This window comes from Mustela erminea, chromosome 5 (genome assembly GCF_009829155.1).
Source record: "Mustela erminea isolate mMusErm1 chromosome 5, mMusErm1.Pri, whole genome shotgun sequence".
NCBI lineage: Eukaryota > Metazoa > Chordata > Mammalia > Carnivora > Mustelidae > Mustela > Mustela erminea.
Genome location: NC_045618.1, coordinates 31,348,199 through 31,626,330, shown reverse-complemented (window position 1 = coordinate 31,626,330; position 278,132 = coordinate 31,348,199). Strand labels below are relative to the sequence as shown.

General features: G+C 54.2%; 7 protein-coding genes across 15 annotated transcripts; 2 read left to right on the top strand and 5 right to left on the bottom strand.

Annotated features, from left to right (window-relative positions):
• Positions 1-30,417: 30,417 nt before the first annotated feature.
• ISLR (immunoglobulin superfamily containing leucine rich repeat) lies at positions 30,418-33,349 on the top strand. 4 transcript variants are annotated; one of them, XM_032342470.1, is made up of 2 exons: positions 30,418-30,526; positions 31,331-33,349. In XM_032342470.1, exon 2 carries the CDS (start codon positions 31,339-31,341, stop codon positions 32,623-32,625), a length of 1,287 nt encoding a protein of 428 aa, XP_032198361.1. In that variant the 5' UTR covers positions 30,418-30,526; positions 31,331-31,338; the 3' UTR covers positions 32,626-33,349. The 4 variants fall into 4 exon arrangements, with proteins under 4 accessions (XP_032198361.1, XP_032198363.1, XP_032198362.1 ...); XM_032342472.1 differs by lacking the exon at positions 30,418-30,526 and adding an exon at positions 30,724-30,825; XM_032342471.1 differs by lacking the exon at positions 30,418-30,526 and adding an exon at positions 30,724-30,835.
• Positions 33,350-35,753: 2,404 nt separating this feature from the next.
• On the bottom strand, positions 35,754-65,829 carry STRA6 (signaling receptor and transporter of retinol STRA6). 2 transcript variants are annotated; one of them, XM_032342466.1, is made up of 19 exons: positions 56,680-57,216; positions 56,290-56,468; positions 52,862-52,928; positions 52,364-52,527; positions 51,113-51,252; positions 50,502-50,525; positions 50,205-50,371; positions 48,764-48,886; positions 45,947-46,014; positions 45,709-45,785; positions 45,373-45,434; positions 44,419-44,581; positions 41,245-41,320; positions 40,047-40,180; positions 38,787-38,904; positions 38,602-38,703; positions 37,698-37,861; positions 37,279-37,428; positions 35,754-36,691 (listed from the first exon to the last, which is right to left on the bottom strand). In XM_032342466.1, the coding sequence occupies exons 1-19, from the start codon at positions 56,830-56,832 to the stop codon at positions 36,543-36,545; spliced, it is 2,280 nt and encodes a 759-aa protein (XP_032198357.1). In that variant the 5' UTR covers positions 56,833-57,216; the 3' UTR covers positions 35,754-36,542. The 2 variants fall into 2 exon arrangements, with proteins under 2 accessions (XP_032198357.1, XP_032198358.1); XM_032342467.1 differs by lacking the exons at positions 56,290-56,468; positions 56,680-57,216 and adding an exon at positions 65,660-65,829.
• Positions 65,830-70,612: 4,783 nt separating this feature from the next.
• On the top strand, positions 70,613-172,112 carry CCDC33 (coiled-coil domain containing 33). Of its 3 annotated transcripts, XM_032342463.1 has the most exons (21): positions 70,613-71,009; positions 72,146-72,510; positions 72,855-72,974; positions 92,298-92,461; positions 103,797-103,930; positions 108,094-108,203; positions 110,291-110,407; positions 113,539-113,630; positions 114,809-114,929; positions 120,799-120,928; positions 121,547-121,680; positions 122,732-122,803; positions 134,369-134,563; positions 167,339-167,510; positions 167,770-167,858; positions 168,035-168,166; positions 168,258-168,348; positions 169,262-169,428; positions 170,393-170,479; positions 170,794-170,895; positions 171,782-172,112. In XM_032342463.1, the coding sequence occupies exons 1-21, from the start codon at positions 70,700-70,702 to the stop codon at positions 171,887-171,889; spliced, it is 3,012 nt and encodes a 1,003-aa protein (XP_032198354.1). In that variant the 5' UTR covers positions 70,613-70,699; the 3' UTR covers positions 171,890-172,112. The 3 variants fall into 3 exon arrangements, with proteins under 3 accessions (XP_032198354.1, XP_032198353.1, XP_032198352.1); XM_032342462.1 differs by lacking the exons at positions 70,613-71,009; positions 72,146-72,510; positions 72,855-72,974 and adding an exon at positions 86,899-87,309; XM_032342461.1 differs by lacking the exons at positions 70,613-71,009; positions 72,146-72,510; positions 72,855-72,974; positions 171,782-172,112 and adding exons at positions 86,899-87,309; positions 169,774-169,875 and having other exon boundaries at positions 170,794-171,772.
• A 1,520-nt stretch (positions 172,113-173,632) lies between these two features.
• Positions 173,633-185,377, bottom strand: LOC116590559 (cholesterol side-chain cleavage enzyme, mitochondrial). Of its 2 annotated transcripts, none has more exons than XM_032342464.1 (9): positions 185,063-185,377; positions 182,046-182,201; positions 180,312-180,511; positions 179,297-179,500; positions 178,477-178,634; positions 175,513-175,679; positions 175,182-175,290; positions 174,493-174,690; positions 173,633-174,019 (listed from the first exon to the last, which is right to left on the bottom strand). In XM_032342464.1, the coding sequence occupies exons 1-9, from the start codon at positions 185,329-185,331 to the stop codon at positions 173,888-173,890; spliced, it is 1,593 nt and encodes a 530-aa protein (XP_032198355.1). In that variant the 5' UTR covers positions 185,332-185,377; the 3' UTR covers positions 173,633-173,887. The 2 variants fall into 2 exon arrangements, with proteins under 2 accessions (XP_032198355.1, XP_032198356.1); XM_032342465.1 differs by having other exon boundaries at positions 175,182-175,260.
• Positions 185,378-227,275: 41,898 nt separating this feature from the next.
• On the bottom strand, positions 227,276-230,461 carry LOC116590557. Its single transcript, XM_032342460.1, has 2 exons — positions 229,511-230,461; positions 227,276-229,470 (listed from the first exon to the last, which is right to left on the bottom strand). Exons 1-2 carry the CDS (start codon positions 230,249-230,251, stop codon positions 229,282-229,284), a joined length of 930 nt encoding a protein of 309 aa, XP_032198351.1. The 5' UTR covers positions 230,252-230,461; the 3' UTR covers positions 227,276-229,281.
• Positions 230,462-230,567: 106 nt separating this feature from the next.
• On the bottom strand, positions 230,568-253,514 carry SEMA7A (semaphorin 7A (John Milton Hagen blood group)). The gene is made up of 14 exons (XM_032342459.1): positions 253,263-253,514; positions 240,457-240,608; positions 239,905-239,946; positions 239,458-239,550; positions 239,158-239,242; positions 238,929-239,039; positions 238,133-238,272; positions 237,331-237,515; positions 236,305-236,413; positions 236,022-236,220; positions 233,116-233,243; positions 232,765-232,919; positions 232,496-232,557; positions 230,568-232,266 (listed from the first exon to the last, which is right to left on the bottom strand). Exons 1-14 carry the CDS (start codon positions 253,432-253,434, stop codon positions 231,905-231,907), a joined length of 1,995 nt encoding a protein of 664 aa, XP_032198350.1. The 5' UTR covers positions 253,435-253,514; the 3' UTR covers positions 230,568-231,904.
• Positions 253,515-260,331: 6,817 nt separating this feature from the next.
• Positions 260,332-276,823, bottom strand: UBL7 (ubiquitin like 7). 2 transcript variants are annotated; one of them, XM_032342457.1, is made up of 11 exons: positions 276,722-276,823; positions 275,012-275,224; positions 274,188-274,307; positions 269,840-269,922; positions 268,983-269,067; positions 268,194-268,251; positions 267,339-267,472; positions 267,036-267,085; positions 266,636-266,803; positions 265,967-266,089; positions 260,332-263,454 (listed from the first exon to the last, which is right to left on the bottom strand). In XM_032342457.1, exons 2-11 carry the CDS (start codon positions 275,193-275,195, stop codon positions 263,317-263,319), a joined length of 1,143 nt encoding a protein of 380 aa, XP_032198348.1. In that variant the 5' UTR covers positions 275,196-275,224; positions 276,722-276,823; the 3' UTR covers positions 260,332-263,316. The 2 variants fall into 2 exon arrangements, with proteins under 2 accessions (XP_032198348.1, XP_032198347.1); XM_032342456.1 differs by lacking the exon at positions 276,722-276,823 and adding an exon at positions 275,381-275,431.
• Positions 276,824-278,132: the final 1,309 nt, after the last annotated feature.

Sequence of the window (278,132 nt, the reverse complement as noted above, 5' to 3'; positions counted from 1 at the left end):
CAGACCAGCAAACCTGTGTCCAAGAAAAAGTCCCTTCTGAGAGTCACAGTTCCATTTTGCCCCTGCAGCTCACCTCACTGTTGGGGACACAGCTCAGAAATATCATCTTGTATTATAAAAGCTTTGTTTTGCTTGAAAATGCTGCCTTTGAGCAGGGGGCAGGGACTGGCTCAATTTTTGTAACTGGTTCAGGAATCCACCCACATGACTGCATTGGGCAGAGGCCTGGCTGGGCTTGTGAGTGTTTAGCAGTTCGGGCCTAACCCAGTTCTCTGGTCATGGGTATAGAGGGAGAGGGGAATGAAGGGATCCTTCCTGTCCTCCCTAAGGATTAGGGGTTTTGCTGGAGACCCCCTAGAACCCTGAGTGCCCCAGGTGGATAGGCAGAGTTCTGAGAGTTCTTCCCCTCCTTTGTCCTGGGCCAGTCTTCCTAATGGACGGACACCCACAGCTGAGCTAGCCTAGTGCTGTCAGGGCAAAGCCAGGCCCAAAGGCTCAGGTCCCGGGACGGGACTAGGCGGGTGCTGGAGGTGGAGGACCAGGGTGCCATGACACACTGTTGACTGTCCACTGGGATACCAGTCCCCTCTGGCTCTTACCAGCTTCTGTGCAAATGGAGGATTGGCACGTACCCAGAATGTTCTCCAGCCTCTGGCCTTCCTTCCTATCTCTTTTTTAATTTTATTCTTTCATTTCCTCCCCTTCTCTTCTCTCTCTTTTCTTTTTCTTTCTGCATCTGCCTTATTTCTTCGTTGAAGACTCTCTTAAAGGCCCAGGGTTGGAAGGAACCCTGAAGCCTTGCCCAGCAGAGACGTCATTCCTTCCTCAGGTGTTTTAGGAGCTCCATCGTGCTTACCCAGTGCTGGGTGTGGTGTCTAGATGGGGTGTTTGTTCAGATCAGATGAGGGTCCTCAAACATGCGGTAAGGATTGGGTGGAAGCCAGTGCCAGGACGGGAGGGAAAGAATTCACCTGAGGCAGAACAAAGGAGACAGAAGCTTATTGAATCCACCCAAGGGAGCGGAGAGCAGACCCCAGAGGAGCAGCTATCTGCAACTTAGGCAGTGGGCAGGGGCTGTCTTTAAGAGGGGGAAGGTGAGCAGGTATGGTAACTATGGAATTTGCCTTTTTTGGTATCTGGGCCTGGTTGTAAGCAGCCCATTGTTCAGGGAGGGCCTCTGGATATTTTGAGTTGGGTCCCCTGTATTCAGCCAGGGGGTCTCTGTGGGCCCTTTCTATATTCCATTGTTCAAGGCTATTTTCCTGCACAATGGGGAGCTCACTCTTGCTCTCTCCCCCCAAGTAACAGACTGTTGAGCAATATAAAGGTCACATCTCCGGGAGATCCCGCAGAGGTCTGCTGGTGAGTACCACCTCCATCCCTCACTCCAGGGCTGTAAAGCTTTCCATTCAATGCAGATTTTTTTTCACGTCTCCAGGTCCTGTGCCAGCTTAGCTCTCTCTCTTGTGTATTTTGTCGTGAATCCAGTGGGTTAGGAGTTCGTGTGTGTGTGTGTGTGTGTGTGTGTGTGTGTTGTATGCGCGTATCGAGGGGACCTGGAAAATGCTCAGAGAATGCAATATGACAGCGGTAACCTTGGAACTCAGAGCAATTTATCAGGAGCAGTAATTCTCTGAGCTACAGAAACCAGATGCCCAGGATGTGGCCTTGAATCAGATTGGAAACCTGTCTGCAGGAAGGTGATTTGAAAGGAGTGCCCTCCTGCCGCACCCCCCCACCAAGTGTCTCCTAAAGATCAGCAGGAATGAGAACCATCATGAAGATCATTAGGGAAAGTCCATTATACAAAATGACAAAGGGACACAGGGCTTCTTTGAGAAAGAAGCATCTGGAACAGACACCCCCCCACCCCCCCAAGCTCCCCACCCCCGCCAGCCGCCCCATGCTTCCTGATCTTGTGTTTGGAATGCAGCCCCCCACCCATGACACTGGAATAACAACCACAAGTAAAGCTAACATTTCTAAAGATTACTCAAATCAGTAAATGTTTGGACAGCTAATCCCTGGAGTTGAGGCTAATCTTGATTTTCCCTCCTTGATCGCAGGGCAGAACATTTTGGTAGGGAAAGGAAAGGGGATGGCATCTTGCTACAAGGTTCTTGCCCCAGATTCATTCATATCAGAGCCCCAGTTATGGTATACTCCACGGGGAAAGAAGGAGTCTCTGCCCAACAAAGAGACATCATCCGCAGAGAAAGAATGATGATGTCTGAGAAACTGAGAGAAACTGGAGGGCCTTTACCTTTCAGGCATGAGGTGCATTTTCTACCGAAAAACCCAACCTCAGGGACTAGGACCTAAGAAAGGCCCCAAGTAGAGACCCTAAATTGTGAAATCTGACCTAACAAATACCTTTACCTTGTAAATTGCCCACATGAAGATATTGACAAGAGCAATTCTGTTGGAAGATAGGGGATGGGGCAAGCAGAGCCATTTCAGCTGTGATGTGTCAATTAATTGATTGCATTTGTAACACACCCACCTACACATATGTGTTCAATGACAAGATTTTGCCTTAGGACTTGGTAGAGAATTATGCACTGAAAATGGAAGGTCTGCTGTGACTGGCATATAAAAGAGATTGAATTAGAAAATGTCTTGCAGTATTAGCATTTAATTCTAAATATGGCCAGTTTTCCTAATGAGACTTGATATGGATTTTTTAAAAAACCATCCAGAGACCCCATGATGAGCAGAAAATAAAACCAACTCGTGGGGTTAAATCAGTTGGAAAGACTTTGTACCATTCCTTGGTTGAGCAAGTAATTTAGGTAATTTGAGGATGATATGATTTTTTAAATTGTGCTAATTGCTCATGCTTTGTCTGGACATGTGAACGTAAATTTAATAATTAAGTTTTGGTCCACATGGAATAAGGAAAATAAATGTTTATATTTTTATCAACTGTTTATGGCTTAAACATGTCCCCCTGTGTATTAAGAGTTAATTTGGTTTTGGTAAATTAGATGCACTTTCTCTTAGCAACACTCTAGCAAACTGGTCCTTAAATTGAGTCTAAAAGCCATTCGAGGCGTCCAGCCATTTGAGAGAAAAACTGCCACAATCATAAACATCAGAGAGGAACTTGGTAAGAATTGATCAGTGTTTAAATAGGGAAAGAATGGGAGTGGATAATTAATTATCAATGCTTTTTTTTAGTAAAAGTGACTTTTGTGTATTTAGACAGGCTAAAAATGTTAATGGTCACCTAGTAAATATTAACAATGAGTAATTAAAATTAATTAAATTAAGTTAAAATGACTTATTAATAACATTTATTGAACTCCTACCATATTTCAGGGACACACATACTATGGAATTTATAATCATTACTTTATTCATCTTTTTGATAATCTTGTGTGGTGATAATATTATTTATTATCCCAACTTAGGCAAAGAAAATCAAAAGCAGAAAGGTTAGTCATTTGCCAAAGGTCATATAGCTGGTGATTTGCAGGATTGAGATTTGTACTTTGCAACAGAGCTCTTAGCCATAAAACCAAACATCCTTCTGATACCTCTATAAATCAGATTAAGTGAAGGATAATATATTTTATATATTGCTAATTTTGTTACTGATTATCAAGTTTGTCTAGAAAAAGAGTTTCTCTTGCAGTATCTCTTATTTCTCAAAATAGCCATTTTATCCCCAATTATAAAAGTTATGCATGAGGCGCCTGGATGGCTCAGTGGGTTAAAAGCTCTGCCTTTGGCTCAGGTCATGCTCCCAGGGTCCTGGGATTGAGCCCCACATCAGGCTCTCTGCTCAGCCGGTAGCCTGCTTCCCCTCCTCTCTCTCTGCCTGCCTCTCTGCCTGCTTGTGATCTCTGTCAAGTAAATATATAAAATCTTAAAAAAAAAAAAAAAAAAAGCTAAAAAATGTTATGCGAGATTAAATGTAAATGGGTAGAGCCACTTAGGAAAAATATTTGGCAGTATACAAAGGTGAAAGATACATTATAGCTTATGACTCAGCAATTTCACTCCTGGCATCTCCCTGATAGAAGTGAGCACGTAAGCCTATCGAAAGACAAACAGGTCTTTTGGTGGACACAAGTGAGAGAACCTTTGTCATGGCTTTATATGTAATACCCCAGATTGAAAATAACCCATATAGCACCAAGGGTAGAATGGGGAAAAAAAACTGTGGTATATTCATATAATAGAATAGGACACAGCAGTGAAAAACAAACAAGCAAACAAGTTTCAACTTGTTTCAACAAGTTTCAACACACAGCAGCATGCACGCCATAATGTTGAGGGGAGAAAAGCCAGGCACAAAAGAATGCATAACGTGTTATTTCATTCATATGAAGTTCAAGGCAGGCAAAACTAATTTGGGGAGAAAGAAGTCAGAATAGTGTTGGAAAGTACTGACCAAGACTGAGAGGGTATTTGAAAGAATGTTTTGAGGTGCTGGAAATGTTCTCCATCTTATTCTGGGGGGTGATTTCAAGAGTGTTTATGCATGTAAAAATTCACCAAGCCGTATATTTAAGAGTTTTACGTTTTATTGTATTTGTTATACCTCGATTTTTAAAAATGGAAAAATAACCCTTGGAAATATGGCCACCACGTAATATGTACTCAGTACAGAACTGCACTGTCCGATACAGTAGCTATTGGCCAATGTGGTTATTTAAATTTAAAATTTAATTAATTAACGTTAAATAAGATTCAAAATTCAGTTCCCGGTCACATTAGCCTCATTTCAGTTGCTCAATAACCCCACGTGGTTAGTGGCTACTATATATTGATTGGGCAGCAGAGATGACAGAACATTTTTATCATCACAGAAAGTTCTATCGGTGGTGTTGTTACAGAAAAATGAAAAGTCCAGAAGTGTATAGAAAAAATAAGTTATTATTGGAGCGCTCAGATGGCTGGCTGTTGAGCGTCCAGCTCTTGGTTGTGGCTCATGGCATCATCTCAGGGTCATGAGATCGAGCCCTGCCTCGAGCTTTGTGCTCAGCTCAGATTCTCTCCCTCTCCCTCTGCCCCTCTGCCGGCTTGCACATGCGCTCGCTCTCTCTCTCTCTCTCTCTCTCAAATAAAATAAATAAATAAACTCTTTTTAAAAAAGAAAAAAGAATTTATTATCTATATAAACCCCACCCCATGGAGAACAGAGTTAACCTTTTAACATTCTTTCCAGTCTCTTTCTGCAGAATTGTTCTTAAATTACATAAGTATCACATTCTTGTCCTAAGGTCATTGAATAACGGACTCACTGAAACTTCCCTCCACCTGCAATCCCAGAGCTCTCCCCACGGGTCATCACTCTTACGAGGGGTGAGGGGTAACCGGGATCTTTTCGGACCATTTTTGCAGGTGTTTCTAACAACGCACATATCTGTATGGAAATATAAGCAGTGTCATTAACACCACCCCCATTCAGGGAGCTTTCCCATCTGGTTCAGTTCAGTGTCCCCAAGGGGATGTGTAGGCTGTTATCTCCACCATCCACACCCCACCGGGATCTAGGGCTCTACTCCCCTTCTTCTTGAGCAATGGTGGTCCTGGGATAGTATGAGAACAATGTCAATAAAAGATTATGAAAACTGCAAAAAAAAAAAAAAAAAGAAAGAAAGAACTGATGTCACCTGGGGTAAGTCAGACAAGGGACACCTGCTGGGTGTTCCTGGAGCTCGGTGCTGACCGGGACTTAAGTGGAGCGTTTACTCCATACTGCCGGAATGGAGAACTAGCCTGTGGCCCAGGGCCAGCCGGCTGGTGATACTTGCTACGGGGAAGCCTGGGAGGTCTGCATGCATGACTCAGCTCCCACTGGAAACTCTCACAAAGGTCTTGCGTTGCCTTCACACCACAATGGAGCCCATAACTCTTCTGCAAGGTTGCCCAGAATCCTGCTGGTCCGAACATGATAATTTTCTCTCTGGGTAACACCGCAACGGCTTCTGGCACGGGCTCCCTCTGACTCAGACCGACACAACTCTCCGTGTTTACTTTTGGAGTTCAGTTCTTAATTCATTAATTTTTAAACTTTATTCATTTTAATGTATGCCTTTAGAGCTATTAATGTCCCTCTAAGTGCCATTTTAACAGCAGGCCCCAAGTTTTGATAGGTAGTGTTTGCATTGTCATTTAGTTTTAAATATTTTATTTCATGAGATTTGTTCTTTGATTCATAAATTATTTAGAAACATGCTTTTAAATATCCAAATGTGTGTGTGTGGTTTTTTCCTGCCACTTTTGTTTTTTGATACTGATTCATTTGTATTGTCGGAGAATTTGGACTGTATGATATTGGTTATGAGTTATTAAATCTTGCTCTGAGGAATAGTATGTAGTGAATTTTTGTGTAGGTTTATGTATGTTTGAAAAAAATGTTCATTCTTGGATTGGGTTTGTGATTATGTGGTCATTAGGTCAAGTCTGCTAATTTTATTGTTTTTATCGTCTGTTTCCTCACCAATGTTTTTTTCCACTTGCTCTATTAATTTCTGAGGAACGTGTGTCCAAATCTCCTTCCCATGATTATGGATTTGTCTCTTTTTCCGTCATGTTGTTCACTTCGCTCTGCATATGTTTTTTAAAAAATTTTTTTTATTTATTTGACAGCGCAAGAGACAGTAAGAGAAGGAACACAAGCAGGGAGAGTGAGAGAAGGAGAAGCAGGCCTCCTGCTGAGCAGGGAGCCCAATGCGGGGCTCAATCCCAGGACTCTGGGATCATGACCTGAGCCGAAGGCAGAGGCCTTAACCCACTGAGCCACCAAGGGGTCCCTGCTCTGTATATTTTTGAGGCAATGTCCTAAGGTGTATTCTTTTCCCACTAAATTTTTATTGGAATTAACATGCATACAGGGAAGTATTTTCACAAAGAGAAAACATGTACAACCGGCCCTCAGATCAACAAAAGGAGAATGATGAGCACCTAGCAGCCTCCCTGTGTTCTCTCCCCTCACTCCTCTGCCTCCACTCTCCTGCCTTCTAACAGCATGGATTCGTTTTGCCTGCACTAACATTCTGCTTGTGAGATGCAGTTGTGTGATTGTACATGGCCCATTGCATTGTGTTCTTGCCTCTGTTGTTCCTTCTCACTATTGTATAATGTTCCACTGTGGGAATACACAGATTTCATTTATTCATACTACTGTTTTTGGACATTTATGCTGTTTCCCGTTTGGGGCTATCAGCAATCTTGCTGTTGGGGCACCTGGGTGGCTCAGCTGGTTAAGCATCTGCCTTCGGTTCAGGTCATGATCCCAGGGTCCTGGGACCGAGCCCCAAGTCGGGCTCCCTATTCAGAGGGAGTCTGCTCCTCCCTCTCCCTCTACCCCTCCCTACCTGTGCTTACACATGCCCTCTCTCATGCTCTCTCAAATAAGTGAATAAAATCTTTTTTAAAAAAATAAATAATGCTGTTGTAAATGTTTCTGTATTTGTCTTTTGGGGAACTGATACATTTTTGAGGGACTAGAACCACAAGGTGTACAGTACACATGGTTAGCTTTGACAGATACTGCCAAACAGTCTTGCAGTGTGTACCATGTGACCCTTGCACCAGCAGTAAGAATCCTCATCAACACTCAGCCGTTGTCTGCTTTGGGTTGTAGACATTCTGTTGGGTGTGGAACAGTGTTGCACTATGATTATAATTGACATTTTGCTGATTAATACATCGAATACTATTGTTTACTGTCCATCTGGATAGCCTCTCATGTAGGGTATTTTACTCATTCTTCCATTGGAAATAAGAATCTTTTTCTTTTTCTTTTTTTTTTAAGATTTTTATTTATTTGACACAGAGAGAGACATCACAAGTAGGCAGAGAGGCAGGCAGAGAGAGAGAGGGAAGCAGGCTCCTGCCAAGCAGAGAGCCCGATGCGGGGCTCGATCCTAGGACCCTGAGATCATGACCTGAGCCGAAGGCAGCGGCTTTAACCCACTGAGCCACCCAGGCACCCAAGAATCCTTTTCTTATTGATTCATAAGTGTTCTTTATATTTCTGGAATATGAGTCCTTTGTAAATAAAATGTCTTTTCCCTTGCTATGGCTTGCTTCTATTTTCACTCTTTTTTTTTTTTAAGATTTTATTTATTTATTTGACAGAGAGAGACAAAGCAAGAGAGGGAACACAAGCAGGGGGAATGGGAGAGGGAGAAGCAGGTCTCCCATGGAGCAGGGAGCCTGATGCGGGGATTGATCCCAGGACCCGGGGATCATGACCCTAGCTGAAGGCAGATGCCTAATGACTGAGCCACCCAGGCGCCCCTATTTTTACTCTTTCAAAAAAAAAGATCTATTTATTTGAGAGAGAGAGAGAGAGAGCCTGTTCACAAACAGGGGAAGGTGCAGAGAGAGGAGAGAGAGAATCTTAAGCAGATTCCCGGCTGTGCACGGAGCCCGATGACCCCTGGGCTCTCTCTCACTACTCTGAGATCATGACCTGAGCTGAAATAATAAGTCTGATGCTCAACCTACTGAACCACTCAGGTGCCCCTATTTTCACACTTTTTTTTTTAAATTAAATTAATTTTTTATTTTTTATAAACATATATTTTTATCCCCAGGGGTACAGGTCTGTGAATCACCAGGTTTACACACTTCACAGCACTCACCAAAGCACATACCCTCCCCAATGTCCATAATCCCACCCCCTTCTCCCAAACCCCCTCCCCCCAGCAACCCTCAGTTTGTTTTGTGAGATTAAGAGTCACTTATGGTTTGTCTCCCTCCCAATCCCATCTTGTTTCATTTATTCTTCTCCTACCCACTTAAGCCCCCATGTTGCATCACCACTTCCTCATATCAGGGAGATCATATGATAGTTGTCTTTCTCTGCTTGACTTATTTCACTAAACATGATACGCTCTAGTTCCATCCATGTTGTCGCAAATGGCAAGATTTCATTTCTTTTGATGGCTGCATAGTATTCCATTGTGTATATATACCACATCTTCTTGATCCATTCATCTGTTGATGCACATCTAGGTTCTTTCCATAGTTTGGCTATTGTGGACATTGCTGTTATAAACATTTGGTGTGTGTGTGTGTATGTGTGTGTGTGCGTGTGTGTGTGTTTAAATAAAAAGCTGTTCCTAATTTTAACACATTTCAATTTATTGATTTTTTTTTTCCCTATGGTTAGAACCTTTTTGAACCATGTTTAAGAAATTTTTGCCTAGGGGCGCCTCCATGGCTCAGTGAATTAAGCATCTGCCTTCCGCTCAGGTCATGATCTCAGGGTCTTAGGATCAAGCCCTGCATCAGGCTCTCTCTGCTCGGCAGGGAGCCTGCTTCCTCCTCTCTCTCTCTCTCTCTCCCTGCCTCTCTGCCTACTTGTGATCTCTGTCTGTCAAATAAATAAATAAAAATCTTAAAAAAAAAAAAAAAAAGAAAGAAAGAAAAAGAAATTTTGGCCTATCCCAAGACTATGAGAATATTATCTTATGTTTTCTTTTAGAAACATTATTATTTTACCTTTTACACTTAGTCTGCAAGCCATCTGGACATTATTTTTGTGTATGGAGTAAGGTGGGATCAAGATTCAATTTTTTTCATGTGACTATCCAGTTGACCCTACACCTTTCCTTGAAAAGATGATCCTGTCCCCTGCTATAAAGCCTTGGCCCATTTGTCATTAGTTAGATGACCATATATGTGTGGGTTTTTTTTTTTTTTTTCCTGAACTCTCTGGCACTGCTTCTGTCATCATGATTCCTTCTGTGACTTTTCTGTATCCCTATTCTACTTTTAAATATCCTTGCAATCACACTGAGGCCACCCAGATAATCTCCCCATTTTAAAGTCAACCATTTAACAATTTGAATCCTGTCTGTAACTTTAATCCCCCTCTGCCATGCAACCTAACATTGTTACAGGGTCTGGGGATAAGGGCATATATATTTTTGGAAGGCTATTAATCTTCCTGCCACAATGACTGATCCAGTTTTTAAGAATCCTCACTAGCATTTGGCGGCATTACTATTTTTTATTTTAGTCGTTCTGAGAGTGCATGGTAATATCTCACTGATTTTCCTTTGCATTTCCCTGGTGGCTAATGACATCAAGCATCTTTTCATGTTTATAGCCCACCTGAATATCCTTTTCAGCAAAATGGTTCTTCATGTCGTTTGCCCGTTTTCTCATTGGATTTTTTCCTTACTGTTGAGTTTTTAAGTTCTTTATATATCCTAGATACTAGTCCTTTGCTGGATACAGGGTTTGTGAGTATTTTCTCCCACTCTGTGGCTTGTCTTTTCAACCTCTCAACAGGTCTGCCACAGAGCAGGTTTCACGTTTGATGAAGTCCAGTTTTCAGATTTCCCTTTTATGGATCATTCTTTTGGTGTCAGGTTGAAGAACTCTTTGTTTAGCCCTTGATCCTGAAGATTTTCTTCTATGTTTGTCTAGAAGTTTTATAGTTAAAGGTTTTACACTTGCATCTGTGATCACTTTGGTGTTCATGTTTGTGAAAGGCTTGAAGTTTAGGTTGAAAGCACATTGCCTACAGATGTTCAGTTGCTCTGACACTTTTTAAAAAAATTTCAATTAGCCAACATATAATACATCATTAGTTTTTGATGTAGTGTTCAACGATTCATTGTGGCAAAGGCTATTCTTATTCCATTGAATTGCTTTGCACTTTTGTTGAAAATCAGCTGGGCATATTGGTGTGGGTCTATTTCTGGGTTGTCTATTCTCTATTGATCTATGTATCTATCTCTCCACCAATACCACACTGTATGGATTATTGTGACTGCCTTAGCCTCACCCAACAGAATGTAGCAGAAGGGCCATGGGACTGTAGAGACTGGATCTTAGGAGGCCTGTAGCTCCGTCTTTCTCCCTCTCACCCTGATTACCATGCTTTAAAGAAACCCTAACTAATTTCCTGCAGGAGGAGCCGCCACATTGAAGTGAACAGAGGAGTCCCAGCCAACAGCCATCATCAGCTGCCGTACACACACTGAGGACATCCTGGATTCTCTAGCCCCAGTCCAGCCGCCAGCTGACAGCAGCCACATGAGTGATCCCAGGGAGGACTAACAGAAGAACTGGTCAGATCACCAGCCCACAAGACTGTGAAAAATGAGAAATCATTTTTGTCTTTAACCACTAAGCTTTGGGGTGCATTGTCATGGTGCAGTAAATACTTACACTTGTAAATCACATATAACTGGATTTTCAGAAACCCAGTCCAAACACCTTTCTTTCCACGGATAACAATGTATTCACAATTTATTGTACTGAATGATATGTTTGGATCTCTTCCTATCACCTTATTTTGAGTTTCTTATCTGCCAGGCTTTTGGGTTTCTTTTTTTCCTCCTGTGTCTTGCCTTTTGTTAGATAGATCAAGTTTTGTTTATTGTGGTTTTCCTCTCAGGGTCTGGAAGGTACAAATTCTATTTCTATTCTCCTGGCTTTTCCATTGAGGAAACAAAAGAATATATCTGAACCTGTCTATTCATTTTTCGTTGACTATAGGGTGTGCTCTGGGTGTAATTACATTGAATTTTACCCAATAGAAAGGAAGCTACTGTTTGTGGCCTGGAAAAATATAAAATATAGAGTAAAGCAATCAGAATCACCACAGGATAGGAACCCTATGGTCTGTGTGTGCGTGGGTGTGTGTGTGGCTGGGAAATAGTTGAGGGATGCCATTCACCAGCAGTGGCCTCCTGCTTACCACTCTGACACTTATCAAAAGTGTCAGTTTCGAGAGCTTGACAAACTGTCTGCAAATGCCCATTGCTTACTGTCTGGTTGGTCTCAACCACATTTTAGGCAGACTTCCCCCTTTCTTACAGACCTGAACTCTGCTTTACCCCAAGCCTGAGCAAACACAAGAAAAAGGGAACGTACCCCCTTACTAGCCTCTCCTGGGAACTGGCTGACTACAGTGGGACACTTTTCTGGTCAGATCTCACTGGCATTTACCCTTGCTGTTCAGCTTCCCCTCTAAAGTTTCTGCTTCTCTTTGCTTGTCTTCCCTCTACCCTATGAAAGAAAAACACTTCTTTCCGTTTGCTTTGTTTATTTATTTTTAAAGATTTATTAATTTATTTATTTGAGAGAGAGAGAGAGACAGAGAGGATGAGCAAAGGGAAGGGCAGAGGCAGAAAGAGAGAGAAAGAGAATCCACAAGCAGACTCCCTGCCGAACACGGAGCCTGATACGGGGATGGACACCAGGACCTTGAGATCATGATCTGGGTGGAAACCAAGGCCCCTTAGCCTACTGAGCCACCCAGGCATGCCCCTCCCTCCGTTTGATTTTAAAATGCTTGCATGGTTCTGAGACGGGAGTATTCTTTCTCCCTATTGCAAAAGTCTTTGTTTCTAATAAAAATCTATCTCTGTCTAAGCCAGGATTTGCGTTTATTTTACATAATCCTCATTTGCTGGGATTGAAAACTTGGATAACAGCAGAAACAGTAGACTCCTTACAGGCAAGAGGGTCTTACTCAGCTCTTTGCTGGAACACAGGCTGCACTCGAAACATAACCGCTACTAACTGTGTGTTTCAGGAATGAATGAATGAATGAATGAATGAATGAGTGGGTGAACAGAAAGTCGTTCGACTCAGGAGATGGAGAAGGAAGCTGGGAGACTTGATGCCTGGCCCCTCTTTGCCCCAGCATCTAGGTTCTTCCCATTTATAGTCCCAGTTACCAAGGATTCTGGAAACACATCCTTCTGCCTTGGAAATATGTTCAGTCGAAAGCAGGAAGCTTTGTGCTACTTCTCTAAAAGAGCTACCTCATTTAGAACCTGATTACTAGACGGCCTTGCTCCTGCAGGAGTCCGTGACCCGGTGGCAATAATGGAGTTCACATAGTTACCTGTGACAGCCTCACGTGCAGCTCTAACAGCTGGTCGGAAAGACAAAACGTTTTGCAGTGACTCGAGCTCCCTGCCAACCCTTGCCTTACCTTACCCCAGGTTTCCTTCTCCAGCTTTCTGCAACTGGATATCTACACGTGTCTCAGCAGCAGCCTCACCCCCCGCCCCCGCGTGACTGAAGCAGGAAGTCGATCTGTTCAGCTCAGCTGCTCCTGCAAAGCCGAGTGACTAACATCTGTTCACCCTTCCCCTGAAGGTGTTGCTAAGGCCCATCCCCGTCCCCTGGTGGCTTTGTCAGCCTTGTTTAGATTTTCATCACTCTTGACCAGCTCTGGATTATTTCTGGATCCTCTGTCTGTCCTCTGACAAATCCCACATCTCTGCCAGCTTCCTGGTGTCTTTAACTCTGAGAGGCATGGAAAAACGACATTGTCCAACAGAACCAGCATCCCACTGTGGCAAAAATAGACTTGTCAAAAGCGATTTGGGCACACATGAATGTCCCCAGTCGCTGAACAGCCCTGGTTTTCCCCATGGCAAGAGGTCCCTCTTTAAGCATTTTTATGGTCTGATTTTAATTTCGATGGCTTCATTTCTTTCTTCCCTTTACTTAAAAAAAAAAAAAAATCACTTAAGTCCATTTTTAGCTGATGACTCCTTCTCTGAGCCCCAAGCTCAGAAACAATGTAATTATTGGACAGTGAGAGACATTCCACCTGGACCTGGTGGTGTGTGCTCTCTGGGGCTCCAGTCTGCAGGCCGAGTCTTACTTATCTCCTCCCTCCCGCCTTGCCTGTAGCTACCCTGCAGTCTGGTGGCCTGGCCCTGACTTCCCCAGGAATCTTTTCCAACCAGCTGACCTCTGCCTGGTCCCTCCCAGAGTGACAGAGCACCAGCTTCTTCCCGGGGAGGGGGTTGCTGAATGGAGCAGGTCCCACCCCGTGGGGGAACTGATGACAAAGCTTTGGCTGATCCATGCCCCCAGCATGCTCCCTCTGCCATGATTCAGCTGCATCCCTGAAACTGGCATCTGCTCACTCTCCCCACCCCACCCCAGTGCAGAGAAGGGAGGATATTATGTTAGTGAAATCCTCCCTGGCTCACAGTGCCCAACGCTTGCCCCTCCCCCACATCTCTCAGTCCCTAGAAGGCCTAGAAGGAGGCGTGAGGATTCCAGCATCACCTCCAGCCTCTCCAGCTACAGTAGAAGAGCTGTGTGCTGGTCTAGAAGAGTCACCCTGAAAACCAGCTCTGGTGTGGAGAGATGACACACTCTTTTTTTGTTCCAAGAGATGTTCTTCTGCTCTCTTTGCAATGGGGGGAAGGGGGCGCAGGCCTCCTGGGTTGTGTGCAGCAGCCTGGCTCGAGATCTGGTTACCACTGATGGAGGCTGAATCTCTCACAAATCCAGGTGAGACAGTTGTCTCTAAATCAATCGAGATTTTTCATCTCCTGCCCCAAAACACAAATGCTCTGCGGAACCATGAATTAACCCCGGGGCATATCACCCAGACTCTACTGCGTTGTGTCCTTGATTGCTTTATGGAACATAAGTAAAGGTATGTCTCCTGATTCGGGTGTTGCAAATAAAATGTCCTATAGGGAAACAGGACGTTAATTTTTTTTTTATTGATTTATTTATTTGAGAGAGAGAGAATGTGTGAGAGTTGGGGGAAGGGCAGAAGGGGAGAATATTCAAGCAGACTCCCGGCTGACCAGATTCCCAACGCAGGGCTCGATCTCACAACCCATGAGATCACGACCTGAGCCCCAACCAACGAGGCAGACACTTAACCGATGGAGCCTCCAGGCGCCCCAGAAGGGGCAGTTCTGCGAACGGCTGCTCTAGCCCTTCACAACTCAGAGCTGATTCTGTGAGCTGCTCCAGCAAGCAGACATTCTCAAGCATTGCAAGCAATGCGTTGAACATGGCAACAAAAACATGTTCCTCCTAGCTCTTGGGTATTTTGATCTGAAAAATGGAGCTTCAAATTGTTTTCCTGACTTTTAGGAAGATCTTAAGGAAATCACAGCATATATGAAATCAAAGATTGTTGCTATCTTTTCCAAATGCAAACTAGACTTTGCTCATCTATCGGCATATGCGGCAAACGGTGCAAAAATAAGTTCTAGAGAATTCTATTCAGTCTGTGAACTTATCAAAAACATTTTTTTACAAATCTTACAGCTGAAGGTCCTGCTTACCTTTTATAGAACATGGGGGGGAAAAGCTGTGATTTGTTTACCTGTGATATTGAGACTTTCATAACATAATTTTTGGTCATTTTTCAGCTTCTTCAAAGCTTGCAGAAGCACTTAATGAGATTTCTTATTATAGAAGTGGAAGGAGATAGCCTCCTTAGACATATGCCTACAAGATGTCTTGTAGAAAAGACGTGAAAACGTTGGCCTGCTGTAAATGGTATTTTCAAAGTGTGGAAATTTCTCTAATTTGGAAATACACTGGCGATGAGACTGGAGAAGGGGGTTACTGTAAAAATGGAAATTTACATGCTATTTCTCCAAAACTGTTTGATGACCTTTGGAGAGGCCCGGCAAAAGGGTGAACCGAGTGCACCTGACTAATTCCATTTTGTTTTAGGTGTGACAACACCCCACCCAGTGAGGGGGAAAAAAATATGAGTCATTTCTTGGAAATAAGACTGCTTCAGAACTCAAAAAATTATCACCAGTAAAGGACAGCCAAGTTAACGGAACTTTCTGTTTCTTTACTGAAACTATAATCTACCTGAAATCCAACTTCAATTTCACAAGTTCGAATTACCTCTGTGTTTTAAAACCATTTTTCCTGAGAAAAGATGTTAAGCCTCGGAAGACATTTGACGTGCTTCGAATTCAAAATGAGGACCATTTTAGACATGGGAAGCTTCTCTGAAGAATTTATGGATCCAAGGACCTGATGCACAAACTGTTGGTCTATCAAAACAAGCCCATTGGCGCAGAGAGAGGACGGACATTCTTGGCGAGGTGGAATTTAATCCCGACAGGTCTAAAAGGCTGTTACTGCTGAAGCAAAATCTTAAGCATCCCACGATCAAAGCCCTCGGTTGAGAGCATACTTAGCCTGGTGTCGTCACATTGAACTGACACGAGGAGCACGTGTGGTGTGGGCTCCAGAAAAGCAGCGTGAATTTTCCATTTGTCTCTATTTGGGTTTACCACGACACGAAAGACGAGGATATTCTAAAGGCTGCAGGAGATTCAAGGAAGTGTTACTGAATGAGGAAGCTGAGAGAGTAAAAATACCCACCTCATTGGAAGAAAACACGTCATTGTCATTTTTTTTTTTTTTTAGATTTATTTACTTGAGAGAGAGTGCACAAGTGAGCAGGGGGAGGGGCAGAGGGAGGGAGAAATTTTTTTTCTTTAAGATTTTATTTATTTATTTGAGAGAGAGAGTGAGAGAGACAGCATGAGAGGGGAGAGAGTTAGTGGGAGAAGCAGACTCACCGCATGGGGAGCCCGATGTAGGACTCAATCCTAGGACTCCGGGATCATGACATGAGCCAAAGGCAGTTGTTTAACCGGTGGAGCCACCCAGGTGCCATGGAGGGAGAGAATCTTAAGCAGGTTCCACATCCAGGGCCGAGCCTGACATGGGGCTGGATCTCACAACACCGAGATCATGACCTGAGCCACAGTCAAGAGTCAATGCTTAGACAACTGAGGCACCCAGGAACCCTCTCCATTGTTATTTCTTTCTTTCTTTCTTTTTTTTTAAGATTTTATTTATTTATTTGACAGAGATCACAAGTAGGCAGAGAAGTCGGCAGAGACAGAGAGAGAGGAGGAGGAAGCAGGCTCCCCGCAGACCAGAGAGCCCTTTGTGGGGCTCGATCCCCGGACCCTGGGATCATGACCTGAGCCGAAGGCGGAGGCTTTAACCCACTGAGCCACCCAGGCACCCCTCCATTGTTATTTCTTATTAAATATAGGTAATGACTCTATAATTAATACTACAACATTTACATTTTCCTTTTTAGAAGTCTTATATATACATATCTTAAGAATATACATTATTAGTCTGTAAAATATAAATATCCAACACAGCGTTGAAAGTTAAAATACATTACAGTATTGGAGGATAGAAATAGTATATAAGTATTGTTATATTATTCTCGCACATATTACTTGTTAATTAGTTCTGCTACTAATTGGCATCAATTGCCACTATTAATTGTTGTTTTGTTTAACTAATAGCATTTATGCAGCAGAAAGCAAAAATACAGAATAATATGTAATTTCAAAGAAATACCTGTTTTCATATCTGTTTAAAATATATATTAAAACAGTAGCACATAAATGTATAACTATTTATTATATATTATAGTAGGGGTTTTTGTGGTCTGGCATGGCATGGCTGTGTCTTGGGTTATCTTTTTTTTTTTTACTTTCCTTTTTTTATTTTTATTTTTTATTTTTTTTTAAAGATTTTATTTATTCATTTGACAGACAGATCACAAGTAGGCAGAGAGGCAGGCAGAGAGAGAGAGAGAGAGGAGGAAACAGGCTCCCCGCCGAGCAAAGAGCCCGATGTGGGGCTCGATCCCAGGACCCTGAGATCATGACCTGAGCCAAAGGCAGCAGCTTTAACCCACTGAGCCACCCAGGAGCCCCTACTTTACTTTTTTTAGAAGATTTATTTATTTATTTGAGATAGATAGAAAGGGCAGGGGGAGGGGCAGAGAAAGAGGGAGACAAGCAGAGTCCGAGATCACATGACCCAAGCCAAAATCAAGGGTGGGTCACTTTAACCAACTGAGCTACACAGGTGCCCCTTGCGTTGTCTTTCTTTCTTTCCTTTTTTAAGATTTTATTTATCTATCTGACAGAGGGAGACAGAGCAAGAGAGGGAATACAAGCAGAGGAAGCGGGAGAGGGAGAAGCAGGCTTCCCGTGGAGCAGGGAGCCCGATGCAGACTCAATCCCAGGACCCTGGGATCATGACCTGAGCCGAAGACAGACGCCTAACAGCTAAGCCACCCAGGCGCCTCTTGGGTTGTCTTTCTAAAAGCCGGTCATCCTGTTTGTCACTCAGTATTATGCTGAGAGTCATTTGAGTTGTGCTTCTCAATAGATCTATTTTTTTTATTACCCTAAGGAGTATTTTGTAGGATGGATCTACCGCTGTTATTTTTTTCTTAAACCCATTCACTAGCTGATGGACATTCTTGCTACGTTCATTTTTCGGTGATTATGTGCATGTAGAGTTCTGTATGAACATATGTTTTTTCTTTTTTCCCGAGTAACTACCTAGGCAGAAATTGGTATGTTGGATGGTAAAGGTATGCTTCATTCCGTGCGAAACTCTCAAATTGTTTCCCAAGGTGGCTGTGCCATTTTGCGTTCCTTGCACCAGCGAGATGAGTTATAGCATTGGATAATTCGAGTTTAAATGTTTTTCCTTTTTCAGCCATTCTAATAGATGCTCAGGGGTATTTCGTTATTTAAAAATTCCACTGCAGCTGCTTTGATGGACAGTCACAACTGTCTCAAATGGAATGGAGCCTGAAAGAAAACAGAAAGCGAATTCTTCCTGTGGAGCTGGAGAATAGGACAGGTGGAGTGAGGGGCCTGGGAATGTGTGTGACACTGAGCATATTCAGGGTAAGGAATCTGGTTCTGGCTGAGTGTAAGAGTAGGGGGGGTCACCCAGACTCTCCCCTCCCCCAGAAGCCTCCATCACAGCCCTGAAAGTTCCCAAGAGGAAGGAAGGAATGGAGGAGGGGAGGGGGGATGCTCGCTCAAAAGTTTATTCTCAGAGTGAGGGGGCATCCACGAGCTGCCCATCCATCTGCTGTCAATCTTGTCCCCTCCTCTGTCCCCAGAACCTGGCTCTCTGCCTGCCTCCTGACAGGAGCCCAAGAGAAAGAGCAGAATGAATGAAGGAGAGTCCCTAGACCGCCAGGCTTGCCACCCCGCCCCCCCCCCCCCCCCGCCCTTTGCAGACACGGTCCTGGAGCCTTGACTAGGCTTCCTGCCAGCCTGGGGGGAAGTGCCCTCTGCTCACCCTAGGCCCAGTTTGTGGCCCATCTGGTCACTCCCTCACCCCTTCACACCTATCCGCCCCATTGCTCATCCTCTGGCGCCACCACCAAGCTGCCTAACAACCCCCCCCAGCCCCCCCTACTTTCTATCCTTTCTTATCAGCACCAGGGTGGAATTCATCATTCCCAGCCCTCCCCAGTGGCCTCCCATCCATGCAGCCCCACTGGCTCCTCAGTGCCCACAGGAGAAAATCTTGGCTCCCTTCCTGTGTCCCAGCTCTCACTGGCCCTCTGTAGCACTGGGGATTTTGGTCAGATGTCACCTTCATGTCTTCCATCCTGCCTTCTTCTGCTGGAGCCACTTCCTATCCAGCCTGTGAGGCCTCTCAGTGGAACAAAAGAACTCAAGCTGGAGAATCAGACAGACGTTGCTGTGCACTCGCTCCCCTGATGTCCTAACCAGGGGGACGTTCACAGATTCCTTAGCCTGAGCCTCAGGGTTCTCTTCTCTGGAATGGGCAAGGAAAATACCTACCTTTTTCGTGGTTGTAAGGAGATACGATGTATCAAGGGTCTGGCACATAGTAGGTATTTACAGAATGGTAGATAATATTTTGGGGAATTTCTGCCTCAAGTAAGAAAAAAGGGCTAAAACCAGGGATAATTAGTTTTTCTTATTTTCCCCCATAATCCTCTTCCAGGGTTTTGGCTGGAAAAACAAGAGAGGAACTACCTGGAAGAGATGGGGTTTTCGTTTGGTGTGGCTGCTGCGGACGTTCAGAAAAGTGCCCTCACCCTGGCATTTGAGGTCCCCCACACCCAGCCTAACCACACCCAGCTACCATATCTCAGAAGCTAGCCGGTCAAGATGCTCCGCACTACTCCCTTCTACTCCCTTCCTACCCACTGGCCAGCCTTCCTCCGTGAGAAAGAGGTGGGTGAGCTCAGAGTCCAAGTGCACAATGGAAAGAACAGGAAGACCAGCCAGGGAGGAGAACTCTCATTCTCCAATGTGGGCAATAGGCATCATCTCAGGTGTGAGCCTCGCCAAGAAGGAAGATAAAGACAAGCAACACGGGACGCCTGGGTGGCTCAGTCGGTCAAGCGTCTGCCTTTGGCTCAGGTCAGGGTTCTGGGATCAAGTCCCCACATCGGGGCTCCTTTCTTCTCCCTCTGCCTGCCGCTCCCCTGCTCTCTCTCTTCTTTTCTCCCTCTCCCTCCTTCTCTCTATCCCCCCCCCCCCCCGACAAATAAAATCTTAAAAAAAAAAAAGTAAGTCAACAGAACGTGGTCCTGATTAGGAGCTCCCTGAGGGCGGTTGCTGAGCCAGGAATGGTCAGACCGGGGACCAGAAAAGACAAATGACGGTTGTAGATCTTCCAAGAAGGGGACCTCAAAACATTTCCAAAACAATGGGCCTCCTTGGAGTAGAAGGTCCCCAGCATTGATAGTATTCTAGAAGGAATATTGTGATCAGCTACTGGGGGGAACATGAAGCTTCAAATGGGCTCTTTGATTAGATGCCCTTGCGAACCCAGCTTCATTTTGAGTCCTACAACTAAGAAAGCTTTGGGGTTTCAAAGCCTTTTAGCTGCTTGAAAAGCAAAGTAAACAGAAGGTCTCACACGTCAATAACAAATAATTAAGGAAAGCAGGGGCTATAAATCCCAGACAATGTGGGTGTAAGGAGATGTGTTCAAAGCTGGGTCATTTTTAGTATTTGGTGAAAGCATATTATTCTTTTGATAATAACAATAAAGAAAGCAATTAGAAACTCCAGGAAAATCAAAAGCTGCAGAAAAAGCCATGGCATGCGAACAATATGCAGTATGCCTTTGAGTTATTGAAGGAGCATACATTTGACCTTGATGTGTTCTTAGTCACCCTTCAAGTAGCCTGAGCAGCACCACATCAGAAGGAGGAGGAAATGTAATGATCAGAAGGACAGGAAATGTAATGCTGAGGTACATACTCCTTGGCTCAGTACTCACACGGGCATAAGAGTGTAATATCGACTTATTGTTGTTGTTGTTTACTTTTAAAATCAATATATGGACAAAACACAGCTGTTGTGATTTTGACTTCAAAACTTGCTTAAACATTATCATCTTTTAAAATGTAAAGGTAAAGGTAAGACTCTTACAGACAGGCTGAGAGGTAGAAGAGTTGGGGGAAGAGGAAAGAGGGGAGGGGAAGGTTTTTCAAGTTCTACGGTGGGAAATCACTAGAAAGCATCTACACACCACAGAGCAGGAAGTAAGAGGCATTGTTTAAGGCATAGATCTTGCCAATAGACGAACGAAGAATATATTTTTTTAAAGATTTTATTTATTTATTTGACAGAGAGAGATTACATGTAGGCAGAGAGGCAGGCAGAGTGAGGGGGGGAAGCAGGCTCCCAGCTGAGCAGAGAGCCTGATGTGGGGCTCGATCCCAGGACCCTGGGATCATGACCCGAGCCGAAGGCAGAGGCCTTAACCCACTGAGCCACCCAGGCGCCCCCCAAGAATATTTTAACTAGCAAAAACCAGATTGACAAAGGGAGGGGAGAATATGAGCATGTAAGTGAGCTAAAAACTTAGCTTATAGATGTATGTATTGGTTTCCTAGGTCTGCCAAAACACTGTACCCAAAACTGGGTGACTTAACAAAAACTGATTCCTCTTTTAAAGACCCTGTTTCCAAGTAAGGTCACATTCGGAGGGACTGGGGTTTAGACTTCAACGTACTTTTACCTTTCTGAAAGGAATGCAATTCAACGTATAACGGGGATCACTAGATATTGCTTAAGGTTTCTATACTGAAACCTGGTAGTCTGTGCTTGTCATTTAGACTTACGTAGGTCAGTGTCAGTCTATGCAGGGAGCCCCGTAATTCAGAGGGCTCTGCTCTGGCCCTCCTTTGGCATAGAGTTACCAGATGTAGTAGAATTTTAGATAAATGATGAATAGGGTTTTCTGTTAATTTGTTTGTTTTTAGCATGAATATGTCCCATGTAATATTTGGGACATACTTATACTAAAAATTTATTTTTCCTTATCTGAATTTCAAATTTAACTGGGTGTTCTGACTTTTTCTCTGGCAAGCCTACCCCGGTCATGCTTTTCCAAGGGGACTTTTCCGCCTAGAGCTTACATCCTTCCTTCCATACCAGTCTTGGAGGATCTGGGGGACCCTAGAATTCTCTCCCTAAATGAAATGGCCTGAGCCTGCTTCCAGGACCTTTGTAAGCCTTTCACCCTGACCCCGCGTTCCCAGGGAGGAATTTACCAAGGTGTGTGTCAGTCTGAGGGAGGCTGGGGATGTGGACAGAGCTCCGGCGTGGAGGACGGGTGTCTACCTACCCACCTTCCTTCCTTGCATGCTTAGGGCCCTGCATGGTATAGGATGGAGCCAGGTGTGGGAAGAGAAACGGGACAGCTGCAGGTTGGGGGCTGGGGCTTCGGGCTGCCTGCCTAGCTCTGCTGAGGGCCTCTGAGAAATCCAAGAACTCTTAGTTGAACTTGGCCTTCAAGTGGTGATGAAGAACATTTCTCAAGGTAAGAGAATAAAATGTATTACGCAGTTTGTAAGATTTATAACTTTTAACTAGACATATGGTATGTGTGCCTCCAAATGTCCTTTGCCCCAGGCCCTGCAAATGTTATGGGCTGGGCTGGTGTGTAACCACAGCAGAACTAAAAACAGAAACCATCCCAAATTGTTGCCTCTGGGGGATGGATGAGGGGGAGAGGTGGAAAGGAGAGAGGGGGCGTTTGATTTCCTGTGTTAACATTTGCATTCTTTACTTTGTTTTGAAAATTATTCAAGTTCCAAACCCCTCCCTGAGTCTTCTTGACCCCAAGGCTCACCTCTCTTCTAGGAGCTTCTAAAACCTTCATTGACTTGCGCCGCCTGGACCCAGAGGCCTCAGCAGCCGATGTCACCTCCCCGGCAGACTGGCCGCCTGTCTCCTTCTTGTCTCCCCTGAGAGGTGGTCTTGGACTGAGGTCAGCAATGTCCTGTTGCCTGCCCTCCCTGTGGTCAGCAGCTCCAGGTTGGGGCTCTTCCCCTCCCTCTGTCTCTAGATGCACCTCCCACTTGCACCCCTGAGTGAGACCCTCAGGGCTGGGAGAAGCCCGGGGCCCTGTCTGCAGCCTCTTTCTGGTTTGTGGCAGCGGGGGAGCGTGGCAGGGAAACCTCACCGCAGCCTGACCTGTTGATGAGAAACAGTGACCGGTGGACCAAATGACTCTGCTGTCGGCCAGAAGCTCAGCCTTGCTCCTGGCTGTCCACGGCCTCTCCCAGCCCTGTTCTCTTCATGGCTCAGTCTCTGCCTGCTGCTCTCTCCCTGTCCTGTCTCCCCGCTTCTCCGCTCAGCTCTCTTCACAGTCACCCTCTCATCCTCTGCCTACTGCCTCATTTCCACTTCTGCTACAAGACACAGGGGCTACTCTCCCATCCCACACCCCAGAACCCTGCTTCACCCACAGGGTTGCACTACCCCCCCCCCCCCCCCACATCTTGGTTCACCTGCACCGACATCGAGTCCTGTTCTTTCCAGCCAGCAAGTGGACCTTGGCTCAAGCGGAGCGCCCCACAGCTACCTAGGGACTGGAATCCTAAGCCGGCATCTCTGGCCCCGTCTGAATAGAACCTGAATTCCAACACTCTCATTCATAACACTCCCCATCCTGGCCCTAGCCTTTGGGAGGGGCGGGGGTGGAAAAAGGGAATCTGCTATGTGCCCTGGGCTGTGGCCAAGGTCTGGATTCCTGGAAATTGTGGGATCGGCCTAGGGAAGAACAAAAAGAATTCTCGTGAAATAGGCCCCAGTTAGCGCTGCTGCTAAAAATGGCCCGGCAGACTAAGGGGAAGGTCGGGAGAGGGCAGGCGGGATGGCACCGGGAGGCTGATCAGAAATACAGACTGGAGGGTGGCCAGTGAGAGGGGGGCAGGGGGGCAGGGGGAGGAGGTTTGGGGACAGAGGCTTCCTGCTGGACCGCAAAGGTCATTCTTCACTCTGTTCAACAACTTACTGAGCCCTCCCTCAGAACCAACCACCCGCCGCCCGGAGCTCACTTTCAGATTGCAAAGATGGACGAGAGACACTCCCAGATATGGCAGGGCTGGGTCTAGGGACAGCTAGAGCCGTGTGAGCAGACAGTGACCGGCCTTTTTTTTTTTTTTTTTTTTTTTTAATATATAAGCTGGTCTGGGAAAGCCCTTCTGGGGAGCTGGCCTTTGAACAAAGTCTCCAAAGACAAGAGGGAGTGAGCCTCACAAATACTAGGGGACAGAGCCCTATTTGAGAAAAGAGCGATAGGGGTGGCCCCGAGGAGCAAGCAGCTGAAGGGGGGGGGGGGGACTGGGCGCCGTAAGCCAGGTGGAGATGAGGCCCGAGACAGAGCCAAGGGCAGATCCCTGAAACACATCCTAGTTTTCAAGTGGGAGGAATTGAGACCCTCACACCTGTGTGTCCCGGAGGGTGTGTGGAGAAGGTGGAGAGTGAGAAAGGGAATAAAGAGTGAGGCGTGTGCTGGGGCTCAGCCTGGGGCCAGGCCACCTCTGTCTGCGCTGGGCCTCTGGATGGCAGCTGACACAGGGGAGGGGACCTGCCCTGCCTTGTCACCCACACCTCAGGTGCACCCGTGAGCTTATGCACGCACTGCCCCTGGGCCCACCCGTGTGCCCGCACCCATGGTCACACACCCAAACCCAGCAAGGCTCTCCTGCATACGGATAGAACTGACGGCACGTCAACAAACGCATGCACGTGGACCCCTCGCTCATCGGAATATCAGGGCTCTGGGACATTAGGTCCTTCCACACAGGACAGAGAAACTGAGGCCCAGAAAAAGAAGAGACTTTCTCGAATCCCATAATCGGTGGTGTGGGCAGATCTCCATCCCTTCCACAAGCACCTACACAGAGTTCCCTCCAAGGTGTTGTCTTCTCAAGGGCCCAGGCGGGCCTCTCCCTCCCAGAAAACCCCCAGGAAACTTCTAGGAGCTGCTGAGCTTCCTCACAATTAACCCCTCGAGCTTAGGAGGAAGACAGGGTGGGATGGAGACACCCCTGCCGGGGCAGCCTGACAGCCACAACATTAGGGCCCATCAGACCCTCTTTGCCTCTCCCCCTGCCTATGTCTTGCATCCTTTCTCTACCTGGGGTCTAGCCCTGGTTGTTGGGGTAGCTCTGCTTTCTCTCACTCCCGTGTCTGTCCCAGTTTCTCTCCAGGCCTCTCTCTGGGAGCCTCTGTCCCTCTCCTTCTATTTTCTCCCTCTCTTTGGGATCTGTTTTAGCCTTCCAGGAAAAGCTGACAGGGCCTTGCTAGGCCTCTTGGGGGGCCAAAGAGGGGGGTACAGGAGTCACAGCTGAGAGCAGCCTCTGTCAGGGAGAGTTGGCAGACCCCTGGGGGTGGGTGGAGGAATGGGAGGAGAAAGGGGTTGGCCTCTGCCAGGGGCAGGGGTGCAGAAGGGGGAACAGGAAAGAAAATCTCTGTGGGAAGAAGTGAGCACCTCCCCTGCTGGGATGCCCAGTCACGCCTGGGACTGTCAGGATTTTAGTGGCAAAAAAACGTGTCTTTCCAGAACACCCCTCCATCCTAGATGAGCTGGGACAGTGGGTCACTCTAGGGTGAACTACTGTGGCCCACAGGAGCCAGGGCTGGGACAGGAAGGAAAGACTCTCAAACCTGGCCCCTTTTCTCCCCCTCCTCACCCCTCCAATTCTACTTTCCACTGTTAGGGGGCTGCTGAGGACAAGGGGATGGTGGGGGAATTTGAAGGTCTGAGAAGGGCTCTCCAGTCCTGGGACCTTGAACCCAGCTCAGAGGAGGCCAGGACAGGGAAGATGGTGGCCCAGGAGCCCCCAGAGAGCTCCAGAGCAGGGAGGAGGTAGGGAGGCACACCTCAGGCTTGTCTCCTGCCTGATCACATGATCTCTTGTGGGATGAGCTTTTCAGGAAGAACTTTCAGCCTCTGACAGCTGTGGGGAGATCAAAGGGGCTGCCTAGGAAGTAATAAGCTCACAAACTTGAAAGTGTATGAACATCTGGGAGCTGTGCACAATCACTCCTCGGGTCTACAGGGGTGTCTTGTGTGGCCCACTGTGAAGCACCTTGGAGGACCAGATGGGTTTTGGCTGAGACCTTGGCCATGGTGGCCCTTGTTCTATAGTCCTATTGTCCTTTCTGGTGCAGGTGGGGCATGGCCACCCCTTGAAGAGTGGGTAAGGATTGTCAGTGACCAATGTGTGTACACTCAGTTATGCCTGGGTGGCCTGGTCCCTGTCACTTTTTCTGCCCTCTGCCCCCCATGGTCATGCCACAGTGGGGTTCCGAGGGCAGACAGTCGTTCAGGTTCAGCTGTCGTTAAGGCCTTTGATGATGGGGAATGGGGATAAAAGGACTCCCCTCCTTCAGGAAGGCTGAGAACACACTCAACCACCTAACAGAATGTGGCTCTCCCACATTGTGTGAAATACTCTAGGAATGTCCTCTCCTAAGGCACCGAATGGCTCTGGACACATTGCTGTCCCAGTCTGGACCCTGGGTACCTATCTGTAAAATGAAGGGGCAGAGAAAGTAACCTCCACAGTATTTTATTTCTGGCATATGATGGCCCCCAGTTTGCCCATTTATCAAGTAAAGGAATATTTATTGAACATCTTTTCTGTGCCGGGGCTTAACAGCAAATGGGAGGGCAAGACGTCTGCCTTCAGTGGGCTTCCTCTCTAGCGAAAGGATCTCCCATTAAACATGGAGGAATAGATTTCTTTTTTTTTTTTTTTTAAGATTTTATTTATTTAATAGACAGACAGAGATCACAAGTAGGCAGAGAGGCAGACAGAAAGAGAGAGGGGGGAAGCAGGCTCACTGCTGAGCAGAGAGCCTGATACGGGGCTCGATCCCAGAACCTTGGGATAACGACCTGAGCCGAAGGCAGAGGCTTTAACCCACTGAGCCACCCAGGTGCCCCGGAATAGATTTCTTTCAAGGGAATTAACTAAGGAAAGCGCTAACAGGAAAGACAGAGTCCCAAACATGCCAGCCAGCAAGGGAACAGGCCATGCAGACAGAAGAAAGCCTAAAGAGATAAACGGGAGAGCTATTACTATCTTCACAGAAATCAAATATAGTATCCCTGAAGCAAGAGCGGGGTACAGCATGTTTTAAAGAAAACTTTCAGCAAATAAAAAAGAATCCTTGAAATTTAGCATGTATGCACCAAACGCTCTATGAGAAGCGTAGAATGGTAACAGAGAGCAGACCTCCTTGAAACAGGCACAGGTAGGCACGGAGATGTGACAAAGGAGGGGAAGGACCAGGAAGTGAGGGGTCCCTCCGGGAAGCACCACATCGGGTTAACTGGGGCTCCAAGAAAGAGAACAGAGAAAATGGAGGTCAGGAAATCGTAAAGGAGTCCATCAAAAACTTGTCCAGAGCTGGAGAACATAAATTCCCAATTCGAAAGGGCAGGCCCTCAGCAAGGCACAGCACCATGGATTATCAGCACAAGGGGACAGAGCAGGTCCTACAGGCTTCCAGAAGGACATGTCCCAACTGGCGGGCACAGGATCGATGTCCCACCGGCCAGGGAGCCCCCCCACACCAGCCCTGGAAGCAACAGCAAAGCAACGGCTTCAAAGGGAGGGCCCCCGTTAACGTTGTGGGGACGAGATCTCCCTCTGGAGTTCTATACCCAGCCCGACTGTCACAGGGAGGGTCGGCACCAGAGTCTTCAGACAGGCAGGTCTCCGGATACCCCTCCCACGAACCTTCTCTGGAAGGTGTTGGAGGGCTGGTTCTGCCAAAGGAAAAGTGGAAACTAAGAAGGGGAAGATGTGGGATCCAGGAAGCAAGAGGTCCCAGCCCTGAGAGCTCAGTAACGGAACCCCAGGCAATGGAGGTAGGCCATCCTCTATGCCCGCGGCCTGGCCGCTGTCCAAATAAACCAGATGGGAGCAGGTGCGAAGGCTCAGGGAGAGATTCTCCAAGATAAGACTGACACAGTACTTCATGTGTTTACTTACATTGAGAGGACATTTACCCAACTTAGGGAGTGGGGAACTGAATTGATAATAAGCATAAAACACAAAAAAACAAGCCCCCTCTCCCATACCCAGATAAAGACAATTAACTCCAGAGAAAATAAGAATTGTCAAAAAAGACAGTAAGAGCTCTGCAAAAAAAACAAGGAGGTCTATGAGGACAATTAATGGGTGAAACTTCTCTAGCTTTAGTGGTCTTAGAAGGGGCTGCTCCAATGAAGTGATGTTTAATGGAAGCCTGAAATGCTAGAAGGTTCCAACCACAGCAGGAGGGTCTGAGGGTGAAGGTAGAAAAGATCTTCACACACTAGGCCAGGTGGAGACTGTGAGCTCCCTGGAGCATCTCAGAAGTGGCGCTGCCCTTGTGTGAGTGAGGTGGTGCAAGGGCTCTACAGAAGCACAATGAAGCCTCTTCCACCAGGAAGCCTTCTGTGACTGACACTGAGGGCGCTGATTCTCTCCTCTGGTGTACTGAACTCTGAATGTGTGTGCGTCCAGCCTCTCTAGTGGACCTACCACATTCAGGATCTTCCCTCAGATTCTCCAGCACAATGACAGTGCCAGACAAGGCTTTGCCTGCAATGGGACAGAACTCAGACTTCGAGAACATTCTCTGAGGTGGGTATCAGACTGGGGTGTTTTGCAGGGGGCACACTATGCTCACCAGGACTTTTTCTTCTTCTTTTTTTTTTTTAAAGATTTTTTTTTTATTTTATTTATTTGACAGACAGAGATCACAAGTAGGCAGAGAAGCAGGCAGAGAGAGAGGAGGAAGCAGGCTCCCTGCTGAGCATAGAGCCCGATGCGGGTCTCCATCCTAGGACCCTGAGATCATGACCTGAGCCAAAGGTAGAGGCCCTAACCCACTGAGCCACACAAGTGCCCCTCACCAGGACTTCTGCAGCCTCCCTTGGTGACCGGGGAAACGGGGTGTGATGAGCTGTAATGAGGGCTCCCCAGGGATGTTTTCAGCCAAAGACGGTACTGTTTGTCTTGGTCCGGTCAGGAGTGTAAGTTGTGTCCTGAGCAGAATTCAGCCAGGTACACAGACGGGAGAAGAAGGAAGGTTGCAGGAGAGGGACTGAGGGATTATAAATAGGCTTATGGTGTGGAGGGCAAAATTTTCGTCTATGAAGTGCTTTTCGGGGGGTCTCCTATCTTTTGGTTTTCCCTTGTTTTGACTCTCTGATTTTGGGCCTCTTTCTCCTCCCCATCCCCACTCCTCTGGGCCCTCCTTTGTGGGAAGAAAGGTCAGATACCCTCACTCTGGAGGCATATGTCCCTTCCACACAGTTAGCATGGGGACAGTGGAGCCCAGAGGGAAGTGTCTCACCTACCCACCCCAGACATGCAGCACCAGTGCTGGGATTTCAGGAACTGTGGGAGGACACAGAATATTCTGGAAGGAGTGGGGCCCTCAACCTCATCCCCTGCCTGTCGGGTGGGCAGTCTTGGGTAATGGAACTATCTCTGTGAGCCTGGTTATTTCAGAATCCCAGCCAGGGGAACTGAAGCCCGACCCGGTTCCTGTCCTGATCTTTCTGCTATGGGGTTCAGAGCCTTGTCCCCCCTCTGCCTGCTTCCCTGACCCCACCCCACCTGGCACGGCAGGGAGCCAAGTCTGGCGCCTGAGAGCCTTGGGACCTCTCTGGACATGTGTTTAGAGCAGCCTGGCCTCAGAGCCAGCAGGCAGGCCTGACACAGACGAAGAAGATGTGTTTTCTTACAAAAACAAGACAAACATCTTGGCTTCTTTCTGAGGGGTTGGAGCCTGGCAGGCTTTTCACACACTTTGGCCTTGTCAGCTTTTCACTGAAACACACCATCACCCACACAGACACATGGACACAAAGACACACACTTCTACACAGAGACACACCTCCTCCCCAAATACACACACAGTCTCATACCCGGACAAATGCAGAGATAACACACAAAGACACAGTCTCACGCCTACACAAACATAACTCAAACTTCCACAAACACAGAAATTCACACACACGGTCTCACATCTACATCCACACAAACACACAAACTTACCCACACACAGAAAAGTCACACACATGTGCATACATGAGCACTCACATGGCCCCAGCTTGGAGAAGATTCCCCCTCCCTTTTTCTTTTGTTTGAGGTGCTGTCAGAAGTTTCCCACCTTCCATGAGATCCGATTCTTAGTCTTTGCTCCATAAAAATCCTTCTAGCCCCATCTTCTGTTGGGTCCTGTCCAGCTAGTGCTGTGTCTTTAAGGAAGTTGAAGCTGCTAAAAGTGAGTGAGAGAGAGGGAAAAAAAAAAAGAAAAAAAATTGGCATCTTTTCCCCCTCAAGTTTCTGGTGTCACTTATGAAACACGGGTCCTTGCTGCAGAGAAGTAGTTGTTTTGCTAAAAGGAGGGAGTGTCCAGGCTGCCTGGGCTCCCTTCCTAAGCCTCCTCTCAGCAAGGCCCCAGGCATCCTGTCCAGGGAACAGCGGGCAAGGGCAAGCAGCTTCAAAGTGGGGCAGGAACCAGGCTGCCCCTTCCTCCAGCCTCCTCGTCCTCCCTTGGGCACCCTTGGCCCTGCAGCCTGCCCTGGGCTGACTCTGTCCTTTGTTGCTCTCTAGTTCCATCTCAGAAGAGGATCCACTTGGCTAAGAAAGAGTAGTTTGAAGGTAAGCCAGCGGGAAAGCAGGGGGAGGCCTGCTGGGCACAGGGACTGGACTGCCTGGTACTTTCCTATCTGTTCAGGGTGCTTGGGACAATCCCTTGTTTGGATCTGTGCACAGGGAGTCTGCCCCGCCAGCAACCACATCCCCGGAAATCCCAGCAGCATTTGGGCTGAGCCACTGGCCTCGCCCAAGCCAGCTGAGAGGTCTGGGTGGCGGGGGTTTATTTAGGCAGCTGCCTGGCTCAGTTTGAACAGAACAGGCCACGAGTGTGATCCTGTAGAAAGAGTTCAGAATCCGCTGTGGTCAGAGCCTGTAGGAGCAGCAGGGGGGCGGTTGGGGTGGATGCGTGGTGTGCACTGCACAAGGGGCCTTGTCTGGGCTGGGGCAAAGCATGCCTATGGGGGGCTCCAGTGGGAGGGACTGTGGCCAGGATGTGGGAGGGCAGGAGGGAGGTTCTGCGGAGTGCTGGGGGAGGGGGTGGCTGAAAACGGATTTCAAGTCTTAAAGTCAGCTCGGAGCTGGCCGAGGCAGGGAGAGCTCTCTGCTTGGAGGAGGAGCTGGGGGCCTCTTCCATCCCGACTTCGCCTCTTCTGGCTGCATGAGCTCGGGCAAGTCCTGGCCCTTCGTTGGGCCTCAGTTTCCCTTTCTGTAGAATGGGCTGCGGGCTAGGTGGTGCTGGGTATTAGCTGGATTCTGTGGGGCAGGACCTTCTGATAGGGAAGAGCCCTGTCTGGCTGAGGACCTAAGAGGGACGAGTGCCTTGCGTGGGTCCTCAGAGTCACTCTGGCGGCATGCCCTTCTCTGCAGGAGGTAGGATGCGGGAGCTACATCTGCTGTGCTGGGCGGTCCTCCTGGGCCTAGCACATGCCTGTCCTGAGCCCTGCGACTGCGGGGAGAAGTACGGCTTCCAGATCGCCGACTGCGCCTACCGTGACCTGGAGGCCGTGCCACCGGGTTTCCCGGCCAACGTGACCACGCTGAGCCTGTCCGCCAACCGGCTGCCGAGCTTGCCAGAGGGGGCCTTCCGGGAGGTGCCCCTGCTGCAGTCGCTGTGGCTGGCGCACAATGAGATCCGGGCGGTGGCCGCCGGGGCTCTGGCCTCTCTGGGCCACCTCAAGAGCCTAGACCTCAGCCACAACCTCATCTCTGACTTTGCCTGGAGCGACCTACACAACCTCAGCGCCCTCCAGTTGCTCAAGATGGACAGCAACGAGCTGACCTTCATCCCCCGAGACGCCTTCCGCAGTCTCCGCGCCCTGCGCTCACTGCAGCTCAACCACAACCGCCTGCACACGCTGGCCGAGGGCACCTTCACCCCGCTCACCGCGCTGTCCCACCTGCAGATCAATGACAACCCGTTCGACTGCACCTGCAGCATCATGTGGTTCAAGACGTGGGCCCTGAGCACAGCCGTGTCCATCCCAGAGCAGGACAATATAACGTGCATGTCGCCCCGCGTGCTCAAGGGCACCCCGCTGAGCCGCCTGCTGCCACTGCCCTGCTCAGCACCTTCCGTGCAGCTCACCTACCAGCCCAGCCAGGATGGCGCCGAGCTTCGGCCGGGCTTCGTGCTGGCCCTCCACTGCGACGTGGACGGCCAGCCGGCACCCCAGCTTCACTGGCACATCCAGACGCCCGGCGGCACCGTGGAGATCGCCAGCCCCAACGTGGCTGCTGATGGGCGTTCCCCGCCGAGCGCCCTGGTTCCCGGCAGCCGGCCGCGCTTCCAGGCCTTCGCCAACGGCAGCCTGCTCATCCCCGACTTTGGCAAGCTGGAGGAAGGCACCTACAGCTGCCTGGCCACCAACGAGCTGGGCAGTGCCGAGAGCTCAGTGAACGTGGCGCTGGCCACGCCCGGCGAGGGCGGCGAGGACGCGCTGGGGCGCAGGTTCCATGGCAAAGCGGCTGAAGGGAAGGGGTGCTACACAGTGGATAATGAGGTGCAGCCCTCAGGTCCAGAGGACAACGTGGTCATCATCTACCTCAGCCGTGCTGGAGGTCCCGAGGCTGCAGCAGCAGGGGAAGGGGTCTCCGGGCAGCAGTCCCCCGGCCTGCTCCTGCTGGGCCAGAGCTTCCTCCTGGCCTTCCTCACCTCCTTCTAGGCTTCCCCCATGTCCCCTCCCTGGGCAGGGCTGGAGCACCGCCAGGGCTTCCCTGACTCCGCCCCCACGCCCCGGCAGATTTCCCCTGGCACAGGGGGCTTGAGGGGGGCAACTCCCAAGGTCTGCATGGGGGATTTCACATCCTCCTACCTCCCTTCTCATCTCTTCTGGAACACTCACCACCCCAGCTTCTAAACTCGCTGGAAGCTAGTGACTAGAACAGAATCCGATTCCATACTCACCAACTTTGGTGCTAAATGCTGCTAACCACACTGCCCACGCTCCCCTACAGGGCGATGCCCTAACCACCCGAGGAAGCCTCAGCGATGGCATTCCAGGCACTGGGACCAACGAGCTGGCAAAGGCTGGGGCACGCTGTTGGGGCTGGGAGCTCGGCAGGGAGATACCCTGAAGCAGACAGGGCGCAGGAGAAAGGAAGAAGGTCTTGGGGTAGTGGCTGGCATGGCTCTGGGCTCTTAGTGTCCTGCTTGAGCTCTTGCTGCCTTTTGGCATTCTCTCATGTTTTGGGGGCTCAGGAATCTGTGCCCTCATCTCAGACAGGGCTAGAGGATCCAGGATGGCCTTCCTCTTTTCCCGCCCTGTACCCCTCCACCCTGGACACCCATCCTGCCTTTCTCTCCAAGTATGCGTCTGTAGCCTGTCCCTCCAGAGAGACTAGCCATCCCAGGGGGTGACTGAGAAATAAACAGCATTTCTGATGCTCTCTTGTGTCTGCCTGGCATTTTGTCTGCATCTAGGACCCCTCCCTACCAGCCCGTTGGGGAGAGGATAGAGAGCTGGAAAGTCAGGATGCCCAGGCTGCCGGTCCACCAGTGACGGGGCCCACGAGACACACACAGACTGGGTAACAGGCAACACAAGAGGGGTGGGCCCGTGGGCCAGGGGCTGGGCTGAATGGCAGTTGTACCCTCTCTTCAGGACAAATGGGGGTGTGGGCCTGATAACCATTACAGAAGCTTCCCTAGGGTCCTGGTGGCCCTGAGCCGTGCTTCCTGCCAGCAGTGGCCTGAGGAGGCATTGTGAAAGGGAATAGGGAATGGGAATACCCATACTGTGGCCCCTCTTCTACGTCCCGCTCCTGGAAAAGATGGTAGGAAATGGAGAGGAAATGGGGGGGCTGATAAGGCAAGATGGAGAGGGAAGAGAGAGGAGGAGACAGGGGCACAGGGCAAGGGAGAGAGAAAGACACAGAGATAGAGAATAAGAGAGCGTCTTCAAGGGGGAAGCCAGAGGAGATGAACAAAGCTTTCTAGGAAGAGGAAATGGTATTCCTGGAGGAAAGTCTGCACTTGGGTCTTCCCCACATAGCAGGTGGACCAGTGGCTGACTTGGGGGGATAGGGGGGTGAGGTCTTGGCAGCAACCTGCGGGTCTCTTAGTGTGGGGAGCAAGTACATGGAGTCAGAACCTGGAGACTGATCCCCGTATCTGTGCCCAGCCAGAGATGTGTCTCCGTCCCTACCCCTTTCCAGACTGAAGGGTGCCACCCACAGGGACAAGAACCGCCCCCGCCCACTCCCATCCACTGGACAGGTTCTGTGGCCTCCCATGCTCTGTGCTCAGGAGTGTTGAGCCCACCAAAATGGACTGGGGTTGCAGCTGTGAGCCTTGGAGGCTGGCCGGCTCCCCCTTCCCCCTCCTCCTTGTCCCCAGGCAGCACCTCCCCCAACCCCCTCAGCAACTCCAGACTCTGGCTGAGCTGATGTCACCAGCAGCACATGTCAAGGGTATCTGTGCATCTGGTGGAAAGAGCAGGATGGAGCCAAGTCTCCTGTGCTGGGCTGCCTTGGGCAAATCACTGTCCATCTCTGAACTTGGGTTTCCTCAGAAAACAAGGGATGGGTAGGATGCTTAAGGATCCCATCCACTCTGATTATCTAAGGCTGGGTATTCAAACTCAGCTTGGACCCCTGACTTCTCTGGCTCCATTCAGAGCAGAGCAGGCTTATCTTCTGGAAGTGGGACCTGAGTCAGAGGCAGCTGGGGAACAGCTGTGCTCTGAATGAACTAGCAACTCCCCAGCTTGAAAGTCATCCATGGCTCCCCCAGCCCTCAGGGTGAAGCTCAAGTTCCCCAGCGAGCCATGCATCACCCCTCTGCATGATTCTTCCGTGCCTCTCTTGGACCTGTTAACTAATTTTCCTTCAATCATCTGTGATGTGTTACCCTCCACACCTTTATGTATGTCATTCCTTTGGTCTGGACACCCTTCCCCTCTTTTTCACTTGGCTAAGTCAGCTCAAGCGCCACCTCCTCCAGAAAGCCTTCCTGGATGCTATATCCTCTACCTCCCAATGTGGATGAGGTCCCCTCCTCTGACTCACATAGCCCTGTGTGTCCAGGGTCACAGCCTTATCATACTTTACTGTGTCTGCTTCCTTGTTAAGGGCAGAGACCTGGTCTACCTTCTCATCCCTGTGACCCTGCCAGTCACCAACATGGGGCCAGGAAGATATTTTTCAATGGACTGCAGTAGAATCAGAGCCTGCCCTCTTTGCCATCGTTGTGGGCAGCCTCAAAGGTGGGTGTGAGCTCCCCGGCCCCACCCCTCACTTTATGTGTGTCTGAGGCTGGAGTGGTGATGCAGGAGGAGGAGCAAGGAGAAAGGCTGGTCTCCACTAATTGTGTAGACATCAAGGCCCCATGGACCCAGATCTGTGAGGTGGCCACGTTTTACCCACCTGCTCCCAGGCCCACAGCGGAGCCCACACCTTCAGTCATGCGTCCCCCACCTCCGCGAGTCCCCAGCAAGAGAAGGGACCCCACACACACACAGCTGTCTTTCCCCACGACATGACTGGTCTATTCCCTTTAGGATAACTCTGCCCTATGCCTCCCTACTGCCTCCACACCTTTATTCAGAATGCTCCCCATTTTCCTAAAAGTTCTCCTCCTCAAGTCCTGCCCATTCTTGTCAACCCAGAAGAAGTTCTACCTCCAAAACCAAAGTCCACATAGCTCAGGGGTGAAGTCATAGGGTCCCCAGTCCCTCTATGCCCCAAAGGGATTCGGCTACTGGTCCCCTTCTGCCCCGCACTGTGTAGCCAGCCCCCCATGGGACCAGAATACCCCCCCCAAGCCCCATGAATGCAGTGATTTACCAGTAGTTGGGGCAGTTTTCCCCCACGTACCCCACCCCCCGAGGAGGACTGCTTCTCAGGGACAAGTTTATTACAGAGAGCACACTAACCTCTTTCATAATATCTAAAGGCACAGGAATAGCAAAAATACCAGGCTCTCAAGTGTGGCCAGCTCTGTGTGGGGTCTGGCTGGAGCTATGACGTTGCTGCCCGGCAGGAGCCCATGGCTTCCTCCTTGGCTGCCTGGCAGGAGGCACAAGCCCCTCCACCCCCAGAGGAGAGGGGGAAACTGGTGGAGAGAGGAGGCTCTGTGTCCAGTTCCATGGTGGTGACTCCAAGGCTTAGGTGGGGCTGAGCCGGATCATGAGGCTGGACTGGCCTGACTCACCCATCCCAGTGAGGAGACGGTTCCATGAGCAAAGGTCGGTGGCAGAGCCAGCACGGAGAGGGGACAGGAGGTGGCCGCTCCAGTTCTAATGACACCCTAGACCAAGGGCCTAAACCTCAGATTACTTCCCCCAGAGCCCTCACCAGCTTCCCAAGACCAAGGGGCCCTACTAGAGTCCTCCTGAGGGTTAGGTCAGAGCTCAGGCTGGGAACAGAACTGCACTCAACCACAGCGCCCCCGGCGTCTGGGGCTGGTGGCCGATGATGAGCCCGGGGACTCGTCGTGGGGAGCCACAGTGACAGAGAGAGGCCAGGGAGGCTGGCAGGATGCTGGGGAAGCTGGGAGGGAGTGGGCTGGGAGGAGGGGGAGCACTTGAGCCCTGACAAGGACACAGCGGCTTCCCCACTCTCCGGGCTGGACTCCATTGACCTAGGCCCCTGACAGGGCCCTCTTCCGGAAGGCCTGCAGGGCAGGATTGTGCAGAAGTGTGTAGGCCAGCCCCCAGCGGGCTCTGCCTTGGCGGGCCCTGGGCCCTGCTCCCCTGGCCATGGCGTCCTTGGTCTGCAGCAGCTGCATCCCTGAAAGAGAGAGACTTTCTGTAAGTCACTCAGCAAACACGAGGCCACGCCCCGTGAGCAGTCTGAGGGAGGCTGGGGAGGCTGGGGAGCCTGGGGCCCCAGGGGCCTGCTCACTGAGCAGGAGGTGGAGAGACATGTGGGCTGTAGAGGGGTGTTTGTGAAGGCGCAAGATGTCATCCTGCAGGTAGGGACAGAAGGAGGGGACAGCTCTGGGGAGAGGGCCAGAGGAAGGGCTGGGACAGCCAGCTCAGTGCCCCCCTCCCTGCTGCACACTTTCCTGGCAGTGAGGAAGGGGTAAGACCTCTCATTCTGTGTGTGAGAAGGCGGGGTGTGTGCTCACTTGTGGAATGGGGAAAGGGAGACAGAGTATGTACGTGTGTATCGTGGACAAAAATTACCCTGAGAAGGACCAGGAAACTTCTCAGTTCCTTTCTCCCACAGGTGGAGGGAGAGGGGAAGTAAGCATTTTCCTGGCCCTCACACCACAGTAGGTCGGACAGGCGTCCTGTGTGCTGGGAAGAGGTGCACCTCGTCCCTCAGAGAAGAGGGTGGTCTACGTTCCTGCCCTCCCCCGTGGGAAGGTGCACCTTCTTCTTCCTGCCCCTGTCTGAGGCCATCCTGGGGGGCCCGGGGAAGCTGAGGCCGCTGGGTCTGCAGAAGCAGGGCACAGAAAGCCGTGGTAGCCGGGTGCGACTGGCTGGCCTCGATCTTCAGGAAGCCACAGTATGTGTGATAGCCTGGGTGGGGAAGAGGGGTGGAGGACAGCAGAGCTGGGGGGAGGAGGGCCTGCCCCACCAGCCGCTAACACGTGCACAGGGGTGCCTCCTGGCACCAGAGCAGGCGGCACATGCAAGACACATGGGCCTGCTGCCCATGCCCGCCCTGTGTGGTCACAGACAGGCTCCGGGGCACAGTCCCACTTGGCCAAGGTCAGGGCCAGACCCTCCCTCACTCTTTGTACAGCCCAAGCCGTTGTGACTCCCCGGCCCCTGCCCAGCAACCTTACCGGGGTCGAGAGTGGCTGCCCGAGGTGGCAGCAGGCTGAGATCCATCTGACCAAGGTGGACAGCATTGTAGACAGCAGAGAGAAGCACACGCCAGGCAGCCACCATGGCGCCCACCAGCACGTTGACGAGAAAGAGAAAGAAGGTGGCTGCGTAGAGCACTCGCCTGGGGGTGAGGAGAGGAAAGGCTGAGGCTGGCCCCCTCCCCCTGCCACATGCAGACGCACTTCCTCAAGTTAGGGTCAGACCTGGATGAGCAGAGCTGCTGTGTGCTTATCGACTACCTACCATTTGTCGAGGGCACCTTCTAAGCACCCTGCCCTGTGCTGGGCCTGCTCTCTCAAGCCAGCTTCCCCGAACCACCCTGGAACATGGGTGTGGTGCTCCCTCTATAGTAGGGAAACCAGGGCCCAGAGAGGTCAGGTGGCTTAGCTAAGGCCATCCAGCTAGTCAACGGCAGAGCTGGGGCTTATGGTCTGGATCTTTCTGTCTCCCACCTCCCTCCTCTAGGTCCCTTGTCCACTGACTCTGAGTCCCTCCTGGCACTGGGGTCCTCCCACTACCCTTCCACCTAATATGGAAATAATGTTTCTATTGACCTCCTTCCTGCAAAGGGGGAGGCACATGGTTTTGGGGGGCACAGATGATCCAGAGGAGAGCAGGGCTGACCCCCAAAGCAGGAAAGGCTCGTAGAGTATTTCTGGCACTGTGACAGGTGAAGAGAGAGATTCTGGAGTAAGCTGGGCCACTGTTCCCTTTCCGTTTGGGTAAGGCAAACTCTCCCACTCCCCACTAGGCTTCCCAAGAGAGAAAAGGGACAGATGACAGTGGAGGGAGAAGGACACAAGAAAGACACCAAAGGAAGAGGCTGAAGTCCTAAGGGGACCACAAACCCAGGATCCTCACCGGTTAGTAAGCTCTGGGTATCCATGGTGAGTCTCCAGGAAGACCCAGTGGGCTGCCATTTTCTGTAGGACCACAGCCAGGGCCAAGGTCAGCCAGAAGGGCCTGCAGGTGGGGCGGGGAGGTTGTCACTCTTAGTAGCTCTCTGGGAAGTGGTCCCAGAGCCCTCAGCTCCTTGCCTCTCTCACCACGAGGACTCCAGGGATCGGAGGAGCAAGAGGTTCCTGCCGTGGAGCACAGGCATGAACACCAGGAAGGCAAGGGTCGTGGTCCCCAGGAAGAAGATGATCTGCTGCACCAAGAGTCCTGCAGGTTGGGAAGGAAAAGAGGGATGGACATCAGGCTCCACGGGACCCAGCCGCCCCTGGCACTCAGGAACCCAAGGGCTTAGGAATGATGCAAACCTGGTAGAGGTCCCTGCTCTGCCACTGCCTAGCTGTGCCAGCTGGAGCAAGTTACTCTACCTCCCTGAACTCCCATTCTTCTTCTACCTCAGAAGGCTTTTTGGGACAATCCAATACAGGATTTCTGGGATGATCCCCAATTCTGGGACCAGTTTCTGTCTGCAGCAATTCTTTGAAAACAAAGTGATCTGTACATGTGATTTCCCCCCAGTTGCCCCTGAATCCTTGGAGACAAGATTGCATTTTAAATTAATGTTTGCCTTCCTACTGGCCAGAGCCTGGCACACAGTTATCACTAGAAAGCCATCTATTGAAACAACTGGCTAGTTGTTTACATGGTGTAATGCGTACAAAAGAGCTTGGGAGGTATAAAATCTACCAAGGTGAAGAATTACAACTTTTGGGGCTGGTCATTCCTCTTCTCCGTTATCATTCTTCTCCTCCTCGCCCAGGGAGTGAGGACTGAAGGAACCATGAGGAAGGGGAACCTCACCCCAGCTCCCTCACATCTCAGAAGGCTTTATTCACTGTACCACCCCTGGGAAGGCTCAGAAACTTGGAGGTAGGAGGGGTTGTGGAAATTAATCTAACCTAACTCCCTCAGGGCAGGACCCCCTTTGCAGCCCCAACAATGACCACAGATGTACCCCTGGTGAAAGAGATCTCACTGATTTAAAGGCAGTCCATTGGCTTTAAATATAAGGCTCTCTTATATAAGCAGGAATATGCCTCCTTAAACTTTCCACCTTGCAACCCTGGGTCCACCCTCTGTGTAAATGGCTGGTGGCCCTTAGGGGCTATCCTCATTGGAGGGGTATCCTTTCCCCAGGGGCTTCTGCACTACCCCTCCTCCCTGAACCTGAGCAAGCTTCCTGAAGGCAGAGAAGGCAAGGTGGGTCCCTCTTCTTACTCCCACCCCAGAGTTTGCCCCAGCACAGGCGGACACCCAGGGGCAGCCACGACCTGCTGAGTGCTCTCTCCTCCCCGACTGGGGCCAGTTTCTGGGGCCAGCTGAAGCCAGGTGGGGTGACAAGGGGGGCTCACCAAGGCAGGTAAAGGCAGTCTGGTAGGCGCTGAAGCTCATCCAACAGAATATGGCCTGGCGGGAGAGGTGGGGACCCTGGGGTAGGGGGCCCAGGTCCAGGGCAGCCCCTCGGTGCAGAGCTTGCAGGTTGGCCCTGGTTGGGCATTTGGGGGTGGGGTGGGGAGGAAGGCAGAGATCTCAGGGACCACACATACTCCGCAGGTTCCTCCTCTGCTGGAACCCCCTGTCTGCTCACAACATGTAGCCATGGACAGGAAAGCCAAGGGCTGTGGGGGCCCTGCAGAGGTTACTAACCCAGACTGGGAAGTCAGGTAGGGCTTCCTGGAGGAGGTGGGATCTGTGTAGCATCTTAAGGGATGAATAAGAGGAAGTTTCAGAGCAAAGCAAGGGGCAAGGCCGAGATCAAGGGAGACAAGTTCAGGCAGAAGGCTCTGACCTGAGCCAAGTTAGAAAAGCAAGGAAATAACCGTAGGAATGGAAAGGACTCACAGAGCAGGAAGCAAGGTTCCAGGCAGGCAGAGGCCTGGGGGCCTGAGTGCCAGCCAAAGAAGGACCAACCCTGTGGGAAGAGATCCCTGCGCAAAAACCCTGAGGCCCGCCCTGACATCGCTCCTCTTCCCACGCACCCTGCGCACAACTAGAACCTTCTCTCCCTCTTCACTTCCAACTCAGCTCTGTCTCGCTCCCCACAAAAGGGCAAACGAGGCTGTTTGGCCTTCAGTGGCCCCTTCAACGCCCCAGCCCCGGCCGGGTCACCTCCACAGCCACCCTGGCTTGTGGCAGCCTCGCCCCTCGCTGCTGCTCCTTACACGGTCCCTCCCTCCCACCCATAGCACCCTCCCCCACCCTCAGCTCTTCTTGCCTCTTCTTCCGACCCCAGGTGGAGGGCTGGCTTTCCAGGCTGCCTTCCCCATTAAATCAGTCCACCCAGGTAGTCCCTTCTCAGAGGTCCAAGTCCACACCCCCGCCCTGGTCAGCCAAGCCCTGAATCACTCCCACCAGACAGGAAGGCCCCACCTTCTCCACCCACCACAGGGCCACTGTGGGCGAGGGGCCGGAGGGGGGCATAGGGACAATCTGGGCCCGCAGTGACTCTCCCTCAGTCCAGCCCCAGGCCCGGCCTCCACAGGCCTCCTGGCTCCGGGCCCCCGCACCTCTCCCCCACACCTGCACCGGGCATCAGACCCTGCCACTGACCTGTGCGTCACCAGCGAGCGGATCAGCATGAGGGAGGTGAGTGAGAAGGACAGGACCAAGGCCAAGATGTAGCAAACTGGAGGGGGGAGAGGGAGCAAAGTGGGAGGTGGGAGCCCCTGAACTAGCCCCCAGGACGGGTGCCCAGCTGGGAGTTACCCCTGCCACCTCCTCCTGCCTGCCTCGTTCTCAGCTGCCCTATAACTCAACCATCTCAACCCTCCCCTCCTGCCCAGTGACATGGTGGCCGGGACAGGGAGAGGACAACTGAGATCTGCAGACCTGGTCTCCTCCCTTGTCTGCTGCTCCCATGGCTGTGTGATCCCCAGAGAGAGACGCAATCCAACCTGGCAACCGCCTCTGTCTCCTCGCCTTCCTGGCCATAAGGCCTTTCAGGAGCCCCCTTGGTTTTCCAGTCTCAACTTGCTCACGCGGGCTGCCCATCCCCCAGCATGACATGGGCCATAAAACCCCATGGGTTGTGAGTGCACATCAGTGTGCCCTGTGTCCATCAGAAGGAGGGAGGTGACCACTGCTGCCCATCTCCTCTGGCTGGGCCCCTCCTGCCCAACTCCCTCCTGCCCCCATCCTCCCAGCCATGCCCACACTTAAGAATTTGCTCACAATGCACAGGGAGTGGTGAGCAGCCAAGGCAGAAAGGCCCAGCAGGGATTTGAGGCTGCAGCTCGCCTGCCCTCCATGCCTGCCCTCCATCCACATCCCCCCTCAGTCCATTCACTTACAACAACCTCATTAAAGAAGAGGCACTAGGCCCACCAGGAAGCCGAGGCTCAGCGAGAGAGCCTAACCCGCCAGTCACATTGCTGGCACGTGAAGGGCTGAGACCTGTGACTATTTCCAAACCGACCCAGACTCAGCCTCGGGTGCCTGCCTCCTGATCTCATCGGTCATGCCAGGGGGATGCTGCCAGGGCCGGCGTCCCATGCAGAGATTCAGGAGTGGGTGCAAATCCCCATGGAGTCCCACGTAGCCTCGGTGCCGGAGAGACCCCAGGAGCATCCTAGGCCAATTCAATCAGATTTTCTGTGTGTAGAACCCAGTCCCTGGCTTTTGTAGTTTTGTGTGCAGCCTTAGGGTTAAAGGCCATTGTTGGGGTGTGGGAGGGGCGGCTTTCCAAAGGCGGAGCCTTCATGATTCATTTCAATCAGCAAATGACTGAAATCAACCAACCCACCCGCAGGTCTGGAGCGCCTGCTACAGCGGTTCTCAGAGCTAGGCTCGCATGAGGATCCCCAGGCTGGCTTGTTCCATCATAGGGACAGGGCCCCACCCTCGGCATTTCTGGAGTCCAGCGCAGCTCGAGGCTCTGGATTTTAAAGAGGTTACCAGGGCTTTCTCAGGTGCAGCCAGGGTGGAGAACAATGCTACAGAAGAGAGCACTGGACGTGTGCAGCTCTGCTCAGCCCCGCCTGCCCTTTGGGAGCCCCCCCTCAGCGCGGGGAGGAGGGTGTTCTGGTCATTTCCTGCCAGGCGAGGTGCCCGCCTGCTGAGCCTGCACAGGTGAGAGAACGGGTTAACACAGCGTGGAGGGAGAGCAAGCCCCCTCAGGCCAGCCAGGCTTTTGATCTTCATCCGTCTACCTCCTGCTCCTCTCCCTAATTGATCCCAGAATTGGGTCTCTCCAAACATTTTATGGGTCTCTGGTACCCATAAAATCTTCCTGCTCTTTGCTTCCTCTGGAACCCTGCCTGGTAGACAGATTTGCCTTCCCACAGGGGATGGAGGGCCTCAGGGACAAGGCTGCCTTTGCAACTTCGACACCTGTTTTGCGGTAGAGACACTGAAGTCCAGAGAAGTGAGTGACTTGCCCAAGGTCACACAGCTTATAAGTGATGGAGCAGGAGTTTTCATCTAGTTCTAACCTAGTCTCCCCTCTATGAGTGATGCCAGGCTTGTGGTCCAGGTGCCCAGCGGGCAACCTGAAACAGGCTCTCGGAGTTCAGAAGACATTACTCCTTAAGCCAAGGACTCACCAAGGGCCCCTGGGCCCAGATGTAATCTCAGTTCCAACCGTGGTTTGCTGAGCAGCTTTGGGTATAGCTCTAACCCTCCTGGGCCTCAGTTTTCCTCATCTGTGGACTAGGAGAGTAAACACTGCTCTGTTTGCCACCCCCCACCCCCCGGCCCAAACCGAGAAGATCCGAAGCAGAGGCCTTGAGGCTGGGAAACCAGCCTGCGGTGTTAAATGTCGGGGTAAGGGATAGAAGCAAAGCCCAGCATCCCAGACAGGTCGTTTCCTGCCTCTAAGCCTCCATTTCCTGTTCTGGAAGATGAGGTCTGATGATGAGATGAGGCAGACCTAACAGGGCCGGCTGCTGTGAACAGCCAGCCCACCCTGGATTCGGGCTAAGGTGAGCCATGTGGGCTCCTGCCTGTGGTCCGTCTTGTGGCCAACTTCAAGAAATCTCCCGGGGGCTCCCAAGTCAGCAGAGGCCGCTGGCCCCAGGAATCCTGGCTTTGTCTGAAGGTGGTAGAGAGAGACTCAGCAAGGTGGTCAGGAGGCCGCGTTCCTCCCTTTGCTCCACTCTGCCCTGCTCAATGACCCCAAGCCAATCCTTTCCCCATGGGTCAGGTGTGGACACTTCTCAGCCTCTTCCACAGGGGCCATTGGGAAGGCCTGGGAGGTGGTGTAGGCTTAGCCAGACTAAGAGACATCAGACCCCGGAAGGGAAGGCTGGTATGGTCCCCTGGCCAGGGGACAGAGGGCTCATTGTCAAGGGAGGGAAGGAGAATGGACAGGGATTGGAGGAAGAGGAAGCATCACCACACTCAACCCCACCCACCGGCCATGGCAATTAGCTCAGAATCTGGCCCAGTGTCCCACATCACTGCCTCCTTCCTCCTTCTCTCCCCTCAGCGAGATTCAAGGGGCCGTCCCCTCAGCTCTCGAAGCTTTGCCCGTCTCCCAGCTGGGAGAGCAGAGCAAAGACACTGGAGCTGGGGGGGTAGGGGGGAGACACCTCATGGGCTGCGGGGCTGCTCAGAGGAATCCTTCAGGTCTCAGAGACCCGGAACCGGAAGCCACAACCACCCCCCTTTGGAAGGGAGGCAGCTGAGACCCAGAGAGAAAGGAAGGGATCTACCCATATCCAGGACGCATGTCCCTGGAAGGCTGGTTCCCAATGGGCACCATCCAAGACTCCTGGGAGACCTCACCTTCCAGAGCCCACAGGTGATGCTTCACGAGCCCCACCACCTCCTGCCTGTCCTCTGAGAGCACGAGCCCGAAGCCGGCCAGTAGGTAGGAGACGTCCGTGTCGATCCCCGCCCTCACCTTCTGGATGGTGGGTACCACGCCCACCAGCAGCAGCAAGACCACCTGGAAGAGCCCCACAAGGAAGGTGCCAGGGCCTGGCTGTGCTCACGCAGGGCCCACATCCCAGATGAAGTGTTTCCTCAGCTCACAGGCAGACTTCAGGGCAGAAACTCCAGCCCCACATGGGCCGTACCCCCATGCCCTGCACCCATCAGTGTTCTTGGCCCCGAAGCTGTGTCTCACCAGCACGTTGCCTAACAGTCCTAACAGACCACAGCTGCGCTTCCAAATGGTACAAGTCTCAATCTACACCTCTACCTACCTATCAGTCCTGTCTTTATTGAAGCTGCAGAATATAAAATTTCCAATTTCCCACATTGGCAAAAGCCAAGTATCCTATAGATGATCTCTATAGCTAGACAGCTAGCTGGGCTGAAGCTAGACAGACCTGGGCTCATATCTTGGCTACCTTGAGACCTTAGCTGGAGGAACTTGGCTGAGTCAAAGTCACCACTCTGAGCCTCAGTTTCCCCTATGTGCAAAGTGGAGAAAAATCACACCCGCCTCCCAGGATTTGGGCTTTCCGGTTTTCTGGGGGCGGCAACGGAGGGGAGGATTTCTCAAACGCATATTATTTACAAACTACCCAAATCTGCCCAAATCTTCTCCAACTGCTCAGAGAGGAAAGCAATTCTATTTCTTCTATTTCACAGCTGAGCTAATGGGTTCAGAGATGTTGAGTAACTTGCCCAGGGTCACACAGGAGGTAAATAACGGAGCAAGGGTTTAGACCCAGGCTTGGCAGTTGGGGGCAGGGATCCAGAGACAAATGGCATGACAGGGCCAGGACCTACCTGGTAGATGGCTGTCCCTGTCAAGGTGGCTGAAAGCACCAGCTTCAGAGGGAGTCGGAATCCTGCAGTCCCCAGAAGGAGGGATGTGGTAAGCCCCAGCCTCCCCTGCCCCCAGGCCTGGGGGCCTCTTCCCTCCCAAAGGGCCCAGGTAACGGGTTAGGTCTTGCAGGACCCCAGACCACCAAAGCCAGTCCAGGGGCTTCCCTTTGTCCCCAGTTGGGGCTGTTCCTCCCGATCAGGTTCTGGGGACGGGAGCTGGACTTCTGCAGCAGCTGTTCCATGCAAGGCATGGGCAAGGTCACCTGCCATTCTTAACCTCAGCTCCCCACTCCGTACCTCGCTGTGGAGTATAGATGTAGTTTCTGTAACAGATCCAGGCCCAGGATCGGAAGCCCTGCTTAGAGGTGTGGGAGCTGCAGAAAGACAGAGGCAGCCAGGCGCCCTCAGGAGAAACCCCAGCCCTGAGCCCGAGCCCCAGAGTTTGGTTTCTTCCTCACTGTGCCCCACCTGCTCCCCAAACTAGCCTGCCAGCCAGCCCTGCTCACTGGCCCAAAGTGGGTGCCTGGGACCTCACCTGCTTCGCAGCTTCTTCCGGCAAAGGAGGGCCCTCAGATATTCCTCACAGTAGCGGCTTGGCAGCCCCTGTGGAGACAGACGGACGAGCAGATGAGACCTGCATGGAACCATCCAGGGGACCCTGGCTCAGGGTGCCACAGTGGGCACATGGGGCTTGAGAAAAACCTCTTGGCTGTGGCGGGGTGCAGAGAAGGGCCAGCCTGTGGGGATGAGGTCCATGCCCCACAAAAGCTGCCCTTTCTCCTCCACAACTAGGAGACAAACCATTCTCTTAAGAACACTCCACACTGAGCAGTTCGTCCTAAAGGCTATCTCCCAACTCTCTCCTACTTTACTCAGTCCCATCCGCTCACTGCTTCCCCCCTGGCCTCTGCTGGCTGAGACTGGGGCAAAAGGGAGCCTAGGTTCCATGCACACATCCCCAAGCAGGACACACAGGATGGGGTCCTTCCAGGTCACACACCCCAGGCCTCTCCTGCTACTCCGGGGAAATTACAAGCGCAACAGGTTTTGTCTAAATCATATCACAAGGGTGATGGGATTTGTTTAAACCACCTTCCATGGGGCATCTGGGTGGCTCAGTCATTGAGCATCTGTCTTCAGCTTAGGTCATGATCCCAGCGTCCTAGGATCGAGCCCCGCATCTGGCTGCTTGCTCAGCAGGGAGTCTGCTTCTCCCTCTCCCACTCCCCCTGCTCGTGTTCCCTCTCTCACTGTCTCTCTGTCAAATAAATAAATAAAATCTAAAAAACAAACAAAAAAACCCAAACACACATTCCAGGCCATTAATCCCCTGTCAAGTGCAGAGGCCCATGGTAAGATGGGGTGAGCCCCTGCCCCCCTCGGTTGGAGAACACAAGCCTATCACTTGTTTTCATGGTAACTCAACACACACACACACACACACACACACACACACACACACACCCCACCAGGGTAGGTGTGGGTCAGCTCAAAGCTTGACTGGGACCTCTGAGGCTTAAACCTCTCTGCTGCAGGGCGGAAGAGGATTTTATCTCCTAGGACTTCTCAGGAGGACAGGCATGCCTGGAGGGAGAGGTGAGGCATCAAAGATCCCTGGAGGAGAGGGAGAGGGCCCCAGCGGGGAGAGATGTGACAGGCACCCTGGGTACCCTAGGGGAGCCGCCCCTCTTCTGAGCCAGCTATAAAAGTGAGGGGACATCAGGCTCCCCCGGAAGAGTGTGACCGTCAGGAGGGCAGCTGCAACTGTCCTTGAGGTCCCTGCTGCTCCCCACCCCAGAGTTGGTGGGTCCATGGAGGAGCCAGGGTGGCCACTGGAGGACCTGAGCTGGCAGGCCTCTCTCCCCCCATCTCCTTCCCTCCTCGGGGTCCTCTTTGACTTCCGTGCCAGCCCCTCTCCCAAGCTCCAGACCTGCGGTCTAGCTGCCCACCCCAACCCCATGCCCGTGCGTCAGTCCCCATGCACCTGCCCACACCCAGCGCTCATCCCTCAGCAGCTGGACCCCCGGCGGCTCGCTGCTCTGTCCTCTCTGCCACCCTGCGAGCTTGCCTTCACCTTTCCCGACTGAAGAGTGACTGAGACCCTTGGCATCTGTGTCCTCAGCCTCTTCTGAGGCTGTCCCCTTCCCTTTGAGGGTCTCTGTGGAGTGGTTTTCTTCTTTCTCTCCTACTGAGAAGAGCACTTGACCCTGTCTCTGCCCACACCCATGGCCTTGGGCGGAGCCCTGGTGCACTTGTCACGTGGCACAGTGACCAGTGACCCGACCATCTGTTGCTGCCGTATCTCCCCAGCCCCTGGGAGCCTCTGGGGGTCAAACACAGGTCTGCAGTCTAAGTTCGCAGTCCCTCGCTCAGGGCCTGACACTTGGTGGGGACTTAGAAGGCTTCTTAGTAAGATCGCCTTGTCTTGTAAGAATTCTCTCTCATGGGACTCCTGAGTGGCTCAGTGGGTTAATGCCTCTGCCTTCAGCTCAGGTCATGATCCCGGGGTCTTGGGATCGAGCCACATCGCATCGGGATTTCTGCTCAGTGGGGAGCCTGCTTCCCTTCCTCTCTCTCTGCCTGCCTCTCTGCCTACTTATGATCTCACTCTCTGGCAAATAAATAAATAAAATCTAAAAAAAAAAAAGTATTCTCTCTCACTATGATTTACCCACTGATCCATCTAAAACTTCTGAAATAGCTGCTGAGTATCTACCATGCACCAAGACATGCCCAGTGCTACAAATTACACGTGCACAAAACAGACACAATCCGTCTCTACCCCTTTACCCCCCCTCCCTACATCTGCAAGGCCTTCTCCTTATTCTCTTCCTGCTCCATATCCTCCCTGTCCCTCAGGACACCTACTGAAGTTTACCTCCTCCAGGAAGCCCCCCAGCCTGCCTCAGTTCTCCCTGCCCACCCCTTTATCTGACTTTATCCAACCATACCCAGCCTAGAACTGATTCATAATGCGACTGTACCCCGGGAGCTTCCTGGAGCTCGTGGGCATCTGCAGAGCTCCTTGGAGGCACAAGTCTCCTGGCCTATCCCATTTCTCCAACTAGAGCCTCTGTGTTTTGGAAGCAGAGCTCAGACTGCCCTGTCCTCTGATCCATGCCTCCTCTGTTGACTCCCCACTGTGTCTGCTGCTGGGTGCCCCCAGGGATCCCAGGTGCCAGCTAAGGGCCTGGTCCAAAGTTCGGTCCAGGAGGAAGGACTAACCCATCACTTGGTGACTCAGCAAATATTTTCTGAGCACCTGGGCCCACTCACAGGGACCCAACAGTGGTGCAGGGGGTCAGGGTGTCTTGAGTGCTAATAGGAGCCTAGCCCAGCCCTCCCCCTTTACCTCAGAGCCTGCTCCTGCCATGTTCCGGAAACTTCTCACCAGCTGTACCGGGTACCAAAGGCTCAGGAATCCGAGGCCCAGAAGCAGAGGCAAGGAAGCCAGCAGGGCATAGTACTTGTAGATCTAGACAGACGGACAGAGCCCCCAGACATACCTACCTTCTACCTTCCTCCCTCAACAGAAGACCAGAATCCATTTCCCTTTCCACTTCACTCCCACCCGGCTGACGGCTGGCGGAGGTCTTCTCATGCCCGCCCCCACTCGAGTTACTCAGCACAAACACTCCCACTCCCCTTCTGAGGCCCTGTGGACGTGTTCCCCCCTCTCCCGGGCTCCTGGACTCCTACAGCCCTTAGAGGAACTTATGTAATTCCCTCCTCCCTGTCCCAGGGGGCTGCCGTGGGACCTGAGACCAGGGATACCCATTTGCTATGTTCCTTTGTTCCTGGGCTTTGGGCACAGGCCCCTGAAAACTAAACAAAGGCCTAATTTTGACTGGGTACAGTTGCGACCTGGGCATCAGGGAAGTCCAAGCCTTACCCCCCGGGGCACTGAGTCCTTCCTAGGGCTGGGCCCCTTCTGTGTTCACTCAGTTATTTGTTAACTCAATCTTTTTTTACTGACAGCTCAGTATGTGCCCAGTTCTGGGTGGCGAAAAAGACCAACCCAGTCCCCCCTCTCAAGAAAACCAACCAATCCTCATCTCTACCCTGGAGGATGGTGTTATCCACTCCATTTACAAGGAGGGAAACTGAGTCTCAGAATGGTGACACGGTTTCCTCAAAGCACTTAGCATCACCTGGCGCCATTTGTTTTATTTATTTATTTTTTGTATCTGCCCTTCTAGAATGGCCACTCTTGGGACGCTAGGGACTTCATCTGTCCTGTTCACAGCTATATTCCACTGCTGGGATGTGTCCCTGGTACAGAATACGCGCTTCCAGAATACGCGCTTCCAATATGTTTGTGGAAGGAAGGGAGGGAGGGAGAAGATGGTTCAAACTCAGGTTGTCTGGCCTGAGGCCTGTGCCTCCACCCTTCAGGTGCTCCCAGCCAGCAGCCAGTGAGGTTCTAGAATTCTCTTTTCAGCCCTCCAAGACCATCCCCCAACTCAGAGCTCGGCTTCCTCCATCTCCTCCCTCACACGCCAGCCTGGCCAAGGAAGGCTGGCGAATCAACAATGGAGGGATTGCAGGCTCCCTCTTCCTCCCCCTCGGCCCTTCCCCCCTCCCCGCTCCCTCCCGGGCTGGAAGCTCCTGCAGGCAGTCCCAGCGCCCTTGTCCCCTGCTCTTCCACAGAGGGCCTGTGTTCACAGGAGTGGAATTCGGTGCACAGAAGGCAGCGGAGAAGTCTAGCATGTAAATAAGAGGACAGGAGCCACACTGGTTTACGCAGGTCCTTCATGCCCCTCTGCCTCAGGCTGTCGTGAGTCAGCGGTTACCTTGGGTGTCTGAGGACACTCTGCCCTCTGCCAGATCTGGACCCCGAAGTGAGCCCAGGACAGCATGCTGCCGAGCAGGTGTGCGGCTCCGTGCCTGACTGTGGCACAGGCGGCCAGAGGGTAGTAGAGGGCAGGGTAATAGAGCAGGGCGAGAGTCTTCCAAGGCCCTGGAAGGCAAGATGGGCCGAGGGAGACGCGTGGTGGAGAGGCAGGTCCCTTCCCTCCTCCCCCTTCTGAGCCCTGCATTCAGATTCAGGTTCTGACCGTCACCAGCATTGGCAATCTCCAGCAAGTTACCTCTTGGAGTCTCCATTTTTCCATCTGTAAAATGGAAATAATAGCGGCATATTACCCAAGACAAAACAAGAAAGTAGATGCACAGTGCTTAGCACAGCGCTTAGTCAGTTGTCAACAGACTAAGCTACGACTTCCTTATTGTTCCTTCCCCTGACCCCCAGCAGCCTCCTGCGTGAAACGAGCTGTCATCCTCACTGAGCAGAGTCACTGTGAGCACTGGCTGATCACAAGAGGTCATGTTGAGGACAGTGGCCCCTCTTGGTGGCAGCTGTCCTTGTGCGGTCACTTCCTCAAGTCCAGCCCAATTGTCCCTAACCCCTCCTACTTCCTTCCCACCCTCCTTCATTCTCGGAGGCCTGCGCTGTTCTGGGCAGCGGTTGGCACAAGAACAGAAGGTAGAGAGGGCAGTAGCGACCCAGCAGCTGGGACCAACGAAGGGCTGGTTTCGTGCACTGCGGCTGGGAGGTCCACACGATAGCATCTTCTCGGCAGTGGCTCAAGTTGGGGATGGGAGCTCCCTGACTCACTACAGAAGAGCCCGCCCCATGCTCCTGATCCCCAGTCAGCCTATCCCACCAACCCAGCCCCAGGGCCTCAGCTGTGCTGGGTACCTTGGCTGGGGGGTGAAGCCAAGGTCAGGAAGGGCAGCGGGTCCTCTGCAGGGAACAGCAAACACAAGGAGCTGAAGAGGACCATGAAGACAGCTGCAGGCACTGTCCAGGTCGTGTCCCCCGCCAGGAAATCCACGGGGCTGGTGCAGAGACAGGGACAGGACAGGAGGAAGCCGCTTGGGCCCTGCACCCCCATTCCCCCATGCCATGTTCCATATGTCAGGGGAGTAGAGATGGAAACTTTCCAGATGGAAACTGGAGGTCCCATCATCCATTTATTCCTCATGTATCAGTGGGGGGCCTCCTGTGCACCAAGCTCTGGGCCCTGTGGTCAAGTGACTCAAGAACTACCCTGTCCCCCACCCCCATACACAGGCACACAGCGGGAACAAGCCCGAGCAGCTCCCTCCGCCCACCCTGGAAGCTCCAGGAAACAGCTGCCTCCACACAAATCAGTCTGTCTGGGCTGGCAAACCTTCAGAGAGCTCGGAGAGTCACAACATCCTTAGGCAACAGCCCCCACCCTGGCCTGGGTGTGGTCTGGGGCAGAGGGCACACAGCGGGCACAGCTGTCCCAGGCATCAGCCCTCTGGGCTCAGGGCAAGCCACTCAGACTTGCTTCTGTCCAGCTTGACCTCATGCCCCGAGGCCAACCGCCTCCTTCTCCACCCTAGGCAAGGCAAACTCTTACCTGGGCCCACCTGTGACAGATGCCCAGGTGAGTTCTCCACCAGACCATCATGGCAGAACTCACTTTGGTGTGTGGCCTGGGCCTGAGGGTCAAGGCTGTCTACACTGGGGCTCCAACTGCCACCTCCCCCAACCCTTTGGTCTCTCCCATATGAGCCTGCCCAGTTCCACCTCAAGGTCATCCCTGTCCCAGGCTCCGGGGTTGTAGGACTGAAGGAGACAGGGAAAGAAAGTCCCAGCCATGGGACTGGGCTGGGATCTGTACCTCATAATCTACCAATAACATCAGGGTCTGGGTGAGGCCCTCAAGGGAAACAAAGGTCAAGATGGCATGGGATGGCCATCGCCTGTCCAGACCATGGGCCACCGCAGGAAATGCATCTAGGAGTCAGGCCCTGTTGGGCTGGTGTCTCCTTGGGTCTGGGACCGGAGCAGGTGGGCCTAAGTGGGGCCCTCCCCTTCCCTCTGGGGCTTCTGCCTAAACCTGGAGGTCCAGGTCAGGGTAGTAAGAGCCCCTCAGGGCTGAAAGCAGCACTGAGGCCAGAGCAGACTTCTAGGTACCTAACAAACCCCCACTGGCCCAGAGTGGTCCTATCAGCTGGGCCACCCAAGTGGGGGTGCCCAGGCCTTGGCACCAACTGGAACATTCCAGATCTGCCGAGCCCGCAGCAGGGCCGGGGCCGGCGCACCCTCGTGAGCACAGCCAGCAGCAGCAGCACAAGGATCTGAAAGAAGAGCACAGAGCAGGCCATGGGTGCCCAGGCCTTCCCTAAGGGGCTGAAACTGAGGGCTTGGCCTCCACGCCCAGACATCCCTACCCCTCAGGGCACAATCACAGGGCATATTGGGGACTGGCCAAGAGAACGGTGACAGAGAGGTTGGACTTTGGGCCGCATCTTGGTTTGGGTCCCCACCCTGGGAAAACTCCCAGAGCTGGGGCTCCTGGGGTCCCCCTTGGCCAGCCGCAGCAGGGAACACAAGCCCCTTCCAACCTCTGCCCCACCGCCCCACCCGGTCTGGCAATGGGTGGTGAACAGGTCAGCCTCCGGGTAGACTCACCGACAGCACAGCCAGGCAGGCGTGGAGGAGCCCCAACAGCACACTGGGGTGGCAAACAGGCACCACTCTGCAGAGCAAGGCAAGGCTGGATCAGGCTTGTATTGGGACACCCCTGGGTGTGCAGCCCCTTTGGGCTTCCAAGCTGTTGACCCTGGGGCTCCGCCCACCACCTCCCTCAGCCTCTGATCTCTCCTCTGCAAGCTGGCCCAGCTCAGCCTTCTCAGGCTCATTCCAGGGTTGCAGGCCCCTCGTGTTGCCCCAGCCCCAGGCCAAGCTCTGAGGTTACAGGGTTGAAGGAGACAGGGCCTCCCAGGGGAAGGCATGGGAGAAACAGAGCAAGGCAGCTCAACCCCAACCTGGGGCCCTCTTCTTTCTCACCCATTCTTCCTGGCCTTCAAGGCCACTTCATCCCCCCTCCTCCAGGAAGCCTCTGACTGCTTCAGGCCTCCCAGACCTCTCCTTCTCAGAATTGTGGCTGAGCCTCTCATCTAGGTGGAGCAATCAAGTGTTTGGTCCTAGGCTTTGCCTTGTGGCATTTGATTTAAGTTTAAAAGATGGTTGGCATCTTTGAGGCAAAGAAGCAGAAAGGGAGCTCCGTGTAGAGGGAGGAACATGAGGACAGGAAGCGACAGGGAGCAGATGGTGCGGGGAGGTCAGGCAAGGCTTTCCGTTTGCCTGCAGGCTCTAGGGCTGTGGGCAGGCCGGGAGCAGGTCACAGCCGGCATGGGAGGCACTAGGGAGCCATGAAGGATGTTGGAGCAGGCTGGTGCTCTGAATTTGGGGAGATTTCTGTGCCCCACTTTGAATAATAACAACAGCAGTAACTAGCATTCACTAAGAACTGACTATGTGCTCTTTATTCCATGTGTTAATTCGGGTATTACTGGCCGGGTCAGTGTTACTATTATCCCCCTTGCGTAGACAAGGAGACCAAAGCTCAGAGAGGCTAAGTATCTTGCCTAAGTCACACAGGTAGGAAAATATCAGAGTAAGGATTCAAACTGAGGTCCTCTGGCTGCAGCACCCACATCTGACCGGGAGGGGAGAGGTAAGAAGTATGGAAGGAAGTTTTAAGTTGAACCATATGAAAGCCTCATTTCTACATGTCAAAAACAGTTGAAAATCCACATCGTCAAGGAGTTGAGCATCAGCAGCAACTAGGGAAGGGAGACAACAGGCTGCCCCTCAGAGATGTGTAGGAGGAAGAAGGTACATGCCTGAGATGGAAGAGCAGGGAGAAGGGGGCTTTCCAGAATGATCGCAGACTTCTAGGCCTTATTCCAAGAGGAGAAGTGAGGACCAGAATCACAGGCAGCCCAGGAAGCGAGGCTTGGTCTCAGACACTCAGAGACAGAGGCCAGACTGCAGAGTAGTGAGGACACTGAGATAAGGAGCAAGATAGCTGTTTCCAGAAGTCAGTCTCTGAAAGGGAACCTACAACGGGCCCTCAGAGGGGAAGGCAGAGCCCTGATACCCATGCCCCTACCCCTCACCCCACAGCAGAAGGGCCTGCAGATCTCCCTGGTGTTGGCCTCCTGCCAGGAGGGCAGGCCAGGAGAGAAGCCTCCAATTCCCCAGGCAGCCCTTTGAAGTGGTGGGGAGGTAAGTGTCATCCTGGACAGCTGCCACAGGCATTCAAGTCCCCAGGCTCTGGCTGAGAAACTTAGTATTAGTGGTAAGTGGATAACATGTGGGCAGATGTCAGGCTGGGTACATGACCCGGTCGGGGGTGGGGGAGCTCCAGGGGGCTCCAGGGGTAGGAAAGGGCTGGCTAGGCTGCCACGGATCAGTCCCGTGCCCACAGAAGAGCCCGGAGGACACATCCCACCCCGTCAAACTCACTCCCCTCCCAATCTTTTCAACCAGGACTTTCCACCAGGAGGGCACCTGGACAAGTGTGACCAGGAGACTGAGTCCGGCCAGCCACTGTCACCAGCGCCTACCAGCCCGAACCCCAGCCTGCGAGGGCACCCTGAGGTACAGAGGGGCCCACCATCAGGAGCTCCTCGAAGCCTCGGTGCATCATCTCCCTGGGTGTCTGACTCACTCAGGGAGAAGTGGGCCCAAGTTCATCTCCTTGGGATTCCCCTTGAGCTTCCACTTTTGGGAGTGGAGCTTGGGGGACAAGCAGCACCACTGGGATTATAGTAAGTAGAGTCAAAAACAAACCTCATCCTTCCCTGAGGTGGGAGAAGGTGGCTACAGGTCCCAGACGCCTCACACATCAGAGCCAGTGCTCCCCATCACCCAGGCCCTGCTAGGTACCCCACTTCATTCTGAGGCCAGAGCTGAAGAGCCTGGCCCCAGCCAATGCCCAGGCCCTGAGGCTCGCAAGGACACAGCAGCAGCTTCAGTCTTACCCCAGATCAGGAGCCATATCCTCTTGGCTTCCGGGGCCCCTCCCCATTCTGCTGCTTCTCCCACTCCAAAAATGTGCAGCAGGGACAAGAGGAGCCCGCAGGCTGTCCAGATCAGCCAGGGACGGGCGAAGGAAACACCCCTGTTGACACAGAGCTACTGACCAGGTGGCCAGTACCCTGAGTCTTCCCAGCCTGAGGCCTAGATGAGGCCTCTGACCCTGCCGGGTGACTCAAGACCGGCCAGTCCGCAGCCCCAGCCCCCTGGGAAGCACGCCAGCCTTTCTCCTTCTCTAGTTTCCGTAGTTGATGGAAAGCAGGTGTGTGCACATCTGGCTCAGCCAACCCCCCTCCCTCCCCAGCCTCACCTTTCCAGTTCCCCCAAACCCTCAGACAGAGCAGGGAGGTGGGGGATGGGGCGAGGGCCAGGAACAATAAGGGGAGAACTGGGCTCTGGGGCCCACACAGACCAGGCATCCTTGGCAGCCTGTGGGGCCCAGGGAGGCCCAGCCCCTCTGCCAGGGGGCTGCCCAGACTAAACAAAGATAGGGCCTGGCAAAGGGAGCCGCGTGTCCTCTGCCCACACAGGACTGGGCTGAGGCTGCCTCCCTCCCCTGGGCTCGCCTGAGCACTCCTGCTAAAGAGAAAGGCTCTCCTGATTTTCATGGAGACTCAGAGCCCGCCAAAGGCACGGGGGCGCCATCTTTCCTTAAGGACCCTCCCCCCAGGCTTTCTTCCTCAGGTGTTCCCCTGCCCTGGGCTGGGCAGAGAGCCTGACAGCTGGCAAACAAGGCACCCCTAATGATAATGGTCACCCTAGGGACAAGCAACCCCTTGAAGGCAAGAGGAGCTTCTCTCATCCACTCAGCCAGCACTCTGCCTCCCAGCCACTGGCCAAAGCCGCCCCAAACCGGCTAGATCTGAATTTGCAAGGAGAAGGCCCAGGAGGTTGTATTTTAACAAACCACACAGGTGCTTTTTAAGTGACAGCCTGGCCCAGGGCCTTGCCCAGAGGGCTTCCCTGTCCCCCCATCATCTGCCACACCCCACTCTGCAGGCAGACAGACTCACCCCTCCGGCTGGAGCTCCTGGTCCCCTTGGGGCTCGTCGATGTACCAGCTGGAGTAGTCCTCTGTGACCCCGGAGGAGGTCTGGTTCCCCACGGCCTGGGACGACATTCTCTGGCCTTTCTTCTCTGCCCCCCCTCCCCTGGACAAGTGGGGGAAAACCACTACAGATGTGAAAAGAGGCTTAGGGAGGAAAAAAAAAAAAAAAAAAAAACAGAAAGAAAGAAAGAAAGAAACCAAACAAAGAAGTGTTTCTCTTTAATCCTAAAGGTTACTTTCTTGCTTTTAGCTCTCTGGGAAAAGCCCGTCTGGGAGAGAGGGCTTGGGCCGGCTAGCACGGGAAAAGGGGAAGGGCTTCTCCAGTCCCTTCCCGTCCCTTCCCGCCCCGTCTTGCCTGCTCCTGCAGGAGATAGTTATCCCCTTGGGACGAGTGTGCCCCTCGGGGTCCTTGGGCTCTTGCTGGAACGCCTGACTGTTCGTCTGTCCACCAGCCTCTGTGCAAAGGACCATTTTCAAAGAAAGTTTGTCCAATCCAAGCTGCCTGCATAGACACCCCCCTTCCTTCCCCCTCCCCAAAGCCACCCAAACGACCCACAGACACACACTCAAGGAAGGGCAGGGAGGAAGGAGCTACAGAGATGAAAGGGTGGGCGGGCAGCAGGCGGGTCCAACCCAGCTGGACCCTCCCAGCTGGGCTCCAGGTCCCTCCTGCCCTCAGGGGTCAGCCCCATCCCCCTCTTTGTTTAGCTCCCCCGCTCAGACCACCTCCCCACCCCCACCCCCACCCCCCAGCCTTAGCCTGCCCCTGTCTGGCTCCTTTGGCCCTCAGTGATGGAATCATATCATGGTCCTGACAAAGTGTCCCTCCCAGGTAGGAGGCCTCAGCTCCACCCGTAGCTGGAGCCCTGGAGGGATGTGTCCAGGAGGGTCCCAGGCAGCTGGCCCAGCTCACATACCTGCCTCCTGCGCCTACCCAAAGCACCTACTCCTCCAGCCTCTGCATCTGCAGGGTCCTACGCACACACAGTCCAGCATGCAGCAACCCAAGGAGACAGCTGGGGCTGGAGGCAGGGAGAGAGGCAGGGAGGGAGAGCCTTTCCACCCCTTCCCCTGGGTTTCCACGAAGGAGGCAACATGTGTCTCATTGGTAAAACCTTCTAGTTTCTCCACTTGATTTCAAAAGGAGATAACTCACCCTTTTGAGGCAGAGATTAGGCCTTTAAACACAAACCAGACTTGCGAGTAAGCAAGAAGAACCCCTCCTGCCTTGGGCTCCTCCCACGCTGTGGGGTGAGGGTGAGGGTGAGGGTGAGGGAGGCTGGGCCCAGGCAGAAGCCGGGGCTTCCTCCTTCCTCTCCATCTGCCACCCCCCAACCCCGGCCCAAGAAGCTGTACCTCTGACTGGCTCCCCTTCCCCAACTGGCCCCAGAAGGGAGACAAGATGCAGATAAAGACAGTAAACTGTTCTCAGGCCCTGTCCCCGGGCGGGGGTCGGGCCCCCTAAACAGGTCGCTGTCTTTGAGATTGCCCTGGGCCTCCCCAGCTAAGGCACTCATTCCACAAGTTTTTGGTTTTTTTTTTTTTCCTAAAGGAATTCATCCATTTATTCTTCTAGCATAAATTCATTGAACAACTACTAAGTGCAGGCATTATTCTGGACCCTGGGATGTGAAAGTTGACATTTCCGGGGGGACACAGAAAAGTAGGTAAATAACCACCAGTCTGAGCCTTCCTGTCTACAAAGGGAAGGCACAGAATGCCTGAGGTATACCACAGGAAGCTGAATTTGGTCCGAAAAAAATGGGGGATTCCCGAAAAAAGAAACCTGATTCACGGAGATCTGAGAACAAGGAAAAGTCAGATGTGTAGAGGGTGTGGGGAAAGGGAAGCGTGTTCCTGGAAGAGGGAACAGCCCCCTGAGGGGTGTGGGCTCAGCAGAGACAAAGTTTGAAATCCTAAAATCTTCCCATTCAGACCTAGCAGCCAGGCCCATGAAACCTTCCAGGACTAGGACCTGAATGCTCTATTGGCCTTGGCTGTTCTCCACTCCTTTCCCAGTGACCCTCTTCCAGGAAGTGGGTTCAGACACCCCTCCCCCACCCCACAGAGTTGTCCGAGGCAGACTCAGAACTGAGCCTAAACTTTCTGTGATGCAATGCAGGAGCCCACACTGCCCATCTGTTCCCGGGAACTTGGGGTGAATCCAGCCTCCGAAGCCTGGCTCTGAGGACCTGGGGGCAGAACGCTGCCTCTTCTCTTCCTCCTCCCTTATTCTGCCAGCGCACATACAGTACAGGCTCTCAGGCAACGAGGACTTTACAAGTTGCGTTTTGCCCAGCCATTGTTCATTCTAGTGACTGTCACTCCTCCATGGACCTGCACTAGGCAGGCCAGTATGTAGCCTCTGCTCCAACTCAGAGCCTGCATTCCCTTCTCTGCTCAGGAGTTTTGGACCCTCAGCCTAGAGGGCAACTAACTTCTATCTGCTTAGATCTGCCTGGTGGTAACTCCAGCAGTTGGGATCTGGTCTGTGACGGGGAGCTCTCTCCCTCTATACAAGGCAGAGATGGTCATTACTGGGCAACTCTGTCAGAAGCTGCTTCCTTGCCTGGAGGAAGCCTCCCCCATGTGGGTTGTTCATTCATTCCTTCATGCATCCATTCATGCAACAAAGGTTCATCACATCCCGATGGCACCCCAGGGAAGGTTCTACAAGCGGAGAATGTCGCAATGAGCAAGAGAGCGACTCTTAACAGGCACTGAGGCATAGTGGGAAGACAAAGGTGTCAGAGCGACAAGAGGGAAAATAGAGACAGACAGAAAGGAGGTGGCTGCTTTAGGCTGGATGGTCAGGGAAGGCCCCTCAGAAGAGGTGACATTTGAGCAGAGACCTGGAGGAAGAGAGGGGTACCCAGCTGGGCACTGAGGAAAGACATTCAGGCTGCCTGAAGGAGCCTCCCTCCTCCTCAGGGGCTGCAGCCAGCTTGGCAGGGAGGGGTGCAGCTGAGCTCAAACCCAGTCCCAGACCCAGTCCCTTCCCCACGCACCTCTCCCCAACCAAACCCCACTCCTCACCGAAAGGGACTTCCAGTGGTTACCTTCCAGCGGCTTCCCCCGAGGGATACCACAGTGCCCAAGATATCACCTCCCCCCTCACTGGGGAGATGCAGGGGCTGCCTTCAGGGAGGCCCTAACCAGATGTGAGGAAACTGTGAGCTTTGTTCCTCTGCTGGGGGGTGGGCACAGTGAACAGAAGGCAGCACCTTGATGGGGCCCCTTCTGGCAATGGGCAGGAGCTGGCCCAGGAGGAAGGAACACTGTTCCTATAAGGCAATGGGAAAGGCCCTGTCGCAGATGCAGCCTTACCTAGGTTTGAATCCTGGCGCTGGCTGTGTGACTGTGAGGGATTCCCTAGGCCTCTTGGGGTCTCAACCCCTCCTCTGTCCCAGCAGGGGTGGGACTTCCAGCCTGGAGATTCTTTAGCTGTGGGCTCTGCTCTCTCTCTCTCTGCTCTCTCTCGAGGCCCCTACTCCCTGCCCTCAATGACTTCATGGCCCAAGAATGCAGAGCCAGCACACCAGGCACTAGCTTTAGTAAGAAGGTCAAAGCCACAGAGGCTGTGACTACCCAGGTGTCCCCTTTTGTCTTCTACCCACCCCCACTCCCCAATCCACCCTGGTAGGGGCAGGGAGGGAGGGAAGCCTGGTCAGAGATCCATGATCCACGGATATTGGGTGGCTGTATGGCTCAGGCTGGGAGAGGGACCCCACTTCTTGACCCCAAAACACCTCCTCAGCTTGGAGCTGGAATGGCTCTGTGCTTGCATCTGTGAAATGGGAGAGCTGGTGCCAAAGTGTCAGGAAAGGTGTCATCTGGCCAGACGACAGGTAGGCCGGGAAACGTACTGGCAAGAGAAGAATGGTAATGAGTTGCTCCTGAAGAATTCCTCTGCCTGGCAGCAGAGTTCACAACCGACCCATGGGAGTTGGCTTTAAAGGTTGACTCATGCCCAGAAGAGTCAGAGACTGGTACCTGCCATCGGGGAAGGAGGGGCTGGAGAGGGGAGGGACTTCAGAGACAGACTCCAGAAGCTCCCAGCAGAGAGGTGGCAGGGGGAATAAGGAGATGTCTCGGACAGTCTTGGAGGCTTCCTGGAGGAGGTGTCTTGGAGCAGAGCCCCAAAGTCAGACAGGGTCAGCGATGGTAGCAAGAATGAGGTGCCTTAGGAGAGCTAAGAAGAGGAGTCTGGAAGGCAAGAAGTTGGGGCAGGGGTCCGGGCCACCTAGCTGTAGCCTGCATAAGCCCACATGGGTACATTCAGAAGAGGCTGGTGCCAATACCTGAGGGGCAGGCCAGGACACAAGGGATACAGATTGGGGGGTGCCTAAGCCCTGCTCACTATAAGACAGGGGTCACAAAAAGCTTCTGGGTTCCAAGAAGACAAAGGCCATCTGCTACCTGGGCCTGGCACCAAGCTGCTCTGCTCTGACCCTAGGGCTGGGAGCTGGTCCATAAAGTCCTTGGGACAGGGCTTCCTTCCTCCCCATGTTTTTGTTCAAGTTGATTAAATCTGAGGAATGTCTGCGTCCAGGAACAGAGGCCCACGTGTGTGCCTTCAGCAGCCTGTGGTTATCAAAATCCTCAAAGAGCCAAGTGCTAGGCTTAAAAGGAGCTAACAGTGGGCCAGAGGCAATGGGGAAGACCAGCAGCATCCCCCAAATCTCAGAAACATCCCAAGGAGTTCCCTGATCCTCCAGAGCACCACCAGAATCCCAGCACTATCCCCAGAATTACAGTAACACCACGAAAACTCCTGGAACCTCGGTGTCGCCCCCAGAACGTCAGTATTGTACCAGGACCTTGATCAAACTTTGGTCACATTCCAAGGACCATCAGACACAGACAAATCAAGCACAAGTTGGGGCCTGATGGTCAGAACTACAGTGAGAAGTTGTAGAAGGTCCAGAGACCCCATTGCCCACCACCCTCCCATCCCAGCCCCAGGGCTCTCTGCTTTGAGCTGGATCCCCGCAAAAGTTGCACAGCACCTGAACTTCAGTGACCCCTCAGGGAGCCTCGGTACCATCCCTGATCCCCGATTTTGCAGCAGGAAATGCCCAAGGGATGTTTGGTCCAGGAGAAGGGGTATGGTCTCCTGTGCAATTTGGTCCTGCCCATGAGGTCCCATGTGGAGAGGCAGCCAAGTCATGTTCAACCCCATGCAGGCCAATGAGCTCCGGGTCTGCCTCTATTGACACAGCATCCAAGTATCAAACTGACACCCATGCATAACCTGTCCCCAGACACAGATTGGCCCCGCTCAGTGGCTGGAAGGCATGTCGCTGGCCACTAAGCTCATGACAGAAGTGGATGGCTCTCTACCCCTTCACTCTCTACCTCTTGCCTCCCTTGCCATGAGGGTAGATCAGAAGCATCACCCGAGGGGAGCCTGGGTGGCTCAGTGGGTTAAAGGTTCTGCCTTCGGCTCAGGTTATAATCCCAGAGTCCTGGGATTGAGCCCCACATCAGGCTCGCTGCTCGGCAGGGAGTCTGCTTCCGCGTCTCTCTCTCTCTCTCTCCCTGCCTCTCTGCCTGCTTGTGATCTCTGTCTGTCAAATAAATAAATAAAATCTTAAAACAAAAAAAAGAAGAAGAAGAAGAAGAAGAAGCATCACCCAACACACCCTTCCTGGAATTCTCCTGCCCCCCTCACCACCAACACCATCAACCATGAGGGATCTCAGCCAGATTGCTCTGGTGTGAGTGTAGACACTAGTGAGGAGTAGGAGGAGGTAGCTGCCTGGACCCGGGAGCAGCATGTCCCTCCCCTCCCAGAGAGCTAGGCTAGAACTGACTCAGAGAAGGGAAGTTAGGGAGGCCAATTTCAGCCCAGGACAAAAGTAGCTTTCTTGCTCACGCAGAGGAGTGAGCCCCCAATCAGGGGAGGTAATCAAGAAGAGGGTGGTAGCATCAAGATGCTATAGAGGGTTTCCGGCCTTCAAAGAAGGACTGGCCAGAAGGCCATGAAGATTTCCCCAGTTATAGGAGCCCCTGATTCTCCTTCCTGGCACGGCCTTCCTGGCATTTTATCACCATGGTCTGGCCTTGAGATGTAGACTTCGTGCTGCCCTCCCTCCTCACTGAGGAACTGACTGTTAGACAGATCCCCTGGATTCTCTCTCTCTCTGAGTTCTCTCTTCTTGTTCCCTGCTGGCTGCAGGCTAGGGGTCTCCAACCACCTCTCCCAGAAAACCATACTCAGACACAATACTTCTGACATCTCCCTGTCTTTGGAGTCGACATTGGCCCCCAGAATCCCCCCAGCACAGCCATCTCCAGGTCTCCAACTTCATCCCTCAGAATTGCTTCCCCCTACCAATCCAGCCACCTTCCTGCCTCCAAGGCCCTTGTTGGGGCTCTGTGCCCACTGAAGTGCCTTGTCTCTCTTCCCCCACCTCTTCTGGTCCTACCTGGCCCACGAGGCTTGGCTCCAGCCACAGAGTACTCCCCAACAACTGAGGCCTCCTCCTCTGAGTGCCAGCCCCAGCTCTGGCTAGGATCCCGGAGGGCTGGCTGCTTGCTCCGTCTCAGCAGAAGGCCCCCAAGCAGGGTCCCCAGCACCTGCTTTGGAAGGTGTTTGAGCTCCTCTTCCCAGAAAGCTCCCTCCTTCCCACTGGCTCTGGCCCTGCCCCTCCTCCCACCCCTCAGGCCTCCTTCCCCCACCCCAGGCCTCCACCGGTGCAGAATCAGAGAAGCCCACCCCACCCCCATCTCTCCAGCTCCGGCCCACGGCCAGGCTGGGCCCCACACAGTACACAGGATGGCTTGTCTCCAGAGGAGTCTCTCCACCTCCAGAAACCATTTGCCCGAAACTTGATCTCCCTGGCCCTCAGAGTCACCTCTAGTGAAGAAGCCTGCATAGGGCTTTGATGGCTGAGTTTCCCCAGCTGTGGCCCTGGATGGGCTCAGGAACCCCCCACCTCCTCTCATTTGTCACCATCCATCACCCCCGGAAGGCCGTGGCCTGATGAATTGCTCCAAGCCAGAGGGGAACCACCGGCTAAGCTTTTAATAACCCGATCAGCCTCCCGCTGCTGCCCAGCTGGGCTGAGGGCCCTGACCACCAGAAGGGAGAACTTTGTCACACTTTCATGGGGCTTTGGGGCTTGAGTTTCAGGAACAATCCATTAAGGGGGGAGAGCCTTCTCCTCAATTCCTCATGGCCCAGTCTCTCTCCGGAAGAAGGCTGGGGTTCTGGGGCCTGCTGTTCATCCCAAGCCCATGCCTTCGACCCCCTGAGGATGCAGGGACAGTGGGCCGATCTCCATCCATCCATCTGTCCATCCGGTGGAGGCGATCTCCATCCCTCCGTCAGCTGGAAGCAGGCTCAGGCTCACCATGCTCTCCCCTCCTCCTCCTTCTAGAGGAGGTTCCCCAGAGGAGTAAACAGCACTAGGGAAGGGAAGGAAGCACTAGGGAAGAAGATGGGAAGCCATAAAGAAGGCAGAGCCCTAAATCCCCAAGCCATCGATGCCTGGGGAGGCCCCTTCCTCCACCTCCAAAAAGGGAGGTACAGTTAACAAAAGGGTGGGCAGCCTAAGGAACACAAGTTTCAGGCTGTGAGATTGGTTCCCCGTGATGGTGAAGACCCCAGACAGAGGGCCCAGTGTGAGAAGAGATTTTTACACAGAAAGGGGTAAACTCACAACTCAAAGAGAGAATTCACCTTCGGCCCATTTTCAAGAACTCTCCCATCAAAGAACACTTGCATGTATACGAAGGGAAGTGGGCATCTCCCAAGGCCATTGGTAATGCAAAACTTGGCAATGAGCCCAATATCCATGGCTCAGCTTTGCTAAGTCTATACGGTAAGGTACTTGCTCATGGCCTGGCATGGTGAAACCGCCAAGACAGTGCCAGGTACAATAACCACAAATGCTAATTTCTAAGCAGTTCGTAAATCACAGTCCCACTCCATGTTGCTTTAAACTAGGTGTGCACACGCACGTGTGCTCATACACACATGCGTGCATGTGTGTGTGTGTGTGTGTGTGTGTGTAAATAAGGTTAAAAAATGAATCGAGAAGACACACAGCAGATTGTTCATAGTGGTCACATTTGGGGGAGAAATGACTTTGTGCAAATGAAGGGGGACTTTCATTTGTTTGAAATGTATATTTAAAACCTATCTATCTGTCTGTCTGTTTATTTATTCAACTAGTAAATCAAAGGTAAACATGTTAAGGTTGTATTGAAAGCCTGTTGTGTACAGGCATCACTGAGCTGTGTGAAACAGATTCAGTCCCCAGCCTAGTACTGCACCATCCCCCTGGCCTCTCCTGAAGCTTACATACAGCCCTGAGACTAGGTATTGGCCAATGAGGTGGAAAAAGAAGTGTTGACTATAGCTTCTGAAAAGAGATGTTCTTTAAAAGAGCGATGTTTTCTTTACTCCTTCCGCCTTCCAGATGTCTGAAATGAAGTTGCGATGGCAGGATATCAGGCAGCCATCTTGGATTATGAGGTAGAGATCACGAGTTAAATAGGACAGAGCAGTAAATTAGCTGCAAAGAAAAAGCCTGAGTTGAGGTCAGATCTTAGGCCAGAAGGAGATCTCAGAGACCCCTGCTCTACCCATATTCACCAACACATCTAGAGGAAACTGAGGCTCAGAGAAACGACATGATATGCCAGGACAGTGACTGAGCTAGAAGTCTTGCCAGAGATCCTCCCTCTTCCTACCCTCTTTGTACACACAGAGCTCACAGGTCCTTGCCCAGAAATCACCCTTTCCAGGGTTTGGACTCTGCTCCCTTCTGTGGTTAGGGACCCTGTCTCGGACCCAGTCCCTGGAGTTCGGCAAAGACCCCCAGAGTTGGTTAAGACGCACACCTGAGACATACCTCTCAGCATTCTGTCTGATAAGAATACAGAAGAAGCTCTGCCCACTGGTGCCTACCGGTGGATGTGTCTGCCACTATCTCCCATCTGGCTCCTTTCTCTCTTTCTTTGTCCTGTCCTTCTGCTGCCAGTCTGTCCCAGTCCATCAGTCTCTCCTGCCATCCTTGTTACTGTCTCTCTCTATCCCACCCTCACCCTGTCTGGCTCAGTCTGCCTGTCTCCCACCTTTCTGTCCCTCCTTCTACCTCTCTGTCTCTCTCTCACTCTCAGTCCATCTCTGTGTCTCTCCCTCTCTCTACTCTGTCTTTCCCTTTCTGTTCCTCTCTCCTGCTCTTGGTTTTGTTTTTCTCTCTGTCTCTCTGAGCCTGACGGTGAAGCTGGTCTCTCCGCCTAAACGGCACGTTTTCTCGGGCTTTCTTGGGTGCTTAAGTAGTGCTTCCCCTGCCCGCTCCTGTCTCTCCCTCCCCGCTTACCTGCCCCGTCTGGCTCCAGTGCAGAGAAGGACTGGTGCTGGTCTCTGCACCCCCCCCAGAGTCTGCAGGGCCCCCAAGCAGGCCGGACGCTGGCTTGGGAGTTTGAGCCCTTGGAACTGGTAGCACAGCTGAGCGACCATAGGAAGCAAAGGTCGGTGCTGCTGATGCTGTCAGAGACACTAGTGCCCTTTGCTTTCTGCTACCTCAGGAAATGTATCCCTTCTGAACCAGGCAGAGGGGCTGTCAGGCAAGCCCAGGGTTCATGGGTGCAGCCCCAGCTCCTGCCAGCTAGAGGACTGCAGCATGACCTGAGACTTGCAGGACAGTGCTCTGTGCCAAAGCCTGGAGCGGGAGGCCAGGAAGGGGAGGCTAAGCAGCCCAACGGTGCCAGAGACATGGAGATGGGATCCAAGTTACCACTCAGAAGGGAGAGTCTCAAGGTAGCCAGACCCCGGCCCTAACCCCCACTATCAGTGGGGGGAAGAAACCGGACTTCTCATTTTGCCTTTACCGTTACTGAGTGACCACAAAGAGGCTCTTTCCTGCTCTCGGCCTGTCTTCCTATCTGTGCAATGGAGAGGGGCTGCCATGGCTCGCTTTACCAGTGCTGAGTCCAAGATTCCATCACCCCGTAGGCTTCTGGTGCTGTGACTCGCAGGGAGTGGGCCTGGGACTGTTCCATTGTGGGGGGGGCGGGGCAGCGGCAGGAGGAGAGAGGCTGCTGGAGGGCGGAGGCTGGCTACTGAAATCACAACACTGGCCTGCGAATCAGGAGGCCTGAGGTCCAGGTCCATCCCTTCTGTAGAAGGGGATAAATGTGCCAGCACTACTGGGAAGATCCAGGAACTCACAGACGTCCCTGCTGGGAGGATTCAGCTCTGAGCAGAGACCAGGAATTCAACCTGGGAGCTGGAGATGGCTCCCTGGGGATGGGGATGGGCCCACAGGTGTGAACAGAAGAGGCCAAGAGAAGCCACTGTAGGAAGCAGGAAGGGACCCTCTGGGATGGGCTAATTACAGGCCAGGCTCTTCTAGACAAAGCCAGCAGCCTCTGAGTCGCCATTCTCCCCGGGAAGAAAGGAGACTGGAGGGCTCCACTAAGGTTTTTCATGCTGGGGCCCAGGAGGGAGCCCTGGAAGTCAGCGCTCTTGCCTCCCATTCTCACCCACACCCTGGCCTTTCCTGACTCCTGCAGGAGCCAGGCCTCTGTCTGCAGTTTCACTCTTGAAAACCACAGAAGGGGGACTCAGGGAGGCAACTAGGAGTAGAGGGAACGGGTCCTGGTCTGCTACCCCAGGCTCAGTGTTTCCATCTGTAAAATGGGAGCACTATCCAGCCCTGACCTGATAAAATTCACTGAGGTTTCCAGACTTTGTGGAACTAAGGCCAGGCCCAGAGGAGACTAAACATTAGGAACCACTACCTCCTGGGGCACCTGGGTGGCTAGGTTAAGTGTCCAACTCTTGATTTCGACTCAGGTCATGATCTCAGGGTTCATGGGATTGAGCCCCATGTCGGGCTCTGTGCTCAGTAGGAGTCTGCTTCTCTCCCTCTCCCTCTCTGCCCCTTTGCTCTCTCTCTCCCCTCTCTAAAATATATAAATGAATAAATCTTTTTTAACAATCTTGATGAACAGGGCGCCTGGGTGGCTCAGTGGGTTAAGCCGCTGCCTTCGGCTCAGGTCATGATCTCAGGGTTCTGGGATCGAGTCCCGCATCGGGCTCTCTGCTCAGCAGGGAGCCTGCTTCCTCCTCTCTCTCTCTCTGCCTGCCTCTCTGCCTGCTTGTGATCTCTCTCTGTCAGATAAATAAATAAAAAATCTTAAAAAAAAAAATCTTGATGAACAAATAACAAAAAAAGAACCCCTACCTCCTGCTGTGCCACTTACCCGTGTTTTCCCGGCAGGGCACCAGCCTGCCCCGTGAGGCACCAGGATGCATCCCTGAGTCCAAGCATGAGTCAGGAGCCCAAAATCCTCTTCTGTTCTCTCGCATGGAATCTAGTTCAAGTAGTGAAAGCACCATTTCTTATTCTTTTCCATATAAGCAAAAGCTGGGTCGGGTTTGAACATCCACTCATTTAACCTTTCTTTCATTCATTCATTCCTTCAAGCACTCATTTATTTACTCAATAATGCTTTAATAGCCCCCCAGGTACCTATCCCTTGCTTGGCCCTGGCCTGGACACACAAACATGATCCCTGAAGGAATACTCTGCCCAGCATGGCAAGTCATTATCTGAGACAGAAGGAGGAAGGTGCAGAGTGGGGCAGAGGAGGGAGTCCCAGACCTGGTTCCAGCAGGATGCATGGGGTCACAGCAGGTGTGGCTGGACGGTTGGGGCAGAGGGACAAGCACCTACAAAGGCAGGGGAGGGGAGACAAGGCGGGCCTGGCCTGGGACAAAAGTAAGCCTCCCTGGGCATTAGACTAAGTGAAATAAGCCAGTCACCAAAGGTCAAATACTGTGTGACTCCACTTAGATGGGGAGCAATCAAATTCATAGAAACAGAAAGCAGAAGGCGGTTGCCAGGGGCTTGGGGCAGGGAGGAATGGGGAGCCGTTGCTTAATGGGTGTAGAGTTTCAGTTTCATAGGATGAGAAGAGTTCTGGAGACGGGCTGTGCAATAATGTGAATGTACTTCACATTTGCTGAATGGCACACCTAGAGATGATTAGGATGGTAAACTTTACATTATACCTCTTTTGCCATAATTGCAAAAGGTAACTATACACACACATACCCCCAAAATGAGCCTTTCCCAGAGACTGAGTTGGGAAGGGGAGGCCAGACGTGGGAGGGATAGGAGACCCTTAAAACCATCCTGAGACCACCATGGTCACCCCAGACCTTTTATAGAAAGTGGGAGGGAGGGGAAGAAGAGAGGAAAGCAGGAAGAGGGAAGTGTGGCATGGCTCGGGGTAAATCGACTAGGAAGAGAACAGTTGTGTTCGTGGGATCTGCTCCAAGGGACCTGGGGCTGGGTACAATGCAGAGGTTGACCCCAGGGCAGAAGGGAGTGACTCCCATCTTGTGACGTCTCTGGGGGTCACTTCAAACATGAAAGGGAAGAGAGCTGCTTCAGTTGAATCACTGAAACTCCTTTGACCTTGTAGGGGAAAACCATGGCTTCTAGACCTAGATTGGTTGGTCAGGCCAACCATTGAGGCTAAGGTTTCCAGGTGGCCTCTCTTCCCCCAAATGGCCAGACTCTGGGCTTTCTCCCTATGACTTACAGAGTTGCAGACTGCCAGAGCTGTAGGAAGACTTAGCACCCAACTCACACTTATGGTATAAATGGGGCCACTGACATCCAGAGAGGGAAAGGGATCCACCCAAGTTCACGTGCAAGTCAGGAGACTAGAACTCTGGTCTTCTAAACCCTCGTTGCCTCAATTTCTCCTTGGGCAAATCTGAAGGAACTGGATTCTAATCATTGCAGAGAAGCCTACCACATGCATTGGGACTCTTGGTAGGGCTGGCCAATGTCATCTTTAGACTGGTTATCTTTTATTTGATGGAAATGACAGTCTAGAGTGAAATCTATGCTAATGATACCTGTGGTTCTTGGACTCAGAACTGTACTTGTGCAGTTTCAGGATACAGAAGCCCATGAGAGTATGAATTTCCATCTTTGATCCAGTCCCAGGACAAGTTTAGTACAGGAAAATGTAGTGATAGGTACAGATCTCAGCTCAGCTTACTTGCTAGCTGTGTGATCTGAGATTCTCTCAGCCTCAGAGTCTTCATCTGTAAAATGGGAATGATTATATCTACATCACAGAGCCACATAGAGTGCCTGGTGTGCCGTAGCTGCTCAATGAAGAGTATCATAAATGATGATGATGATGATATTGGAGGTGAAGATGGTGGTGATGGTAGTGATGGTGATGATGGTGATGACGATAGTGATGGTGATGGTGGTGGTGATGGTGATGGTCGTAATGATGGTGATAACAGTGGTAATGGTAGTGATGGTGATGATGGTGATGGAAATAGTAATGGTGGTGACGATGGTGATGGTGATGATGGTAGCGATAGTGATGATGTTGATGGTGATGGTGATGATGGTGGTGATAGAGATGGTGGTGATGGTGATGATAATAGTGGTGGTGATGATGGTGATGTTGGTGGTGATGGTGTTGATGATGGTAATAGAGATAGTGATGGTGGTGATGGTAGTGCTGGTGGTAGTGGATGATATTGGTAGTGACAGAAATGGTGGTGATGGTGATGGTGATGGTAGAGATGAAGAGTGAAGAGTGTTCAGAATTTCCCCTCTCCTGTTGGGTATCAGCAGGACCCAGGCTCAGGAAGGATGGATTCCAGTTCGACAACTCTTTAGTGTAAGAAGCTTTGGGCTCTCTATAAAGTGAAGCTGTGCCCGATATTGTGAGTTTTGATTACAAGGTCAGACTGGTTCCAGAGGCAGGTGCTAAGGCCATGCTCCCAGAGAACAAACACTGTCCCTCTTCCCTTGAGACTCCCCCCAATTCACCAATTCTTGGGAATGAATAGGCATATAGAGAAAGGCTCTCCCAGAAATGGAAAGTCCTGAGAACCTCATACCCTATGCTCCCCACACCAGTATTCCTCATCCCTGACCCTGCACGAGTTCTCTCACAGAATCACCATCTTCTAATATATATTATAATTTACTTATTTCCTCTATTTTGTGTCTGTTTCTATCTGTCCCAATCTCCCTCCCCCAATAGAAGAGAAACTTCAGGAGGGCAGGAACCTTCATTTGTTTCACTGCTATATTAGAAATGCCTAAGATGGTGCCTGGCACACATTAGATGCTCAATAAATATTTGTTGAATGAACAAAGGCTAAAAGGGAGGGATCAATGTCAGCCTTTGCTCCCCCACGACCGATCCAGCTTCCTGGCTTGTTACCTGGTTTCTCCTCAAACAAACAGAAAGGGCTGGGGCATAACCCTGAGGAGCACCCAGTGTACAGGCTTTCAGACTGGGCTCAGGCTGGGGCTGTGGGAGGAAGGGGGCAGTGCTCAGCCTGGGGGTCAGTCCCCAGCAAGTTCATGGCCTTCAGGGGGCCTGAACCCTGGGTTCCTGCATCCCTGCAAAGCCAGAGGCTGAAGGCTGAGGAGAAGATACTGGATCTGGAATTTGAAGTCTTAAGTGTGGGGTTTAACGAGGAGGGCAGATATGCCCTGCGGCTGACAGCTGAGAACCCCCTGCAGGCTGGCTCTGGGGCTGGGGTACAGTTGCAGGTAAATGATGGGGATCCCCTCCCTACCTGCTCTGTTGTCACTGACATCATCGAGCAGCAGGATCCTGGCCAGAGCCTCACCCTCACCAGGAACAAGTTTGTCTTTACTTTGCCCAAAGGTACGAAGTACGGTGGTGGTTTCGGGGAGAGAAGGGTCCTATTAACCCTTGCCCCCACCAGTCAGGGACCCCAGGGAGGCTCAGGGAACCTGGGAGGGTCAGGGTCAGAACTTCAGATTGGATCCCAAAGTTCTGTCTGTGTGATCTTGGACAAATGCCGACACTCCATGAGCCCCTGCCTCCTTCAATGTGGCAGGGGGACACTGATGCTGGTCACACAGGTTGGGTGAGGAGGAAATAAAAGGACAGATGAGGAGGAGCCTGGGTGGCTCAGTCATTAGGCGTCTGCCTTCGGCTCAGGTCATGATCCCAGAGTCCTGGGATCGAGTTCCGCATCGGGTTCCCTGCTCAGCGAGAAACCGGCTTCTTCCCCTCCCACTCCTTCTGCTTGTGTTCTAGTTTTAGTATATGTGCTGCTGACGCGAACACTCCTGCTTATGTTCTCTATCTTGCTATGCCTCTGTCAAATAAAATCTTTTAAAAAAATAAAATAAAAGGACAGATGAGGAATGGCTTTGTAAATTTACAAGAGCTGAGTACCCAGCAGGTTTGGGGGCAGTCCTGCTGGATGTCACACTGAGTAACACTGGAGCCAGGGTCCTGAGTGCTCAGCCTCGAACACCACTAGACTGCAGGTATGGGGGTGGACAGAGAGGTGGAGACCCGCATCCGGCCTTCAGTAGTTTCCAGATTAGGTACAGAGGTGGGCATCTCAAACAGAGAGCAGTTAAGTGGTCTGGAAGGAGCAGAAGATCCACACCTAGACTGCGAAGCCATGTAGGCGGGCTTCCTGGAGGAGGAAGGATGTGAGGGAACGGGGAAACCAAGTCCCAGGCCTTCAGGTGGCCCGTGATCAGGGACAGGTTGAACTCTTCCCTCCACGTAGCGGTACTCGGGACCATGTCGGTGGCTAAGAGCCCCGCCATCCCCACATTGGCAGAAAGAGGGGTGAGAGGTAGGGCCCCAAGACGTGTCAAGGCATCATCTGGGATGAGGATGATGGGAAAGCTTAGCCAAGCCCACTCCCACTCAAAGGGCAGGTTTCCCCGAGGGCCCTGCCAGTCATTCCTACCCCCACCCGGGGCAGGCAGGGAGTCCCCAGACCCTGCCGCTGACCCCACACCTCCCCTCTCCAGGGTTCTGCAAGAACGACTGGCAGCACGACGCGCATCTGCGGGTGGAGGCGCTGCGGCTGGGCGGGGTCTCAGGACGCCCTGTCCAGAAGGTGGGCGAGGCCATCTTCCCAGTCTTCCCGCGCCCGGACCAACCCCGCATGAACCTGTGGGCGCGGGAGCACGAGGACCTGTACTGCTACCGCGGCAGCCTGGCCCTGCTGCGTGCCAGTGCTGACACCACAGCCCGCCACTGCGGGGGCCTGGCCTACAGCGTGGCTTTCCGAGAGCACCGGGGCCCTCAGCCTCCAGCCCCCAACTGCCCCATGGGGGCCGTCTCGCCAGAACCCATGTCACCCCTCCCAGAGCCCCAGCTGCCGGGGCTGCAGGTGGGTGTTCATTGGGACCCACCTCAGGTTCTGGCCTCCCCTCCCCCAACCCCCTATTAGAAAACCCAGCGTCTCTGATAAGCCTGACTGTCCCCCAATCTTACTGAGCAGAGCCACAGAACTTCCTAGGATGGCCTCATTCAGTTCTGGGGAAACTGCATCAGCCTTTGAGTGAGGGTGGAGGCAGGAAGTCTTAGTTTGAAGGGGATGACAGAAAAATGGGGCAAAGCCCACACAGAGAAGGGACACCACTGTGAGGGGTTCCTTTTGCCCAGTGGATGAGTGTCCCCTGAGAGCCTTTAGTACCCAAGCTCAGTCTCATGTGTTGTTACTATGTTTTGAAGGAGGCCCGAAGTGACCACAAGACAGAAGTCTGTGTGTGTCCACCTTCAAACCCCTCCAGCTCCCACCATGGCCAGGAGGGACTCAGCCCTGGACCCGGATCCTGGCGGCCTCAGACACAAGTAAGAGAGTCCTGTCCTTGTCCAAGCCAAAGGAGGCTTTCCCAATGTGGTTGTCGTCCTGCAGTCAGGCGGTGTGTCTGGTGAGCCTCTAAGCCAGCAGAGGCGAAACCTAGTAGAGCAAGCAGCAGCCCATTTCATAGGCAGTGAAACTGAGGATATGCCCCACGATGCTTGATTCCAATTAATACCAACGACATTTCCTGGGGGACTCTACACGGGTGCATGGGATCCAAAGCTGGGTCAGTCCCAGAGCTCACGGTGCCACCTAGCTGGAAGACAGTGGACACAGTGTGGCCACTGTATAGTCCTGTGAGGCCTGTGCTGGAAGGGATGCTCTGGTGAGCGAGTGCATAGGCTACACTCCTCAGAAAAGCTGTCATTTGGGAGATGAGTCTTTCATTCATTCATTCACCCATTTAAGTGCTGACTCTGTCAGACCCTCTACTAGTTCCGGGCTCTGGGGAAGGTATTCCAGGAGGAGGGACCAGAATAAGCTGGCTGAGAAGAGGGAAAGGGTCTAGCTGGCAGCAGGAGTTGGAGCTGAGGTTGGAGCCCAAGGCGCCTGGCTTTTCCTGCAGCACCTCTCTCGGGTGGTGGGCAGTGCTGTGGTCTGGGGCTGCCATGGAGCCCAGGGTAGTGGGCTGATGGAGTTTAGGGAGGGCTGATGGGCTGGGGAAAGAGGAGGTGATCACGGTAAGATGGCAAAAGAGCAAGTTGGATATTCGATTCAGGAGGCAAGGGGGGAGAAAGTTCGGGAGAAAGAAACACCATGAGCTGTGGTTTGGACAGAGATCCGGCAGCAAGTGCCTGGAGAACTGGAAGGAACCCAGGGGCCAGTTTCTCTTGCGGGGTGTCAGCCTGTTACAGGGACCACTTTGACCTCTGTTCATTCATTCATTCAATTCAATAGTTAGTCCATTAATAAATACTGGTAAAAAAAAAAAATGAACAAGTACTTCTGACACCTACTGTAGGCTGGGGGCTGAGAACACTGCTTGTGAGGGAGTTGGAGCATCCCTGGGTCCTTACGTGACATTCTCCTCTCTCAGACTCCAAGCTCCCTGACTTCGGGCCCCTGGCCCCTCTGTCCTAGTTTTTCATGGGGCTAGATACATACACCAGAGGCACAGAGCTCAGGGAGAAGTGGTCCCCTGCTCTCTGTGACCAGCCTGAGCCAGCCCCCCACCCCCACCCCACAGCCCGTTTGCTGGGGGTGGTGCAGCGACTGCAGAGAAGGGGGGCCTTGGGGTGGCAGAGCCATCCTCAGCAGCTCTAATTTCTGTTATTTAATGCCATCATCTCCCTGCCATTCTCCCTCTTAAAGTGTCAGATGTCTGCTTCCACCAAGACAAGAAAATGGCTTTCAAGGGAGAGGAAAATAGCTTCCCTCCTGGGGGGTCAGCCGTCACAACCCTGAGGACAGGGCCAGGAAACTGGTGGGGGACAGACAATGCCGCGGGGCCCTTCAGAGGAAAGGGGCTGCCTTCTTTCAGCTCAGGTGAAGGAGGAAAGCAGGCACATTTCTGGAGCTGGGACTTGGAGGCTCAAAGACACAGAAGGACGGCAGCAAGACTGGGGTTGGAGCCACAGGCGGTCCTGCCTTCCTGAGGCCCGCTCCCTGGGGAAGTGGTTGTGGCCTAGAACCACGGGCATCCTTGAAACCCCCCTCCCTCCCTTCTTTGCAGATGGGGAAAATGGAGCCCAGAAGGGAAGGTCTTCACCCAGCTCTCTTGGGCTCTCAACTGAAGAGGCGAGAAAGACAGTTGAAGGTGGGGGTAGGGTGAGTGATGAGAAGAGGCAGTGAGCCGGAAGGATGGAGAGAGGAGACGGCATTCACTGCATTCAGTTCAGGGCCAGGAATGGATTTCTGGGCTCAAGGTCACTTCCTCCAGGAAGCCTTCTCTGCATTGATTTTGTTCCTTCCAGAATATCTTCAGTCTTGTCTGCATCAGGCATTTCAACCATTGAATCTATTCAATTTACAACTTTATTGTAAACTCTCAAGTTGTTCTCCAACTTGTGTGTCAGTTTTTAAACCAGAACTGATCATGGTCATGGGATGAATGTGGAGTAAGGGGCAGAAGGAAGGGAATTAGGAATGAAATGATCAAGAGGGAGCCAGTAGCAGGAGGCGGGTCTCTAAGGGAGCGTTAGTGACTGACTTTGACTCTGAACCACCATGCTCCTCAGCCATGGCCCACAGGGTTCAGAGCCAAAAATGACACACGAAAGCTGGCCACAGCATTTCCACAATCCCGAGACTCTGCCGGGACCATCATTCCCCCCACACTCACATTATGTGGACAGTGAACACCTTCCCTTCTCCAGTCCTCAACTTTGCCCCTGTGTGCTGTGGGGCAAGGGCATAGCCCCTGCAAATATTTCCAGCGGGTACAGCCCAACTCCAGGTTAGAGATCACTCCCCAGGCCCCTGACCCAGGGATGGGAGACTGGGGCGCACAGGCAGGGGCTACAGTGGAGGAGTCTCCTCATGCATGGATCTCGGGGTCCTTAGTGACTCTCTTGGTGGGCAGAGTTCCACCAGACTCATCCTGTCCTCTGACACTCCCTCCTTATCTTCTTGCCAGGTTTAAGACGACATGGCTGTGCCACCCTAGTACCCCCAAGGCCCTTCTTCCCCCAGAGTAAAAGGGAGTTTATCTGACCAGAATGAGGGTGGCCTGACCCGTGCTGGGCAGAGAGGGTCCTGGAAGGTGAGGCAGGCAGCAAGGGGCAGGCCACAGTGTCAGGTCATGACTCCGGCTCAATTTTTTTAATGGGGGCACAAGGCCTCCTGGGGGGTTGGAGGGCAGGGGAGACCACCACAGCCTTGGGCCTGAAGCCGCAGAGCCCTCAGGGGCCGCATCACTCACTGGACCTCTCTAAGAGATCCTGAAGGTTTAAGGACAAATTCCCACAAACAGAGCTGTTCCAGAGAGAAATCTTGGGCTGGAAATTCCGAGTGATGAAATTTCTGGAAACATGAACTTAAAAATGCCTTGCTTATAGCTCTGGGAGCAGTCTTGGGGGCTCCTTCACTCTGCAAGCCAGCGAGCATCCTCCCACTGGAGCGGGAGCTGGGGAGGGGAAGGTGTGGGGGACTCCCTCCCCCCACTCCTGCCCTGCATTTACCTCTTCCAAACAATCACAGTTTTGTTTCATGGAAACGATTCTGTTCCCCAGGAGCCTTTTAAATGACGCTTTCAAGGGTCTTTTTTCGTATTCTTTCCATTTAAAACACCTTTTTTTTTTTTCCCTTTTTGCCCCGGAGGGGGAAAAAAGAGAAGAAAAAGCTAATAAAGCAATCACCAAATGCTGAGCACCTGGCTCCAAGCCTGTGGCTTCTGACTGTGGCTTTGGCTTCAGCAGGCTGGGGCTTTCATTAAGGAGAAGTAGAGGTGAACGGAGCTGGCAGTGGCTGGCCCTGCCGGGTCCCCTCTGCCCTCTGTCCCCACACCTCTGGCTCTGGCTCTCTCCCTTTGTTCCCTCCCTCCCAGTCTGTCTCTCTCCACCTCTCCTTTCCGTTCTCCCCTCCCACACCCTCTCCGATCCCCAGGATCCCCACTGGGGCAGCACTCCCGGCCGGCACCCTCCCCGTCCTCAGCACCGGCTTTCTGCCTCCGGCCAGCGCACTCCATGTCTTCACTCTCCTCCCCTCTTTACTCTTTTAAATTCATCGTGCCTTTTATGGCTCACCATTGCAGACGCAGTTTCTATTGCCCTGGAGACTGGAATGGTTCAAGCCGAGAAAGGCTCACAATGTGGATTTAATTAACTTTACTGCCCCGTTCATCTCACGGGGTGGGGGGGGGGGGGATCTGGCCTGCTGGGGAGACCTGGGCACCTCTTGGCTCCCAGTGTCCCTTCCTTTGCTCAAGCCTCTTCGCCTCAGTGTCAGACCTTTGGTGCCTCCCCCAGTCGGCTTCCCGAACCTCGAGAAAACTCCCCTTCTGCTACTCCCTCCCACTTCTCTGTTGGAGGAGGATGCCCAGGGCCCATTTCACAGGTGGGGAAACAGAGGTTCCAGAAAGCAGTGCTCCGGCTGCGACTAAGAGGTGGGAGGTGGGAAAGGTGAAAACAGGTTAGACCTGCTGGACCCCTCCCAGGCTATTGTCCCTAGTCCCTCCGTGCGGGGATCCCCCTGTCGCCCCTCCTCCCTCCCTCCCTTCCGGAGCTCCATCAAATACAGGGGATTGGAGCAGGTCAGCTCCTCCTTGCAAATGAGGCAGTTTTATAGGCTTTAGAAAAACACTCCGATTGTTCCCTCAATTACCCTGAGCGGATTGAATATATTAATCTCTCTCTTAACTCGAGTGAGACTTGGCTGCTGCCCCTCCCCCAGCCACCAGCGCCCCTCTAGCGGCTCTTGGCTGGAGCGCTGGAGCGACTCCCAGCCTCTGGCCTTCCTGGCCCCGGGCAGGTCAGCCTGGGTCCAGGCAGCATGGTCTTGCTGCACACACGCATGCACACAAACACACACACACACCCAGGCGGACAGCTGCTTTATGTTTCTCTATCAATTTTCATTGATTTCCTCCTCTGTGGCTATTTGGAAGAGCCTTTTCCTTGAGTAAACTTGATGGGGGGCGGGAGGCGGGGGAGGGGGATTGCAGGCAGCTCACCCTTCTGCTCCTGTGACAACTGCCTCCAGCTTAAACACACTGTGCCTCAGGCAGCTGAGCCCCCGTTAAAAGCTACCTGAGGTTTCCCTTTGTAGCTCGATTTTCTTTTATTTCAGGGGAACAAAGGCTCTGTCAAGGCGTTCCCAGAGAGCGCTGTCACCCACACGGGGAGGGGTGCAAACCTCGCCCGCCAGTGATGGAGGGCTGAGGCTGGCAGGAGAGGCAGGGTTGGCTGGAGCTGGCCCAGGGGCAAGGACAGGACCAGCCCCCTCAGGAAGAGAAAGGCCATCAGCTAAATGTACCACAATCACCCTCCAGGCCGCCTGATGGCCCCTCTCCTTCTTCCGTGGCATTGAAAGACTGTGTCCGTATCCGCAGGGACCTTTGAAGGAGAGCTCAGAGCTCCCTGGACACGGGGGATAAGACCTGAAAATGCAGGGGTCCCATATTTATGTCTTTGCCAAGCCTGTCCCTCGGGCCCACCCAGTCTGATTTCCAAGTCCCCTCTGTATGCCTATGGAGTCCTACCCGGGTTCCGGAGCTCAACAGGGTGGGGGTGGAAGAAGTCTGGGGTTCAGGGAGCTGACAGTGAGAGGCAGGTGGGCTGGGGTCAGACAGACCTGGGTTCGGATCAGTCTCCGCCATCTGTTTGGCAGCTGTGTGGCCTTGTGTGGATTACATAACTTCCCTCGGCCTCCGTTTCCACATCTGTAAAATGGAGGAGAGCGCTCCCCATGTCCTCTGTGACTGGGAAGAGAAATGAGCTAGCTTACCGTTGGCCCTGCCTTGCAGGAAGTGTAAAATAAGTGATGTCTAGATCGGGCAAAACCGCTGGTTCGGGCCTCAGGTTCTGCATCTCGAAAATAGGGCTGCTCCTTCTTGCCTGGCTGGGCCTCCCAGGGGAGGGGTGATGGGAACTTGTGAGCCCTCCACCCTGGGACCTGGACACCAAGTTTCGGAGCCGAGAAGGCCAGCCCAGCCCCGGTGCTAGCCTTCCATTAACAGGCTGCCCTCCCCTGTCTCTGTCTTCCCCCATGCCAGCCAGGGGCTACTGATGACTCACACCTCTTGGAGGCTGTGTGTGTGTGTGTGTGTGTGTGTGTGTGTGTGTGTGTGTGTGAGAGAGAGAGAGAGAGAGAGAGAGAGAGATGTGTCTGGTGAGGGGGAGATGAAGCGGAAGGGGGTGCCTGCCTCTGATCTGTCCTTCCAGCTAGCCCAGGGGAGGGAATGGTGGTGGGCTTCTCATTTCCAGAAATTACCCTCCCAGTGAAGTAAGAAGGGAGGAGGGGCGGGAGGGTCTAGTTATCTGGCCTTTGATGGTCATCTTTTGCTTTTCTCCTTCACTCATACCCCTGGAAGGTGGACGTGTCCCCAGCAGACACTCCCGAACACAGACACCCTCACGGATATGTGAATGTACACAGACACGCCCCGCCCCCATCACATCCTGGACGCACAGAGACCCTCCCCATCACAAAGAGAGAGCCACAGCAACTCAGTGACGTTCATGCACTTTCACACCCAGAGCTGCACCTCCTTGGACTTTCCTGGCTTCATCTCTGCACAGAGCCCCCCAAGTGCAGCCTCTACCAGAGAAGAAAGAGTTTTGGGGACATGGCATATGCGATGTATGAGGTGAAATTAGAACTGTGTGTGAAACCAATCTTACAGGACTGATCTTTAATAAAACAGTGGATGGGGGAGGGCTGCGGGGAAGAACACTGACAGGACGCAGCCAGCCTGACCTGGGCCAGGTCAGGGGTTGGCCTGTCAGGCCTGGTCCTCGTTCTGCAGGGGTCCTGGGCTCAGGAGCAGCTGAGGCCAGCAGGGACCAGCCCCTTCCGCAGACAGATGGAGAATGAGTGGGGCCTTCCCTCTTCCATGCGGATCTGACAGCCTGCCCTAGAGTTCCATAGTCCAGCCTCTCTGGGCCGGTGGTGCTCATCCATCCATCCGTCTGTCCATCCATCCGTCTGCCTGTTCATCCATTCCCCCAGCAGCAAACAAGGTAGCTGTATCCCCTCAGGCCTTGGGGGGCCACCAGGCTGGGTAAGGAGAGGCAATAGGAGAAGGACAGTGGCTCTCCAAGATGACCGTGAGGGCTGCTGGGACCTGACGAGGAAATGGTGGCATGACTGCGTGCTACAAGGACTCGGTCTGCCATAGGAAAACCACTTCTGGCCAGGACTCAGAAGACCTTGGTCTAGGACCCTATTTTTTAGTTGCAGTTTCTTAGTTTCTTCGTTGTAACTTGGAGTGAATCAATTGACCTCACTGGGCCTCAAGTTCCTCACCTGTACCATGGGCAGAGCAGTGCCTACTGACGGTGAGGTGGTGAAGTCAGGTGAGGAAGAGGTCGGAAATTGTCTGCTTCATGAAGACCCACTTCACAAATGTCAGGGGGACTCTGATCCCTGCCTCAAAGCATGGGTGGGATTCCGAGAGAGATTGGGCAGAATGGTTTTCGAGTGCAGAGGAAAAGGTGAGCAAAGGTGTGGCAGCAGGAACGGGGAGGACTGTGAGGGAACAGCAAGCAGAGAGAACGGAAGAAATGGGGAGGGCATGTTTGTGGGATGGGGAGTTGCAGGGATACCAAGGGAACGGAGGGCAGGTGCGCCGGCTCCGTGGACCCCGAGCCCTCTGCCGTCACCTATTTGCCTGGGCTGCTCTGAGCCAGGCTGGTGAAGGGGGGACTCGTGACATCCTCTGAAGTATCATAACGGTCTTGGGAGGGGACGGGTAGCTTTCATAATGTCCATTTTCTGGAGCAGGAAACTGAGCCCTTAAAGGAGATGAATGGCCTACCTAAGGCTTCCCATTGCATCAGTAGCAAAGCCAGGCTAGAATTCAGACCCCCACTCCCATATTTGGGTTTCTCAGGCTCAGTAAGCAGCACAGTGGCAGGAATGACTTGCCATGCATTCTTTGCCAGGGAGACTCCTACTTCAATGGGCTTTCTAGATGACATGTCAGGATCGAGGGGAAGCAGTTTGGGGGAACAGGTGTTTTCTGGTGGCCCCCATATGGCACCAAGTCCAGCCAAGATGGATTCCTGAGTCTTAAATTGACCCAAACCAGTCATTGTGCTCATGGTGCTGGGTGGTTTGGGAGCAGGACTGGGGATGGAGTTGGGGCTCTCAGTGGCTCAGAGTCCCCAGGCAACCCTTCCGGACCCACTGGAATTGATAGACGACACTAAGAAAAAAAGTGTTGCATAAACAGTCCCAGGACAGAATCCAGCCCTTTCCCAACCCCAGGGGGGAAAGAAAGTTACAGACAACCGAGAAGGTGCAGGAGATAAACATGGGACTTTGGCCTCAGAGCCCAGTCTCTGCCCCATACTGGGTGTTCCTGATCAAGTCACTTTTCTGACCCTTTGCTTTCTCCTCTGTGAGGGGGTAATAATGCTGACTTTGCAGCGTGATTGTGAGGCTTAAATCGTCTGCTAGCCTGACTGTAATTTGGGAGCCTTTCCTGGAGGAGAGGAGATTCCAAAGACTTCCAGAATGGAGACAGAGGGGAAAGTGGATCCAACCTGGGAGGCAGGGGCATGCGGGATTCACACTCGCAGCCCTTTTGCCACTGCGGGGAGGTACATGCTTCCTCTACACAAGAACTGTGTGTGAAGCTCTGACTCTGTGCCAGGCCTAGCCTCTCAGAGCTCTCCAGGAGACAGGAGAGCATAGCGAGGCCTCTATGGTCATTAGATGTTCGAGGGGAAGCCACTGGGCCCACCCTGGGGGAAAGGCTGAAGACTTGTCCTTAAACCCCTGCTCTGCCGCCTTCCTGCACCAGGACTTCTTTCTTCCTCTGTCATTTGGGAGATGGTAGGGCTCCCCTGACGGGATTGTTGACTTGAATATGCAGTAAATTGAAAGAGTATACTAAATGCCCACAGAACATTAGCTATGATCCTTGAGCCTGGTGAGTGGCGGCTTGCCAGATAAGGGCGGGAGGGCTGCATTCCAAGGGGGAAGGAACAGCTTAGGCAAAGGCCCAGAGGCTTGAGAGAGCCGTGCTTTCCTTTGGGAACTTGGGGGAGATAGAGGGTGGGAACAGGGCCCGTTGAGGGGCCAGCCATGGGGCACACCCAGGAGAGAGAGAGCTGAGTCTGCTCCCACCCCTCCCCCAGCAGGAAGCCTGCCCTTGAATCTGCTGGGAGGCGGTGGGGGCCTCGCAGAGCCGAGCAGAGGCCCTCTGGTGGGCATGGGGGTGGGGGTGGGGAGATATTATTTTAATCTTCCTCTTAAAACATAATTGCTTTTTGTCGGCGGGTGTTCCGGGCGCCGCCTCCCTGAGAGATTGCTTTGCAGGCTCCTGTCCTCCAGGAGACAGGCAGGGCTGGGCCCGCCTGTGCCGCATTAATACGCTGCAAATGCGATTTCATGGCCTCAAATGAGATTAGGGCCAGAGGCTGTGCTCTCTGGTAGAGACGGTGGGCGGTGTGGGGGTGTGGGCGAGGGACCGGGCACTGAGCAGGGAATCAGAGAAGGGGAGGAATCAGGGATCCCAGGCCCACTAGGTCTGCATAAGCAGTTTCCTGTAACCGGAGCTCCTCATGCTGGCTGGCTCATCCCAGCAGCAGGGCAGGCCCCCCAGACTCCCTACAAGCACATCCATAAGGGCCAGGGCTGTGGTTACAAACACACTGTGCAGACAGATGGCCTGGCTCTGAAGTTCGGCCTTTCTGCTCAATGCCCTGCCTCTGTGTTCTCATCTGTGAAATGGGAACTAGAGTAGTACCTACCTCATGAGTAGTTGTGACAACTGAGCGAATGTATGCCAAATGTGTGGAGGAGGGCCGGCCTCGTAACAAGTGCTTGTTAATTATCAGCTTTGAATATGAGGCTCACACACCAACCATTTGTGCCCTAGTAAGGGGAGAAGACCACTGAGAGCTTGGACCCTGGAGGAAGGGGGTTATCTAGGGGGCAGGCACCATTATCCTAGGCTGAAGTGGGGGCTTCTGAGGACCACAGGGAGGAGGAAGGCATCTGATGTTAATGTCATCCCTCATTCATCCAGTGAGCACACACCTGGCACCAGCTTCATGTCAGGAAACAGCCTGGGCCCGGAGGAGGGACCACCAGGCATAATCTCTGTCCTCAGAGGAGAGAGACCCTCTCCCAGAAAAGAATAGCAGGTATGAGCCTGGGCACAGAGAGGCCTATGGGCTATGGATCCAATGCCCCTGAGTGGGGATGGCAGCAGAGGCAGGTTTCAGGGAAGATTCGCTGGATGTTGTTCCATTTGTGTCTTGAAGAAGCTTCATGAATTATTCAGGCTGGCAGAGGGAGGAGGACAGTCCAGGCAGATGGAACCGCATATGTGAGGACCAGGAAGCTGGAGAGCTCAGAGCCCATTCAGGAGACCATAGGCGTACGATATGGTTGGAGCATGGGTGTGAGGCAGGGATCGGCCGCCACAAGACTGGAGAGGCCTGGACGAGCAGACCTGGAGGCCTTCAGGGGTCTTGTGGGAGAATCTGAATCTCTCCTGGGAGCAGTGGGGCCCTCCCGAAGTGTTTACGGAGGCAGAGGTGGGACTCAGTCAGATTTGTGGGTTGGAAGAGCCGGGCTGAGGGGTGAGCCTCCTGCTTCCCAAGCTTGAGTGAACCCTGAGTGGACCCCCCACCCCGTCTTGGCAGATCTGGCTTCTGCGCTCTCTGAAGGAAGGGAACGGCTGGTGGCCTTCATTGCTTACCCCTTTATTTAGTTCTTTGTTAACGAGTTATTGATTTTTTTTCCAAAGAAAAATGCCCCAAAGCCACGTTGCATCTTTAGCAAAGTGATTCATGATGGGAGGATGGGCCCTGGGCGGCCCCCCACGAGAACTCCGGTTACCGATGCTGAGAGGCTTCCTTCAACAAGGCAGTCAATAAACATGCCTGCTGAGCCGGGAAGGAGGACAGCACACCCCTGACAAGCACCCCAAGTCCCCTGTTGTGAAGCTGGGGCCACAGAGGCTCAGGTCAGCACACTCTGGAGTGCTTGTGGAGGAGGCCAGGTTCAGCACCACCTGCCCTGTGCCGGACACCTGCCCCGGCAAGGTGGGTTAGCCTCTGCTTGGCAGGTGGGGAGTTGCAGCCCTGATGGGCCCAGGGACTTGCCCAGACGCCCTCTGCAAGGCAGAGCTGAGCCCAGGGCAAGGCGAGGCAGCCCGTGTGTTTACTGTAAGAAGAGGAGGGGCCGTCCTGAAGTCAGCCCTCCTTCAGCCGACCAGCGAGCCCCTGTTGTATGTACCACTCCGGCTGAGGGGACAGGCCGGGCGCTTGGGGAATAGAGACTCTGGAAGAGAGCTGCCTTACTTCCTCGCTTCCTCAGGCTTACGACCTGTGAAGGGCAAACTGCAAAGAGGACCGTTCAGAGCAGGGGATGAAGGGAGTCAGGAAGGCTTCCTGGAGGAAGTGTATTTTTTTTTTCTTTTTTTTTTTCAAGATTTTATTTGACAGATGGAGATCCCAGGACCCTGGGATCATGATCTGAGCTGAAGGCAGAGGCTTTAACCCACTGAGCCACCCAGGTGCCCCTGGAGGAAGTGTCTTGAGCCGGACCCTAAGGACAAATTGAAATGAGGGAGGAGAGCAGGAGCCGTTTCTGGTGTGGGGGCTGCCTGGAGAAAGGCATGGCTGTGGGAACAGGCCTGGAAGCGGGGCACAGAGTGAGTCTGCAGAAGTGGGAAGACTGGGCCTGGAATACTGGAGGAGCGGGGGAGGTGGGATGGAAAGGCTAGAGCACTGGCAGAGGTGTGCACACAGACAGTGTTTGCTTCTCTGGCCCGGGTGTGCTGGGGAGAAGCTGCCAGGTCCCAGTTTGCTCAGCAAGGAAAAGGAGGAGCATTTTTGGAGCACCCCGCTGAGACTCAGTGCCAGTGCAGTACCCTCATTGCCTCTTTCAGTCCTCATAGCAGCGTCAATTTCCCCACTGTATAAGGAGGGATGCCAGAGCTCAGAGAGGGTTAGTATGTTGAACCAAGGTCACACAGCTATAAGCTGCTGTTTGCTACAAAATCATGCTCTGTTTCCCATCATCCTTTGCCTTTGCCCAAAGCCCAATACATCGGCCTGAACAAAATACAGAGAGTGTGGTGCGGGGTGGGGAGGAGTGGAGGAGGGGAAGAGTAGCAGGATGGAGGTGTCAGGGGTGTGTAGAGCCATTGAGGGGAGCAGGACCCCTCCTTCCCCAAGAGCCAGCCTCAGATCCAGCCCAGCCCTCCACAGCTGTGTGCTCCCTAAATGGCTGTATTTAACCACCCCGGCCAGGCCACGAGGCTGCTCCAAGTGCTCTCTCCCGGGGAGGCAGGGATGGTTACCTATTAGCTATGAGATCACCCATTACTACTCACACTGGAAACTTTCTGAGTCTTCAAAGCGTGGCACTGGCCCCTAGGCATTGGAGGAGCAGGCTCATTGCCCTTGGCTCGGGGAGGCAGGGCTCCCCTTACCAGGGAAGGGCGATGAGGCAAGAGGAGGAGTTGGGCAGACAGGGAGAGAGGTTGGAGGGGCGGTCACAGTGTGGTCAAGTAGCAAAGCCACATGCAGTCCCGGGCTGATGGCTGTCTCACTGGCCAGGAGGAAGCAGTTCTGGGGGGAAGGTTCCTGTGGCACAGGAGTGAGTGTCCCAGGGGTCCCTGGCCCAGGGAACTGGGCAGCCCTCGAGTGAGGTGGTAGGAAGCCCTTCTGGTGGCTGCTGAGTGCACGGGGCTCATAGCACTCGGGAGCCAGACCTCCTGGAACCAGTATCCAGTTGCATTATTCCCTTCCTAGGCAGGAAGGCCAATAGGCTGGGGCTCCAGGGGCATAAAGCTCAGATGCCTTCTAGGGCAGCTGGAGGGGAACCCAGAGCTGAGTCCAGGCCAGGCAGCCTCAGGGGCCACGGTGAGGCAGGGAAGGGGCAGAATTTGAGGAGCCCTCTTGAAGCTCTGAGAGTCACAGCACCTCCTTAAACTTGGCTCCGGAATTTCCCCACTGGCCTCTGAACTGGAGCACGAATGGTTCACATAGGCCCCGGGGCAGCACTGGTCCCCTCCCCAATCTGCTGCTGCAGCCTTGGGAACTAACAGGAAGGAGGAGGCACCCCAGGGTGGCTGGGGAACCATCACCAAGACATTCCCCATATGTGGTGTGCCTGACTACTGGTGACATTACCGGCCCAGGAGACAGGGCACCACCCTCGGCAGGCCTGGGAGGGAGAAAACTGGGAGCGGGACTCCCTGCTTTCATCCCCAGCCATCTGGATGACCTTGGCTGATCTTTACAATTCCAATCATAGGTGAGGCCTCAGTTTTTCTGTCTCTAAATTGGGGAGAGCCACATGCTCCCTGCCTTTCTCTAGACTAGAGGTGGATGGGGAAGGAGCAGGCCTCCACAAAGCCATAAGCTCCTGCCTCTTGCTGCCATGGTAGGCCAGTGCTTGGTCCCCACATCCAGGAAAATGGGAAGAACCTTCAATATGGGGTCCAAAACAGCTGGCAGAAGAATGAGGCAGGCCACAGGAGTCTGACACCTCTCAAGCCCACCCAGTACCCCAAATCTCATATTTGCTAGCCCAGGCTTCCTGACCACCCTTCCAGGCCCAGTTCATACCTAGCCTCTCTTTGGAGCAGACCTCACCCCAGGCCAGGGGCCAATCATTCCTTATTCTGCCCTCTGACTACACAGAAAAGCACTTAGAACCATGTCTGGCACATAGTAAGTGCTCATTAAAAAGAACTGATATCTTTGTAATGATTTCTTATGGAGCCCAGAATTGGATTAGTCATAATATTGGGTCCATACCCCAGAACCATTGGTGGTCCTCTTTAGTCATTTGTAATTTATTTTTGATAATATAATGAACACCCGTTAACCGAGACACATTATAATAGCCTATCTACTTATTCCCCATTCTCTCTGCCCTCTTTCCACCCAGTCTCCAAGGGGAAACCATTGTCTCGAACTTAGCATTTATTATTAATAAACAAATGTGAGACTGCAGGCACCCAGAGAGGCAGGATGGCTGCAGATTCTTCAAGGGAAATAGTTGTTATTAACCAAATTGTAACTTCCTGTGAGTCGCGTCTAGGTCGCCGCAGCGGGGCTGGGCTTACAGAGCCGCTGGGGAATCTTGGTTGATGAGCTGTTCGGGGTACCTAGAGCAGGGACGGTGAGGACTGAGTATGCCAGAGAGCAGGCAGAACCCAGCTCCAGAGACAGGGAGTAGGGCTTCTGAGCCTTCACCCTTTGACTCCTGGACTCTACCTGTGTGACTTCTGCCCTCCCCTATGATGTCACACAGTGTTCCCCAGGTGACCCCGCTGGGCTTTTCCAGGTCTGGACAGAGAGACTCACCCCTGTCTTTACCTTCTTGGGGGTACCAAGGGCCAGTTGTTCAAGCTGTTGACCCCTATGCAGCTGGTCATGGCTCCGAGCCCTGAGGACAAGTCCACGAGAAGAATGTCTTGCTACTGAGAAAACTCCAGGCTGCCTCTACCTGCCCATCCCCCTCCCCACCCATTTCCCCTGTCAAGGTCCCAGCGCTGGTGTGTGGCACCCCAGACACAACACTGACGCTCCACACTGTTTGCCAAGCCCCAAAGGCTCCAACGTGCTCAGGCCAGCTCTCTGGGCAGACCCGATGCCTAAGCGCCCACCAATATCAGGTACTGGTCCCCAAGATTGTTAAACAAGGCCAAACACTCCTGCCCCCGAGAGGATGGGACGGAAAAAGAAAAAGGTGAGGCCTAGGGGCATGGGTCATGCACCTGCACGAGCTCATCTCTCCTTCAAAGTCCCTTGTTTTATTTGTATCTATGTCATGACAAAAGCTCCCCTTCTCTGGGTCCCAGTTTTCCCAGCTGCTAAAAGGAGAGCGAAGTGGTCTCTGGGATGCTTGTAGGTTCCAGACACGCTATACTCTTAGGCCATGTGGGAGCAGAAATTTGGCATGCTTGCTACCCTATCTGGTTCTTTCTGCCTGGGTTAGCCACGACCCAGAGAAAAATGTAGCTTGAACTGCATATAGTACCTCCCCCCACCTCCCCAGAGCCTGGAAAGGAGTTTTTGCCGTTTTCATAAAGGCTCAGAGACCCCACTGAGATGGCTCACCATCCCCCTCCCAGATCTTCTCGGAGACTCCCAGGCCACTGCCCTTGGGACTGCCAAAGCTCCACTGGCCTACGCCCCTCCAGCCCTGGCCCGGCCCTTGTCCGTGGTGATCACTGCTGTATCCCCAGCACTCAGCACAGCCCCGACACATTATAGATGCTTAATAAATAGCTAGGACCCTGCCAGGAGGGGATTACAATCTCAGAGCAGTGAAATGCAAACAGTTCCAAAAATTAAATAAATTAATCTTTGAGAAAAAAGTGCAAACCGTTCACTATGAGGCTTCCCTTACCCTCTGCTAACTGGCAAGCCTGAACCTCTGCTGTCGACTGTGCCAAGTACCAACAGGGACGGTAGAACAACCTAAGACCCAAGCCACCAGACACTTGCTAACTTGGGAACAGCTTCTTTGCAGTTAGACTACGACCAAGTAGCTACCGGCACCCCCTCTGTGGTTTCTACTTTTATCATACTTGACTTTGGTGTCTTTGGTTCCTGGTGTTCTCTGCCCACAGCGGGCTCTTCCCCCTTTCAGCTGCTTTATGGAATGTCACACACTCAGGACCAGGCCCCCCCCTAGCCTGGCCTAGAGTCCCTAAGCCGCCAGCTGGTCCGGAAGCTCATTCCTACCTTCCCACTTGAGATGGATTTGGGGATCCACGGGGCATGCATGGAAGCTCTGAGAAGGAGACACATTTATTTTGTTTCATTCATAACTTTGCAGAACATTTTTAATGACTGAGTAGAATCCCCTAGAATCATAGTTCATAGTGTATATATATATACGGGAGTATGTATCCATATTTCTCCTTTGGTGAATCTTCTGTGCCTCTGTGGTGACACTTGGAGGTTTCAGCGTTCTCTGTGTGTTAAGAATATTCATTCTTCTATATATATGGTGAATGTTTTCTCTTGTTTGTCTTTTCTTTGTATTGTGGTATATTGGGGATTATTATAGAAGTTGGTATGGATATTTAAATGCAATCAAAGTGACCAATTCTTTCCTTTATGAGTTGGGACTTGTGTGTAATCCTTGGGAAAGCCTCTTCTCCTCCAACTACCTCAACTCCTATGGCTAGTCCTGACACATAATGGCTACCCAGCTCGTGAGCCCAAGGGCATGCACCTTGTGGCCTGTAGAAAGCTTGGCACACCCAGTGAACACTACTGATGCAGAGCAGAGACTGCACAAAGTGGAGAGACGGATTGCAGCCCCCTTCCAGCTCTGCCTGCTAGCTAAGCCCAGTGCCCAGATACAAAGGCTTTGGTCTCCCCAAGCCTGTTTCCCCATCTAGGAAAGGGCCCCGCCATAGCCATCGTGACTCCCATGCAAGTTTAGATGCTGACACTAGAAGGAACATGAAGAACCATTTTTTAACTCAAAACCTTTATGATACAGCTGGGAAACTGAAGAGGCGGTTGGGGGCATTAGTTCTGCAGCAGGCGCATCTCTGAGGGAAGCCTGCAGATTCCCATCCAGACGTAGGAAGGCAGAGAGGGGAGGCAGACAGCTTGGCCCACGGCCCCCGCTCCAGGCCTCCCCCTGGCCCTGGGCCCAGTCTGCCCAGCGGGCACAAGCCTGCAGGCCTCACCAGGAGGCTCCAGGCTGGCAGCTGGCCTCATGCCCAGAACTGAAGCATGAGCTTTCTTTGTCAACCCCCCAGGAAGCTTTATTTCCCAGAAGGCTGTCCCACAAGGTGAGGCATGGGGGGTGGGTAGGGGATAGAGAGGGGGCCCAATTCACGGGCCTAGTCTGCAGAATCACTTGGTGGGCTCTGGGGCCAGGGAGTCTGTGAGAGCCTGGGGACAGCTGCCGAAGCTGGGGACAAGCCCTGAACCCCTACAGCAACAAGGGGCACAGGGCTACCATCTTAGGCTGCTCCTGGGAATTGGGTGATTGGGAAGACATGAGTCACCTCTCCTGACCTCCCCCCTTAGGAACCTGAGGCCTGAGACTAGATTACAACCATCCCAGATAGCTCCACTGACCAGGCGAGAAAATGAAGACCCACAGAGAGTTAGGGCAGAGCTCGCCTCATAGCTACATCTCTCAACACCCCAGGCCGCTGGTCTTGCGCCTATACCACTAAACCAGGAGAATAAACCTGCAGGAGAGTGGAGTGGGCTATGGGGGACGAGAAGGGAGCGACTCTGACCTGTGAGGGGAGGAGTGGCTCTGTGCCTGCTTCCCCCTCCTCCCCTCTCCCCCTCCATCCCATGCAGTAGGGGCTCCTTCTGAGCACTGTTCTCCCTCCCCTGCTCCCACCCTGGCCTGGCAGGGGAACAGGGGAGAGGGGGAGGGGTAACTTGCTGCACCTCTGCAGATGGTGACAGGTCCCACTAAGTCCTGGGGAGGGGGCACTCCTCAGTTGGGGTGGGGGGTCTCTCTGTAGGGCTGGCACTTCTGGGGCTGGGAGGTGGGGTTCTCACCTCCTAATTAGTCATCTTGTTAGGCAAGGACCACAGCATGTACTGAGAAGGCCTTTCTGAGAACGTCAGATCTGTGGGAAGTGAGGGAGCAGGCCACGGGGATGGACACGCAGGGGAATAAGGAATGGCCCAGGCAAAGGCTTGATGCCAGAGCCAGCCTGGGGCGTGCAAGAAACTGAAGACGGCCGCATGGCTGGAGCCTGTGGGCAAGGGGCCCAGGGATGAGGTGAGGTCCACTTCCTGGGCCAGAGTGTGTAGGTTCATACAGGCCGTTGTGAAGCTCTGAATGCAATAGGAAGCTACTGTTCTGAGCAGAGGAGAGACCCGGTATGACTGAAATCTGGGAAGGCTCACTCTGGCCGCTGTGTGAGAGGGGCAGGGCGGAAGCAAGGCCAGAAAGGAAGCGAGGAAGCCAGCAGGAGTGCAGAAATCCGGTGTCGTGCACCTGAGTGCTTCAAGTGGGAATGGGGAGAAGGGGTCAGATTCCAGACTCAGTTTGAAGGGGGGCCTGTCAGGACATGCTGCCAGATCGGAGGGGCACAGGGCTCATATAATGTTCATCCCGCCGCCAACATGAGACCTGAGAGAGTGACAGCTGGCAAAGTCTTCAGGTCCTTCCCTCCCCCTCTGCCCAGAGGCTTCCAGGAGCCAGGAGCCAGTGTGCCCAGATCTCCCAGGTTCAAGGTGGGAGCAGACTGTGTGGGGATTCTGAGCCAGCCCTCAGGGAGCAGGCAGGATCCTGACCAGCTGCTCCAAGTCCACAGCATCCCATTGGGGAACTGACTCTCTGGCTTCAGGTCTCATGGTGGTGAGGGGCAGAGCTGGTTTAAACCCAGCTCTCCTGACCCTCAGTTCACATCAGGCCTGAGCCAGGGCATCTAGCCTGCTGGGGTTGCCGCCAGCACCAAAACTTGCCCCCAGAACCAGGACCTTACTTGTCTCCTGGTCTCTGCCTCCTCTCGGTGTCACAGGACATTGTTCTCGGCCTCCATGGACACTTCCCACTTTGAGGACCTGCCCTGGAATTCAGCTTCTGAGAGGATGAACTTTCTAGATAAAAGGGCTCTCAGTCACCCTTCAGGGCCCCTTCTCCAAGCTGAGGATGTCCATTGCTTCCCTCATCGGGCCAGGAGGGCCCCTCTGTGGCCCGTCACATGAGCAGGAGGGACAAAGATGTGAGGAGCCTCCTGCCAGCGGAGACCTAGCAAGGGTAAATCTGGGTCATCTGTGTCAAGTCCAGGCCCTCGGAGTGAGAGTCAGCCGGTCAGTGCAGAAGAAGACCAGCCCCAGACACAGTAGGCACATGCCCACACCCTCCCCAACCACGGCGTTCACTCACAAACTGTGGGTTCTGCCACTCTCCCTGACTCCTCCTGCCTCCAGAATCAAAATGAGCCTGCTCTGAGCTGTGGGAAGCTCCCTTCCCGCTTTGTAGCCTTCCTCCAGGTTCCAGCCTGTCTTTCTAGCCATGCACGCCTTCCCAACACTTTAAAGGCCTCCCCTTCCCAGCTGGTTCCCTGACTTCCCCAGAGCGGCTGCTTCTGTCTCCTCTTGGCAGCTCTCAATAGCATGGTCTTTTGGGCCCTAAATCCCCAAGCTGTTGAGCTGTTGAGCTCCTGCCTGTGTGTCTGCTTGGGGCCAGCAGCCTAGAGGTCCCATGTGCAGGCAGGTGCCTCTCCACCTTCCTGGTCTGCAGGGTTCTCTGGGTGGAAGACAGAGGGGGCATTTGGGACAGCCACCTTCATCTCTTTTCATTAAGGCATTGGGTGACTTCATGGATATGGATAAGCTTTGTCAAGGGCTGTGCATGGGAAGGACCTGAGGGGACAGGTGGACTGGGCTGAGGTTTACAGAGATGGAAGAAAGCAAGCAGGACTTAGGAATGAGATGCAAAAACCTGCAAAAACCTGCAGAAAGCAAAGACTCTGGGGTGAGACTGAACTTGAGAGGTGAGGGCCTGTCTTCCTCTGTAGGAAGTGACACAGGGCTGGGGTGGACATGGGGATGGGACAGAGGCAGGGAGGAAATGGGACCAGAGACGAGTGCCCTGCAATTTTAAACTGGATGGGGGGAGGACAGAGGGAAAGGCACTTGGAGGGAAGCTGTGAGGGACTGAAGTTAATAGGGAGGCAGTAAGGACAGGTGACCTCCCCAGAGGAGGCCACTCAGCCCTGGTTCTCTCCACAGGTCGCCGAGAGCCCAGAGGAGCCCCTGAACACAGTGCAGAGTGTGGAATCTGTCACCAGCCACCTGTCTCCCTCTAATAAGGAGACCATTGTGGTCACTCTCCATGGGGCCACCAACTTGCCCACCTGCAAGGATGGCTCTGAGCCGTGGCCTTATGTCATGGTGTAAGTAGAGCTGGGCACAGGGGCTGGGGCTGCCGTTGGGCTGTGAGCAGATAGCCGTTGGGGTGTGAGCAGCCAATGGCTGTGAGCTGGACTGTGGTACCCAGAGGGGAAAGTCAAGTGTGAATCACACAGGGGCTGTAGGCCATGTACACGGTAGGCCTGACCTCTTCCCTGCTGCGTGGGAAGCCGCTCACCAGAGCTGGGGAAGGAAGGAAGAGCCACTCCTAATCCCACAGCCATCGCGGCAGGGCTTGGCCTCAGTTTGACCTTAGGGAGGTAGGGCCTCCGGATATAGAGGCCAGGGCTGGACTCTGAGCGGGGTGATGGTGTCCTGGGGTAGGTCACTCACGATAATCCTCGTCCTCGGCCCCTACCATTTCCTGGGTCATTTCTATCCCGAGGGATTCCCCAGTTCTGGTCCTTTAATGCACCCCATACCCGCCGCCAGCCAGCTGCAGGCACACACTCAAGGCCTGGTGCTTGAGTGAGGCTGGCCCTGCCATGTCTCGTGTCTGCTGCCCACCTTATGGACATCACTCCTCCCAGAAGGGTATCAAGTAGCAACACAGTGTCCAGCCAGCCAGCCTTCGGTAGGGATGCTGGACGTGCCTTCTGTCTTGACGACAAGGCACTGTGCGGTAAACCCTCCCACAAGCTCACCATCCCTGAGCCCTTCTGTAAACTGGGAGCCACCAGCACCACCTGCGAAGCTACTCTACACCTCCCCTCCTCTATGATTTCCAGCAGTCACTGGCCCACATTTCCTCTGGGGAGAGTGCCTGCCCTTCCCCCAACACCTGCTGAAAATCCCACCTTCAAATTCTTGAAGGCTCTTCCTCCTCCAGGCAGACACCAGAGTTGAGCTCTGGTGACTTAAGTGGCATAAGGTGCGGGGCTGAGACACGGAGACAAAGAGCCGGTCACTAGCCGACAGCCCCGGCACCCCCACATGGTTGAAAGGAGGTTAGGTGGTGGGAGGTTAGGTGGTGTGCTGAAACCAACAGGTGGACCACTTGCTTGTCTCAAAATCCCCATTTCCACCCAGCCAGCTCCTCAGCCCTCCCCTCCCCCAACTCCATTTCCGTGGTGAGGAGGGACAGGTGGCAGAGAGTGGGCTTGGCAGGGAGCTCGCCTTCTCCCCTCAGCTATTTCCATAAACCAATTATCGCCGATCATCTCGGGAGATTGAGGCCCTGCCTATCACCAAGCCAGCCGGGGCGGCAGGGCGGGGAGCGGGGCGCCGTGGGGCTCGGCGGGCAGGCACCGCGACCTGCGCCGGCACCCGGTTGCCATGGGAACACGCGGCGGGAGCCGAGCCGGCCCGAGCCTAGGCGAGGGGTGTGGGGGCGGCGGGGGAGAGCGCATGGCTGCACCCATCTCTCCCCTGGGGGAGGGGGCAGTTTGCAGAGCCCAACCCAGCCCACAGCCCTAGCATGAGCGCGTTCCTGGGCTCCAGGAGGCTGAGCTGCCACCAGCCCCGGGGGTGCTAATGAGATGCAAATGACAGCAGAAGGGAGGGCTTCTGAGAATGCAGGCCCAGCTGTCAGGGACCTGAAAGGGGCTTTCACGGGGAGCCCAGGCCCCAGGCAGGAACCCCAGAGGGAGGACCCAGACCCCGTGAAGCCGGGGGAGAATCTGACTGTCCCCTGGATGTCTGATTCCACAAGCCCCATAACAAAGCAGACCACAGGCTCCATAAACCCGTCCCACCCATGCTTTTTATCATGATGAATATTGCAGTGCATGAAGTCTATCTAATATAGATTAATATTATTAATCTTTCATCCTCTTTCAAAACCTTTTTTCTCATCTTTCTCTTGTGTGTATTTCTGGTTCCCTCACTTGGTGTCCCGCCTGAGCTTCCCCTTCTCTGCCCTCCCTGGGGGTCTCACCTGCAGGGGTTCCTGTCCCAACCTCCGTCCCTTCCCCCTGGGCCTGCTGCACCCCAGCAGGCAGACCTCCAGGGGGCAGTGGGTGGGGTAGGAGTGAAAGCCTCGGCCTGAGAGTACCCCAGAGCCATTTACTCATTCAGCCCATGAGTGGGGGATCTGAAGAGAGTTCGGGTCTAACAATGGGGACTCCCGAGCTGGGGACCGAGTCACTTCCCTCCTGCGCAGGCTCCAGTCTCAAGCCCAGCTAGTAATAGGGTGCACCTCTAGTTGTGACTGTCCCAGACCAAGAAGTCCTTGTGGCTCATCTTGTGGTTCTATCTCTTTCAAGCAGGGCCTTTGCCCTGCTTCCGCTCTGACCCCACTATTCCACTAAAACCTTTTTCTCTAAGGCGACAACCATGCCTCACCCTATGTCCACTGGGCGTCTCATCTTTAGTGATGCTGGCCTCTCCCTGGTTTCAACCCTAGGTCACTCCTCTTCCTCTGTATGCTCTGTGGGATCTCATCCTCCTCCTGGTGTGGGTGATCACATTCTCCCCCCCACCCCCACCCAGCCCCCTCCACTCCATCCCTGTCTAGTCAGTGTATTTCCTATCTCTGAAATCTGGCGGCTCCTCTCTGCCAGCTCCCTGACTTTAGGCTACTGCACTGTTTTCTTCTTAGCACATCCAATCTTGCCCCCCTCTTCAAACTCCAAGTGTTCTCACTGCTCCCAGGGTAAAGAGGATTCCAGGCCCAGCATGGTTGGGTCCTTGCCCGCCCCTCCCTTTCTGGGCTTCAGCCATAACAGGTGTGTCTCTGTTCTCTGAGCAAACCCTGTTCCTTCCCACCCTAGGCCTTCCACTCCCTCCCCCAGAACATTCTCCTTTCCCCTCTCCTCTTTGGATCCCAGCTCAGTCACCTCCTCCAGGAAGCCCTCCCTGTTCTCTCACACCAAGCCAGAGTTTTCTGCATTCCGTGTTTCCCTGGGACTGCCTGCTTCTTCAGGCCGCAGAGGCAGATCCACGTGTTCGATGTGCTTTTATGGGATCTCTGGCATATTCTTTCTTAGTGCCCACCCCCATGGTGCCCATCTAGTTCCACAAGTGACCACCAGGTCTGTTTTGCCCCCCATGATACCCCCACTATTTAATAAAGTACCTGGGGCACAGGAAGCCGTCAGCAAAAAATTGTTGAATGAATCTGGCCCCGTTTCTAGCTTGCTCTGTTACTTTGGGAAAGTTACTTCTCCCCTCAGTGTTCCAGTACCTCACCTGGGAACCCGCCTGGAAGGGCCATGGAGATGGCAGAGTGGGGGTCGGGGCGACGCTGACAGGTGTAAACCATGATGCGGAGTGAGCGTTATCTTCAACACCACAGTGGGCGTGTGAGATCAATCAGAAGAAAACCATGGGGTGCTGGAGAGAAGCCAGGATGGGGTCAGGATAACCCAGAATCCGACCCATCCCCTGATTGCCTGTGTGACCTTGGGCCAGTCCCTGCCTTTCTCTGAGTCTGTGTCTTCCCATGGCCAGCATGTTGGTTCTGGTCTCCATGCTGCCTCCGGCTTGCCAGGCTGGTTTGCGCTCTGGCCTGGGAATCAGTTTCAGTGCCTTAGAGACAACAAGAGCCCCAGCTGTACATGCAAGACAGACTCCACACCCAGGTCTCCTGGGCCAGCGCCCAGGTCCAGGTCACCCCTGGCCAATCTGGGCCTGAGCAGTGCCCAGCACCTGCCTCCCAGCCTGGCACAGAGAGACCTGCCAATCAGAACACAGCAGGGACCAGGAAGGCAGTGGCCCTGACAGACAGGGGGTGCCCCAGCAGGCTGGGTGTGGGGACAGGGCCAGCCAGGAGACAGTCTGTGGGGTTCTGACCCTTGGCCAAAGGATTGGTGACTGGACTGCTCGTTGGCAGCCACTTCTCTGACTGCCTGCTGCTCAGAGCTAAGGAACAGGGCCTGAGCCAGGACCAGGAGGGGAAGTACTGCTTTCTCATGTGCCTGGGGGAGGCTTGGCCCACCGCAGTAGGCAGGGCAGAGCACAGATCAGCCACACTCAAGAGGATCTTTGGTTTTCTTGCATCAGCCTGTCCCTGGCCCCTGATTGAGCCCTGACTCTGGTCTGACTGAGCCCTAATCATGCACTGAGCCCCTACCCTGGTCCCACACTGAGCTCTGCCCCTGACAACTAATTGAATGAAGAAAAGTATTGAAAAGTAGGACCATTGCATAAGGTCTTGGTCCGAGAAGGTTAAAGAAGGACACGTTTACTGAGTGCCTATCATGTACCTGGCAAGTATGCTAGGAGTGCCTGCGTGTGTATATGTGTGTGTGTTTCATAATTTCATCTTAGCCCTTTGAGCTAGGTAAAATATGGTCTCCATTTTACAGAGGAGGTGACTAAGGGCTCAGTGAGTTTCTGTGACCTATCCAACATCACAGAGCTAGAGAGTCCCCAAGACAGGATCCAGGATTCCAAAATCTAAAAGCTTTTTCAACCTCACTCCCTGACTTGATCTTCATGCTGTTGGTCGCCCCTTTTAGAAGGAGACCGTTGGCATTGGGGTCTGAACCCAGACTTCCGAGAAGATCCAGGGGTCCGTCTGAAGACACCACCCCACCCCCTCGCCCTAGGATCTGGATTGCCCACATCTCCCCTGGTCTGGCTGTGGGCCTTGACCAAAGGCTCCAGAGGGCAGGGATTTGGGCCGAGTGAGCAGAGGCCTGGCATGACTCACAAATGCCCTGGGAGCTTGTCTCAGCAGCCAGAGGGTGGAGCTCAGCAAACACAGCACTAATACACAGTGCCAGGGATCACGGGACAGTCCCAGGAATAAAGCAGCCCTCATTTGCTGACGGCAGCCCAGGCCGAGCTCTCACAGAGCTCGGTTCTCCTTACTCTGCCTCCATACAGTCACCCTAGCAGGCAGGTTGCTCAAGCCCATGTGATGGCCAAAGAGGCCAAGACCCAGGGGCGTACAGGGACTTGTCTGAGGTCATGAGGCTGGCCAGTGAGAGTGGAGCAGTTGAAGGAAAGTGCCTCCATTGGGCTGTTGAGAGCTCACGCGGTTGGAGACCAATGTTATTCCCTCCCAGCAGGATGCTTGGGGGAAAAAAACACAGCCTGGGGAGAAGGCCCAGGAGAGGCCTGAGAATCTGATCTCCCCTCCAGGAACCCCGGCCTATGGTGTGGTCTGTCCTGTCCACACCTGCTCTAAATGATGTCAACCCCTGGAGGCTCAGGGTCTCAGAATTTTTGTTCGGTGAGAATGTCCCTGTATCCCAGAGCTGTAAACACAGCTAGTGTCCGTGGTTAAAATGGGGGTTTCCTGAGAAACCCCCAGCCAGACTTCAGCCACAAGGATCCTTCCCGATGTTCCCTTCTCACCACCGTGCAGGGCCCCTGCACACTTGAATCACTTCTACCGACCCCCAAACCCTGAGCTCTTCCCCGGAGGCCCTGGGATCCTGGAGAGCAGCTCAAGGGGGCAGGGCTTACCAAGAGAAGTGAGTTTTAATGGGAAGATTTCAAGCACTGAGGCAGACCGGTGGGGACCCTCCTGGTGTCCTCATGCTTTATGCACAAGCTGTCTCATCTGCTTATTTCTGAGCATGGACACAGCTGCTGACGGGACCCCTCCTTCTGCCTCAGACATCACAAGTGGCCAGGAGGTTGGGTCCTCCCTCTGGGCTCAGTCTGGTTTCTGTCCCCCTCGCCTCCCACACAGGCTCCCAGGTCAGGTGCTACAGAGTCCGGCATCCATCCAAGAGGGTGGCAGGCCACAGGGCGGGGGGCTGGGGCTCGGGTTCTGATTCGGCTCCTCCTGCCCTTGTGCTATTCCCCTTTCTGTCACCTCCCCTCCCTGACACACGCTGATCTTCTGTCAGAGGGAGGGGTGCCAGAGGTGACAAAGTTGGTTCCTTCAGGCCCCAGGAGCCAGCTCCACAGATGCTGAAAGCAGCTGGGTGTGGGAGACACACGGGGGCATAGGGCTCCTTTAGGAAAGCGCCCCCCCCACCCCAGGCTCACTGTCCCTCCAGAATCTGTGAGGTGAGGAACACCATTACAGGGAGGAGCTGAGCTCAGAGATGTTTAAAGGATGAGCCCACAGAGTCAGTAGGCAGTATGGCTGGGATTCGAACTCAGACCTGTGAGCCTGAGCACTAAACCATTCTCTCTGGCCTTCATTGTGATGTTCAGGAGGCTATGGGGTTTTATCCCTGGGGAGGGCAGGTGGGGACAGATCTGCTGCTGGCCCCTGTTGTCCCACATCTCCCTTTCGCATCACTCTGGGGCCTGTGGGAAGGGCCGGGAACAGGCTAGAGTACTCCGGGGGTGTTGGAGAAACAGGGCCTGCGGCCAGCCTGCGACTGCGATTGGGGGCCCTTATGATGGTCAGTGTAAGCAGGGCAACCAGTCCCTGGATCTGGCCCCGGACCCCCAGGGCCTTGGGGGAGCCCAGTCTCTGCAGCTGGGCTGTGCTTCCTTCCCTTTGAGGACATACTCTTGGGCTAGAACTTGAGATCTGAACCCTCCTCCCAGCCCAGAGCTGCTCGTGGGGCCGTGCTGAAGAGCTACCTGGGTATAGAACAGGGTCTCAACAGTTTGGGTGGGGGCTGGCCTCGCAGAGCCGGAGAGGAGGAGCTGCCTCCGTCTCTGTGTGAGTCTCCAGGTTTCTGCCACCCCTTCCTTCATTCAACAAACATTAACTGGGTCCCACTGTTCCCCGAGGGGAACCGGAAACAGCTCCACAGTAACAAGCCCCTGCTCCTAAGCACTCATCATCACAGTCCAGTGTGTGTGCGTCAGGGGTCACTAAACAGATAATACTCACTCGTCCTTTGCCCACATCTCCTGGGCAGAAGACAGCTAAGCAGGCTCCAGACCCCAGCACTTGGGCATCAGGACGCCTTGGGGAAGGCTGGTCTTAGGAAGAGGGCAGGAGGCAGGGCTCTACATCAGAGAGAGACAAGAATCAGGGTGAGTCGGGTCATTTTCCTGAGGCGGGGAAATTCGCCTGTATGTCTGCCCACATTCCTCCTGCTTGAAGACTGCATCCACGAGAATGGTGACACTGGGAAGAGGATGGTGTTCCGAGAGACCCGTCACGAAGGATCTCAAGTCATGGAGAGAAGGGCCTCCCAGGCAGGGCTGTTTCCCCCAGGCCTGTACTCAACCAAGGGACTACCTGTCATTCCAGCTCTTAGGGTCAGGGTAGGGCCTGACAGCTGGACCCTTTCCCCTTTGCCTAAGAAGATGGTTCTCGGAGCCTTTCAGCAAGCTAAGCCACAGCATGGACCACAGCGGGACGCTCCGAAGACTGGCAGATCGAATTTGACCATGCACCACCTCCCTTCTCCGCTGAGAAAAAAAGGCTTCTCTGGAAAACAAGGAAATCCTTTCTAGGAGAAGACCGAGGGTATGACAATACCCAGCAGATCGGGGCATGAGTCTGGCTTCTCACCCATCACAAAATTCTGTGGGCTGATATCTTCCCCTGGGTCGTGTGGAAGGAGTCCACCTGCGCTGCTGCCTCCCTGAGCGGGGGTAGGGGTACATGTTCACCTCAAGGGGCTCCCCTGAGAGCAGGGCGATTATTTCACATGAACTATGGGTAGGGAGGTGGGGGGCAGCGTCCCGGCTTTGTAGGAAAAAGTTTCCCTCTGCCGGGAGTGCTCATCTCAGAGTTCCTAGGAATGCCTTGTTTCTGAGTTTCAGATTGGGGGGGGCAGTCCCCCCTCCCTGCAGGAGGTGCAGTTGGGGCAGCCATGCCCACGTGGATGGGGAGTTGGCTGGCCTCCAGCGCTCCAGGTTCGGTTACTCCTTCCACCAAGGCCCACCTGTAGTGGTGTGGCACCATCAGCAATTAGTGATGGTTCATTAGAGTCCAATTAATAAATGAAACACAGGATGAGAGCCATGGCTTTGCTAAGAAAAACAGCCTTTCTCATGCCTGAAGTGGCAGCCTCCCAAGAGCTCAGAACCCACAGGAACCAGCTGCCCTAGGGGTGGGGGGAGGGGCGCCCTCAGAGTGGGGGCCCCGGATGTTGTTGGGCTGTGGTCCGGTAAAGGGGGAGGACGAGAGAGGGCAGCTTCAGACCCAGCCTTCCTGCCTAGGATCTTAGCTCCTCTTTTGTGGATCCCTGGCTATAACTTCTGGCCCAGCAATCCCCAGGGAGCTTGGCCAAGGCCAGAGGTATGAGGGCAGGGTTTTGCCCTCCTTCCTGTTTGGCCTCAGAGGACAATGCACATAGATGTGGAGAGAAGCGGGCTAGAGAAGGAACGAGGTCAGAGAGGACCACAGACCTCCCCAGGGAAGGCTGGGTGTCTCTACACATGTGTGCATATGTGAGCACACATGCTTGTGCTGGGGGAGGGGAAGCAGAGGAGAGGCAGGGACAGTGGCAACATGGATCCCACTCCTAGATGTGTGTGCTCTAGAGGGCATTTCAGAGGCTGGGTGGTGGCTGGGAGAGTGGCTCAGGAGCTTGCCCTCACCCTCCCTGGCCCTGCCCCTCGCTTCACCCCCTGCTCACCTTCCTGACAGCTACAGCCCCAGGAGCCCATGCCCCTCCCTGTGTTACAGCCTCAGAGAAGGAGAGCAAAATCCATCTTCTTCCTTCCCACTCACAGATGTGCCTGGGCCTCACCCCCAGCCCCTGCTTGAGTGGGAGCCCCGGAGCCTCCTGGTTGCTTTGCCAAACATCCACCGTACCCTTCTAGTGTGCTGCGGGGTGGGCCTGGCAGAGAGGGGTTTCCTTTTCCTGGCAGCTTGGGACCCAGGATGGCTACACGGTGCCTCTGAACCCAACCCCAGCTCCATCCTGGTGTGACTGCTCCCCCCATGGCTGGATTAAGTCTGAACCTCAGGAAAGCAGGCAGCACCCTGGAGCTCCTCTGGGGAGGGGTGGGGGGCGGGGGTAGGAGAGAGGACCCTGCTGTTACAGCTGAGCTTTGTGGGGGCAGGTCCCTAAGATGCCCCATGGACTCCGAAACTGCCCTGGGAGACCTCACCCCATCAGGGGCTGGAGGTCCTAGAACCCAGCCACCCACGTGCCCAGCTGGGAGGGCAGAGTGGGGACTAGGAGCAAGGAGTGAGCTGGCCCCCTTCACCCATCTAGATTTCCAGTTTCTAGAATAGCATCAAGGCCTGAAGGAACCAGCTGTGCCAGGAAAAGCCATTACCCTGACAGCCTCCCTCCACCTGCTAAAAGCCTCCCTCCTTCCCCAGGGGTCTCACCCCTCCTGAGTTATTTCGCTTCCACTCACCTAGCACTGACAGACCTCTCTGGTGCACGCAGAGCGAAGGGAGGAAAGGGAGGACAGAGATGTTTGATGCTTGCTTAACCCCTTCTAGGCCTGAACAGAGTCAGCACCAGCAGGTGCCCTTGGCCTTGTCCATCGCCTGTCCCCATCTCATTCCACCTGGAGTCCCTCCTACCAGGAGCTTGTGAGAAGGGGAGGGGACAAGGGGCTGAAGACCTCTCAGGAGGGTGGAGGACAGGCTGGCAAGTACAGGTCCTGGGTGCCAACCTGTGGTCTTGACACTGCACTGCGTGTGACTCAGGTCCCCTGCTCACCCCTGTGTCTGTCCTTTCTGGGTGCTGGCAAGTCCCCAGGGACACACAGGCTCACATGCCCCCGCAGGATCAGGTTGGGTGTTTGCGGCGTAGAGGACTGACTTCGTCCTGATGCAGAGTGCGAGACCAAGGGTGGCAGGAGGAAGGGGCTCCCATTGCAGCCCTGAGTGAGCAGAGGTCACCACGTCGGAAGGGAGGGAGCTCCAATTACCTTCCAGCCTTAATGGCTTCTTCTCTCCAGCCTGGCAGCCTCCCACACACCCCTCAGCCAGAGGGGGCCCCTTTTGCAGGAGTGGGGAGGCAGTGTGTCTGGGAGGCGCGCCCCTCTGCATCTCAGCCCTCCTTCAGCGCTCACTGGGCCCTGCCAGGCTGCCCTGGGTCAGCGAACTTTGAGAAACACCCAGCTTATCTTCCCCAGGAGGGCATAACATGGACTGAGGCCTCCTGTGTGCTGGCAGCTTAACACGGTTTCTTCCCAGTCCTTAACAACAGCCCTGAGAGGGAGGCCTACCTACAGAGCATGACACTGAGGCTCAGAGAGGGCAGGTGGCCTGGTCACGAGGTAGCTGCGGCCTCAGACCCAGTTGTGTGTGACTCTGAAGCCGGTACTCTCTCCAGGACTCCACACCCTGGTCACAACGGCCAGAGACCACACCCCCTCACCGAGGTGTCTCCAGTTGTGAGACCAGAGTCTCACAAGAATGCTTGTCCAGGGGAGTCCTATAGACAAGTGGGGAGCAAAGATCCAGGCCGGTATGTCACTCAGGTCCAGAGGACAGAGGGAGCCATGAGGACCTGGGGAATGGGGGGAGCCAGAAGCCTTCCTGGAGGAGAGAGAGTAGGATGGGCTGGGAAAACCACGAGCTGGTTTAGCTACCACGTGGGGCACATTGGCTCAGAGCTTCTGGGCCAACTCGCCTGCCCCACACTCCCTTTGGGGGCCTCCGGGGGCGGTTCTGAGGCTGGTGAGGACACCATCTGTGCTTCTGCCTGGAGAACCAGCGGCAGCACCTCCCCCTCCCTAGTACGTGCTGTGGCTCCCCTGCTCCGGGCTCTGGGATGATTCCTCAGCCATGATTGCTGCAGTTAATGTAGCTGCACCATTTACAGCCCCAACATAATAACATCCTCAACAGAAGAAAGATTAACTCTCTCACTGAACTGGTTGATAGCTTGGGAACTGAGGGACATGTAACTCAGACACCTGTGGGATGCACTGGGTGACAGAGGGCCCAAGCTCCCACCTCACCATGGACAACTGGGCCCTGAACCACCCTTCACCGCCCCCTGCCCTGTCCCATGCCCAGCTTCTCGCGTCCAGCCCAGGGCCCTGTGCACAGTGGGTGCTGCCGAAGGCGGTAGCTGGCATGTGCTCCATTGAAAAGGTTCAGAGCCCGGGAAGCTGCGCTGAGCCTCAGGAATCTGGGCCAGCAGCTTAGGGAAATGAAGGTCAAAGGAGAAGCCAGCCAGGCAGGCACCACACAGCTGCCCAGCCCAGAGACTTCCTCCCACCGGACAGAGCCTAGAGAAGAGTCAGGATGGGGAGTCTGCACACAGGCGCCTGCTGGGGAGCCCTGGCCAGGCAGGGGACAGGAAGTCAGACAGGCAAGGCGTCTCTCCTTGCTCCCATCCCCACTCCTGGCCTCTGGTGCCTGAGTCCACAGGAAGGCCTCAGCGGTGGTAAGCAAGACAGTGTGGTCACCCAGGCCATCAGCGCATCTGAAGAGAGAGGCCCGGTGTCCCCTGAGCCTGGGATGACCAGTGTGTGTCTGCCTAGGAGGGAGCTCTTTACTCTTTGTCCTCCCTTTGCTCAGATTTATGGACAGTTGTTCAGCAGGCAGGACACCCTTCCTCTGACTCAGCCTGCTTCTCCCCTCCCCAGGAAAACCACATCAGAGGACATGAAGAACCAGAATGCTAAGGCAGTCACATCTGTGACCTCCAAGCCCACCACAGCCCCCATCTGGGGGGACACAGTCAAAGTGGAGCTCCAAGCTGAGGATGCAGGGCGAGAAGGTGAGGCGGGGGCGGGGGGGGGGGCGGGCTGGTGTGAGGCAGAGGCTGGCCTCTCAGTTCAGCTGGAAGCCACCCAAACACCACCTTGGGCTCAGTTAAAAGCACTTTAAAGAAAAAAAATTATAATACTGTCATGCCTCATCTCCTCAGTCTGCTCGAAAAATGAGTTGTTCCACATAAATGAATTTTCCAGACAATGAAAGCTTATCTTTTTATGGCCACTGTTATCATTTTCATGGTTGTTATTATTGCCGTCTCCCACTGAAACAGCACATTACAGCTTCCTGGAACATCCCCATGCATTGTTCATTGGAATTACACCTCCTGGGAGAAGCGATGCTGCTCCCATTGCTTAGATGGGAGCACTGAGGTTCAAGGAACTGAAATAACCAGCTCAAGCTCATGTGGTCCATAAGTGGAGGACCTAGGATCAGCATACATGTCCCCACTGCAGCTTCAGGGCTCTAACTGCTTCCCTAGACTGGCTCCTTATCCTGCCATCTCCCCCAGCACTGCCCACTGTCAGATAGCAGTGTTCCTGTGCTTCCTGAGAACCATGGTGCGCTCTTGTAGAAACTGCCAACTAGTTCTTGCTCCTCTGGCCCTGGAAGTCTTTCCAGTCCCTGACTTTTAGCAAATTCTAACACTGTAGGTAATTTAAGTTTTTCAAGGCAGGGCTCATACCAGAATCTCCAGGTACAGGCGTTCAAATGTATGGGTGTGCACTCGTGGTTTCTGCTCTTGGGCGAGAGCTCAGGCTGGGCACACAGGAGTATTGACAGGCAGGTGCCAGGACAGCACTGGGGATCGGCATTGGGCTTAGTCTGCACAGACCCACACATGCCCACAATATCTCTGCTCAGGCTCTCCTCTAGCTGGTGGTCCTTCCCTCAGAGGACTGGCTTTACTTCTCCCCTAGAAATCTCACTGGGGCCTTAGAACTCTTGTCTGCCTCAGGAAGAACAGAAAGCAAGCTGCTAAAGATGGGAGAAGAGGAGAGAAGCAAAGTGGGAGGAGGCACATCAATAAAAGGGGAAGAGGCTACTTCTGGGTCAAGCCAGAGAATATTTTTCTGCCTATAAAGGGATAGGTGGGGCTGCTGGGTGAACTAAGAATATGTAGGAGAGGAGGAAAAATTGACCTAGGATTTCATGCACATGTATGTGTGTGCCTGTGTGTGCATGTGTTTGTGAATGCCTGCCTGCTGGCCCGCGTGTATGTGTGAATGTGATATGTGTGACTATGTGCTTGTCACTGTGCCATAGGCTTGCATGTCTGTGTGTCGTGTGTGTCGTGTGTGTGTGTGTGTGTATGTATGTGTGTGTGTGTTGCAACAGTGTGTTGTGTCTGTGCCTAGATTTACCTGGGAGGTGGTGTTTGCCTGGAAGTATGTGTGTGTATAGTCTGTGTATATATGTGTGTTAGGGGTTGTGGTGAGTGGATCTGGGATCCCGTCCCACCTTGAGCTCTGCACATTTGGGGTGACTGTAGGAAAGGACATGATGAGTCAATGGCCTTAGCACCCATCTGTGCAGCAGAGAGGGGACGGGACTCATTGCAGAAAGAACAAGAGGGTAGGGAAGGCCTACTGGATAGACAGGGAACGTTGGCAGGCACCTCTTTGCAGATTGAAGTCGCTGGATGCTCCTTGAAACCTGGTTGGAACCGGTTGCTGTGGTGATGTCTGTGATGGGGGTGGGGAAGATGGGGGCCAAGCCAAGAGGTGGCGGGGAGGGAAAGAGGTAGCTCAAGGAGGTGTTAATGAAAAGCAAAGGAGAGTTGCAGACCCATGTCAGGGCCAAAGCAAGCGGGTGGCAGAAATGGCTTGTTGGCCACACAAAGGGAGCCGTGGGAGGCTGGAGGGGCACAGTGCCCAGAGAAGAAGCTGATGAAACGTGTTTGTAGCATAGAGACAGGAACAGGGAGGGATGGCTGTCCATTCCCCCCAATTATAGCTCGTCTGCTGGCTGCCCACACAGAGCTCCGAAGATTGGGGTAGGGGGAAAACTGCAAGACGTTCACCTCTTCTTTCAGCCTCAGCAAATTCCAACCAGATTTGGGGACTCAGGACCTATAGGTAGTGGCCATGAGGGGTTACAGCTTCCGTAGCTACTGTTGAAGCTCTGGATGGGAGCACTGGAATCCTCCAGCTGAGTTTTTTCAGTTCTGCTCAGGGCTGGGTGAGTACACGGAGCACTACAGATGGTTAATGAGGAGGAAAATAGTGACAGCTACAAGGAGCACTTGCTTAGAATTTCATAGCTTGAAAAACACATTTCCCTCCCTACAACAATAGTAGGAGGGACAAGGCTTTTCCTTTTTAAAATATTGACATTTTGCAGAGCAGGTAAATGAAGCTCAGAGAGGTTAAGTGACTGACTAAAGGTCACCGAGCAAGTTGGTGTGTTAGTACTAGGTTTGCTCACTTCAAATCCTTTGTCTTACTCGACTTCTTTCAAGGCAACCTCAAGTCTTTTGGGTACCCATTTTGCTTTCTTTCCTTTTAACACAGATCCCATATGGCCAGCACTTGAGGGACTTTGGCAAGTGTCTTTCCCTCTCTCTGTATCCAGGGTAGCTGTGTGGAAGAGGAAGAAAGGAAGAGTAATTAGCAAATGCTCTTCCTCCTCCTTCTCTTCCACACATTAATCCATATGACCCACCAAGGGGCATATGGGTGGCTCAGTTGGTTAAGCGAATGCCTTCAGCTGGGGTCATGATCTCAGGGTCCTGGGATCAAGCCCCACATCAGGCTCCCTGCTCAGTGGGGTGCCTGCTATTCCTTCTTCTTCTGCTTGTGCTTTCTCTGTCTCCCAAATGAATAAAATCTTTTTTTTTTTTTTTAAAGGAAATGATCCATCCAGCCCCAAGTGCTGAGCTGTCCTTGGTGCTGATATGTCCTTTTCTCAGGAAAGAGGCAAAGGGCAAGGGTCTGCTCTGGTCTCCATCAGCTACACTTGTCCTTCCCATCCTGCCTTGCCCGTTTTTCTCTAAATCTTTTAGATCCTTCCTTCCTCCATCTCTCTCATTCTCTCTCCCCTGCCTCTTCCTCAAACCTCAGACTTCCAGGGTGGAAAGACGTTTCCAGGATCAAAAACCCAGTCTCCCATCAAACATTTACTATCTCTGTGATGGTGATCAAGTTATTTACCACTCTCCACTCCACTAATCACACTATAAAAACAGAGATGGTGATTCCTTCTTGAGGGGTTGTGGTGGGGATTTGTTGGAATAGTGACTCATGTCATCCCTGTATCTGGTATACAGCAGGTGCTCATTAAGCGGGATTGCATGTTTATTTCCAGGTCATTGGCATTCCCCTCAGAGTTCATCCTGAAGTTCATGCATTTTATAACAAAATGTAGTCTCTTTGGAGGGAGTTTTCTAAGTGGTGCATTGTTCTTAGTGTTAGACTAGTTTTCATTTCCTTGGAGTAGACTTTTGTTGGTATTTTTACTGAGAGATTTCTTGAGCAGATATTGTTTCTTTAATGAGACTCAGTTTCCCCATTTACAACATGTGGGAGGTAAGTCCTCCCCTTCCTGCCTGAGGAGCTGGTGAGAGCGTCTGTGACTAAGGGAAGCAGCTCCTAGGAAAGGGTATGATTCCTGCTTCTGTGCATGTCTCTGCCATCATATGTGTGTCTTTTTTTAATATTTTATTTATTTATTTGACAGAGAGACAGTGAGAGAGGGAATACAAGCAGGGGGAGTGGGAGAGGGAGAAGCAGGTTTCCCACCAAGCAGGGAGCCCAATGTAGGGCTCGATCCCAGGACCCCGGGACCATTACCCAAGCCGAAGGCAGATGCTTAATGACTGAGCCACCCAGATGCCCTCATATGTGTGTCTCTTGATATGGGGGTTCCATGCCAGGTGTGTCCATCTCTGAGTTGGGAGTTTCTGGACCGCAGGACAGAATTGCATCTTCGGTTTCTAACAGCACCTAGGATGGAGACTTGCCCTGGGCCAGGGCTCAAATGGTACTTGTGAATGTGTGTGTGTTTTGTGTGTGTGGGGGTGACTCACATGTGTACATGTGCATGTTCGTTCCTCAGCAGGGCCCCTGCTCCCTGCTCTGGGCAACATCTTACCTCCTCCACACTGGGAGGGATGCTGGTCAGCTAAGCCTTGTTTTGAGCTTGTGCTCCTTTTTCTCTATTAAGATGTGATCCTCAAGGTGATGGACAATAAAAAGAAAGAGGAACTGTTGTCCTACCAAATCCCCATCAAGTACCTGCGTGTCTTCCACCCCTACCATTTTGAGCTGGTGAAGGTAAGTCAGGGCCCTGAGTCCCTGTGGGCCTGGGATAGGTAAGGGGACCCACCTTGATCCCTTTATCCCCCTTGCTGTACCCTCAGAGCCTCCCACGCTCACCCTGCAATATGACAAGTCTTGGAACATATGGAGCTCAGGAAACCCAGCTTCTGGCAGGTAGATAAGAATGGTTTCAATGAGAATTTGGAATTCTCTGAATACATCTCTGTAAAACAGCCCAACAGCTTAGAACATCTACTTCATTAAATGAATATACCAATTAAAGATACATTCTGGTTTCATGTATGTTTAAAGTGGGACTAGATCTGGGACGCTTGGGTGGCTCAGTCATTAAGCGTCTATCTTCGGCTCAGGTCATGATTCTGGGGTCCTGGGATAGAGCCCCGCATGGGGCTCCCTCCTCGGCAGGAAGCCTGCTTCTCCCTCTCCCACCCCTCCCTGCTTGTGTTCCCTCTCTTGCTGTATCTCTCTCTGTCAAATGAATAATTAAAATTTTTTTTTTTTTTAAAGTGGGACTGGGGCACCTGGGTGGCTCAGTGGGTTAAATCCTCTGCCTTCGGCTCAGATCATGATCCCAGGGTCCTGGGATCGAGCCCCATATCGGGCTCTCTGCTCAGCGGGGAGCCTGCTTCCTCCTCTCTCTCTGCCTTCATCTCTGCCTACCTGTGATCTCTGTCTGTCAAATAAATAAACAAAATCTTTAAAAAAAAAAAAAGTGGGGGGTACTAGGGGCCCCTGTGTGGCTCAGTGGGCTAAGCCTCTGCCTTCAGCTCAGGTCCTGGGATCGAGCCCTGCATCGAGCTCTCTGCTCAGCGAGGAGCCTGCTTTCCCCTCTCTCTGTGCCTTCCTCTCTGCCTACTTTACAGAATTCCTACTATGTCCCCAGTCCTGGGCCAGACACCCTCTCTAATCCTCAAGGCGAATTACATTTTGCATACATAGGACTGGGACCCAGAGAGAGGAATCCTGTCAACCTGGGTGACAGAGCAGATGAGTAGCACATTGGAGGGTGAGCCCTGGCCACCTCTCTCCCATGTCATTTCTTTCTGCGCTGCCACATAGTGTGTTGGCTGGAATAAGGTCCAGAAGATTTGGGGCAGGTGGAAGAGAAAGTGCCCCCTGGAGGGCACCCCTTTAGTAGGCAAGTGGGCAGGAGCCTGGAGTGGGGAGCCTCAGGTATCCCAGTCCATGGCTTGAACTTCCCAGGACGGCTCCCCCACCCGTTCCCTCTCCGCAGTGATGACTGGTGGAAGGGAGAACTCACTCACTCATGGCTCAATACTTAGTACCTACTATGTGCCTGGCACTGGACCAAGATGAACAGAGCATTACTTTCCCCTCAGTGTGCACTCCAGGCCCCTCTTGTGGTTTGGAGTAAAGAACAATGTGATGCAAGATTGCCTAGGTTCCTATCCCTGGTCTGCCTCTTGCTAACTGTATATCCATAGGAAGCTGCTTAATCCCCTAGGCCTCCCCATTCCTCACCAGCAAAATAGACACTGAGCATGCACTTGAACAATCAGTAGCAACTATCGGCCTAACCCTGGCAAAGCACCTGCCAGTGTTGGGGGCTGAGTTTGGGTTAGTTCCCCTCCTTTCTTCCCATCAAGCCCTGCACTGCTCTTCTTTCCAAACACCTTCTCGACCATGACCTAGGGATCTTTACCTTCTTAAGCCCCTTCCCTAAGCCTGGAGGAGGTACCTGGGGCAAGCAAGGACAGGAAGGGCCAGAGAGATGAGTGACTCGCCTGGAAGGCTTCACACTTCAGCTATGACTCTGCGATCATCACCCAGGCCTTCTGGCTCTCTGGCCACTTACAACCCAGGCCCTGTTATCACAGCTCCACAAAGAGAGCAGGCAGGCCGTGGTCCTTATGAGGGCGATGAAATATTCAAATAGAAAAGGGAAGATTTATTATATTGATCTTGGAAAGGCTCGCAGGGACCATGAGCTTTAATTATCAGCTCGGAGCCCCGGTGGAGCAATACCAAGTGATTGTCTGCAAAGGGCTGGATTTATGGCTGGGGGCTGCCCCTTAGTCACTCTCCTCCTGGTGTGTCTTCTTCCCTCATCCTGACCCCAGCCGGCCCAGTCTGGAAAAGCTGAGGGAGCCACTGACAAAACCCACCTGTACACCACCATCGTTCGGAAGGGGAGCTTCTTCCCCCGCTACATCGGCAACAACCACACAGCTCTGGAGGTATGGGGACTGGGGTCCCGGTTTGGGAGGGCAAGTTTTGAGCAGTCCCCAGGCCCTGCCCTTCACCACCTCTGACCGGCTTGACTTTGTGATTCATAGAGGGGAGTCTGGGGAAGAAAGCAACAGGGCCTTTCCAGAATATCCCACGTACTTTGCGAAGAACAAGCTCTGGGATCTCAGGGATGATGGGGATAGGGATGGAGATGAAAATGATGTCTAATCTTTCCCAACATTTCCAGGTCCCCAGTCCTACCCTAACCTGGCCACCTCTTGCTCTGCTTCACACACTGCAGGCAGGATGGAGAACAGGAGGCTTCCAAAGCTTGATGTCTGCCTGAATCTCACGGGATTGGTGGGGGGGGCGGGGAGGAAAAGTTGTTCCTCTCCTAGTCTGTCCCTCTTGAAGTAGTGACCCCTGATCTAGGGCTTACAATCCCCCAAATTTTAGGGCCTCTCCCCTCTTCTTCGAGTCCTATCTCTGAAGAGGTTTGGCTGGCCTTCTAATTAGGCATTCATTCACCCATTCAACAGCTATTTACATAGCCTCCTCCAGGCCTGGCCCAGCTTGGACCTAACTTCTACACACACCATCCCCAAACTTCTACCCCAACCTCAGCCTTCTAGCGGTTTCAGAAGGATGGGCCATGCTCCAGAAATATGCCCAGGAACCTGCCCCCTCTCCCTTTCCCCCATGGCCTTCAAACTGCCAGGAATGACAGATTCAAATGCAGCATTGGCCTGAATGGGATGGGGAGGGCGGGGGTCACCAAGAAGGCCCAAACTCTGGGCTTCCCCTGCCCCAGCCCGGCTGATCTGATCCACCCCGCAGCACTATAAGAACTGCTCTGGACTCCTATTTCACAGCTGGGGACACCAGGACCCAAGAAGAAAGAGTCTGGGATGCAAGTCCAGAGGTCCTGACCCTCACCTCTCCTTCCCCATTGGATGCCTCCCTCTGGTCCATTCTCCCTCCCTTTTCCATCACGTCCTTTCCTGAGACCTGCCAGCAATACACACACATACACACACATTCATGTATACACACACACATGCACGTATACACAAACACACAAAGAACTAGGAAGAATGGCCACAGCTTGGCCAGGCCACGCCCCACAGTGAGAAGGTCATACCCTTAAGACCCAGCAGAACCCCAGCCTGCAGGGGTCTCCGACGATCTGCCCCATGCCTACCCCAGCCCCAGACTTACCTGGTAGGGTCTCCAGCAGTGCGCCCACTCCCTGTCCCCAGCACAGATGCCCCCCACTTCTGGTCCAGAGAGCAGACTGGAGAGCACAGTGGGCAGAGAAATTGCTTCCGTCACTTACCAGCTGTCATGAGCTGGTGTGCTGCGGCAGCTGTCTCATTCACACCTGACCATGCAGCACGGACCAGGTGTAAATTAGCCATCACCCCTCAACCTCTCAGAGACCTGCTTTCAGTCCCTAAACCTGTTGGTGTCCCTGTGAGCATGAGGGCCTGACACCTCTGCAGTGCACTCCCTCCGCCCAGACTCTTGCCCCCACCCAAAGTTTGAATCACCTTCACCAGATCCTGTCCTTTGAATCTGGGGCAGGGAGTCAGTCTCCAGGGGCCCCCGTTAGTGCTGAATGGCCCTAAGCACTATTATTTGAAGGCCTTACAGTCCACCAGCTAAGATGGGTCCTGGCAGAGGGGCCCAGGAGGGAGTGCTCAGGGAGGAGGAAAGAGAGAAGAGCCAGAGGAAGCCCCAGCTCCCAGGCACTGTCCTCCCATTGCAGGTCAGAACTAGGAGGACTGGAGACAGTATGGTCCCACCCTTCAGTGTACGAGCTGGGATCCACAGGTCCAGAGTGGATCAGGGACTGGCCACGGTGACAGAGTGACCTAGTTGTTGCGAGGAGCCCTTCAGCTGTGTTCACAGCCCCTTCTCTTTCTATTTTTCCTCCCTGGAGCACTCCATAGTTAGGCTCCCCATCTACCCTCCAAGGACAGCTCAAGCCCAGCCTCTCCCTGAGGCCCCTGCCTGGCCCCTCTTCCCCCACTCCCAGGCATCAGAGGTTCTGTCTCTCTCTCTGGCTCCGAAGCAGACTCAGCATCTCCCTCCCCTGTCCTCCACTCTTCTCCTCCATCAGTGGAGCTCATTTCTCCCCAAAACACAAACTGAGCTCCTACTCTGTACCAGGGACATTTGTTAACAGCTGGGGAAACAGCAGTGAACAAGGCAGACATGGTCCCCACGCCTGTGGAGCCTGGGTTCTACTCAGACGGACAGAACATGAACAAGAAAGAAATGAGAATGAACACAGGCCATGATGAATGCTGTGGAAGAGGCAATCCAGGGGCTAGAGAATGGGGTGGGCTGCTTTTAGGAAGAGTGGTCGCAGAAGGCCTGCCAGAGGTGGTGACATTTAAGTCCTGAAGGAAAAGAAGGAGCCCACCGCCACTGAGTCACTGGGGGTGGGGATGTTGAATCTAGGCAGAGGGATCATCATGTGCAAAGGCCCTGAGGCAGAAACAAATCAGCCTGTTGGAGGGGTGAGACAAAAGAGGCTGGAACAAAGGAGGAGTTGGGGATTGGTAGAAATGTGGGCCTAGGGCAGACAGGTCAAAACATGCAGGCTTTGGCCATGATGGTAAGAATGACAGAATTCACTCTAATGGCAGTGGGAGTATGGTCATTCCTGGTCTCAAGCAGGGGAATGACATAGTTCAATTCATTTTTACAAAAGCAGTTTTTGCCATCATGTATCAAATTGCCTGGGTAAGGGATGGGTTGGATGAAGAATAGAGGCCAGTGATGGGGGTCAAAGAAGTAAAAGGAGCCACAGGAATCACAGCTGGGGGAGTTAGGTGAGGGCAGAGGGGTACATGTGAGCCCATTCTGTGGGTAAGGGGCGAGAGCCAGGAGCCGGATCAGGAGTCTCTTGGGTTGGCAGTGGAGGTGTGTGGGAACAGAATCTTTGTCTTCTCCCCCTGCCTTCCCAATGTCTAGCTCAGAGCCTGAAGGAGGGCAGCAGAGAATGAAACAAGTGAGACAGATGGAGGCAGGGATGAGCTCATTATTGGGGCAAAAGATGGCAGCTGGGTTGGCCTTGTCCCCAAGAGGGCCCCAAATTACCCAAGGTTCACCTGCCTCTTCTCTTCCCCAGGTCTTCCTCCGGGGAGTCAACGAGCCCCTGGTCAACAATCCACACCCCATGGTGGTCATTGCCAGGGTGGTTCCCAACTACAGTGATTTTAAGTGAGTGGGGCCCAGGTGGGTGTGGGCAAGGGGAGGGCAAGGAGGGCAGAGGACAGAGGAGGCAAAAGGCTGTCATTGTCACCACAGACCATGATCCCAAGAGCCCTAGAAACCTATCCTCCACAAGGCCTTTCAAACCTCCCCTTGGGCCTGAGGTCCCAGGAGGTTGCCCATGGTCCATGGAAAGGGGTGCCTCAGAAGTCTCTCGAGAGCAGGCTGCAGAGGAGCCAGCAGCTGGAGGAGGAGAGCAGTCCTCAGCTCCTCCAGACCTGCCTCCCCATCCCATACCCACCACATCCCAGTCCCCCCTCCTGTTCTAGTGCAAGGCCAAGTCTCCAGCCAGTGGTTGTCCCCAAAGAAGGCCGCCTGTGGGTTAGCTCACATGACCTCATGATTGTTAGCCTTGCCCACCAGTCCCCTTCCTTACCCTCCCGAGGGTCTCCGGGGCCCCACGTGAAGCTCATGACCCTCCTCCCCAGATGACCTTTGGGGTTGGGTGGGTTTGCAGTCCTCAGACAGATGCCCTTCCTGAGGGTAGTTTGGTCACTAGAGGTCACACAGCACTGTCCTCTGTGACAGCACCAACTCCTGGGGATCAGCTGTCTGCTCTGTCACTTCCGCTGACTCTGATGGCCCGACGGGACTCCACTACACACCATCTGTTGAGTTCCGATGACCTGGGAACACTCCTTGCTTGTTGAGGGAATGAAGCTGATTGATTCACTCACTCCTGGCCCTCCTAAACGCTCAGCACATGCGCCACATGCTCCTAGCCTCCTGCCCCCCCCGAATCCTGCACTTACAGCTTCTGTGCCCCACCAAGCCTAAACCAGAACTGCCACCGCGGAGTGGGTCATTCTGGCAAGGACTTCCAAAGGCGAGGCTTTTTAAAGATGGGGGTCGCTGGGGCATTCAGGTGTGGCCCAGGCCACAGTGAGTGATGGGAAGGGAGCCTGGGAGCTGCAGCCCATCTCCTGACCTGGTTGAACATTCCCAAGGCTTGGGCCAGCGATCCACCCCCTGTCCCAGTATCCAGGCCCCGGCCCCCTCGTCCTCTCTCACATCAGTCCACAGTCCATCTTCGTGGGAGCCCTTGGCTGCTGAGCTGGGGCACAGAGCCCAGAGCCCTGGGCACCTGTTACACTCGTGGGTTGACCCATGTCTCCTTGCCTCCCCAGGGTCCATCAGGTAAAGCAGGATCCAGCGTTCGTAGGGCTGCCCATCACCCGACTCTCCTTCCCTGTCTCATCTGTGATGTACTTTGATGTTCCTCGGGTCAGCCAGAACGGGTGCCCTCAGGTATGGCTCCTTCCCCCACACACCCTGTCACTGGGCTTGTACCTCTAGTGTCTCACCCACGGGTTGATTCACTCCCTCAGTCCCTGGACTGTTAAGGAATTTACTGAACTGGCTACTACCCAGAGCCAAGCCTCTCTGTGCTATGGAGGAGCTGCCCTCGGGGCGCTCCTGGTCTAGTGAAGATGGATATCCCACACATGAAAAACCCAAACATCAACACAATATAATGTGTAATGTAATAACAAAGCCGGTGGGACGGTCAGAGCTGGAAATATCAGAGGAGACAAGACACAGAAGGACAAATATGGTCTGAAGCCACTTAGATGAGGTTCCTAGAGTAAGCAAATTCATAGAGCCAGAAAGGAGAATGGTGGTTGCCAGGGACTGGGGGAAGGGGACAGCAAGGTGTTCTTGTTTAATAGGTACAGACTTTCCTGTTTAGGTTAATGAGAAAGTTCCAGAAATAGTGGTGATGATTATACAACATAGTGAATGTACTTAATGCCACTGAATTGTGTGTCTAAAGATGGTTAAAATGGGACAGTTCATGTTGCGTATATTTTACCACAATAAAAACATTTTTTTTATTTGAGACAAGAGAGATGTGAAGTCTGGGGAATTAGGGTGGGTATCCACACATAAGACTCTTGGGTTTTTAACAGAGGACAGATGGTGCAGGGCGACAGAAAACAAGATCACAGGAGCAGAGATAGGATGCACAGGACATTGAAGATGTTGGGGTGGGGTGTGCAGACTGTGGCTGGGTGCCAGGGAATGGCCAGATCAGTCCTTTCCCATCGTGTCTACTTCAGCTGGAGCTTGCCGCACATGATGGTCCCAACATTCCTAGAGGCCTTGAAGAAGACAGGGGTGCCTGGGAAGTCCTTCCTGTTGTCTGCCCACCACTGTTCATGTCTGGCATGGCAAATACAGAATGAGGCACCCCTTTGAGTCCCCAGCCTTCATGTAAAGGCAAGGGCATTTGAAGGCTCAGACACAGACAAGAGTGATGGTGGCAAGGAGGGGTGGGACAAGGGGGGGGACCCTGGGGACAGAGGCTTCAAACCCAAACCAATCCTTGGCCTGATTTCCCCAGAGTCATCTCACACATGGCCCTGCATTTGCCCAGAAAATTATGAACCAATCAGCAGGTGGTCCCAAGGGGCAGGAGGCGCTGGCTGCCTTAATGAGGAAGCCCCCTCCCTATCCGGGCTGTCTCTGGCTGTCTTTGCTGCCGAACCAGTCTTGGTAGTGGAGCTGCCGCTAGCTACAGAGACTTGCCTCCAGTGCCTCGTGCATGGGTGAGACTCAAGGCCCACGGTCCAGTGACGGCAGACATTTGTTGACGTTCGCTAGACAACATGGCAATTGGGCCAGGATGAGAACTCCTGGAAGTGAGGGACAGGGGCGGGGTTTCTGTGGTACAAGATAGGAGTGGGCGGAACTCTACCCGAAAGGATACCAGTCACGGGCTGACATTACCCCCTCCCGCCCCTTCCACACTTCGGGGTCCTCACCTGAGTTGAGGGGTGGCGGTGTCTGGAGTCGCCGTGGTTTCCCACTAGCTGCCCACTCCCGGCCCCCCCGCCCCATGGCAAAGCACTGCGGCCGGGGATTTGAGGGCCTGATCCACCTGGGTTTGACCCCTGCTCTGTGACTTAGTAGCTACGTGACCTTTGGCAGCCTTCTCAATTTCTGCAGCTCCAGATTCCTACCTTTACTGGGCTGTTAGGAGGCCCTGAAGGGCTCAGCTGGGTACAGCGTCCAAGCCCAGGGTCGAGGTTCAGGGGGCTCGTCCCTTTCAGAGCTGCCCCTCCCCTACTGTCGGATGCCCCCTGAAGCCAGCCTCACCACTGCCCTTGTTATATTTGGCTACAAGTAACCCCGTGGACTTAAGGGGCATCTAAAGATGCCTTGTTACTTGTTACGCTTGGCGAAAGGTCCCCCGCATAGGATGCTGCCAGAATCGGTTAATGCACCATCTCAACAACGTCCTCAGGACTCAGGATCTCTCCGGCACCACTGAATTGTCATCTTCAGTTGACTAACAGCTCATGGAGGCAAAACGTTCGCGGCACCCTCATCCAGACAGGACCAGGACCCGAGAGAGCGAGCCTCCCCTTCTCACCCCTGGCTTTTCTGAAGCGCTGGAAACCTCCCACCCTGAGCCCCTCCACAGACCTCCCCTCTAGTCTCATTGGCCAGAATTGGATCACATGCCCTGCTCTAAGCCAATCACTGAGGAGGGGCGTGGCATCACCTGTGGTGGCACCCGGACCAAAGCGGGTTCTGTTGGTTAGAGACAGACAGACAGAAATGGTTGAAGGGCATAGTGTCTGCGTCACCCCTCTGGGAACTGCTGATGATGGCAAAACTGGTCAGTGAAGGGATAGTTGGGCCCATGGGCCCGAAATAGGGTGGGACTTAGGAATTACTCGTACCCTGCATCCCGCACATTTGTGGGGCGGCCACTGCCCATCAGGCTGCTCCTGTTGGCCTGCCCTCCTTATAGAACTGAGGCAGAGCTCCCGGCTGATGAAACAGAAGCAGAGAAGTTGTCTGTGCCCACCGTCGTCTCCCCTGTCTCAGCCCCCTCGGCCAGTCGGTCTCCAGGTTGTCGCGGGACCCCTTTCCATCCCGCAGACCTTGCCCTCGTGCTGGCCTCGTCTCTTATGGACCACCGCAGCGCCTCCACTCAGGCATCTCCAGCTCAGCCTGTGAGAAGCAGCCACGGCAAGCCTGGCCCAGCTCTAGACCCCTCCCCTGGATCCTGGACAGGTTGAAGCCCTCCCTGGCAGCCGGGGACACAAGGCCTCATCCCCTCCTCCTGGCTCACGGCCCCAACCCCCACAGGTTTTCTGCAGGTTCTCTGGATGCCCAGCTGTGCTCCACACGCATGCTGTCCTCTCTGGGCCAGCCTTCCCTTCTGCTGCACTCAGCCTGGAATGGCCCTCCTCCCACAGATCCTCCCTTCCCCCTGTCAAGGGTCGTTGCTTTCTTCTCTGACACCCCAACACCCACAACCCACAACTTGCTTAGACCTCCGCATGGATCATAGGAGTGTGTGTGTGTGTCCTATCACCTGGGAAGATGGTGAGCTCGAGAGGGAACAAGGTCTGACTCTAGCTCCCCCAAAGACCCAACAGCACCCCTGAGGTGTAGAGCATGAACAACCCCAGTCAGCATCAGCTGAGTTCAGTTGAACTTTGGTCTTGAAGGCAAGGCATCCATTTTCTCCTTCAGCCTGCACAATAGCCCCCAAGGCATAGAGCAGAAGATATTTCCCAGTGGACAGTGACATCTCAGGTTCCAGCAGGGGAAGGGACTTGCCAGAGGTCATGCAGCAAGTTTGAGGCAAACCTGGGCCCAGGGCCCGTGTATCCTAGCTCCCTTGAGGCCCCCCAGCATCAGCTGCTGGCAGCTACCCTTCCCAGGATGGGTGGAGCAGGTAGTGTTAGGTAGGGGTGTGGGTGTGGGGGGCCCAGGGGAAATGGAAGGAGGGCCCATGGGCCCATGTAATGAAACCTCTGCTCCTAGGGAAGGCAGGGCTGCCTCAGTGGCCAGGGGTTAATGGCTTTGCTGAAGATCACAGCTGAAGGTTAATCACATTCCTTAATTCCACAGCCTGCAGTGGCCTTTCCCATTAGCCTCTGTGGTCAATGGCTTCCCCGCCCCACACCCTGCCCCCAACCCTCCCCCCACACACATGCCACCAACACCTTCACCAGGGCCCTGGCGTCAGACTCCAGAGGTGGTTTAAACTTGATTCCTTCCCCCTCTCCCACCCACAAGAGAGTGTGACCCTCTCTCCCCAGCTGTAGGTCTGAAGGGATCTCTCTTGGAGGACTCATCCTGGGAAACCATTCAGGGAAAGACCTATCCTTCCTGAGCAGTCAGGCACTATTTCTTGTTCTGTAGACTCCATTTAGACACATTAATAGGCCCCAGAGAGGACAGCCAGCATCCATTAAATGCCCTCCCCCCCCCCCCCCGTCCAGGGTGGGAGCAAGGCATGGGGGCAGCAAGGGACTGAGTCACAGGTCCTCCTTGAGTGCCTCAGGGCCTGGCAGTGGTCCAGGCAATGAGAAGCCTCCTCTGGCACTCAGTGGGGTGGCTCTGGGATGGGCATGGTTTGGGGATCAATCCTGAAAGACCATTTGCAAGCCCCACAGAACCTGGAGGCAGCCTCTTTAGCCTGACCTGGGGCCAAGTGGCTGTCCCTGAGCGACCTCCAGAGCCCGTTCTCAGGAACAGTCCCATCATCCCAGTCCCTATCCCTGTGTTCAGGACCCCCTGGCCCGCAAAGTGACTGCACCCCATATCCCCCAGGGGCAGGGGCCGAAGTGGACACAGCTGAACCTGAGGTGGGGCCTCAGAGAACCAGAGCAGACACATTAGTGTGACATGCATCAGAGCCCTGCCACTGCTGGTGGGGGTGGGTAGACCCACACTGATATTTCGAGATCCGGCATCAATAGCTCCTGGAGCCAGCGGAGCATTTGTGCTGACCTTTCTGAGCAATGACTGGTTCCCGCAGGGGAGCGGGAGGTGGGAGCTGATGCTGCTGTTGCTGACAGCTCCTGGCTGGGGACAGAGGCCAGGCTGCCCCTGGAAGAGTCTGCCCCGGTGACCCCAGTCCCTCCCTGTGTTGGGACCAACCGTGCGGGGCTGCTGGCCGACGCCATTATGGTCCATTCCCCACTCCCCACCTTCTTTCCAGCCTTTGCAGCTGCTCGACCTCCTCCACCTGCAGTCCCTCCTTATTCCAGGCATCCGCGACCCTTGCCATGCTTGGAGCCCCCTCCACTGTTGTCCTGGGTGATTTTCCCAGCCAGAAGGCCCCCCTCCTTCCCTTGGCCCTGCCAAATCTTACTTCAGAGCCTTCCTTGGGTCCTGCTTCCTGCGAGACGGCTTCGGTGGCCATGCTTGGGAATGTCTCCTGGAGCCCCTTATTCAAGGACTCTGGTCAATACTGTAGTGCCTTAAAATGTATATCCTTTTTTGTTTTTTTTAAAGAGTTTATTTACTTATTTGTCAAACAGAGAGAGAGTGCACAAGCAGGGGGAGCGGCAGGCAGAGGCAGAGGGAGAAGCAGGCTCCCCATTGACCAAGGAGCCCAATGTGGGACTCAATGCCAGGACTCTGGAATCATAACCTGAGCTGAAGACAGACACTTAACCGACAGAGCCACTTAGGCGCCCCAAAGTGCACGTCCTTTAATTCAGCATTTCCACTTTGGGTCCTTGGGAATTAATCTGAGATTCAGAAATCCACATCAAACAATATTCAATACAGAACTATTCTAGGAAAACATAGGAAGGGAGAAACCAGGGCTCCTGGACATGACAAAAAAAACCCTGCAGCTACAAAGATCACGGATACCGAGCGTTATTTGCGACTCTGGATATACTTAGGTTTTCACAGTAAATGAAAAACATAGGATGTTAGGATCACAATTATCTACAAAGTAGGCTTAGCAAAAAACTAGAAAGAAACATGCTGTCCTAGGATAGTTGTCTTTAGTGTAGGAATTTGGTGTGTTTGGGGGATGTTTGTGTTTGGTTTTGTTTTAAGAAGGCTCCACACCCAGCCCAACTTGGGACTTGAACTTATGACCCTGAGAACAAGACCCAGACAGAGATCAAGAACCAGATGTTTAACTGACTAAGCCACCAGGCACCCCTAGGTTTTTCTTTTTAAGCGTTCTACTTTTCTGTTTTCCACAATTCATTTATTACACGCATGTTGCTTTTTAACAATTGGGACAAACATTTGTGATATGTGTAGACACACAGACGGCCATGTCTTGACATCCCTTCATTGGGGAGAAGCGATGGCCCCACTGTCTACTTCCACTATCTCCTTTCAGCTGTCCAAGCCAGCGGGACCCCCAGAGCTGCCTTTATGGAACCAATCCTTCCTCTTCCAAGGCCGAGACGGAGCCACCAACTTCTCGGAAGACACAGCCCTGGTGCTGGAGTACTACTCCTCTGCTTCCAGTGAGTGTCCCTTGGGTGCGGTGCGAGGGCAGCCGTGCCTCAGGACACAGGTGCCAAGGGTGCTCAGACCACCTGCCTCTGCCCTCTGCGGGGGTGGGTGAAGGGGACCCGGTTCCAGTGCATGTGGGCAGGTGGAGGAGCTCCTGGCTGGCTTCCTTGTCCTTGTTCCTTGGCACGGGCCAGCACACATTGGTCTTATTCCCATATTAGACCCGTGCCTTACCCCATCCCCACGGACCTGTCAGTGAGGAGGGAGGGACAGATTCCCCCAGGGCTCACAGCATAGAGGGGAAACCGGATTCAGAGACCCACTGATCTATGTAGAGTCTGAGTTCCACATGGAGAGAGTAAAGAGCCCCCAAGGCCAGAGACAGGGGAGATCCGTATACACACCCAGAAGCACAGAATATGTGGAGAGTTGGTCTTGAATTCACAGAGCCACGTTCAGAGAAGGAGAGTTGTGCAGGGCAAGGCCAGGAGGCAGGAACGGAGAGGCATGAGATGACTGGATGTTGGGTACCGAAAGACTGGGGTGCCTGCCGGGGCCGCCGACACTGGGATCCTAGGGCTCTCGGGTGGGGGCTTTGGTGGGAGTCCCAGCTGGTCCTACCCCTACAGTGAAAGGCAGTGAGCCATGGACCCTCAGCAAGCCCTTGGGCGTCTCCGTGTTGCCGCTAAAGAGCCGTTTGTACCGCAAGATGCTGGCAGGGAAGGGTGTGAATGGGCTGCGTGTGGAGAAGCTTCCCATCACCGTGAGTGCCCCGCCCTGACCAGAGCCCATGCCAGGTGGCCCACTCCTGCCCCAGCCCACCCTGTTCCATCTTGCCCCTCTGACGCCAGTGACTGGCTTCTCCAGTAGCTTCCACCCCCACCCACAGGGCCCCCACCACGGAAGCCACCCGCAGTCAGGTATAAGGCGCTCCCCTCAGCTCCTGCCCTGAGCAGTGTGAGGAGAAACACAGGGAGTCCCCATGGGACGGTGGCAAGAGCTCTGGCCTTTAACCAGAGAGATTTGGGTTTAAATCCTTACTTGCCCTAGTTCTTACTGTGCAACTAGGCAAGTTTCTTAGACTTTCTGAACCTTGGAGTGCCCATCTTTAATATGGGAACAACATGCCTGTATAGGGTCTGTGTGACAAGAGAGCCAAGAGCCCAGTCTCTCGAGCCTGACTATGTGGGTCCAAATGCTGGTTCCACCCCTTACCAGATTACATGACCATGGGAAAATTAAAGTCCTGGTGCCTCAGTTTCCTTGTCTGATAAATGGGGTCATAGTAATGGAATTTTTCTCATAGGGTTGATGTGAGACCTTTTTTTTTTGAGGAAGTACATGTAAAATACTTAGAAAAGAATATATATTATATATAATAATGTATTATATATTATATGTAATATATAATAATATATTAAATCTTACTGAGACTATATATATGTGTGTATATATATATATGTGTGTGTGTATTATATATATTATATATATATATATTTATGATAAATACATCATTTATTTCTATGCCAACTTTATCTCTGGCCATCATGTTGTAATAGACCTCAGTCAATGGGAGTTCCCCCAGTCCTCCAGGAAGCAGGTCTGGAAATGCCAGTCAGGTCTTCAGTGGAGTTGAGGAGGGAAGTCCAAGGCAGGGAGGGTGAGCAGAGGTGGGGGACCAGCTCCTGCCTCCCTCTCAATCCCCAGGCAGAGGCCCTAGCAGGCCCCTTCTTGGGGAATCTGGAATAGTGGGCAGATCAGAGGCAGAAGCTGCGCTGGCCAGCATAGGCTGACTATTCCTCTCTCCTCCCCAGGACACCAAGCTGAAAACCATCAATGGCGAGGCCCCCACAGTGGATATCTCCTTCCAGCTGCTCTCCTCTGAGGTAAGGCTGCCTGGCAGTCATGTGCCAGGTCCCATAGCCCTGCAGTGGGTTCCACCCTCCTTCACAATTGCTGGCGTCATTCAGGGGCTGGGGCCAGGGGCTTCTGGAAGGAGGGGACTGCTGCTTTGGATAGAAATGTCTGAGGGTGATTTGAGGCTTCAGAAAACGAGACAGAGAGCTGAGATTAGGAAGAGGAGAGTTGAAAGCAGAGGGCCACCCAGACCTGGGAGTCAGCCTCTAACCCAACCCAAGCCAAGCCTGGCTCATTTGGATCAAGGTTCTCCGACGGTGAACTAGGATTTCAGCTTCTGTTGTTGTGAACCAAACTACTACAAACCTAGAAGCTTAAAATGATGCCCATTTATGGGCTTGTACTGCTGAGGGTAGACAGTCTTACATGGCACGGCTCAAATTGAGATGCCGGCAAGGTCACGCTCCTTTCTTGAGGTTCTGGGGAAGAGTGTGCTCCCAGGCTCATTTAGGGGGTTGTCAGAATCCAGTTCCCTGCAGTCATGGGACCAAGGTGTCTGTTTCCTTGCTGACTGCCAGCCAAGGGTCCCCTCAGCTGCTAAAGGTAACCTACATTCCTTCTCACAATGGCCCCCTCCATCTCTCAGCCAGCAGGCAGGTCAAATCTCCCCAACACTTCAAAACTCTCTTTCTCCTTTGTCAGCAGCCAGAGAAAACCCTCTGCATTAAAGGGGCTCATGTGATTAGGAGAGGCCCACTCTGAGAATGTCCCCAACTCAAGGTCAGCCATGCCGTGTAACATAATCACAGGGGTCACAGCTCATCATAGGCATGGGTCCTGGGGATTAGGGTGTGGAATCTTGGGCGCCCATTTTTGGACTCCTGCCTCCTACAGCTGGGTTGATCCAAGTGGAAAGATACCCCTGGCTCTGAGCCCTGCCAGACGGATGGGATCTCTTCCTCTAGCGAGCCCTCCCTGGACTCTGAGTCCCGGTTGAACCCCGGTCATTTGGCTCCAGTGCACCTGGCCTGTGTCTTCTGGAATTCTTCCCTTCTTTGGTCTGTGGTGCTAAGACAGACACAAAGCCGGGATGTGGGCAGTTCAGGACCATGAACGAAGGAACCACAGGCAGGCATTCGACGTCTGGGTCAGTCCTCTCCCACGGGCTTCCCATAACAGGAAAAATTGCCACCAGTGCTGGGGTAATACTTGGCCCTGTGACCTGACCCATGGAGAACACAGAGAATTATATGGTGTGGGGTAAGAAGCATGTATCTGGGAACGTAGCCGCTTGAAACTGTGTCCGTGTCCCCATAAGGGGACCAAGGCCCCATAAGGCCTCCGGTGAGTACCTGGGACCTCCCATCAGCACTTCTGCTTGTGGAATGTTCTGCATTGTCTTCTGATTCCTGGTGAAAGAGAGTTTGTTAGAGACAGCCTGACACCCACCCGCACTCCCACCACCACCACCACCACACCAGGTGTAGGACCAAGAAGGTACCGAGAGGCGAGGACACGGAAGCAGCCCCAAGAAAGAAGCAGGGTCCTTGGAGAAAAAGTCACCCATTTCCCAGACTGGATCTTACACCTCCACAGCTTCTTTTCAGTATCTAGAGTCTGTCAGTGGCCACTGCCTGGCCCTTCCTCACCTCCCCCTGCCTCCTGTCCCTTCACGGGGACACATGTGTCCTGAGGATGGAAAGGAGCATCAAGTGCCCCTGGTCAGGCCACTGGGGGACCCAGCAGGCAACAGGCAGGTGGACAGGACACTTCCCCGGTTGCCCAGGGGCTAGGCACAAAGGTCTCAGTGATGAATTATTCACCGGAGCTGTGCTAAGTGCAGAATTAATCCCTTTCCTTCCAGCTGGCGGCCTCACTAAATTATCCCTCCAAGTCATGCGGGAAAACGCTGCCGAATTCATTTAGCGGCTGAGTGTTTTGATCTGGGCCTTGTGATTTTAGCTTCCCCTTCCCCCAGCCCCCCTTCCCCTGAAGGCGGGTTAAAAAAAAAAAAAAAATCTTTCGTTAATGGATTTCCGAGAAGAAAGGAAAAGAAAGGGATCAAGATTGGGTGTGTACCAGGAAAAATAGTACTAGAGGAAATTCAGATTCTGCAGCCAAGCATTCAACACACAGTTCCACGCACGCACGCTGTCTCACACCAGCGCGTGCGAGTACTGCCACGCAGATGGTCCCGTATGCACAGACATGCACACGCGGACACACACACACACACACACACACAGACACCTTTTCATGGGCACACACACTCAATCCACAGACGCATGCTCACACACACACACACACACACACACGTGCAAACAGACGGTTTCACACCTGCACTGGCATACACAGAAACTCCATCTCTTTGTGGCTAAACCATTCCTTGGTGACACTATTTGTGAATTGGCTGAGAACTGACTCACTTTGATTCCAGGATCTTGAACTCCAGTTTGGGGGCTAATGGGGTGGGCTCGGCATAGGTTCTTGCAACCAGGGCACCCAGCCGTTCGTTCATTCTTTTATGCCACATATATGTGATGAGGACTCGATTTTGGCCACCCTTGTGGATTGCAATGAGGAGAGGGAGGGGCCAGCAGCATGGAGCCCATCTGCCTTGAATTCACCCTCATCAGGCTTGGACAGGGCTCCCGCCTCTCATCTGAGCCCTTTTGGCACCCTCCTTTCTACAGGGTAGTGGGAGCGTGTTGAGGGTGGAAAAACAGGAGAATGCCTGGCAGCCAGAGTGCAGAGGGCCCTTCCCCAGCTCTAGCACTCCCCACCACCCTCACTGTCACAGCGCCGCTGTCCCTCTGTGCCAGTGCAAACATTGGGCACCTGCTATGTAGCAGATACTGTCCCAGTTTTAGGGATCTTACACGTCCTCATAAAGCTTATGTTCTTAGAGGGCAGGGACCGTGGCCCAGGCAGTGAGCAAGTCAATTCATTAGCAGACAGCAGCTCCTGTAAGAGGCCTGACAAAACCCAGTGACAGCAAACACCTGGCAGGGTCTGAATTCCTTTCCTCTTATGGTTCCACCTAAGACATCATCTACAAGTTCACGGTGGAAGGTACCTGGCCTTCGTGTCTGCATTCCAGCCTGGGGGACCAGTGCCATCGCTTCTTCCATTTTTAAATCAAACACGGCTGGAAGCTTGGTGGGCCAGCGCCGGAAACCTGGGATCTTAGAGCCCCATGGACACTCTGGCTGCTGGGGGGTGGGTGGGGAGGGCTTGGATAACGGGTCTCTCGGGGCCCCCCGTCCATGTAACTGACAATCCCTTAAGAGCAATTCCTTGCCCGTGGTCCGATGTGCTACTAAAAGATGATGCTTCAGGAGAAATAAATACTCATGCTCTATTTGGGTACCTCCCTCCTGAGGACACATTCTCTTTCTCCTGAGCCTCCGCAGGACAGACAGATTATCCCAATTCATTGAGGTTTGGGTGAACATCATCTCTCTACACCCTCTGCTTCCACATCACCCATTCCCAGAGTTCTGAGAACAAGAACATCGTGGAATTTCCAAATAGGCTGAGACCACAGAGGTGTCTTTCAACTGCCCAGCCGGGACAGGATTGTCCTTAACAACATCCACCACAGGTGGTCTTACTTGCTGTGCCCTGACAGGAAGCTCACTACCACAAGATGCCCCCTGTCCCGTGGCTCCATGGCCACAACAGATAGAAGTGCCCGCCTCACCCTGAGCCCACCGTCTCTGTGCCCCCAGCCTCCTGGCTCCACCATCTGGGGCTGCAGGGCGACCCTGGCAAGCCTCCTGTGCTGGTTGTGGGGACACTGGCAGGTGGCAGCCATGCAACATGTTGGCAGGCCTACTAGCCAGCAAAGCCTGCAGTTTCTGTGAATGGTGGGATGGAGTGGTCTCCTGGTTTGGGATACAGTGCTTGAAGCAAGTTCTGCTGGTGATGGGTTAAGTTTTATCCCTCTGATGGGACTTCTCGGCAAGCACCTGCTGCTCAGAGTGATCTGCTTTAAGCTAGAGCTGTGTGTGTAGGTGAGCATGTGACTGACTACACATGGATTCACAAAAACTAAAAAAATGGATACCTGCCCATAGGCGGCCAACTTCCCTTTATTGTGCATACAGAGGGCGTTGGCCTTGAGGGGGTCTGTTCAGCTCTAAAAATCCATAAGCCTATGGCTGCTCCACATATACATGTACAAATAACCCTATCTCTCCTCCATTCTCCCTCTGATGTTGGTCTCTGCTCTTTGAAGAGTGTGATCTGGTCCCCCAGGAGTCTATGCTTCTCCAGGCTAAGCAGTCTGCCTCTTTTAATGAACTGGTGTCAAGATCCTGCCGCATCCTGGGTGCCCTCCAGCTTGCAGGCAACCTCTTTGAAGTGAGGCTCACACTGAGCAGGTTTCCCAGGCTGACCCTTGTGGACTGAAGCCCCTCGTTCACATGATAGGTGCTCACAGCGCCAGTCCCTGCCTCCTCGCATGGAAACGTGCCTCTCGCAAGGTGGGACGAGTCTATGCAGTCATCTGGGTGTTTGGCGACAGCGTGCCTTCTCAGGCTGGGATTTGGAATCCAGAGTCTTACCCGGGCCGAGCACCAGGGCACCAGGCAGAGATGGGGGCTGCCTCCTCCTCAGCCCACAACCCTGAGTGATGCTGGCAGGACTTGAAACCTGGGGGTCTCCTTGGATTTTGGCACAGGATGGGTGCCTTTGAGGAGAGAAGGAGGTGGCACCCACTGTCACCCACTGAGGGAAGGGGCGGCTCCCACAGTCCTGTCCGAACCTCCCCCTTCCCTGTTCTCAAAGGAAGAGGCGGGGTGGGTCTGCAATGCTGTGCCAAGGCCTGCCCTAGTGTTTTATTCAAATCAGTTACAAAGCTCTCTGGAGACCAGACCAAAGTGGGGACAAGTGGCTGTTTAACAAATAGGCAGAATCATGCTGGATTTGATGAATTTTTATAAATTTCTTTGAAAGCTACATATGAAGGTCCTGGGCTGGTCCTCAGAGAAGCCCCAGCACAAACCTGTGTCCATTTCCTCACCAAGCACAGCTGCCCGGAACGCCCAGCGTTCAGAACAGCACCAGAGCCTCCTTGGCTGGTCCTGCCCTCCGGAGGGTTCCGTCCCCACCCCCAAGACTCCAGCTCTGAGAATGACCACAAGGACAATGATGGATCCAGGGAAAAAAGACCCTTTCCCCTCCCACAACCTCACAACACCCTGCCTGTCTTCCCTTCCACCCCACGGCCCCTACACGAACAGTGTGCATCCTCAGGTCTGGGTTGAATCCTGGATCTTCCACTGATCTTAGCCTCCCTGAGTCCCCCCTTCATCATCTACAGAAAGGAGCTGTGATCTTTACCAGCCAGGAATGTAGTGAAAATGGAATGAAGGAGTCTGTGTGAGCTCCTTCTACACAGCCCAGTGTAGTTGCTGACAAACGTGCTGAACTCATCAGACATGAGGACAGGGCTCCTGGGGGAGGGGAACAATGGAGACTTGCTAATCCATCACTCAGCACCCGCCCCTCGTGACAGCCGCTCCACCAGACTCACATCCATAAGGACATCAGGAGGCCTTGTCAAGAGCTGAAGACAAACATCACCAGCCCCACATTCGGTCTCATAGCAATTTTTCAGGGAATGAAGAAACGGAAAAGAGACAGACAATCATCTCTCTCGAGGTCAGATTTGCTGAAGTGTCCCCATTGGACCCTGCCTTGAGCTGTGGAGGAGAAATGAAGTGAAGACCTGCTTCCTGCCCTATGAGTGGGCAGGGCTGGACCAAGAGCCATACCGCAGGCTCATTCCAGATGCGTCACCCACTGCAGGCCTCTGCTGCCTTGAGAATGTGAGCCTGTGACTCCCAGCCAGAGATGGAAATGTTTTGAGTCAGGATACAGAGATGGCTAAGGAAGATGGAAGTCTTGGCCCACCCCTGGTCTGCTCTGCTATTCTGTGAGCCCAATGCATGACTGCGGGATTGAAGAAGCAGGACGGGAGAAAACAGGGCAAAACTTCTAGACAAAATTATTCAGAGAGTGGGGGCTGCTCTTGGGTTTTCCCCATCTCAAAGTCACACTACCATAGCCTAGACCTCTCTTTGGCCAAACCAGATGCATCCCAGCTCCACCCAAGGTCATTCAGGCATGAAGTCATTAGCCTTTCTTTGGATCCCTAACCTGTGCCAAACAGTAAAGCACCCTGACAGATCATTACCACCCATCTTGCTAAGTTCTGGCTGAAGTGCATTGAGCATACAAAGGTCAGGGCAAGAGTCACAGAGAAGAATAGCTTAAACTCTGCCTCAAAGAATGGCTTAAAAATTGGCAAAGCAAGAGTGATTCAAGCAGAAGGAATCACAGGTGCAAAGGCATGGAGGCATGATGGTATCTGAAGCATGTGGGACATATGGAGGCTGTTGTGGGCAATGAGACTGGAGACTGAGCCTACACCATGGAGGGCCTGTACGCCAGGATGCAGGGTTTAGACTTTACTGGTGTTTCACGGTGATTCGAAGCTAAGGAAAGTCTTTGGGCAGCAGTAAGATGTGATCTGATCTTTATGCTAGAAAGCTTTCTCAAGAGGTAAATGGGGGGACCCAATAGGAGAGATGAAATGCAGAAAGCCCAGATTCCAAACTAACAATAGTGAGCCCACAGACTGTCCAGTGAGCTGTGGGCAGGGCTCTATTTAATACTCAAGTCCTTGCTAGAATTGTTAAATATCCTTATCACTGGCACCCCTCCCCTGATCCTGCAACTTGCTTTTAGATTAACCCTCTGAAAACCATTTTCTGGAGAATGAATTATGGCCCCAATGAGGATTAACACTCAGACCCTTCTTTGCTGGCAGAGACCCAGAGCTTCAAACCCCACTGCAGCTGCAAGACCGTGCAGGATGCCATAATGAGGCTTGTGATATGCATGGGATGCAGCAAGCCCTCTTGGAGGGCCCCGTTTTCCAAGCCTCGCCTTCAGCTGAAGAGATAAGAACCTACAACTGGGGCCACAGGAAATGACAAAGCAGTAACTGATCAGGGAGCTGCTGCACAGGGCTCATTATGGTGCTTGCCAGCGGGAGAGACACCCTTATCAGGGAGAAAATTGCATCAGGCCTCCTGAATTACTAGCGATTGGAAGCAGATTTCTTGGGACGCACTTTGTTAGATACCTAATGAGCGGGATACAGGCGGGCAGAGCCCAAGGCCGGCGGGGCGGGGGACAAATGTCTTTGTTAAACAGAATTTGTCAGTTTCCGCTTCAGGTTCCCTGGGGAGGGTTCAGGGCCAGCTAATTGAATTAAGAGAATGTGCGCTCCAGCGAGAAGGCTCAGGGCGGGGCGAGAGGCAGGCTGGCCGGAAGGCGGGCGCTTTCAGCACCAAGGACAGCAGCTGCATCCTGGCTTGTCGGTAATTGCCAGGGCAGGCTGGAACTGTTGCATTTTGCATGATCAGGGATCTAGGGGATGGAGTGGGTAGAAGGGAGGCAGAAGACGTTAGGGGAGGAGGAGGAAACAGGTGACCCAAGAAGCCTCGAGCCTGTGATGCTATTGGCCTGGTCTGTCTCAACAGACCCTCCTCTGCTGGCTACAGCCAGGGCTGAGAGGCATGAGGAAGGGGAGTCTTCTCTCCACCATGACACTCACGTGGTATGGGGCAGCTGCAGCAGCACAAGGAGTGGTGGGCTGCACAGCGAGTCTGAGCCAGTACATGGCTGTGCATTGCTTTGAGCTTTCAAAGTAGGTCTCCAATTACAGCCTTAATAAAGCAGGACATGCTGTAGCCATGGAACCAGAATGAGGGGCCACTTATCAGCCCCAAGCTGCCTCAGCCGGCAGGGCGAGGCCTGCCAAATAGAAAAGCAAACAACTAGGCATGTGGGGTGGGCTAGCAGCCTCCAACCCCACCTGGAAGAAGAGGAGAGCTAGGTAAGCCTGGGCTTAAATAGGGAGGAGTTAGTCCCCAAGGCCCTACCCTCTCCTCATCCTCATTTTAGCATTATCCCCCTCTGCCATCCTCCACCCTGACCACCCACCATTTTGAGCAGCCTGGCGCCTTCCTGTAGCCCCAGACAAGCTCCTTTCCCATGAGAAGCAAGGACAAGAGGGACAATTGCCTCCCTACAATGTGAGCAGACTAAAGCTGAGCAGTCTGAGTAGGCAGTGTTAAGGAGAAATGAGGCACTGTGTAGGGTATTGGGAACCTCCTGGTGCCACTTACCTCATATGACAAGAGCCACTGCCTCTGAACACTGTTCTTCCCTTTGGGGCTTCTACCATTTGGGAATCTAAAGATTATTCTATAAAAGTCACCCACTCACTTGCCCCAGCTCCCAGACCAAGATGGATCCTGGCAAAGTTGATTAGAGCAGGAGATTAGAATCGTGGTCAGGAGTCCTGCAAGGATGGGTGTGGGAGGTGGAGGCTACTAGCATGAAGCAGCTGTGGGATAAAATACAGGCCAGGGCCAGCCCTGGAGAGGGCAGAGCAGAGTAGATCCTCTCAGTCTGGCAGGAGCCGCAGGAAGAGCACCTATGGATCAGAAGGGGCAGAAGAGTTGACATCCACAAACACCCTATCTTTCCTTCCCTCCTCCTGAGAACATCCTCCCCCACAGCCTGCCTACCAGAGACTGACAAGGTGAAGTCTCTGGTCTGGACTGAGGGGTCAGTGTCATTTTAATCTTATCTTTGTGATGAAAAATTAATTATAATAAATTTCAGAATCCACATAAAAGTACCTGATGAGTGGATGTGAGGGTGAGCTGGCTGCAACATCTGTCACCCCAGTGATCACCAGGATTGGTTCAGCTGACCTGGCTGGCTAGGCAGGTGTCCCCTTCCTCCCTCATCGCTCCACATGCATCCCTCCCAAAGCTGTGCTCTCTAGATGGAGGAAGACTGTTCTTCTAGCAAGGGTGTATAGTAGCTGCCCTGCCCAGCTAGAACTTCCCAATAAGCTCTCAGGGTTCAGTCATAGAGGAACGTAGGCTAGCCAAGCTTCCAAGACTCCAGACACCTCTAAATGAGGCATCACATGTGACAGTCTGTCTGTCTTTTGGGAAAAAAAAAATTATTTTAAGTAGCTGATAAGTGCCCAGCTCTGATCAGGGGCCCAGTACATGTCAGCTCTGGGTCACTGAGTTTACCAGCTGGTGCTTGGTCCACACAGGGTAGATGTGAGGGAGACAGGCAATGGGGGAAGGGACTCTTTTTGCAGTGTGTCTCTGCTTTCAGAGCTGATGGGGCACCTCTGGAGATCTCTCCCTTGATTTCATTACTTCCACTTCCTCCCCTAACTGGATTAGAAGGCAGTCTATGAAATCCAGGGCAGTGAGATTGGCTTTCTGCCTGGAAATGAGGAGAGATGACACTACAGGTCCTGAATCAGCATCTCACCCCAGTCCCAGGGGCCAGCTGGTCAATGGGGAGATCATCTTTGCCCTGATCTTATTCTGTCCTGTATCCATCTACCCACACATCTGAAAGTGCAGAGACAACAAAACAACCCCAAAGCACCTGATTCAGACGGTGAATATACAGAATATACAGCACCTCTATACAGAGGTGCTGGGGTGTTCAGTGGGGAGACTCACAATGACTCTTGTCCTCCCTAAACCATAGCCACTGGGAGAGGCAGGTGAGAGAGATAGCCAGGCCTAAATCCCAGGGACAAAACAGGCCCAGGAGTTTTGGTTATGAACTATAGTAAGTGCCCAGATCAGCTGCAAGATCACCCAATGCTTCACTCTTCTCATTCCAAAAATCTTCATATATTGCTTTCTCTTTGGAATTATCTGTTCTTGCACCCATCTGACAGGGTAGGTGGGAGGTGAGGCCCAGACTGGACTGGATTCTTCTGTCCTTGCATGACTATTACTCACTCTACTGACACATGTCTGAAAAGACTTAATGTTAATGAATTTCTGCATGCCAAATTTTATTTTTTTTATTTACTTCTTTTATTAGAGAGAGAGCGAGCGAGCAGGGGGATGAGGGAAAGAGGGAAAGGGAGAGAATATCAAGCAGACTCCCTACCTAGCCTGGAGCCCAGCGTGGGGCTCAATCTCACAACCCTGAGATCATGACCTGAGCCAAAACCAAAAGTCCGACGCTTAAATGACTGAGCCTCCTATTACCCCTAAGAACTTCTGCAGACAAAATTTTATCATGAAAAGGGAATAAAGGAATCATTATGGGAAGGAGCCAAGTGGTAAAGTGAAGGGTCCTTATCCTGATTCATCCGGTTCGTATGTGTGGGTTTTTATAGAAAGAGTGTCACTTTAAGGGAGGCCCACCCGTGCGTGTTCTTCCTCTGTTTGTTCAGGGTCAGACATCCAGGCACCTCTAACCCCGAGCATATCCTGTGCTGGTTGGCACTGTGCCCATTGTTCTATTTACTTCTAGCACAGATGGTGGCATGTTTATCCGCTACGTGGCCAAGACAGAATTCCAGCAACTGATGTAGGGGAGAAGCGGGTCATCCTGGAGGTCCCTACAGCCTTTGAATAACATACACGTGTTAGGGCTAACCATGGGTTTCCAAGAGAGTTTTAAACTAATCTGTCCTCTGAGGGAGCATCACACATGTCCCTAAGCCCAGGAAACATAAAGTTTGGGCAGAAAAAAGAAATGGCAAATGAGCTTAGGATTAGAGAACAGTGTGAGAACAGAGAGAGTCAGCTGCTGGGCTGGAAGATCCCAGAAAAGCTTTTGAGCAAGTGTGGGTGGGGGAAATGGAGATTTCCTGGAGATGCCGGTATCTGAGTGAGGTTGAGCTCTGGATCGGCAGAGGTGAGAGCTGCAGTCATGCTAAGGGGAGAATGGAAGAGGAAAAAGAATCTGGAAGGACAGGGAGGAGGCCCAGCAGAGCAGAGAGAGAGGAGACTGTTTAGTAGGTGCTAGGTGGGAGGCTAAGGGCAGATGTGAAACGGAAAAGAAATCTTCCTAGCAAAGAGTGTCAGAGGAGAATGGCGATGTTCGAGGATGATGTTCCTGCACCAAATGTGAGAGTCCTGGATGGCACGGTTGGGTTATTCCTGCGACAAATAGTTACCGAGCACATACAATGAGGCAGACACTGGGGTTAAACAGAGTCTCTGCTGACACGTCACTTACATTCTAGTGTGGGGATGAGAGAGAAGCACACAATAAACAAGCAAAAATCAGTTTTTTCAAGTTTAGCTTTCTGGTAGAGTTAAGTACTATGAACAGTAAAAAGGGATAATGTGATGAGAGCATATATTAGAGGAGAGGTGACTTTAGAGAGGGTGGGCCTCTCTCCTGAAGGCCAGGGCACCTCTGGGAAGAATATATCTGGGCAGAAATCTGAATGATGAGAAGAGGACAGCCATGGAAAGACCCATGAGTCTATCTGGGCAGAGAGCACAGCAGAGGGAAAGGCCCTGAGGCAGGAGAGGTTCATTAGTAGAAGGAATGCCAAGGACAGTGTGGTAAGGCCCCAGGGAGCGAGGGGGCAGGTGGAAGACAGGAGCCAGGCATGTTGGGCCTCCTGAGCTATGAAGAGGAGAGGCTTGGGAGTTGGGGGGACATCTAGAAAGGACATTTGTGGTAGAAAGACACAGAAATTTCTTCGTGCCTTCTCTTCCCAGAAGCCGGAAGACTTCTTGACTCCAAATAGCAGCCAGGTTCTGCCCATCCTGGACCCCAAGATCTTAGATGAGAAGCTGGGTACCATCCGTGAGTCCTGGTCCAAGGCCACGGTGAGCTCTAGTATGGACTCCAACCCATCTACCTCTCAGGAAACGGAGATAGAGCCTCAGGTGCCCAAGATGTCCCATGAAATGGTGAGTGTCTCCACCCAGGGCTGGGAGGGCCAGAGCGGCGAAAAAGGTCACAGGGGAAGGGCTTTGATTGTCACCTGGTTCACTCCTTTAGTGGCAAGGAGACCTCCCTTCAGGAACTCTCTGTATGTGACTTACCCCCAAGCTAACCTGGTGGAAGTTGTGGATTCTTCATTTTACAGAGTTTCTTCACCCTTTGAATGGAACTCCCACACAATTTCCTTCCAAGGAAACCCTTGGGACACTTGTAAGACAGGGGTCCATTGACTTAGGCAGGAATCAGCCCAAAACTTTCTCAGGAGCATGTCCTCCAGGTAAGGGGATGCCCCTCTAAGTCATTAGTTCTAACTTCTCAAAGAGGAGATTAGGGCTCAAAGAAAAGAGGTCACCATCTTTGGTCACAGGGTCTGCGTCCTGGTCATGAAATTTGCAGTTGACCAGATGCTGGGAAAGGGTTGGTGAAGTTGGCCAAGGTGGTGGCTTACTTTGGTGAGGGGTCAGTGCTGAATCCTCGTCCCTTAATGCAGAGAGGTACAGAGCAGGCCACCAAAAGACAGTCCAGTCGAAGTCCTCCCTTGGGCTACCACGGGTCAATTCATGTATGTCTTCCTCCCTTCCTCCGCAGCGGATCCCATGGGGAACGCTGATCAGAAAGATCCTGAGGAAAGGCCCCAGCCAAGGCCACCGTCCCCTGGGGAAGCCCTGGGACTCCTCCTCTCAGGACCTGCCCCTCTCCACCGACAGCCTCCCCATCTTCCCCTGGCACTTCTGCACCTTTCTGGAACATGTCCCCTCTGATGATTAGGAAGGGTTGCTTTTCTGCAGGGCGTGCCCAGATGCTCCCACAGGGACTGCCCCTGCCCACCCTGGCACAGGAGCCAGAACAACCATGGGCCACCTTCTGACACTCCCTTCTCTCACCTCTGCCCCTTGGGAAAGCAGCACTCAGGGCTCACCTGCCAGCTTGGCGCTCAACCGGGTTGAAAATAAATATGGAGACCTTGTCTTTAGAGACTTTGGCAGCATGAATAGTGCCTGCGGTCAGTCTCTGTCTTCTCTTCAGGATTCAAATATGAGATGACACTGGCCTGCTCAGGAGAGCCAAGAGCAGGAACTGTTCTTGAGCAAGAGACCAAGTAACCATTGTGAGTCACAGAAGGGAGAATAAGAAAAAAGTCGCCACAGGGCACTAAGACGAGATTCTGGAAGGTTATGAGTGTGTACAAGGAAGCTTGGGACTCCCCTATACCCACAAGCTATCAGGGCAGCTGTGAGTTGGGCACATGTGTGCAGGGAAACGTGCCCTTCTGGAAACCTCCCAGCACTCCCTCTACCCTCCCCCTTGCTGGACACCTGGCAAGACGGTGGTAAATACTGGGCCATGTGGCTGGACAGCAAGGCCATCAGAAAGAACCTTAGAGGGCGTCTAGTCCAATCTTTTAATTTGATGAAGGATGGCAATGAGGAGGTCTCGAGGTGGGGTGACTCTGCCCAAGGCCTCCTGATGTCACTGTCCCATGTTGCCTTGCTCATAACCAGATGAAAATAGGCAGCTGCAGAGGACTGTATGCCCATCCCTGCACTGTTCAGCCAGCCTGACACCACTGGGTCCCTCAGACGCCCGTGCCGTATTCAGTACACCAGGCCTGCCCTTCTCCCTTGCCCATCACAGCCTGTGTCAGACCCAGCCTGTCCCCTCCTGGTGCCTGACTCTTGGTTCCACTTCATTTTCCCTCCCAACCCTGCCTTCAGTCCTCCAACCCATCATTTGTCCCTTCCTCCCTCCCTCCCTCCCTCTCTCTCTCTCTCTCTGTGTCTCTTTCTCTCTCTCTCTCTCTCTCTCTCTCTCTCTGTGTGTCTCTCTCTCTCTCTCTCTCTCTCTCTCTCTCTCCCTCTGTGTGTGTGTGTGTGTGTCTCTTTCTCTCTCTCTCTCTCTCTCCCCCCCCCACCTTGGCTCAGATTTACCATCTGGCTTTTCCCACTTCTGATCCTGTGCCCTAGTTTGGTCCTGGAGACCCAGCCCCCAGCTCCTACCCTCTTGCCAGAGCCTACAAGGAGCGGGGCAGGACCCAGACACCCACATGGCCAGCAATCCCCGTCCCAAGCAAGAGAACGTGGGTGGGTATCAACAATGGGCAGCTCCGTGAAATCACAGGTAGCTGTGTAGCAATGGGTCACTGTTCCATAGCAACCACACAAAATTACATAGCAATCGACAAGCTCACGCAAACAGGAGACAAAGTGACAAGCACTAGAATGCTGCCAGGGAGCAGCAGACTGTAGTTACAGAACAATAGAGGAGTCCAGCCACACACGCTCTCTCCCAGCACTGGACGATAGGACCATGGGCGTGAGCACACGTATAGTGTGCAAGCCACAGACAGAGTCACAGAACAAGAGAAAAGACTTGAGCAGCCCTGGAACACATCTGGGTGGCAGTGGCTCCAGGCACCATCACAGAGGTGGCTGGAGGGTGGCTGGAGGTGGCTGGGAGGCTGGAGGGAAGTGGCAGTGGACCCCCGGTGACATGACGGTGGTTGAGTGGCGAGCCAGCGATGACCTGCCTCCCTTCTCTCTCTGCCTGTGTGTTCAAGCTGTCAGCCTCTCAGCAGCTCTGGATTCCTGGAGTGTGTCTGTCTAGGAGCATGGTCCCCAGAGCCCAAGAAACAATTTTGCTTCTGAGTCCCTCCAGAGCCTAGTCTGGCTTAAGAGGAAATGGAACAATTTCTGGAGGAAGGAGCACCTTGGGAAGGGAGAAGGGAGTAGAGGGGACGTGGGGTCTGTGCCCTCTCTGCCTAGAGGCCGCAGAGGCTCCCCACTGCCCCAGGGCCTGCCAGTCTCAGCCCCATAGCCCCAACGAGCCCCAGCAGGCTCCCTTCCCCTAGTGTACCCTTGGGTCCACCTTCACACCCAGCAAACCCACGCCTTACCGATGCCACTTTTTTTTTTTTTAAAGATTTTATTTATTTATTTGACAGAGATCACAAGCAGGCAGAGAGGCAGACAGAGAGAGAGGAGGAAGCAGGCTCGCCGCTGAGCAGAGAGCCCGATGCAGGGCTCCATCTCAGGACTCTGGGATCATGACCTGAGCCAAAGGCAGAGGCTTTAACCCACTGAGCCACCCAGGCGCCCCTCCGATGCCACTTTGTCCAAAGCTCCTGTCCTTGAGTGGGTTCCCTGAGACCGGGGTCCCACGCTGCACCGGGGTCAGGTGCAGGGCTTGGCAGGGCTTGGCAGGGCTGGAGGAAGCCTCCACTTCCCTTCCGAACAGGCCAGGAAGGCATTTTTGGAAGACGTGGGCTTTTGAGTGTGAAGAGTGCAACATTAGGAGTCCTCTTGATCTTAGTAACTCCCGAACATTAAACAACTTGTAAGCCTTGCCCTTCACCCCCAGACCCCACCCTTTACCCAAGCCCACCTCACGCTGAGCCAGGCAACTTCTAGAGTAGGGAAGATGAGGGGCTGGTTCCATTCACAGAGAACTTATAAACCACCTGCCCTGGGCCAGGATTCCGTACCACCCCCCACCCCCGCCTCCTCCCTGGCAGCACCCAGCAAGCTTAGCCATTCCCCCAGCCTGCAGAAAACCAGAACCCCACCCCCACCCCGGCCAGGTGCCCAGTGCTGTGTCCAGCTGTGCAGAGGGAAGGGTGGAGGAGGAAGAGGCCAAGGCCCTGAGCCCTGGAGGTTCTCAGCCGGCAGGAGCAAGTCACACTCCAGGAAGCAACAGAGCGACACAGAGCGGCACGCAGGAAATATTTGGCAAGGGATAAATGGCAAAAGGGCATGGCCCAGACCATTTATCTTCTTAAGTGTCACGCTCACCCCGTGTTGCTGGGAACACCTAGTGAGCCGTCAGTAGAGAGAGAGGAGCAAGGCAGGCTTCCTGGAGGAGGCAGAAGTACTGTTCAAGACTTGTGCGTTCAGTGTTGCTTGTAGTGCAGAAATTCTAGAACGGGATCTTCATCCTCTTTTCTCTGGCTCCCTCCCTCCATTCACCACTCCTTGTTTTTCCCATCTCTCTCTCTATCGCCCTCGCTCTCTCCCCCCCCCCCCCTCTCTCTGCCTCTCTCTCTCCCCACCCCGCATGTCTGCCTCTCCCTGCTTCTGCCTTTCTTTGGTTGTCTCAATTTCTTTCTGAGTCTCTGGCTTTCATTCTCTCTCTCTGACTCCCTCCCTCCCTTTTTCCCTCCCATGCTCAGAGGAGATTTGTGGCAGACCAGAGGCCCTCATACCGGCAGATGAATAATTGACAAGGGTTGTTTAAAGATTCAGTGGAGTTTTTCCAACCTCCCCACACTGGAATAACTCATTTCTTTCATTCTCTCTTTGAAAGCCTTTCCCCCCCATCCATCTCTCCCCTTCCTTGCACCCACACGCCCACATGCCCCCCACCCCCACCCCACACAGCTTTCCTCTCTCTCCCTTTCTTATGTCTGCCGGACCCTAGAATGATCCCTTCATCCTCATTCCTTTAACTCCACCTCCCCCTCACACCACCCCATTTAACCTCTCCTAAGGGTGGTGGGTTGAATTCAGCTCCTCCGGACGCCGTTTCCCCAAGAAAGAGGGCCGCATTTCATGGGCAAGGAGAAGGAAGGCCCGAGGAACTGATCCCTCTCAGATCGCACAGCAGCAAGGTGGAGTTGGGACCACCAGAGGGCAGGCCTCGCAGCCCAGGGACCCCCCCCCACCCCCACCCCCCAGGCAGGTGGAGAGGGACTGGCGGGTCTGTTTCACCTTCCCAGGATGGTTCTGAGCACCGTAACACAGGAGAGCTGCTTACCCTGCTCTAACAGCCCCGTAGGGCCAGATGGAACTGAGGAGGGGCCTTCATAAATTCACGGGGGATGGATGGTGTTGCAGAGATTCCTGGGAGCATGGTCATGCTTCCCTGCCTGGAGTGGCCCAAGGGTGCCCAGCCACCCCTGTTTGCCCACGACCGAGGGGTCCCCGAGCCATAGGACTTGCAGTGGTAAACCCCAGACAGACTCAGGAGAACCAGGAGGAGGGTCTCCCTGCGTGGCATGGGCTCTTCCCTCCCCAGCCCTGATCCTTGGTGGTTGCCACACCCTCAGCCACCTGGCACACACCCTTGCACACACCCTCTTCCCACCTAACCCTGCTCCACACTGTCCCCTGCTCTCACAGAGCTCTCACCACCTCCCTGTAGTGACCTTGAACTCCCTTCCCCTTTTTGGGCCCCAGTTCCTTCCTCTGTCAGCCGAGGAAGTTGGAGCAGATATCCTGGAGTCCCACGGGCTTCTGTGCTGTGACCAGAGCCTTGGTCCTGCCCTCAGGCCCCTGCCCACGATGAGGTCCACGGCCAGGGAAGCTGAGCAGCTCCGGGCAGGCCTCGCTCCCCAGGCACCACCTGGTGGCAGGTGACGGGTCCTGCCAGTGGATTCCTGCTTGTGACAATGACCACATCAGTGACTTGCAGGAATGGCTATCTGGGGTGATGGGGTCCCAAAGTCCAGGACCCTGGGGTTGGCCCCCAGGAGCCACAGGGACACTGACTCCAACCTGGGAGAGAGATCCCCACCAGGGGGCCCTGATACTTGGGACCACAAGGAGCAGAGAAAACAGGAAAATCAGAGTGAGACAGGGAGAGAGACTGTATAGCCATCTGGAACTTATCTCAAGAGCCTCCAACCAAAAGCACCTGACTCGGTGTCCTGTCTCAGCCTCCCCATACAAACCACCAGACACATTCCAGAAACATGTCACCTTATTCCTCTCGCTACAGCCCCTCACCATCTGTAGTCCCCAGCTCCACTGCCCAGCGCCCGCAGCCCTCCTGTTTGCCAGGTCTGCCTTCTGTCTTCTGTCTCATCACCTCTGCAAGCCCCCCTGTCCTTCCATCTGGCCAGAGGCCCAAGAAGGGACATATGCTCATCACATAAGCACACACTCACCCACACCAGCCCTCCCCAGCTCATCCCCTGAACTCCTGCAGCCTCCCAGCTCTGAGCCCAGGAGCTGGCACTAGGGGGAGGGGCGATCCTAAACACAGATCTTGGAGTATGTCCCTGTCACAGCTAGCTGCCGGACTCAGCTGAGCCCCTCAACAGCTCCCAACTCTGTCCTTCTCTTATTCCACCAGTTCTTACACATACGGAGAGAGAGAAAGAGGGCAAGCTCACAAGTGTTTGAGGAGGGGAGGGAGGGGAGAAAGGTAGGAAAGAAGCAATAAGGAGACCCTCATCAGGTGCCCTGTTCTCCAAACCCCCCACGACCCTTCCTCCCCTTCTCTCATGAAGCCCTAGCAGACTTCGGTCTCCACCACTCAAGAGGCTGTGTGACCTTGCAAAAGTCACCCCACCTCTCTGGGCCTGTCTCCTCATTGTTAAGTGGAGGGAATGCTCTCCCCTGTGCCCCTCCTAAGGCCACAAGGAGGATTAACAAGAGCAGATGGCCCTGTGCTAGAAACCTAAGGGCTGTCCACTGTGTGCGAGGCTTAGGACTGGTCACAGAGCTCATGGGCCCTTCGAGATGGAGGGGGAAGCAGGGGTGGGGGGAAGCACGAGCCCTACAGACCTCGGCCCTCTGACCCTTTCTCCCGATGGGCGGTTCCCAGACCCCTGGCCCACTCCTCTCCCTCCTTGCCCCCGCCCTCCGAGTCTCTGGTGGGCCATTCTCCTCCCCCATCCATCACCTGGGACTAAAGAGATTAATAAACAAGACTCATAACTCAGCGGCTGGGATGCAGCAGATATTTACGGCTCCGTTTCAATTTGCAGAGAGATTAAGTGTTTGTCGATTTATTGTCTCTTGGTGTGTGTAAGCGCTGAACAAGGCCCCCCACAGGCCAGCCGCCCTCCCCCACTCCACATACTCACACACTTGAGGGTGTACCACCCCCCCGCCTGGTGTCTGGAGCAGGCAGGGAGCCCGGTGCTGCCCAGCTCTGGAAAGCCACTGGCTCTGGAAAGCCACTGGAGTGGACTTGTCTTCCTGATCAACTTGACCAGAGAGGCAAGTGACCTTGGCCCCAGGAGCGGGCTCGCAGGCCCATAGAACAGGGTTATTAGACAAGATAGGGGGGTACCATCCTTAGACGATTCAGAGGGTCCTTCCTGGCCTTCCTCCATACTCATTTCTCCCCATGGGACAAGGGTCCATGGGGCTGGGTAAGTGTGCCCTGGAGCTCACGGTCCACAATTCTAGATCACTTTCCAACACCCCAGAATTCCCTGCTCAGATGGACCTGAACCTGCTCTTGAGAACCATGCAGGCCACCCCAGAGTGAAGTACTTTCAGAAAGAAGCCTGGCTAGGCACAGGGGGTGGGAGGGTTGGTGATGCAGGGGGTGGGAGAGAGGGTGACACATGCTGAGAGCCTCTTCTCTTAAGCCCCTGTCGCAGGCCCCACAGATACTAGGGATCAGATCTGGAAGGGGAGGCACATGTCCGTCTGAAGAGAAAGACTCCCAGCCCAGCTGGGGAGGAGTCTGCAGGGACCAAGGGACTGAGACTGGGGAGACTGGTGGGACTGAGACAGGGCTGCCCCAAGTAGGAGAGTGCTTGAGGAGCCAAGAAGCGGGGCACAGTACCCCCCCACCCCCACAGACCTCGAGCTGCCTCTCTCCTTCCATGTTGACTTTGTAGTCTGGCAGAGGCATTCATTAATTCATTCGCTCAGCCAGCTTTCTGCGCATGGGCCGTGTGCCACACCCTATTACCTCGCCCTGCAGAGCCCTCTCAGCTGTGCAGGTGATAGAGAGTCGAGTCCCGTCTCCACCACTCAAGAATCGTGTGACCTCGAGTAAATCACTCCACCTCTCTGGGCCTGTCTCTTCCACTGAGTGGAGGGAATACTGTCCCTGTACCCGAATGTTGAGGCTTTGGAGAGGATTAACAAGAGAGTGGATGGCAGTGCTGAGGAAACCGAGGGTGCCTCTCCCCTTTGCAAAAGACATATTAATAGTCGGGGTGTTCATGGGCCCTTCGAGCTGGGGAAAGGGCAGGGAAGGGGGGAGCAGCATGGCTCACCCAGGCCTCCCCCTCCGACCCTTCTCCAGAGGCACATCCCCAAGCTCAGTGACAGTGACAAAAAGGTAACTCCCTACAAAAGTCCCTGTCCTGAGGAAGCCCCAGTTCAGGAGGAAAAACACATCGGGGATCCATGCAGGAGGGTGACCAGAACTGGGGTGCAGTCTGCTCAAGGGATTGTGGGGGCACAGGGAAGAGCATCCCTAACCCTAACCCCTATCCCACCCTGCCCCAGATTTCAGCCATCAGTAGTTGTTGCCATGAAAGCCGTGACAGATCTTGGATTTGTTGGTAGAAAAGAAGTATAGGTTAGTGAACTTGTTCCTGTAAGAGGAATCTGTTGAGTTGAGATTACTTGTGTGTGTATGTGTGTGTGTCCTCGTCTGCCTCCATACCTCTCTCCCAGGTGGGACAATGTTGGCCTGGAGTCTCACCAAGAGACATTGTGGGGGGTCCTCAAGCTACCTTCCTTCCAGGCTAGTCCTCAAGATAGGACCTCAGTTTCTTTTTCTGTAAAATGGGTAAAATATATTCCAGCAGTGAGAGATGAGGAAGTCTTAGGGTGTGGAGGTGAGAACTTGAAGGAATAGAGGGACAGACGGTTGGCCAAATCTGGGTCTGCCCCCAAGCACCTAAAGATCGGGCTGAGGGGGAATGTGGGTGAGGGGCCCACTGGAGCAGAGCCCCACCCCCACCCCTGAGAGGAGCAAGAAAATTAACAGCCAAGGGCACATGGGCTGAGAGGGGTACCTAGAGACCTGGGTCTGGTTCTGACTCTGCCTCTGACCTGAGCAGTTGGCCCGCCTGTACCCCTCCACTCTCTGGGCCCCAGCCTCCCCTCTCTGCAATGAGGGGCCTGGTCTTGATGATTTCTTCTTTTATCTGGCAAACAAAGCAGATGTAGGTAGGGTGACCTCTGGCTCAGCTCCATAGGGAGTCAGCTGGCACCGTGCTCTATCACTGCCCCTCTCAGCTCCCAATTAAGCACTGGGTAGGTGGGGCAGGGACACAGCTCTCTCAGTAAATAAAGCCCAGATCCTGAGGCCATAAATTGCTGAGGGCTTAAAGCATCTACTGGTGAGGGTGAGAGGGACTACAGAACCGGGCGACAGCTGGGAAGTGGGGCCCATTCCTTCTGCAGACTGCCAAGCTTAGCCCCCCTTTTGATAATACCAATTATATCCACCCATCCTTGGTGAGCTCTTACTTTGCTCCCAGAACTTACATCATCATCTCATTACCTCCTTGCACTAACCTGATGAAGGACAGACAGTAATCATCCCACTTTATGGTTAGAGAAAGTGCGGGAAACTCCGTAGCCCTTCCAGGACCCTAGGGCAAGACTGAGGGAGAACATTCATTGGTCCAGCACAGGTCTGGGGTCTGAGGGCCCCTGTTCCTGCTCCCGCAGCTGCCTTGGCCGGGCCTTGTGACTCAGAAGTCAACAGCCTACTGAGCTCAACTCACCGCGTTGCCAGTCCATCTGTCTGGGTAGGAGGGCTGCCTCAGTTTGCTGGTAAAACACCAAAACAGAGCTCTGGGGCTGCAGGTCTCCTCCCCAGGCCCACCCCAAACCTTCGAGAGTATAGGCAGAGAGGTCCTAAGCACCATATGTCTGAACTCCACATAACTGAAAAGTCATAAATTAAGCCATAGCTAACAAACTATTAATTACGTTCTATTCTTCCTTCCTTATTAACCACCTCCAAGAATTCCCCAATTCCGCATTGGATCCTGGCAACATGGGGGAGAGCAGCTCCCAGCCCCTGCCCCTAGACCCCCATATCCTAGGAGATGTCCCCTTTACCTCTAACTGGGCTGTTTCCATCCCATATCCTAAGGGCCCAGTGACCATGTGAGACCTTTGACGCAGCCCTCAGGAAGACAGGCCCTGGGATAGGAGGGAACTCCAGAGTCCCAGGTTGCAGGGCTGTGGTCTGGAAGGGTGCTTGGGCTCTGGCTGGGCGCAGCTCCTTGGCCCTACCAAGTCCTCAGCCCGTGGGGAAGGTGGCAGCTCTGGGATGGCAAGAGCAGGACCCTCTAACACGCCGGGCCCAAGACAGGGGCCCTGCTTGTCCAAGGCTAAGGGCAGAACAGCCCCTCCCCCAGAGCAGTGACTCTATTAGGCTCCTGAGCTCTGATTAAATGCTTTTCAGTACAATCCAATTTCCTCCTGACGTGAACTAGAAAAGCCCAGTCTGTGCACGCGCGTGCACGTGCACACACACACACACACACACACACACACTACATTTGGTGTTAAATATCCAATCAGCTCCAAAGATAATAGAGAAGGGCCAGTTCACTCCCAGTTTAATCAGATAAAATGCCCATTCATCGGCTCCTGCCAGCGGCAGCGGAGGTCCCCTCCTCCAGCCCACCAGGACTGAGTGGAGGGGGCCCGCGGGAGGGGCTGCAGGAGAGGGGCCCGGGCCAGAGTGGAGGGGAAACCGTGGGGAGGAGAACCGGGCTGAGTAGGTGGGCTGTGCCTTTAAATCTTCAAGGAGGGGGGACAGCAGTGCCCACGGGGGACTAATTATCCTTCAGCCTTTAGCCAGCTCTTACTCAAACAGACAAAAGGGGGGCTCTGGCAGCCCCAATGGCGTTAGCCTTTGCAGCAGGTTTTTCACTCTCAGATATGCAAATCCACCACAGCAGGGTGGACCCTAGGGATGGCTGAATAGTGGTCTGGGGATCCGGGAGGGCCTGCAAGGGCAATGGCCTGGCGGCTGGACCCCCACTCCCAGAGGATGGTTTTGGAAGACTAGAGGCATCTCACTCTCTCTCCTCTGGCTGCGTGGGGAGCTTCACAGTGGGGGAGAGCCTTATGGAGGCCAAGAAGAAGGTCCTTCCCGCTCCTTGGGTGGGAGGCTCCCTCAGCAAGCTGACTCAGCAACCAGGAGCTAACAGCTCAGATGGGGCCGTCCTGCGCTCTTGGCCCCCTCCAGTCTAGGACATAGCCAGCAGGTAACCTATCCAGAGCAAAAATCTAGGTGTTGCCCTTCCCCAAAACCTGTCTGTTGCTCTCTCACCTGCAGCATGAGTCCCTCAGCCTGGTGGGCCCCCTGACCTCTGAAGCCTGTACCCCCACCCAGAATATTCTACCCACGCCTAACCCTGATGGTATCTGCTCACAGTTTCAAACCTTGGCTCCTCTCCTCTCCCTGCCTTATGTCCCCTCCCGCACCCCCACTCTAGGTTCCTGGCACACATGGATGCTCAGTACACGTGTCCAAGAAATGCATAAAGTGCCCCTTCCCAGGTAACCACATAACCCAGGGAGAGGCCGGGTCTGGATCAGAGATGGGAAGTTTGCTTTCCACTCATCTCCCAGCCAGCAAGGAGCTCAGTTTTTCCACCTGGGAAATGGGATGGTGTAGGCTGGCTGCCAAAATCCTGGTGGTGCCTGGAGAGGGCTCTCTGAGTGGTGAAGGGCCTTCGGTGTCTTATCATTTGCAGCAAGGTGAAAGAGGATAGTATAGGGGAGAGAGCCGTTAACAGAGGCCAGATTCCATCTCTCTCAGTCCCTCCAAGACCATCTACCAGACAACCTCCCTTCCCACTCTGTATGGGTCTCTGTCCTATCTCTCCAAGTCCTCTGCCCAGTTGAGAATTTCACTGCCATCTCGGCAAGAGGGTCCTGGGGCCTTGGCCTTAAAACTGGGAGGGGAGCTTCAAAAGTCTGGGAGGCAGGTCCTGAGACAGGAGTAAGGATGGGCTTTAGTGTGGAAGGTCTGGCTAATCAGGATTAGATCCTGAGGCTGAAGCCTGGGCCTGAAGTGGGCAGGGTGCACAGGCATCCCAGGAGATTGAGTTGGTGGTGGGGGAACCCCCAGGCAATGGGACAGCCCCCTCCCCTCATGGCTGCCTGTGTTGTGAATGTCTGGGCCCGGGAGGATTCATGACCAGCCAGGTGAGAAGTATTTGTGAGGGACCAACAGCCATGAGGCTCCGTCTCCAAAGGCAAAGGGTACACAGGGGTTTCCAGAAGCACTGCGCAAGAGTCTGAAAGCAAAGACACGCTGCGAAGCCTGGCAGAAATGGAGTATAGTTTCTAACAACTCAGGACCCGGGAAAATGTGCTTGTCTAGGCTGGAGGCAGGAGGGACAACAAACCAGCCAGAAAAGGTCCCCAGCCAGTGAGGATGAGGGGTGAGGAGAGGACATAACAGCCCCTAAGAACAATCTAGATGGGATTGGAGAGACAAAGAAAAGTAAGTGTTCCCCCAGGGAAAGGGACCTACACATGTTCAAACCCCAGGCACCTTCAAGGAATGCCCAGCCATGCCCTCCTCCCCTCCAGAACACCTCTGGGAGTCTGCTCCGTCTAGCTCACGAGACAGCACATTTGGAGCAGAAGACCCTCTCTTTCCACTGACTGTCCCAGTGCTGGCTTTCCAGGGACCAAGGTGACCGCTGAGAAAGAGGGAGCTCCAACTCCCCAGTCCCTCGCTCCACGCAAGATTGTCTCAGCCTCCTTGGATCCCTCCCCAGGGATCCCCTTGGATCCCCAGGTGTCCCCAGAGCCTGGGGCTCCTTCCCCCACAGAGACCTGATTGGTGGCCCCCAGAACCTCTCCTCTTCCCTGCCAGAAACCCAGCTCTGGGGCTTGAGGAGGGGACAAAGAATGAGAAGCAGGGGGCACGCCCACCTCCACAGAAACAATGAAAGGGGTGGGGGTTGAAAATAGATTAGAACACCTGGAGAACACAAGAACCTAAAGAAACAGTCCTCTGTCCTGCATTCCTAATCCCCTCCAGCTGAAGACCGCCAAGAACACACCTATAACCAAACGGAGTTGGGTTTATTGCTTCCCTGTGGCCGAGGGGTGGGGGTGGTAGGAGACAGCCGGCAGGGTGTGCTGGGAAGGACAGAAGGGATTCAGCTCAAGTCACGTGGTTTGGGGAAGGTTCGAGGACACAGGGTTTGGCTCTGGTTGGATGCTCTCAGGAGGGGAGCTAATTCTCATCCAGAAGGCCGGAGAGACGGAACAGGACTAAAACCGTCCTTGGTGAAGAAGCAGCAGGCACTCAGTTTGGCCAAGGAAGGCTGCTGTCTGGTCATTTCTGTGGTTTGAACAATGTTCATGTTTTATCTGTGTTCAGACAGGACCAGGGCGGCCTTGTTGTGGTCTTGCTCCCTTCTGGTCAGAAAGTGGCTTTCTGTGAGTTACGCCTGGATGATCTCCATCTGCTGAGCGACTGACTCTTGATCTCAGCTCCAGTCTTGATCTCAGGGTCGTGAGTTCAGGCCCCACATTGGGCTCCATGCTGGGTATAGGACAGACTTAATTTTAAAAAATGAAGAAGAAGAAGAAAGGTGCTTTATCTGATGCTGTGAAATGATGTCCAAGCCAGCTCCTGGCCCCTGGGGCTGCTTTGCTTTCCCTCGGGAGCTGCTGGCAGGGCGAGCGTGGAGAGAGGGAACAGGCGTGTGTTATCCACACACCAGCGTCAGGCATTGTGCTAGACCCTAGACAGACTCTGCCCTCCTAACCTTCACCCCAGCCCTCTCCCCACTGTACAGCTGATGAAACTGAGGCTCAGAGGGGCAAAGCTCTCTCCAGCAACAGCTCTAACAGGGAAAACTGGAAGGTAACTCCATGCTCCCTGGGTCAGAAGTTTTCACACCCTTGGCCTGGAGGCTGAGCTCCGCCAGCTCTGCAGGACACAGGACTCTAACTTGTGCCTCTCCACCAACGCATCCCAGCGGGGCATCTCTTGCTGCCCAGGCTCAGCCCAGCTGTCACAGGCCGGCCACGGTGTCAGCAGCCACCCGGCTGGTCCCCTGCGCCTAGAGGTGTGAGGGGTAATGAGGCCCCGTAATTAAGGTTCCTGGCGACACGGCCTGGAGATTTATAGACAGGCTTTGTCAATAAGCGTGCTCTGGCTGCGGAGCCAGGGAGACATCGATAAGTGCTCGTTACGGCTTCTCCCCCTCCTTGCCCTGCCCCCCCCAACCCTCTCCCAGGCCTGTCAGGCCGCCTGTTCGCAGCGCCTATGTACACAGGCTTCGCTCAATTAATTTGCACTTGTTGGCACCATCTGTTCTTTTCCTGTGTCCTTATCAGGCATGTGTGGGTCCTGCACCCTTCTCAGCTGTGCTCCAGAGCAGGGACAAGGCACCCGCCCTCAGACTGGGGCTCCTCAGGGTGGGGCACTGTCTCCCCCCTCAGGCTAGGACTCCTGAAGTTGCGGCCAAGGCTTCCTCTTCCTTCATTTTCCTTCCACACCCCTTCCTCCTCACCCAGGGGAACTATGCTCGGGCTGAGACCCTGGGAGAATCCCTGCAAGCTTGATCCCACTGGGCAGGACTTTGACCTCCAGAGAAAGCCCCCAGACCCCAGTCAAGCCGTCTCCGGGCAGGCTGGCTGCCCCTCGGGCCTGAGAGCCAAGGGCTCTGGTTCTGGTCCCAGCTTTGGCTCCTAGAGCTTGAGGTTGGGAAGGTGCCTATTCCAAGAACAGTGGCATCACTGAGTCACAGGGTTGGAGGAGGCTCTTGAGTAGGGTGGGTCTGGAGGTCTAGACTTGTGCAGTCCCCAGAGCAGGGTCAGCATGGCCTGGTGGCCCCAGGATGCCAGGCAGATGACCCACCCGGACAACTGAGAAAAGGCAGCATCCTAACAATGCCTGCCCTTGGCCATCTCCCTGTCCCAAGGCTCTTGGCAGCCGGCATCCCAACCCTGCTCCTCTCAGAGCTGCCCTAGCCTCCAGAGGGTCTCAGCACCTTCCAGCTCTGCTGGACTATGCCTCCAGTCCTCGGCACTGATTTTCCAGTTGGCCTGGCTTTCCCAACCCTGGGTGGTTGACTGTCAAGCTGGCTGTGCCATGACCGTGCTGTGGGGTGCTGCACAACCTCTCGCCATCACTGGGCTCTGGGGGCCACACGCTGGGCATGTTCGCAAGGAAACCAAACCTTATCCTGGGAGTTATCTTTGGAAATTTATAGTCAGTGTCTAGCTCCAGCCCAGCCCACCTCCGTTGACCATAACCTGCTCCACGACTGGGCCCTAGCCTGGCATTCAATGCCTCTGCAGCCACACCAGCTTCATCTCCCATTACCCGTCTTTGCTGTCTGTCTACACTTCCCCCCCGGTGCCAGGCTGCTTCTAACCGTTATGACTTTGCCCCTGCCAGAGGCACCATCTGGTACCCAAATGGGGCTATTAGAGAGTGTGTGTGTTGCCTGGAGGGCCCCCAACACCCTTGGCCTGGGTTGGGGGAAAGGCAGCACTCACGGTCCCCCATAAATGGAGGTGCCCCCCATTGCTCTGGCTGCCCACCCATAGAGTCATGGAAGTCTCAGGCAGACAGGAGACCCATTAGGACCACACGCAGCACGCTACTGGGGAGGCACCCAAGGGGGGGATTTACCCAGCTCCCTGCCCACCACCCCCAGTCGGCCCCTGCCCTGGGCCCATCCCAGGAACCCAGGAGGCCTCTGCCACAGATGGCTCCAAGTATCCTTCCCGGGCCCCGGTGGGGGGTGGGGGGGCGGTGGCTGGGATTTGCCAGGGCTGGTGGGAGTGGTGGGGATTGGGCTCAGGCCTGCCAAAGTGTTTCAGGCTCACTGGCAGCATCTCTGCCAGAAAATGGTCTTAGAAATGCGGACTCAGGCTCGCCAGGCACATGCTGGGCCTCCAGGTACCGGCATCTCAGTCCACACACGGCCCACGTGCAGGGACCCAGAACCCTGGGTACCCATCCTTGGCTGGAGCATAGGCTCACAGCTAGGCTGGGTGCAGAGAAATCCAACAGTATCGCAGAAACGTTATGGACCATCTCAGTCCTAGTGTCTTCTCCCCTCCCATGTGCCAGCTCTCTTGCGAGAAAGAACTGTGTTCAGAACAGCCTCGAAATGTAGGCACCAGGCCTAGACTCTCCACGTGTTGAGGGGAGCACTGTGGCCAATGGGGACCGATGGCTGTGTGCCCTGCCCTGAGTTCTCAGCAGCCTTAGTGAGGTAGCAGAAAGGCCAGTTGCAGACAGGAGGGCCAGCCAGGGGCTCTGAGCAGGGAATGAAGAGTGTGGACTCACAAACCAGCTTCTCCTGCTGAGGCAAGTGCCCTGCCCCCTTCCTGCCTCACTCTCCTCCCCTGTAGAATGGGCCCAGTGGCGGCTGCCTCGTTGAATTACAGGAGGCATGAAGTTAGATGGATCTGTGTAACATATCTAGAACAGCACCTGCCCAAGGCCAGCTCTTGTGTCACTAGCTGACTGATGCAGGCTCTAGAAAGTCAGAAAAGGAAGCCCTCATCCCTTCTAGCGGATGAGAGTGAGAAAAGCTTTTGTCTGGAGGTGGCTCTGAAGAAAGATCTGCAGAGACAGGGTGAGGGCGCCCCTGTTCTGTCCATGGCGGAACTGCACCACCTCTGCTCTTCACCCCCACCCGGAGCTGGGAGACTGTAGGAGGGTGGGGCAGGGATCACAATGGACCTTGACCGCCAAGTGGGATGAACAAAACCCTCCTCTAATGCACCACCAGGAGCCTCTGTGCTCCCCTCTTCCTGCTCCCCACCCAATCTAAGGCCTGCCCTGCTTCCTGGACCCCATGGAAGGTGGTCCCCCACCCCACAAAGAGCCCCAATCTTGACATAGCAGCTGTCTGCTGTGTCTCACTATGGGGGGGCCTCCTTAGCACCCATTTTATAGAAGTGTAAATCGGGCAGGTCCCCGTGGGATTTCAAGGGGCAGGCTCAACCCTTCCAGAATGGCATCCCCTCCCTCTCAGCACCCCCAGTCCACTGATAGACCCCCAGAGGGGTCTGGGGGCCCCTTCTGCCTCCCACCAGAGCAGGGCTGGAAGACGCCCATGTCTGGGGCCTGGCTGAGCACGGCCAATGCTTCCACGTGGTACATTATTGATGGTGCTTCTAATTGTGCGTTTCCCAAAGTCCACAGGCTTTTGATGAAAAATTCATGGCACGCCCGAGGATGGGAGCAGATTCAATCGATTGGCAGCTCAGCGGGTGCAGGAGCGCTGGGCCCCTCTCAGTGAGGGGGTAGCTGTGCAGGCAGGTGGGGAGGGGGCATCCGTGTGGCGCCGCCTTGATTGCTGGCTTCCGGCCCCAGGTCTTGGGATGGGAGGGGCATGTCCAGCAGAATACAGTAGCCCCTCTCCCCGGGGCAAGATCAGGGAAGCGTAGGCACCCATCGGGGATGTCATCTGGGTGGCTGGAGCCATCCAGAGAGGATGGCCAATCGCCATCATGAGCCTCGTTTTCATTTTGGAGGACGATCGACCCTCCAGAGCCCTCAGGAGTCACACAGAGGTGGGAGTGACATTCCCAGAGCCATTCATGCACTGGGTACTCTGCTTGGAGCTTTACAACCACAAGCTCTTCAAACTTCCCACAGCTCTAGGACACAGGGGAGGTCAGGCTTTCCATCTTACAGACCATGAAACTGGCTCAGAGAGGTTCGGGACCGCCCTGACCAACATCACACAGATAATGAGGAGCCGAGTGGTGACTGGAACCCGGCACTGATGGGAACCCGGCACTCAGGGCCCCCTGTCTTTCTCCTGCTCCTGGCTGGCTCTGGTCTGAGCCGCAAAGCAGCTCAGGGCTTATCATGTCTGATTCTCCTGCCCTGTCCCTATTATACAGAGGAAGACACCCCATTAAGAACAAAGATCTCTCCAGGATCTCCGAGTGAATTAAGTGAAAACGGAGGCCTGCCCGTGAGAAGAGTAAGGGCCCCCCTGTGCCACTAACCGAAGCCAGAGGCCCCCCACACATGCAGAGTCCTGAGCTAACACCCAGCAGCCAGAGCTAGGGGGGCTCCTTAGACCAGGGTGGAAACTTGGAAACAGGTCAAGCTGTCTGTCCTGGACTGTTCAATCAGGGGTGATGATTGTGCCACTGGTGAGGCCCCAGAAAACCCTGGCATTCACTCATCTGTTCATTAAGGAGGTGAAGAGAGCCCCAGGTCTGTGCAGGCACTTAGCCGGGTGTAGCGGGAGTGCCTATCAGGAAGGGCTTTGGGGCTAGGCTGGCCTGAGACAGACAGTCTGGACCCAACACAGTCGGGGAAAAGCCAGCCAGGCCCCTCCACGCTCTCAGAGGGGGTCTCTGCACCCCGGGCCAAGGGTGGCTAAGACAGATGGCTGCCTTAGTGACCAGGGCCGTTTCTAGGTGGCGGGCTGCTCTGTTTGGGTTTGTTTTCCCTTTGCTTCCCAGTGAGTTCCTTTTAAAAACATCCACCCATGTCTCCACTGAACTAAAGGGAAAGGAATTTGTCCAGACCATCAGGAAAGCAGAGATGAGAAGGCCCCGGGGGGCAGGCGTGGGGCCCTAGGCTCTGCTGTCCAGCTGCGAGAGGAGCCCAGCCCCGGGTGTGGAGGGGAGATTGCTGAGGGGGTGGGGCTGGAGGAGCAGAGAGAGGGGAGACAGACAAGGGGGAAGAAGGGGGAGACTGAGGTGTAGCTACAGGGTGGGCTGGGGCAGAGGGTTGCTGACATGGGGGCTGGGGGAGACAGAAGGCCAGAGCCCTTGGGGCCTTGCCCTTTCCTGGGTTCCCAGCCCCGCAGCCCTCCCAGGCCTTGCCATCTCCTTGCAGTTCTGTGGCCAAGGAATGAGCCTAGCCTGACGCCAGGCTCCCCACCCAGATGCTCCCCACCCTGGAACAAAGGGAAAGTGGCCCCTCGAGTCTGTCTGCTCCAGCTCAGGGCTGGGCTCAGTCACCAGGCAGGGACTTGTTGTAGCAACGGTCCCAAGGGACCTATCCCAGGGAACAGGACAGCCAGCAAGAAAGATGGGGGAGCCAGAGTCCCCATCCCCTCCAGTCCCCAAGGCTGCCCCAGGCCCACCAGAGGGCTGCTCTGTAAGTCTGCCTTCATACCCACGGGTTCCGGGAGGAGGGGTTGGCTCACCTAGCAGGCAGGTGTGCTGGGGTGTGTTGTCTGGCAACCGGCAGAAGCGATCCCGGAAGATCTGGCCCGCAGGCAGTGGCCCCCACAGGCCCATGGCCACAGGAATCTTCCACAGGGCACCCAGCCTCAGCCCCGACCACCTGAGCCCACACCCAGGAACCCAGAAAGGGAAGAGAGGAGGGCCTTAAGGTGACCATTGTCTTCTGCGAACCCAGGCCCTGGCTCTGGCCTCTTGGAGGACCAGCCCGACGTCCTAGAAAGTGCCTGGGCCTGGGCTAGCTCAGGTCAGTCAGGCAGAGAAGTCTTGCGGGTTGGACACAGCTTACAAGGGCTGTGAAGGAGTATGGGTGAGGGAGATAGGGGCATGGGAGAGGAAGTGGATAAGCCCCTGGCCAGGGGCCCTGGGTCAGTGACAACACTTCTCATTTGGACCCCAGTCACCAAAGCATTTGCTCGTCCTCTATGGCAAGAAGTGGTGGCAACCACCCCCTCAGCTGGGACCATCACCCCAGCTTGCAGATGAGAAGGCCCAGAGTGGGCAAGGGCCTTGCTTAAAGTTGTGGGCAGCTGTGGGCAGAGGCTGGATTAGAACCCAGGATCCTAGACTATAGCCAGGACTCGCCCCCGCCCCACCCACAAGGGACGTTCAAGGGCAGCAAAGCTCTAACCAGAGAGGATTATGGCAAGAGGTGACCGGTGGGGTCAGGGGTTCTTTATGGAAGAATAAGCAGAGGCCAGAATCGGGGTCTAGCCCCTCACCAGCCCCCTGAGCACCTGGCCCTGTACTTCCTTGGGCTGGAAGCAAGGGCCAGCCCCAAGCTGAGTCCAGGAGAGGCAGGACTCTGAGCCATAGACCAGAGGAGGAGTGATCCTTGGCTGGCCATGGTGTGGTACAGGCGGTCTTCTTGGAGGAGGGCCCAGGATAGAGCCTTGAAGGTGGGGCAGGCTTCTGGGAAGCTGGTGGGGGGGGGGGGAATGGGAATAGAAAGACTGAGCATCCTCCCAGAAGCCCCTCCCCCAGGCCAGCCCCACCCCCAGCCCCATTGTCTGGACCCAGCCCAATTAGCCCCCCTGGCTCCTGTGGGGGCCAATTAGGCTGGGGCTGGGGTCAGCACTGGCCAAGGCTTTGCCACCCCTCCCCACCCCTCCGAGTTTCACTATGCTAAGCACAAAAGGCACTGTCTCTGAGGCAGCAGAAAGGAAAATAAAGAACAGAAGGAAGAGAAAATGCACTCCTTTTGTTTCTTTGCTATAACCTTGAGCTGAACAAAGGAGCGACTGCCTCCCCCTTAGGAACCTGTTTTAAACAGTGATTTGCACAGAGTTGCTTGTGGTTTGGAGATTCAGCTGAGATTCAAGGGGAATGGGGAGCAGGGATCTGGGGTGAGTTGGGCACTGGCTCTAGGACCTTCTGTAGCTCTGGACTGCCCTCGATCCAGAGGCAGAGCTCCCCGCCCCCCCCGACCGCCCCCTCAACCTCCTGAGTGGTAGCAGGTGAAGTGGTCCTCCTGACTCCCACAGGCGACCCCCCACCCTGCACCCCTGCACCCTCGAACCTTGCCTTCTGCCAAGCCCTGCCCCCCCATCCGGTGCAGCCTGGAGTCCAGCCCAGAGTCCAGCCCCTCCCACTTGGCCATGACCTTGCTGCCTGACCTCGGGTGGGCCAGCCCCAGCCTCATATGCTCTCCAGCCAGTGGGGCTCTCAGACCTCCCTGACCTTCCCTCTGGTGGTGATGAGGTTCCAGAAAGAATGAGGGAAAGGAAGAGCCTGTTCTGGTGGCCACAGGGTTTTGTAGTCACACTGCTGTCACACTTGTCCCACACCTACTCTGCTGGGTGGCCAGTGGCCAAAGTCTGAGAGGTCATAGATTTAGAGGCATGACCCTGGGTGTACTTGTGCGTGAGGGGCTATTTGGTCAGCATGAGCCTGAGCTCTGGGAGAGAGCCATCCTCTTTCAGCAGGTGCTTAAAAAAAAAAAACCCTCTCCCCCAACCCTTCAGGCCTTGCCTTCTGGCCGCAGCCCCCTGGAACTGGGCCCTTGCTCAGAGCTCTGATCTCGGGGAACTGGGAAAGGCCAGTAACAATCCACACAGGCTGAGTGTATCCATTTTCTTTTAAAGAAATGAGGTTAATTCCCATTAAAGGTACTGGGTAGGTAAGATTGGCCAAAAGTGGCCTCTCACTTCCTGAGGGGACCTGTAGGAGCTCTGTCCATCAGAGGACGGCAGATCTGGCTGGAGCAGTGTCCTTGGCCACCAGTCCTTGGGGACCTGCCTGGCCCTCCTTCCCCATCTTGCGGCAGCCACCAGAGTCTACAGAGAGGAGGGGAGGCTCTTCTGTGCTGCTAGGATCCCCCAGGACCAAGAGGGATAGCGTGTTGCTGGTCTCTGGTAGGAAGAGGAATCCCAGTCTAGTGGAAGAGGATCAGGAACGGCTTCTTGGCAGAGGTCACAAGGCTTTAGAGATGGAGAGTGGCCCAGGAAGGCTGGCCCATGATCAGAGTGGCCATGGCCAATTCCTGAAGGGAGTCTAATTTTGCTGGGACAGATGGCCTTGAAATTCAGACCTGGCAGTTTATCACGAGGGCATGTGGGAGCCATTGAAGGGCTCCAGAGGCAGGAGAGAAGCTGCCATTTACCTATTGTCACATGCCAAACCACCCCAAACATCGTGACTTAAAATGATCATTTTTCTTGTATTGTTCTCTCTCTGTTCTTTGCATCAGGAGCTAGGCCGAGGCATGGTAGAGAGGGCTGGTCTCCATCCATGCGCCTGGGTCTTCAGAGGGCATGGAAGGGCAGGGGCTGGAGACTTGGGGTGGGCTGGGGGATAGCGGGATGGGGACCGGGTTTGGAAGAGGCTCTGCCCACAGCAGCAGCTGGGGCTTCCTTACAGCGTGGGGGCCTCAGGACCTTCTTCCCTGAGGGGACAACAAATGTCCCCGGAGGGAGGGGCAGCTGCAAGAAGTCCCAGAACTTCACAGTGCTGCCTTTGGGGTTCTCTAAGACCCATCCAGTTACAAAGAGAGGGTGTAGACGGCACCTCTCACTGACAGGAGGAACACAGCACTTTTAGCCTCTTTCATCTACTGGGAAGGTTGTGTTTTGAGGAAACACAAAGAAAACCCAAAGAAGCAGAGAACTAGGAGGCCTGCCTGTAGGAGGAGCTCAGACCAGTTCACCAGGAGCAATCAGAAGGGGAATGCCACCAAGAGGTGCCCCTTCTGAGCAGAGGAAATCCCATGGGTGGGAATAGAAGCATGACATTATTGGTTGGTTTCATCACTGGCAGAGGGGTATTCTGAGGGGGTAATACTGGCCCCTCTCAGGCCACTACAGAGGTGCAGCGACATCAGGAAATGGGCCTGGCCAGGTGAGGAGTGGGTATCGGGATTCTTTCTCTCTCCGACTCAGAAAAGCAGCCCGGGTGGGCCCTAAGAGCACCTCACACACTTGAAGGTGATCAGACGGGCCTGGGTGATGTGTACAACTCCCTTCGCCCAGTAGACACCTAGCCAAGGACAAGTAGCCCCAGTCCCTGGCTAAAGGAGAGGGTCAAGGGCAGAGTGGCATCTTACCCAGTCCCCTGGAAGGCCGTAGCTCCAATTCCCCACCCCAGGCTTGGCTCTCCAAGCCTGTAGGATGGCCCTTCAATGGTGTTCAGCGAGACCCAAGTCAGACTGAAGCACAGGCCCTATGGGTGGGGCAACCTTGAAAAACCACCCAGCCTTGCCCCCTGTGGGTCTCAGTTTCCTCTTCAGGAAGTAGGAGTGAAAATGCCTCTGCTGAAGGCTCATTGTTTAAATCAGAGGAAAAGTATGGAAAGGGCCTGCCCACTGGTAGGCATTCAACAGGTAGAGCTCTGGTTATTAAGCTCCATGACCTCCACAGGCCCTGACTGGGCCTAACGTCCTTAACGTGGCTTCTGAGGTAGATAGAAGCATCCTGTCTGATTTGCAAAGATTTAGTTGGTGCGTGTGTGTGTCTGCATGTGTGTGTTTGGTACAGTTTCTAAACTACATCCAGGTCCAGTGAGATTTGGGATTTGCTGTGTTACCTTGAGCAAGTCACTGTACTTCCTGGCCCCCATGGGTGATTTTTGGCAGAGGACACCCATCAGAACCTCAGAATGGGAGTTCACAGACAGCTGTAGGAAGATGGGCAGGACCTTTTGGAGGAAGGACAAGTGTGCAGTAAAACCACACCCTATGCTTCTCTCCCACCCCTACCTCCTCCTCCCCCCATTCCCCTGCCCAGAGCTCTGGGGCCTGCTCCCACCAGCCTTACTCCTGATACAGACGGAAGGCAGAGCATCTGTGGGCGGCGGCTGCCCTCTGCCGGCTACAAAGGCAAACCACAAGACAGGAGCCTGGGCCTGCCTGCAACGGGTCCCTGGGGCCTGGTGACCCAGAGGCGAGATGGCTGCCCAGGGAAGGGCAAAGCGGGGAAGAGTGGGTGCCAGGCCCAGCAAACCCACCGCCTTGGTTCAGGCTCACCCCCCACCCTCTGCACGCATCCTACCCATTGCAGAGTCCTACCACCCACACTGCCTCTGATCCAACACCTGTCTATACTGTCCCCCCCCACCTCCGGCTTCTTCCTTCCCCTTGGAGAGTGAAGCCCCTCCCTGCTCCCCACCCCCACCCCTCACCCCCCCCACTCCACCCCCCCAACACCGGCTACAGCCGTTTCCCCCAATACAACACCCTCCCATCTCCTCATTCTCCCAAAACTCCTTTCTCTGTCCAACCCCTCACTTCTCCCCATCTCTCTGTCCCTTCTCAACCTCACTGTCCCCATCACCCAGTTCTGGCATTGGAGCACTGGCCAGGGGAACCAGGGGTCACCTCCTCAAGGCCACACCCAGAGGCTCCCTCTGCAGATCAGAAGCTGTTGAGCCTTCTTACTTTTATTTTTTTAAGATTTTATTTATTCATTTGACAGAGAGAGAGAGATCACAAGTTGGCAGAGAGGCAGGCAGAGAGAGAGAGGAAAGCAGGCTCCTCACTGAGCAGGAAGCCCGATGCAGGTCTGGATCCCAGGACCCTGAGGTCATGACCTGAGCTGAAGGCAGAGGCTTAACCTACTGAGATTTTTTTAAAAATTTATTTGACAGAGAGAGAGCCCTAGTAGGCAGAGCCGTAGGCAGAGGGAGAGGGGAAGCAGACTCCCAGCTGAGCAGAGAGCCCAATGTGGGGCTCAATCCCAGGACCCTGAGATCATGTCCTGAGCCAAAGGCAGAGGCTTAACTGACTGAGCCATTCAGGCACCCTCCCCCTTTTTTCGAAAACCTTGTAAATTGTGAAATGCAACCCACGTGGGTCACACTTAATGTTAAAAAAACAAACAAACAAAAAAAAAACAAAATAAAATTCTTAGAAAGTGAATGCCCCTGCTACCACTAGCCGGGTCAGAGACTAGAACATTGCTGGCACCAGAAGCCCCTCGTACCCCTCCTCCCCTAGATATGACCACATCGGTGGTGGCTCATTGTCTGGCTTTGCTGCTTTATCCTGTCACCACCTAAGTGTGCCTCCCTGGGCCCTGCGTCCTAACAGCTCGACCTCTCTCTAAAGGGCATCACAGCATGTATGTGTGTCTATCTGCCTGTGGTTCTCTTGTGGCCCTTTGAGTGTGAGCTGCATCTGGAAGGTTGCTCCAGGCTGTGGCTCCTCTTTTTCGGGACTGTGTGCTATTCCCGTGTCTCTCAGCTCTGTCCCAGAGGGCCTCAGTGGCTCGCCATGGCTTGAACACTCTGAGGAGGTGATTTTTACGCTGTACCCAGGTCTCTAGGTTATCTGCAGGCAGCAAGCGGAGAGTCCTTCCTTACCCAACATACTGTGACCCAAAGAGCCTCCTCTCTGAAGCTCCCTGGCCTTGGCTTTGCCAACTGCTCCTGCCCCTCTGTCTCCCACCTTTTAGGCACTTGCCCTGAACTTGAACCTGAGCACCCCCCTCCCACTCTCACCTTCATCCTGGAGCCCCCTTCCTCGTTCTACACTTAGCTAACTCTAGAAAATCTCCTTCCAAGGCCTCCCTTAGACCTCCATGGGCTGCTCTCTCCACCCGGTCTCCAGCCAAGATGCTCCCCAAGTTTGACCACCATCAACTGCCTGTGACTACCCCTCACCCCACATTCCTCACGCTTCCCCAAGCCAGCACCTCCTCTCCCCCACTGGGGCATGAGTCTCTTCACTGTCCCCCAAGGCCGCAGATGATGACTCCTCCCCCTCCACCCCTTCTTCCTCCTCCCCCTCCACCCCTTCTTCCTCCTCCCCCTCCACCCCTTCTTCCTCCTCCCCCTCCACCCCTTCTTCCTCCTCCCCCTCCACCCCTTCTTCCTCCTCCCCCTCCACCCCTTCTTCCTCCTCCCTCCTGCAGCTCTGCCCTCATCTCTGTGCCCAACTGCCTCTGCTAGCTCGGGTCCCATCCCTTGTTGCCTGGCTCACAGCACCTGGCCTGCATGCCCCTGGGAAACCAGGGGGTATTTATCACACACGCACGTGCGCGAGCACACACACACCCCTGCCTTGCAGTTTATGCCCTTCAGTGACCTTCCAGGACAAGTCCAAACCCCTGAGATGAACCTTCAAGATCCTCTTCTGTTCACCTTGCCCCCTCTCCAGCCACACCCCTACACTCTCCTCCCTGTCCCCTGCTTGTCAGAAATCCCCCCTGCTCTGTTCCTCATTGCACACTCACCTCCCTGCCTTTGTCACAGTGTCTCCCCTGCCCAGAGAACCCCCACCCCTACCCCCAGGTAACACCTACCCTTCCATCCTCAAGAGTCAGCAGAGATTATTACCTCCTCCAGGAAGCCTTCCCGGGCCCCCAGCCTGGGTTAAGAGCCTCCTCTGAGCTCCCCTGTGTCACAGGCACTTCCTGCCATCTCCTCTGTGTAGATGGGAAACCACGGCAGCAGAGAGGGACAGTGGGGGCTCCTCTGTGCTCCTCGGCCCCAGCGTGGAACAGACATGGCGCACAGCGGAGCTCAGCAAGTGTTGGCTGCCTGTGTGTTTATCGAGCTGTCCCTTTCTAACTGCATCTCTGTGACTTTGGGCATTTAGACAATGAGGATCTAGAAGCATTTCTGGTCAACATAGTTGTTCGGGGCTCCAGATGTATTGAACACCTCCACTTGGGTGAGATAACCTCGGATTCCCCTGTAAGAACTTCTTGAGGGGGAGGGGTGTGGTAAGCTTTCCCTCTTCGGGTTCTTGGGAAAGATCACCACCCTTTCTTTTTAATTAATGATAAGGAGCTTGAGGAGGGGCTGGGCCTCAGTTTCTCAGATAATCACACCTCCTGTGCCTGGTCCCCAGCACTATTGTAGGAATGATTTTTTTTAAAGCACTTAGAAGGTGGGATGGGGACGGAACTTAGTGTCAACCTCTGTGCCAGGCCCCAGCCCCCCTCACACCCACTCATCCCCTGTGTTCCCTTGTGTTCGGGCTATTTTCACGCTCCTGAGATGAAGACCCTGAGGCTTAGAGCGCACTGCCACTCTCACAGGCGAGGCAGAGGGACTGTTTGACTCTGGGGTGACCTGATGCTTCTCACCTCCACAGACTCTGAGAGCCAGGGTCCTGTGAGGGATCAGGGGGCGGGGGGGGGGGGTACAGTGGGCACTCAGGAGAGTCGGTGTCCCCAGAAGAGGTGATAGCCCAGAGAGGACACAGGGAAGAGGCTGGCATCCTGTCCACCACCTCCAGAACAGGCTGGGAACTGGGCAGGAAGGAGGGAGGAGGCAGAGAGGCAGAACTCCGATGGGAATCTGGGGCATGGTGTCCTGCGTGTTCTCAAGGCTGGGCTGTGACGCAGAGCATGACCCTGAGTAGAGAGCCTCATCCAGGCTGTGGGGAGAGGTCAAGGCAACCAGCCCGCAGGCCACAGCTCCCCAGCCCAGCCTCCCTGCCCAAGGTCACTGCTCAGCTGTGTAAGCTGAGGAGGGAGGGTAGGTTGATGGGCAACACCCCTCTGTGTCCCCTGGATGGGGACACTAGCCAGGGCAGAGACTGAAGGAGGTAAGCCAGGATCCTCCCTCCTCCAGGGGAGACCTCACCCCCAGACAGCAGCCAGGCGCCGGTGGTCTATAGAGCTAATCTGCAAGGGGCAAAGTCCCAAAGGACTCACAGCCCTCCCTCCAGAAGGGGCCACGTGGCTGAGGCTGGGACACCCCACTTCACCAGCAGTCATGCTCTCTCTCTACCTCTTTATCCCTTGCTGTGAGACTCAGCTCTTTCCATGTGTTGAAGGGGGCTACAAAGAGAGCCTCGTTCACCCCCAGGACCCCAGGACTGTTCAGAGTTCAAGAACAATGGGATCTTAGAGAGAGTGGGGCCCTGGATGAGAGGAGGGGGGCCGTCCCCTGCTCCAGCCCCACTCCCTCCACACCCATGTGCGAACGTGCACACACGCATGTGCCCCCCCCCCCACACGCACCATGGACTGTAAAAGAGCCAAGGTCAGGTGTGGGAATGAAGGTTCTCGGCACAGTGCTCAGCATGGGTGCAGGTGTGAAGGGGGATATGAGACGGTGTGCTGGAGGGGCAGGGTGGCTCTCATGCCTGTGGGAGCCTTGTTGCCAGGCCTCTGAGTCGACACAGAGCTGGGAGGAAGCTGGTGCAAACCTCAGGAGCTCACTTGGAACCACGGTCGGCCGGTGGTGAAGATCTCAGCCCTCTGCCCCACCTTCCCACCCCAAAACACAGACTGCTGTGCCCAGGGCTCGGGTGCCCAGCAGAGCACTTCCCTGCCCGGGGTCCTGCCCCCCTCCCCCTCCCTTAGGCAAGGTGCATCAGAAGCTGAGGAGTCAGCACTGGGATCAGGCAGGCGCATTTGAATCTGCAGTCTTTGCACCGTCCTGGGCCAGCTGTTGTGGGGGGACAGTGAGAGGAGACCATATGCCCACCTCTCCTGATGCAGGGAGACCTGGGCACATCTGGCTCTGTGTACGGCAGATAGGGGAACCCTTTTTTCTACCTCCAACCTGAGACAGCCTTGACCTCGGGGATAAAGGGCAGACTGTGGCCTTGGGACATCAGGTAGACCCTGGCTACTCCCTGATCAGTGCTACTCAAATTCTATAGATCAGTTGAGCTCCAAATCGAGTAGGACTCATTCTTTCTTCGTCTCTCTGGATTAAGCCCCAGCCTTCCTCAATCAAGGAGGTGTAAGGAGCACAGTTTTGCAAGTAGAATTGGGTTCCAGTGCTAGATCCACATTTACAAGCCAGCTGACCTTGGACACGCCCCCGAAGCCATCGGAGTCCCACAGGATCTTCCTAGGCTTTGTATGGGTCCCTGACAAGGATCAGTGGGCGTGCCTGCTGGTCCTCAGAGCGCCCTGCCCAGGGCAGAGCAGACTCTGCCGGGCCCTCCATGAGAGGACTGGAAAGGACCTCATAGCAGGAAGAGGCTGCCATAAGGGCCTGGGAGCATCCCTCCACCCCCACCCCGGGAGCACCCAAAACTCAGGGCTGAGAAGAACCCAGCATTGTTGAGAGTTGGCAGGGTCCCCAGAGGAGAGCCATGGTGTGGAGGCTTAAACAGACTTGAGACAGAATTCATTTATTTTTTGATTCATCAAATATTTTTAACTCTTATGTGACGCACACATGTTCAGACGAATGCACAAAACCTGTGTTTGTTGCAGTGATGTGTGTCAGCCCCATGTGTTTCACAGGTCAAGACATGCGGCACCGTGGGCACCCCAAAACTCCCCCGCACCTCCCAGTCACTCCCCCCAGGTCCCCGCATAGAACTCACACCCTGACTTAACTCCAGTGCTTCAGTTTGCCTGGTTTTTTGTTTTGCTTTGTTTTTTAAAGATTGTACTCATTATCTCAGAAAGAGAGAGAAAGAGAGAGAGCAGAGCATGTGTGCAAGAGAGAGCAGGAGCAGGGGTGGGAAGGACAAAGAGAGAGAAAGAGGGAGAAGCAGACTCCCCTTGGAGCAGGGATCCAATGTCGGTGTGGGGGGGGCTCTGGATCCGAGGACCCTAGGATCAGGCCTGAGCCAAAGGCAGACGCTTAACCAACAGGTGCCAGTTTTGAGCCAAATCTCTATGGAATCATAGGAGAGGTACTTTGTGTTCAACTTTTCTCTTGCTTGAAGTTATTGTGTGAGAGCTTCCTCTCTGCGGTTTCATGTCAATGGCACTCATTAATTTTTACTGCTGCCTACATCCCATTATATACGTATGTCTCTGTTCGACTGTGATGGGCATACGTGTGATTTCCGTTTGGGATTAATACAAATAATGCTGCGGGGAATGTTCCCACACCTGCTTCTTGATGCGTGGATTGCCCGTGTTGGTGGTGGATACACACCCAGGCATGTAAACTGCAGGATCGTTGGCTACATTCAACCTGAATAGTGTCCAGGAGGCAGGAGTGATGGTGGCCCTTTAGGTTCCCCCAGCAGTGAAGAAGAGTTCCACATGTTCCACACACTCACCCACATTTGACACAGTTGGGATTGTTTTGTTCCATTTTTGTCATTGCAGTGGGTGTATAGTGGTATCTCACTGTGGCTTTAAATGACTAATGAGTATGGGCATCAATTCACATGCTTATTGGCGCCTGTTCAAATCTCTTGTCCATCATGCTCTTCAGTGGTCTTTTTCTTGCTTCTTCATAGGAGTTATTTTTGTATCTGAATATGAGCCTATTGTCCATCGTGCGTGTTGTAAATATCTCCTACTGGTCTTGCCCAATCACTCCCTTAATAATGTGTTTTCATGAATAGAGGTTCTTAAGTTAAATGGACCACATTTATCAATCCTTTCCATTTTGGCTTGTGCTTTTTTGTGTCCTGTTGTTCAAAAGATTTCCCTCCCCGAAGTTCTTAATGATAGTCTTATTTTTGCCTTTTAGAAGCTTTACTGTTTTACCTTTTACACTTAGATCTCCATCTATCTGGAATTTATTGTTGTTTATGATATGTGATGGCAGTCGACTCTTCCCTTTCCCAAATAGATATCAGACAAAGCACAATTTACTACAATCACAGTCTTATCCCAACAGCCCTTGAATGCCATCCTTGTCATGAACTAAGAGTCCATATACACATGGGTCTATTTCAAGGTTCTCTATTCTGCTTCTTTGGTCTGCTTATCAATCTTTGCACTGATATTACCCTGTCTTAATTACTGTAACTTTATCATAAGTCTTGATAACTGATAAAGTCAGTCTTCCCAACTGTTCCTCTTCAAAAATATTTTAGCTATACTTGCCTCTTTTATTTCTCACCCATTTATGAATCAGTGTGTCTATTTCTAAACACACACACATACAAACGAGTTATGATTTTGATTGTAAGTGCATTAAATCTATAAATCAATTTTGGGAAAAACTAATTCTTTAAATATTGTGTCTTTCAATCCATGAACATGGTATGTCCCTTAATGTATTTAGATTAAAATTATTTTATTTTAGATGAATAATATATGGATATATTCTTATTAGAAATATAAAATCAGGGCACCTGGGTGGCTCAGTCAGTTAAGTGCCCAACTCTTGGTTTCAGCTCAGGTCATGATCTCAGGGTCTTGAGATCAAGTCCCTTGTTGGATTCCACACTGAGTGTGAAGTGTGCTTAAGATTCTCTCTCTCCCTCTCCCTCTGCCCCTCCACACCCCCCCTAAATTTGTACACTCTCTCCCTCTCTTTCTAAAGTATGTAATTTTGTATATTATATTAAAAATATACATAAAATATGCTTTTCCCTTCCCAAACAGAGCAATAGCCAATGTTCTTATATACCTGCTTGCATGCCCATGCATGAGCATGTGCACACACACACATTTTGGATGGGATCATATCAATGTGCTGCATGCTTTTTTAAAATGTAACAGTATTGTGCAGACATCTTTCTGCCTATAGCAAGAGACCAAGTGTAATCCCAGCAGAAGTCTATGGACTGAATGCACTGAGCTTCCTGGAACACTACTCTCACATGTGTGTGTGCTCCTCTAGGAGATTTACTCCTACAAGCAAAGAAACCCATTCTGAGGCTGCTGTAATTATACAGAGCTAACATAATCAAAGCTGGAACGGGGCTGGGGAAGAGGAAGAGGGACAAATTTCCTTTTCCAAAATAACAGTGCTTCCTCTTGGCAGTCTCCTGGGCCTCCCACACCCGTGTTAGGCTCGTGGCTGCCATGGATGGAATCTACAGGGCCCAGCAGAGGGGTGGCCACTGAGGCAACCCTGTGCTTCACCTGTCAGAAGGATCTGAGGCTCAGAAAGCTGGAAGGGCCTGTCTGGGCTCAGTGAGTCAGTGGTCACACTAGGCTTCTGACCAAGGCCTGACTGCAAGGCCGTGTGTGTGTGTGTGTGTGTGTGTGTGTGTGTGTGTGTGTTTGCAGCCTCTAGGCCAAGTCTCTTAGTTAATGGTGCTGCCCGAGGACACCAGATGGGCAGATCTAGAGACGCCAAAGGCTGGAACCCAACTGGGGCAGATGCTGGAGAGATGGACCCCACACTGGCATCTGTTAGAGGGAGTCTGGCCAGAAGGCTAGACAGTGGCAGGTGACAAGTGTTGTCTGATGAGTCCCTGCTGTCTGGAAACCCTTCTCCAACCAGCCAGTGGCCCCATGCAGCAGGTTGGAGCCAGTGGCCTAAAGCCAGGCCACATCCCCAGTCAGCAGGGGGCCCAGGTGGGAGTTGGGGGTCAGTGCTCTGCTTCCTGAAAACTTGGGGGCCTGGCTCAGGCGAGGAGCCCCCCCCCCACTCCCACATGCCAGGCCTCCAAAGCTTCTGGAGGGACACCGATCACCAGGGCTTAGCAAACTGCCTGCCTCATTTCCCTTCTCCCACCTCCTCCCCGCTAGCAGCCCTCCTAGCCTCCCATTTTGGGTGCCTCTTTTATATTTATATTTAAGAAATTCCCTTTTTAAAACTTTTTATAGATAACAGTAGGAACCTTCTTATTAAAAAACAAATGCCATTCAGGTAACCCATTCATCTCCTACGCATACAGGAGGACAGACATGAATTTTTTTCCCAAACTGAGATTACACCGATCTCCCTTTTCAGGAAGCTCCTCCTACCATTTCTCAACACACTGTGCAGTTCCTGTGTCGGGGGCATCTGGAGGGATTGCACAATGCTTAAGAACCCAGACTCCAGCGCCAGATGGCCTGAGTCTCAGACCCTCTCTCTGCCACTCATTAGTTTTGTGACTGAGTGAGTTACACGCCTCTCTGGGCCTTGGTTTCCCCATCAGTGCAGTGGGGACACTGGGTGTGGGGACTCAGTGAGGGAGGGCCTAACCTGAACACTCTCAGCACTCAGTGTGCTCCAGATATGATGGCAGTTCTTACTTCTAACCAGAGCTCAGCAGCCTGGTTGCATCTCATACCCTAGATTTTGTAGCTGAATCCCAACCCTGACCTCGAGTCTTTATCTGGGTCTCCTGGGCCTGCCCCATGTCTCTTCCTGTCCCCCAGGTTGGTAGCAGTGCTGGGGCCTGGACTCAACCCCCAAGCAGCATTCCCAGGGAGTTCTAAAGTTTCTTCTTTGTGCTTTCAGTCACATGAGTAAGGACAGGGATTAGAGAAAGGGAGAAGGAGAAGTCAGAGAAGTGGCTCGGAGTTAGCCAGGGCCTGGAAACCTGGCCCTGGGTCCTTTTGAGTCTCTGCCACTCAGGGGCTCCCTCACCGGGGGGTGCGAGCCCCAGGTCCTTCCTCGTTGGCATCACAAGGAGAGACACGGGCCTTGGGAGAGACCATTGGCATGACTGCTCTCCTGTGGCCAGGACGGGCGGAGGCCAAGTCATAACCACACCCTAAGGAGTTCCTAAGACTCAAGGGCACAGCGTGGGGTTCGCTGAATTCCAAGAGGGGTGCAGACATGGAGTGGGGGCCCCAGTGGGGCTGGGGACCTGCTCCTGAGCTCTAGCACCCACAGGAGTTGAACAACTACCGGAGGGCCATGCAGAAGATGGCAGAGGACATCCTGTCGCTGCGGAAACACGCCAGCATGCTGGAGGCTGAGAACCGCATGCTGAGGAGCCAGCTGACCCAGGAGGGAGAAGAGGAGGAGCCAGACAACGGCAACAAAGCCCAGAAGCTGGATGAGGGTATATGGGTCCCTGAGAGCATCCGGGTACCTACCTGAGCCCAGGCTCTGGATTGAACGAACGCCAGGGTGGTGGGGAGATTTTCCAGCTATGCCTGCTCCTGGACACTAGTGGGGGTCCTCTCCGGGATGGGGAGTGGAGATTCCAGTCCTGTCTCGAGTCCCAGGACTGAGTGTAGCCTGCCCCCGGCCCCCAGCTCTGCTGAGCTGGGAAATGCCTCCTCCCTGAGCCGGTCCTCCCCCCACCACGACCCCAACAGTGTCCATGAAGCAGAAACTGCTGCTGAGTGAGTTGGAGCTGAAGAAACTGAGGGACAGAGTGCAGCATTTGCAGAATGAGCTGATTCGAGTGAGCTGGGGCTGGGGGGCAGGGGAGAGGGCAGGGGGAGAAGAGGGGAAGGGAACCGGGGGCTGTCCAGAGATGTGTCTGGGAGCAGAAAGGAGAGAGGCTTGGAGGGAAGGCGGCACGGCAATGGAAGACTCAGCAGAGGGGTCTTCCCTCCCCCTCCCCTCCCCCACCATCAGAAGAATGATCGAGAGAAGGAGCTGCTCCTCCTGCACCAGGCTCAGCAGCCACAGGCGGTGCTGCTGAAGCGGTACCAGGACAAGTTGCAGAAGACGAAGGCGCTGGAGGAGACCGTGCGGCACCAGGAGAAGGCAGGTGCCACGGGGGACTGGGCGCCTGGGGCCAGCTCCCAATGGCAAGACACCCCCCAGGCCAGCCCAGCCGTTGTGCTCTGCCCTCCAGGTGATCGAGAAGATGGAGCGGGTACTGGAGGACCAGCTGCGGGACAGGAAGGAGCCCCTGCTCAACAGGCTGCCGGGAAAGCCCACCATGGGTGAGTCTGCTCCCCAGCTTGTCCCAGCCCTGGGAGCATGGCCTTCCAGAAAAATCAGCTTCAGGAACAGAACTGGGGCCAAGGATGCTATCCCCCTACTGAAGCAGGCAGTGTGGGGCTCCCAAAGTTCCCCTGGGCTCCCTTCTCCTGCCAAGAAACCCCTTGTGACATGTGGGGACAGTGTGTGAGCCAGGCTAGAAAGATAGCAGGTCCTGCTCAGACCCAACGAAGAGGGGCTGCCCGACCCCTTCCCAGTACTTCCTCATCTTCCCATGTCTTCAAAGAGTCTGCTTCTACCAAACAAGCAGCACTTGTTTTTTTCCCTCCACTGACATTAGCCCAAGCCATCTAGAATGGACAGACTGAGGTGGCTTTGATGAGGGGGGAGTACCAGGTCCTGCGGTGCCAGGCCAGCCTAGGCAGAGGATTTCCCTGAGCCATCTATGAGCCCCACCGGGAACCCCCATGTGCCCAGCCCTGTGGCAGCCTTCACTGCAAGGGGTGCACTTCTGAAGGCCTTAGGAAAACTGTGCGAGCTGGGGCTGCCTTGCAGGAACCCCGAGGTCATCCCAGAGAGGGATGAGAGAAGGGAAGACAGAAGACAGCCTAGTGAGGGCAAAGGCCCAGGGAGTGACAATGGCAGGAGGTGGGAGGGGAGGAAAGAGAGAGCTGAAGAGTTAAAACTGACCCTGGATCAACGGAGGGGAGTGGTTATGGAGAACACAGGGGTCAGATCCTAAGGAGCCTAGAATGATGGCCTGAGGTGCAGGGATCTGGCAGCAGGAAGCCATTGAAGGCTTAGGAGCAGAGGAGGGGCAGAATGGAGCAAAGTGCTGGGGCAGATCAGGCAGATCAGGCCAGGGACAGGGGGCAGGAACGCCTGTCTCACGAACAGCTATGGCCACGTCTGCAGCCTTCCCTGCGCTCTCTGCCTCTGGCCTTCCCCCGGGGCCAACAGGAGAGAACCTGCCTGTGGACCTGTACTCAGTCCTGCTGGCGGAAAACGCCAGGCTGCGGGCAGAGCTGGAGAAGAACCGCCACCAGTCGGCCCCCATCATTCTGCAGCAGCAGGCACTGCCGGTAAGAGCCACCCACCCAGGCCTGCCTGGACAGGCCGCTGGGTGCTCAGCAATCACGCGCAGCACAAGCCAAGTTGAAGACCACAGTCAGGAGCTAGGCTTCCCAGGGTCTCCACTGTGCTTGGAGACTCGCTGAGTGCCAGCACTCAGGCCTGCCTCTTTCCTCCTGGGGAACACGCATGGGTCTGAAAGCTCCACCTTTGTCCTTCTCTTGCGGCCTGAGAGAAAGCAAGCCCCTAATGGCCCCTGACCTTTGAACCCTGACCCCTTTGCCACCTGGCTAACCTGCACTTGGACTCCACACCAGCCTCTCTGAGCCTTGGAGAGCACTTTTCCCCCATCCCAGGTGGACCCCAGGGAGTTGGGAGCAGGAGGAGACCTGGCAGAGAGACTGCAAGAGACAGATGGCCCAGGCTACTCCAAGGGCACAAAGGCCCTGCCCGCACAGGTGGGTGCCCCAGCCCCGTTCCACCTACAAGGCCACTGCAGGCATCCCTGCTTTACGCAAACCCAAAGACAAGACATTTGGAATTACAGAAGAGGGGTGGGCAGGGGACAGCGGAGGGCACATCTCTTCATCCCAGGACTTATAGGAGGTGAGTTCTGTTTGAAAGCACGCCTGACGCGGGGACATCTGGGTAAAGTGCAGGGACAGGGGAGCCCTCACTTTACAAAAAGACCAAGATTCCTTTCTGTGCGCTGATGCTGCCTAGTAAGTTTTATATTTAGAAAGTGACATGCAGAAACTCCATATAACCAAAATCCATGGGAAGAACAGTGGTGACCTGCCACCTCGGGTCTACTTCAGGAATGAGGGTTTGGCCCCAGGTCTGAGGCTTTGCTTCAGGAACCTGAGCTGGAAACTCAGACCTGGTTGGTCTTTGCCTCAACAGCTCCCGGCCTCCTGAGCCTACATGGCTGCAGTCCCCACGGCGGACTGGTGTAAGCTTCTACTTTGCCCACAGGATCTCCTTGCCAGCACCTCCGACAAGTTCAACCTTCTGGCCAAGCTAGAACGAGCTCAGAGCCGGATCCTATCCCTGGAAAGTCAGGTAGATGACCCAGGCAGGTGTTAGTCAGGCTGGGTGGGCTCACCACTCAGCAGACCTTGACCAGAGTCAGGGTCCAAGTGTGACCAGAGGTGTGGCTCAGTGTGTGCCCAGGGTCAGGGCTCAGTATGTTGTTGGAACTCAGGGAGGGTCCATCTGGGCCTTAATCAGACAGTCACGTGGCCCTCCCCACCCACCCCTGGCCTGACATCTCCGGAAGGTAGCGAGCCCACACGGTCCGGGCTCTGGTTGTCCTGTTTGCAGGGATGGGCCTTGCTTCCCAGCAGGTCCCCATCTGTCCCTCTCCGTGTCTGCAGTTAGAGGACTCAGCCCGACGCTGGGGACGCGAGAAGCAGGACTTGGCCATACGGCTGCAGGAGCAAGAGTACGGCTTGAACTCCGTCATCACTGACCTGCCCGTGAGTGATCTCTCTGGACAAGCTCCGTGGGGTGCAGGCAGCGTGGCTGGCAGTGGCTACCCTCGACCCCAAGTTCCTGGGCCCTGAGAAGAACCGTCCGGGGGGACCTGCTCCCCACTGGAAGTCAGAAGACCTGCGCTCAGTGTCTGCCCTATTACCATCAGGAGCCCTGGCCTGGTCTCCATACCCCACCTGCCCAAGGGGAATAGAAAGCTCCCCCCACCCGAGACTACCCGCTTCCCAAGGGTGGGGGTGAGTCAAAAGGACATGGCCGTGGATGAAGGGCTGCCCCCGCAGGCCTTTCTGGAAGGCTCTGGTGCTGGCTATGCTTTAGCACTGGGTTTGCTCCCAGGCAGAATCGCTGTGGCCCCACCACACTCCAGGGCCCCAGAGGCTGTCCCATGAGCACAACTTCTCAGTCCCCATGGTGCTGCCCACCTGCCAGGGATGGGGGGATGGCCCCCGGGAGAAGTGCTGCTGGCTTCTTCTGCACAAATAGCTCTGTTCACAGATGCCCTTCCCCCCAAGACCCCAGCCCCATCTCAGCCCCAGACCCCCGAGCCTCCCAGAGCAACCCGATGGCTCCGGTTCCTGAGCCCACAGGGTTCTGCTCCTTCCCAGACCCCAGGAAAGGCCTGACGAGGATGGGGAGGGGGGCGTCAGGGAACACAGGGCTGCCTTTGCAAACTCTCCGGCTAAGACCTAGGGAGTCTTGGAGAAACTGGGTGGGCCTGCTGCAGTTAAACAGGTTTGGAACCCATAGTGAAGGCGTGACCCAGTGTGTTTGGATCCTGTGAGGCCTGGCTTGCCAGGCAAGGTGAACTCTGACGGGTCCCCTCACTGGGGGCAGGAACGTACTCGCCTCCCTTTGCTTTGCATACCACAGAACTCCTTGGCCTATGACAAGGACCACAGGCGACCCTCGAAGCTGGATCCCCTGATGCCCAGCTTGGAGACTAAGCTCAACAAGCCCTCAAACTCCGAGAAGACCTGAGTCTTAGCAGACCTGAGTAGTTGGAGCAGGGCCCCCTCTCTGTGTGCTGGGAAGTCTCATTCCAACCCCCACAGGACTGGATTAAATGCCATAGGTCAGTGAACATTCACCTCTTTCCTGGAGTAGGGCAGCTGAGGGGGCTACCTTGCTCCTGCCAGACCCCACTCTGAATCCGGGCCCTCCACCACAGCCCTATAGCCTCCTGCCTATCCCAGAAGCGACCATTTTATTTTTATTTTTTTTTTTTAAAGATTTAATTTATTCATTTGACACAGAGAGATCACAAGTAGGCAGAGAGGCAGGCAGAGAGAGAGAGAGGAGGAAGCAGGCTCCCCGCGGAGCAGAGAACCCGATGCGGGACTCGATCCCAGGACCCTGAGATCATGACCTGAGCCGAAGGCAGCGGCTTAACCCACTGAGCCACCCAGGCGCCCCAGAAGCGACCATTTTAGGAGAGCCAACAGATTTATCTGTTTCTTGGGAATGGAAAGACTTAAAGCCTTCCTGTGGCAATCAATTACATATTAGTGTGAAATACCCCCATTAACTGGGCTAGGCTAAGCTAGCAATGTTACGTCCAAATACAGCCAGGGACAGGAAGGCAGATGGGGCCTCGGGAAGGAGCCCTCCACTAAGAGTCAAGAGGCCTGAATTCCAGCTACAAGCATGCTGTGTGACCTTGCGTGACCCAAGCAACTTCTCTGGGCTTCCATTTTCCCATCTATCTCATGCAGAGCTTGCCTTCTTTGATGCTAAGGCCCTTTCCCCCCTCTAACATTTCTGAGTCAAAGACAACTCAGGCCCAGAGAAGAGAAAGGAAGCAGGAAGCAAAGAGAAAGCCAGTAAGAAAGGACTGCGTGGTAGGGAAAAGAAGAAAGGCTCCAAGAGTGGACTCAGAGCCTGCAGATGCTCATAGAAGAGACCAAGGCCACAGGGCCACTGTCCTGAGCAAGGTTAACTTCCCCATCTGCCTGCAGGACTTAGACCTGGCTAGCGGAAGGCCAGGAGGGATCAGGCACTGGGTAAGGTCAGGAAATTACGGAACCCAGACGGGGTTAAGAGGACCGAAATTGGGACCAGTGTCCGACAGTCCAAATAACAAACCAGACTTAGCCACGGTCTCCTCGCCTACTGCCCAGAGCTTGGATAAGTGGGCATGTCTCCTTAGAACAGGAAGCTGAGGCCTGGAGAAGCCCAGAGAAAGGTCAGGTGGGGCAAAGAAAGCATGCTGGCCTCTTATTCTCTAGGTCAGCCGCCTCACACCAGACCCTCACTCACTCACTCAGCCTTAGCCTCCCCCAGAACTCTAGCTGGGTCTTGGCAGGAAGTCTCAGAACCCCACAGGGAACTCCCACCCAAGGTCCAGCCAATCAGAGCCTCACTCTTGCTAGGCGACCCTGCCTAGAAGCCAGGTCGGCCCACACCTCTCAGGCCACCCTATGCCTTCAACAGAAACAAGGTCCTTTGTCCCTCTGCCTATGGCTCTGGTAGCCCCCGCACGGTGGTAACAGCCCACCGCCGGCCTGCCCTGCCTCACCTCTACCCCAGGCAACATGGAGATCGACCCTACTGGCTCCTGAGCTGCTGTAGGGGGCAGGAGTCCCAGCAGAGAGGGCTTCAAGCGCAGCTGCCTCAGGCTTTCCTCATTCGTTCTCAGACCCCACCGTTGACGCAGGCCAGGGAGAATCCCCACTGGAGTGATGGAAACCCAGGGGTTCAGATAGAAATGAAAACACATCACGTAGTTCAGCCGTTTATTGCCTTCCTGGGGCAGGTGAAGAGGGGGAAGAGGCGGCAGGAAAGAGGGGTGTCCTGGCTGAGCTGGGGCAGCTGACCCCTGAGTACGGACTCTCTCTTCTCAGAGCTGGTCCAAAAGGAGCAGGGGAGGGGGACTGAGGACAGACGAGCTGACACCACCTAGGGTGCCACCCCCTCGGGCCTCCCTCCAGCACCCCTGCTGGCTTGGTGGGTGGCAGAGGCGGAGTCCACCCTCTCTAATCACACCGGGGGTAGATCCTGGCTGAAGGGCCTGAAGGTGAAGAAGATGGGCTGGTCGGGCATCAGGATGAGGTTGAACGTGGTGCCCACATCACAGAGATGTTGCATTTCAACTCGGAAGTTCTCCAGAATCTGAGAAAGAGGTGGTGGGCTTAGGGGAGAGATGCGAAGGGGCTCTCTCCCCTCTGGGGCCAGGCTCATTCACCTGTAGGTGTTGCCTGTCGAGTGGGACTTGAGGAGATCTGAGGGGTCAACACGGCTCCTGCTTACCTGGCCCAGTGCGTGAAATACACCCCGGGTGCTTCATCCCCTTGATTTGCCTTAGCTTTGACAAAACCTCGTCCCACCATACACCCACACTGTCACCACTGGGAGGGAATAGATGGCCAGGGGACACCCCTGGGTAATAAGCAGATTAGCCCAAAAGAGGAGGCAATAGTAGATTAGCCCAAAATTGTGGGGGAGGAGGAGGGTTAAGTCAGGGACACTGATGTCCCCAGCCCTGTGCTCCCTGGGCTCCGGGCAGAAGTGGGAGTAGGAGGGTCAGTGCCTTCCTTGAGGCAACAGTCAGCCTAGGCTGCCCCGATGTCCCCGACTGGACTCACGTGGATGAGGAAGAGGGTCATCTCGAGCTCAGCGATCCGCCGGCCCACGCACTGTCGCACACCCCAGCCAAAGCCCAGGTTCCGGAAGTGGATGAGGTTCTTGTCTTTACCCAGCCATCGAGTTGGGTCAAACTTGCTCGGATTGAAGAAGAAAGTGGGGTCCTGTCCCATGGCATAGGTGGACACCTGCACCAACGTCTGGGGACAAGATGGGCAGAGGACTGGGTATATAGGCCTCACAGCCTGGAGCATAACTCAGCTTCTGCTCCCACCCCGACCCAGGCTGTCCAGGTTCCCGGCACAAGATGCTGCCTGCTGTGTGACCTTGAAAAAGGCCCCAGCCCTCCCTGAGCCTCACCCATCCAGTGGGCCTGACCGGAAGACTCAAGGCCAGGGATGGCCCCAGGGATTGTCCTGTCCTTTGCTGAGCCCCAGAGGGCTCCCAAGACCCAGACAGCCCATGGGGTAACCTGGACGTGGGCAACCTTCCAGAGATGGTCACCCACTATGCCCAGTACCCCTGCCCTTGGTTCACACTTGGACTGCTGCTGCCAAGGACACCAGCCGCCAGCTCCAGGAAGAAAGAGGGGACAGAAACCCCAATCACCACCATCTGTGTGCGACTGCAGTCCACTCCCAGCCTCCTCCATCTGACTGGCAGAGCCAGCAGCCCACCTGGCTGCCCTTACCTTGGCAGGAATCATGTAATTCCGAAGAACCAAATCATTTTCAAGATACCGCTGCAGGGTCACAGAGATGGGGTGGATCCTGCCAGAAGAAACATTCAGGGCTGATGCCCTAAATCCCGGACACCCCGCATGGTGTCTCAGCCCCAGCCACCGCACCCCAGGGGGGATTCTGCAGACAGGATCCCTACCCTTATTTCCTCCCTCCCCCATTCCCAGCTGTCTCCCCCCCCTCCCCCGCCCGACTTCTTGCTGCCTGCCACCAATCCCCTCCCTTGTGCTCTGCCCAGGGATCTGGGGGATGAGGAGGGCAGGCAGGGAGGGGCGAGCTTACCTCAATGTCTCCTTGATGCTAGCTTTGAGGAGTGGGACCAGCTGCAGCATCGCGCTCACATCTCCCTGGGCCTGGCGCCGGGCGGCCAGGACCTCCTCCCGCAGCATCTCCTGCACCCTCAAACTGCGTGCCATCTCATAGAGGTGCCACTGCAGAGTCATGGATGTCTGGTGGGGGGCGGGGGTGGGGGTGGGGGGTGGAAGAGAAGGGGGACTTGTCACTCCTGGAACATTTAAACCTATGCTCAACTTTCATTTCCAAGCATCTCTGCCCACCCTCCTCCTCCTTGTAACCAGAGACCACCATCCACAAAAGCAAAACAAAATTCTAAAGGAGAAGGTCAAAAAAAGCCTTTCTCACCCCCCAGAGCAGAAATGTCTGGGCAGCGCTTGTCCCTGTCCTCGTCACCAGAGCCCACCTGTTTCCCCAGCCAGTGGAGTCAGCCATACAGCCAATGACTTCTTCCAGAGGACCCCCGGAGGGCTTTGGAAGCTAAATCCTACTTCTGTAAGGGTTGTCATCCCAAATGATGGCCGTTCCACCCCTCTCCCACTAGACCTTCCCCTAAACCTCGGTCTTTGGCTATGGGAGCATAAAATAAAGTGAGGCCCAAAGATACTGAAAGCAGAAGCGCCCGACCTTTCTCCCATCAGTGTTGCAGTTAGCATGGGCTTATCCCAAGACGAATCAGCTCAGCTGGGCATTAGGCAGAGGCAGTGACCATTAGCCCTACGCTGGAGGTATGAGGGTCACCGGTCAAGTCAAGCTCCACAGCTGCAGATTCTTCAGTGGTAGGACCTTAGGTGGAAGCCGCCCTCCCTCTTACGGCCAGGACATGTCATTACTAGGAATCTTATTTTTGTCCAAGAGGTTTGGACACTCTCCTCCGTCCCTCCAGCAGGCGCACTCGGGGAAAAAATGCCAGGTAGTCACCTCTCAGCTTAAAACCCTTACATGGCCCCAGAAGCTCGTGCCTGACCCACAGGACCCCCCAACACCTGCCCACCACTCCCAGCCCCACTGCTCCCCTCTCTCTGACATGCCCCTCCCGCTCTAGCTGCACAGAGCTACACGCAGCTCCCAAAGCCCAGAAGTCTTCCTCCTGCCATTTCCTCTTTCTAGAATTCCCCTCCCCAAACCAGGAAGCAAGGATGTACTACTCTGTCTTTAAGACTTGGAGCAAACGTGTGTATTTGTCTCATTACCTCCAGGTCTGACACACGAGTGGCTACTCAGGGAGATACTTGTTTAATAAAGTAGTAAAAAGTTCCTGGCTGTGTAACCTTGACTAAGTGACTTGAGCTTTCTGTGCCTCAGTTTCCTCAGCTAACACTGAGGGGTAATAGTAACATATCTACCAGTGCCATCTGGGAATACTCAATGAGTTAATATGTATGAAAAACTTAGACCCCTGCCTGCCATATAGGACAGGCTTCATAAATGCTACCCAAGGACTCCTGCTTTGGTGCAGGCGAACAGTTTGGAAGAGGTCTTCTACATTACTGACCATGTTTAAAATACACTCAAAGGCTCATCTGCAGCCTGTCCCATAGACCCACAGTCCTGTGTTAGAGCACAACACAAAGATGACACCTGGACCAGAAAGTTACTACCACGGGGGATTTGACACCTGCTTCTCCCTGGTCCAGAAACTCTCCTGCTCCTCTCTCCTCCTCGGCACTTGCCTGTCTATTGGGCCGTACAGCATGGTGACGTAGTCCCTTGGGCGCAGGCTGCCTCCTTGTCACAGGATGGGTCATGTCTCCACCAAGCTCCTAGGTTGAAGTCCTAACCCCCATCCCCAGTACCTCACAATTGGACTGTATCAGGAGATAGGGCCCTTTGCAGAGCGAAGGTAAAATGAGGGCCGGGGTGGGGGGCGGTTGTCCCTAATTAATAGGACTGGGATGCTTCTAAGAAGAAGAGATTAGGCCACAGGCAGGCACACAGACCGTGTGAAGACACAGGGAGAAGACAGCTATCCACGAGCCACGGAGAGGCCCCAGAAGAAACCCGCCCCGCCACGGGGATCTGGGCTTCTAGCTCCAGAACTGCGAGAGAATAAAGTTCTGATTTTTAGGGCACCTGGGTGGCTCAGTGGGTTAAGCCTCCCCTTCGGCTCAGGTCATGATCTCAGGGTCCTGGGATCAAGCCCCGCATCGGGCTCTCTGCTTCCTCCTCTCTCTCTCTCTCTCTCTCTCTCTCTGCCTGCCTCTCTGCCTACTTGTGATCTCGCTCTATCAAATAAAGAAATAAAATCTTTAAAGTTCTGTTTTTTAATTCTGTTATGGCAGCGCCAGCACTGATAGCCCCTTCCTCTCTGAGCCATATGGGACCTTTGAGGTCTCTCATATTCATCTTTATAGTCTCAGTGCCCGAATCCCAACTAATAACTAATAAACACTAAATAGTTAACCCTCACTCTCACAGCAGATGGTATTGGGAGAAGGGAGGGACACAAGGCCAGACATTTTGTCATTCCAGAAGTTTCTGGGGTATCGTCCTGCCTGTGGAAAGGACCCGAGGGAGGCACCACAGAGAATGCCCTCAGGCGCTGGGGGTGCCAAGGGGGACTGAGGTCTGGAGTGGGGAGGACGGGAGACAACGAGAGCCCAAGGCAAATTCCACTGGCTCCCAGCTCTTCAGAGGGCCTGCCTGCCTTCCTGAATCCAATGCTCTGTGTTCTCCACCTGTGACTGGAGGGCTTCTCCCTTCTCACTGTGTGACCCCATGCACAGCCCCACCACCTCCACCTAGATGCTCCCTTCTCACAGGCAAAGAGAAAATGGTGGATCAGCCTCAAGGCGAGCTCCATGGGTGTTGGATGTGACCCCAGCCTTCTAGGAGATCAATATTTAAGAAATGCAGCCAGGAAAGGGAGACCCACCCCAGGCGATGGAGTGGACTGGCAGGGAAGGGGCCCAGGGCCCAAGAAGGGACAGAATGTGCTGAGGGTCACCTCACCGTGTCCACACCCCCGGCCAACATCTCTGTGATATTGGCCTTGACGTCCTCAAAGAGCAGCTTGTTATTTTTTAGGAGGCGGTGGAGGATACCCGGGTAATTGTTGACATCTCTCTTCTGCCTCAGGTCCCAGTAGAAGTTCTGGGTGTAGATCTCGGCTGTGCAGGATGGGAAAAGAAATGAGCTCTGTGCGGGTGGGAGGGAAAGTGGGAGGCGGTACCAAGGGCTGAGGGTTCGGGGACCCAGCTCTCCAGCGGCCCCTTTGCTGAGCACACACTCTCTGTTAAAACCTTCCTCACCATCTAATACCTGACCCTAGCTCTCGGCGATAATTGATGCCATTCCCATTTTACAGATAAGGAAACAGAAGTCTAAAAGGGTAGTGACTTGCCCAAGGTCATGCATGGGGTGTCAGGGGCAGTGTGGATTTGACTCCAGGTCTGGCCTCAGCACCACACCCCAGTCGACCTATTTCACCCTGCCTTACAGATCTCTCCCACCAAAGTCCTAAGCTGTCACCAAGCACAGCTGTGTCTGAAGCACTGGTCCTTAACCCTCTGGGGATCCTGGGCTCCTCTCGAAGAAAAGAGTAATGGTTCTGATCCTCTTTCTCCAGAAAAATCAAACCATCTCCAATAGCCAGGCTTTAGCCCTCCATGGCCAGGGTTCCGGAACCTCCCCGCCTCCCGTGTCTACCCACCAAAGGACAGGGGCTTCTTACCTCTCTCTCTCCCCAGTCCCAGGCCTGGGTTTCCCACCCTCCAAGGTGGACAGGGCTCTCCTGACTCCCAGACCTGGCTACCCAAGATGCAGTCTTCACCTTTATTGAAAATCACATCCCAGGCAGCCACATGGTCTCTCCAGGTCTTGGTCTTGAATAGACGGAACAGTTCCGGGGGGAAGGTGAGCATGGGCACGCTGGTATGGAACATCTGGTAGACAGCATCGATGAACCGCTGGGCCTCAGGGTCCACTCTCTCCTCCAGCATCCCCAGGCGCTCCCCAAACATGACGTTGGTGATGGCTGTAGAGGGGAGCAGAAGGGCCCCTTCTGAGGGCTGCAGCTCCCAGGAACCTCACCACCACCCCCGCCAACACACAGGATTTCCTGTGCCCAACCTCAGGCTCTTTCATCAAGAAACTGAAGCCTGAGTCCCCAAAGGCTGAAACTGCAAGGCTGGCGACCACTCAGGTCCTTGAGAGGGGCACATGGAAGACGTGTGGTGGGACGCAGAGTCTCCAGCAGAGCTGGGAAAGGGCACGGGAGGGGCTGAAATGGCTCCCCTACCCCTCCCCCAGCACCCTGAGCACCCTCTGGGCTTTCCTCCTAGGAAGAGACACAGATTCCTCATCCATAATTGACCGAATTGGCTATTTCCTGAAACAGGTCAGACAGGAGACTCGGGAACACAGCCCTGGTAATAAGCCATTCACAGCCCAGAAGACACCTAGCGCCTACTGGGTCAGGAATTCGAATGTTGATTTCATATCAAACTCTGGACATCCCAAATCTGCAGTGACCCCATGATCCCCATCAAGCCATGAGGCCTTCACCCACACTGTTCCCTCTGCCCATACTGTCTTACCTCATTACCCTATCTGTAAAACTCCTACACATCCTCAAATACCCAATTCAGATTAACCACCCAACCCTCTCTTCCCCTCCCAGACCCCGAAGGTCAATGTCCCAGGAGAGAGAGAGGTAGAAGATGGATCCAGCAGCTCATCCCAGAAGCCAACGCCAATACTTCTTCAGGATCCATGCTGGGTCTTCAGGTAGGAGGATGGGTTCTCCCACCCACAGGACCACTGTCAGGTAGACAAAAGCCCCTTACACTCAAAGGCGAAGCGAAACAGATCGTCACTGATGTCCCCTGAGAACTTTCCGGAGCCCTGCTGCTTGATGCGCCGGTGTAGGACTTTGACAAAGTCCTGAGACACTGGATCCAGCAGTGGAATGAAGTTCTTTATGGCCTCTGGGGCCATCACCTCCTGGTTCAGGACCAGCCGGTCTTTCTTCCAAGCTCCTGACTTCCTGAGAAAACACAGGCCCTCAGGCCCTGACTGTCACAGACCCCACGCCTGGCAAACACAGAGAGGGCTGACTCGGCTGAGCCACAGCTCAGAGCCCGCACTCACTTCTACCCACAATGCCCTGGGCCTCCCATCTCCCAGCTGTTGCCTGGCCTGGGGGAGGGGATAGGGGAAAGAGGGCAAAGGGAACAAATCCCCCATCCCTCCTCCACTCCCTCAGCAGCTGCTGTGGCCAGGAGGTCCTATTCTTAGCACCTCTAAGTAACTTGCAAATCCTCCACTGCTTGCCTCCCTGCAGGCTTGCCTTCCCTTCCTCTGGACTGAGGCTCAGCTCCTACCATTCCAGCGCCCCTCTAGGTCACTGTCTCACCTGCCATTGCAGAGACACAACTGACCGATCTCTGCTTCTACGCCCCCCCAACGTGTCCCATTACTGACACTGGTGGGGGACCTCAGGTGCCCTGAAGTGGGTTAGTGAGAAATTTCAGCTTAAACGGCCCACACTCGAAAATAGATCTGTGCAAAGCCCTCTTTGTAGTTTTAGGGCTTTGCTTGTTTATAAGGATGTTTTTACAAACCCACCAGGCAACACGGAAACTAGAACTTAACAGTAGCTTAGATGTGCCACCTGTAGCGACAGTACCTTAGAGGACCAGAGGCTCCTCCCACCTGCTGTCTCCCTGGCCCAGGGGACCGCCAGCCTGACTCCCTTGCTTGCTTTTGAATATGGTCTTAAATAGTATACTTGTTTTCAGGTTCTTAAAAAGGCTGTCGTGATTTGCTTTTTCCACTGATTTTATATTTTTAAGTATCATCTGGATCGCTGCTGGTCACTGAGTCCATTCACTGTGACTGGTGTGGGCCCCTGCACTCATTCATGCTCACTCCCGTTGGGCGTTTAGTTGGTTTCCTGGGCTTGGCTGCGGGAACAGCACTGCCGCAAACATTCTAGCTCTCGTTCCGGTTCCGTTCCCGGGAGGTCTATCCCTGAGCAGAGACTGCTGTCTGGTGGGGAGGGGAATATCCAAGTGCCGGAGGGAGTGTCCAACCATTTTCTGAAACAACGGCACCAGCCTTCACCACCACTAGCAAGCTACAAGAGCTCTTGTCTCTCTGTATCCTCAGCAACACCTGACATGCACATTTTAAATTTTTTTGAGCAATTTGGGGGAATGTGGTATCGGTTACTCTTAAATACACTGACTTGTCTGTGTTTCTCATTGCCCCTGTAGACTCACGGTGACGGGGCCCTGCCCTACTTGTCACTGTACCCCGGAGCCTGGCACATCGTTGGTGCTCAATAAGATGGGACTTAATGAGTGAGCCAATCGGTGAGAACCTCTCTGGGGCTTTATTTACTCATTACAATCTTCAACCTGAGCACTTCCCTGAAGGCTGGAGGTGTAGTTCCCCGGCAGCTGTTTATGGAGACAGGAAGATGCCAGGAATTTGCCTAGAGGCCACAGCCAGAAAGGGCAAGGCAAGCGTGTCCCTGTCATCTCCCGCCAGCCCCCGGGAGATGGCCCAAGACTCACTTCAACAGGACTCCGAGGGGTCTCTGGTGATACTGGTGATAGGCTACCCAGGGCGGGATGCAAAATCGTTCTGGTGTGGGACCCTCACATTTAAAGAGGAGGGCCACATCTTCAGGGTCGATGATATAAACCGATTCCACGCTGCCCAGCTTCTCCCTGGAGGAACGGATGAGAAGAGCTATAGCGGATTCCAGGAAAGCCCAGCAGGCCCTGGGCAGGAATGGTATAAGTGACAGGACAAATGGTCCTGAAAGTGGATCCTCGTTCCACAGCCTCCTTGCTGTGTGACCTGAGGCAAATCGCTCACCTTCTCTGAGCCCCACTATCCTTTTCTATAAAATAGGGATACGGGATTGCTGAAGGACCAGATGATAAAGTCTGTGCATGGGACCCTGCGTGGGCATTCTGCAAGTTCCAGCATTTGCTCCTCATCCCAGTAGCTGTTGTCCTACCAGGCCATGTCCCCAGGACCAGCACCCCCTCCCCCTACCCCCCTGCCCCCAAGGACCATCGAGTCCTCCCTTCCATGCTTCTCTTCCTATGTGTCCACACCCTCAGCACCCTCCCCCATCACACCCACTGCAGAGCTCAGAAACAGCGTGGTCACTCGCCCCTGGAGTGGCTCAGTGTAGACGGCTTGTTTGGCAGTCCACACACCGGACCAGCCAATCCCTTCTAGGCTCTAGGATGGAAATGCTGGGAAAGGCCACCCTGCCTCTCCTTGGATTCCAATAAGCCAATTTGCCGCTATTCAACAAAACCACAGTAAAGCCTCAGGCCTCGAGGACAGATACATGTCACAAAGCACTTTGTAGATGGTCTCTGTGGAAACGGCAGAAAAGTCCACTTCTCGTGTGCTTCTGCCTTTTGCGTAAGAAAGTTAATTCAAGATAAGGCAAAATGTAAAAACATACAGGTATAAGCCAAGTTCTCTCGCCTCCCCCTTCCTCAAAGGGAGGGAGGGAGGGAGGAGGGAGGAAGAGAGGAAAGGAGGGGGAGGGGAGGGGAGGAGGGGGAGGGAGAGTGCTCTTTAACCACTGACCCATTAAGCCCCATCCTACCTTCCCAAGTCTCCTGGGGCCTCGTCCATGGCCTCCCAGAAGATTGCCTCAGTGTTTTTCCAAGTGTCCTAACACCACCATCTCCATCCCCCACGCCCCCAGCTCAGCAAAATCCTTGAACAGCTATTATTACTACCAATTCCAACTCTGGGAATCTAGCCCAAGGCAGTGATCTGATGTATGTGATGGATAAACAAGTTGTCAAATAGCAAAATATCCCAGAGCAGGCTAGATGTCCACTTTACAGGGCTGGCTTCAATCAGAGGGCTTATCCACACTACGGACTACTGTGCTGCCTTTTTAAAATCATATTAAAGAGCAAAAAGAGGAAAGAAGTCATCTAGATGTCCTTGTGGGACCCCGCCAAACAGCATACCTCATATATTCACATTCTCTATGCTACTTAAATATTATCAACATCGAGATTCCATCTGACTGCCATTTCCATTTGCACTTGCCCATATTTTTTCTGAATTATTTAATCACATGTATTCAGAAGTTTATAATTTCTGAGCCATGAACACTGACACCGAACTAGGAGTCAGACCGTTATGGTTCCAAAAATAGCCCTGGCTTTGCCCCGATGAGCTGTGTGACCTTGGCAAGACCCCTCTCCTTCCCGGCCTCAGTTTCTCCATCTGTAAAATGTGAATAGTGAACATGAAATTCAAGGACGTGACAAGAGGCTCAGACGATAGTGACTCAGAAAACAGAAAGGGGCTTGATCAAAGAAGCCTTGTTCCTACCAGAGGGAGAGGAAGCAGGGGAAGAGGAGGAGGAAAGAAGGAAGAGGAAGGAAGGAGAAGAAAGCAGGGATAACAGACCATCTCCTGGAAGTGAGAAGCCACCTTCTTCCAAACCTGGCACTCAGCCCGGGAGCTCCCTGCCTCCAACCAGCTGTAGGAAAGACACTTCAGATTTCTAAAGGGCTTGTGGGGGGTTGGGGGGGAAGAAGAATGACCAGCTGGACCCTTAGAAAACATGCCTGCCCTCCCACCCCAAGCCCACCAACAAGCCAGCCAACATAGCCCATCAGTGCCCTTTCCCCACCTTGACCCTTTCACTTAAAGGAAAACGCACTGCCCCTCCTGGTGTCCCCTCCCTGCCCCCAGCTGACACCTCCACCATCCCTTACCCCTTAAGTGTCCCCTCAGAACAGAACCCAGGTATGGCTTGAAGCTTAAGCACCTGAGACCTCCCGCCCTCAGACCCCCGCCCCATTCAGAGGCTAAATGACCTTTCTGTGTCCTTCCTGCTGGCAGAAACCAAGGCAGATGCTTGGAAAGTTGGAGCTCTAGCCAGGCTGAGTGGAGGGGACAAAATCAGCTGTTCCAGATCTGCCTGGGGCTGAGAAGGGAGGCCAGCATCCCAGCTGGACAGGCATCTAGCTGGGCGACAGGGGCAAGAATGCCCACCCCTCCGGGCCTCAGTTGCCTCTGACAGTGGGGGTGACAACTTTACCTTCCAAGGTGTCTTGAGGATAATGGCTGTAGGAAGGCAGTGAACTGAGCCTCCCCCACCTCCCCCCAGGTAAGCTTCAGAGGGTGTAGGACCTGAGCAGCAGTGAGGCCTCGGGGCTGGGAACAGAACTCACTCTCTGGGAAGCCTTCTTCCTTCTGCCACCGTCCTCAGGCATGAGAGAAATCAAGTCAGCGGTAGATAAGAGCAGGGGCACCTGGGTGGCACAGTCAGCTAAGTGTCTGACTCTTGATTTTGGCTCAGGTCGTGATCTCAGGGTCGCGAGATCGAGCCCCGTGTCGTGCTCCATGCTGGGCAGGGAGCCTGCTTAGAATTCTCCAACTCTGCCCCTACCCACCCTCTTTAAAAAAAAAAAAAAAAAAAAAAGTAGACAAGAGGCTGGAATGGAGGGCCAAACCTTTGGGGAAGGGGAGTCCAGCAAGGCTTCCCAGGCCCCTCTACCTCCCTATCCCACCAGCCCCACACTGCCAGGCTTACCTATAAATGGGGCCATACTTCTGGAAGTTCTGGACCTGGTGGTAGTGGATTTTCTGTGAGCCCATCTCCCTCCAGAAATTGTACAGATTTAGCCAGCCATTGTTTCCAGGGGTGGGGATCTCATTGAAGGGGCGAGGAATCTGAGTGGAGATACTGGCCCCCTCCCCAGTGGGCATCCTGGGATGGCCCGGACCCTCCCGCATGGTGCACAGGACCGGCGGGCAGCCTTTGACCAGGACTGAGCGAAGAGGAAGCCCCTTGGCCAGCATGCCGTCCCCCACAGCGGCTGCAACCCTTGCTTGCACCGCAGCGGGACTGCTGGGGTGACTCAGGCCCGGGGCCCCCAAGGTCCAGCTTATAAGCACCAGCTCAAGGCTAAGTGAGCTGACAAAGCGGTCCGCCTCCCTCCTTCTCCTATTGGCTCCAGCCCACACACAGCCCCTCCCAGACTTGGTGTGCCAAGGCTCCGACTGGGATTTCTGCCACCAGAGAGACTTCCCAAAGCACAAGGAGACACCCCCCTAATCTGTGTCCTTACTGTCAGCCCCAGCAGGCCCCTGAAGTGGTCAGTGTTGGGGTCTGTTATCAAAGGAGCGAGACTGATACAAATTGAAAGTAAGGCAAAACTTTATTTTTATGCCAGGCATCAGAAGTCAGACTGACCAGCCAGGGCCACCTCCGAAGAGGGTGACCCCGTCCCGATCTCACAGGCTGGTTTTATAGGGCATAACCGCAGACCCCAAGTTACAGTGGCTTCTATTGTATTCCGGGAAGCATTTACTCCCAGAATCAACACCCAGAACAATACCAGGAACTACTGGGGCGTTTATTCCCGGAATGAAGTCTTTAGATGTAAACAAAAATATGGCTACCCAGGTAATATGGAGCCGCTCTGGCTAAGCAGGCCCTAATAGTTAAACAGGTTTTAACATTAAATCGGCCCTAACAGTCAGGTTTGTGCCTTTCCTCTGCTGGGGCCTCCTGCTTCCGCCTACAGTGGGACCCAGCCGCTGGCAGACATCCCTGAGGTTGGGCAGACAACCTGAGGTTAGGGGTGCTTATGAGGGACCCAGAAGGAGGTGAGAGCCACCATGCAGATCTCGGGCAGCCCTTTCTTATAATAGATGATAGATACATAGATACATAGATATGTAGATATAGAGACAGATTATTATAAACTATTTTTAAACAGTTCCCCTATTTTTTAAAAATTTAAATTCAATTAACATGTAATGTATTATTGGTTTCAGAGGTCTAGTGATTCATCAGTCTTGCATAACACCTAGTGCTCATTATATCACGTGTCCTCCTTAATGTCCACACCTGGTTACCCCCACCCCTCCTTAATGTCCACACCCAGTTATCCAGCAACCCTCAGTTTGAGAGTTTCAGAGTCTCTTAAGGTTTGTCTCCTTCTCTGGTTTCCTCTTGTTTTATTTTTTCCTCTCTTCCCCTATGATCCTGTTTTGGTTCTAAATTCCACACATCATTTAGATCATATGATAATTGTCTTTCTCTGATTGACTTATTTCACTTAGCATAATACCCTCTAATTTCATCCACGTCATTGTAAATGGTAAGATTTCACTTTTTGATGGCTGAGTAATATTCCATTGTATATATGAACCACATCTTTTTTATCCATTCACCTGTCGGTGGACATCTGGGCTCTTCCCATAGTGTGGCTATTGTGGACATTGCTGCTATGAACATTGGGGTGCACCTGTCCCTTCAAATCGCTACATTTGTTTCTTTGGGGTAAATACTCAGCAGTGCAATTGCTAGGGCATAGGGTCAGTTCTCCAATTTTTAAAGTTCTACTTTTTCTGCTTGGGAAAACAAAAACAAAAACACAAAGCCTGTATTTTCTGAAAATGTTATAAGTGGCAAGTATTGTTATCATTATTTTTAAAAATACTACTATTAAGAAATAAACTAAAAAAAAGAAATAAACTAAATTACAGTCAAGGTTGCTCACTGTAGAACACTAAGGAAAAGGAACAAAAAAAATCAAAATCTCCCAAGCCTCTAACATTGAGTGAAAGAACCCAGCAGAAGGGCAGGTGCTGTGGGACTCCGCCCCCAGTGAAGTGGGAGAATTGGGGAAATGAGCGTGTGGTGTGCTTGGGGTGCAGGGGCTCGTTAGGTGTCCGACTCTTGATTTCAGCTCAAGTCATGATCTCAGGGTCCTCGGCTGGAGGCCCGTGTTGAGCCCAGCAGGGAGTCTGCTCGGTCGCTTTCCCTTTGCCCCTCCCCCCAACACACGTGCTCTCTCTCTCAAATAAATAAATAAATCTTTTTTTGTTTTTAAATCTCCTCCATGTCTTTGAAAGAAAATTATCGTTTCTCTTGTGCGGTAATGACCAGGGCAGGGCTGAGAGAACTTGCTGGAGTGCTGGAAAAGCTCTCTGTCTTGATCTGTGTATTTACATATGTAAAAATTCACCTCACCTATACATTTGTAATATTTGCATTTTTTGGAATATAAGTTACTGCAATAAAAATGTAAAAAAACACAAACAAACAAACAAACCCTTTCTAACAGACTCTTTTACCTATAAAAAAACAATGGGCCTTTCCAAAGAGGACACAGCCTCACCAGGTAGGCATTAAACCCAGCCCAAGCTCAGGGGTCACTCCCTCTCCCTAAGGTAAGGGGGAAGGAGAAGGAAGTCCCCTGGGAAAAGGGAAAGCAAATAGTCACTAGGAGCAGGGCACGCCCCGCTCAAGCCCTCCCCTGCCACCAACCCCCTCCCCCAGCCTTGGTCCCCAGAGGCTGTATGGGTCACTGCCCCCTGGCTGGGAAGGGGCAGCAGTTCGCCCAGTGGGTCCCAGCAAGGGTGACAGCCACACCCAAACCTCTGTCCGCTGGCCTAGGCGGCAGCCAGTAGCCTCTCCCTATATATGGGGCCGATGAAAGTGGTCTCAGCTTCCGTCAAAACCTGCTGGACATCCAGGTGGGGCTGCCCAGACACAAATGCTCCCAGACTGGGTTTTTTGAAGACTCTGTCACTGAGGACTCTATACTCCGCCTCAAGGCAGAAACAGGAAACTTTTCCAGTGTCACTTGGGTCAGGAAAGCAGGCAGATAGCTGGGGCTCCCCCAATCAGAGCCCCCTCAGGAAATTTTGGTTGAGAAGGCAGTGGCAGGAAGAGGCGAGCACCATGGCACGTGTGGGGGCGGAGACTTCCTGGTGGGTGGGGGCCAGCTGCAGCAGGGGACCCCGGTGGAGGGGGTGGGCACTGGCATGTGATTCAGGTGACTGTCCTGGCCCCTTGGTATCCAAGCTTGATTATCCACCCTCCCGGAGATCTTGTCCACCACACAATGTCTCCTGATAAACCCTTCCCTGGGAAGTATTAGCTAGAGCGAATTCTGTTCTTGATGACATGCGACTCCGAATGATACAAGAGTAAACAATCACGTTGCTAAAAATCTGTCCCATGCCTGCATTTCAAACCTAAATTAACCAAGTCGAATCACTTTGAAACATCCTGCTTTTAATTTACGCCCCCCATACAGTCTTGAACTCATTAAGGGGACATTCTGGGAACAAAAGAGACAAAGTCTTATGACAAAGTCATGCTCCGTGGAAAGAGGGCACCTGAGGTTTGTTACGAGGACCACCAACACTAGTGCACATGACTACGCCATCCTGAGATAAACACAAACCCTGGTTAAAAACATGTTCTTATATTTCCTTCCAATCCTTTCCAAGTGGATTCTTCTTTTTTTTTTTTTTTTAAAGATTTTATTTATTTATTTGACAGAGACAGAGATCACGAGTAGGCAGAGAGACAGGCAGAGAGAGGAGGAAGCAGGCTCCACCTTGAGCAGAGAGCCCGATGTGGGGCTCCATCCCAGGACCCTGAGATTACGACCTGAGCCGAAGGCAGAGGCTTAACCCACTGAGCCACCCAGGTGCCCCTCAAGTGAATTCTTTTCCATTGTCTTCTTTCTTTCTCTGAGGGGTTGAAATTTTATCTTTATTTCAATGTATAGTTTACCCCCAATAATCTATAGAGTGGCTTAAAAACTCAATTAGCACCTGTGCAAGTCTGGGTTCAGCCAGAGAAGCAGAACTAAAGGGAGGGGCGTGAGGGATCGGCTTGTGCAACACCGAGCCGGCTGGGTGAGTTTGAAGTCCATCAGCGCCTGTCAGAAGGGCAGGCTGGACGCTTGGCGCCAGTGGAAGCCACAGCCCACAGGTGCGATTTCTTCTCCTTCCGGGGACTCTCAGCTCTGCTCCTGAGGCCCTTGGACTGGTTGAAGCAGACTCACCAGATTGTCTTTATTCTATAATGATAATATTCTTTACTTCAAATCAACTGATTCTGGAGTCAAATCACCTCTACAAACTGCCTTCCCAGCAACACCCAGCTCAGTGTTTGAACAACGGAGACCTGGAGCCTGGCGATGCCAATGTCTCCAAATGAACATCACATTACTACTAAGCTTATAAGGAAAAATCGCAATCCTCTACTCCAGCCCTCCCAACTCTTGATACCACTTCCGAGAGGGGAATGAAACTCTCTTGACATAATCAAACTCATCCGGTTCCCATCCCTCTCCGCTTCTTCTTGGAAGCCTCCCTCCTGGAGCCTGAAACACACTTGCTTTCCCCCATCCATGCTGCTCATCTCTGAGCCCCATGAGAGCTACCTTCCAGGGACCTCTCCCTCTGCCCTCTGCGCCTCCCCCCTTCCCCACCACACATGCTCTCTCTCTCAAAAAGAAGAAGAAAGGAGTGCATGAAAAGTAATATGTTAAGACCTTGCTTACCTAACAGTGTCTTTATTCTGCCCTCACAGATGGAGAGTTCAGCTGGAGACAGAATTCTAGGTTGGGAATAATTTTTTTTAAAGATGTATTTATTCATTTGAGGGACAGAGGGGCAGAGGGGGAGAGCATCTCAAGCAGACTCCCCGCTGAATGTAGAGCCTGACTTGCGGCTCGATCTCACAACCCTGGGATCAAAGACCTGAGCTGAAACCAAGAGTCAGATGCTCAACTGACTGAGCCACCCAGGAGGCCCTAGGTTGGGAATAATTTTCGATTTAAAAAAAATAATAATATTTGAAAGCAGAGCTCCATGATCTTCCACTTTGTGGAACTTCCGTTGAGAAATCCAAAGGCTTTCCGATCACTGAACACTTCCTTGCATTTGTCCTCCCCACCGCTGCCCCCCTCCTCCCGCCCTCCGGTCCCTCTTGGGACCTGCTCTGCCTTTTGGCTGGCTCAAATTTCACGAAGCCAGCTTGCCTTATCAGTTCTTGGGCTGGGTGTTTGGTAAGCCCTCTCATCCGGAAACTCGAGTCTTCACATTTCTGGACACTTTTTTTGTACAAAGTATGTCGTAGTTTCTCCCTCTGCTTCCTCTTCTCTCCATTTCTGGAACTCCTATTCTTCATCTAGGAACCTCCTGAGTCTATCTGGTGCTAATTTTTTTTTCTTTCTCTTTTTTTATCAACATATAATGTATTATTTGCCCCAGGGGTACAGGTCTGTGAATCGCCAGGTTTACACACTTCACAGCACTCGCCATAGCACATACCCTCCCCAATGTCCCTAAGCCAACCACCCTCTCCATGCCCCCCTTCCCCCGGCCACCCTCAGTTTGTTTTGTGAGATTAAGAGTCTCTTATGGTTTGTCTCTCTCCCGATCCTGTCTTGTTTTATTTCTGATTTTTTTTTCTTAATCTCCCATATTACATTGTCTTGTCATCCCACCTAGTGAGAGATTCCCTACTTCCACTTCTAAACTCTCTATTGCAATTTTTATTTCCATGGTTTTTCTTTTTTAATGTCCTCTGGCCCCTTCCTATATCTGGATATAGACATAATATAGACGTAATGCACTTCAAGCCTCTCCTAGATATTAATCATACAGTTGTTTAGTTGTTTGGGTTCTTTGGGTGTTTTTGTCTGTTTTCCTTTGCTCTCTCTGTTGTCCCTGTTTCTCTGAGTTCCTTTTTCTGTTTGTTTTGATTCCTGCCTTTCATTTTGGAAGTTTCCTCAGGTGGGGGCACCTGGGTGGCTCAGTCATTGGGCTTCTGCCTTCCGAACAGATCATGATCCCAGGGTCCTGGGATCAAGCCCTGCATCAGGCTCCCTGCTCATTGGGAAGCCTGCTTCTCCCACTCCCCCTGCTTGTGTTCCCTCTCTCACCGTGTCTCTGTCAAATAAATAAATAAAATCTTTTAAAAAAAAAAGAGAGAGAGACAGAAAGAGAGAGGGAAAAAAAAAAAAAAAGAAAATACCTTTTTAAAAAAGAAGAAGAAGGGGCACCCGGGTGGCTCATTGGGTTAAAGCCTCTGCCTTCAGCTCTGGTCATGATCCCAGGGTCCTGGGATCGAGTCCCACATCAAGCTTTCTGCTCAGCAGGGAGCCTGCTTCCTCCTCTCTCATTCTGCCTGCCTCTCTGCCTACTTGTGATCTGTCTGTCAAATAAATAAATAAAATCTTTAAAAGAAATTTAAAAAAATAAAAAAGAAGAAGAAGTTTCCTTAAGTGTCTACAGATTTGGGGCAGTCCACTGGACATCATGCCAAATTATAGAGTCAAAACCCAAGAGGCTGGCCAGCTTGGAGCGTGTTGGGGACTTGTCCAGCTATGGGAGCGGTGCGGGGTTTCCCCAGGGAGGACTCTGACAGATCTCCAAGGTCAGCAGCTACCTGACTTTCCACATCAGCTGCTCATCTTCCCTGAGGAACAGTTCTACATTTTCAGTATGGGACCCCTCACTTACCTTGCTGTGGCTGACAGAGCCTTGCAGAGCCTTCCTGGTTCAGTGAATCCAGAGAGCAGACCTCACCACATTGACCCAGAAGGCCTCCAGGTGATCTGTGCACACAGCCAAGGTCATGGTGTTCACACGATTTTGTGCCCTACTGTGTTTTCACCCAGATTGTCATAAGCATTTTCCTTATTATGAAATGTTCCAAACTGTCTCTTGGAAAAAAAAAACTCATCACATTCTCTGATTGTGCTTATCTGTGCCTTATTCTTTCACATTCAAAACTCTAAGGTTCAGACGTCACCTTGGGTGCTTAGGAAGGGCCAGACCATGCCGGGTAACAACCAAGGCGGGGTGGATGTATTGATATATTCCCACACCTGCAGCATTCCACATCTCTAGTCCAGGCACTAGGCTAGGGGATGGCACAGAGGGGAGGGACGCGTGGGCCCTGGCCTCAGGGAGGGTGCAGTCCAGGGAAGCAGCATGAAATCAAAGGCACTAGAAGTTTTCCAGCCTCTGCAGAGAAGGATGAAGTGGGATTTGTGGGTTGGGGCTCAGTTATCTCTACGGGTGGGGAGCAGGAGAAGATGGGAATCCTTCGAGGACAAAGGAGGAGCACTTCCAGAAGGCAGGCAAGGACCGGGGGCGGGGGGGGCCAAGTTTCAAGATGAGAGCAGATAAGCTTATGAAAGCCTACAGAGGGAGAGGCCGTGGGGCTGGGTCAGCCAGCATGGCCCTTCTCACTCCCACCAGCTTCCATGCCGTCTGGCCCTGCGCGCTGAACTGCTCTACCCCCCGCAGCCAGCTGGTCTCTAGCCTATGCCCTTCTCCCTGAAGCAGCTGTGGAAGGAGCAATTCCAAAGAGGAAATGAGACACTGAACAGGAGAAGTTAGATGGCAGCCTGGAAGGAACCTGGCCTCTTACTAGTTGGAGGTCCTGAGACACTGATGTGTCTTCTCTGAGAGTTCCCCTCTGCACCGTGAGTTACCCGAGACATCCCTGGAAGTCAGAGGACACTGTCCTTGGAACCCTGTGCAGGGATCTTGTACTCCATGGATCATGGTTCTGGACATCCCCCAGGAGGAGTACAGGGAAGGGGGGAAGGAACCTGGACAGTACCCAGATGGGACAGACAGGTCGAATCAGGATGCCTTGTATTTCCCTCTTCCTGGGCAAAATCAGGGGGACCTGTGCAGAGAGAGGAGAAGCCAGGTGGGAGGCAGGGCTAGGAGAGCATGTGAACAGGCCCAGAACCTGGATGGAGGGGACTGAGGGAGTGGGGGCAAGGCCAGTGGGGACAGGAGGGCAATCAGCTCCACGGAAAGTTCTTTCTGGGTCACACTATGCCTGGCAATGATGGGCAAAGCTGGGGATGAGGGGGGCGAGAAACAGGGAAAATGGGCACTGTGTCTCCAGCTGGGGCCCCGCCCTCAGCACACTACACCCCGACAAGAGTGAAGAACTTGGCCCCCAGTGAGTAGGACATGCCTTGTCCAATGTTTGAAGCGCCATCAACAGCCAACCCGCTTCCCTTGCTCAGCCCAGCCTCCTGGCCCATGGCTCCAGAATGTCCCCCAGCCCCCTTCAACACACAGCCACACACAGCCACAAGCAGCCAAAATGGGGAAAACCAGACTAGCCCCCAACAGAAGTAGGGAAGTGCGTTCCAGGCCACCTGCCTGCCAAGCATCTGGATTTGGGAACATTGAGAAGATCCTGGTTTTCCATTTCTGCCACTGAGCAAGCCCCATGAATTTCCATGTCCACATCCTCGAACAGAATGGACATTTCCTATGTCCAGGCGACCTTACATGCATTATTCCACTTAATCTTCACCCTTCCATGAGGCAGGTCCTAGTACTTTCCCTGTTTCAGAGATGAGGAAACCAAGGTGTAGACAGGATGGGTATTTGCCTGAAGTCACAGCAACAGAACAGGGATTAAAAGCCCAGGCAACCCACTGGGGCGCCTAGCTGGCTCACTCAGTGGAACATGCGACTCTTGACCTCAGTGCAGTAAGTTCAAGCCCCATGTTGGGTGTGGAGAGTACTTAAGGAGGAGGAGGAGGAGGAGAAGAAGAAGAAGTAGTCGCCCCCAGTGGTCCCTCTCCCAGGCCTGGGCTCTCAGTCCCTTTGCCGTGCTGCTGAGAAGGCCTGAAGGCACCAAAGGAGGGCAAATAATGAACACTTTGCATTCTAGAAGCCTGTGACCAGCTCCCCTAAACTGAGCTAGCTCTCACAGGCTAAGAGACGTGGAAAGGCCCTTGGGTATCATTTCTTTGGGCTCCAATTATACAGATGAGAATACTGAGATCCAGAGAGGGGCAGAGACTTGCCCTGAGTCACTAGAGCAAAGCAGGAACAGAGGCAGGCCTGAAGCCAGGCCTTGAGGCCCCGAAGAGCCACAGAGGCCCAAATCAAGAGTGGCTGTTGGAAGAGGCACAGCCATTTCCTCCCCAACAGCCTGTCCTGTATGAGGCCAACCCAGCAATCTCTGCAGACTTGCAGAGCGTGGGCACTTGGCTGATGATAGATGGGAAGTCCAGATGAGGAAGAGGAGAAATGAGAAGACCTTCATCTCCCAGGCCTTGAAGAAACTTGAAACAAAGGAATTTCACCTTGAACCCCAATCCTTGTCATCCTTCCTCAGCTGGCCCTGATCTGGAGCCAAGATTCAACATGGCTGACTCAGAAGGAGCTCTGGGTCCCTTGAGTGAGGTCTGTGGTCAGGCCACTCTGGACTCACTCCAAGATCTTGGCCAATCAGGTCACCACCCAACCTGGGATGTCAGCTTCTCCCTCTCCACCCCAAGATCTCTGGTCTCTCTCCACAACCCCTCCATTCTACCCCTACTACCCTACCACACCCCCAGACCCATCCCAGCCAAGCTCAGCCCCCCATATATCCTTCCTACACCCAACACCTTCCCAGACAACAAAGATATATCTATTAATAATAGACTTTTGACAAACTACAGTCCACTTGATAAAAGGATCACATCAGAAAGCACACACACACACGCCATGGAGAATATTTCACGGCAATAAAACACCCTATGTTTTTCACATTGGACAATATGATTTCTCTCCATTTTTTTTCAGACTCTTCTCTGCTGGCAAACAAAGGGTATATTTAAAATACACCTAGAAGAGACAGAAAGTAGAGTAGTGGTTTTTTAGGGCTGAGGGGAGGATATCTAAAAGGCACAGAGTTTTAGGGCACCTTGGTGGCTCAGTTGGCTGGGATTCGAACACTTGATTTTGGCTCAGGTCATGATCTTGGGGTCATGGGATCAAGCCCTATACTGAGTAGGGGGTCTACTTCAGATTCTCTCTCCCTCTCCTGACCCTTCCCCATCTTATGCTCTCTCTCTCTCAAATAAATAAATCTTTTTAAAAAATAAAAATATTTTTATGTATGGAGTTTCTTTTTGGGGTGATGAGCATGAATATATTCTAGAATTGGGATGGGTGGCTCAGTCGGTTAAGCATCTTCCTTTGGCTCAGGTCATGATCCCAGGGTCGTGGGATCAAGTCCTGCATCAGGTTTCTTGCTTGGCAGGGAACCTGCTTCTCTCTCTCCCTCTGCCTGACACTCTGCCTGCTTTTGCTCTCACTTTCTCTGTCAAATAAATTAATAAAATCTTCAAAAAAAAAAAAAAAGAAAGAAAAGAAAATGTTCTAGGATTGATTGTGGTGATTGTTGTCTGTGAATGTACTAGAAAATATTGAATGGTACAATTTAAATGCATGAATTGTGTGGTATGCGAATTAGATCTCAATAAAGCTGTTACACACACACACGCACACACACACACTCACACACACATACACACACACACACACACAGGCTGACATCCTCCTGACTCCTTCTGTTGTGTTTATCAGCCCACAGGTTTACCCACAGTGAATGCTGTCCCTATACAGACACCTGACCCGGGATTCAAATAGTGTTGGGCCATTTCCAACAACTTTAGAGCAGCAGGTTTTTAGGGGGAAAAATATAAATATATATCTGCACTTCTTCAAAGTGATTATTGCTCTCCCTGGAGGTGTGACCATGGGCCCCTCCACACATGGACCTTCTGATAAAAAGAATTTGAAGGGAGCTGTTTTGCCTCATGGCTGACCTCGAGCCTGGAATGACATCAGCCGGGGAAGGCCACACATCTCACAGGCAGCACTGGGGCAATGAGTCTCCACAGAAAAAAGTAGTTAACTTGTTTTCCCTCACAGAATCACAGTACCAAGGTAAAGATCATAAATTCTTCACTGAAAGCCAAGCACGTTCTTTTTGTTGTTGTTGTTTTTTAAGATTTTATTTATTTGACAGACAATATTTATTTGACAGACAGAGATCACAAGTAGGCAGAGAAGCAGTCAGAGAGAGGAGGAAGCAAGCTCCCTGCTGAGCAGAGACCCTGACTCGGGGCTCAATCCCAGGACCCCGGGAACATGACCTGAGCTGAAGGCAGAGGCTTTAACCCACTGAGCCACCCAGGCGCCCCCAAGCACATTGTTTTAAGTGCCCCCCTCTAACTTCTTCCTCCCTGGGAGGAACTCTGTTAGGCCCCCCATGGAAGACCTGTAGTCCTCATCTGGGCGGCGCCCCAGATTTAGTCAGGCCTCCCTCCACACCTGCCCCTCAGCACATGTGTCTCAGGGAGTGACTTCTGGGCGTGCCCCAGGCCAATATTTTTAGCCTCATCCTGCACGCCCCCTCCCTACCAGCCAGTTGTTGGTTGAAGGACAGGCCTGTGATTAGTCGGGCCACTGAGACGTGAGGAAGGATTTGCGGAGGCTTCTGGGACAGAAGCTTCTTCCCTTTTCTGGAAGAGCTTCTAGAATCACATCATTATCCCTGGACACACTGAATTATGGTAGTCATCTATTGCTGCTTAATGAATTATTCCGAAATGGAGGCTTAGAACAACAAATGTGCCTTACCTCAGTTTCTATGGGCCAGGACTCCAGGGACAGCTCTGCTGGGTGGCCCTAGCTCACGGTGTCCCGCGAGGGGCCGCTGTCACCTCACGTCTGGCCGGTCCCAAGGACCAATTCCCAAGCTCATTGGATGAAAGTGGCCTGACTTCCAGATCTTCCAGTGGCTACCAGCAGGGGACTTAGTTCTCCCTGGCTGTTGGTTGAAGGCCTCGTGTTTCACCTCATGGGCTCGTCCCAGGCTGCCTGACCACCCTCATAACATGGCAGCTGGTTTTCCCTAGAGCGAGTGATCCAATCAAGAGCAAGCAGAAAGCTGCATTCTCTTTCATGCCCTGATCTCTGAAGCTCTGCCATCCCTTGGAAGAATAGTCGAGAAGCAGGGAATTTGGCTCCACTTTTTAAAGGAAGTGTCAAGGGGCGCCTGGGTGGCTCAGGGGGTTAAAGCCTCTGCCTTCGGCTCAGGTCATGATCACAGGGTCCTGGGATCGAGCCCCACATCATTCCCCCCACCCCACCCTGCCTACTTATGATCTCTGTCAAATAAATAAATAAAATCTTAAAAAAAAAAAAAAAAAAGGAGGGGTCAGGAATCTGTGGACATGTCTTCATCTGCACCGAGGAAGCTTACACGGCCCCCAGGACTGCGGGCAGCCATTTTGCAGTTACAAAGGGGAGCCAGTTTTTAGAAAGATGTAAATAAATCAGGCCCTTGATGCTACTCTAGAGATTTTGGATTAAAGCAGCCCTAAACCAGACCTACTTTGAGACTTTCCAGCACATAAGCTGATAAAGCTTCTTCCTAGTTTCAGCCAATTTGAGCTGGGCTTTCTGTGGCTTGGAATCAAGCATGATCCCCTTAGAAATGAAGAATACGGTGCAGAGTCACATGGTCTAATTGTCCATGGTGGATTATAAGGGCAGGAGCACCCACTGCCTGGGGGGAGGGGCGGTCCAGGACAGTGCCCACCTGCTCACAAGGCTGTCCTGGGCAGAGGGGCCTGCGGGCTCTGTCCTAAGTGACAAGCAGCATAAGCGTGCCCCTTCATCTGAGGAGGAGACCCAGTTCAGAAGGCACTCTAGGACAGTCACACATCTGTCATTTTCTCATTCTGTTCCCCAGAGAGAAGGCTCAAATGTCAGATTTTTTAGATCAAACCAAAGTCCAGGAGATGCACGAGTCACATCCCAGAAACGAGACCAAGTCTGTGCACTCTGGCTTTAAGGGCTCCTAACACCCTCCAGACTACCAAAGCTCGTTCTGGACATGCCTTCCTACGACTTCCACCTCCAACTCAGACAAACACCCACATGTAGTGGGAAAAACATCAATGCTTTCAAGAATCTGACAAACTCGTGGTCAGGTTTCATACCTACCCCCTACCGGGTATGGGGCCCTTGTCAAATTCTCAGGCTCTTCCTCTGCTCATGGAAAAATCAGCACCCACCACACCAGACTATCACAGGAAATAATGGACTCATACACTGTTTCTTCATCTATTTATCTATCTATCTACCTACCTGTCTATACACATAATGTATACACACAGAGAGACACTGGGCGGTACAGTCAGTTGAGCGTCCACCTCTTGGATTCGTCTGGGGTTGTGATCTCAGGGTCGTGCGAGGCCTGTGTTGGGCTCCACATTCAGCGTGGAGTCTGCTTGGATCCTCTCTCCTTCTGGCCCTCCTCATGCGCTCCCTCTCTCTCACAAATAAACAAATACACACACACATGCATATATAATTTTTCCTCCCCCCTCTCTGTTCTTGCCAGTGCCCAAACTGAAGCTTTCACCCCCTCAAAAGTTATGGGGGCCCAGTGTCCACCCTCACCAAGCCCTTCACGATGGAAAAGGGATTTCTTGGATGGATGAGGCTGGACCAGCGAGCGGGCGTGCCTGAGTCCTTCTGGCCCTCCTGGGAGGGCTGGCCAGTGCTTACAGAGCCCACATTCTCTCCTCCTCCCCTGCCTCCTGCATTCCCTACCTCGCCCTGTTGCTCTCAGAGTGGGACTGGTACACGCTTCGATCCATCGAGAATGTTGCCTGTGACCGAGATGGAGATTAGACTGACTGGGATCCGATTTGGGTGGATACACAGCAAATCCAAAGTATGGGCTTACCTAAAATAGGAGCCTGCTCTCTGACACAAAGGGAGCCCCGAGCTGGGCCGTCTGGAGCTAACGCATCAGCCCTATCAACAGCCAAGCTCTGTCCTGCTCCGTGCATCTCCGCTCCTGGCTTGGATCTCCTTGGCCACATCCCAGCCCCAGATGCTGCTGGACCTCTAACCATGTCGCCGGAGAAAAGAAAAAAGAGCTAAAGAACACAGAAAGGGCCCTCCCTGCTGAGGAGCTCCACTGAAGGGACCTTCCTCCAGGTGCCACCCAGGCCCAGTTACGTCTCATTGACAGAACCCGACTACATGAGGGTACCTAGCTACAAGGAGGCTGGGAAAGGCAGTTTTCACTTTGCTGGCGACATGGCCAGCTAGCAGGCTTGGCCGCAGTAAGTTAGGCTAAGTCAGGAAAGAATGGCGAGGGAGCCTGATCCTTCCATCCGGTTTCACCAAGAAGGAAGCTGAGAATCTGACCCTGTCTGACATCTGGCTCTATTGTTCAATCTCCGCAGAATTTCCAGGAGGCAGGAGTGTACCTGGGACCCCAGAAAGCCCCTAGGACTGTGCCTGACACAGTATTTTCCTTCCTATGGTAGACACTCTGTAAGAGAGTTCCCTGTCTCATGATGAGCCCCTCTTCTCGCAGAAAGACCCTCAAAACACAGAGGTGAGTCTCAAGCAATCCTCCCCTCTGGCCACAGATGACAGTTCTACCTGAGTATCAGTTGACCCAGACTGGGCCATTCATGGTCCCTTCCAGAACCTTCTGAAGTTCATGTAAGAGACAGCATCAGTCCTTCTGTAGTGGCCAAATGATGAGATGTAAGTCCATGTTCTGTCCACCTGGAGAGAAAAAGTCAACAGAGGGAGGGAAGCCAGAGCCGGAGCAACTCAGAGACAAGCACAACAAAGCACACGAGTCACAGCTGGGACTTTGCTCCTGTTCCCAGAGCCCCAGGAGGCCCAGCTGCCCCTCCGTCCTTCAGCCCAGTACAGAGTCCACAGGCATCCAGCCCTGCCACCAGGGGCCAGCAGCCTCTGGGGTCGGAGGGGGCCTCGGGAACACAGGATGGGGGAAAGACAGTGTCCAAAGACAGAGAATGCCAGGCAGACCAGAGACATAATAATACAGTTTTACTTCATGAAGTAAACAGAGGCTTTGGAGCTGGATGGAGACGGGCCATGTCTTACATCCACTTCTGAGTGGTCGGGCGGCCTTGAGCAAGCTACTGGAGCCTTAACTTTTTCATCTTTAAAATGGGGCATCACGCCTGCTTCTCAGGATTGTTGCAAGGATTATGATAATGAGGCACTCTGAAAATGTGTGGGTTCTCAGAGTAGCCTAGCTAATGGATCCTGGTCTATTCCTTCTAGTCAGAGAGAGTGAAATAAAGGAGACTATGGGACTAAGTTGACAGAACTTTTGGGGTGGAAGTAAAGTCGGGTGGGGATGGGGAGAAGATGCCTCCCATCACAGCCCTCCTATAAGAATTTGCTCCACTAGGGCCAAGCACCCACGTGAACTTCCCATGGGGGAAGAGAAAGCCTGAGCCCTAATCTTCTTTCAGAGACCCTGTGTGGCCCCTCCCCGCTCCAACAAGACCCCAGGCCCCTGTAGATCCAGAGGAGCCCCTGCACCCCAACTGAAGAAGTAAAAGGACACTACACCTTCCTCTCCCCTTCACCATCCCTGTCCCCACCTGTCCCCTGAGACTTCCCTGTGCCCCGTTGCCAACCCCAACCCCTCATGCTCACTGATTTCCTGCCTCCTGCTTCACCCTAAGACAAAGAGCTGTTTTTAGGACCTCTGTAAGCCCTGGCATCTTTATTTTTGACAGCTTCACCCCATTACCAGTGCAAACATATTAAAATATTAAAAATCTGCTGTAAAATTCTTGAGAGGATATTTATAATTTTGCTCTTGAAACCATTTGGCTAGGAGTAACTGATTTAAATCACAATTGGGAAATCTTAATAAAACCTAGCCCACACATTCCTTCCAATGTAATGAAAATTTTATGAATCCTAAATTTAACAATTAATGAGGTTGATATAATGTTACAGTCGGACATTTGATTAAGAATTTATTGATTTCTGGGTGGCTCAGTGGGTTAAGCCGCTGCCTTCGGCTCAGGTCATGATCTCAGGGTCCTGGGATCGAGTCCCGCATTGGGCTCTCTGCTCAGCAGGGAGCCTGCTTCCCTCTCTCTCTCTCTCTGCCTGCCTCTCCATCTACTTGTGATTTCTCTCTGTCAAATAAATAAATAAAATCTTTAAAAAAAAAAAAAAAAAAAAAAGAATTTATTGATTTCTGGGGCGCCTGGGTGGCTCAGTGGTTTGGGCTGCTGCCTTTGGCTCGGGTCATGATCTCAGGGTCCTGGGATCGAGCCCCGCATCGAGCTCCCTGCTCCGCAGGAAGCCTGCTTCCCTCTCTCTCTCTCTCTCTCTCTCTCTGCCTGCCTCTCTGCCTACTTGTGATCTCTGTCTGTCAAATAAATAAATAAAATCTTTAAAAAAAAAAAGAATTTATTGATTTCAATTTCACAGTGTTCTTATTTTAGAGCCAATCATTTGGTTTCACAGGGTCCCCTTCGGGGGCTCAGGCCATGGGTTCCTCTAATGGGTAACAGAGAAGTAACCTGGACCCAGAGGACTTCCCTATCTTCCACCCAGGGCATACACCCCTTCACACACACACACACTTAAGGACAAACATCGCCTTGGCTGGACTGGGGAGGCACAGTGTGCATGGGAAGGACAATGGAGCCAGTTAAGACATGTCATGTCATGTCCCATCATGTAAGAAAGGACTTCCTACTGCATCCAGTGGTGGGAGCTGCTGAGCTCACAGAGTCTGAGACAAGCCGGCCTCAGAAGTTGGCACAGACACTTCTTCCCTCCAGAAGAGGGCGGGTACTGGCGGCAGGAGAAGGGACCACCCACCCTGATTTTTAGAACCAGCCACACAGCAGTTGTGCAAACCTACAGGCGGACTACAGAAGCACATGGACACGGGGGCTTCTCCGGGGCACCAGGGCAGGGCCCCACCAGGAGGACAGGAAAAGCTGACAGGCACAGACAGACATACAATCAGACACACAGAGGTTGGTGAAATGGGGCAGAGAAGGACGGAGGGAGAGAAAGGGGGTGGGGAGAGCAAATGGCTGAGAAGAAACTCCGATGAGGGCAGGAAGAAAAGCGGAAAGAGGGCTGGGTGCCAGCATTCAGGGGAAGGGAAGCATCTCTTGGGATTGTGGGAGCCCTGGGGCGGCAGCAGCAGCAGCTGGTGTCAACGCCAGCCCAGGGATGGGAGTGCAGGGACACCAGTTCCTCTGAGAGTCCTTGCTTGTTAGGTCACCAAAGCCTTCTGGAGACAGAAGGATCTGAGAAGGCATCTGTGCTTGGCAAGAACCTCCCCAGCACCCCTACCACCCCTCGGAACCAGAGGGAGGGGCTGGGCCGAGGCAGAGAAAGGCCACTTTGTGCTCGCTCCAAGGTCACGGGGGAATATCCAGGTATCCGCCGCACACCGGCCACAGCTTTCGCCCCAGCTTGTCCTCGCTTCGGAAGTTAAACATCACGCCACTAGGTGGAGCCAAAGTCCACGGCAACGGCAATCGGCCGCCCGGGTTTAAGAGGATGGTGGGCCTGAGAGGCAGAGGACTAAAGGAGAAAAGGGCTAAGTCTCCGCCCTACGGCGGGGCCAGGAAGGGGACCGGACAGCCGGCGGACCGGCTTTATGTCTAAGTCTACCTTAGACATAAAGGTTAAACGGTCTCATAGCGGGGCGGGAAGTCGGGAGGAAGCGCAGGTGAAGAAGGTGCCGCCTCCGGATAGGGCGATCCCGAGAGCGGGCACTGACCGGGTACACGCTTGGCCCTGGGGCAGGTATCTGGGCCGCTGTCCCTTCCAGCACCCGCAAGAGCGGAGCGGAGTCTCAGGATTCCGCGGACAAGCGCAGGTGACCCAGTAGGGGAACGCGCCCACCAGCCGCCGCTGCAGGTGGAGGCGGAGGGGCGGGGCGGGACGGGGCTAGGGCCGGGAGGCTCCCCATTGGACGTGGGGGTTGCTGGGGCTCTCGGATTGGCTGGAGGTGAGGGGCGGAGCCAAGGGCGGAGCTGAGAGCCGTAAAACCCTGAATAGAGAATACGCGGAGAAGGTGCGCAGACCTGGCACAGGTGTGGCGCGTTCGTTTCAGGCTGGAGCGTGAGCTCCAGAGCTGAAGCGGGGTCTGGGATAGGCGTCGGCCATGTTGTCCCCAGGCATAGGTGTGCGGCCGGAGAAGGGACAAGTTGCAGGCTCCTCATTGGGGAGTCTCCGGGACAGCCTGAATCTAGGACTCTTGCCTCCCTCCGGCCAAACCAGCTAGGTATCTCGACCTTCACCAACCCCGTTGCCCCTGCTCACCAACAGCGATGTCCTCCCTTCGCCTTCATCTTTCCCTTTAAGTCAGTCTCCTCCCAGAGTCCATTAGCGCTCAGCACGGAGTCTGCCCGCTCCCCGTAATGCCTCAGTAGATCCCCCCACCCTTCTTGGCGGCCCTTTCACTAGGAGGAAGGAGAGTCAAGGAGCCACAAGGCCACAGGTTGCTATGAGCGCATTCCTCATTCCACAGACAGGTACACGTGGCAGACCCTGTAAAGGGCACCAGAGCAAAACAGACACGGTCTCTGCTGTTCCCCAGTTTCCACGGCAGGCTGCAGGATGAAGAAGAGACAGGATTTGAGGAAAGGGACAGATTATCTCCACATTGGGGGTGTGGGTGACCATGTCTGGCTTCAACCGTGAAATAAGGAAGTTTGCCGAAATGTGTTGGGGTTAAAGGTCATCACACCTGTAAAAACTGAAAATGACCAATTAATATCAACATCAAGTAGAAAAATTGCCCCCTTTGTAGCTTTTCCGCTACAACAGGGCGCTGCTTTCAGCAAACCAATATGCAAATACCAACCCAAAGGTGACTTCTATTTGGCGGGAAGGGGAAGAAATTCCTTGTTTGACTCTATCCAGGAATCAACCATAAGGTTTCCTTAAATGGCAAATTTCCTTTGAAATCTGAAGGAAGAAATGACCTCTGTGGACACACCGAGTGTCCCCTCAGGACCGTGCAGCCAGCGCCCACTAGAGGGCAGCAGAGAGCTGGAGGCGCTAGAGAGAAGGGCCCTGGATTAGTTCACACCCACTCCAGAGGGCAAGAGTACCCTAATCGAAATACCAATAATAGTTCACATTTATTGAGTGGTTGCTCTAGGCCAGGCAACTTTCTAAGGGCTTATAAAAAATAACCTCATTTGATCCTCCAACCAACTCTATAAGGGGGTGTCCATTCAACAGATGAGGGAACAGAGAGGCTAAGTAACTTGCCTAAGGACACACGGCCAGTAAGTACATGCCAGATATGAACCCTGAGGTGGAACTGTAGAGCCTGCATGCCTCACACTATGCAATTCTGCTTCCTGGGAAGACGGCGGGCAGGATGGAGAACGGGAGGAGGCAGCTGAGGTCCCTCAGACATAACCCCTGTGAGCTCTCCAAGGCCAACTGCAGAAGCAGGCACCAGACAAGGGCTTTTAGCTAATCGAGGACCTTGAGTCCTCTGAGAAGGAAGGTCAGAACATCTGAGCTTCCCACCACAGATCGCCCACATGCCTCACCAGGGAGATAGCCATGGGGAAGTGGCCCCAGTCCGCCCCATCACCAGCGACTGGACCCAGCCCGCCAGTGCCCACTGCCGTGATGTACCCTTCCAACTGCCATGGCCTCTCGGGCTTACACGTGGGAAGTTGGCTTCAACCCACTGTCTCCCTCGCCACTTGGGCAGCCCCTGAGCCCACCTAGCCCCACCATGGGCCTGGTCAGGCCTCCTCACCGCAGTCAAGAAGGGGCTGGCCAAAGAGGTTGGGGCCCAACAAACATCAAGAAGACATTGAGGAGGAGCCTGTCCAGGACAACCTGGAGAGGCATTTAAGACCAGAACCCAGTCCTTTCTCGACCTCCTGTACGCAAAGCACTGTGCTCACCGCACCAGCGGCAAGGGGATCTCATGGGGTGACCCGAAACAAGCCGTCTATCCAGCTGCGTTCTGTTCATTCCTCTTCTGTGAACTACGAGGTGGGAGGCCAGGGCCTCCTGGCTGGGGACAGGCATTGTGTGCAAATGCCCCAGTACATCTTTCTAGATGAGGGTTTCTCAGCTGTGGCACTGCTAGTGTTTTAGCCAGGATCGTTCTTTCTTGTGGGGGCCTGTCGTGGGCACTGCCTGTCCTGGGCACGGTCGGATGTCTAATAACACCCATGGCCTCTCCCCACTAGATGTCAGCAGCACCCCTGCTCCCGGTTGCAACAGTAAAATCATGTCTCCAGAAATGCAAATGTGCCCTGGGGATTCAGAAACACTGCAGAAGAGGGGCGCCTGGGGGTGCTCCGCAGGTTAGGCGCCTGACTCTTGATTCCAGCTCAGGTCATGATCTCAGGGTGGTGAGATCGTGCTCCACACGGATGTGCAACCTGCTTAAGATTCTCTCCCTCTCCCTCTGCTCCTCCCCCTGCCTTGTTCATGTGCTCCGGTCGAAGCACACATGCACACATTCTCTCTCTCTAAAAAAAGAAAAGAAACATTGTAGAGGAGATACAGGAAGTTCCTGGGCTAGGTGACCTGCAGGTTCGTTGGCGTCCCTCCTGTTCTGTGAGGGGAGAGTGGGGCTGCCTGGTATACAGTTAAATGAGGCAATGGGTGGGAAGTGCTCAGCCTCTGTCTCCTTCCTCATTCCTGACCGTTTGGGATTCTCAGGTGTCTGCTACCCACAGAGAGGCAGGGATGCCACTTTTAAGAACAAATCTGAAAGGGCCAATTCTTCTTTTTTTTTTTTTTAAAGATTTTATTTATTTATTTGACAGAGAGAGAGATCACAAGTAGGCAGAGAGGCAGGCAGAGGGGGAGGGGGAAGCAGCCTCCCTGTGGAGCAGAGAGCCTGATGCAGGGCTCGATCCCAGGATCCCGGGATCGTGACCTGTGCCAAAGGCAGAGGCTTAACCCACTGAGCCACCCAGGTGCCCCTCTTCTTCTTCTTCTTCTTTTTTTTTTTTTTTTTTAATGATTTTATTTATTTGACAGAGAGACACAGCGATGGAGGGTAAACCATCAGGGGGAGTGGGAGAGGGAGAAGCAGGCTTCCTGTGGAGCGGGGAACCTGAAGTGGGGCTCGATCCCAGGACCCTGGGATCACGACCTGAGCCAAAGGCAGACACTTAATGAGCCACCCAGGCACCCCTGGAAGGGCCACTTCTTACCCAAGTTCTAAAGGAAGGGAGCTCTTCAGGCACCCTCTCTGAAGCCAGCCCAGCTGCATGGCCTTTCTGCCTGCTCCCCCACCCCACCCCTGCTGTGGCCAGGCTGGGAGGGGTGCGGGAGGGTGGCACACTGCCAGGAACCGTTCAGGAGAGGAAGCAGCAGGACCTGCCCCAGGCACCATTCTCTGTGCGTCCTGCCAAGGCCGCCCACACCTCCCACCTCTCTGGGGCCCCACAGCCCTGGTCTGGGAGAGCTGGCTCCCCTCCACCCCAGCACCCACAGACACAGGCCCCAGCTATAGGCCTTCCCTACGTCCCCATGAAAGCCCCGGGGTGAAAATGGGGTAGGTAGATCCAGCGCTTAGTGGCAGATGCTGGAAGAGGACAATCCTGCTTCCCAAGGCAGACCCAGCCTTCTTTCTCTCCTCTTGTTTGGTGGCCCTCATGAAGCTCCGCAGTGCCCCACACCCTGATAGAAGGGCCGGAAGGTCAGAGGTGAACTCTGGGCGCACCACGAGGTATTTTACAACCAGCTTCCTGGGCTGGGGTGAGGGCCCTGCCACGTGGCATGTGGTCACGTCTGTGGCGGCAGCATTCCCACTGCAGCAGGGACCAAGGCGCCAGTGTGATGTCACCAAAGGCCGAGCTGGTCGTGTGCGTCTGCCCCCGGACACGGTAGCCATAAATAACCTTAGTTTCAGTAATAGTAAAATCATTGGGAAGTGATGCATTTTTAGTGTGTATTTCCCTTTTGAAGACAATGTGGTTTAATTGTAAGTTTGTAAAACTTACTAACAATGGCTGAGTTTAACAACCAGTTCAAAAAATTCCTAAAAATTCAACTACCAGCTCTTGAAAGCCACAGCCAGCCAGCCCCAGGGCCCCACTAAGAATCAGATGTGGTCCATGACCCCAAGATGATACTAGCTAAGTAAGGCCGACCCAAGTCATCAGCGGGGGCCAGAGTGGGGCCGTGCAGAACCTGAGGAGGGCTTCAAGGAAGGCTTCCTGAAGGAGGTGGTGTCACACAGAAATCTGAGGGAAGAGTAAGAGGATCCCAGAGAGGGGTGCGCAGTGTGCCTTGCTGAAGGGAGTGCTGCCCAAAGACCAGGAGAGGAGAAAGTGCTTGGCATGCCCCAGAAACCAGAGTGGGAGGCTAGTCCTGCTGCGGGGAAGGCTGGGCTCCTATGCAGGTTCTGCTGTTGACACCTCTGTTACTTGGAGCAAGTCCCCGCCCTTCTCCATGCATCTTCCTTCTGTCAGACCAGGCCCTTGAGCCATATGGTCTCCAGGCCTGTTGGCTGTCTAGAGTCCCCAGGAGTCTGTGCAGGGGCCTGGCGAGGTTGGAGGAGAAGGGCCGGCCTGACACCCTCTGCAGCCAAGTCTTTACCTCTCTTCCACCCACCCCCCACCCCCACCCCCCCGGTTCCCCCAGGTGATGCCCGAAACTCCCGCTTTGGCTGCAGAAAGTAGCTCTAATTACAGTCATTTAGAGAACAGTATGCTGCGTCTCCTAATTACCAAGCCGTGCAACCCCAATTACATGTCTAAGGAAGTGTCTCAGGAGCCCCCTTCCCGGGGCCAGCCCGCCAGCTGCAGCCCCAGACCAACCAGAAGTGGGGGGGCAGGCTGGCAGCTGCTGCCAGACCTCCCCCCCCAAAACTCCCTTCATGCCAGACTGCACAGGAAACGCTGGTTCAGAGGCCTGCCCTGGAATGGTCGTGGGGTGAAGGGAGGCAGAAGAAGCACCCCCAAAAGCAGGGCTTGAGATCCCAGGAGGGCCAGAGGCAGGAGGCCTCCATGTACACAGCGGGTGCGCCAGCCCGACCATCGCACAAGTCAGAGCCTGAGCCAGGGAAGGCGGCTGTTTAACGTTTAGGAAGCGAAGCCCCCGACTAGATGCAGATTCTCTGGCCTCAAGCCATCACCACCCACCACAGAGCCCCAGCGGAAACAGCCCTCCCCCCACGGAGGGGCCCTGCAACCCTGCCTCATGTGCCTGCTGTGAGAGGGGCTCAGGACCCCAGGAGGACCCCAGGAAGAAGACTGCCTTCTCTTTGAGAGCTCCATGTATGAGAAAGAGAAGTCTCCCTCTGTACAATTCCTTCCCACAGGGCCCAGTTCAACCCCCTGGGGCTGCTGTTTCCTCTGACCCAGGGGTCTCGACGGAGGCTGCCCACTGGTCCTCTCAGGCAGGTATCTGACAACTCAGCCAAAGCAGTTTCTGAGAGGACCCTGATTTGTGGTCCCCCAGGGCTTCTCCCTGAACACGTACCCCTGGGTGCCCACATCTGGTCCCCCGGCACCAGGCTGACAACTCCCAAGTGGCTCCCAGCTTGAGTCCCTGCCCATTGCCTCCTACCCCCTCCCACAGGCCGGCTGTCTCGGCTGCGGCTCCGTCCTCACAGCCTCAAACGCCATCGCTTCCTTTCCCCAAGTATTTCAACCCTCTTCTCTAGGACCCCTGGTCCTACCCCATTCAGGCCACCATCCTCAGTCACCTAGAACCCCGCGAGGCCCCTAGCTGGTCTCCCGTGGAGTCCCAGGAGGCAGTGGAGCCTGGACATCGGTCGGGTGCACGGCCCCGTGGGTTCCATCACCGGCTCCTCCACTCCTAGCTGGGCTCCAGGCATTGAGCAAGCTACTTAGCATCTTAGTACTGCTCTCTGTCTCCTCAGTGCCTGTGGACAGGATGGTTCCCAAGGAATTCAGAGTGGCCAGTAGGGGACGGGGACGAGGGGGGTTAAAATGAGGCAGGGGGGGCACAGGAGAAAACATCTGTGTTCAACTAAGGCCCATGAACTTGCTCCTGAGATGAGTGCAGGGCCTTCAGGATAAAATCTCCTACCGATTTTGTTTTTTTTGTTTTTTTGTTTTTTTTTTTTTTTAAAGATTTTATTTATTTATTTGACAGAGAGAAATTACAAGTACACTGAGAGGCAGGCAGAGAGAGAGAGAGAAGGAAGCAGGCTCCCTGCTGAGCAGAGAGCCCGATGCGGGACTCGATCCCAGGACCCTGAGATCATGACCTGAGCCGAAGGCAGCGGCTTAACCCACTGAGCCACCCAGGCGCCCATCTCCTACCGATTTTGTATCTGAGATGGTGCCCAAGGGATATCCTACCTGGTCTCCTGTGGAAGTACAGAGCCTGCCCCGCCCGTGTGTGTGTGGTGGGGGGGGTGGTCTGGCTGCAGCCCCCTCATTGGCTCTCCCTGCACAAGGGACCAGGATGGGACAAGCTGAATCCCAACCTAGGACGGTGGGCCTGTGGCCAGCAGCTGGGTTTGGGGGGGCAGCAGGGTGCGCTTGTGTGGACTTGGCTCTGGGGGCGGGGCCTAGGGAAGTGACTTCACATCCACCACCTGCGAAGCTCTTGCACAAACATATTATTAGCTTGTTAATTAATTCTCATAACAGCCCTGGGAGTTGGGTGTCATTATCCCATTTTACTGCAGGTTTACTGAGCAGTGGTCCCGTTCAGATAGTTAGTGACTGGGTAGGAGAGAGGCTGAGGGTTGCTCCTGAAGACAGTGAGGCCGGCAGGTGGGAGAGGAGTCACAGGCTGGTGGAGGGGGCCTGCCAGATGCCTAGAAGAGGGGTGGGGAAGGGCTGGGAGGTAAGCTGAGAGAAGGGCTCTCAAGGTGAAGTCTGGGGGAGACCTCCTTGAGCCCCCCCGATTATTGCACAGATGGGGAAACTGAGGCCCAGGCAGGAACAGAAACTTGCATAATAAGGTCACTCAGCCTGTCAGAGCCTGAGCTGGGACCTGTCCTTTAGGCTGGGGCTCCACCTATACCCAGGGTATCCGGAATTGGCCGAAGCAGCAGGGGTGCTGGTGGAGAGGGAGGCCTGACTGAGGCCCTGTCCCAGGGCACACCCAGTTCGGCCTTGGGGCCCCAGTGGCTCACATTGGGCTGACCAGCAGGCACTAATGGGCTTCCTGGCCTCTCTGGGTGGCCGGCAGAGGGTTGTGTTGTCCTAGAGTGAGAGCTCCCAGACTCCCAGTCGCCTCTCCAGGCCTATCCCATAGTCTCTGGACAGGTGCAGGGGAGGAGCAAAACAGAGTTCCTGGGAGCAGGAAGATCATACAGGGCTGAAAATTAGGATCTCTGTGCTGGGAGATCTCTGTCCTGACACCAGTTCCCTCTTGCCTAAGGGTCCAGTGTCCCCAGCAGAGCACTGGGGGGACATCAGCTCTTTTCCTCCTACTTACATGCCCACCAGCTTAGAAAAGTTTTTGGAAATGTACCCAGCTCCAACCAGCCTCTGTTCTCTGGAAAAGAGAATGCATCCCAGGCTGCAGCTCTGCTCAGAACTCTTACAGAAGAGATGGAAAAGAGGCTAGACCTAAGAAGGTCTCCACAGTGTCCCCAGTGGATTCCCGAATTGTTCTTTTGCCGAAATCCTACTCTGGGGGCAGGAAGGATGGTCAGACTACCATGGGGAGGGACGTCTCTGCCTCTGTCTCAGGCCCCCAGTAGGTGAGGGGAGAGAATTTTCTCCAGGACAGCTGAGGCAGGTGAGTGGGGGTGATGAAGCAGTCCAGGCCCCAGAAGAGATCCCAGTACAGAGCAATTGGCCCATTGTGAGAGGGCTCCCCTTGTCATCCCCAACAGCCTACAACCCTTCTGGTGAGGTGTCCTGTGACCAGTCTTCCAGAATCCGGTCACAGCAACTATCTGCTCTGACCGAGAGCTCACCGTATCTCCTGAGGCGTCCGCTCAGGGTCCCAGCAGTCCGGCTTCTAAGGGCAAAAATGCCAGGACAGAAGCCAATGCAAGATCAGAGATCCTGAGGATATTGAGACGCCCAGGTCAGAGAGAAGCCCCAGCCCTGCCTCCCACCACCGAGATTTCAAATGCCGCGGAGGCTAGAGCTCGTCATCCAGGTGTGCTGTGCCTTGCTGCGGTAAGTCAGATCCTCTCTGGTCCTCGGCACCCAGCCTGGCTGTGTCTTGTGGGTGACAGACCAGGTGGTCTCTTGGGGCCCCCTTCCAGCATTACAGTCCTTGAGTTCCCACTGCTGTTCCCACATACCCCCATCCAGGCACTGTCTGCGGGAAACCCTCCTGTAAAGGACAGGCTCGTGAGGACTGTAGGGTCCTACAGTCCTCACGAGCTGACTGGCTCCTCTGCCCAGAAAGCGGGCAGGAGGGGTAAGGGGGCGGTCCCCGCGGGCAAGCAACATGGACATGGGGACCTAGGGGGACAGTGTCCTTGCAGGTGGCAGGCTTGCACCACAGAGAGGGGCTGGTGACTCACAGGGACCCAGAGGGGCATTTCCTCCCCAGGCAAAACCAGACAGGGAGCGCCCAGACGGGGGAAGCGTGGGAGGGAGGGACACACATCCTGCAGCTTTGTTCTCCCAGGTGTGCGTTCAGGCCAGCATTTCCGGGAATCACGGTGACCCTCCTGCTGCCTCATGCTATCGTCAGACACTGTCTCCCGCCCTAGTGCTCTCGATTTTATGGCCAGTACACCCACTCCCATCCCACTGCCACCAACACTCTGATTCAACTTCTGTGTCACCTCCGGCCTGGAGCATGGTAAGAGCTGCTTCCCATCGCCAGTCTCCTCCCAGGGCTTTCATCCTGGGGTCCCCCTGCAGCCCCACCCCACCACCCAGCTCTTCCTCATACGTTGCCTGTTTCGGACCTACTCTTCAGGTTCCTCTCCTAGAAGCCTTCCCTGACTGTCCCGCCCCCACTCCCAGCACAATATACCCCTCTTTGGAGCCCTGGCAGGAGCTGAGTATATGCTACAAGGCTTAATCCTATGGTCCGTGACGAGTGCCTGCGTCCCCTATGAGGTCAGAATGTGGTTTAGCGTGGCCTCTGTTGCCCCACAGCACGTGGCACAGTGCTGCGCACTCAGTGAACACTCAAGGAATGGAGGGATGTCCCATGGTGCACCTGCAGCCCCTCACCTCCCGCCCCACCAGGCCCAGCTCCTCCCGGTAACCCTTGTCATCTGTGATCCCCGGAGCCTCCTACGTGTTGGGCTTTGTGGTGGGAAGTGGGCAGTCTGCCCCCCAGACCCCAAGATCAAGGCCAGACTCAAGACCCCTGTAAATTCCCCAGCAGGTGCAAGGGATAACCTCAGGGACACCCATTGCCATGACCTACTGACTCAGGAAGCCAGTCCTCCAGAACCCAGCCCCCCAACAGGAGGAGTCCCAACTAGAATCAGATGCCCAGAGAGGGTCAGGGTCCAGACCAAGGTCACACAGCAAGGCTACCACAGAGCTACACCAAGAATCCAGGGCGCCAGTTCCGGCTTAGGGTTCTCCCCGCACTATAATACATGTGACTATTTTTAGGAAGCTAATTAGCAAGTCAAATATGACTCCTGCTAATAATAATACCACCTTTATGCTTTTCAGTCTCTGCATCACCTCATTTGCTCCTGCAACAGCAGGATATGCCAGGCAGGGAAGTAGGAGGTGATCTCATTACAGAGGTGTGGTCAGGAAAGAGGAGGTGACTGCTGCTTCGGCCTGTCCCCCAGCCTCTCCTAGAGGCCACAATGCCCCAGAGGCTCCTGTCTCTGAGGCTTGGCTCAGAGCCTCGCAGGTGGCCTGCTGTCTCGCCCTGGTAGGTGCCCAACCCCATCCACCCAGCGGAAGTCAGCCATCGGTTGGCAGTCCCCTGCTCGCAGCCACGGGGCTTCAGGTGGCTTTGAGGGCTAGTCTCCACTGCATAGATCCTTTTTTTTTTCCCCCTGCAAACCTCAGGCCCATGTAAAGGATAGTTCCGGCTGAAGGGGCACGGGCTGCCTAGTTGTATAGCCTGGGCTGCACCCCCCTCCAACTTGTGACCCCTGCTAGAATGGAGGACATCTTCATCCCAAGAGGGGCTGGGGTCAGGTCCAGCCTCTCGTCCTACAGGCCCATCTCTTGCCCATTCCCCACCCCTACCCCCGCAGAAGCTCCTGGGACAGCTGGTGGCACCAGGCAGGGCTGGGTAGATGCAAACATGAGGTCAGATCCTCGATTGCTTCCTGTGACCTTCCCAGAGGAGGGAGGGTGTGTCCCACTAGGACACAGCTGGGCTGTTCTGTCAGAGAAACAGGACAGAACAGGGTGTGACAGAGCCCCTGTTTCTTGGATGGGCAGCTGAAGCCTAGGCCAGAGTGCTGTGCCCTCACCTCTAATAAGAGCCTGTGCTGACAGGGGCCCAGCTCCTGCTTGAGAGGGTGGTGGGATGAGACCCAGTTTCCAGGGGTCTCAGCTCACAGCATAAGAACCCCTTGTGGTAGGTCCCTCCCCCAGACACGGGTTCAGGAGCCCTGCAGTCAGGAGAGCTCCTTGGAAAGAGGGCACTGTAGGGGCTCATGGACAGCGAGACTGGGCACAGCAGGTGCAAAGGAGAAGAGAGGATGGGCTCCATGATCGCCTCTCAGATGAAGGCCCCTGGCCTGTGTCCCACCTCAGCTGGGTAGACTGGCCTGCTGGGGAAGGTTCTGGACTCCTGCCCCCCCACACACATTTGGCACGAATGGCCCCCAGGTATGGCAACTACCCCTTGGAGTCTCTTCACTGAGAAGTCAGGCTATGGCTACTGGTCCCTGCTGGGCCAGCGCAGGGGCAGGGGGAGAGAAGGGGACTGCTTCCCAGAGGGAGACAAAGGCCATCCTGATGAGATAGAAGTAGAGGCCTCCCAGGGTGGCCCACAGATGCCCTGGAGGCAACAGGGGCCTCTCCCCCCCTCCATCACCTGGTGGGATGAGGTGGGCACCCATTTACCCAGTCTCAGACCTGGTCCCTACCAACAGGGAGCCGCCATCCCAGGGGAGCTATGTTGGCTGCAGGACAGCGGCCCATCTGGCTGGGGACAACAGTGATGTTGACAGGGCAAGAACAGGGCTATCGGTGAACAAAGGGAGATGCAAAGGGGGCTGCACGTACAGGAATGGTTCCTGAGCTGGCAGCCGGCATCACTGGCTGCGTGTCTGAGGCACGCAGGGGAGGCACAAGTTCACCTCTCCCTGAGCATTCAGTCCCGCGTGTTCTTGATCACAGCCTTGGAAGTAGAGCTGGCATAGGCGCCTCATGGCCACAGCTCGGGGCGTACTACAGCCTTCCTGGGAAATCCCTGTTACCCCCTACCAAGGGCCCTCCTATCCCAATGAAAGATGTCTCTGAATTGCCTCTGAACCCTGATAGCGGGTATGTTCGCCACCCCCACTGCCCCTTACCCTCTCTGGGCATCCCACCACCCAATCTGGGGTGGGACAGGGAATGTGCATTAACAAGGGAGCCTAGAAGGGGCCGTCCTTGCTGAACCCAAAGGTAAGCAGCACCAGCTGGGCAGGGGGGTCGCCTAGACACCTAGAGCCTTGAGGCCCTCACCCCCACTGCGAGGGAGCGGGGCAGCAGGACAGGTGCGGGAGCCCTGCGCTTCGCTTTGGCCTGTCACACAGCATCAGAGAAGGAGCTGCCAGCACCGGGGAGGGTTAGGAGCCTCGGGGAAGCGGTGGCTTTTCAGCTGAGTGAGCGAGAAGCACTGGTGAAGTAGAGTTGGTGCCCCACTTTCTGGCACAAGCAAGGGAGGGGTGCCTACTACCTGCAGGGTCCAGGACCGAGTGCTCCGCAGAGCCAGAGGAGGCAGCCAAGGTCAGAGAGGTGGGGGACAGGTGGCAGCAGACACCCCTCCCCGATCCTGCATGAGGAAAGTGAGGCCTGCTAGGTAGGAAGAGAGGGGCTGGTGCTGGACAGGAGCCCTGATGTCCAGGAGAGGGTAGGACCAGCTCCCCAGACCCAGAGTTCAGCAAAGCACAGTGGCCCCATCACCCTGGTCCAGTGGCGCACAAGTGCTAGAAGGAAAGATGGGTGGGCTCCGTGCGCTCCGGTGTGCCAGGTCCCAGGGGTGCCTCAGCATAGCCTCAAACTTGGACCCAGGCAAGAAGGGCCTCTGCCCAGGACCCCATGCATGATCTAAAGAGAACCCACTCTGTCCCTCCTCTGGCTTCAGGCCCAGCCAAGGCCCATGTCCCTCCTCCCGATGCAGGACCCCCAAATTCCCCACCCCACAGTCTGCACAGGCCTTTCCCCTGGCCCTGCAGCTGGTGTGCACACCCCAGGCCTGAGGGGTGGTGGAGCGCAGCTCTTGCCTCTTCCGTGGATGACACATGGCTGGGGGGTGGGGATGGGCTCTCCCCGTGCTGCCGCATTCCAGCAATGGGACCCCAGGCGTCCAAGAATTCTAAATGCAATCTGGCCTTCCAGGTGGTTCTCAAGGAATGCTTATCCACTGTATCCTATAGGATACATGGGCCGGACTGTATCCTATGTATCAGTTGGTTAGCTTGATTTATAACCTATCTAGATGCATTATGGGGGTCTCCACCTGCACTTGTGCCCTGAGCCCCACAGCTGTTAGGGGTGGGCCTAGCAGGGTACCACATGCAGGGTCCCGCACCTTGTTCTTCCTCTGAGGCTCATGGCCTCCTTCCTCTGGGATACCCTGGAAGGGACATGAACCCCAAACTCCCAGGCTGGACCATCAGCTCCCTGATGCAGGAACCAAGTCCTAAAGCGCCCCTCCCTGCTTCATTCCTGAGCTGACTCAGACCCGCACCTAGCAGCTGGCCTTGGGGGTCGTCCGGGGGGGTTGGGGGCCTGGGGGAGAGGAAGTCGTACTTACTGGACACTTCCTGTGAGCTACATTGTGGAACCATCTACCCTAACCATCAGGAACCCTCTGGGGACATTGTCATTGTTTAAACCCCTTTGTTGTGTATGAGGAAATGAAGGTTCCAAGAGCGTACAGACCTTGCCCAAGGTCACACAGGTGCCACAGAGCCTCGCCTCTGAGCCCCGAGCCCGTGCTTTTTACACTTGAGCAGGCAAAGGAAAGTGGGGGACATCTGTGGCTGGGGCATTCGCAAGAGCCCAAGGATAAGCAGAGAGCAGGCCTCTATGGGTCACAGTGGGGGAACCAGATCTAGCCAGCCTGTGTGGACCCCAAACCCTGACCACCAGCCGCCTTAGGAGCTGGTCCCCCATCCCCAGCAGGGTGCCCTAGGGACTGAGGGGGTCCATGAAGCAGTCCGTGTACCAACCACCCTCTCGGGCCCCGAGTGCCTCTCCCCAGAGGCGGTGGGACTTTCTCACATGTCCTTGAGAGCGACAGGAACCCCAGGCATCCCGGAAGCCAGCACCGGAGATAAGACGGGAGATTCGAGTTTGACCCGGCCACAAGCAGTGTTCAGCCGGCCGTGTGCAGGGGACCGATAACACCAGGGCCGGGCCTATCGGCTCCTCCACGTCAGTGGCCTCCATGTCCCCGCACAGCGTGGCCTTGCGCAAGTCGCTAAGCCTCGCACAGTCTCAGCTTCTCCACTTGCCAAGAAGGAAAAACAACAATGTCCTCTCTGAGGGCTTTTCCTCTCAGGTGAATAATAATGCTGAGGCCTGGCACCTGCTCCCGCTCTGTGTGCACGCACGCGTATGTGTAGGGGGAGGGTCACACGACAAAGGTTAGTTCCTTTTCCCCGAAATTAAGAGGTAGTTCCAATTTTCAGAAAAGAAGAAGTAGACGGATTCCTGAGAACCTTCGACCGGAGGGGACGACCGCCCCCGGCAAGGCCCATTCAGTAGGTGAGGTCCCAGTGCGCCCAAGAAGGGTGAGGGTGGGCAGAACGGGCTGGAAAACCAGCATCTCTCCCCAGAATTCTCGCCTGCCTGGCCCTGCCTCCACACATCCGTCCCCTCCTGGCACGTCTGACCCCAGCCTTGCAGAGGGTGGTGAGCTCTGGGGGTCTCCTGGGCAGGGGCAGGAGGCAGACACAGGCCCAGGGAGCATCTGTGGCCCAGTCACGCTCAGCAGAGCTTCTGCCTGGCAGGCTGGGCTCCACGGTCGGGCTTCAGTCTGTCTGCTCCTGCTCCCCAGGAGCTCCCTGGCTCCGAGCCTTGGCTAAGGCAGCCCTCCTATCTGGCCCACACTTCTTCCACCTCTGTATCCGCTGGGTTGCCTCACCTGAGAGCCCTTCTCTAGAGGCCACCAAGGAGGCCTGCACCTGCATGTTCCAGAAATTTGTTCAAAAGACACCTCTGCTTTCCCCCGTTTCCCTTCTGGTCCTCTCACTGCAGCGGAAACAGCCAACATGTTACCTGGAAAGGTGTTCCTCTGGCCTCTGTCCCCCGCTTCACCCTGACCAGTTCCCCTTCCGTAACCGCCTTAGGATCCATTCCTCCCTTCTCAGGACGCAGCCGCAGGAGTGAAGCGGCAGGTGGTCTCTGCCTTATCTCTGAGAGGCTCTGGGAACCTGTGGCCCAACCTCCCACCCCATCGCCCGCCGCTGCCTCTTGGCTTCAGACCCTCTGCTTTCATCCTTCCCGTCCTCCAGGAACCCTCTGTCAGCTTCACCTCCAGCTCTGCTGGGAAGCCAAAGTGCTGTCCCCGCTCCACCTTCATGGCCACCCGCCTCTCACCTCCCCTTGACCTGAGCTCTGACTCCCGCCCCAGCCTTCACCCAGGGCCCTGACAGGCTCTCTGCTGTTCCCCTGCCTGCGTTGACTGGCCGCGTCAGTGTTGTCCCACGCTGCTGACCACTTCCACCCGAGCTCCAGACCAGTGATCCGTGTGCCTACTGGACACCGCCTCTGGCTGCCTCTTGGGATCTCCCTGAAACCTGTCCCTCCCCCACTTCTCTCTGTCTCACTGACCCAGGTGCTGAAACCAAGCACAACTTTCACGTTCTCCCACCAGATCTCATCCGGTCTCAAGGCATCACATACCTTCTGTGCTGTGGACACCACAGGCCCCAGATGCCCCTGCCATCCCCCGTCCAGAGCCCTCCCCCGTTGCCCTCACCATGATCTGTCATTTACGTATCATCGTATTTATTGTCTGACACCGCCAGCTAGAATGAAAGCTCCCCACGGGAGGAGATGTGTCTGTTTCGGGGATGGAGGCAAGCCCAGTTTCTGGAACGGTGCCTGGCACATGGTAGGCATGCAGTGGTTTTGCTTCATGAGTCAATGAATGATGGGACTTGGGCTGCTCCTCTTCCACAGTGGCCACACCCCACTTGCCACCAAATCTTGTTTCTAGGAGTCCTCATCCCCAAAGCCACTCCCTTCCCCCAGGCCCTGTAGCTCCAGTGTCTGGGTTGTCTGACTCTCCCTGGCCTCCAGGCCACCACGCTGAGAGGCAGCACTGAGCACAGACTCAGGAGCCAGGGGGTGACTTGGAGCTGGTTCCCTAACCTCTTTGTGCTCTAGTCCCCCATTCGTGAAAAAGAGTTGGTGATAGCAGCACCTCCCTTGTGGGATTTAGAGTGTGAAGGAGTTTACCTGAGACAATGTGGGTAAAGCATATCGTAAATGGGGGTTATTACTTTTTGCGATTACCAAATCCCATTACCAGACAAAGCAGAGCAGAATCTACCGAAGACTGTCCCTGAGCTCGTGGTGGTTTTCGGTTTCTTTTCTGAAAGACAGGGACCCTCCCAAGCCAGCCCCCATCTGAATTGCGTGGCGTTGTCCCTTCATTCCGATCCCCCTAAATTTCCCAGGTCTCCCAAGGGGTCATGCTGCATCCCGCCCCTACTCGGCCATGCACCGCTTTCTCTGACTCGTACTTGCTTTTTCACTGGGCAGAAATCCTGGAGCTTTTTTGCACCTTCGCATGCAGAGGGCTTCCACATTCTCTTTACAGCTTCACAGTGGTCTGTCCCGGGCCCCGCGATCCCGTCCCACACCGATGCTCACACAGGGTGTCCCCAGTCCCTGGCCACAATAGTCCAGCTGTGGATGCTTTCGTGCATGTGTCACGGGCGCGTAGGTGTCTCTGTGGGACAGAACCCCAGGGGTGGGCTTGCGGGGCCGAAGGTAACGAGTGAGGTACATGCTGCTGTCCTACCCCCTTGCTGCCCCAGCACGTGCCCCAGCAGAGCCCAAAGCTGGATGCAGAGCACGGGGACTCCGGTCTCCCGCCCTGCCCACCATACCAACCTGCCTCCCTCAGAAAGTGGGGCCTGAGCCTGCAGCGGGACCAAAGGCCAGCTCTGCTTCCTGCCTCTGGTTGTCAGCCTCTTTGACCCTGTACGGAGGGATCCTGGGGACCTAGCCAAGAGCATGATAGAGGCTGGCCCTCAGACTCTTGAAGAACACTTTGAGCCTTCACACGGGCCTAGGGCCTGGGATACAGACTCCTGCCCAGGGTCTCCCCACCTGAGTCTCCTCTCTGGCTGCTGCCTCTGACCTACCCGTCAGCACACACAGGCCCCTCAGAGATGGAGCAGAGGTGGGAGCGGGAGAGCAGGGGACAGGATCCCCGCCCAGCTGGGCCCAGGCAGTGGGACAGATCCATGAAAGAGGGACTGGCAGAGCTCTGAGACCCTGAGGCCCCAAAGAGCCAGCCAGGGCCATGTATGGCTCCTGTGGGCAGCCTCCTGCCAGCCGTCACAGAGGCAGAGCCCCATCAACCGCTGTCTGCCATGGTGCGGGGGCTTCCCGGGCCAGCTCCACTCAGGAGGCCTCCTGGCACAGATGTGAGGGGCTGGGAGGGTCCCAGCTCTTCACACCTTGGCCGAGGCCTCAGGGTCCTGTTGGAGGCCCCCTGCTCACCCTCTGCCCTGTCCCCACACAGCCACTCCACCCCATCGATCGTATAGAAACACTTGAGCTCCCCACACAGGTCATTCTGCTTCCCACTTCTGTGCCTCTGACTGTGCAGTTGTCCCTGGCCCCATCTCAGCCGAGCTAACACCTACTTTTCCACAAAGACAGAATCCAAGAATCACTTTGGCTTTAATGCCCCCCTCCCTGGGTTCACTGCTGTTGGAACTCTGGCCCCACTGGATGGCTCATCCCAAGGGCACCGATGATGTCCCAATGTCTGTCCTCACGGCACCACCAGCCTGGGCAGCTAGGCTCTCCAGGGGGGTTTTTGCCATGCCAAGCCCTTGGCCTTGCCAAAATCCCCCACCTGACGATGCCGTCACACCAGGGCAGCCCCAAGGAAAAGCCGGGTCTTAAGGCCCTTTGCTAAAGATCCAAAAATTGCCCCGGAAGCCGCACAGGAGCTCCGTGATGGGGAAGTGGGGCCTTCCGGAGGCCAGGGTAGCAGGAGGCCTTTCAAGGACATCATCTTCTGGACTTTCCCATGCCCCCATGACTTGAGTTTCTCCACAGCGTCGGGGCTGCCAGGGAGCAAGATCAAAAGATAACATCAGCCCCGAGTGAGCCGAGCCTGGGCAGGAAGAAATGAGGGGATGTAGGGGGAGGGGGACAAGCGGGCAGGGTGGGCTTGAGAGCCACAGGGCTCCCAGCACCCAGGTCAGGCTGGTGCCACCTGTCTAGACCCCGTTGACAACACCACCACTGCCTTTACCAGAGCCGAGGATGCTGGCGGGAGGACTAGAACTTCTCTGGCTTCCGGGAGGCCAGGGCTGCCTCCATCCTGTCGCCACACCCCTCTACACCTGATCCAACCAGGAACTTTCCCAGGGGCCCCATGAGTCACTGAGAGCATGAGGGAGAGGGTGAGCTCATTTCAACTTAGTCCTAGAAAGTATGAGTTCATTGAGCAGGTATTCCCCAGACCTCGCTTTTGAGACCAGCACTGCAGCTCTAGGCTGTGAGATACGAATGCAGACGAGGCCACCCACTCTGTCTTAGCATGGACCCAGGCAGGCTCCAGCCTCCTCCCTCAGACTGCAGGACCTGGGAGCGTGGAGGGGGCGGGACAGGAAGGCAGGCTGAGGGAGGTGGCTCTGACTCCCGTGGTGGGCCCATTCCCCTACCCCAAACCTGGGGTCCCAGGGGGCAAGTTAGGCAGAACTGAAACTGGGCAGGGGAGAAACTGTTCGGAACAAGGGACCTCTAGTGCTCACGGTTCACTTACACATACCATGCCCAGCCTGGGAAAGTCTTCGAAGCTTGGCTTCCTCCTGCCACCCCCTTCCCTACCCCCCAGCCCCGTGTTCCCCAGGCCTCACCCCCTCCAAACTGGAAGGACCACAGGCTGGGAGAGGGGTTCATTGCTCTGGTTTCCCTCCTCCACTGCCTTCAAGGGTAACCTTTGGCAGCTCATTCCCCACTCTGAGCCTCAGTCTCCTCATCTGGCCTGGGCTGCTGGCCCAGGATCTGGAGGTGAGGACTCAGCACAGAAGGAACAGGCCATATGGATGGATGTGAGTCAAGGAAGGGACTTCTTGGCCAGCAACACTGAGGCGCTTGGCACCTTGACCGTCACCCTACCTAGGGACTCAAGTGCTGGGATAGGGCAAAGGCGGGGCGCAGACCATGGCAGAAATGGTGCCACCTCTGGAGCCTTCCCGCTTGTCCCTCACACGCATGGAGGGCCCCGTGACTCTTCCTTCACTTCCCCTCACCACGAGTGCCACCACTTTTGGTCTGTGGCCCCTCGGCTCTGCCAGAGCAGCCAGAGCCTCTGTTTCCCCTCTCCCCCCGCCCCACTGCCGGTGCAGTCCTCACACCAAGTAGGTGCTCAATAAAACAGGTGTTGAAAGAAGAAAGGCCCAAAAAAGAACAAGTGTTGGTGAGGGGGTAGAGAAAACAGCCCCCGTTGCAGGAGGCCAGGTGAGAACATAGAGTGGTATAACCCTGTGGAGAGCCGTTTGGCAGCTCCCCCGAAACAAACCACCACGTGATCTGCAACTCGACCCCCAGGTCGACAGATAACCCCAGAGAATGGAAAACCTCTGCCCGCAGGAAAGTTTGCACACCAGCATCCGCACAACTCTACCCGCAAGAGAGTGGGAACACCCTGGGTGTCGGTGAACCGATGATGGGTAAAGAAATGTGGCGGGGGGGGGGCGCCTGGGTGGCTCAGTGGGTTAGAGCCTCTCCCTTCGGCTCAGGTCATGATCCCAGGGTCCTGGGATTGAGCCCCACGTCGGGCTCTCTGCTCCGCAGGGAACCTGCTTTCTCCCCACTCTCTGCCTGCCTCTCTGCCTACTTGTGATTTCTCTCTCTCTGTCAAATAAATAAAATCTTTAAAAGAAAAAAAAGAAAAAGAAAAAAGAAATGTGGCAGGGGCACCGTGGGCTATTACTCGGCAACAAGAGTGGGAGGAGGGTGCGAGTGACAGATACATGCTGCGACGTGGGGGAAGTTTGAAAACAATTACGGTAAGAGAAAGAAACCCGGGCTCAGAGGCCACATCGTATATGACTCCATTGATGTGAAATGTCCAGGATGGGCAAATCCCTGGAGAGAAAAGTAACTTCGTGGGGGGAGGGGAAGGGGGAGTGACTGCAAAGGCACAGAGTTTCTTTGGGGAGATAGAATGTTCTGGAATTAGATGGTGGTGATGGTCATGTAACATTGTGAATACACTGGAAAGCACAGGATTGTATACTTAAAATGTGATTTTTTAAAAATCTCAGTTAAATATAAAATAAAATAAAGGCAAATTATCTCCCTAGGGATGAGTTGGAAGGCCAACTTGTCTGGCTGGCTGGTTTGTATCTGAAAACATCACCCCATGGGAGACTCTCTTTGCCCTTGGAGGGCCCCACTTGCTCACCGTACCCCTGCTCCCACGTCTAGCCTGGGAGGGGTAGGTGGGCAGGGCCCAGGGAGAGCCAGTGGGCCTTGTGGTGGCATGGAGCCCTTTCCTTGTGTCTCTGGCTTTAGGACAATCACCCCCATGGTGAGGGGATTTGAGGCATGGCTACAGTCTCCTCTCTGACACCGGCCCTGTCTCCTCCTTCAGGCAGCAGCCGTCTGCCTCACACGGTAGGCGAGGGTGACTGAGCCTGAGGACCGGGCCAACCCCCACACAAACGCCTCTCCTCTGGCCTGCGTTCCAGCCGTATATGGACCTGCAGTTGGAAGTTCTTCCTTCGGTCTGGCTGTGGTATCTGGCTCGAAGTCAGCAGTGGGCAGAGGTTTCCAGTGAGTCAGTCTGACTCAAGGTTACTCAGTTCAGGTCCCCATGGGGTCCTCACCCCACAATGTTCACTTCACCGTGATGGAGCAGGATGTGGGCTCCCTTCAGCCCCCTTAGCAGCTGCTTCCTGAGGGGGTGCTAGTGGGAACCATCGAAAGGGGAAGGCCGACCCACCCACCTGCAGCAGCCCCCCAGCCCCACCCTTGGAGGATTCGCTGGCGGGTGGCCCTCCCCTCTCTGAGCCTCTTAGAACAGGTGGTCCCATCATCTTCCTCTGATGGCCAAGCCTTGGGTCCAAGCGGATGGCATGCGAGAGGTCCTGGCCCACTGGGGCTGCTTCTGCCCCAGGCGTGACCTTTATCATGTCACCAGAGGGACCCCCGTGTCTGCGTCTCTGCTGTGTACATCCTGTGTCAACCACAAGCCCAGCAAAGCAGAGGGGTTTAATAAGCAGCTACAGAATGTATAAGCGAGGTCAGATCAACTGGAAAGCATTTCTTTGGATCCCCAGAGGTGGAGCCCAACCTCTGACATGCAAAGCAACTGAAACCCATTTCTTCCTTTTTTTTTTTTTTAAGAACCATCTTTTTTTAAATTTTTTAAAAAGCTTTTATTTATTTATATGACAGAGAAAGCATGACAGTGAGAGAGAGAGAGGGAACACAAGCAGAGGGAGTGGGAGAGGGAGAAGCAGGCTTCCCACTGAGCAGGGAGCCCGACGCAGGGTTCGATCCCAGGACCCTGGGATCATGACCTGACCTGAGCCGAAGGGAGACAATTAACAGCTGAGCCACCCGGGTGCCCCTGAAACCCATTCCTTGAGCACAAAACCCAAGGGCATGGTTTTCTGTGCAGTGTTTATAAATTACTTACCCTCTCTGTCCTTCAGTACCTTCAGCAATAAAATGGAAATGATAACAGTATCAACCTCATAAGGCTGCTGAGAAAATGAGGATAATTTCGTAAAACTTCTAGAATCGTCTCAGGCCTATGCATCAGAGATGATCTAGGGCCCCCACTATAACTGCCCGGAACACTGTCCTCGTGGCCTTCCCTGTTGAAGCCGAGCCAGGGCGCTGACTGACCAGTGCCTCTCTCCGGCAAAGAGGGAGGGTAGAGGTAAGTCACACCTCTCAGAAGGACCTCTGGGCTGCTCCACCTGGTCAGTCCCAGGCCTTGGAGGTGCTTTTGCTCCTGCCCCAGCAGGAACAGGGGCCTCCCTTCCCAAGGGTCCAGCCTGGGCTCCACCTGCCCCTTGCAGTTCTCCTCCACACACAGCCTGTGCTTAATAGGTGCTCAGGAAGTGGGCTGCTCCCCAGAGAGACAGGCCCTGGGGACCACCGGGGCCCAGACTCCAGCATAGAGCAGGGCCTCCTTGACTCCAGGGACTTCCGGCCTCCCCAATGTCCTCTCCCCTCCCCCCATGGGATCACTTTGACCCTGGGAGACCAGGGAGGCTAGGCATTCCAGGAAAGGCCTGACCCGCCCAGGAAACCCACGTACCTGGTAGGGCCTCTTCTGACCCATTGTCCTGAAAGGACGGAAACCGAGGCCTGGGATACCATGAACCTCCCTCAGGGACGCTCTCCATGGGTGGGGTACATGTTCAGGCTTCCTCCCTGCACTCTCCTGACCCTGGGCCTTCCTACACTCCAGTGTTCCTCTGTTCCCAGCTCCCAGGTGGGCCAGAGGGCATCTCAGCAGAACCCCCGGGGAAGGGACATAAATGGGGCTGGGGCTAGGGTCCCTCTGGGCCAGTGTATCATTAACTCCAATGGCATCTTTGTGCCCTCTCTGCCCTGCTCTCCTCCAGGGCAGTCTCTCTGTCTCTCCGCAAGTGACATTGGCCCAGTGATCCCCACCTCTGACATTCCCCAGAGCTGGAGACAGATGTCCTAAAACTGACACCTCATGGTGGCTGATGTGCACTGAGGAGGGCCCCCATCTGTGAGGAATTGAACATAGCCGTGGGAGTAAGGAAACCTCAAGAGTCTCAAAACATCCCCAACACCTTTACCTTGGCCAAGAAGCGTCTAGATCACACCCACCGCTGCTTCCTTGCGGGCAGGTGCCATGCAAAGGTGAGAAGAGGCAAAAGTCTTTGGTTCTGGGCGAGGCTGTCACGGGCTATGCAGCTCTGGGCAAGAAGCGCTCGTCACAGCCTCATCCTCCCATCTACGAGGGGACAGTAATGCCTGCCCTGGCAGTCTGTCTCTGAGGGCCTTGACCAGCCTGTCAGGAGAGGCTGGGGCAAGAAGGGGCTTTGGTAATAGGATTCCCGGAACTGGCTATGGGAAGATCCACCCTGTGAACTCAGCATTTCCCCGATAGTCACCTTCCAGAAGAGCAAAAAGTGACTTCCGCTGCCTCTACTTCCTGTAGCTGGGAGTGGGGAAACCGTTGTGGGCCAACAGCGTCATCTGCTCACTCACTCTTGCCACCAGGAAGACGATCCCCGCCCCCCCCCCCCAGACTCAGAGCAGGTGTGTCCCCAGCAGCAATCATCCCACCACACAACGGACTGAGGGGCTGAGGCCTGGCAGGGCATCAAGGCACAGAGGTTTGGATTTTTTGGTTTTGGTCCCGGCTCCCGCAGGCACCCCCGATTGCCTTGGGGACCACCTCTCTCTGGGCCTCAGTAGGGAGTCCAGTCTCCTCGCCTGCTGCTTTATCAGCCAGCAGGACCCCCAGAAGCTCAGAGCTGGAAGGCACGCGGCTTCCCACAATCATAGATATGCATGGCCCAAATGCGGAGATGGCCCTGGCACTGGGAGCTCCCCCTGGGTTCTACACACAGTGGAGCCAGAAGCTACCCATGGGCTGCCAGATCTGAGAGGGGCAACCCTCTCAGGAGGGCTGGAGCAGGACAGGGACAGCTGGAGGACCCATGCAGGGGGGAGGGGAGCCAGCAGACTTCCAGTGCCCAGGCCCCACCACTCCAACCTGTTCAACCAGTCCTTCCATACAGCTTACCCTTTCCCCCACAGTGTAGCCTCTCACACTTCTTGGTTTTGCACCTGCTGGTTCCACTGTCTGGAACACGCTCATCTTGTCTCTGTGTCCGGCCAAAATGCGTCCCCTCAAGAACGGGCAAGTGGGCAGGACAAAGGGTTTGGAGGTCCAGGGGGGTCGGGGCCCAGTCCGCATGGGAGGGCAGAGCCATAGGCAGAGCCTAAGCAGGCCCAATGGTGGGAGCACTGAGCTCAGGGTCCCCAGGGGCCAGGATGGGAACGAGGCCGAGGATCCGGGTGGGGGGGTCAGTAGCTGGGGCAGCCTGCAGACAATCTGGGCTGTGGAGGAGCTGGCGGGCGCAGGGCCCGGCTCGGCGTGGGCGGCTGTGGGGGTGGCTGGAACGGCAGCCTATTTTTAGGCTCCTGCTGGATAGAGACACAAGGATGCTCCAGGCTATAGGCCTTGTTCACTGGGGAAAGACGAAAGTGGCCCCAGTTGCCCCTGGAGTTCCAGAGCTTCCTATTTTGTCTCTAGAGACCAAGGGCTGGGGCCAGGAAGTAGACTGGAAGCATCCCCTGCACCCCAGGGAGGCAAATTACCTCTAAGAGGTGATTTCCATATCATTTGCTTGTTGCCCTGCTTCTTTATCAGAAGGAACCAAAAGTTCCCTTTCAGAGGACAGTCAGTGGTGGGGAAGAGCTATCACCCAAGTCCACCTCTGGCTGCCACTTCTGGTTTTGAGAGAGTCCAGAGAAGGTGATCCTTGCTGTAAAATTGGAAAGCACCAATGGGGATTTTAGCACCCGGAGCTGTTGCGTAAGCTCACGGTGGCAAAGGCGTGCCATTGGATTAATTGGCAGTGATTCCCTGAAGAGCAGGGTTGACAAGGATTTATTCGTTCATTCATTCTACAATTATTGAGCACCTACTATGTGCCAGACAGTCATCTAGGTGGGGATTTAGCTGTGAAAAAAACAAAAAAAGAGAGAGGGGTGCCTGGGTGGCTCAGTCGGTTAAACATCTGACTCTGATCTCAGAGTCACTGGGTCAAGACCCGAGTAGGGCTCTGCGCTCAGCATGGAGTCGGCTTAACATTCTCCCTCTCCCTCTGCCCCTCCCCCACTGGTGCTCGCTCAAATAAATAAAATAAAATAAATCTTAAAAAAAAAAAAAAAGATAACGTTCCTTGTCCTCACAGAGCAGATACTCTACAGCAGTGCTGTCCAATAGAAATATCTGAGCCATGCAGATACGTTTCAATTTTCTTGTAGTCACATTAAGTAGAAATTAAGAGAAACAGCTGAGATTAACTTTTACAATATATTTTATTTGAACCAATATAGCCAAAATGTTTTCACTTCCAAGTGTCATCAGTGTCACAATGCATTAATAACTTTTTTCCCCCTCTTACATCTTCAAAACCCATTATGTCTTTTAGACTTACAACACCTCTCAGTTCAGGTGAGCATCCCGAGGGCTCAGGAGCTCTTAAAGAATGTCATTCCGAGGTCACTGAGCTCAGGAGAAAGAAATGCCGCCATTGATTAGTAATGTCTGCTGTGAGCATGAGTCAGTGCGCATGAGCTGGATAAAGTTGCAGGCTGTGCTAGCCCACATGTTCAAGGTTATAGGTCGAACCCAGAGCCTGTGTTCTGCTCCACCTAAGCCCTCTGAGCCCATTCTCGGGGCCCCACCTAACTAAACTGCCCGTGTGGGAGGCCAGGCCTTCAGGGACCTTATTCAGGTGCTGGGCCTGCAGTCCTGGCCTGGGCGCTGTCCTACAGAAGGGCACCAACCCGCCAGCAGGACAAGTGCTTCCCGGGTGTGGTTCTGTGCTCTTTCCTCTTGCGTGGGCTGGCCTATGGCCACTGTCAACCCTGGGAATGTGGTTTTGTTTTTGTTTTCTTCCCAAGGACTCTTCCTCCCAGAGTTAACCAATATCAACATTAAAGCGTTTCCGGAGCCTGAGTTAGCCACAGCAGCCCCACTCCACCGGCCCACACCCACAGACCTCCTGGCTGGAACCCCAGCCGGGAGGGCCCCGTCCGGACAATGAAGGACTAAAACTGGGCTGCGGAGGCTGCTGGAAATGGCTGGGAATGGGAGAGGGGGTGGGAACTGGAACCCCAACAAGCCCCACTGATCCTCACCATCATTAGAGACATCATCACCCTTTCCCTGTTCAGAATCCTTCAATGGCTCCCTAGTACCTTCAGCGTGGAGCTCTAGGGCCTTAGCTCCCAGGAACTGACACTGAGAGAGTCATTCAACTGCACTTCCAGATACTCTCTCCTCTTATCCACAGATTCATCAAGAATGTGTTGCAGGCACTGTTTCAGGCACTGGAGACGCAGCTGTCACCCAAACTCACAGAGGTCTCTCTGCCTTCCTGGAGCTCACACTACTCCAGCCGAGCCCAGGACATTCTGGGCCCTTATACAGTCCCAGACCTTCGTGAATGCTGTTCCCCCTTCCATTCTTCAGTGACTCTCCACCCTAGGGACTTCTACTTGTCCCCTAAGGCCCACTCAAACCACCTCCCAACCACGACCATGGGTTAGCTACCTCCTTCCTCGGATCATCGCCATCCAGCCCCACCTCGGCCTCCCCTACCAGGTGTTGAGGGTCTCAGGGGCAGGGGCTGTGCCTTCCTTATCCAGGACCCCAGGGCCCAACTCATCCTAAGGCTTCATCTGCCCCCTCCCCATCTCGCAGCTCAGGACCAAGCAGGCTGAGGCATCAGGGGCTCTGGTGGAAGGAATGGTTCAGGACCCCTCTGGAGAATTCTAAGTCGTTCTGAAATCTCTGCCTGGAATCACCTTACCCCTGGCATTCGAAGGGAGAGGCTCACAGGAGCAATGGTGGGTAGAGGACTGAAGGAGGTGAGGATAGAGAAAACACGGGTGTGTGGGGCTGTAAATGGTGGGTCAGGGACATCAGGCAGCAGAGAGACCAGAAGGCAGCGGCCTTCCTACAAGGGACATAGGCCAGCAGGGTAAACTTCAGTGGCCCTTTTGAGTTATAAGGAGTCTCTCATTCCCTCTAGCTTCCCCAGCGGAGCTGAGCTTAGGTCTTTAACAGTCTTTAGTCTTTGGTCTTTAACAGAAGGACAAGCCTGGCTCCTGCCCCCCAGCCTGGCCCCAAGAGGCTGATGTTGGTGCCCCGATATCATGGGGATCTCCATGCCTCTGGGCCCAGGCTAACAGCCCTATTGGTCCATAACCATCCACGGCTTGCGGTGCTTCTTGCTTGTGGAGGGAAAACAGGTCAGGAGCCTTGAGCCTGGCCTGCCCTCTCTCCACCAGCTCATTTTCATGGATTTACAGGGGCTCGTTTCATGCCTCCATGCACACGGCTTCCTCCTGTCCAGCCCTGGCGGGTTCCTCTATAAAAACAAAAGAGTATGTTCTGTCCCTCCAGTCTTCTCCCAGAGGCCCATCCAGGTACTGAGAGCATCCTGTCTGGAAAGAGGGAGCCCGCTGAAGTCCAGAGAGAGCAGGGACCAGGTTGGGGGTCACCCAGCAATCCAGGCAGGGGTGGGGCTTGAGCCCACACTTTCTGCACTGCCTGCTCCTAAAACCCACTCCTTCCTGCCTTCCCCCCATTGTGGGGCAGGTGGGCTTCCTGAGGGGTGAGCTCTGCTGCTAGTGCTGCTTGGCTGTGAGCTGGGAAAACCGACAAGGCCAAGACATAGACTCTGAGGTCCTCCAAGACAAAGGAAGTTGGACTTAGAACCCAGAACTGCGTGCAAGAGGGGTCCCACGGAAGCCCTGGCCCAGCCCCTTCTTACATATGAGGAGAATGAGTCTCGGGGAAGGCGAGATCTCCCCAGATCACAAGGGTAACAGCAGACCCACGTCTCTGCCCCCAGCATGGAGCTCTTCCGGGTCCCCCGCACACTCCCAGACTCCTGGCCCCAAACACCTGCTGTTGCCTTAGTCATCCTGGGGAGGCTGGGTGTGGGGAGGAAAGAGACAGGCAGAATCTTCAGTCGGGGGAGATGGCCCGGGAAAGCACAGGGCAGACTGACAGGGAGGGGGTGCCATGGGTGGTGGGTGATTCTAGTCGTGTGAGTGTCTGCCAGAGCCACCCCAAAGCAGGGTTCAGACTCAGAGAGGGGACCCGTCCCAAATCTACCACGTCCCCCTTTCCAGCAGTTATTGCTCAGGACAATCTTCCACAGACCCCAAAAGGCCTGTGTCCCTACCTCCAGGGACAGGCGAGAAAGGAACGAAGGGGCAACAAGGTCCTGGGAGGCCTCCAGGTTTCCCTCTCTCTGCATCCCTCCCTCTGGGTGCCCCCATTTCTGGTCCTGCCCTTGTCTGGCCCATTGTCTCTCTGAAGAGCCGCCTAACTCCCTTCAGCAGCTTGGCAGGCAGGACGCTGCTCGGGAGATGTGGGTTCGGATCCCGTTTGTGCCTCTCATTAGCTCATTAGCTAGGAGAACTGCTGAGCACTTCCTGGGCTCCAAGGACAGAGACAGTAAGTGTGTGTGATGCTCACACAGGCAGGACATACTGGGTCCTAAACAGAAGCTCCACCCCCCACACCCTGTCTCCCCGACAAGGATGGCTTTGCAGGCAAGAGGCAGGCACAGGTAAATAAATAGTCTGTTTATTAGTAATATGTTACATTATTAAAGTGCATTGAGAAGAGATGCAGGGGCCAAAGCTGGAAGGCCGCCAGCCCCAGGCCCTGCCCTGAGCTGGCCAGACACAGCCAGAGAAGGGCCCGGCTCTCTGCTGAAATCCATGGACAGGGCTGGGGGCAGAGCCACGCACCTAGAGAGCTTGGCCCAGGCTGTCCCCACCGGAATTCACAGTTTAGCCTAAGTTATAACATGTCCTGAGCTGAAGGTGGGAGACTAGGAGCATGGAAGCACAGCCCCTGGGGAAGGGGGCTGAGGGGCGGGGAAGGGACCCCCCCGCCCCCCAACCCCCAATGCCAAGGGCAGAGTCCTGGAACCTCCCCCTGAGGACCCGGCTCCTCCTTCTATATGAATGTGGTGAACCTAGGGCTCAGTTTCTCCTTCGTTCTCCCCTGTCTCCCTCACCCTACCCCCCCCCAAAACTGCCCCCCATACCAGGGGACTGGGACCATATTCCCCTCAGACTGGGATCCCAGGGCAGAGCCAGCTCATGCCACTCTCCGCGAACCCATGCCTGTCCCTAGACTCTTATCCCGTCCCCGGAGCCTCAGACTGGGACTCCCCACCCCAGCCCATGTCTTCCCCAGTCCCCTCCCTGTCCCACCCCACCCCCAGCATGTAGTTTTGGTATTTTCATACAGATGCAGTCAGAATTAGCTATACATGAAATAAGCCTAACATAAAAATAGAGCTTTTTCCGTCCTTCCGTCCGGAAAGCAAACATCCTTCAATAAACATGCAAGGCCGCTGCCTGGTGGGACCCAGGGCGGGTGAGGGAGCCGCAGAAGGCAGCCCTGGGCCTGCGGGAACAGCGGCCACCCCCGGCCCACAGCAGGAGGAGGGAGGAGGGGGCAGTCGGGATATGGAGAGTCCAGAAGGACTCAGGCCTCAGCCCCAAGGTCCAAAGCCGGGGTCCCAGCTTCCCTCTCCAAACCCCGTTCTCTGGCCCACGGGCTCTTGGGCTGGGGACATCACTGCATTTAGTCGAGTTTGAGGAGGGGGTGTTGGAAAAGTATTCTCCAGAAGATAAAGTCTGAAGTCCTCAATGCCCCAGCTTCACAACAGCACCTTCCTTCCATGGCCCCCAGCCCCCGTGCCCCACGTGGGCCTAGCAGCCGCCTGCGGCTGGCCATCTCCAGGCCTGGTGTCCTTCATCGGGTGACGCAGTCTCCCTGGAAAGAAGTAGCGGGCCAGGAGCTCGCCGGACCCGGCCGGCTCTGGACGGGAGACTCTTCTGGGGTCCCCCGAGGCTGCAGGAACCTGCACCATGCCCAGCCCCAGGAGGTCCTAGTGGACCAGCAGGCCAAGAGCGAGTGTGGGCAGGACACCCAGCCAGAGGGAGGTGGCCAGGGCCCGGGCACGGCCCAGCAAGTGCTCAGCTGTGGCGCCGTCCTCGGGCAGCAGCTCCCAGTGCTGAGCCTCCCGGAAGTAGGAGCCCTCCTGGGCCTCGCAGCGGTAGTGGCCGTACTGGCGGGCTGTGAGGTTCTCGATGAACAGGATGCAGTTGGGGCTCTGGTGGCCTGGCTCGCAGCTCTGCTCCACGTTCTGCTCATGGCGCCACGAGTAGGTGGCATGACGGGACTCCACAGGACAGCTCAGGTAGTAACGAGAGTTCGGAGCAAGGGAAACCTTCTGCAGTGGGGCACTATCTGGAGAGGGATGGGGGAGGCGGCTGTGAGGAGGGGGCCCAGGGCTCCCAAGGCAGACTGAGTTCTCCTCTGCTGACGAGGGCTCCAGGTCCAACGCTTTGAAATGAACACCTCCTCCCGACTCCCCCCCGCCTCCCTCACCATTCCCCTCTCCACAACCAGCCCAGACCAAAGGGTGCCCCCTCTGCAGGACTGTCCTGCCCCATCTCGGACGGGCCAGATTGGGTACCTGGTTTGGGGTTGGGGCACTCTGTGTGCGGCTCATCTGGATTAATGGACTGCAACACTGGCCTGGAATTGGAAGGGGGAGAGAGGCTAAGCAGGCAGGAGGCCACAAGTCCGGCCCTTTGCCCATCCTCGTCCCTACCCAGGATCAGCAGCAGTGTCCCCCCGCCCCGCCCCACTCACCCCTTCCTCCGCACCTCTTGCAGCCCACCAACACCACCCCTATTCCCGTGTTCACCTGCTCCCTGGGACAAGGAATTCGGGCCCACGTACCCTGGAGAGCTGTAGATGGAGACACAGCGGCCCTGGTCCCAGCCGCAATAGGGGTCTCGGGCCATGAGGCAGCCATGGCAGCCCCCACTGTAGACCTCACACAGATCCAGGGGCACCTGGCTTACCTCCCACTGGGAGCTCACGTAGAGCTTCCGCTAGAAGGAGAGCAGGACTCAGGTCAGGCCGGGGCGCCCAGCCCCAGCACCGACTTCAAAGTCACCAGGCCAGCCCTACCTTGGCAGGCCCTGGGGCCCAGAGGTTCTTAAAAGGACGTGCAAATCACATGCAAAGGAGCTCTGTCCCCCATCCCCCGGGTAGCCTGGCTGGTTGTAGCGGGCAGGGGAGGCTCACCCGCTCGGTGTCCAGCGACATGGCCTGGATGGCAGCCGGGTGGTGAAAGGGCTGGATCTCCATGATGTTGAAGACAAGGCTGCGTTCCCCCTCCCTGGACTCCACCACTTTGTGGATGGTGCCCCTGTCTGGGGTGAGGGGCAGAGAGTCAGTGGGCCGATGGGCGAGCGTTCCACTCCAGAGCCGGGCAGCCTCCCTCTGGGCCGGGCCAACCAGCAAAGACATGTGGAGGGTGGCTGGGCAGTCAGGGCTCAGGTGAGGGTCACAGGAGTGGGCCAGGGCAGGGCGAGGAGAGTATGACTGAGGAGGGATGTGGGAGCCTGGGGGTGACCCAGGGAGCTTCGGAGGCTGGGCCGCAGAGGCCACCCCAGGAGGCCCAAAGCTCCCCAAGGCTGCAAGGGCAGCTGGGGCATGAAGAACAAAACCTCGGTACTGTCCACGGTACGTGTGGATCCTCTGTGCCTTAGCCTCACGCACCGCTCAGTCCTTAAGATCAAACACCCTTAAGAGGCGGGTATTATCTTCCCAATTCTGGGAGGAGGAAATGAGGCTCAGAAAGGCTGAGCAACTTAGCTCAAGGTCACACAGCCGGTGACTGGAACCCAGAGACGTCAGAACCCCACCCCTCCGCTCCTTCTACGACTCCCCTGCTTCCTGGACTCGTTAGGGTTGTTTGCTTTAAATACACTTTTCATTTTGGAATATTTTTAGCTTTACAGAAAAGTTGCAAAGATAGTACAGAGTTCCCGAATACCCTTCACCCAGTTTCCCCCAATGCTACTATCTTACATAATTGTGGTACATGGTCACAATGAAGCAATTGAGACTGGGACATTAGGATCACCTCAACGACAGACTTTATTTGGATTTTTGGGGTTTTTCCACTACTGTCCTTTGTCTGTTCCAGGATCCAATCTAGGACTCTACATTGCATTTAATCTTTGGGGATTTTATTAATTTTTATAAAATCTTTCATCGGAAAAGGATGTTAGATGCCACATGGAGATTCCCAAGGTCAGAACCAGGCTGCCTGCCTCTGAGGCTGTGCTGTCTCCATTCATACCTTTCGGGGACTAATGGGCATTCTGACCCCCAGATCCTCCCATTCCCAACTCACCTTCTGTCCCAGTTTCGAGAATAGCCTCCCTCCCTCTCCCTCCTTCCCAATTTCCCAGGGCATCACTTGCCCCAAAAAAGCAGTCAGATGATCAGATGATCACCCACCTAGAATGTTCCTCTATGTGTCTATGATCCCCCTCTGCAGGCTCCAAGATGTGCCCAGACACTGCTTTGTCCTGACAAGCCCCCAGCCTTGCCACTGCCTTCACGCCCACACTGCCCTCCGCCGCCTCCGTGGCAGCCCCATGAGTGCCTCCCATAACTTCTCCCAGGTGTGAGAGCCTCCCACTCTCTGCAGAGGGTTCAGAAAGTTCTATTTCTTATCTGGCCCCCATCCTTCTTGCTGTAGGCTCCAAAATGGTACCTCTCCAATGGCCCTCACGGATAAACTGGGACAACGGCCTCATCCTGGGTCTGCAGGAGAGGAGTCCACGACCCCATGCAGCTTTCCTTGTCCTGTCTCCCGCTCTCAGTTCTGCACTGTGTGACCCTTCCTCTCCTACACCCCAGTGCCCTGCCAGCCACAGCTGAGCAGAGCAGGGACGGGGCTCATGGGTACAGCCAGGATGAAAGGAGGAGTAAAAGAAGCGGGGTCGTAGGACCCAGAAGCCAGGCCCCTTGGGGAATTCCTCTCCCCGAGGCTTCCAGAAGTCAAACAGCCACGAAGGGCACCATGGCCCTGAGAAAGCCACAAGGTGAAGCAATAGATAGAGGAAGCCACGTCGGGGGGAGGTACTGAGGGCGGGCGCCTGAGGCCCTGACTGTGTGGCCCCAGAGGTGTGAGGCCCCTGGGGAGATCCTGCCTTTTCTCATGGCATCAGCACTCGGTCTCAAGGAAGGCCATTGCCCCTGCCCACACTGATCTCCGTGCCTGTTCCCAGGAGCCCATCTGCCCACAGACTGGGACCAAGAAGTTGCCAGAAACTCAGCCTGGGCCTGGCTCATTCACAGCTGGTGACTTCCCAGAAAACAGGGGTATCTTCTAGGGCTTCTGGGGTCAGTAAAACCCTGAGCCCCATGGAAGTTCCCTCTGTGGTTCTCTGCAAGACTCTGCATAGGGGTAGTGGCGCCTAGGTGGCTCAGTCAGTTAAGGATCTGCCTTCAGCTCAGGTCATGATCTCAGGGTTCTGGGATCGAGCCCCACATCCAGCTCCCTGCTCAGCCAGGAGCCTGCTTCCCCCTCTCTATCTGCCATGTCTCCTGCTTGTGCTCTCTTGTGCTCTCTCTCAAATAAACAAAATATTAAGAAAAAGGAAAAAAAAGCAAGAGACTCTGTAAGTCTCTGCTGTCTGTAAGTCCTTTCTTGTGTCTCACCAAGTTCTTGGCATCCACCATCAAATGTTTCCCCGCACCTGCACAGTCCCACAGACACGGAGAGAGTCCAATTTCCTCATTCTGCCTGGCAAAGGCCCACGGGATACCAGTGACCCAGTCCTTCCTCCTGATTTTTCCACATTTCTTCCTACCATCTTCCCTGGGTCAGACATCTGGACCAAAGCTATACCCATCTTGGCTCAGACTTGTTACATTTCTGCCTCTGAACCCTCACGCTTGCTCTTCTCCCATCCTGGGAGACCCTCTCCTCTTCCATCTTCCCCCACCTCCTCCAAGAAGCCCTCCCTGCCTGACTCTTCCACAGCCACACATACTAACCCCTGACAGCTGTTGGTCAATCAATTCTTCCTTCCAGGTATAAAGATCTAACCAGATGTTAGTTATGTTATTCTTTACGCCCTTCATACCCATTCTTACAAAGCAGGCCCGAAGGTCCCAGGGTGGCCCCTCACCTGTGGTTAGGTAAAGCACGTGGAAGGTCTCCCCACGGCTGGCCTGCATGCGGTGAACGACCACTTTCTGGTAGTGGTACTTGGAGTGGAACAGTGGCGCTTTCGAAGGCCCCATGGGCTCCACCCTCTGTGCCACCTCAGGGTGACTGTCTGCCACCTGGAAGGTGTCCGTGGGGATGGGCTGCCGGTCTGGGAGACACTGGGCAAAGAGGACAGGTCCAGGTTAGTGGCGCAGCTGGGAGATGGGTCTGAGGCCCAGGCCATTGTCGGGGGGTCAGCTTACCTTGCCAGGCCGAGGGTTGGGAAGGCTCGCATGGTAGCCCTTGAGTGAGGAAGTACGGAAGACCTTGTCAATGTCCCCAAGCGAGTACACACAGACGGCCGAGTAGTTCCTGGAGGACAGAGAGAACACCTCAGTGGGGGACCTGGGCCCTCCCCACCTCCACGCACCCCGGCCAGCCCAGCCCCAGACAAGGGCATAACCAAGTCCCCCAGGCTGTGAGCTCTGGGAGGACAGGGACTATCCCAGGGGTCAAGCCTAATGCCTGAGATTCCCAAACACCAGTGAAGGAAGGAGGGAGGGAGAGCAGGGGCGAAGGAAGGAGGGAAAGGAGGGAGAGAAGAGAGAAGGGAGAGGGGCAAGTTCAACCACGTTTCTTTCTGCTGTAATCGAAGACCCCAACCTGTGTTCTGTCACAGAATCACCAAGTTCAGAGGCTAACCCCCCACCCCTCGCCCCGAGCCATAGAGATCCCAGTGCGTGCCTTCCAGCTGGGTGGTCCTCCAGCCTCTCCGGGCCCAGCTGCAGCCTGCTGCCCCCGGAGAAGGCCAGACTCCCGTCCCCTGCTCAGCCAGGCCAGGTCTACCAGCACCAGAGCAACAGAGCTTCGGCCTGGGCTTCCCAGCTCAGCCAGCACACACCCAACCCGCACTTGAGCCTGCCTTGTTTTCAATCAACCAGAGCGATTAAGAGGTGTGAATGATTGGGTGCAGGCCATGCCTGAGAAGGCGTGATAGCGCCCAGCTGCCTCTTCCCAGTGCCCCAGCCCCCACTCTGAGCCCACGGCCGGGGGACACACAGGCACAGGTGCGACCATAAGCACGCCCACAGCACGTGCACGCACACCTGCATGCACAGACTCACAAATAGGCCAGCATGCACCTCTCCCTGAGCACGGGCTCTCCCCTACCCGCCGCCCAGTAACAGCCCTGTGCACTCTTGCCCCGTGAGCCTTCTCCTCAGCAGGGCCCAAGCCTTCCAAGCCCCACTGGCCGCTTCACCAGCCCGGCTCCGGCGAAGGTCACTCACCAAGGGTTGGAGAAAACGCCATAAACTCGAGTGTCCCTCCACTGGCCGTTGGGGTCAGGGAGCAGAAAGACGTCCTGCAGCCTGTTGAAGTTCTTGTTCGTGGACGCATCACTGCACACCAGCATGGCCTTCAGGAAGGTGTTCCACTTGGAGACCGACAGGGAGCTCTCACCACCCTGGTCCCCCTGAAAGGGTAAAGAGGAGGAAGAGCCCCTCAGCGCCAGCCCCGGCTGCCAGGAATGCCGGCATCCAGGCTTCAGAGCAGGCACGGAAGCCCTAAGAGGGGCCGCGACTCCATCCCCTGCCAGGTGCCCAGGCCTAGATGGCCTGTCCTCTCCAGCCGGGTGCTGGCACCAGGCGCCAGCCACAGGCCTTGCTGATCCAGGGCACAGGGCTGGCGGTGCAGACCCACAGGCTCCAAGTGCCAGGTCCCCATGGAGAAGAGCAGCTCGGACATGTGTTTGTTGCACACACACACACACACACATGCGTGCGCGCTCACATGTGTGCCCCAGACACATCCCAGCACCTTCAGTCACAGGAAACACACACATAAATGCACTTCCACACTCACAAACATGCTCACTCTCCATGTGAAGTCACACATGTGTGCTCCGTCAGGCGTGCACACAAGCCCCACCACCTCCCCTTTCCTCCCACCTCCCACACTCCTTCGTGCACCTTCCCTCCCACGCTCCTTCGTGCAAACATGTATGACCCCTCCCTGAGTGTGTTTTCACACAGTCGCTCACTCCTCCATAGGCACAGACACACACTCTTGCCCACTCTGCCACCCACTCACCCTGCACAGCTGGGCCACGCGGGACACATTGAGAGGGGCCTCGGGGTTCTTGTCAGGATTGTCCTCCCGGAAGAAGTAGTAGATCTTGTCATCATAGGCTTGGTCTTGGTGCACAATGGTAGCCTTGATGAACTGCGGGTCTGCCAGGGACACAGGCAAATGGGTGTGAGGCTGGGGGTCTACTCGGAGGACCCACCCCTGTGTGCACCCGCCCTGTGTGCAGGTGAGCACACAGCTCCCCTGCATCTCTACAGATAAGCCCAGGGCAAATCAGACCTAGGAAAAAAACTCAGAACAGCAGGTCCAATAGCCCAAGGGCCCTAAGACTACACCCCCAGCCCACACCTGTTTTGCCCTCTCCTATAAAGATGTCATCGGCCCGAGAGCAATGACTTCATGCCTGGGGACTGGGGCGAGGTCCCTGGGGGCCCCTATGTCACTTCTGCCTAATTGGCAGAGTCCTAATGAGGAGGGAGAAGGTGTCGTGCCCCAGCATGAGCTCAGCAGAGGGATACACTCTGGCTCCTGGGGACCCCACGCTGGGTCTGTGGCTTCCTCCATTTTGCTCCCAGAGCGTACTGGGCCCACCCCGCCTCCACACCACTGTCTCTGTTGTTCCCCTGCTCCCTTCCAGGTCAAACTCCTCAGCTCTGGCTACTCAGGCCCCTGGTTTCTTAAGTGGGCTGTGGCCTCAGCGGCCCTCATGGAGCCCTCCGGGGGTACAGGAGGACCCCATCTGCCGCTCTGGGTGTTCACACCCCTCCAGCCCCTCCAGCCCAGCCGGGGCCTGATTTACTTTGCATGACGGTGTCACTGGTGTACAGCTCAATCTCGCCCTGGATGCGGCGGAACCGGGGGATCTTCCCGTTGTATTCCTGCTTCCGGATTGTGGAGTACACCTCGTCCCCTGGGCATGGTGGGAGGGCCATGGGTAAGGGCAGACAGCACCCAGAAGTCCCTCCTCCGAGCCTGGGATGCTGGACATGGAGCTGTCCACCCTCCCCAGCCCAAGGCAGCAGCCCTACCGTCAAACAGAACCAGTGAGTTCTCATCTGGGCTGAAGGGGGCATAGCCTCTCCTCTCGCCAAGCGACTCCACGGTGCCATTCACCTGGGGGAGGCCAAGGAGGGTTAGACAGCCACGTGACCCCATGGCCACTGCCACTCACGGGCGCCAGCTTCCTAGCCAGGGACCCCATCCTCCCAGGGATTCTACACAAAGTGGGGCCAGCCTCGGAGTCCCCCCAGCTCCTTCCTGACACAGAGGGCAGAAGCCCACCCAGACAGGAGTGAGCTGACCAGGTCTGCGGGGAGGGGCCCTCTTACCAGTCTCCAGCAGCTGGGGCGCCGGGCGTTGGTGCCACAGATGAGAAGACCCTCACCCTGCCTCTCCAAGAGCGTGATGTAGTTCTCGCAGTCCTGCCCGGGAGAAGGGGAGGGAGACAGGTTGGCTGGAGGTCCTGGCAGGCCTAGCACTAGGACCCTCGGTCTTGGGGAAGGAGTCATCAGAAGTCTGACTACAGGAGGCAACCTCCAAAAGGAGAGCCCAGAAGGGGGTGCTGCTAACTCCAAGAACAGAGTAAGGGCAGAGAGGCCTCAGAAAAGGACCACGTCTGACCCTCAGAACTGGGAATCCTGAGCCAAGGTTACCTCTCTCCTCCCAGACTGTGGCTCCCAGGGCAGGGCCAGGCCTCCTTCCTCAGATTCTCAGGGACTCCCGTCCCTTTTCCAAGGGAGTCAGCCTCCCCTCTGTATTGCCTCTCCCCCACTCACCCGCTTGTCCAGGCAGGACCCCTTCGTGGAGCCAATGTTCACCTAGGGGAGAGGGGAAAGTGTCAGTCCACTGTCAAGGCCAGAAGCCTGTAAGTACTTTCCATGCATGTCTCAGGAAGAGTTCATTCTCTAGATGAGGGCCCTGAGGAGCTGAGTGATTTACCCAAGATCACACAGGCTGTCTGGCCTGATTCTCGAAGCCAAAGCCCAGAATCAGCCCAGAAATCTCAGAAAACAGGAGCGCTGGGGTTGTGGAACCCAGCTTCCTGTCCAGATCTCCCACAGCAGCCCTACCCACTTGTCCTGGGGGGCTAGTTCTAGGCCTTTCTCCTCGCCACCCCAACACCCGGGCCAATCTGGAGCCTCTCAAAGGGACTGTATATGGGATATCACAGGGGCTGGATCAGTTTAGGAAGAGAGCTAATGTCCACAGATTCCCTGAGATCCCAGAGGGGAGATAAGGAGAGAAACAGGGGGAGGGAAGAGAGAGGAAGGGGCTCAGCTCTGTTTCTGGGGCCAGCAGAGGGATCCGACAGAGGGGTCCAGGCTCACCGTGCGCACGGAGGCATTCTTGCCCTCGGGGAAATCGAAGAGGTAGACCTTGCCACGTCCGCCCACCCACACGGCAGAGCTGCCCGGCTCGTGGAAAAGCACTATGTGAGGCTCTGACAGGCCGAAGTCAACCCAGTCCTGTCCTGCGCGGCCTGGGGAGGAGGCAAAATAGGCAGAAACATTGAGGCTGCGCCCAGGGCAGCAAGAACCTTCCCCCTTCCCCCCTGCCACCCCCAGGCACATCAGCACCTACCGACAGTTAGTGTTTGGGTCTAGACTAGGGGACCACCAGGACTCAGAGCCATGAGTAGAAGTGAAGGGTCCCCTGCTGGGATCCAGCAACCAGCTGTCCTTGCCCCAGAGCCATTACCCCTATCCTACAATATGTGTAACCTCAGAATGAGGGCAGGATTTAGGGGCCTCTGGGGAAAACAGACCACCGCCCCCCAACATACACACACATATACACACACACACATGCACAAAGAGTCTGCTACTCCTAAGAAGCTGGGCTCAGGCTTTGGGACTCAACCAGGGCTCCCTGACTTTGGTCAGTGTGGCACACCGCTGCCAGGACAGAGCCAGCAGCCACCTCTGTCCCCTGCGGGTAGCAAGGCCTCAGAGCAGTCCACCTAGGGTCAAGGTTCCCAGAGATCACATTGGTCACAACCCCAACCCCTCCTTTGGGAAGCCCTCTCCAACCCCCCACCCCTGGCCCACCCCACCCTTTAGGGAGCAGGCCAGCTTAGATCAGAGCTAGAAAGGAATCTGAGTAGCCACTCCTCCCCATTTCTATACATGGGCAAATGGAAGTCCAGAAGGAGGCAGGCCAAGGTCACAGGGTCAGTGGCAGGCACTGAATGACAGCCCACGCCTCAGCCCCTCAGCTGCCCTCGGTGGCCTGGCCTGCTCAGGGCTGGCTTCACAGGGATGCCGGCTGGCCAGGGGCAGGGTCGGGGGCAAGATCGGCCCTCCCTCCCCAGCAGTTCTGCGACAGGGAGCCCTTCACAGAGCACAGCCTGGGCCTTTAAGCAGAAGGGCTGACCAGGGCAATTTTGCCCAAAAAAGAAACTGTAGCCACTACCTCCAGGGAGATGTTTCATCTCCGGTGACATTGCTGAGGTCGGCCCAGTTGCAGGACTAAATTACAGAGATGGGATGGCCTGTGGCTGGTCTTCCGCCCCGACCACTCTGGGGCTGAACCAGAGTTCAGCCGACCTGCTATTTATTCAGCTGCAGCGAATTCTGGGGCAGCCAGCTTCCCAGGGACACGGACGCAGGACACAGCCCAGCACACATGGAAGAGGGCTGCCGTTTCCTCCCTCGCATCTGCCCAGGGCCCTCTCTGTGAGCCATCCCAACTGAGGCTGCATTCAGCTGGGGTGGGGGGCACACCTTGTAACCCGAAACCCATGATCCCTTCCCTTAGGCTAGCACCCTGCACAGTCAGGTCAGTCCTGGAAGTGGATCTTCTCTGTCTTCACCTCCGTTGCAGCCTGGGCCACAGCAGAGAGGAAAAACTCAGGGCCCCCGGGGGACACACTAGCCCAAGGTCACGCTAGGAGGGAAGGCAGACTGGCTCACGATACTGGTGCTTGGAGATGCCAGCACTGTGGGCCAGCTGAGAAACCGCTGAGCTTGCAGCCCTTGGGTTCCCCTGGCTCCCCTGGAGTGATCCACGCACAGCCTGAGCACCTCGGCAAGTCAGGCCTCATCAACCCTCCCAGGGTCCCCCTCTGCAGCCCTGGCCACGCAGGCCAGTGCCGAGAGCCCAGCTCTGCACTGGGTTGGTGGCCGAGGGTAGGGCATTGCACAGCTAGCAAGTCCCAGCTCCCGGGCTCCCCCGCCTTTCCAGTGGGGGTAAAATTAGAGTGCTAGGGTCAGCTGCCCGGCTCCCCTTTCACGGGCAGCCAGCCAGGGATCCAGACAGTCTGCGGCTGCTCCCCCTTCTACTCCCCTGGCCAGCTGTGGCCAGGAAAGGCTGCAAGTCTGTGTCTGGAGATGGGCTGGGGCCTGAGAGCTCAGAACCCTACCCCTCACGGAGGGGCCCGCGAGGCCACCACAGCTCTGGTAGACGGGAAAGAGGCACCAGAGTGGTCCCCGGGGACAGTTCTTGTCTGGGGGCCAGGGAACAGTCCTACCCCGGGGAGTCAAGCCTGATAGGAGAGGAGATCTGGCTCTACACTGAAAACCAGACAGAGTGAGACTGTCACCGGAAAGCAAGCCTCCCCAAATCTCACACACAGAACTGTCCCAGCGCAGAACTCAGGGCTGCTCACGAAGTATCTCTGAGAACACAAAGGGAAGGAGGGGGAGGGCTGCCACGGCTGGGGTACAGCATGGGGGGCTTCCGTGCCAGCCGCAGGACAGTCCTGCACAGATTGGGAGCCTGAGTCCCACACCCTGCACTTCCCGGCTGCAGCAGCCCAGGGTGGGGGAAGTGGGGACTGTTCACCCCATTCTGCAGAAGAACAAGCAAGGTCCAGGCCACATGGCCTCCCTTGACCCCTAGGCTCCTGCCCCTCCCCAGTCTGCACCCAGTATGGGTAGGACGGCACCAGCTCAGCCCGAGGACGAGGACGAGACCTTGGCCCATTCTCTACCCCAGCCCCAGCCTGGCTCCCAAGCTGCCCAAGGCCCTCAAAGGGCCTGATTGTGCCGGGGAAGTGTCTGAGCGGCAGCAGCTCGATGAATACATGAAAGGAAGCTTTGTTCACGTTGCCGGAGCGGGGGCTGGGGGGCTCAGGGGCAGGAGGGCTGCCTGGAAGTGAAGGCAGCACCAAGCCTTCACAGCCAGGCCCCGTGGCCCCATGGCACCATGACAGAGAGCTGGGTGGGTCGGGGAGGGGGCGGCCTTCAAGGCTCTGAGCAAGGCCAGAGTTCGCCCCTATAAAGGCCCAGCCGGGTGACGAAGTGTCACCTCCTTAAATGCATCTTTTTGCTTCCCAGTGAATCCAAAGGCGATCAAAGCTAGATGGGTCAGGAAGAGGCAGGAAAAGAATTCCAGACAAGGGCAAGGGCTGAACCAAGGTGAGGAGGCTGAATGGGGGGGTGCCTAGACCCAAGGGCCCTGAGCGTGATGCCCAAGGATACTGCCCATCAGTCAGCAGTGTTGCCCTCCCCCCTCTAGGCAGGGCTAGGATCCGGAGAGCCTCCTCTCCTCCAGCATCCCCCCGGCTCTCCCTGCCTGACCAGCCCCCTCTGTTTCCCATCCTCGATGTCTAAAAGGAGCACCGTCTGGCACCGTGTCTCCCCCTTCACTCCCCGGCCTGACGCATTAGTGGCTGACTAAGTGGTAGCTAAAAGCTCCCAGAATAACCAGGGGTTCGGGCAGGGGAGGGGGCTAGGGGCCCAGGGCATGGCCCCAAAGGTGGGTCAAGGCATAAGACCCCCACCCCCCACCCCCATGTGATACTGAGCCAATCCTCGCTCCTTCCGTACTAAGAGAAAACACACTCAGGCTGTCCTGTTCCCAGCTGGCCTCCATGGTCCCGACCCTCCCCTCCTCAGGGAGGCAGGAGCTGCAGGTCAAGAAGATGGCTGGGTATGGGAGGCCAGATGCCATGGATAAGAATCAGACCTGACTGCTCTCACGGACACCACCCTTGATCCATTGTCCCAGTGGCCTAGTGGCTAGAGCAAATGTGAGCCGCCAGAGAGTGGGTTTTCCTAAAGCAGGCTGGCCTGGAGGGCTATCATCCCTCCTCTCCTTCACTCTGGATGCTGTCACCATCTGGTCCCCACTGTCCCCGCATCCTCATTGCTTATGAAAGAACAGGGCAGCCCAAGGGGGGGATGGGGACTGGAAAGGAGGGGATGGTGTTGACCATGAAGGCAGAAACAAGGACAGGCCCCGCGGTCTGGCCTGGGCAGGGACAGCCTTCCAACCTGACCCACTGAACCGATGGGCCTTGAATGATGACCTCAAGGAGCCCTTTGAAAGTAGGCATTGAGGCAGGCTCTAGGAATGGCAGGAATGTGGGCACCCAGCAGGAAATGCCTGAGTCAGGCCACCCCGGGGAGGCCCAGGCACAGGGCAGGAGCCAGGCCGACCTCAGACTGGGGACCCAGCCTCATCCTCCCCCATCCCCATACCCCACCCTGCATTGCATTGCCGGGCCCCCCTCATACCACACCATACCCCCTGTCCTACCACACACACCTGGCTGAGAAAGAGGAGGGAGGGCCCATGTGTGACCCAGGAATTAGGGCGCAGCCTCTCCACCCTTTGCAACCCATACCCCACAGGTCAAGGTGGAAGGGAGAGGATCTGAACAATCACTGAGCTGAGGGGACACAGAGGCCAGACGGACTGTGCTGCTGACCCAAGGAAGCAGGGAGGGGCCAGGCCCCAGCCTAGGACTTCTGCTACCCATCACCAGCTCTAGCCCTCCGGGACCATATCTCGAAAGCCTCTTGCTTTACAAAACACTGTATGTGATTTCTCTCTACTTCCCTGGGTCCTCTCCTGCTCCCCATCCTTCCCTCCCTTGCCTGCTAGGTGACAGCTTGCTGGGCTGAAGGGACATATCCTCCCACTGACCAAGGTCAGCTCTGGATGGGAGGGGAGCATGCCTCACAGGGGGGCTCCAAGAAAGCCTGTGCTCCTTGTGGCAGCCAGGTGGCTGGTTGGTTGTGACCAGGGCCTTCCAGGTTCAGTTTCCTTCTCTGTGGATCGAAGGGGCTGGTACCCACTAAGGCCCAAGTTTTATGACCCAACCATGGTTCTTAGGACAAATCACACACATGATGAGTCCTGGAAGAGTCACAGACAATTTTCTGAATGGAAGTGGGGGCAGAAGAAGAAGCCAACATCCCCCTCAGCCTCCACCAACTGGCCTGCAAATTCCCCAACCACCCTGCCAAAAGGCAGGACAAGTGTCTGTACCCCATTTTATAAACAGGAAAACTCTGGCCCCTCCAAGTCAGCAAGGCTGTGTGCTCCCTTCATTCTGCCACTGTGCCCAAAGGACCAGCAGCCTGGCTGGTGGAGAGACCAGCAGGCGGGGTAGGGGGGAGGTGGGGGGAACGACAGTGAAGGCTTTGGGGAAAGGAGCAGTGTGGATGGCAGGGGCACTGGGGTAAGCCAGACTCAGGGGACTCTGTGGGGGAAGGCCCCCCTCCCGAGGCCCATGTGGAACTGGGAGGAGGTTCCAAGGCCAAGGGAAGGCAGGAAACCCAGGATGGACAACATGTCCTGCCCACCTTCTGCCTGTTCTTCAGGCTGGGCAAGTTCTAAAAGCCCCAGAATGAGGTCAAGGTCAATGGGTAGCTCCTTCAAAGGAGAGGATGGGCGGAGGGGCAGGGCCTGCCTTTGGGCCCAGAGCCAAGGCAGAGGTGGGGGAGAGGGCAGAGGATGCCTATACCACCCCAGGGGAGGAAGAGAAGGCCCCCCAGCTTGGCCTTCACCTGCGCTGGCGGGGCAGGTGGGATAGGCAAGGGCACTGCGCCAGCACAGCCGGTGAGGGAGAGCGGGCAGGGCCCAGGCTGCCAGGTCTGCATCTCCCCAGAAATCAGAGATGACGAAGGAGGAGGTCGACAGCGATGGTAACAGTGACATCCCAACCCGCCTTACCCTTCCACTGCACTTACTATCCACCAGGCTCTAGTCTGAGTGCTTTTTAGATTCACTAACCCACTTCATCGTCCCTGAACTCTTCTAAGGTGGGTTGTCTTAGGACCTGTATTCTACAGTGAAGGCAGCGAGACACAGAGGACTCGAGGAACTTGTCCAGGATCACTCAGCTATACAGTGGTGGAGTGGCGCTTGACGCTGAGGCAGATTGATTCTGGAATCTGTGCCTTATAGCACTGCGCTCTGTAGAAGGGCCCTTGGAAGCGTCCAAGCCAGTGTGTCCCACACAAAAGAAGAATGGGGACCAGAGAGGGTGGAGCCTGGGCAGAGGCCTCCTGGCACAGGAAGGCCTGACCTCTATCCACGATGCCCTAAAGAGGGTTTGTGTAAGTGAGCGTGGGTGTGCAGGCCTGAGGCATGAGGAGTGGGGGGTGTGTGTGTGGAAGGGATCTGGAGGTGCAGCACAGCACTGAGTACTGACCAGCATGACTAATGAGGAAGACAAATCTCTTGAGATCTCTGTCCAAAATAAAAAACACTGTGGCCTGGGGTAGACCACAGAGAAGGGCAGGATACACTCATGAATGCTTCCTCACTATCTGCCCAGCCAGGTTCTTACCCAACCAACATCTGCCAAGGTGAGACCTCCACCTCTGACTCCTCAGCTCAAGAAACCACCATGGCTCCCAAATGCCCATCCCGGCAGGGCCCTCCCCCTCGACCTGGCAGTCAAGGACCATTTCTGCTTCTCTCTGCCAGAGCTCCTTCCCTCCTCCACAACTTGGCTTGTGCTCTCCTTTCCCTTGATTGCCCTTTCCCCTTCTGTCTGTGCACACGGTCTTACCTGTCCTTGAACACCTGGCCTCTACCCCCCACCCCCAGGCTTTAGGAAGTGCTCCCAGCCGCTCCAGCTCTCACTGCTCCGTCCTCCCTCTGACCTTGGGCTACACACCATCTGGCACACACCATCTTCTCTCAGATCACACTGTCTGGTGGGATTTTGCCCGAACTGTGGTAAGGTAAAGGCCAAGCCTCCTCTCACCCCATGGGCCCTGCCAACCCAAGGCTAACAATGGGCAAGTAAGGACAGCTCAGATAGTAGGGAGGGGTGGACGGGGGCAGGAGGACCAACCGCCATATGCCACGGGCACAGACCTCTTGGAACAGGTTCCTGGGCCACTGACAGGGCACCGAGTTTATCGCCACGACCTTCTTCCTTGCTAGGCTAGGCTGAAGCCCTGGGTCCAGAAGATAACAGCAGGAGTGGTTCTCCATGCCCCACTCTGCCTCCACCCCATGCACCTGCCCTTCACTCTCGCCTGGCTCTTCTTCTTCCAAGGACATGTCCCCCACTTGTGAAACCCCACACTGACCTGTCACAGTCTTTGGCTATAGCTACCGGTTCCTGATCTCCCAAGTGACCTCTCTAACCAGGGAGCAGGTCCGCCTCTCCAGGCACCTGTGTGCAACCCAAGGGCAAACCCAAGCCTCCTCCTGCTCTCTGCCCTACAGCTGCTGAACAAAGACGGTCCCACGCATGGTGGCCTGTGCTGGCTGCCCTCCACGATGAGAGCTGCCCCTGAGGGCGTTAGCACAGAGCCCGATCCCCTGACTGCAAGCCAGGGGAGCAGGACGCAGGGCAGGATCAGCTTAATCCCAGGCTGCCGTGACGGTTAAAACCAGATTAGCCCCAAGTCCTGACACAGGTCAACCTGCCCTCGAGACCTGAGGTCCAGCTGCCCTGAGAAAAAGACCAGAAGAGGTACATAGAGCCAGCCCAGCCTAAGGTCCTAAAGGGAGGATGATCATGGCTGGTGGGGCTCCCGGGAGCAGAGAGCACTGGGGCAGGAAGAATCTGGGCTCAGCTGAGGAAGGAAAGGCCAAGGAGGCCAAGGAGGCCAAAGAGGAAAGGGCTCAGGGAGCCCCAAGCCTGGGGAAGGAGCATGTAGGCCAAGAGCAGGCTTGGGCAGATGATACAGCCCTGGTCCCAGCTCTGCCTGTGTCATTGGATGACCTTGGGCCAGTCCCTGTCATCCCTGGCCTCAGTTTCCCCATCTGTGGAATATGTGGTTTGGTCCAGCTGATCTCTGTCATTTGTCTTCTGACGTCCTAAGCTGTGCCCCACTGGGCTGTGGGCTGGAGTTATCCAAGGTTTGCTGGAGGAAGTGAGACAGAAATGGCAGAAAGGAGAAGGGTGAAGGGAGTGACAACCAGCAGGGCAGGAAAACGTGGGTGCTGAGGAGAGGTGAAGACAGATGGACAGAAAATAAGGTGGGTGCTGGGCATGGTCACCATGCCGTACTAGGGAAAACGGTAACTGTCACTGTGTGTTCAGCACAGTGACATGGAGGGGTGCAAGGGGACAGATCTCCCAGTCTCCCGTGACCTGCTAGCCAGGGGAGGAAGTGCCTGTTCTCTTACAGGGGGGCCAATAAGGGACAACAATCCTCCAGGCTCTAGGAGGACCCCTTCCTCCCCCACCCTGGGAGGGAGGAGGCTTCTGGGGGCAGACAGGCCTGGCCATAAAAGGAAACTAAGAGAAGGGGAAGCTTTCTGGCCCCAAAGCTACCCACCAGAGTAGAGGAAGTATGGTCAGTCTCTTGTGACATAGCCAGATGCCGTGCGGTGGCTGAAATGAGGGACACGGGGCTGGGGGTGGAGGACAGGACGTCAGATGGGACCTCAGCTGTCAAACTCCAGGACTACCCACTCCCACCACTGTCCCCATCCCCGCAGGCTGCTGGATCCCTTCCCCTGGTCCCCCTGGCTTACCACCCATATGTTAGGGGCCGTGGCTTGGCTCTTTGCAAAGAAGTTTGCCCAATTCTCCCTGTTTCTCCTGAAGTATGCAATGAGAGAGGGGTGTAGAGCTTACACAAGCATGCCAAACTCCTGCCCTCACCAACAACCCACTCCCCCCTTGGCCCCTGGCCCAAGAAATGATCTACATACACACACACACCCCAGTCACAAGCAGGTGAAGTCTCCTGGAAGGGGAAGCTAGTCACAGAAAGGACATCTGCCCCTCCCCCACCAACACAGCCTAGATGCTGCCAGCAGAAACTCTTCCCCACCATGGAGAGTCTCTGCTGAGATACAGGCTGCCTTATCTGGGGCACCCCGCAGTCAGGAGTTAGGCAGAAAGCTCCTGTCTCCCCAAACCCAGCCCTGGCTTCCCATCAGGGAGCTATGACACACAAGAGGCCTCCCCTGCCAGCCATGGTCCTTCCTCCCACTGGCTGTGTAAAGTCAAGTGGCCCAACTCAGATGTCCCCTCCTGCAAGAAACCTTCCTGAAGCCTCCAAGCCCTAGCTAACTCAGTGTCTCCTTCCTGGCTCAGAGCACCCACTCAGCTCCTCTCCTCTCCCTGGTCCTAGTTGCAAGTTTTTGGGTCTGAAATCCTGTCACACCAGGTACTTCCTCCTGTCCTTCCCCTCCCCAGCTGGCTTCTACACCTCCTGCCATCCCAACTTACCACCTCTTCCAGGAAGCCCTCCTTGATTAGGTAGACTGGGTTCAGTACCTCCTAAACCCCCATAGCTGCCCTCTGTTACAGGTCCTGCCGCATTTTATTGTAACTGAAGGTTGATCTGCCTGTCTCTCCATCTACACTGAGAAGTCTACAAACTTGTCTACTTTCTCATCCCTGGGACCCCAAGCCCTGCCCTGGGACCAGTACAAGGTGGGCCCCAGCAAATGTCAAATGTCAAACATGCTAAATCACCTCTGAGACTACAAATTAATGAACCACTTCCTCCAGCTGATCTTAGTCTTCAGCTCATGAAACAAAAAGATAGAGAACACAACACTCAAGGATTTCCGCTGACTTCCCAGGTTTCAATTTCTCCTCAATGCTAAGGTTTGAACTGGCCACCGCAGCCTCTGCCCGTCCCAGAGAGGCAGGAATCCCAGGGAATGCATGCTCTGGTAAGTATGAGCTCACCCCCTTCACTGGCTTTGGACGAATGAGGAAACAGCCTTGGAAAAAGCAAGTACCTGTCCAGAGTCACACAGAAAAAGAGCTAAGACCTGAGCCAGGCGCCAGACCTCTGCTCTCTTTTCCCCACACCATGGATGTCTTAGGCCTATGCCGGCATCCATCCCACTCCAGCCTGCTCTCAGAATCTTCACAATCCAGGACAGAGGGGTCACACAGCTTGGCCGGACGCTCCCAGTGACGTCACCAGCTCAGGAAACCCCCTCTCTCCTCCTGGGAATTACCCCCCCTTCCCTGGTTCTGCAGGGGGAGTTCACCTTGAAGGTGATGAATACATCTAAGTCCCCCAAGAGGGCAAGGATTTCCACTGGAAATGCTGATGCTTGGGGAGCCTCAGCTGTGACCTCATCCCCCGGAGGAGGTGACAACAACCCCCCCCGGGGGAGTCACCCCATAATGGCTCCCCCAGCAGCCGCCAAGTCAACAATAACATCCTGTTGTTTAATTGGACAAGAGAGAGGGCAGAACCTGCTGGGCAGGTGGAGATCAGAGACTGGGCTGTTTCTCATTGTGGACACGCTGGCTCAACTCTGATCCTGGAGGTCAGGACTTTCCTGGGCTTCTCCATCTCCTCCAAGCAGGGATGGAATGAGAGAGGGGTGCCCAGCTTACATGAGCATGTCAACCCTCTGCCCTCACCTGAAACCCACTCCCCTCCAGTCCCAGCTGGCAGGGAGGTCAGGCCCACACTTTGCATCCATGACTGGTCCATGTGTCCCTGACGCCCTCAGAGAACAATCTTCAGAGCCCTTCCTGATCTGGTGGGCTCTGAGGGTCAAAGATAGGTGCAGAGTTCAAGGGCATCCGGCAGGTCAGTGCTGACACATCCGTCTCTCTCCGGGCCAGGCTTCATCAGGCTGGAAAGCCATCAACTTCCCCAACAAGCGCAGGCTGGGAATCTCCCAGAACTCTCTGATCAAATCTTTCCCTGAGGCTTAGGAGTCTAAGCAACATAAAACAAATGACAGAGAAGAGCCCCCTGTACCTACTCCCATCCCGAAACCTGTCCTGGCTGAAAACTAAAACCCCAGTCTATGCCTCATGGAAAAGCGGCTCCAGAAACCCCATTATCTTTGGTCTAGTGGTTGCTGGAGGCCCACCCTCACAGCACCCCATACCCTGGAAGACGGGGACCTAGGTCTACAGCAGGGCTGGAGGGTCCTCTTCTCAGCCTACTCCCCAATTTGCCCTGCCCAAGCCCATTCCTGTCCGACTGCCATGTGTCACCCCACAGGAGACAGGAGGCAGCTGTCAGCCAGGCATACCATCACCAGCTGGTGGTCCTGGGGGAGAGGCTGGTGGCAGGGTCTGTCTGGCCAGTGGGGCGCCTGGCACTGGTGAGGATGAGCGAAGACTGCCTTTGGACAAGATAGGTGAGGGGGTGGCAACTCCCAGCAGGGATCAATAGCGCATTACCAAGCGGAGGGCACGGCCAGTGCGGGCCAGCGTGGCACAGTCGTGAACTGTGTGCAGTGGAAAGAAGAGGTGGAGCTGGGTTGGGAGCTTTGAAAGTGGGTAAAAGGGCTGAAAGCATCTTTAAATAGCCCCAGGGTGGGGACTAAGTGCCCTGGCTGTGGAGGTTCACATTAAGTGCTCAGAAGAGGTTGTGCATTAAGTATGGGGGGAGGGGTCTTGGGAAGACTTGGGGGTAGGGGCAAGCAGAACCAAATGCAAGCAGTTTGGTGCAGGGGGAGATTCCAGAACACTCAGATATGGCCATGTGTCCTCTTCAGAGTGCCCAAACGCTGTGCTGTCCAGGACAGCCAAAGGGACTGAGGCAAGGCAAAGATAGCGGGAATGCAGAGAAAGCCTGGGCTGGAGCTGGTATGAGTGAGGGTGCAGGTGTCCACCATGAATAGATGGCCAGAGGGCTGCCTGCTCTACTCCCACCAGAAAGACCTCTGGCTGGGTAGCACAGCTGGCCCCCAAAGTCCCTCCTTTATGGTCAAAAAATTTGCTTAAATCCTTCTCCCCTCCCTAACTCAGAACTAGCTCTGGTCCTGTGCCAGTTCAGAGCCCCCAGTCCGCACTGTGAGCTCACACACTGCAGAGTGACCTTGGGCAAGTCACATTCATTCCCTCCACTGCAGCTGCAGATCGGGCCACTCGGTTTGTGTGTGGGATTTTTTTCCGCTCTCTGCTAAGAATACCTGCCCCAGATAATGCTCAGGCTCTGGCAATTCCTGCAAACCGCCTCAGGCATCAAAGGCTGCTGGCAGGGCCAGACCAGACCAGTCCCCCAACCCCCACCGGGAATCCACCACCACCAAAGGGGACCGCAGTGCCCGCCAAATTTGGGAGACAGGGCCCTGATGGTCTAGGGGCAGGGAAGCATTTGTGTGCAATGCAGGGGAGGGGAGCTCGGTCCCTCAAGGCAGAAAGCCTCAAACCCCACCTAGCCCGCTTTCTGACCCATTGTACAGGGGTCTAAAGTGAGGCGACCCTGGGGGAGACTCTTCACATATCCATCGCCGCCTAAAATCTGCATTTCCGCCCGAGATCCGCCGCCTGGGGGTCCCAACGATCGTGCCCCACCCAACGGGCACTGCCCCCCACGCTGGCGCCGATTCCTGGTGACAACTGCCACGTGCGGACAAGGGGGGAGCGGCCGGTCCCGGCATTGCAGAGGCAGCGCCCGGGTGCCCCAAGCCTCCGCACCGCACCATGGCCCGGCTCACCACTAGGTACCCACCCCTTTACCCGGCCCGCGCTCCGGGCCGGGGCGGGGGCGGGGGCAGGCAGCGGGGTCTTTGTTCCCGCAGCCCGAGCGCAGCGGCGGCGGCAAGGGGTCCGCGCCCCCCTTGCCGGCCCAGCCTGCGCCCGGCGCGACAGCCGAGCCCGCCGCTCAAGAAGAGGAGACGTGGGTGGGGGTCCCGGCCAAAGAAAGGGTCCTGTACAGAGGTCCTGGCGCTGAAGGACCGAGAACGCCCCTCGGCTGAGAGAGGGGCCCTCTCCCTCCCCTGCGCTCCGGCGCTGCGGTTCCCGGCTGGGGGCGGACTTGGAGCGACTTAGCCGGGGCTCCGGCCCCCGCCGCTCGCTCACCGCAGCGTTCCAGCCCGCTCCGGCGTGCCAGCGCGCACACTCACACACACTCACCCAGACCCACACGCTCCCCGCGGGGACAGCCCGGGACCCGCAGACGCGCGCACGCACTCCCTCCCGGGCCCGCACACTCCGCACACGCCCGGCGCGGCGTCCGATCCCGCGCCCCACCGGCCGCGCGGCGCCACCTACCTTTCCAGACAGCGGAGATGCGGGGTCCGCTCTTCGGGTGGCCTTGGGTGGCAGCGGCCGTCCAGAGCAGCAGCAGCAGCAGCCGCAGCGGGAGCCAGGACCGAGCCAGCGGACCGGGGACGCGGGTGCTCTGGGCGCCGAGGGAGGCGCATCCGGGCGGAGGCGGTGTCATCCCGCAGCCCGGGAGCGACAGCGGCGAGCAGCCTAGTCTGAGCCAGCGCCCCACCAAAAGCAGAGCTAAGGCGAGGAGGCGGAGTCAAATGCCTGACCCCACCCTCCCCCCTCCCCGCCCCACCCCCGCCGCCGTTCTCGCCTCCCTGCTGGCCAAAAGGGGCGCAGTGCCCACCGGCAGGGCACCTTCGTCACCCCCTCCTCGGCAACTCCAAGGGGAGAACCCAGGCTGCCAGGGACTAGATAGACAGACTTATGGTTTCCTGTGATCGGTGGCAGGCTCTGTCCCCTCTGAGCCTCCTCAGATCCACTTCCCCCTACTCCATAAAAAGGTTGGCCTGGAAGTCGGGAAGGACCTCTCCCAGGGCACAAAGTAACCTCACTAATGGCCAGCTAAGTGGTGGACCCTGAAAGCTGTGGTTCTCAAGAAGACAGGCTGGCTTGAGCAGACATAGTTCCCTCTGAGCCTGTAGGGAGGAGCAAGATGCTTTCCCCTAGGGGCAAGGTGGCAGAGGGTAGATGATCTATGGGGAGCACTCAGCACCCCATCATTGCTCTGCTGTGAGAACGTGGAATTTTCATCTTGGCCTGACTCCCTCCCCTCTCCCTTCTCCTCCTTTCCCCAACCAGCAGCCTTCTGGGCTGCCTCCCCCCAGCCAGCTGGTGTATGCTCAGAAAATCCAAACTCATTTCCATGTGAGTGGAGGGGGATATAATTAAGAAGGTCCCTTTCCCAAGTAGAAGGAGAAGGGAGCATCCTGCGTTCCCAAGACTCAGTGTCCTGGAGGCAGGGTCAGACCAGCTGGAGGGAGTCTCTGGCCACAAAGTGTACCGGGCTCAGCCATGCAGGCAACCCACGGCCATAGCTGCGGCGCCGGGCAGGATCCAGACCCAGTCCCTCTGCAGTTCTGTGAACAGTCCACGCAGCTGTGCCATTAGCTCATCGCCTTGGAGCCACATGCCTGCCCTTTGTAAAGGAGTCTCTTCTCCCTCAGGCCAGAGAGGTCCCAGCCTCTTCCACCTCTGCTTGTGCCTGAGGGAACCACAGATGGGAATTTCACTTCTCGAGTGCTTACTGGATACCCTTCTCCAGGTGGGCTGCAGTCCCCGCTGCCCGTCCCTATGCCTCAGTGTCCTGCCACATGGGCTTCTACCCTCTCCCTCAGTGAGGTCACTCTATGCTGTGCGGCCTCCTCACTCTAGCTCTGCCCACCTCCCCGTTTTCTAAGGTTTGTGCTAATACTCAGCTCCTTTTGCAAATAAGAAAACCGAGGTACAGAGAGGGAATGCGATATACACAAGGTCACACAGCTAGTTGGAGAGGTTTGGAGTAGCAGCTCGGGCCATCTCCCTGGTGCCTCCACTCATGTTCTAGGCCATAACGCTCTGATTTCCGTGCTCTGCCCACTGTTGCTGCTGCCTGTTGTGTATGGCTGGAGTCTGCAGCCAAGTAATCCTCAGAAAGACCCAGACAGGGCCCAGGTTACCAGGTGCCGGGCAGAAGGGCAGGCCAGCGCAGCCGGGCTCAGCCTCCCAAGCAACAGGGCAGCAGATGGAAACCGGGGTAGATGCCAGGGAAGTTTTTTTTTTTCCAGGCTGGGGTGGGGAGGACGGGGGTAATGCCGAAGACCTCGTGTCCCAGGGTGGGCCTCTGGCTGGGTTTCTCCATGCCCAGCTTAGCAGCTGCTGCACTCATGGGCACCCCCAAGCCGGCCAATCTAGGGGCAAAGGGCCAGATGGCAGCCCACTCCTGGTGGGCTACAGGCAGCCAGGGGAAGTGAGAACTAGGCCTATGATTGGGGCAACAGCTCTGTAGAAGGAGAGAGCACCTAGACTGTGGGCATAGAGGGGAGCAGCATAGGGAAAGCACAGGGCCAGGACTGGTGCTTAGGGATGGACTTCCCTGCCTCAGGCAGCATAGGGAAATCCACTGAGAAAGGTAAAGGTGGTGACAGGAGCCTGCCTTCCTCAGTGGGGGCCTGGAGCAAACATGGGGACACTCACAGCAAATGGTGGGAAACTGACCAGCAGAAGCAGCCACAGATGGGAATGCTCATGGGCCTGAGGGAGGTGCGTTCCTGTCCTCCCGTTTCCCACAGCTCCCCATATGGGGGACAGGAGCTGGGGGGAGAAGGCTGGGACAAAGGAATGGTGCAGGGGCTCCTATCCTGGAGGAAAATACCTTGAAGAGGTCTTCCCTGTGGGTAGCTGAGGCACAGCCAAATCCAGAAGGCCCCTTGGGGAATCAGAGTAATGGACACATACAGACCTGAAGTTCAGAGCCCCAAAGCAGCACTGGGACCCCTCCCCAGCCTTCCAAGCCAAACCTTTCACAGCCCTACTCAGAGCATTCCTGCTCTCTTGAAGCTTTCTCTGTCCCCCTCCTCAGTCCTGATTCCACAGCTACGATTGGTCAAAGGAGTAACCCACCCCTCACAAGAGGGCAGCGGTAGGCACAAGGAGCCCAAGCGCCTAACATCCCACCATGCTGTGAGGCCTCAGAACTTGGTGTCCACCCAGGCCTGCTGTCAGCTCACCACAGCAGCTCTTACTGTCCCCCCTCCCAACACCACTAGCACCCATGGTGGGGGGTGGGGAGGCAGCAGAGACTGGGGAAGTCTGGAGAACAGTGAAGCAGACGGGGTGGGGAACACTGAACGGGCACAGGCTCTGTATACTCAGGGAAGCTGCTACTCATCCCCGGTCAGAGAGACCACGGGAAAGCACACCCAGTCAGACAGGTAATGCGGTATTTCAAGAGAAGCTGAAAATTAAATTTTTACTGAAACGCCCAGTTTTAAAACATTGGCAGAAACCTCAAAAGTAAAATGTTTATGGACATGTACAGCATGTCTGGAAATTCCAACTTACTGTGTGCTCACTGTCTGGCAGGCCTATGACTATCTCACGGGCACAGGCTAGATACCACAGCCTTAGCTTCCCCTGGACCTGCTCAGCCCAACCCTCTGAAGACTATGTCAGGGCTTAGGGCTGGACCATGTGAGGTACACACAGGAAACCCTTCTTTGGCTTGTGCGGGCCCTGGTCCCACAGCTCAGCTTTCCCTTCGTGCTCTGCCTGCCCCCTAAGACTCTGCCCAGATGTGCAGGGTCTCCCCACCTATCCAAGCCCGACTCCTCCTTTCAGGCCCACTCAGAGTCACGACCTCCACATCCTACCCCAGAGGGTCAGCATTTCCCAGCAGGATCCCATTCCTGCATCTCTGTTCTCTATCCTAGCTATTCTAGATGCATTTTTATTCATTTAGCTCTACCCTAAATTGCTAAGATTGGGGTCTGGCTTGCTAAGTAGGGACAAAAGTAAAAACCCACAGGGGGATAGTCAGTGGTCAGGTGATTGGCAGGTAAGAGCTAGACCTTTTCTTCTTCCGTCGGGGCACTCAGCTCACCTAAAACATATCAGGTCCTGCCATGGCTTCCAAGGGGCAACCCAGAGTCCTAGCCCCAAAACTCTGCCCGCTGGGCACTGGGCCTGGGGTGGGAGTGCCACCTGGTGGCCACTTTGGAACAGAGCGAGTCAGCCCAAACTGCAGCTACAGATCGTCCCAAGACTTTCTGGAGACAAACTCCTCCTCCCTCTGCCCCACCATAACCCAACCCCACCGCCACCCCCATCTCTGAGCCTCTATTCTCAGTGCCCAAGGCCTGTGGTAGAGCAGGATCTCATGGGAGTCATGTGGCGCCCATCCAGACCAATGAAGTCTCCTGACTCGAAGTGGCTGGGAGGTCAGAGAACAAATCCCGGCATGGCCACTGACTCAAGTCAGGCAAGGCCTTGCCCCAGCCTGAGCCTCTGCTCCTGTTTACAGAAGGAAATACAGCAGCTATGCTTCTTCTGGTTGATCTCCACTCTAGGCCACAGACCAGCAATGCTTTCTCATCCTACTTTCTGCCTGTTCTTCTTGTTTGTAGGTTGAGATGCACGTGCTTTTAAAACTAGCTCTGTAGGACAGGCGTCCCAGGACCCTCCCAGCTCTGATGTGATGTCCGAGCCTGCTGTAGCCACCTGAAAAAAGAAACACTTGCAGACATGTGGTTTCCCACAAACCATGCCCGGTCTTCCATAGATACAGTGGTCTAAGAGTCCCAATTCTTGACATTTGGTTTAGCCTGGGAGTGCCTCACAGCAGCCCTGACAGAGGTCACACAGCCTCTCACGTACCCCCAGTGACCATGAGCTCACTGCCAAGGCAGGCTCGCCCACCTTACTTAGCTCTGATGCAGCGGTCTCCCCCAGGGGAAGACTCCTGCCCAGTGGTCCTAAATCTGTCCTCCACGTCTAATCCCTCTCCCTGGGATAGAGCCAGGGGATTTCAACAGGGGATTTCAACATGGAGGTCATGCCCTTCTAAATCTATTCTTTTTTCAGGGTAAATAACCTCAGTTCCAATTCAGTCCTCTCATGGGGTTTTGAGGGTTTTCTGTCATCCTGGCTGACTCCTAGGACATCGGCAGTCATTTAACAAATGTCTACAGAGAAGCTCTTAGGTGCTGGGGAGCTGGGTTTGTGCCCACCTCCTTCAAAAATAGGGTGGCAGATCAGAACACAACATTCAGGGAAAAGGCTGAGTAGCAAAGCGTTGGAAGACTGACTTCCCTCTTAACCAATCCCCTAAAGACACTGCCTTATTGGGCTGAGTGCTAAATGCTACTGATCTTAGCCCAGAGTCATCCTTGGGCCAATTCCTACCCACTAGAAGTGGCTTTCTGGAACACTGGTTGAGAAAGATGGTGAGTCTGAATCTGGGCCCAGGAGGGGGAAAAATGAGACCCCGTCGTCTTACGTAAGAGCAATTGGTTTTCTAGTCCCCACCACAGGACCTTAGACCGTGCCTACTCCTGTCCCTCTTTTTTTAATTTTTTAATTTTTTAATTTTTATTTATTTGACAGAGAGAGAGAGACTCAGTGAGAGAGGGAACACAAGCAGGGGGAATAGGAGAGGGAGAAACAGGCTCCCCACTGAGCAGGGAGCCCGATGCAGGGTTGGATCCCAGATGACCCAAGCCGAAGGCAGACGCTTAATGACCAAGTCACCCAAGTGACCCTATTCCTGTCCCTCTTATCAGGGTTGCCTCGTCAGAACGCTGACTCCATCTATCATCTAGAACATTCACTAGCCCAGTTCTAAGAGCCCTGCCAGCTCTGATTCGCACATTATCAATCTCCACTCCAATCTTAGCAATTTAGGTAGGAAGGGAAGATGTCAAGCAGGACACAAGGGAGCTCCAAGAGGTTAGGCTGTCTGTGGAAAAGACCCAACCCTCAGCCAGTCTCATTTAGAAGACTGAATCCCTTCTAAAAAGCAAGCTGCCACTTCCTGAAGGGATGAGTGCTGAGCAGGCCCCACGGTGCCTCCCACAGGCTTCTAGGCCTGGCACTAAGGCACGAGGCCCCAGGATATGGACCCCAGGAATCATGCCCACCCAGTCCCACCCCAGTCCTAGAAAGGTTAGTCTCCCAGCACGCCCACATCCTGTGACCACAGGAAGCCCTCATGTGTAAAAAGGGGGAGTATCTACCTCTCAGGGTCGTCATGAGGTTCAGCTGAGATGGCATCTGTGCGTGCCTAGCTCTGGGACTGGCACAGAGAGGGGGCTTGATAGATGAGTACTAGTGTTCCACATCGCTGTCAGCCACTTTGCCAGGGTACAGGAGGGCAGTGCCTAGATCTCTGCACGAGGCATTTCAAGCATACAGGAAACTGAATTCTGTCAGTAGCAACTGTAGGCGTGAAGGAGCCAGACAGGGCTGGGCCCAGGGAAACCAGGGGCACAGCCAAGCCGACCTAACCCCCACCCAGGCCCAGAGGGGGCTTGGAGAGGCTGGGTAAGCACATGGGGGCCCGGAGGTTGGAGAAGATTTAACCCCTGCCCTGACTTTCTCAGCAAACATGCGATGCCATGGCCTGTGGCAGAGGTGACAAGGGGCCAGCACAGGGTAGGGCTCTGAGAGCTTGGTCTGGGGCCCAGGCCAGATGGGGCCCATGTGCCCAGCAAGCTGTGCCAGCCCAGCCCATGCCAGCCCAGCCAAATTTGAGTTATATCAGGAGAAGGGATCTGTTCAGAAAACTCACCCATCTTTGCATATTTACATATTCTATTTTGGGGTCCCTTCCTTTTTTTTTCTCCCCTTAGCTTCCTAGAAAAGTTCTCGTGAGCAATTCCAACTTCACCTCTGCTGAACTGCAAAAGCTCACTCTCAGTCTCATCTCCCCTCCAACTGCCAACCATCTTCCTCCAGCTACTCTGTCACAGGCGAGGTTCCCCCAGAGCTCTCCAACTTCCCTGCCTCTGCTGCCCCCATCTGTTAGGGCCTCGACCCCTACCAGTGGGCTCTGGGTCCATGACAATATCTCTGCAAGGTTGCCGTGGCTCAAGTTGGCAAGTCCAAGGTTACAAGCCCCAGTTACCAGATCTCTCCATGACAGCCCACAGCACCTGACCAAGCCCTCTTTTGTCCAGTTCCTTCCACTTTGGCAGCTATGACAACTCCTGGTCTCGTATTCCCAGAAGTGGCAGACACCCCCCTTCTATGTTCCCTGGCCACCAGTCACCACCCCTATACGGTCTAACTCCTTAGTGGGGATCCCTTTCCTGCTAGCTATCCCTGAAGAGGTGAATTCCCTCGTCACGTGACACAGTCCCAGTCTTCAACTTAAGACCTCCTGATCATTAGTATCTTCAGCCTCAGAACCATCCAACTGTTTGTTCCACAAGACATCCTCACCTGGCTGCCCCACGGCACTGTGAGCCCAACATGTCCCCTAATGGGACCTGCATTCCCAATCCCACGCCCCACCCCTTATTTGCTGCCCCATCTACCCACGCCAACCCTGTGGTCCCTTCCCTCTCCCCCTCGTCCCCACAGCTAGCCTGTCTTTCACATCTCCCTTCCCTCCCCGCCACTCAGCCCCCCTGCTGCGGCTCTCCTCGAGGCCCCCACTTGAGTCCCATCTGCAGGCAGCAAGCCTCCTAGCTGGTCTCCTACTGCCAATCTCACTTCCCACAAATCCAGCCTCCACGCAGCTGTCAGGTTACCTCACAAGAATCTGGCTCCCCCACTGCCCTGCCTAAAGCCATCCAAGGAGCTCTCTGGTGTCAGGAGAAAGCCCAAGCTCCTCAGCCTGGTCAGACCCTGCAGCACCTCCCCCGCTACCAACACACACAAACACACACTCACTCACCAGCCAGGGGCAGCAGTGGGAGGTACACCAGCTTTGGAATAAGACAGACCTGAGTTCCCAAGGCCAACCTGCCCAATGCTTAACTGAGACTGTGGACAGATGACCTCACTTCTCAACCCCGGTGTCCCCATCTGATAACTGGGGGTAATTAAGTATGTTCCCCTTTCCCAAGATGCCGTATGAATGATGATTCCTTGCTGTTAATTGGCTCTCCACCTGCCCTCCCCTCACACCGCCACACTGCCCGGTGAACCCATGGTCAGTGCTAAGTGGATCACAGCTTCCTCACTGGCCTCCCTCCTGCAAGTCTGCCCTACTCCCCACCTGTTCACATACAGCTGCCAGTCACCTCTCTAAAATGCAAAGCTCACTCTACCCTGATTCGAAATCTCCCACAATGCCCCAGTGTCCTTCAGAGAAGTCCAAACTCCCTATGACGTGGCTTACAAAATGACCCAGCCTCTGCCTGCCTCAAAATCCACCACCACATAGGGCCATAGGACCCCTGTTCTTCCCACTCCAGCCCACTCAAAACGTACTCCTTGGCGCCCAGTTCCTCCTCCCCCTCAGCTCTAGGTCAGGCACTACTCTCTCCAAGCAGCTCTCCCTCACACACATATCCCCACCCTAACCCAAGTGAGCTCCCCGTCCTAGGAGCCCCAAGCCCAGGGGACCTGCCTCACCAGCTCTCCCCAGGCCTTAGTGTAAACCTCTGTTTTTCTGTCTTCCCAGTGACGTGGCTCTGTGACAGCAAGGACCCCGTCAGGTTTACCTGGCACAGAGCAGAGGCTGGATAAATGTTTGTTGAAAGTGTGGAAGGAACAATGATGAGGAAGGAGGCCTTGGCCCACGGAAAGCCCCAGACTCCGTCGCAGCACTTATCAGACTCAACATATATTATTTAAAATGTGGCCAAAGGAAGCAAAGCCAACTTGCCAAGACCCTGGAGGAAAGAGCTGACAAAGAAGGGAAAGGGAAATCGTGGAAACAGTTCAATTCTGGGAAGCCCTACAACTGGTATTTCGGGGTCAGCTCCAGGGACAGAACAGGGTTACCCAAATGTCTCACAGCATAAAGGGGTGGGGGAGCTCCAGCACCTCTGAAGGCAGTCCCCAGGGTCAGAGTATGACTTGCCACAGAATGAAACTAGCTCTAGGCAGGCAGTAGCGTGGGGAGAGGTAAGGCTGTGTCAGGCCCATTGACCAAGTGGTCCCACGAGGATGGAAATGGCCTTTGTTTCCACCACAAACGAGCCAGGGACACCGCGTGCAAAGACAGAGCTTTGTTCCCAAGCACAAGGAGGCAGATGGGCTCCAAGCAGACCACTGAGGCACAAAGAGGCCCGGCACCAAGAAACCGGGGTGAGTTCCGAGACTTTGCAGCCAATGCGAACACTTCTCAACTAGAACAGAGAGGGGAAGGCCACAAGACTTCACATTTTCTGGAGGAGGGAAAGAACAATGTGCTATTGAGGCCATATCTGGAACCATGGGTCCCCCCTGAGTACCTCCTTTAAGAGCATCACTGATAAACCGGAAAGCATGCAGAGAGAACAGCACGCGCCAACACTAGCATAAGCCAAAGGGCCAAGTGACTTTCCATTTGTCTCCCTCACCAGAGCCCCATTAGCAGACCAGAGGGACTGGGGACTAAAGGCCAAACGCTCGGAGAAACAAAGGACAGAAGAGGCAATCCTTAGGAGCGGGGACACCTCTCGTCGCAGGAAGCGACTGAATGACCATGACTGCGGATGCTGCGGACAGAACGTCTGCCAAAGGCCCAGGGCAGGAGCAGACCCCTGCGCTCCTTTCCACTGAAACACCATCTGAGGGGAAGGATGTGACAAAGTATTCAAAGCACACGAAACCCACTCGCTCAACTTGGACGTGTCTGCGACGCGGTAGGGAACACTGTGCCAAGGGGAACGAGAGCTCAGGCAGATGGAGCAGCAGCTTGGGGGTTGGTGCCCTCTCTTCAAGATGAAAGCTGAGCCCTGTTCGTGTTGGTGTTGTTGTTTAGTATTGTTATTTAACTGCTCTTGTATTTATGCCTTCAGGACAGAGAAGAGGGCCCTGCCTTCTGGCAAAGCTCTGAGGCCTGCAGTCTGGCTCTGGAGTCATTACAGCATCAGTGGCAAAGACTGCCTGAGGAGATGAGGCCAGGGGAGGGAGGCAGAATCTTCTAGAAGCATGTGGGAAGGCAAGCTGCCCTACCTGCTCCCAGTAAAAGTAGCCCTGGCTAATCCCCAGCCTGGGGTCATGTCAGAAGCCACGCCTCTTCTGGCCATAGCGGCCACACAGCAGCCACCCTGGACACTGGGTGGCAGCCTTGCTCCAACCTGGGGCATGTCGTGAGGCTGCCACACCCCAAGTACTAAAGGGTCTGGGGCTAGCATGGGAAACTTCTCCCAAAACAGAGTCTGGGCATCACACAACATCCTATGACTACAAATTTTCCACCCAAAGCTCAGAAGCAGGGCCGAGCCACACACCAAGACCCACACGCCCTGCTTGCCCCCCTGCCTCCACCAGCTCAAGTCAGCCAGATAGGCCACGCAACGGACAAGGCAGAAGGTCAACCATCAGATGTATTGGGGAGAGGAGAGATGAGGCACCTTCAGGGTGTCTCCCGGGGGCAGCCACCTTGGCAGTTTGCTGGGGGGTGAGAAGGAACAGGAGTTCATGGGGCTCCACCGGCAAAGATGAGCTCCAGGGCCGCCTGGATGTCACCGCCCGTGGCCTGCAGGGCTCGCAGGCTCAGCTCGTCGTCCTGGATGCCCATGTCACGTAGCTGCTGCAGCTGAGGCTGCCACTGGCTCTGAAGAAAGAAAGGAGCAGGCAGAAGCTGTTAGCTGTGCTCCTCTGCAGACTTGCTCCGGTCTGCCCTCGTGGCGGGAGTCGGGAGAAGAACGTGGGTTCCCACGGCTTTCAGCAGAAGGGCAGGAGGGTTCAGAGAACGAACGAGCAATTTTTCCCAATTAAAAAAAAGGAAAATGCCACCGTAAAGATCAAGAGAAGGCGCAGATTACTCATAGTCTATATTTCGAAAAATTAAACAACTTTCTTTCTCCTGCTCTATGTATAGACCAACAGACATGTACACATGGAATGGCAGGGGGAGGGCATACATTTTTAAATTAGTTTTATTTCTGAGCACGACACAGGGTGAAAAGTCTCACTCTATCCATTCCCATTCCCACCCCAGAGAACCTATTTTACTTTGAGAAAATACAAATATGTATTCTTAAATCCTTTTCTGAGACCCTTGTTCTACATTCAGCAACCCCTCCCACTTTTTTCCAACAAAATTAATGCATCCCAGTGATCTCTCTATGCCACTAAGACCCTTTCATTTATTTTTAATTTTTTTTCTTAAGATTTTTATTTGAGAGAGCACGTGAATGTGCACACAGGATGGGGGGAAAGGGCAGGCAGAGGGAGAAGCAGATTCCTGGCTGAGCCAGGAGCCCGACTCGGGGCTTGATCCCAGGATCCTGGGACCATGACCTGAGCTGAAGGCAGATGCTTACCCAACAGAGCCACTCAGGTGCCCCTAAATAAAGATTTTTTAAATAATTGTACAATATTCCAAATCATGGACATCCTGAAATGTATCATAACCAAGCTACTTCCAGTCTTCTGCCATCACAAACAATGCTACAGTGACTGCCTCTGTACAACTGTCACTTTCTACACATACATTACCTCCATCTCCAGGATAAATTCCAAGAAATGGGGCTGTAAGGAATCACACAGCTTTAAGGCCAACAGTATTTCCTTTCCACAAAGAGTCTGCTATTGCCCTTTGCCCCTTTTTCTATGGAGTTCTTAATCCCAAATTACTAGAATTCTCCATACCAGGGAAGTTTTGCCCTTTGCCTGATACATGTTAAAGGTTTTTTCCCCAGTTTGTTCGGCTTCAGTCTTTGCTTGTTTTTTGTTCGTTGGTTTGGTTGGTTGGTTTGGTTTGCAATGCAGAAATCTTCACTTTTACAAACTCAAAATCTTTTACTCTTCATGTAATGGCTTCTGGATTTTGACTCTCAGCTACAAAAGGTCTTTCTACTATAAAGGTTTAAAGAAATTAACCCAAATTTTCTTTTAGTACTTTCAAAGCTTAATAATATCTCTACCTCATGAAGGAGGAAGTGCACGACTTAGGGAAGACAATGTGCTCACCCGTGGGAAAGAGAAGGCCGTGGGGATGACACGCAAATTCAGAGAGGCGTGGAGAGCTTTTCAAAAACCACACAAACCAACTTGGCCTCATTTATGGGCCAGGTGGAGCCAGTGAAAGCTCCTGAGCTGGACAGCAGAGTGAAGAGGCATCTAGCTGGGGAAGATGAAGGAACGGAAAGGACAAGCTGTCCACGGGCCTGCTCCTGTTCCCCCTCACTGTCCAGTTTAGAGTTTAGAGAAACTCTGAAACTGTCCAGTTTTAGAGCTTAGTCCAGGTTTAGAGAAAACCACAGGACCTGGAAACCTGTCTTTCCCACTGGATGGCTTCATGAACCTGGACAAGTTCCAGAAATGACACTCACCCCCAGGCTCAAGTGAGGAGCAAAGGAAAGAGAATGCAACAGACAGCTCACACACGCAGATGCGCAAGCAAACAATGGTACCTAGGACCTTCCACTTAGCTGCTAGGGTGACCTGCCCAGGAAGCAAAGCAGCAGTAGTATCCTTCCTTGCTGAAAACCTTCCATGGCTCCCTGGTGATCACAGAATCCAGCCCGGTCTCCTTACCCAGGAACTCCAGGCCTTCGTGCTCAGGCTCCTGCTCCCTTTTCACTGGCTCCATCTCAGGATCTTCTCCACAAGGACATTGCCCTCTGGCCCGCAGGCTTGGGTATGCCACGTGTACCTCCACAAGTGGCTGCCTCTGCCTGGATACTGTCCTCCCACCTAAATACCTCCTTCCCCACCCAGCTAACCTCTAACCAACTCGCTGATGATCACATCTCCTTGTTCCCCTCCATGGCAGGGATGATAATGGTTTGTCTCTGCCCCAGGAGCTGGACCCAGGTCTGGAATATATGTACTCAACATTCAGTCAGTGCTTATGGAATGAATGAATGACCCCTTGACTCAAACTGCCCTAAGTATCCAAGCCACACAGTCATGGAGGCAGACCACAATCACAGGGTCTGGGAGTGGAAGCCACAGGGACAACTACCCTTGCTGGGAACACCCTCTCCTGTCACATCACCATGCCCCAGCTGTTTCTGGAGTGAAGAAATCCCTCTGGAGAGCAGAAAGAAGCAGACTGACTACCCAAAGTAGCTAAGAAGCTGCCAGTAACCAGGACACCAGGAGGAGGGAAAACTGACCTGAAGGCTGGGTTGCCCCGAGGCCTGAAGAGCATGCTGTAGGGCTTGGCTGAAGAGATCGTTGGTGATGGGCGTCCCTGACTGGACCCCAGAAGACATCGGCGAGGTCCCCGAGGAATGGCCCTAGAGACAAAGCAGCGGTCAGTGCCACCCTCAGAGCCACCTGAGTCTTCCAGCACATTACCAGCTGCTGTCCCAGCACCCTACTGTGAGGCCCTCGGGGACCCAACTACTGCCTCCCAAAAGAGACCTGCATGAGACGACCACAGAGGGGTACCTAAAAGCTCCAGGAAAGATTCCATCCTCTTTTGCTCCAGGGAAATGGAATCAAGCCCCTGACCTAGCCTAGGGCCCCAGCACTAGGAGAGATGCCCTTGGCAGCTACAGTGACCATTACCAGGAACACTTAGGCCACATGGCTGAGCCCTGTCAGGGATGAAGAAGGGCACATTATGTGAGCTATGAAGAGAGGAATTCTGGACTGTACTGAACCCTGGAGGCTAAGCCTTAAAGCCTAGGGGTGAAGGGGAGGTCGACAGAGCTGCCCTGAGAACCCCACCATGGCTCTAGGCACACTTCAGCTCAAACCAGGTGGAGTACCGAGGCCAGTACCGCTAGGGCGCTTCTCCCCTGGGGGCCAGCCTCCCTCTTCAGGCCCTCCCTCCATACCTGGGTGCCAGGAGTCGGTGTGTGAGAGCTGCTCTCCGGAGTGCTGGCCAGGGCTAGGGCGGTGGCCAGCTCACTCTGGGTGATGGGCCGGGGGCCGGCAGCTCCACTGTACCCCAAGGAGGCTGGGCGTGAGCTGGGTGTGCTGCTAGAGGGCGTGGACCTGGAGCTCTGGAGAAGGGAGGCAACTGGGAAAGTGGCAGTGTGGCACTGTGACAGTCCCACATGGGCCCCGCCCCTGCTACAGGACCTGCCTGAACGGCTGCCAGGCTCAGAAGGTAAGAGTATGCCACAGATTGGCCACCGAAGGGGTTAAGACCACCTCCCAGCTTGGGTGTGCCAAGTCCCAGGGAGAGGCACGTCTCGGGCACCCTCTCAAGTGGCAAGCAGCCAGGCCACTTACTGGGTGAAAGTCGTCCTCGTCATCAGAGAGCCCTTCGAACAGGAAGCCACCTGGAGGAGGGAGAACAGATTTGGGGAGGAAGAACAGAAAGGCACAGGCGTAGCTCCAGAATCAGATACTCTCCAAATTCACATTTTCGTCTCTCCCCTTGGAAAATTACAGGACAGATGCACTCCCTGACTCAAACCGAGAGTTCCCAAGGAACGCCCTCTGCCAGGGCTATACATAGCTGCTGAGTAAAGCAAATCCCTGGGCCATCGCGGGCTCCCCAGGGGGCCGACGTTACGCCACCCTGGGGCCTACCGGGCATGTCCCGATATGAGCTGGAGGGTGCGCTCCGTGAAGAGGAGTCGGCTCCTGGCAGCGGGGTGCTGCCAGCCACCGAGTGCAGGACCAGGACGATGGCATTGACCAGGGCTGGGTGAGCAGGCACCAACCTGGGACAGAAGCAGAAAGAAACAGAGGGTGACTGGGAAGGACCGAGTACCCTCAGCATGACAGAAGTTCTGGGTGCCCTCCAGACAATCGCACTGCCTGTACCCGCCTTTCAATTCCTCAGCACCTCCCAACGGCTGCCTTTGTCCTCCTACTGCTCTGTCCCCGGCAACAGCAGTAGGCTCTGTGCTCTGAAGGTCCTCTGCCGATGCTCCACCTGCCCTCCAGCAAGGCATGATGGGACATGCGCAGCCTAGGAGGCTCAGAGGTCCTTCTCCAGTCTCAACTCCGCAGAGACTTTCTTCCAGGAAATCTCTGGGAGGTCTCCTCTCTTCCTTCATGTGCAGAATAAGGGATAGGACCTTTACTGTATCCCTTCCAAATTACTCTAGAATTTTAGTGATCAGTGCACCTGCTTATTTCCATCCTAAAGTATTTCCAAGGCTCTCCAATATCTACAGAGAGAGCGGAACTGAACCAGGCCCGCAAAGCCACCGCCCTCAGAACCCTACTTCGTCTCCACATCTCCATGTGTCCCTGCCCTTGGACTTTGTCGGTCTACTGGTAGCCCCTGCTCTTTCTCACCTCCTGACATACTTCACAGGTGGACTCAGGGATAGACAGGATCAGGCTCTAAGAGCAGAACCCAGGGTGACAATGAGGTTTCTGGGCCAACCATCTGGGGAGGGATAGGGGACCCTTTAACAAGATGGGTATACTTACGTATCAAGCATGCTGGGATCAGCAAAGACAGAGAAGAGGTCCTTGTCCTGGAGAACACCTGAAGGAGAATAGGCCTCACCTCAGAGACTGGGAATCCAGCCAGATCCAGGAGGGCAAAGAGGCTGTAGGCCTCAGAACAATCGGCTCAACAGGGACACAGGATCACAAAGCATCTTCCACGAAAAGGTGGGGGAACAAAGCTCCAAGAAGCACAAGTCAAGTGTTCTCCATCTTGTGCCCCTCTCATTGCCTCCACTTAGGTCACATGCCTTAGACTAACATGCCAGCCTCTCCTCCCCATATGTCTGGGTTCTTCCCTAAGCCACCAATGTGTCCAGGAAGTCTTTCCTGCAGGGGGCTAACTGCTGCCCCCCATTTGGCATCCTCATGTCTCATTTCTTTTTTTTTTTTTAGATTTATTTATTTATTTGACAGACAGAGATCACAAGTAGGCAGAGAGACAGGCGGCAGGGGGTGGGGGCAAGAAGCAGGCTCCCTGCTGAGCAGAAAGCCCGACGTGGGGCTTGATCCCAGAATCCTGGGATCATGACCTGAGCCGAAGGCAGCAGCCCAACCCACTGAGCCACCCAGGCGCCCTCATGTCTCATTTCTGATGTTAGGTAGGCCATGACTTCTCAGTGGCACTGACCACTTTTGGAAGGCTAGGGACAGGGGGCGCGTCTTGGTCTCCCTTTTCTCCCCAACAAGACCAGCGATTCTGGATAAGATGGGAATTGCCTTCCCCTGGTTTCTCCTTCTCCAACAGCTCCTATTTCTTCCCGCACTTACCAAGAGCAATAGGGTCACTGCTGAGGCCCGGCGTGGCCACAATGATCTGATCCAGAGACTCCTTATTGCCGAGCATCTTGAAGACCTGCAGGAGAAATGGGGAGGCTGGGCACTCTACTGGCCCAATCCACTCAGCAAACACCCACACGCTGCTGAAGGGCTTCCTCCCTCTACAAGCTCATGCCCACACAGCACCTCAGTGGAACAGTAGCCCCAGGAAACTGACAAACCTCTTTTTGCTCTAACATTGTGGCTTACTGGAGGGTAAACAATTAAAAAAAAAAAAAAGGCAAGATCAAAGTAAACCTTCAATTTCTATTCCTTTCCCTCATCTGAGGTTCTAATGTTTCCAAAATAAAAGCTCTCTTTGTAAAGCCTGTAGCAAACATTCCTCTAGGTCCCAAAAGCCCTTTTCAACCTCTATAAAATTATCATTTTGTATGCATACATATGGGGAAGTTTGCAGCTCTATTAATTTGGCTTATCCATTCCCCTATAGAGACACATTAGCGTATCTGCCCAGTGAGGAAATCCAGGTAAGGCACGGTGGGCAGGCGACTCAGCAGCAAGTCCCAGAACGAGTTCCTGCAGAAACAGCATGTGGATCCACTGGCTGAAACTACATTCATTCCATGAAGCTGCTATCAGGAGAGGCAGGATCATTATCGTTAGAGGGAATCAACAATACCTAGCTGAGAGAGCCCCTTTGGGGGATGAGAGGGCTCTACTGAGACCCACAGGCATGACAAAAACTCCCTAGGAACTCTCGGTAGCCATGGCGATGGGCTACCAACTCCCACTCTACACCCCTCACCCACTATCCCAGGAAGAGGCTCCCAGCACAGGCTCGCACTCACCGCCTCCCTGTAGGACGAGCTGCTGTGCAGGGCGGTATGCAGCACCCGGAACTCCCTCAGGGCAGCCACTTTGTCCACAGGTTCTGGGATGAGACACTCAGTTACCCACAACCCAGCCTGGCACTGTGACAGAGGCACAGCAGCATTTCGGCGCTTTCCCCAGCACCCCACCAAGTGGACGAGGGCCCCCATGCAGAAACACCACTGGAGCCCCAGAGGTGAAAACCACACTCTCTTTTAAGCATCTCTGGCACATAAAACGAAGAGCTTCCAATTTCCGGCAAAGGTGACTCTTGCCACACAGAAAAGAGAGCTCTGATCAGTCTCCCGCTGTGGGAATTCTAGACTTCTGACATTTGCAAGGGGGAAGGTATGATCAACTCAGCAGACTTTTTATACAGTGGTTTAAAATAAGTACCGAAAGCCATCTGAACAATATGGAGCGATGCTGACACAGTATGGTAAGGGAGAGAAATAGAACACAAAGTTGTACATATGTTTTCTAGTAAAACTGCGTAAAATGTGTCCATGTACACGTGGTCCCAGGCTAGAAGGGTACAGAGGGAAGAACAGGACTTAGGTAGGGTGGCACAATCAAAGCTGATTGTTTCCTCTTTGGTATCTTCTTCCAGGCTTCTGTAATATTATTCTGGATTTGAAAAAGTATATATAAGAAGGACCGAGGAAACACACTGTGCTCCTAGGGTTCTTGACAACCTTGTATTACACACCCCATAGCAAGTGGCTCACTGAGACTCAAAGCTCCCTTCTGATCTTTGGACACTATATGATTCAGTCCCATACATGGGAAAGTTTAGCAGTTGTCTTAGTTTTCCTTGGTTTACTTTACTATTGAGGACATCAGCCCATTTCATAGGGGAAGAAATCTGGATATAAGGAGAGGGAGAAGGTAGGAAGTCCACACTGGATCACACTTTGAAGTGTGGTTCTCCTCACCCAAGACAGCTACTTGTGATCTTACACACTGTGTACTGCCCAACTCCAGGGCCATCGGTCCCAAAGCAAGGGGAATAGCACCCGGGGTCTGGGGCAGCAATCATGTCCTTCCCTCTACTTCCAATCAGAGGTACCTTTCAACAAAGATTCATCTTAAGTGAATTACCCAATTTATTCATTCAACAAACATGAAGTAAGCCATTTACTCCAGGCCTGGTTTGGGGAAAGGCAGAGGAAGGCACAAAAATAAGACTCCCTACCACAGCAAGGAGCTCTTGGGACAGGAGAAGCAGCAAGACTAGATCAAAGCCACAAACACACAAGGACAAAGTAACAGGCTGAGTGCTCCACAGAGATGCAGGTCCCAGTTAGGGCATGCGGAGCAGGAAGCAGACAGCCGTCACGGAGAGGGCGGGCTAGGACACAGAGCCGTCTCCCAGGGGAGAGCATCTGAGAGGGTGCTCAAGGCCAAGCAGATGTTTACTGGGGGAGAAAGTCCTAAGCTTAAGTGAGAACATGTGCAAAGCCACAGAAGCCTAGAACAATGAAGGGCTTTGACAGAGCAGCAAGTTGGTTTTTTGTTTTTTTTGTTTTTTTTTAGATTTTATCTATTTATCTGACAGGCAGAGATCACAAGCAGGCAGAGAGGCAGGAAGAGAGAGAGGAGGAAGCAGGCTTCCCACTGAGCAGAGAGCCCGATGCGGGGCTGGATCCCAGGACCCCGGGATCATGACCTGAGCCAAAGGCAGTGGCTTTAACCCACTGAGCCACCCAGGTACCCCAGCAAGTTGGTTTTTGTGGCTGGAGCTCAGGGTACACGTTGTCACTGCTGGAACAGCAGGCTGAGTGAGATCCTGAGGAGACTGGTAACCTGCCACAGAGAACCATCAAAGAGATCCAGGTGGGAAGGAAGGGACTGAAAGGTTCTCCTCCTACAGGCGCTAATTGAGTGGGAGATCAAGAAATGTGCTTCCTTTTTTAAGAGCACTCAAGGATAAAATATCCAAAATGCCATCATGATAGGATTCTTTTCGGATATGAGTTTATTTTCACTCACAATAAAACGTGATTTTGTTTCAAAAATAAATCTCTAGGCCAAAGGGAGGAGGAAATGGACTCTTAATAGATTAAGCCCGCCATCAGCAAAGAGTTATGGTTGTCTCCAAAACATCCCGGAGCTAATCTCAGTCTCACTCTTTGGAAGTGGGAGACAGCCAGCCCGATGGAAAGAACGTGGGTTCTGGAGCCAGGAAAACCTGATTCACATCCCAGCTCTTGCACTCACTTTCTAAGTAGATGACCTTGAATGAATACCTTTTCTTTTTTCTTTTAAAGATTTTATTTATTTGAGAGAGAGCGAGAGAGAACGCACGAGCACCGCCCACGTGCATGCCTGCAAGCAGGGGGAGGGGCAGAGGGAGAAGCAGGCTCCCCGCTGAACAGGGAGTCAACACGGGACTTGATCCCAGAACCCTGAGATCATGACCTGAGCTGAAAGCAGATGGTTAACCAACTGAGCCACCCTGGCGACCCAATAAATGCCTTTTCTAATGCTCCTTTTCCTCATCTATAAAACGCTAATGCTGTCATCTGGCTGGCAGGCCTAATGATGAAATGCGGTATCAAAGAGAAACAATCTAGCTAGAAGGAGCAACATATGTTACTTTCCTTCTGGCAGTGCCCTCCAGCCAGAAGACCAGAGGGGCACACCTGGAGTGGACCACGTTGGGGTTACAGCTCTGTACAGAGAGGAGAGTGCACACCATGGGAAGTGTGGACACCTCAATCAGATGACATCAGAGAAAACTGATAGGATTTGGGCTTTGGCTGTGATGTGGGGGGACATTTAAAGAAGTATGGTTTTGTTCTGGGTTGAAGGCTGTCAGGAAGTGGGGAGGACTTTATGACTGGGTATCTTAACAATTCATACTTACGGGCACCTGGGTGGCTCAGTGGGTTAAGCCTCTGCCTTCAGCTCAGGTCATGATCTCAGGGTCCTGGGATTGAGCCCCGCATCGGGCTCTCTGTTCAGCAGGCAGCCTGCTTCCTCCCCTCCCCTGTCTCTGCCTACTTGTGATCTCTCTCTCTCTTTCTCTGTCAAAAAATAAATAAAAGTCCTAAAAAAAAAAAAAAAATCCTTACCTAGAAGGAAGGAAAACTAGAACAAGGCCAAAGCTGTAACTGGTAAAAATGAAACAGTCAATCATGACAGCTGGACACAGGGGTATGTGGTCATTTTTGTGATGTGGACCATGTTCAGGGCTTTGTCTCTATTCAGAAATGAGAGGGATCTTATTTTTGCCTTGATCCATTACTTTCTCAGAGTGAGTGGCCTTACAGATGTTGGTGATCTGTTTCAAGGCCTAGCTGAGGGCCAGGCCAATCTCTGAATGTCAAAGACTGCCTTTCTCTTTCTCATTTCCCACAAGTGGACAAAAGAAGATCTTTTGGGGGCACCTGGGTGGCTCAGTGGGTTGAGCCTCTGCCTTCAGCTCAGGTCATGATCCCAGGGTCCTGGGATCAAGCCCCACATCGGGCTCCATGCTCTCTCTCTGCCTGTCTCTCTGCCTACTTGTGATCTGTTTGTCAAATAAATAAAATCTTTTAAAAAAAAAGAAAGAAGAAGATCTTTTTGTCCTTTATGTTTAGAATTGAAAAGAGGAGAAATTTCAAGCTTATAATCAATCACAGCCATCATGAAAGTACAAAAATATGTCAAACTGCCAGTTTCACAAAGCTAATCTTTTCACACAGCTTAGTTTTATCCTTGGAAAAGCTTTTAAAACACAGATAGGAAAATTTAAATTATGAATTCTAAGCAGCGCCTTTTATTAATAAATCAAAAAGGCATTAAAGGTCTTGTAAGTTTACTCCAAGAGCTACTTTAATACTGTTATTCTCAAGCTTCAGGAAATTACACTACCAGGATAGCAGGAGGGATCGGACTGAATAAATCACCACCTAGGGCCACTTGTGGGGAGATTTGCTAACAGAAGGACAAACTACATAATTACAGGAACACAAGGTGTTTCCAGCTTTTTTCTGATGAGAACAACAACAAAAACAAAAGATACAAGGTTCACTGAGAAATCCACTGTTAATCTAAAGGAGTTTAAAGAGACACACACTCCCCATTCCACTGGGAAATAGTGGGTAATGGACTTAAAAAGTAGAGCAACAAACCCCTTTCTGTTAGTGGTGCTGACAGCAAGTAGATCAAAACTGCCCTCTATTACCAAAGGGAGACTAATCCAGTAAGTAACAAAGATATCCTCCATCACCACCTCAGTAAATCGCCTCTTTATTCCATCCAGGCCATGCCTCAAGAACACACAGACCCTTTCTTTGGAGAGATTACGGAGGCTCTCCCCATCTACGGACCCCTACTCACCTGGTTTCTGATCAGGCTCGGGCCAGGACTTCCGCAGAACATGGACTGTGGAGCCAGGTTGAATGCCGTAGAAGTCAAGGGTCTGGTCATCTTTAAGCTTCCGGCCACAGTATATCAGATCTAAAAAGAGAATGGTCCACTTATATTTTGCTCCTCAAAACAATGTAGATGGTTTCTGCTTCTAAGAAACTTATCTTGATTGGACAGATAGCTGGAGAATGATACTTGCTTTAAAAAGTACTCTTATGTATTACGTACATTTTAATAAAAATCATTAGCAAGTACCAAGTCCTGGAGACTGCTCAATTTAAACGAATGGGAAAATAAAACAACAAAAAAAGGATGAACCAATTGGATCCCTCAGCTATAACAAATTATGTTTATAATCTAATTTAATTCCTTCTTCCTCCACCTTGAATACCCTTGCCATCCTCCTTTCCTTTTTTATTACCTTCCCTCTAACCAACCAGGCAAACAAAAATCCTTCTAATCATCCTTCAAAATCCATCTGGAATACCATATACTGCGGGCCTCCCCCAACGATGCGTTCCTCCGTCTCTAGTCTACCCCAAATTCTTGCTCTTCCATGTCATAGTTAAGGAACTCTGTGATAAGGATGCTCAGTTTAACGTACAACTGAAATGGCAACCGACAGTTTTATTACACAGTTTGTGTTTCTATTCACCCAACAACATTCACTTCCCTGGACTGTTAACATGATGAGGCAACAAATCCCAAACTCTTAACTTACCCTTGCAATTCCAGAAGTATCTCCCCAGAAAGAGATCAGAGTAGCAGCCCATTCCCAGTCCACAGAAACTCACCAATCAGCTCAGGGTCTGGAACCGACTCCTGGAGTTTGCCAGCAATGAGCTGTTTCAGAAATGAAATACTGTAGCCCCCAAGAGAGTATTCACCCAGCTCAGACTCTGGCAACTGGAGAATAGACTTTGGGGCAAGTGGCTGGTCAGCCAGCTTCACCGCCAGGTGCCAATCTGAGAGAGACATCCTCTCTCTTTCGCGCTCTCTCTTTCTCCCTGTAAAGAAACAAAGTCTCACTGGTTAAAGGGCCTACACCATCCCCACCCCACCAATGGGTTGAATGAAAACTAGTTCAGTCTGACACTGCTGGAAAAACACAGGATGCAACATTGGGAGGCCAGAATTGGAATCGGAGTCCTCTCCTTACTCACCCTATGATCAACAGCACAGAACTCCAGCTCTCTGGGCCTCAGTTCCTTCATCTTTAAAGTGGACATAAAAACACCATCTCATTTAATAGGAATGTTGTGAGGTTCAAATGAGATCATCTTTATGCTCCTTATTTCCAGTTTTCTTCATCAAGTCTTCTTGAACTGCAATAGCTTTGTAACAAGCTCCCTGCCTCTTGTCTATCTCCCTATCAAATACCCATGCTGAAAGCCAACGAATCCCTTTCTTTTTTTCAACTCAGCAGAGTTAACATACAGTTGAGTATTCCTTTCAGGTGTCCATTTAGCTATTCCACAATTCTGTACATTACTCACTGCTCATCCTGATTAAGTAAGTATACTCTTAAGTCCCATCACCTATTTCACCCATCCCCCCCACCCAACTCCCTTCTGGGAACCATCTATTTGTTCTCCACAGTTAATCATCACCTTAGAACACAGACCTTAGCAAGTTATTCCTCTGCTTAGAACCCCACCAATGACTCCAAACCACTGCTATGAATAAGTCGAAACTCCACAGCCTGGCATGATAACATTTTTTCTGTTCCCTCTGCCGGTCTTCCTCAACCCCCCCAACAGGGCCCTGCCCTACCCTAACCTCCCCAGCACTCACACTGCATATAATTCCTTCTCCCTTAGGTCTCTTAGCAAACTCCTAACAAGATCAACTCAAATACAACCTCCTCGACCCCCTCTCCCTTTCCTCTGAGGTTCTCATGTTCACTCAAGGCAAAGGGTAACAAATATCTATTTAATTCTCAACCCTCCACCCCCAACCCATTCTAGGAGGCCCTGGAAAGCAAAGACTAGAATTTTTGCCTTTATTGTCCCACTGCTTGGCAAATGTGCCCAGAAAATGCATCAGGAACTCCGAGGGTGGAAGAATCTCATAGGACCAGGCAAGCCCTCGTTATAATCATTCCAAAGAGCATAACCTGATTCCAAAGCGGCCTCTAGTAGGCAAGTTAAAAAAAAAAAAAAAAAAAATGCCGTGTGGCTTTGAGGCTGCACAGCAGACCCCAAGGCATCCTCAAGGTACCGATCTACTTTAATACTGCTCAGGTTTATAAGAATAAATACGTCTTTTTATATACCATATCTCATTTAATCCTCTCAATTGTTTCTTGAGGCAGGCATTATCATCCAGATAATACAGACGAGGGAACTGAAACTCGGAAAGGTGAAGTTGCTGGCCCAAGGTTATAGACAGCTAGTAGTGGGGCAGGGACACTATCTTTAGGTGCCGACCCCACCGCTCCCACGGGACCAGCTAACTAGTAGACACACGCCTAGCCCGCGCGGCCCAACACCCGGCGCCCTCACCCGTCCCGCGGAAGGAATCCGGCCGCAGAGCCGCCGGTGTAAACACACTCCGGTCCACTCGCCGGAAGCCGGAAGCCCTGCGCTGCACTCTGGGAGTTGCAGTTTCTGCTGCAGCCCCGCCCCTTCTGAGGGGCCTGTAGGCTGGTGGCGCTGCTAGTGGCAAAGCTTCCGGTTGACGGGGAGGGCGTGGCTTCTAGGCCACTTGAAATTTGCCGCGCGAGGGTATCTACCGGGCTTTCGTGGGCGAGGGGCCTAGTACTTGTCTGCCTTCCAGGGCGCGAGTCGTGGGAGGTGGGCCTGGCGCCGTTCCAGGAAACGTGCAGAGTCCGTGGGCTACGGCGAGCTTTCAGGGCGCCGCCAGAGGGAAAGCTCGCCCGCATCCCCTCTCCCTGCTACCCTGGTCCCCCTCAGCCCCGAGGGCGCTTTCCCGAGCGGCCTCTTCAGACACAGCCCCGCGGTACGTCGCCGTCCTCACCCTAGAAAACGGCGTTCCCCCGGGTGAAGTCAGCCTCTTCAGTGTGCCTCCCGTCGCCAGCCTGCCTACCTGTGGAGGCAGATGGGGAAGGGAAGGACGCCTCCCTCTAAACCATGGAGGGTTGTTACTAAGTGGAGTTCCTGACACCTCAGCACGCAGGGGCGAGGTTTATCTAACAGTCGTCCATAGAATTCGGGGAGAGGAATTTCCACTGAACTGTCACAGAGAAACTGCATATTTTAGATGCACGGTTAGAACGGGATTGTTTGCACAGAAGTTAGAATTAGCGCTAAAATGTTGAAGAGGGGCAGCATCTAATTGGACTCCATTCGAGAATTAAGGACTAAGGAAAGCAAAAACAAACCAAAAACCAGGTGAAGTTAATGAGGTTGATCGTAGCAGTTGAAGGCTGATCTGGGGTGCACGAACGTGGAAGTGTAATTCCAGAACATTCCAACGTAGGCCCAGGGAGTGGGGTAGCCACTGAGCAGGACAGCTTGACTGAGGAGAGCAAACAGACTGCATGGTCTGAGAGGACCAAAGCATTGAGCCCCTCAGAGATCACACCTGACGCCACTGCATGAAATGGAAAACTTTGAAAAAAAAAATTGCACCCTATGTCAAAGGGCAAACTGGAAAAACAAAACAAAAATCGATGCATCAGCGCTCAGAAGACAGGAAAAATTCTCTCTGCTAGGTTGGGCAGGACCATAAAAAGGGAGTTGATGGTGTGAAAGAATAGTCTAACCTGAGAATCTGAAGACCCAGGTCTATACTTTGTGCAAGTTTGTGTTCAGACTTTCCCAGAAACATCCAAAATTGGTCCTAGGATCTGCATTTTAATATAAACAGTAGGATATAATGTCTAAAGAATGGATGCAGAAACTGAAGCACTATTAGATTAAAGATTCAGTGGCAGGAGAAAATGTGTAGCTG

What these genes read in the sequence shown, in the direction of transcription:
- LOC116590557 (XM_032342460.1), bottom strand. Translation starts at nt 230,251, where the DNA reads ATGCAGAGAGAGGGAAACCTGGAGGCCTCCCAGGACCTTGTTGCCCCT. An exon ending in CAGAAAGTGTGGGCTCAAGC is followed by an intron (nt 229,471 to 229,510) that starts CCCACCCCTGCC and finishes CCCCAACCTGGT; the next exon opens with CCCTGCTCTCTCTGGACTTC.
- UBL7 (XM_032342457.1), bottom strand. Translation starts at nt 275,195, where the DNA reads ATGTCTCTCTCAGATTGGCACCTGGCGGTGAAGCTGGCTGACCAGCCA. An exon ending in CGAGCCTGATCAGAAACCAG is followed by an intron (nt 269,923 to 274,187) that starts GTGAGTAGGGGT and finishes GTCTCATCCCAG; the next exon opens with AACCTGTGGACAAAGTGGCT. An exon ending in CGGGGCAACCCAGCCTTCAG is followed by an intron (nt 263,455 to 265,966) that starts GTCAGTTTTCCC and finishes TTCTTTCTTCAG; the next exon opens with AGCCAGTGGCAGCCTCAGCT.
- LOC116590559 (XM_032342464.1), bottom strand. Translation starts at nt 185,331, where the DNA reads ATGCTGGCCAAGGGGCTTCCTCTTCGCTCAGTCCTGGTCAAAGGCTGC. An exon ending in GTTTCGCTTCGCCTTTGAGT is followed by an intron (nt 179,501 to 180,311) that starts GTAAGGGGCTTT and finishes TCCCCTCTACAG; the next exon opens with CCATCACCAACGTCATGTTT. An exon ending in ATTACATGATTCCTGCCAAG is followed by an intron (nt 174,691 to 175,181) that starts GTAAGGGCAGCC and finishes TCTTGTCCCCAG; the next exon opens with ACGTTGGTGCAGGTGTCCAC.
- CCDC33 (XM_032342463.1), top strand. Translation starts at nt 70,700, where the DNA reads ATGGCCTTCAGGGGGCCTGAACCCTGGGTTCCTGCATCCCTGCAAAGC. An exon ending in TGAGGATGCAGGGCGAGAAG is followed by an intron (nt 103,931 to 108,093) that starts GTGAGGCGGGGG and finishes TTCTCTATTAAG; the next exon opens with ATGTGATCCTCAAGGTGATG. An exon ending in TCCAGCTGCTCTCCTCTGAG is followed by an intron (nt 122,804 to 134,368) that starts GTAAGGCTGCCT and finishes TTCTCTTCCCAG; the next exon opens with AAGCCGGAAGACTTCTTGAC.
- STRA6 (XM_032342466.1), bottom strand. Translation starts at nt 56,832, where the DNA reads ATGCAGGCAGCTTGGATTGGACAAACTTTCTTTGAAAATGGTCCTTTG. An exon ending in AAAAATGGAGACTCCAAGAG is followed by an intron (nt 50,372 to 50,501) that starts GTAACTTGCTGG and finishes CTTGCCTTCCAG; the next exon opens with GGCCTTGGAAGACTCTCGCC. An exon ending in CGGAAGAAGCTGCGAAGCAG is followed by an intron (nt 45,786 to 45,946) that starts GTGAGGTCCCAG and finishes GTCTTTCTGCAG; the next exon opens with CTCCCACACCTCTAAGCAGG.
- SEMA7A (XM_032342459.1), bottom strand. Translation starts at nt 253,434, where the DNA reads ATGACACCGCCTCCGCCCGGATGCGCCTCCCTCGGCGCCCAGAGCACC. An exon ending in GCGTGGCCCAGCTGTGCAGG is followed by an intron (nt 237,516 to 238,132) that starts GTGAGTGGGTGG and finishes TTACCCTTTCAG; the next exon opens with GGGGACCAGGGTGGTGAGAG. An exon ending in TGTCGCTGGACACCGAGCGG is followed by an intron (nt 232,920 to 233,115) that starts GTGAGCCTCCCC and finishes CTCTCCTTCTAG; the next exon opens with CGGAAGCTCTACGTGAGCTC.